This window comes from Rhamphochromis sp. 'chilingali' (genome assembly GCF_963969265.1).
Source record: "Rhamphochromis sp. 'chilingali' genome assembly, chromosome: 15".
Classification (NCBI taxonomy): domain Eukaryota; kingdom Metazoa; phylum Chordata; class Actinopteri; order Cichliformes; family Cichlidae; genus Rhamphochromis; species Rhamphochromis sp. 'chilingali'.
Genome location: NC_137942.1, coordinates 21,947,888 through 22,236,245, shown reverse-complemented (window position 1 = coordinate 22,236,245; position 288,358 = coordinate 21,947,888). Strand labels below are relative to the sequence as shown.

The following is a 288,358-nucleotide window of genomic DNA, read 5'->3' as shown; positions in this document are numbered from 1 at the left end:
GTATTTTTCAGACCATAAGGTGCACGGGATTATAAGGCACATTAAGCGAAACAAAGCAGTCAGATAAATCAAACTTTATTCAACTCATACTTCTTGCTTCTTCCACTTCTGTACCTTTGATTCATTAATGCTGTATTCTATCACAGCTGCTCTATTCCCTTGTTGTTGCAGTATATTATTGACTAACCTTGTATTGTGGATGGATTGTCTCAGTTGTTCTTCTGACTGAACCCATATGGAAAAGATATATATAAATCTTATAAAGTTTTTATCTGTCTTGTATGAAACTTGTATGAAAAGTATACAAGAGTGAAAACACATATAAGATCCCTTGAAAAATTATATAATGAAACTTGTATGTTTTGTACACTTACTAAAAAAATATATGAAAGTAATGAGAAAGTGGCCACTTTCATGAGTAAATCATGTAAGCCTTATATGATTTATATATGATTTACTCATGAAAGTGGCCACTTTCAAGAGTAAATCATATATGTTTTTACTATTTCTTTTCCATATGGGAAGTTTGGTTCGTTTACACCATCCTGCCATGCGATTGCATTTGTCTCTAACCATCAGGAACCCTCACGTTAACTTTTATTGAGTGGAAAAGTGTTAGCGTTGATTCCTCCAGATTCACTGTTTATGTTATGCTAACATAGCTGTGTCGCTAGCGATCACGTAGCACATCATTATAAACCAGCTAGCCCAACTTCAGTAACCTTACAAATATCACTGCTGTTTAGTTTCCTGTCTTCATTTATGTTGGAAGTGATAGCAGAGCTGTATGTTTGAACTTTTTCAGAAATCTCTCAGTCAGAACATGCAATATCATACTTAGGTAACTAGCGAAACTAGCGAGCTAACTTCCGCTTCTAACTCCGTTAAGTGTAATAAATTCTGTTATGGGTGCCTGGATGTTAAACTTCATAGTTACAGCTGGTAAAGCAGCAATGCTGATCGTTTTATTAAAGATGAAAGAATTTAGACAGTTTTTTAACTCTCAGTGATGCTGCAGTGTTTGTTTGACTTTGGGACCTGGAGCGGACGGAGTTTAGGACCCAGATTACTCCCAGATTTATGAGCACCTTAGTCTGACAAATACGGCAATAACAACGGCCGCTTGCATGTTCTAGAAAAAAATGTGCTTTGTGGTGTATCTGACGGACAAACACCAAACCAGTTCCACATCACTGAAGTGGCACCATTTTTACAAACTAATTCTGGTTCATCCCCTTCACTCAACGATCCGCTTTCTCCCTTCTCATTCTCCGTTGCCGCCATGCTTTTTGGCCATGTGCGTATGAAAACAAAGGCGCGTTTTACCCATATTCTATCGCGATATTTCATTTTCTTATCGTTGCCTAACATTGTACCGGTATTTACCGTGAACGGTATAATATGGCCCAGCCCTAGTATGGATTATTCCTACCATTTTTTTCAGCGAAACAGCTCAACATCCAGCAGGGGGCGTTTTTCCCCTTTTCCTGCTCAGTACAGTTCAATGGGTCCGTGGGTGGCTCGCCTTCTTGTTTCTCGCTCAGCTAATCAAACTCCGATTCTAGCTCAGCATTTTCTGATCCAAACCTTAATGGCCTACCATAACAACAAAATAATATGCATAAACATTTGAAAATAACACACGGGTAGCCCTTAAATAACAGTAAAAGTCTGTTTTTTCCAGCTTATTTAGTCCTAAATGAGGTGATGCCAATATGGCGCGCTGAACACAACGTCAAAGGCCTTTGAACTACAGCCTGTGTGCCGGTTAAGCACCAATCCACTGTTTTTAACATAAAACAACATTAATCTGTTACCTAGACTTTCCATTTGCATGAAATTAACAATATAATACAACAAAACATTTCTTGCATGAAATAAAATACAATTTCTGAACTCACCAAGTCCCGTTCAGTTATGTTCACAACGTCACCAAGGCAAGGACAGTTCGGAAAAAGAAAAATATATTCTCCAGAGTACAAAAATGGCTTTATGTAGACTTCTGGCTTGTTCTTTAATGTATTTTTTTTCACTTGTTTAGGCAGCAGCTCTGCAAGGACTGTCTGCATTTCTCCCCCTCCAGCATCAAAAAGAAGGAACGATTAGTGATGTGCGGATCGATCCTGAAATATCAATTCCTCCGATACCAATCATTTATGTTCTAGAATCGATTCTCACATTAAAATATCGATATTTTAGTAATTTAGGGTAAATTTGTAGTTTATCATTAACAGGAACACAGTGGAAAGAAACTATAACATTTGGATTGTCTACATTCAAAGGAACTACTTCCTCTTCCACCTTTCATAGTCATGTGCGAAATACGGCTGTATAAAAGTCTCGCAGCCCCTTGGCGTGCGCACTCACAACAATGGCTGAGCGTAATTGGAGTCACGTGCGGACGTATTCTACCTCCACAAACACCCGAGACGTGGTTTGCGATACATGTGGCAAAAAAGTGAGGTGTTGTGGCCATACTTGCCAACCTTGAGACCTCAGAATTAGGGAGACATTCAAAATACATTTTACAGTGTTTATTTATCGGGTAAAATACGTTAAATGTCACCGTTATTATTGGCCGGCCTGGAAACAGCGGGGGTGTCCAAATTCAGAGGCTGCTTCCACCGGGTAGTACGTCATGAGCTCCCTTGGTGGAGTGAAACTCTGCCGTCTGCTCTTTGCTAACTAAAATATAACCGGGCGCTGGCGTAAACTCTCAACCGTCTCACACTTTGTTTAATTAGTTTTCTGTTTGACGTTTATTCAGCTGTGTGAAAACCCCGGAGGAACCCTCCCGAGGGATTAATAAAGTTAAATTTAATTTAATCTAATCTAATAACTTTAATCTCAGCCAAACCGATTTACTCACGAACAAATAAAACACTGAAAAAGCCAAACAATAACATTTTTAAGTTATCAAAGTGACTAATATATCATGTTTAACCCGAGTAGTGAAAGACCGGGGGGGTTTGAAAACGATGTGTGGATCGGCTCAGATATTTGAAGTTTACACAGCTACATTCTCACCTGAAAATATGTTAAAAGTTTTTTTGCGACCCAGAAAGAGAAATAAGAGTGATATTAAAACTAAGTAGCTGCCGCCATTGTTGGAAACTGGAATTGGCTGGGCCGCGCTATGAATTCTGCAACATGGTTTTTCAATTTTGTTGTCCGGGTGGAAAATCGGGAGAAATTCGGGAGAATGGTGGCTCCGGGAGATTTTCGGGAGGGGCAATGAAATTTGGGATTGTCCCGGAAAAATCAGCAGGGTTGGCATGTATGGTTGTGGCAACATCACTAACCTTGTCAAACACCTCAGAGTAAATCATATCACAGAATATGACGAGCGTATGTTGAGGCGAACATGGGTGCCCTGAAAAACGCTATATAAATCCAATCCATTATTATTATTATAATTTGAGATACAATAAATAAAATAAGTTCTTGTACAAAGTATCGTATCGGATCAGTATCGTCGATACCACCCTGAATATTGGTATCGGATCGGAAAGGAAATCAGTGGTATCGCACATCACTAGGAACAATCCGATTGGGTGTGGCTGGTCACAGGAGTCACGCTGCAGTGTGCCCTTTCACAGTAAGAGTCTGAACACATATTTTAGCCATTTTACCTGAATTAATATAAAAACACCATGAAGCAAGTTTTTTAACCTTTTAACATGTTTTTAAACAAATGAAATCCTATACCGGGCACGGTGGTTAGCACTGTTGCCGCACAGCAAGAAGGTCCTGAGTTCAATTCCACCATCAGGCCGGGGTCTTTCTGTGTGGAGTTTGCATGTTCTCCCCGTGTTTGTGTGGGTTCCCTCCGGGTACTCCGGCTTCCTCCCACCGTCCAAAGACATGCAGCTTGTGGGGATAGGTTAATTGGATAATCCAAATTGCCACTAGGTGTGAATGTGCGAGTGAATGTGAGTGCGAATGGTTGTCTGTCCCTGTGTGTTGGCCCTGCGACAGACTGGCGACCTGTCCAGGGTGTACCCCGCCTCTCGCCCTATGACAGCTGGGATAGGCTCCAGCGCCCCCCGCGACCCTGAAAAGGATAAGCAGAAGCGAATGGATGGATGGATGGAAATCCTATACCATGAATTATATCATTGCTGATGTTTTTTAATGAATGTTTTAACCATTATGATTTATTTATTGACTATTTGTCACCTGTAATATATTTCTTATGACTGTTTTTACTAACAGGCTTTTATTTATTGACAGCTATGTTAACCGGGGTTTCATAAGCAAATGCATTGATGGGGTTAGTGAGTTTTTCTAATGAACTGTCTTTTAAACTGGCTGTATTATATCACCCATAGCATTTGCTGGGGAATTTGAAAGAGCCAATCCCCAAGGAATCTTGCAGGCAGGGAACTGAAGGAGAGAAGGAAGAGAAATGGATGCTCTTGTGACAAATGCACCCATCAAGAGGAAAATGGAGAAGTGAAAGCCCTAGAAGTACCAGCAGTGCTTGGAGGAGAGCTACACCATGCTCAAGGTTCAGGTGAGGACCTGGTGTCAGTTATGGCTTTCTTTTCCCTTCCACTCAGCATGTACCATAAGATGAGAATTACACTACCATTTCCATTTTCAGCTCTGTCTTCTTGCAAGAGCAAATCTGTCTCTCAGAACATTTTTTTCTCTCGTTGCCACTCTAGTGCAGATACAGGAAAAAACTCTATCATGAAAACATTAAACAACTGCCAGTGATGTGTACACATCTGTAGTTCCTAACTTTAATTAGCATAAAGAAAAATCACTACCACCAGTAAAAGCACGGTGATACAGGATATCATGAATACAAATAAATTCACAGTGACAACCTTATGGTGACAAAATAGCTTGACTGGTTTCGTTCCAGTCTGTTTTCTTATAATGTTTAAAATGTTTCAAAGCCAGAAGTTTATTTGCTGTTGGTTCTTCAAGGTGTTGTTTCACACAAGTGCTTTGGGAACACTTTAGGTGATGAGAGCTTATTGCTTTGTTATCACAGTCTGGTACTCACCTAAAACACTGACTAGACGAAGCTCTGTGAGACAGAGATAGTTAAAAAGTTGTGGCCCAAAGCCTAATTTTACCAGTGGCGGTGGTCTCAGCATGCATATTAAACTACTTTAATACATTATAAGCATAAAAGAAATAGATGCTCCACATTGATTTTACTGTTTTTCAAAATCAGGTCAGTATTCCACAAGATTGTTTAGATTCTGTGAAGTCGTATATAGCACTGGCTGAGGGAAGATGCAAAATCATTAGTTCTAACACCAATACAACAGTGACTAATAGGACTGCAACTGTATTAGCAGGTAGAGTTAACTGGCCAGGTGTTAAATAAAAGTAGTTAAAACATGAATGTCTGTGCTATTTTTTTTTTATCTCGATCGATACTGTAGTCTCGAAGATATTCAATGTTTCGGCTCCTCATGCAGAGCAAGCATGACGAGCGTTTACCACATGATCTTACATTTAGTAGGGGTGGCTGTAGCTCAGGTGGCAGAGCAGGTTAGCCACTAATCAGAAGGTCGGTGGTTCGATCCCAGGCTGCCTCCTAGCTGCATGCCAAATATCCTTGGGCAAGATACTAACCCCATGTTTGCCTACTGGTGGTGGTCAGGGGGCCCGGTGGCGCCAGTGTCCGGCAGCCTCGCCTCTGTCAGTGCGCCCCAGGGCAGCTGTGGCTACAATGTAGCTTGCCATTGCCAGTGTGTGAATGGATGAATGACTGAATGTAGTGTGAAGCGCTTTGGGGTCCTTAAGGACTAGAAAACTACACCTCCAGGACAGCAAGTAAGACATAAGGACAATTATTCTGACTTGACCCAAAAACAGAAAGCAACACATTCAAATGCATGTGTACATGTATGCAAACATGGGGACGATTTACATCTATTTCTGCACACATGCTTACAATATATACACACACTAGCTGGCTTTTGTTCTCTGAAAGACGCCTTCCTTAATTTAAGCAGCCTTATCATGCCATCACTGACTTTGATATGGTAAGCAGGCCACCACTGCAAAAGCCCAGCTTTGTCAGATGAAACGCACACCACCATTACAGGCAAAACACAGGAGACAGCCAAGCAGGGAAGGGCAGGAAGTATGGTGAAGAGGAAAATAAAACTTGACAGGGTAAGAGAGAGTAGCAAAGAGAGCAGGGAAGTACAGAAGGCAGGGAGGCCTGGAGGTATGCAAGGAAGGAAGGTGATGATAGAGAGACATAAGAGTGAGGGCGGGAAAAATGGAAAGCAAGACAGGGGAGCAGAAGTATCTCTTAAAATACCTGGTTAGGGTTAGAGAGGAAGAAGGCAAAAGAGAGAGTGTATGGTACCAAGACTGAAGCCTGATTTGTATTCAATAAAATTATTGCATTAATTTAAAAAATAGCTAAGTTGCTAAATTGATTTGACATTATACATAATATTTAAAAGGTGATATAAAAAAGTACAGAAAACTCTTTTGAATAATCACTTTAAGTAATACTGAACCCCTGATTAAGCCTATTGTTTGCTTGTCTGTAAAATTGGTTGTTATATGAATCATATTATCTATGTGTGTATGTATTGTAATTAAAATATTGTTTTAAAGCTGTTTGACGTGATATTTAGAAAAATGTAAAACTTTGTTTCAGTTCACTTCATTTTTTAGTGGTTACATCTAAAAAAAAGATGTCTGTGAGAAAAGGTCCCTTGTTTGTTATGGAAAAAAACTTTCACATGCTACTTTGTCTACGATTTTGAAAATTAACAAGGTGATGCGGCAAAATTTTCTGCAATGTTGTTTCAACCAGTTGGAGGGACCCTTGCACTGTTTCCAAAAGTGAGGTACACCATGATAATGCAATTTCCCAGGTGGGAAATATGGAAAGATAAAGAATAATGAAAAGAGGGAACAAGCAAGCGGAGCAGGCGGAAGTGGCAATATCTGTAGCCAAAGAGATTAACAGAGGAGCAGTATGGAGAGAGCAATGAAGGGATGAAAGAGAGAGGGTTCAGTAGGTATGTGACCATGAGATACAACATGGCCTGGCTATCTTCTAAACCACCTGGTAAAGAGGCATAAATATTGTAAAGCTGACAGCACGGAATATAAATTGGACTTTTTTGGACAAGTATGTGTGTGTGAGGGGGTGTGGGTCTCAGAAGATTTTTAAAAAGTTTGGAACCATTCGGATAATCTGTAAAAATCACTATTGATTCAGTAGTTACATTAAATTGCCCCATTTCAGTTCTGTTTAAAGACAACCTGGCATTTACACAGCTGATGTGAGAATCTTATACGCTGCTCGTCTTTTGAGTCATATCCTCACAATTCACAGAAGCCATATGAAAAACAATTCTTTATTTACCTTTTTGGTACAGGTGTGTTTTGCAGAATCCCTTCTTAATTGGCCTCTCAAGAGCGCTATAAAGATAATTTAGATCATTTTTAGACTGCATACATTATATAAGCATCAAGGTAATAAAAACAATTTAAAAACATTAAAAGGAAGGAAAATCCAGCATTGTTTGTGTGTATGTGTGTGTAACAATGATAATTTAATTTCAATAAACATAAACGCCCTTATATTTACAAATCAAAAATGGAAAATCTGCATTTTAGTCATCTCTCTGCCTAGCACACAAAAAATAAATAAATAAAAATATTTTAGAAAAAAGGTAAATCTCTTAAGAAGGGTCATTATCCAAAACATAGTACTCTTTGAAAAATGTAATGTTCACTAGTTGTCAGCCACTGGGAAGACAGAACTTCATTGGAAAATAACTGCCGGAGTGAAGTGGACATCACAAATTTATGCTGCTAAAACATTAACTAGGTAGTTAGTTTTGCACTTCTGTGAAGTTAAGGGACCCGACAAGACACAGATTTACAAAAATAAATGACGGTGATGCAGAGCAAAACCATCCATCTGTCAAAGTTTAGTCCCATTTGACTACTTAATTGCATGAGTTCATAAAAAGTACAGTCCTGTGACTCCTAAAATAAAACTTGCTAGCACCATTATTTTCTCATTGTGCGTCTTTGCCTTTCAAATGCATGACGACGATTTGTCTTTGTTTCTTTGTTTTTTAATCTCAATGAAAAGATTAAGTTTTGAGCTGAGCTTGTGTCTGTTCTCCATAAGTTGATCAAAGATCAGCTCGTTGACTCAGGATCAGTTGGTCCCAATTACGCTCATGTGGTTTGGTTTATTCTTGATGAGGCAATCTAGATACAGGCATCCAAGATGACAAATGGCACATTCTCATAGAAATACACTCACCATCCAATTTATTATTTATAGTTTCCCAGCACTGTCTTGGACTGTCTTGATCCGTATTCACATGATAGTATCACACAGTTGCTGCAGATTCATCGGCTGCACATTCATGATTTGAATCTCCTGTTCTACCACATCCCAAAGGTGCTCTATCTGGAGACCATGGAGGCCGTTTGAGTACAGTGTGTAGTAGAGTACTCACTGTCATGTTCAAGAAACCAGTTAGAGATGATTTGAGCTTTGTGAAACTGAGCATTATTCCAGATGGGCACACTGTGGTCATAAAGGGATGGACAGAGTCAGCAAATCTACTTAGGTAGGCTGTGGTATATAATAATAAGGGACCAGAAAGATGCCAAGAAAACATACCCCACATCACCACAATGCTTTGGAATGTAAGTGTTACAGCATAAATTGAAGATCTTCAAACAAGGGATCATGAACTGTGAATTGTAGCCTCAGTTTCCCGTTCTTAGCTGATAGTAGGAGTACCTGATGCGGTCTTATGCTGCTCTATCCCATCTTTTTCAGACGAGATAGAGCAATATCTCTGACAGAGCAACATCTCTGTCAGAGATATTATATGTTCAAAGATGCTCTTCTGCATACTGTGGTTGTTATGATCAGTTATTTGAGTTATCGTTGGCTTCCTATCTGCTCAAAGCAATTTGGAAATGTTTCTCTGATATCTGCTTTTCAACAAGACATTTTTGTTCCCACTGCTCCTGAGTGGATATTTTTTCTTCTCATATGCTGTAAAGTTATGAAGTCTGAGTAGATCCACAGTTTGTAAAATACGCAGACAAGTGCCTCTCACACCAACAACCAGGCCAAGTTCAAAGTCATTTACAGTAAGTTATCTCAGTTTGAACTTTAGTAAGCTGTCTTAATCATGTCTCCATGCCTAAATGCTTTGGGCCGTGGCCATATGATTGGCTCATTAGATATTTGTTTTAACCCTCCTGCCATCCTTTAAAAAACTCACACCCATCACCCTAGGGACCATTCTCAGCCACGCCATAAAAAGACCATATATCCATATCTTATTCCACTTTAAATTAGCCAACCTTGTAAAACTACTTCTCCCTGAAATATTCATGTAAAGTTTTAATTATATTTTCGTTGTTTTAACCCTTCAAATCCCAGTGTTATTACATGAGCGCCCTGTGTTATAAGCCCCAAAAACCAAAAAACGAAACTAAATATTTCCACAAAAAACCAGTTGAAGTAATATGTGATTGTCATTATAAGTAGGCCTTTAGATGGACCAAAGATTGGCACCAACATACATTTTGACCTGCCATTATTTTTTTGCATTTTTTTTGCAATTTAAAAATTAAAACTTCAAGGCCCTGAGTCTTCATTGACATCCAAGAAAAGAAGAAAAAATAAAATCATATGATGATAATTTGGGGTTGAAAAATAGCATTTATAATGGAAGTCAATGGGCAGAAAATGGTCCCCAGGGTGATGGGTGTGGGGATTTCTGCTGCTCAGCCATTTTAGGCTGATTTAAGGAATTCACACTGGAATATTAACATTGACAGGTAAAAACTATCCTGTGGCAAGTTTGGTTATATTCCACTGAACACAGTGGAAATGGCAGCCATTTAACACATAGCAGTGGCACAAAAAGGTCCCGAGAAGGCAGGAAGGTTAACAAGTGGTAAAGTTAACAAGCAGCAGAACCAAGAAAGGAGAGGTGCCAAACAGTGGACACCAAGGACATGAGAACAAGAACAGAAAGCTGTTTTCAGTCCATTATGGAGGATTTACTTCAATCCTATTATAAACCAGACCTTAATGTTCTCTTTCTGTTCTTTTAAACCAAAGAGAAAAAGGGCAGAATACAAAACAGACAAAAGAAACACCCTGACACCCAAATCCATTGAAAATATTAATCATGACATTTTAGAGAGTGATAAAGGGGGGATCTCCTGGGGGGAGGACAGGCAAGGTGCAACCTTTGTGACTTTATTTTAGGTAAAGTAAATTTGTTGGACATTCCAGTTGTGTGCGTTCTGTCACAGACCCTAATGTCATTCCATTATTTATGTGGGTATGTGTGACGCAAATGCATTATGTGAATTAGGATTTTAGCTAAAGAGGTGCCTGTTTAAGTAATAGGCTATAGTAATTATTTCCATTTGAAAGGATCTTATCAATCAAACAGTTAAAACTCACACGACCTCAAGTCAAGAGCAGCTGAGGCTGGACTTATGTCCTGGAACTATGTTGTTAAAGCCAGTCATCTAACCTTGTTTGCGTTACAAAAACATGCACACAAGTAAATTTAAGGATATGTTGCCTAGACAACCATGGCCATGAAGAAACAATAAATACGTGCACATTAATCCAAGTAAGGTGAATGTGTGACTGAACCAAAGAGGATGTAATAAAAACACAGGCTGCTTTAACTTCTAGGCCTGAGCAAGCACACCCTGAGCGACGCTGTCATCTTTGTTACATTATACGTAATTCTAATATTGTTTTCAGATATTATTGCCCTTTCATTCTGAACCCAAACAGTAGTTTAACACTGCAAAATGTGATTCAGCATTCTGTGTGATGGAGGGTGAAATATGTGAAACACTAAGTGCACAGAAATCTATAATGAATCATCAGAGAGCGAACCATCAGAGAGGAAAGAGGCTGCAAGAGAGAAGGCAGCGCAGGGCGAAGCGGAGAGGGAGGCGGCAGGGGGCACGTGCGAAGATGGGGCAGTGACACAGAGTTAGAAACTAAAGAAGAGTGTGGAAGTGTAAATTAAAGAAGGGGAAAAGAAGACTAAAAGAGAACATATGGGTAGAAAGAAAGGGGGATATGCATAAAACAGGTGGCGCAGAGCAGGGCTGCAGCTAGCACAATCGCAGATACCAGTAGTCAGGTCATCTGTCTGTTCTTGTTCTTGTTACAGACACAAACAAACAGAGAACATGTTCTAGTTTTAACCCCCCCCCCCCACACACACACACACACACACACACACCCAACCCACCCCCAGCTCACATAATTCTTTACAGGTTAAAGAGAGACAGTTTAAAATGATGATATAAATCTGTAACACCTAATATTTGCTAATTTACACCCATCCTTTCCTCAGGTTTCTCTCTTGCTGAGCAGACAGATAGAGGCTGTGGTGGTTCAGTTGTTCCCAGGCAGACATGGCTAATTGAATTCAGAATCAACACTTCTCCGCACTGCTTACACGCTACACATGCTAAGTACCTCCATTAGAGAGAGCAAGCGAATTGAAGGCATAGACACAGTAAAAGGAGAGGGAAACAAAAAAGGTCGTCACTGCATTTCGCCGTGCACACTTTTGAACGCGTGTGCGAGTTCATTATTTCCTCCAAAAACAAGAAAAAAAAGAGAAGAAAAATAAAACATCAAACCTTTTAGGCTGTCACTTTTAGGGAACCTTTCTCAGCTACTCAAATAATACTTAATCAGTTGGTTGTGACTCAGTACTCGCAGTGCTCGCAATATCATCGCACTAATTTAATCATTACGCACTGATGTACTGAGTGTTGACGTACATCATTTTTTATTACATTTTCTCTGTAGATTTGCACTTCCAGGCTACCTTAACAGCTTGCTGTTTCTGAATTTGACACACAGCCTATGTTTCGCTTATAAAATGATACATGCTAAATAAAATGATTAAATTTGAGATACTTCGCAGATACATACACTGAAGGGATTGGTCATCTCTTGGATTTATGTAAGGATCTTGTTTAAAGTTAAGTGTAACTATATAGTGTAGAACCTACATGATATGCAGAGAGGGTATATTAAATTGTTCATGTTCGAGTGAAGTAAGTCAATAATATAGCAATGTTAAATCTCGCTATATGTACACTGAAAAAAAGGCCATGTTGGATTTATTCGATTCAATAGTGGACACTGATTGCACACAAATGTTTTGCTTTGGCAGAAACTTAAACAACTGAGTTAAATCAACACAACTTTTTCATATTCAGTAAACCTGTGCATTTTGTGTTCATAAAACGTGATTGAAACATGTTCAGATGAAGTAAGTTGAGCTCTTGGAATATTTTAATCCTTCACAATTTTGTCATTTTATTTAAACACTATTCAATAACTTTTATCCCAATACTACTTGGTCACTTAAATACTACATGCTGTCTTCATATTACATAATGTTCAACAAAGTCTAGATCCTGGTTACCATAAAAATTGAATAGGTCTTCAACAACTACCATCCTTCTATCTTTATCCTGGTTGCAGGAGGGCTGTGAAATAACCCTGAAGTGATAGGTTACGAGACAGGGTACACCCTGGACAGCTAACCAGTCTATCACATAGAAACAAATAACCATTTACACTTACATTCACAGGTAATTTAGAATCACCAGTTAACCCTAACTCTAATAACTGCATGACTTTTAACTGCGGGAGGAAACCAGAATACCCAGAGAGAAACCTGTAAACTAGCCAGAATGTGGATTTGAACACAGGACCTTCTTATTGTGAAGCAACAGCGCTAACCACCATGCCAACAATCCAGGAAATGAAGGAAAGCTATGATTTCCTGTATTTGATGCAGAATTTTTTTGTTTTTGTAATGCTCCACAATAAATAGGAATAGCATGCACGTGGTGTGTGTGTAGTTCTCTGCCTCTTATAACTCCACTGATTTTCCTGCAGTTTGAAATCTTGTGCGATCTTGTGAATTTCATGAGTTCAGCAACTAACCACTCTTACTAGATTGTATCAGGTCGTCTCAACAAGAACAAATTAAGTTTTTGAATTCCATGCAAATCCTACATGATTTAATTACGTTCATAGAAACATGAAATTATTGTGTTCAAATTACAAGTTAGACTTTTTTAATGTAACAACCACCCAATTTACTTTTTTTGGTATACCAAAAAAAGTAGAGGTGGCTGCTCGACTTGACTGAGATGGATGCCTTCCTGAAACCACGATCTAAAGAGCGTGAGTCTGAAACCCGTGCAGTGTCGCGGGATTTAACATTGATATATTATTGACTTACTTCACTTGAACATGATATGAACAATTTAATCTACCCTCTCTGCATATCATGTAGTTTCTACACTATATAGTTACACTTAACTTTAAAGCATAAGGCAATTGTGTTAAAAACATGCAAGATGCTTATGTAAATCCAAGAGCTGGCCAATCCCTTTTTTTTCAGTGAATACTTTTGCGACCATGTATGGAGTGACTGCAGCACTGCTGATGTGGCTGCAGAGCGGACACATGAAACTCCGCTCTTTCTAACACTACATGTTTTAAACATTACCTGTGAATGGCTGTGGAATTAAAGCACTTTGAAATCAGATGATTCCTTTTGTTACAGCCTGTATATCAAATGCTAAAAAAGCTGAGTATTTACTAGTGGTAAGTTCTGTGTGCCAGCTCGTAAGAAAAACAGCTTGGCCTATTTGGATGGCAAGATGCACGGTTCTCCTCTCCAGCCTCTTTGTTCATTTTCCTTCTCTGCCACTCTGTACTGTGCAGGTGTGTAGTCGAGTTCTGCTAGGCCTTTTTGAGCTGCTGTAATTTAAAATGAGCTGGCACTGTCATGGTTTGTTTGGCAAAACAATAAGCTAAAAACTTTATCGAGCTGTGGGGCATGGTGTTGATTTTCAGCGGGACTGTCAGTTCTCACATTTCTTTGTTTTGTTTTTGTTTTTTTTTTCATATTTCACATTACCATAAGTCTTTGATCCAGTAATTTATCGCCTTATTATAGAGTAGCAATTCAGGACGCATCATGCGTGGGATTGTGGACTCCTGAAATAGCAATAAAGTTAATGCCTTGCGATGCCATTTTTAAAAGAGTTAACAATGTTTAGGATCTTAAGGCTGAACCATAGAGGCAGGATCTCTGCCTCTATGGTTTATTGTAATTTAGTGAGCACTCTTTCAGGGACTTAAATGCAGAATTAAAAACACACGCTGAAGTGTGCATATTATTTGCTGGATCTTCTGACTCTATTAGTGTATGCATGGTCATTTGTCTTTGAGCAAGATGACACATTTATACAGGACGAGTCATGAATATGCACATTATGTAATTATGTATCATGTAATCAATAACATGTTTATTGATCTCACGAACATAAATAAAGTCTCTTTTTTGGCCTCAATTTTCTTATTAAACGTACTATACAGTGTGTCCTGCAATTTTCATGGCTGTTTTTTTAATGTGGTTTCTTCTCCTTTATCTTTTCTGCAATTTTCTGATTTTAACCTATTCAGTTGTTGCTTTGTTCTCTCTGTCTTGCTACAATTTCAGCCCACTACTTTATTTTTCCTTTTCATCTTAGCGAATAATTTCAGCAATTTGAGGATATGCTATTAGAGGGCAACTTAAACAGCTTTCTTTCATATTTCTCTTAGAAACTCAGTGTTCTCCAGCTCTTCTCTATGACTATTCAAAAAAAGTGAAAATGTCATACATTTGCACAATGCTTTCGAATTGCTTCCATTTTGCAAACATCAACAAAAACAAAAAGACAGTTACTGCAGAACATAAAGACTTTTCCAAAACTTATGTTGTTTTTTACTGTCAGTTACACCCTAAAATAATCCCTGAATTCATGTGCCCCGACTCACTGAATATTCACAATCCTCTGTGCGCATATAAAAACCATTTAGGATGTGTTCAATTATCATCACAGGAAGAAGAGAAAGTGAAATGCAGGTAATCCCTCTCCTTCCCTCTTGAAAACTGTTTTTTTTTTTCCTGCCAAACAGAGCCATAGACCACCCCTGTAGGATTAGAGGAATGTAGGCAAGGGCAAAATGAGAAAATTATGTGTGAAAATCTGGCAGTCACACCATTTCAACCATCTTGTGAAGCTTGAATGTCATTGAGGAAAAAAAAACACAAGAAAATGTGAATGCTAACACACACGCATGAAGATGACTGCGTCCCTCTGTCGCCGCTGCTTTCCCATACAGACGGCACACAAGGAGGTGAACTGGTTCAAAGCACGCTCAAGCTACGGCAACTGGAGCATGCTGATAAGAGCGTGCAGCTCAATGAGAGAGAGGCTGAAGAATGCATACTTCTGCAAAGGTGAACCGAGTCAGTTCTGAGATGGGTCACTTGACTATGTCTGAGATCATCAATGACATGGGGTTACAAAGAGCTGTCGAGATGTCGGGAAGAAAAGAATAGCGCTTAAAGACATTACTTTTGCTTTTAATTTGTTTTTAACAACTTATCTGCACTAACATGATTAAATAAAACAACAACATGAACATGAATAGAATAGAATTCAACTTTATTGTCATTGCACATGTCACAAGTACAAGGCAACGAAATGCAGTTTGCATCCATCCAGAAGTGCTTTAGCCATGATATAGATATATTACAAAATATATATTAGCAATAATATAGGTATATTGATATATTACAAAAATGGGTCTATTCTGGGTATGTCACAATGTACACGGTATGCAGGTATGTTATGAATATGCTATATGTATGTACAGGCTGTAGTGGGTATACAAGCTATGTACAGGCTATGAACAGGATATAAATATAAAGCTATACAGAAATTTGCAAGTTATAAACAGTTGTAAACAGTTGTATAATTATAATTATCATATTGTACAGAATGATTGTTTATACAGAATCATACAGTAGTGCAGTTAAGATAAGTGAAATACGTGGCTACTTTCTACAGAGGCTGTATAAAGTGCTAGTGGTTGTGGGTGTGTGTATGTTCAGTCCATTATTTTAACGTGGGTCAGATGTCAGGAGGCAGAGTTCAGGAGTCTGACAGCTGTAGGGAAGAAGCTGTTCCGGTACCTGGTGGTCTTAGTCCGGAGGCTCCTGTAGCGCCTCCCAGAGGGCAGGAGGGTGAAGAGTCCATGTGAGGGGTGACTGGGGTCTTTGATGATTTTCCCAGCCCTTTTCAGACACCGCTTCCTGTAGATGTCATTTATACCAGGAAGTGGTGCTCCGGCGATGCGCTGGGCAGTTTTCACGACCCTCTGCAACCCCTTCCGGTCCGAGGCAGAGCAGTTCCCGTACCAGACTGTTATACAGTTGGTCAGGATGCTCTCGATGGTGCAGCGATAGAAGTTCACCAGGATGTCTGAGGACAGGTGGTTCTTCCTCAGAGTCCTCAAGAAGAAGAGGCGCTGGTGAGCCTTCTTGACCAGCTTGGAGCAGTTGGTTGTCCAGATGAGATCCTCGGAGATGTGGACTCCCAGGAACTTGAAGCTGCTCACACGCTCCACAGCCGTCCCCTTAATGTGGATGGGTGGATGTGGGTCAGCATTCCTCCTGTAGTCCACGATGAGCTCCTTGGTCTTCTTCAGCAGGTTGTTTGTGTCGCACCACTCAGCCAGACGATCCACCTCCTCCCTGTAGGCGGCCTCATCGTTGTCATTGATGAGGCCAATCACCGTGGTGTCATCGGCAAACTTAATGCTGGTGTTGGAACCATCAGCAGGTCTGCAGTCGTGGGTGAAGAGGGAGTAGAGGAAAGGGCTCATCACACAGCCTTGTGGTACACCGGTGTTCATTGTGATGGTAGATGAGCAGTGGTTATCCAGCCGGACATGTTGGGGGCGGTTGGTCAGGAAGTCCAGTAACCATTTGCAGATGCGGGAACTGATGCCCAGGTCTGTCAGTTTCCTGATGAGTTGTGAGGGGAGGATTGTATTGAACGCTGAACTGAAGTCTATAAACAGCATTCTGGCGTAGGTGTTGTTATTGTCCAGGTGTGAGAGGACAGAGTGCAGTGCGATGGAGACTGCATCCTCTGTGCTCCTATTCTGACGGTATGCGAATTGGTGGGGGTCCAGGGGGAGGGGGGGGGAGACAGGATTTGAAGTGTGCTAGGACCAGCTGCTCTAAGCATTTTGTGATGATGGGGGTGAGTGCTACTGGGCGGTAGTCGCTGAGGCTTGATGGGTTGGAAATTTTGGGTATCGGGACGATGGAGGTGGATTTGAAGCAGGCTAGTACCACAGCGTGGGCCAAGGTCAGGTTGAATATGTCTGTCAGCACTCCTGCAATGAACACATGATCTGTACTGCCAGCAGTAAAACTAGAGTGATTCTCTACATGATACACACAGATGTCACTGAGCTGGGGCTCTGGGAGAGATGTCACCACATTCAGGGATTTAAATAAAGCTGCCGGAGCAGAATATGGATCACAAGCAACCAAAATTCATAGTTTCTCTGAGACAGGTGAAAAAACACACACAAAACCAACAACAACTTTATACATGCTGCCCTTAAATAACCATACCAACTTTTATTTTTGCTACTGCCTCTCTTACTGGCACTGCAACGTGAACACGAAACAGCCTGTGAAATAGAATTGCTGCAACTGGTTTAAAAAAAAAAAGCCCCTCTTTCAAATGATAATGCCTATCGTCCAGAGCATTTGGGCACTTTCTGTAAGCAAAAAAAAAAAAAAAAAATGTAGCAAGCGTAAGAAAGCAGCTGAGTGCAGATGTGAGATTTGATGAGAGAGAGAGAGGCAATGACAATCAGGCTACAAGGAGTCTAGAGTGAAAACTGGAGAGAGGATGGAGAGCTTAAGGGGAAAAAACAAAGAAGAAAAAAGGGTGAAGGGTTAAGAAGAGGGAAGTGTCAAGGGTAGACATTTGTTCAAACACAAGTAAGAGAAATGAGACAACTGCAGACCGACTCAGAGTGTAATTAGAAAACGTGCGCACGGGTGAATGTCTCTGAGAAGACAAAACACGCCGAGCACAGGCTGCTTGCTTTATTTATAAGGCAAAAATGGGTTACATAGTACTTCCTCTTTTAACTGTCAGGGAAGAGGTTAAACATTAAATCAGCTTATCTGATCTTTCACACACTGGGATAAGAATACAGAAGTATATCATGCTTTATCTGACATCACAGACACTGAAGTAAAGAATGCATCATTATATCATGCTGTCAAACATCTCAGACACTGAGATAAGGAATGCATCAGTTTTCCTTTAACAATAGACTTGGTTAGGTGATTCTTCAACAATAGGCTTGGTTATGTGAAAATATATGAACACACAAAATATAAGGCATACTTGGTTAAAATATAAGGCTTACTTGATTATATTGTATTATAGAGATTTGGTTATAATGTATAATGAAGAAAATCTCTAACAGGAAGGATGAAGGTTAGAGAACAGAATGGGAAAACAGAGAGAAGAGGAAAAGGGAATCTGGGAGAACGGGATTACCAAACCCTGCTTGCAATTTACAAGCTCACGAGAGAGCTCAACTAAAGAAACATAAGCACACAAACAGAAAACATGCTGACATTCACTCTTACTAAACATACACTCACCCACAACAAATGGTAGAAAAAATATTAATAAATAACTAAATATCATCTCTGGACAATATACTTCATATTTATCTGTACCAAACCAAGTTGCTCTCAAATAACTATTTCCTAAAAAAAGACTTACTATAATGTTATTTTTTCTTCTCTTCTCTGAGGGTAATTAACATGCTATACTATAATATCCAATAAGGCAATCTAATATGCGGCGTTTGGAGAGGAAGAACCCAAGTTGCAGACAACGGCGGTGATGCGAGTGATGTTTATTGATGACGGGTGACAGTGACACAAAGCGGCGATGAAAACTACAAAGTAAACTGCACTGGGAAAGCTAGTAAGCTGACCTGAAACATAACACAAAGGGGGGATACGAGGCGAGGAGCAGAGAGACATGGAAAAACACAAAATAACACAGACAAACCAACGAGGAACACAGGCAGGCACACACTATAGATACACACAAGGTAACGAGGGAATGACACACCTGAGGGGAACACAGCTGAAACTAATGGGCATAACGACACACAGACCTTCAAAGTAAAACAGGAAATTCACAGACTGTTTTACAAACACAAACTCAGAGACACGAACAGAACACCGGGAGAGGACACAGGTAGGGTTAACAGAAACAGTAAACTCAAAACACAAACCTTAAGAACCAATACAAAAACAGACCCAGCGACCCAGGACCATGATAAATTATCACCAACTGGTTAACATATCATTATGTGTGTGAATGTGTGTGTGAATGTGTGTGTGAATGGGTGGATGACTGGATATGTAAAGCGCTTTGGGGTCCTTAGGGACTAGTAAAGCGCTATATAAATACAGGCCATTTACCATTTACCATTATCATTTCATTGCTTGGCAACTATTCATTTTGTTTTGGTAAAAAAAAAATGAATAGTCAAATAACCATTTATTATGAATGGCTGCTTTAGTGCCACAGTGTTACTGGGTGTCAGTAAATTGCTGATTGCATTCAACAGAGTTCTGTTTTCCTCCCAATGCACAGAAGTGCATAATTCTAGTTACAGTGGCCACTCTGGGACAAAGAACTCTGGCCGTCAAACATCTCTAATGAGTGTAGACTTCCACAAACATGCATATTTTTTGCAGATTACTTCTGTTTTTAGAATGTGTCATTTTGTAGGAAGATGTAAGTACACACCAATTAATATTTATAATAATACAATATCACATTTTTTATAATAAATTACCTGAAAAAAATTGAAATTACTGACAGAAACACAAAATATGTTGGTTTTGCTACAAAAAAGGAAAAGAAAACTTACTTTACTATAACATTTATACACCAGAAATTTAAAAAGAAGCATAACATTTTGGCGAAGATACAGGTGACATCATATTAATAAAACGGGCACACGCCCAAAACCTGCTCATACACATGCACCCTCAGGCCTCACTCTGTGATGTTTTACATGCTCAATAAAAGGACTGGACTTGATTTGATTATTAAGTCAATAACGCGTGTGCTTATGAGAGCGAGTGTGTGAGCTGTCAGTGCCTAAAGCAGTCAGTCATCAGGCATGCTAAGCTTGATAAAAGATGTATGTGTGGTTGTGTCAGTGATTATTTACATCACTGAAAATGTAGTGGGCATGAGTCGTGCTGTTTGTAGATGTTCGTGTACCTGCACATGCTGTAATGATTTATTAATGACTTTGTTTGTCTTTTATGAGTGCATTAGGTTGTGGAGGTTGATAAGGCGGACTAATGGCCAGGCATTTTATTCTTATAGGTGCGCAACCACAGTCATTTTCCCAGAATGTTTAAAACCTTGTCTTTTAAATTTTAGGATGCTTTGTAAAATAAGAGTAGAATGAAAATATTTACTTGTTACCGGTGGAGTGCTGATGTTAATGCCAGAGGAGAATTGGAATTGTGTAGTTACAGATTCAGCAGAGCGTTGGCGACTTTCACTCACTCAGTGACTCAATGAGCAAGCACTTTGGCCACAGTGGGAAGGAAAAACTCCCTTTTATTAACAGGAAAAAACCTCAGGCAGAATCAGGCTCAGGGAGGGGCGGCCATGTGGGCATACTTTTGTCCACTTAGTGTTTCACAAACTCATCTTATCAAATGTTGAAATGACAAACAAATGCTCTATTTTTAAAAAAATCTATAAAAATACAATTTAAGTCAGTAAAAAAAAGACCTAAGACTTGTTGTTGTTAGGGTTTTTTTTAAGTTATTTTCAGAATTCACATCGTCTTAACCTGGGCTAAAGAATATTTTTAGATGAGAAGGGCACAGAAATCAAACCCCAGCATCATTGATGGTATTGAGCAGTTAGTCCACACGGGTTGGTGCCCACCTGTGCAGGGACAGTTAATACTGAGGGATGCATACAGGTTTTGGAGCAACATAAGCTGCCATTCAGACATCTATTTTCATGCCAACCCACAATCTGCACATATTACAGTAGTTCCAAATTGACCTACCTGCAGTCTGGACTGAAAGCATCTGGCACATTATGAAACTAAAAAATACAACTGCAGCCCTTAATTGTTTATAAAGAAAGAACGGGGAAAATATTTAGGTTTCAAAATGAAAAATAATCTCAATTTTAAGGTTCTTCTTAAGAACTGTGTTCTCAATTTTGCATGTTTCTGCATAACTGATATCATTATTAGTACAGCAGTATTTTTTTAATGCTAGATGAATTTTATGCAAACATCTCGATGTGACTGATAAAGTCCAGATCTACTGATGACTGATAAGGATCAAGATGGACAACTCATTCATTGACAGTGCGATACTTACATGGTCTCCTATCAATTCAAAGCAGCCTGTACACACACAAACGCACACACATAATATAATGCTCAGATGTGTATATGATGTGTATGTGACTACATACCCTTTAAATAGAAGGGTGGGGATAGGTCCAGTAAATAAATTTTCTGTAAAAGGTATTCATTTATTTTTACTCCAACTGTATACGAGTGTGTGGCCAGCCATGGAGCCATAACTAATGCCAGTCATGGAGACTTATAATCCAGGCCCACATCCTATATGAGCCTTAACACACATCAGTTTCAGTCTTTAAATCTGACCCTTTGTCCCACAGCACAGCAAATAACCCATGGAGAGAACCAATAAAAATAGAGGAGAAGCAGGCTTGTTCTCGTCTCACTGAAATCACAGTGAAGAAAGAAAAAAATCAGGGTCAGTTAAAAAAGATAAACAACACAAAAGAAAAGAAAAAATAAACTGTGGCACTGTGTATGCATGAGAGTGTGTCTCCTGTAGGCACGGTTTATCCAATCACTTGTCATCAGGGTTTCTGTCAGTCTGCCAAGAAGAGCTCTCAGTGGTGTAATTGTCTTTATAGCCGTCCAAATACAGACAGACAGACAGGCAGAGATACACACATAAAACTTCAGCCAATTTATGAAAAGAAAGGACAGTCGCTGCAAATGCATGATCAAACACAGAGATGTTAACACACAATCACAGCTTATGTGACAATGTAGAGGTTGTTGTGATTGTGCATTTACACCCTGTGCTCAAGTGTCCTACATTTCAGGGACAGCGTCGGAGAAGTGTTTTCATACAAAATGTGTATAAAACAGAGCTGGAAGCAGCCATGAGGGTGCCAAACAGCACACAGTTGCCATGCCAACTTAATTTCATCTTTTTTTTAAACCTGGCTATAAGAAGTGATTGGACAAAGTATTTTTGTTTATTGTGTCCCCCAATTTCCAGCTTTTCTATCACCACAGAGGGCCGCGTGCTGCCGTCACTGATTTTGATTCCCAGTCCTGGACAAAAAGCTTTAAAAGACTAAAATGTTTCTGATAACTTTCAGGAGGATTGGCATAAGCATCATCTGTGCCAGTTTTGGTGAGTGTAGAATGGCAGAAGTGTACATCACAGGGTAATCTTATCACAAGCTCTATTGATGGATGTAAGCCGTAGGTTTCTTTGTACTTGTCATGTGTAAAACATGCTCATGGAGGGAAGAAATTGGCTTCTTTCTCTCGATTTGCCAGTGCATGTCTCTCTCTCCTCACTGTAATAGTCTCCTAGAGGCATGTTGTTCTGTATGTGGGAAACATGTAGTGAAAATTTTGTCTCAGTCCTTCTATTTGCATACTTAGAGGCTGAACATACTGAAGCCATCTTGCCACATGCAGACAACAATGTATTACAAGAAATAACACAGAAATGGGGTAAATCACAGGACCAGATCCACATAAAGTCCACAAAATGTTACACCAGATGCCAGAAAAATAGAGCATTGTGCCAAGTGCTAGCTGGCACAGCTTATGTCAATCCAAACAAATTAGAAACTAGGAAGTAGGAGGGACTACTGCACCTCCAGACCTGTTAGTGACATTTAATTACAGCCCACACTTGTACAACAGCACCTGTATATTGACTTTATGAGCACAAATTCCCTCCTTTGTTTAATTAGCTGTCCATGTGCATTAGACAGGATAAACATTATAACACAGTAAAAAAAAATTCCTTACACTCACTGTAGGGTAGTTTATTGTTAGACCTTCCTTTGAAGGTCTAACAATATCACTTCCTCTTTATAAAAGGAATTACACTTAACTCACCACAGCTAATCTAAAAACTGTATGAAGTAGTTTAAGAGCTCTTGGAATAACCTGGAGTTCTGTTGTGATTATTCATAAAATGTGGTCTTGTCTTTATTTAATGCAAGACATAGGGCCACCTAAATATTGCACATGTAGAAGCCATGCCATTAATCTCTCAGTGCAGTTTTTGTGCTGATGTTGATGCAACAAGATGTTTGGATCTCTGAAGGTACTGAGCATGCACCAGCCTTTCTTTTTCTGTGACTTTCTGATGTCTGTTGGATTGTATTTCAGTTTTTGTTTTCCTAAATGCTTCCACTTTGCAATAATACAAAGATGTTTCACAGACTGGTTAGTTGCAACAGTGGCATGCTGTTACAGTACCACAGTTGAATTCAGTGAGCCCTTTCACAAACGTTTGTAAAGGGAGAATGCATGGCTAGGTGCTTGATTTTATACACTCGGGGCAATGGTACGGTAGCCCTGAGTGGTCAAACACAATGCATCTTACAAAAACACCTGCACATAGAAAAATGCTGCAAAAAGGATACAAAACAGTGGAATAAAACACAATGGAAAAAGGAAAAACAGCACAAACTCAGAATTTTAAAAAAAACTTCTGAGGAGATAATAATATCACAGGACAGCTGCCAAAGTCACAAGCTAACAGTAAACTGCTAATACCAGTTATATGTATCTACAATTCAATTCAGATCAATTCAGTGAATTCAGTACGATTCAGCACCAAATAATAGTTGTTTTAAAGCACTTTATATTTTAAGTTAAGACGATAATATACAATAATACAGATATGAATATAAATACATGAGTCAAAATACATATTAGCTTGCATCTTTTTTGACCTCTAATATCTTTCTCTTCTTTATGTGCAGTCCTTTGCATGCTTTGGTTTTCTGGTGCTTCTGCAGCTCTTCCATCACATTAACGTCTCCCCACAAACACTTCCATGGACTCACTGTATTTTTTGCTGCATCTGTTTCAGCACATCAAATGTAGAGAAATATTATACTTTTTCAATATAATTTTTAAAACAAAGCCAAAAATATTAACGATTGAGAGGTGTGGCTGAATACTTCTTTAGTGTAATGTATATATAAACACAACCTGACTAAAATGATGAAGTTTGGTGAAGATGAATGAAGTTTCGTGTCTTTATAATATACAGAAATTGTCACCGACAGTAAAGACTGAAAAAACAAAATGAGCTCTTCAATTTACTAACTTGTGGGACTTCTGTCTGCAGCAGTAACGTCCTCCACAAGGAAGAATCTGGGATCATTCGTTGCTGTAAGAGTGTGTCAGTGAATCAGCATTTCAAGGGTGTCCCTCAGATCTTTGTTTAAAGTTAGGACACTCAGTCATTAGAGACTTTAAATTTCCATCTACCCTGTGCTTGATTTGGCTCTTTTCTTTGGGTGATGTCATGTCTGTTATTGTCTTTATCGTTTCAAGGTCTGGCTGCAGACAATTTGTCACCCAGATAAGTAATCTCTTTGACCCTGAATCAATACTTCAGTTTGTTCAGCCTCAGCTTAGATTTTTCTGCTTTTGTCACCCTCGGTCTTTCATCATGCTCTGTCTATCACTCAGACGAAGATCTTTTCATACTTTAGAACAGTTACTGTACTGCCCTATGAAAAAGTGAAGGCATTGCAAAGGGGATATATAGAATGGCTCAGTTCTGAGCTTTTCTCATCCAGCTCAATTTGGTGAAGCCCTAAGTATGCATCCAGTTTGAAAAAAAAAGGATCTGGCTGCCATTGAGCTTGTAATGTCTGAGTTTGTTTGCAGTTTGAAGTTCTCTCTTTTGATCTGTTTGTTTGAATGTGTCAGATTGATGCGCAGTCTCAGCTCTCCATTCTTTTTCTGCATTTATGACTCTGCTCCTGAATTCATAGACACTTATGCTTCATTTTTCCTTGTTATAGTCATCAAGTTTGCCTAGTACTACACGAAACATGTCATTTTCATCCTGCAAAAAAATTAAGACGCAGCCAGCCATAGTTAGAGGCTCAGCCATCTTCTGAAAATGATCTCTTTCATCTTGTCCCTCTAGCCGACTGCTCTTCACTTCTTGTAGACATCGGCTGCTAACTTTGATGAATATTATTCAACATGAAATCATTTTTCCTGGATATCCTTCTTGTAGTGTGTATTATCACCATTCTGTAGAGAGACATGTTTATTGTGTCACATCCACATACACTGCGGTGTCTTGAATAAAAATGTATCATCTGTTTATACATTTTTAAATTTGGGTGAGGATCTGTGTTTGTTTAACTTCCCTGTTATTTAGTCACAGGTGGGGAGAGGAGGTTAGCATCAGGTGTCTGATCAGCGTGTGGGCGGAGTCCCCGGGCTGGTTCACCTTTTCCACACCTGTACAAGATCACCTCATAGTGTGGAGGGTATTTAAAGTCCTTGACGTTTCCTCAGTTCTAGATCAAGTTGTCCTGTTCACAGTGGTGATGTTAGGGGTAACCCTGATGCCTGTGTAGGGATGGGTATTGATAAGATTTTCACGATTCCGAATCCATTTTTGATTCTGTTTAACGATTCGATTCTTTATCGATTCTCTTATCGATTCTTTTTAAAAAAAGGAGAACACTAAGGTCGATTAGCTTAGAACTTTGTTTTATATCTTCTCTTTGAACAAGATAGAAATTTAGGAGTAACATGGCCTTACAAACCCAGCAGTGAGATCTTAAGAGATCCAGCCTACGGCTCTTCAATGGGGTGTCACAGGGTCCCCAGGAAAAAAAATTGTAAATGTAAAATAATAAAATAAATATTCTTCTGTAGCAATAACAAAGTATAACATAAATTATTCTGTAGCAATTACACAAGAATATCCAGTAATGTCCCTGCCTACAATTAAACACATTCATTTACCGAAAATCGGGGCATCTGCTGTGGAAAATGGGTGCAAGCCTTTTACCACAAACTTAGTCACTGCTTGGTGACATTCGTCTATCCTGGCCTGAAAGGAGACGCTGCCGGTAGACAGAGATGGGCAGTAACGCGTTACTTGTACTTCCGCCATTACCTGCCCGAAACCGGAAGTGACGTCATTTTCGCGGAAATGTAGTCTTTTTTACCATCAGGGCCTCAGGGCCTATACTGGTCTTTTTAAAAGTTATGTTTGACTTTATGACTTTCTGTGTCGTTTCTGGGATGCTTAGGGCTCATATTGCACTGCTGGAAATAGTTTATTTTGATGCAGATGCTGCTTTTTTGCACATTTGCAGTATAATATTTATTTTTCGTTTTTCCTGCAGTGTATAAAAATTGGTGTATTTCAAAAATAAAACTATGAAGACACTCAAAATAAATTTCCTGTGGCAGGAAACTATTTTGTGCAACTTTTTTGTATTTACAGTTTTGAGGGATAAGCCTCTTGAATTTCTCTAACTAGAAATATATGTTAAAAAAGCAAAAACGATTTTCAATTTTTTTGTAGTTTATTGCACTTTTTTGCAATTTATGTAATTACTATGCACTTAATGAACACATATTATTAAAATCTGGGCGATAATTGTTGTATTGATGTATAGCAACTTGAAATGCTCCCAAAAATGGCACCACACCATGTAAAAATATAATATAAGCTCTGGTGGACTTGGTTCTATGGTAGGTCTTAAAGGGTTAACTGACCGCGGCACACCTGCACCAGGGTAAACCTCCGCCTACCCTGCTCCTGCTTTACAGGTGAAAATAGAGCAACAGGACCACTGAGTCTTTGACTTTATTTATTTTCTGCTGTGTTTTACTTGCATCTATTTGAAAGAGTGAGTGTAAACACAAAAAATATTTTATTTTATGTGCTGGAATGTGTAGAAAATAGGTTTAAATGTTAAACTAATTTATTCAAGTCAGAGAATGTTGCATATAATTACATTTTTGCTTGATGCAGCTTGATGCATAAAGTTAAAAGATCAAAACTGATAAAACAAGTTAAAAAAAGAGACTTTTCCATTTGATTACATTTTGTATGATGGATTATGTAGAAAAAGTAGAATTGGGCTGAAAGATCTATCGCTTTATCACCTATTCAGGTTGCAAATCGTGCTTTTAAAAAGTAACTAAGTAACTAAGTAATTAATTACTTTTGAAAATAAGTAATCAGCAAAGTAACTGGATTACTTTTTTGGGGAAGTAATCAGTAATTATTTACTGATTACTTTTTTCAAGTAACTTGACCAACACTGCCGGTAGACTGCAGCGAGAACTGCCAGCATCTGAGCCAGCCAGACTGTCTCTCTCATCATGGTCACCTAAATGCACAGTAAAGGCAGATTTTGTAATAAGGCAGATCGCGCTAACATAATATGCAATGTTAGTTGATGATTTACCTGCCGCATTAACGGGAGAGGACGTGCAAACGTTACCGCTGCTGCTGGGTTGAGATTCACGAGTCCGGAGCGGAATTAAAAACACGACATTCATTTAAGGTCATCGCGTGTTTTGTGAGCAAATGCTTTTGCATATTCGTAGTGTTTCCTCCCTTAAATAAAATATCTACTTTGCTAGTATTGCAAGTTATCATCCGTTCTCGTAAAGTATAACCAAACTTTTGAGCGTTTGAGCCTGCCAGGTTTACCTGCCAGGTAAATGACGCTCCGCAACGTGGTGACGTCATTCGGGGCGACTGGAATCGTTTGCAAAAATGGCAAACAATTCCAAGGAATTGAAACAGTGGGAACCGGTTCTCAACAAGAACCGGGTTTCGATACCCATCCTTATGCCTGTGATTAGGACTTCTGCTCACCAGCTCAAGAAATTAGCTAGACAACTGTTGCCATTGTGTAAGCGTTTTAAAATCACATGATTAATTAGTGCCTAATGAACTGAAGTTTTACTATAATGTTTACCATATGTACTGCATTTAACTCCTTCTAAATATTTTGACTTTACACTGTAAATATTTGCAATAAATACTCCACAAAGTGTTTGATTTTAGCAGATATCAGGTATTTGCCAACCTTTCTGTATCGGCATTTATAACAGCAGATAATTAAAATGTATTCAAATGTAAAAAGTAAACAAGAGGGAGGAGAAACACACTTCAACCATGTTGTTAATGCTGATATTGATAATGTGACTGCCAGAGGACCCTGTGATAATTACCTGTTGGCAACACATGTTCAGAACACCACAAACAACGTCCAGCTGCTCTGAGCAGATCATAAACAAGTGAATAAATGACAACATACAATAAATATAAGAGAAAATCTGTTTATTTTTCATGGGTGTGGAAGGAAAACAAATTGGCAAATATATTGCAGTATTGGATTTTCTAATGCACAGTATCAGAATGGGTGAACTGTACTCCAATGGATTTGGATGGACGACTTCTCAAACTACTGCAAAACTGTAGCAAGAGCTTGGCTCCCATCCGTCGTGCCTGGTTGGCGCTGGTCTTCACCAAGCATGCCCTCTGCTACTAATTCTGTTCAGATTTATGAAATATAGGTATCTCACACACACACACGTGTGTGTGTGTGTGTGTGTGTGTGTGTGTGTGTGTGTGTGTGTGTGTGTGTGTGTGTGTATATATATATATATATATATATATATATATATTTTTTTTTTTTTTTTTTTTAAATTTATTTATTTATTTATTTATTTATTTTAGTGTTCTTTACATTTGACAGTCATTTAGATTGTGCACACATTGCAAGTTCTTAGTTGATGCTGCTCTCATTCACTCCTTTTCTTCCTTTGTTTCCTTATCATGATTTATCGGCTCCATTTTTCTTTCTTCTCTCTTTCTTCTTCCTTTATGAATTATTACTCTGATTCTCTTCTCCTTCTGTCTCTGCTGATGGATCATTATTTACTTTTTCAAATCTTTCTTCCCTTTCTCTCAGTCTTTATTAATGACTCAGTCACTTCCTCGTATGTACATTTCAGTGTCTCCTTCTCTTTTGTGATGTCTTAATCCTTCGTTTTGCCTTTTTGCAGCGCTTTTCACCTTAAATGTAATTTGTAAATGATGAAATACCAGTTGTGCAACCTACAATTTACCCCCCGTCTTTTCCTCCAGATACGAACATTTTATGATTAATTCACCTTTTTTATCTTACCCTTTCTTGTGAAGTGTATTTTATCAGCAGATAGCGTAGATTGATGGATCTGTGTCAAAGATTGTGATTTTGCAATGCTGGGTTTGTACGCAAACATTGCAAGCATAACAAGTGAAAACAGATGAGAACATGATGAAAGAGGGTAGATTAAAAAGAGGTGAAAAGAGAGGTTGGAGGGAAGAAAATAGAGGAAAAATAATAAGGTGGGGGAACAGATAAAGGAAATGGGAAGGGTGTGTAAAGCATGGATGAATGCTTGAGAAGAGTAATAAAGAATAGGAAAATAGACAGATAGCATGATTGATAGAGGAGGAAGGAAGAAGCTAAGGAGAAACAAAAACAGTGACTGGCAACTTGTAACTATATTGTTGCCGACTATGGTGACTATTCTGCTGCTGCATTAATTGTAAGTCACTCTGGATTAGCTAAAAGGCTGTGAATGTAAATTATGAAGCGTGAAACAGGAAGACAGAGAAGCATGGCAGTGACTGCGAAGAAACTGCGAAGCATGGCAGTAAATGAAAATAGCCATGCGAGATGGGGAGAAAGCTGAAGGGAGACTTAATGCAGCACAAACCAGTTGAGAAACCAGTTGAGTGTTAATATGTATTAAAAAACACATTTTACATCATTTGAATGATCATTGTAAATCAAGTTTCTAACTACACTTCTATGTGCATCTGTCCCTGATGTACCTGATTTCTATTATTTTGCATGCTAAATGATCACCCTATGCCTTAAAACACAATCTGAGAGCAAGAGATTTAATCATTTACTTACTACTACTTGTCTTGTTTCTAAATTCCAAACCTCCTCTGGCACTAACATCACTACAAAAGAAATGTGCGAGGAGCTTCATGGCATGGGCTTCCATGGCTGAGCAGCTCCTGTAGGTGCAATGTCATTCTTCATTCTGAGCTGACTGCAGGTTCACCAACCTGATAAATAGTTCATTTTCATAATGACTGAAACTAGCACCACTGACTAACAATGGGAAGTGAGCTCAGTTTCAAGATCAATATGCATTCGAGCAGGGGGCTTAGGGGTACATCTTTCACCATCTCACAATGCTGTGATTGCAGCCATTCTCTAACTCTCAGTGGTTCGTACTCATGGCCAATGATCAATGGTCATGACAATAACTATATAATAAATAAGCTGTTAATATTCCATCTGCACTAAACAACCTGCAGCATTATTGGATAACCACATTGTTGCAGATGAGCTGAGGAAAATAAGAAAAGAATTTGCCTGCATCACCCCGCAAACACAAACCATGTGTTTGATAGCCATGATGTCAAAGTAGAAAAATAAGACCACCTAGCATGCACCTGTGTGTATTTGTGGGTTTATCTGCATGTAAAAATTGGAAAACATTGTTGATCTGAAGTAGCTCTTCAGCGCAGCTCTGAATAATGCCTAAGGATGCATTTAGACGTCCTTGGTGAGAAAACCCTGTTGGCTGTTTAAATGTGTGCAGTGCAGATTTCTTTCTTTGTATACGAGCATGTGAAGCATGTGACTTATTGTCAGTCAACAGCATTGTACATTGTTGTGAAAGTGCAGGTTAACTACTTTTCACAGGAATTTGGAGGCAGCACAGTGAACCCTCACTTCATTGTGCCACACTATTTGTTTTAATGTTTACAACTGTGAGGCAGATTGTAGCAGAAGATGAAATGGTCTTGGTCATTGTGACTGATGTTTGATGATTGTGATGCCCCATCTTAGAGTGTGAGAAGTAGGTGCCAGGAGGCAACAAATTTGTTAGTTGTTTTTTAAAAGGGCTCGGTGCTAACCCTTTTCTCTCTTCTCTGAGCTGATATGTGCTTGAGTTTGGTTTAGTTTGCTTTTTGTTTGTTTCTTGCACAGACCACCAACTAACTGTATACCCACATTTACCACCCTACTGATATCAATGTTCCACTTTTGGGGAAATCTAATTAAATTAAATAACCTTTAGTGTGGTATCCCTGTTCTTGCAGACTCCAGAGGTGCATTGTTGTAATTTCTCATGTTTTTTGTTTGATTTAAAAAAAGAGAGAAAAGAAAAGCCTCATTGTTTTCGCTTTCTACTTTGACCATTTCTATTTAAAAATACAAATCTCCTCTATGGAGTTTTGTTAAGTAGAACTATTTATTCAGTCAGTGTTTTTCATGGTTCCTGAATTTTCGTATCACATTATACTAAGTTTGGTAGGAACGCCAATACTGTTGCTGCATTAATCATCTGGAGGACAACTTCCCAAACTACATGTTATCAGAATGTTGGCTATGTTGTCAGATGTACCTCAGACAGCTTAGGGCATTAGCATTTTTATGGAGTGAATTTGTGGGTGCAGGTTTAGCAGGTATCTGGTTTGAAGGTCTCAGGGTCACCTCTCTGGATTTTACACATGATGTAGTTTTTTCAGTTTCATTAGTAACCTCCAGCTTGCACTAGGTTGGTTTTCAACTAAAATTAACACCTCCAATTACCACCTCAGCTGGAAAAGGGTGGAGTGCCCACTCTGGGTTGGGAATGAGTTGGAGCTTGTAATGGAAGAGTTTAAATTATGGGGGTTGATTTACGGAAGATCTACATTCCCATCCTCACCTATGGTCAAGAGCTCTAGGTAGTGACCACTGAAAGACTAAAAGGCTAAGACAGCAACCAGAAGAAATGAGACTCTCTAGAAGAGTGAGGAGTTCAGTCATTCGGGATGGTCTGAAAGTAGAGCCATAACTCCTTCACAGAGAGAATGGCCAGTCGAGGTGATATGAACAGCTGACCAGGATGTCTCCTTGACACCTCATAGCTGAGGTGTGTGTGTATTGGGGTCAAAAGCCACTTTTCCATTAGTACCTACTCAGATTGACATGCCACAGTCAATCCTGGTACCAGGTACTAAAATAGTACCTGCTTGGGGTTCCAACACATTCTGAGCAGGTACTAAAATATAACGTCATCAGGCTGTATGCCACCAATTGTCTGGTCATTCATGAAAATCAACACAACCCTTTTTGATGCCCAGCAAGGAGGGAAATGGCTACAAAAAACCTGGTGCTGGTCCTGGTGTCTTAAGAAAAGCCACAGACCGAGCAGCAGGTATATCGTCACCTCGTCACCTTTGTCGTAGCATTCATGTTTCATACAAATTATATCCCAGGATGTTCAGCCACGTTGCTATAATGACAAGCATGCACATTAGGTGGTACTCGATTGTAAAGGAAAAGCAGTCAATTTGAGTCAAGTCGTGGTGAGCCATGGTGAGTGGAACTGAAAAGGTACTAATGGGAAAGGGGCTAAAATGACCACTGGCAGTGTGTTTAGGATCACGTCATTCTTAAACAATAAAAAAATTACCAATCAAATAGTATTTTATGTTGCTTGAGAGAGTCACAGGTCAGTACTAAGTAAAGAAAAAAAAACATTCATCTGAAAATGATACAGGGACTGAAACGAAGCAAAACTCCAAAGAAAAACTTCAGAAAGCCTGGAGAACTGTTGTTCAAGGCAACTGTAAAAATGACAAAAACACAGTACAGTACTGTGTTTCTTGTCATTTTTACAGTATCAAAGCCTGTTTTTCTTGGTGGTTTCTTCCAGTGTCTCCATTTCAACTGTATTAGCTATGCGCACCTCTGCCAGACCGCTGTTGTAGCAGTCACTGGAGATTTGTTTCCTACAAATTCTGTTAACTGCCAAAGATCAGTGAGCTTTGGGGTCATTCGCTAAGCTAAAAATCCATTCCATTTATTCAGTCATGTGTGCGCAGACGCCTGTGTGCTTGTAAATGTATAACGCAGTCAATACTCACAGTCTTCTGGGGCTAATATCAGAGTGAAGTCTGATTCATGTGAGGACAAACATAATTGCTGATTTAGCAATGGGAGCTCAGAACAGAAGCTTTCACAATAGTGCAAAGATTAAATTATAAAATAAGTTTAAAATAAAGATTAGAATTTGCTGGGCCACTGAACTTTGAACCGGACTTAACACTGAAAGGATTAAAAAGCACCGATCATCTCATTCTGCCTTGAATTCAGGCAGATCCAACTTTAACACGTATCACTCACCTAAACATTGCTATATATGCTGTTTAGACTGTGCTGTTTCTGTATGTAAACTATACACATACTGTATTTATGGACACTTTAGCTAAGAAAAACAGCTGTCTTATATAAAATATATATCTTCCTGATTTTAGCATCTCCATCTTTATCATGGTCACTCTCAACATTTCTTTTCTTAGTAACGATGGAATCGTCTCCTGCGTCCCTCTACTTACCATCTGCTCCACCTCTTGAGTGCTTTCAATCGTTTCTTCCATTTTCCTCTTACACCTCTCCTTTCCTATCCTTTTTACCCTATGCAAGTTTTTCCTGTCTCTTTCCTTTTACTGCCCTTCCCCCTTGCCTCCTACTCTCTCTCTCTTTTTCTCTCTCCGTCTCAATTTGACCTAATTTCTATAGCCGCAGCCAGTACAGACATCTGGGCTTTGGCTCACATGCCAGAGAAGGCATGACACCCCTTCTGGGGGGGGGGGAGAATAAGATGGGAGCAATGCAGAGAAAATGAAAAGAGAGAGATGTAAATAAGGGGTAAAGCGAGATATGATTATAGGAGGGGGGGAAATTAGGGAAACAAGATAGGAGGGATGAGAGAGGGATGAAAGAAAACATGTGGTGGGAAGATTTAGGGTGGCAAGAAGTGCTTTCTAGGGAGTGAAGACACATAAATTCAGACTTGCACAGTTTGAGGCAGGCAGGAAGCTACTGTGTATTAGCTATTAGAGTTAGCATGGCTTAGCAGGGTCACAGTGGCAAAGCAGGCTAAGTCGCTGTGTAATCTCTGTGTTAACCAGAGATCATGTCATGTGCATGCAGATCATCCATCCGCACACTGCATCCTAGACAGTGAAGCACACCGCCGCACAGACAGACACGCACACATACACGCCTCACACTTTCATCTGTCCCTTTGTCCATTTGTTTTATAGTTGCTGCTGTCACTGAGACATAATCTGAACCAGTTTATGTAAAAGTGTTTCTCTTGCAGTAAATTTGTGGATGAGATTTTTCTTTAAATCTCATCTGTCAATTGTCTTGTGGGGACTTATCTGCGATGAGCCAGTGCTAGAAACTGCAAATGTAAACATGTACTGGCAGACTGTTTATTATTTGGTTGAAGATAGATTAGAGGTGGTGAAATGGAATCCTTTGACATAATTCATTTGACACGAAAACAAATTATCACTGCTGCTGGAAGACCTTGATTTAATGTTCAACATTGCTGCCTTGATGGGATTTCTTTCTCTTCATCTCTCTGCTTATCCTCCACTTGAGAATGACCCTTAAGTTTCTTCTATCCCTCTTTGCAGTTGGTCAGTCTCAAACAGGCAGGCTTGATGAAAAAAAAAAGCAAACATACAAGTGTATGTTCAAATATACACACAGCCACATGCAGGTTTCTCAGAAGTATTCTTTTATTTGGTTCAGGTTTGAGCTCTCGATGGACCATTCCAGGACTTCGGGGAATCATATCTTATCTTTTAAGAACTGCTGGAGTGTTTTTTGCCTTTCTCTCCCCCCCATCAGTAAATAGAAGACAATTCCCACTATACCAATGCTGTCTACAATCTATGGCAATCTCTGGTGTTACTCAGCCATGCCTGTGTGTTAATGAGTAGTTAATTGTAAGATGGTTTGATAATCAGCGCCTTCTGGTGACAGGGGCCTGTTGCTCCCTGAGCATAAATCTAGGCTCTGTTGCTCATTCTCTCTGGCTTTCTCCCTGCATGTACCTCCTTAGCCCCCGATCTCTCAGGCAATGTGTCTAGTGTTTCCTCGTGATGTCAATAATTTAAAAAAGTTTAATTTAAAAAAGATATTAACCCTCTCAAGGCAGGCGTTGCCGATTTGCAACAGTTAAAAACTAACAACCTGATTACCCCACATCCATATTTTATGAGTTTTTTTTACTCAGAAGTACCACTGAAGGACTTGGTTGTGCATTAGCAACAAAAGGTTAAATTTGAGCCTGAGAGGGTTGAAAAAATTTTGAAATGATAATTATTTTTATACAATATAAACGTAATTTCTAAGAAGGTAAAAGAAGGGGGGAGGAAAGGTGTTAGCTAAATATTGATTGAAATAAAAAATTAACTTGTTGGACCGATTCGAAAACCTTATTGTAATGGAGGTAATGAAGCAAACACATGACCCCAGGAACTGTGTGTTTGGGGCTATGCTGCCCTTGGTAGGGTTTCCCAAGGGATATTGGTCCTGACTGAGGGGCCAGATTTATAGTAAATTAGAAAAAAAATACCCTGTGATGATGGAGAAATCAAGGCACATGGTTACCTGGAGCAGCGGTCCCCAACCTTTTTTGCGCCACGGACCGGTTTATGCCCGACAATATTTTCACGGACCGGCCTTTAAGGTGTCGAGGATAAATACAACAAAATAAAACTAGTACCGGTACCGAAAAAAAGAAGATTTATTCATAACACACGTGAAAATACCCAGGAAAACCGAGTTAACGATAAAAACGATAAAAACGATAACAAAATAACGCTGAAAATCGATAAAAACCCTGAAAACCATACATTTGACACCTGAGCCTCAACTCTCGTGGCCCGGTACCAAACGACTCACGGACCGGTACCTGTCCAAGGCCCGGGGGTTGGGGACCGCTGACCTGGAGCACATAAACAGGAACCAGTGAACCAGGAACCTTGAGAGGCTGGGCCTTAGCCCATGAGGCAAAGAACAACCCAAAAACAATACATGTGGGCCACAGAGGGGAGTACGAGAGAGATTGTGCTTATGTGTCAAATGATAGCTCAGTGTACCCAACCTTCTTGGAGTCCTCAGCTAGCGTGGTTAAAGGTGCCCATGTTAGAGAATCCAGCGTTCCACTCATGTGGGCAAAAACACTGACCGAAAGGATTCAGAACCTCCCCGATCTGAGTGATTTTTTTGTCATTGGACTTCTGTGATAACCACAGTTTGTACAGAACAAACACCCTGTTCGAGGACAAGGGTGCACTTATGGACACTTTGGATGATTTGGATCATGTGGTGCTGAGGATGCTGAACATAAAAATATAAGAAATGAAATGGCTTAAGACCTTTGCGCAGTCGTGTATGTGCTTCTTACACTGAGGTCAGACAGCGTTACGGAAAATATGGACGGACACATGACGAGGGCTTGTTAATGCATTCATATCTGTGTTTGTTTGTGGTAGTCAGAGAGCATGAGGTAGAGCGTATAATTGGAAGAGAAAAATACAGGCGGGCAGATTCCCATCTGGTCCTGTTGAAATTGGTTAAAACTAAATGCAGATGGTTGTTTGTTAAAGGAGCGTAATCTGCTCATGTGAATTTGTATGTGGAATTTACGGACTCTGCTGATGCAAGTCAGTTCTTTAAGCTGTAATCAGTGGCTGCTGTTTAAACCTTTTTCCTTGTGACGCCAAGTTGCTCAGTCACATTTAAAAGGTGTAATACTGAACATTCATAAGTACTGGATGCTGCACTGTAACATCAACCTCTCCTACCAAAACAAACAGGACTGTCAGCCAAATCTCCTCTCTTATCCACTCCTCATGTTCAGATTTGTTATATAACCAAAAACACTATCTCCTGAAGTGCCAAAAAATAATAAAAGCCACAACTATTCACCTGCACTTGTACAATATAAATTTATAGAGAATTATTGTTTGCGACATTGAAACCTCCTTGAAAATGAAGATTACTCTGGATACGATACATTTCTCAGGCTGCTTTTCCTTTGCTCACAGTGAATCAGAGAGCAGGTAACATAACAGAGTGATGCTGAAGAACTATTCACCGTCTCTTTCTGGCTTCCTGCTGAGTGATCACTTCTTCTCTGCTCCCCCTTGTTTTCCTTTTCCCGTCAGCTACCCATATATGTTGCAGCAGGTGGCGGCCTCACCTGAGTCTAGCTCTACCTGAGGTTTCTTCCTGTTTCTTCCTACTGTCATCATGGGAATTTCTGACAGTTGGGCTTTCCCTCTAATATTGCAGGATCTTTATGTTACAATATAAAGCACCAGGAGCTGACTGTTGTTGTGAATCAGTGCATATGAAAAAACGGAACTAAATTGATGCCGATAAATATAATTAGCTGAGATGTTTTACAAGGTGTTGTATTTATTTTTGTTATTATTGATTTTCAGATTGCATCAGTCTTTTTTTTTTTTTATCACATTTTACACGGCATCATTTTTTAATGTTTTATAATATGTCTTTGCTACCTCTAAAACTTTTAACCCAGCCTATTTATTACTGCTCTTATTTCCATAGGACACTATTGTAAGAGTAAGAGAAGAAGATGAAATGACACCACAGGTGGGCAAAGAAGAACAGCAGTCTCTACAATGAAGTCTGAAGCACTGCACCAAAACACACCAGTACCTAAATTTAAAAAAAAAAAAAAGTAATATGAATCACAATTGTGATGACAGGAAGACGGCAGAATATGAAGAGAATGCACTGCAGAGGCCAGACAAGTAAAAAGATTTGTAGAACAGACACAAGTTATGAGATTTATCCTTCACACGCCGACAAACATTGGTTTATAGCCTAAGGGTGTTTTCACTCCTGCGGTGTTCAGTCCATTGAAATAAAATTCTGGTTCGTTTTCCCACTTGGTGCGGTTCATTTGTACAGTTGTGAACAGAGTAATCACACTTGGGTCTGGACCGAAACAACCCCACCGAGACCCTTTGTAGGAGGTGGTCTCTAAACAAACTCCAGAACAGTTCATTTATGGTGTGAACAGGATCTGACCTGATTCAAACCAACTACCAGGTGTATGTTACAAGTTTGAGCTAAAAAAATAAATAAAAAAAACCTCCTCTAGCCACACATGCTTTGTAATCTCAGTGGAAGAAGGTACTATACTATAGATGTGCAAAGGTCTGTACAGATTAGCAACTAGCTGTGAAATAATAGTAAATTCTCCATGTCCTCCTATAGTCTAGATCACACCACCATCTTCATGTATTTACTTTTGTTGCTCCCGCCCCAGACGTATCTGGCCAATGAGTGAGCTGAATATGCCACATGTGGATCGGATTTTGCTGTTAGCTTTTTTGTTAAGTTTGCCTGTGGGCCTGCAATTTGGGTCCACATTTTCCACTAACTATGACACAAAATTAGTTACAGTACATAGAAATTTTGTCACCTGCTTGACTAACAATTCCTGAGTCAACATCAGGTGTGTGTGTGCGTGTATGCACACACATTTTCATATTTTTCAGTTACACAAGGTGCCCTTGATAGAGTGATCATTTTGTATCATCGTTTTGTGTGTGTGTGTGTGTGTGTGTGTGTGTGTGTGTGTGTGTGTGTACTTTTCCCCTGCTATTACCATCTGTCTCTACTGGCTGATGATCATCTATTCCCTATTAACTGCCAGTCATTCTGTTCCCTGTTGACATCTCACTATCTGAGCTCCAAAGCTACATCACTGCACCGTCTGGGTGAGTGTAGATGTGGGTGGTTAAAATATTGAATACCTGTAGCATGTATAATGTCTGCATGTGTGTGTGTTTTATTATACAAAAGTATAATAAAATACACATTTCGCAAATGCCAAAAAATTAGAAGATTTCATGACTTGAGGAGCAGCATGCAAACCGTTGTACGTGCAACAAGGAAACGCGTCACACCTTGAGCATTTTAAATGACTGCAGAGGCATTTATAAGAGCGCCATGTCAGTCAGCAATAAAGCTCCCTTGCGGCATCTTTGCTTAAAAGCTGTTCTCTTACTGTTCACTCTGAACCCTGAAGAAAATCAGCTTTACGGGAAATACAAACAGCACACTGATGTTTCCAAGAGACTGGCGGCACAGTTATTTTAGATTGTCACTTTTGAGTGCAATTTTGGACAAAACAATAACAGCCTACAGTTGTTCATAACTGTATTATTCATAACTTATTGTCCATCTTCACAGCTCTGTAAATCTGTTAGATTTACAAGCTAAGCTATGTGGCAGCACATACGATTCTGCAATAACAAGATGTGATTGTGTTTAATTATCACTCAGTTTTACTCTCACGCTTTTATTTTGAATACTCATATCCCTGTTTTATTTGCTGCCTTGGTTTATTTCCCCACCGTTTTTTTTTTTCTTCAGAAAAATTACATTTGGGTCTTCTGAAAAATTTATGTCTCTGTTATAACGCTACAACCATGAATCATACACCTGAAAGGAAAAAAACCAACACTGGGAGAAAGAAATAAGGCAAAGGGGAGTGTAAACAAGGGAAAGGAAAGGAACGAAATGGATCTAAATACAACAATGCAATGTGGAGCAAGGGTATGTCAGGGGTTCAGGAGGAGGAGGTGGTGTACGCAGGAACCACAGAGTCTTTGTGAGGAGCCCGAGGTCCAAAGAGCAGAGTGAGAACAAGAGAAAAGAAAGTGGTGGAGGGATATGAAGATAAAAACAAAAGCAGATGAAGCAGGAGAAGTGAGGAAAATGTCATACAAAGCTTTGAGTGTACAGTTTAAGAGTAAAGGTTACTTTATCAAAAAGCCAATTTATCAAGAGGTGAAATTAGTGCATATTGTAACAATGCACTCAAACTTGCATTCTTTTGAACCACCACTGTTAAAAATCTCATTCATGTGACATGCTACTCCCATCTGATTTCATGCTGCAACAGCACACTAAAGCTGATTATCCTGCTGCGAAGTGAGAGGTGTGCAGCCTGTCGCTCTTCATCTAACAGCTCACTGTGGCTGCTCCCTTGTGGTCTCTTTACACCCCACACACACTGCCATCTAAATGCCACGAAGCAGCAGCAGCAGGAAATTTTCTGTTCTCAACCTAAAATGTCCTGCAGCTCAGAAGTCCACTTCTGCTGCTGCATGACATGCTTCCCGCACTGTAACAAATATGAAGTATACCCTTTTAATCATGCCGGTGTACTTAAGCTGTCAGCTTTCCTCATTCTTTTGCAGCGTTACCCACTTACCCACTCGATGGTTATGATGCTGCTGGCTGCCACTGCCGCTGACAGAATTTCATGGGGTGAGGGGTTTTTCTTGGGCATTTCCTTGATTTTTCCACCATACTCCTCATTCCAGTTACCCTTCCTAACCCACCAGTGTGGAAGCGTAAACCCCACTTAACTTTGAGGCTAGGGTTCATTTTTATGTGAAAAAGTCTAATGTTAAGTGGTAGCTTCAAGTAAAACTACATACATACAGAATATATTTGGAGCACATAAAATCACGTTTCTTTCATGTGAATAAGCAGCTCATGTAGTCAAGTATGGTGTTAGCAATAGCTTTAAGCTCTGGGTGCTGGTTTAGCTTGCAAGCCACGAGGCTAATGCAGAGGCCCTGGGGTCGAATCTACCCTGAAGTCCCCGCTTTCCTGTGTTCTCCCCACTGTCCAACTAAAATGAAGACTTAACAAATTTCAGAAAGGCATGGCAGTGCCCCATATCATCCTCTAAGTTCGGTTTTGACTTTGCTAAGTAAGAAGTGCTACTGTTGTTTTTAGCATACAATAATAAAGCAATCCCTTTAGCGCTGACATCATGAGATTTTCTTATACAGACACAGAATGTCAAGAATTAAAGATAATACACACTCATACTTGACAAGCATGCGTGTGAGCACATATTGCTTTGGCTTATGTTAAGTGTATATCCAGCATGCCAAACATTAGCAGAAAGTGTGAGCCAGCATTTTCTGTTTCCAGAGAAAATTTGTTGCTGATAAAGAATTCAGCACAGGAGCAGAGTGTTGGCTAAGTGACAGGGAAACAAGATTCAGTTGGCGCAAGTATCCCTCAAGTGTTACAAAAGACCTTCGTAAGCTCTTCCGAGACAGAGAGAGGAGGGAGGAAGCGCAGCAGAGAAGAGAGAAGGCCAGGTAAAATAGGGTCAGTGCTCATCTTCCACTGAACCTTATGAGAGATGATTATCTGCAGCCCTCACCCACACACATGGGTCGTGCCTGCAGAGTCTTCCTCCGTGTATGTATGTATGTTTCCCTCTCTGTCTTCCCGTATGGTGTTATTAATGCTGACATGCTGTAGCTCCTGGCTATGTGCTTACCCTGTCCTCTTTCCAACTCTTAAGGCAGATCACAGACACTACTAACAAACACACGCACACACACACATGCATAACCAATATTAAACATATCTGTCCCAAGAGCAAGGTTAACGGCAAAATATCTTTGAATAGAGATTGTTTCACATGCAAATGGTATTTACTGTGAATGCACTGGAGCAAGTCTGCTTCAGCTAAGCTTTTGGTTTCTGGAGCATGAGCATGTGCAGCTTGCTTGTTCTTTAGGGTAAATAACAGGGTTTGTAACAAAGTCTGTCTGCATCAACTTAGTATTTTGAGCTGTATGCTATAAAAGAAAAAGGATAAAATTAAAGAAGATTTATAAGGTTTACTTGTTTAGCATCTAACAAGTTATAGGTGTTTTTCCCAGATTACATCTCAAGCTTTCTTTTACAGCAATTTATTTAAAAACACTCAAATGAGAGTGCACATATTAAAAAAGTAGCTCTACATTTTAGAGAACGCCTTTCACTGAAGTAAGTCCTGCACACGGCTCCAGTCAAATGCAATGACTGTGCTTGATTAATGCATTTTCCTTCTCTCATCTTCTTTCTTTCTTTATTTATTTATTTATTTTTTACATCTCCTGCCTTTTTTACTGGACTCCATTTCTGAATACAATATGATCAACTGCATCTAATATATAAAATATTGCCAAGTGCATGGTAACAGTTTGAGTGCATTACAGTCTTATAAAAAAGTAATATCACTGAAGGTTTTATTGATGGTCTCCATGCTGCTTACGCTGCTCAAAACTTTTGTTACTCGGTTGCGATGACAGAAGTAAAAGTTGGTAGGACTGTCCCAGCAGAGAGCCCAATCCACTTCTAATTACCCTGTTTCTTCCTTCAACAAATTGCTCTCACGTGGAGGAGCAGAGGGGCCTTTTTTCTGTATGTCTGAAAGTCACTTATGAGAAGAGAGGGACAGAGAGAAGGATGTGCTAAAGTGGAACAGATTCTAGCTGAGAAAGCTAAGACTTCATGAAAGATAGTCCCATGTGGTTCCAGTTATTCAGTCAGTTGAAAAGTCTTTCAGCAGACCCTGAAAATTTTTTAGCACTAAAATGAGACAAACCATCCTTCCATTTTATATATTTTTACCAAGGACTATTTTGGGAGTTTTGAGGTGATTTCTTTTACTTTTTTCCCACCAGATTTTAAATACTCACTTGAAAAGTATTTGTAAGTTTATCTGACCATACTTGACAGTAGTGAGATACACACTGTTCAACATTAGCAAGTGGTTAATTCATCATTTATATATTATTACTCCTCCTTAGCATTCCATTTATAAATACAGATACATTACTGTGACTATGATTATGATTATTATTAGCAGTGATGTAGTAGCAGTAATAGCTGTACGTGGTGTAACAGTAATAATTCAATTCAATTTTATTTATATAGCACCAAATCACAACAAAAGTCGCCTCAAGGCGCTTCATAGGTACAGAAAAAAACCCACCAATCATATGACTCCTATGAGCAAGCACTTTAGCAAAAAGGAAAGTTTTAAGCCTAATCTTGAAAGTAGAGATAGTGTCTGTCTCCTGAATCCAAACTGGAAGCTGGTTCCACAGAAGAGGGGCCTGAAAACTGAAGGCTCTGCCTCCCATTCTACTTTTAAATACTCTAGGAACAACAAGTAGGCCTGCAGAGCGAGAGCGAAGTGCTCTAATAGGGTGATATGGTACTACAAGGTCATTAAGATAAGATGGGGCCTGATTATTTAAGACCTTGTATGTGAGGAGCAGGATTTTGAATTCAATTCTGGATTTAACAGGAAGCCAATGAAGGGAAGCCAAAACAGGAGAAATATGCTCTCTCTTTCTAGTCCCTGTCAGGACTCTTGCTGCAGCATTTTGGATTAGCTGAAGGCTTTTCAGTGAGTTTTTAGGACATCCTGATAATAATGAATTACAGTAGTCCAGCCTGGAAGTAATAAATGCATGAACTAGTTTTTCAGCGTCACTCTGAGACAGGATATTTCTAATTTTAGAGATGTTGCGCAAATGGAAGAACGCAGTCTTACATATTTGTTTAATATGTGCGTTGAAGGACATGTCCTGGTCAAAAATGACTCACAGCATTACTGGAGGCCAAGGTAATGCCATCCAGAGTAAGAATCTGGTTAGATACCATATTTCTAAACTTTTCAGGGCCGAGTACAATAACCTCAGTTTTATCTGAATTAAGAAGCAGAAAATTAGCGGCCATCCAGGTCTTTATGTCTTTAACACATTCCTGCAGTTTAACTAATTGGTGTGTGTTATCTGGCTTCATGGACAGATAGAGCTGGGTTTCATCTGCATAGCAGTGAAAATTTATGTTATGTCTTATACATGCCTAAGGGAAGCATGTATAATGTAAACAGAATTGGTCCTGCACCGAACCCTGTGGAAGTCCATAATTGACCTTAGTATGAAGAGGACTCTCCATTTACATGTACAAATTGGAGTCTATTAGATAGATATGATACAAACCACTGCAGTACAGTACCTGTAATACCTACAGCATGTTCTAATCGCTCTAATAGGATATTATGGTCGACAGTATCAAATGCTGCACTAAGGTCTAGCAGGACAAGCACAGAGATGAGTCCACTGTCAGAGGCCATAAGAAGATCATTTGTGACCTTCACTAAAGCTGTTTCTGTGCTGTGATGAGCTCTGAAACCTGACTGAAATGCCCCAAATAAGCCATTCCTCTGAATTGATGAATTACTGTATTATCTGTATTAATAAATGACATACTAAGGAGCAATGATACAATGTCAGCAATGTCACACTATTAAGCATCAATAAAGTGGTATATTCACTGAATTCCTGAATAAAAAATATAAAACGTGCATAGTCTGTAAAAGTCGCCAATTCTCTGCTGATTCAATGGCTCCAAACCTCCCGTCATTAACATCAGAACAAAAGCTGTATGCAACTTCTGGGCATGGGTTTCCATGGTGGGTCTAAGAGGACCTCTCCTAGCCCCTTGGAACAATTTATTGCACTGAAACCAAGACTGTTCCCTCTCTTTTACATCGCTGAGACCAGACCTGGAGTCTGTGTGTTACCTCTTTTTTAGTGGAAGCATCTGCTACACTTGTTTCATGTATTCTTTAGATGGTTTATTGTTTTAAAAAAATGCGGATGAACACACATTTTGCTCAATTTACGTAATGTAATGAAGGAACAGTCTGTCAGTATGAATGACCCATGTGACATTTGGAAGGATATCAATGATAACTTCGGTTCAAGGGTTTTATTATGTTATATTTATTATGATGCTGTTGCCTGGATTTTGCATGGAAGATGCTGACTTGCTGACTACTCACCAAGGGATTGTGAAACTTGAAAAAGTGTGACACAAGTTAGAAACTTTGTCACAGCTTCACTACTATTTGACCCGCTGTTAGATTGTGTTTGCAGAGAAGTCACAGACTTCCATTCAAACTACAGGTGAGCGATGGAGTCTGCAAGCAACCAAACCAAAAGGATTTTCAGTGCAGCATGGTATACCTCTTTGTGACCTCTAGAAACCACCTGCCACACAGCTGGGGAAGACATATTGCATGAGTTCACTGACCAGTCTCTAGGCCTGACTGGGGCTGTAGCAATCGAATGCAGTCATGGCAGTTTCTAGGAATCAATCACCAACTGGTTGGATGCCAGGGATTCATCAACTGGTCAGACTAGGTCTGTGTGATGGGGGGCCTGAAATTTGGCATCTCCTCAAACATTCCTACTGGCCAATGAATATGTCCCAATACATCCATCCATCCATCCATCCATCCATCCATCTGTCCGTCCATCCATCCATCCATCCGTCCATCCGTCCGTCCGTCCGTCCGTCCGTCCGTCCATCCATCCATCCATCCATCCATCCAGCCATCCATCCATTCATCCATCAGGGTCATTGGCTATGAATTTCATTCAAAACTTTTGAGTTCGCAGACACCTGTAAATGTCACAAAGTGAACAGTCTGACACTCTAAAATGCCAACAACACATAGTTTTTACTAGTATGTCAAGGAAATCAGTGTCATGAGATATTATATTATATGTTTTTTGGACAGTTTTTCCAAAAGAAATCTTGTAGCAGAGCCCAGGAAATCTTCTTCCAGGCAGATAATGTCTTTGTGTATCTTGTCATTGCATCATTGCCCCATCTTTGTAAGATGATAAAAATTAAGCGCCCATGAACGCCATTAGCTAGAAGAATTTAGAAATGTATTACTAATGACATTCTTAAAAACTGCTTTTTAAATCATTCCAGATCAGAGGCTGACAAACACTGTAAACAGAAACAGTGAAAAAAGGTTGGAAGATGTGTGATGATACATATGTAACATCAATCTGTGGAGACACAATGAGAGAAAGTGATTATTAAGATCCACCACTCACACAATGACATAAACAACTTTATTGAGCACACAAAAGGCTTCTTGAAAAGCAAACACATGGAGAGCAAAATTAAGGGTGCACACAACATAATAGATGATTCGATTTCTCCCCGCCAGAGTCCCGTTCTTTCCCTCGTGCTTCTGCATTTAAAAAAAATAGAGGCGGAAGTATGGGACGGTCAAAAAACAGATGTGTCATCCATGGTAAAAACGCCGAAGGGAATCTGTAATGAAACTCATCTCACTGGCAGGATTTGCAGTGACTGCTCAAATCAGATTTTTCCACTTGCATGACACAGACCTTATCTCTTCATTGCTATTTAAACAGTGAGAAATCAGATTGGGTTCCTTTTAAATCCCCCTGTAAAGACGATGAGGCAACAAATTAGATTTTTAACAGGTAGTGAAGATTCATTCCTGCCTACCTTCGTAGTCATTACAGAGGATTCCCATTTATTCTGTATTAACTCCTTATATACTTATAACAGCTGCCGATGTCCCTCCATCACTCTTGTAGTGCTCTTTAATGATTTTCCAAAGCTCCACTGAGACGAAAAAGACATAAAAGAAGACAAAGGTGGCTACATGAAACTCATTTCACTTTCACAACTTGTTTTGCTCTCTCATTCTCTCCCTCTGTGTCCCTTTCTTACTGTGTGTCAGATGGAATTCCTGTACCTGATCTATTTATGCACTTAGACACATCCTGCAGGCGGGGACCCTGTTTAAAAAACAGATAGACCTACTCACATGTAGCGTGCAACCACACGCACATACTCACATTGTCATGCAAGTTCATGCTTTTGTGCATTTTTAAGAGTTTTGCAGATATTGTGTGTGGCATAACTGGTTCATCCTCCTCACTCAAATCCACTTTCTCTAAAAACAGGCTTTTAGGAATTAAGTGAGAAAATGTTTTTGTATTGTGAAACATGCATATTTTATGCAGTGCAGTAGTTCTGAAAAGCATATGTACAACTTGGCAATTTGCTTGATGATGGGACTCTCTGTTGACGCTCAGAGGGAATTTGTATGTTTACTTTCTCGTTCGTAGTGGAAGTGAGAGGTCAGCATAAGTTACAGAACGCTGCCTCGAGCTGTAATAAAGAAGAGTATTTTGATAAGGGTCACTTCAGCTGGATGGATGTTGTTTCCACTATAGCTTTCTTTAAGTAATATTCAGTATCACCAGATGCTTGGTCTTTGGATGTGTAGCCCAGCTTCACCTAAAGTGTTTGCAAAATGGAAAATGTAGTTTTTGCTAACAGATATGTATATACTGTATACAAGAAGGACAATAGCAAAACACACGAGAAACAAATGCAGCAAGAGTAGTCACACAAAAACTGGCTGTTACACACAGGGAGCAAAGTTACACAGTTGGCAATATCACTGCGTGGACACACACAAACCTACAAACACACAGACACAGAGGCATGTTTGTACATACACAGACAAATCCACATCTAGGGGTGCTATCACTGTGAGGCAAGCCTGAGTTAGGGCAATGCACTGGTGTTATATAACAGGCTGACCAGGCACGGCTAAGCATTTTTCTATGTGGGCTAACAACAACTCTATTTGGAGTGCAATATGTGTATGTGTGTGTGAAAAAGAAGAAGAGAAAGGGGTGTTATGAAATTAGCTACATGGGGAAAAACTGGAATTTTTAGTTAAGCGAAACATGAGCACGAAGGAAGATGACACAGGCTGAGAGAAAACCAAAAACAGTGCTGCACCAGAACATTTAGCGTGTGCATGTAAAATACTCTGCTGCTATAAAGGCTGGATGGCAAAGGTTCATGTCTGTCTGCACTCGAATCAATTGCGTTTTAAAATAGTTTGTTAGGCATGTATGTGGTATGTTGTTTTTAGTATAAAACAGTACTGAGTAAACTTTTAACATAATGAGTAAATAAATTCACATCCATCTGAACTGGATTACACAGCAAAGTGATTCTGGGTTTGTTCAGCATGCAGGCAAATCAGATTTGCTGTTCAATTCAGATCATTAGGAGAGATCGTGTGCATTAGCATCTGCAAGTGATGAGATCAGATTTGTGTTTCTAGACATCCTCAATTTCCTCAACTGCAAAATTCTGTGAGCAGCAGGTCTTATGTGCTACATGTGGTTCCAATACAGGGTGCTCCTAAACTGAATTCTGACTTGAACATTTATTTTAATTCATTTTGGAATAATGCTGTAACATAACAAAATGTGGAACAAGTGCACCGCTGTACATGACTTACTGCCTTTCCGTGCTTTCAGCGTCTGTCCATGGAGTGTTGTCCTCCAAAGCAGTTTAGTTTTTTCAGCATGGGTTCCTCTGCAGGATGCAACACCTCTGTTTGTCTGGATTTGTAGTTGTTACTGGCTGTTACTTTGTGAGCAATGCAGAAGACACTTTGAAATCAAATTTCAATATGCTGAACTGTGATCACTTAGATAAGGGATGAAATGCATCAACCTTCTCATTTCAAACTACAGCATACATATCATATCCATCTTTCTTCTGAATGGGGCAGGGGTGGAGCCTATCCCAGCTGTCTTAGGGCGAGAGGCGGGATACACGCTGGACAGGTCGCCAGTGTCTCGTAAGGCTAACAGCCTTTACATGTCAACAAAATTTGAGTTTTAGCTCATTGGAAAATCTGTGACATTTGGGTATTTGACTGTCTCTTCTGTCAGAAAGCTACAAAATGGTCAGAGCTGATTAATTATTTATACAGAAAACAGGAAGGAGATATGTCTGGTAGTACCACTGGAGATTTGACTCTACCCAGATGGTCCTTGTTTATCATGTAACATTGCAGAGATATTGGAGAAGAGTAAAAAACACAGATGAGAAGATAAGAGGAGAAAGGATGGAGTAGAGATGATAAGAAAGAAGAGTTTTGAGGTGGAGTGGTCAATATGGAGCCCAACTCGCAGTACTGTGGGATGATGATACTGGCTGTATAATGTATAAATGTATAATTTCTTGAGGGATATTATAAAAATCAAGTCTAGATATCGACAGTGTAGTTTTCCCATGCTCCATAATACATAATTGATTTAAAAAAAAATTCACAGAGCTATAATGTTTAAAGGGAAGTCAAGCTTATGGCCTGTTGGTGATGCAATATCATTCATTCTGTCATGAAGGATAAGCCACGCTTTGTTGGAAAATTATACTGAAGACTGAAATGGTATGGGGATGTGGGGTCATTTCAGGAGCAGCATGTCACACCAGTGGATTTCACAGTACTAGTCATTTACATACACATAAAAATAAATCAATACGTCAAATATGTCAGGAACAGTTTCCTGATAGCAAAAATCCAATACAGTTATGTTTGGTTTGTATGTTAACAGACATCAGAAATTGGCTGAAGTGCTCCAAATGGCATACTGCTTGTATCAAATCAAAATTGTACAGTACCATTTTGGACAGACTCCAAAGAGTTGACTGGTACTGTAAAATTCTGCAAGGGTTATACAAGCTGACACACTGTGTTATTGGACACTGGGTCTCTTTGCTGTTTTTAGAGGTAGCAAGCTACAATGTCACTTTATTGTGATAATGCTACTTTTTCAAATGTGTGTAGTCATGCTGTGTTTGAACGCTTAGCATAGTTCAATGATTCTTCTAATTAAATGTACATATGTGTCCTCAAAATACTGAGCGGTTTTGGGGGCGCTGGTTTAGCTCAGTGCATTGAGTGGGCAACCACATGCCATACTGCTGAGAGCGGCCGGTTCGAGTCTGGCCCACAGCCCTTTGCCGCATGTTGGCCCCTTCTCTCTCTGCCGCTGTTCTCCTGTCCTTTCTTCACTGTGCCAGTCAAGTAAGGCTGAAAAAGCCCAAAAATAAAAAGAGTTTTCACTACCTACTAAACATTGGACATAGGATAGATGTGCCTATCATGCCTTTTTTTGGGTCAATGACAAATTCTGGAGATCTAAACAATGTCCAAACTCGTTCCACGATTTGGACGTCAATATGACCTTGGACTGGGTAGCTCTTTGGGACATCATGTGGACATAACAAAGGTAATATTTTTTACTTTACACATATTAATATTGTTTTTATCAACATACATACATATGAATATGGACTATGTATAAACAAACATGATTTAGCACAACAGCCCGCGTCGTCTTAAAGATGTCCGCTGATCACACTGCATTCTTTTTTTTTTTTGCACAGCTATGGTACCACTGGAAAGGGTGGACCCCACAACAGTACAAAAATAAATTGGGCCCCACAATAGTTGAAAAATGAGTATGTGCGTTTGTGTGCAAAGTAAGACATCTGAATTGCTGTCCCACATACCCAAATAAGTCCCATCACATAATTCTACATTACAATCGCTTTAGGGAGCAGGGATGAGGTGCACATACACGGGCCTGATAATCTCAGCTTCCTCATCTGCCACTTTCATATTGACACACACACACACACACACACACTACCAAAGAAAGATAACTATCTGAATCCATCCACACATTAGGAAGTTAAAGATCACAGTATTTAATAAGATTTCCAGATTTTTGTTTTATGTTTGTGCTATTTGTGTGTGCTGGCATCGCTTATGCTGTCAGGGTAAATTGAGTCACAACAGGCGTTCTTTTATTGTATTATTTAACTGCTGCAATTCTTGATGTACAAACATTTCAAACACACACACATTACACACGTAAACATGCACACATGTAGACACAGGCAATTAACACCTCAGTCTCCCTCTGGTATTCTACAATCAAGCTTCATATTTTTAATCAAACACGAGTGCTCACATAGCTGCACACCTGTACCCATTTAAAACTGAAGGACGCACGCACACACACACACACACACACACACACACACACACACACACACACACACACACACACACACACACACACACACACACAGACAGAGAGAGCGAGAGAGAGTTTCGGGGTTCCTAAGTCATATGAGCTAGTTTAGCAACAAGTAATTAGCCTGTGTTAGTGATTAGCCTGATACACAATTAGCTTCCAGCAATAGCATGCTTGTTTATCACCATTTGAAAGGGCAGTGTGATGCGATAGGAGCACTAAGTTAGGTATAATTATGGGTGAATTTAGACAAGGACACCTGCTCTCTGTTAATTGCATTTTAGAGTCTAACTGAGTCGCTTAAAGATACAGATGAAACTTATGCTTGGCAGTCAAATGCACAGTAACAACTTGTGCATTTTGATGCCGACTGAGAGATAAAGTCTCCAGCTGTTCCATTATGGCTTCTGTAACTCACTGCAGCCTCTCATTTAGCATTTCATTCAACAAGAAAAAAGTCAATTTGATTAGCTTACTTTCAGTATAGTCTAGGACTGCACTTGTACAGTGTAACTATGACTCCTGTGAAAACATGACACTGCAGCGAGTGTCTCAGTTGGGAGAATTGATCACTGATTTGGATGGTTATTAATAACATTTTACCTTCATTTTCATTAGTTACAAAGTAAGAAAATAAAACTGTTACTAAAGAAAAGTTTGATTTTGATTTTAGTCCTGTACAAGAGTAACAACGTTAACCCTGCGCCCTGAAAATATTCCCAATTACCCAGAGAGGAATAGGAATTTTGCAGGAGAGAATGGAGAGCTTTTTCCTACTCTACATTTTATGTCCTGTGGGGATGATAACGTATCCCCTCCTCTGACTTTTAGTACAGCATCTTCAAGCGCTCAACAATGCAAACATGATAATCTTTTCTTCATGCAAATGTTACATCACTACTGTTTCAAAGTGAAAACTACTCCTTACTAAATAAAAGAGAAATAAAAAGGATTCAGAACATCAGATTTTCCAGGAGGCTCACAAAAAGCAAATCATATGCATTTTTGTACTGAATGCCAACCACTTGTCTGATCATTCACATCAGAATCCCTACTTCTTATTTTAACTTGTGGGACTGAAGTTATGAGGCAGAGCTGCTTTCTGCAACAGCTTGCAGTTGCAAACTTTTGCTGCAAAGGGCATCTCTGAAGAAATGTTGCACACACGGTATTTTGGGTTTTCACCTGACAGAGCAGCAGCTGTAGCTTCACTCTTGTGTGGAAAAATCAACTCTTCTCTTATCAGCATTTACTGCTTCATTCACAGTTAGAATCTGTGGTCATTGACTCTCAAAATGCGAACATCTGCTGTCGATCTTAGTAAAGAAACAGGGTTTCCCTCTTTTCTGTACAGAGATTTATCGATGTGGGGAAAAAGAGGGTGTCACCCTGCATATGACACACAGCAGGAAAGCAGAAAAAGGCTCTCATCAAAGCAAACTGTTTTCTTAGGAATATTGTCAAGTGGTAGATTTTTTTAACTGTTACTGTAGAGCATCTTGAACTGAAAGCATTTTGACATTTCATATCAAATATTGCAGTTATGTGGCACAGCTGGCCAAACGGGGCTAAGTTAATTCTGTCATCTTAAAGCACTATATTGTAATGAGAACGGCGTGCTCTTTATTACTGTGATTTCAGACAAGTTTGAACCTCATCCTGCTTTTTTTATTTGTGATATTTGACCAGAATCCTTAAAGATGAATTATAAATGTAAGATTTTTTAATTGCTTTCAGAAACAAACTAATTAAAGAGATACCAGATAAAAGAGACAAAAACAGCAATAGAATAGAAAGACAAAACAAAAACCAATGCAAGTTTTTACTCTCTCATCCCTGGCCACTCAGCTCAAGCCTGGCTGACAAACCACAGCAATTAATTACCTGCAGGCCTACTACAGACCCCTGATTTATGAAGTCTTTCATGGTGATGCACAGCACTGATAAGTCACATTAGGAATATAAAGGAGGAACAGGGCAAAATCATGCATCAACACTAAAGACAGCTCACTTAAAAGAAATAAGGACATTTTTACTTAGCGTTAGACACAGCTGCAGTTCATCTCCCACAAAATCTGCATTAAAAGTACTCACACACACACAGATGCTAGCCTACATTGGGCTGTATTTGCATGTTTTGTTGCTTGTGCCCATGGGCTCTTTTCTCCCTCTGTTCTTTTCATCAGAGAGAAAGAGAGGAAAAAACTCATCTTCATTATTTTCATGTTGCACAGAATGTCACTTTATCTATTATGCCTGCGTGAGAGATTTCATCTGTCAAACAGTGTAAGTGCAAAAAAAAAAAGTTCAAATACATGTATTCATTTGGCTTGTACAAGAAAACTGGAGCAAGCATCGTTGCTTCTGTGTGCTGCTGAAGGACACATAAAGTGGGACAGCGGGCTGCTTGTGAAAACAGAGGATCCTGGAGTACAAGCTTTCTTCTGTCAGCCAATACACGCTTCCCTGGGCTGATATCATCCTGCCAGCCATGATATTAGGGAGTATTTCTCATGTAGTCCATATAAAATTTATTGACTACTTGAAAAAAAAATTGTGGTCCATATAACAACATTTCAGCTTTTAGGTTTTAGTTGATGTAAGTTTAATAAAAATAAAAAAGTTGAAATCTGAGCACAAGGCAAACTGTTCCAGGCTTATGTAAGAGAATTATATAAGCTTACAATCTTGAAAATTAAGGATTTGTACCAATGTGTTCCATTTTTTTTTATCTAAGGAAAGTGCTTGAATTACATAAATTCAATATGATATAAATATACACTGTGTGTTTCTATGGAACGCCAGGACTGCCATAATGAATTAATTAAATACACCATTAAATAATTAATTAAATGTGGCAATAATTAATTAAAATTGGAATTAATTAATTAAATAAATAGTTATGATATATGTAATTAATTAATTATTGACACATTTAATTATTTATGTATTTCACATTTTAATTAATTATTGACACATTAAATTAATTAATTATTGACATATTTAATTAATTATTTATGTATTTCACATTTTAATTAATTATTGACACATTTAATTAATTATTGACACATTTAATTAATTATTTAATGATATATTTATTTATTTCATTTTGGCAGTCCTGACGCCTGGCTCTCATCATGAAATAATTTTATCTGTCAGCCTCACCCATCAAACTCAGGGGGCGGGGTTAACGCTGATCGAGTCAAAACCATTGCTTTGGCCTGGTGGCCATTGTTTCTAGCACACAACAACCGGCATGTGGAAGCTAACAGAACTGAGCTTTGAAAAACCCTGTTTGTGTGTCACCAAATACCGTTTTAATATTTTTTTAGCCGAGAATGTAGTGGTTTAATCTTCATGTGTCTGGTCGGTTTGTCAAGATACAGCCTCTTTGCAAAAGTGCTTCGATGATTTCGGAGATGTCTGCCCAGTCTCACGGCAAAGCGTGGGATAGACCCGCTCGCCTCGCAAGCAATCCCACCGACAAAGCGCAGGCCCCGGTACACAGCTGTAGTAACCCCCGCTGACTTCTTTTACTGAGGTTATATTTATCGGTGTTTTATTTCCTGATGTTCTTATGTGTCCTACGTGTTTCAGTCGCCAATTCTGAATTATAACTAACATTAAAAACATGTTTAAGGAGGAGAGAGAGCAAATAAATCTGTTTAACGTCTGATCTTTGGGTTTTTGTTCAGTAATCAGCGTGACCTGTGTATAAACGCATAAAAGAGATAAAGTTGGTGTTTCCGTCATGTAGTAACTGCTGGCTTTAACTGTACAAAGGTTGTTCGACACTATGAAACACATACAGACTTCATGATGTTCGGCTAATATTTTTATTGTGAATATTAATCATGCTGACCTCGCTCTGTACACCACGCAGCGAGGTCAGCATGTCCACGATATCCTCAGCTCCATGAGTTAACACAGAGTTTCCCAGCTGACTATCTAACTTCCAACTATTCCAGAGACGTGAAAATATACAGCATAAAGAAAAGTGTAAGAGACCCAGCAGCAGATTAGAATAACAGTTATACATTTAATAAATCACCAAATGAATCCAAGAAACGAGCAAACCTGTTCCGACAGTTTGAGTTTGTATTCCCTCAGCTGCAGACTCGCTGCTGTTTAAATGTTTGAAAAGGAAGATTAGATATAAAAAACGTCAAACATAGACTCAGTCTGCCTTCACATTTGATATGAGGCCAGCACGTATAGTGGCCTCAGCAGGCTATTACTGAAATACACGTGCTATATCATAAACTATGATATAAACAGGGAGGTCCTATTAACATTTTTAGTTTTAAAGGACACCTTCCTGCCTTTAGTCTCATTCATGAGCAGTATTAGTTTTCTTCTAACATCCAGAAGTCTGCACCATGTGTTTCATAGTTTGTAACAAGCCTTTGACAGGTAAACATAACATGACCGAAAAAGAAAAAAAAAAAGAAAAAAAAAAGAGAGAGAGTGTTGAGATAAGAAGAGAAAATGCTCTCAATTATGGAGACAGACAAATGGTTCATTTATGTTTGATGTGTGTTTATTCCTCCCTAAATATCGTCGGTGAAGTTTGCCATGCATGTCAGATTTTCCTGCGCATTTTTATACCTCTGCCAACAGAGAGAGAAAAAAAATCACATTCTAACAGACAGCTGGTGCTTAGAATACAGTTGAATAACTATTAAAAAACAGATGATATTTAGATGATAGTTCAGTCTAACACATGTGCCAGTGAACCATTAAACGTCTGTGAAACTATGCAGTTATGAAACGTAACTTTAACCTCAGCCAAACCGATTTGCTCAGTTGTAAATAAAACAGCGAAGTAAACGTGACCCGACAGACAGAACCTGAGTGAATGAAGTCCAGCGTTTAACCACTGAGAGCTAAAACTCAGCTGAGGTTTGAAAGCTGTGTGCCGGTGATTGGACATCAGCCGCTGATAAAGCTGGCTCGCCTATAAAGTGCTCTGTAAGGAAACGAGCTCCAGCAGCTCTGCGCTCGGGGAAAACACTATATTTACTTATCTTGTGCAGAAAAATGCGCTGACATTGCGTTATATCGAGCACCGGCTGCCCAGTTAAACTGTGACTATCACCAGGTAACTAGGCGTGTTTCTTGAATTAGCAGCAGGTGTTAAACAGCTGACAGATGAGGAGGAGGATGCATGCAGGTAAACTGAGGGTCTGTTGAGCTGATCGCTGGTTTCGTGAGAAAAATGTCAGCTCGTTCTTTATGTTACAGAAGCACAGAGACACAAGACCAGGCGGAAAGAGACGATCGTTCGGTGAAAATGAGAATCTGCGAATGCAACATGTGGAACACGGAGAGTGGAATATGTAAACAAACCGGTTAACGTAACCCCCTCGGTGCACTCTGCATGCTAACTGTTAGCAGAGCTAGTGAAATCTCTGAAAACATCTGAGCACTTTTGCAAACATGTTCTATGTTGACAACCTGACCAGACATACGTTGCGACATTCGCGGCTAAAACACTGTTAAAAGTGTAGCTGGTGACAGAAAAACGGGGTATTTTAAAACTACACCACCACCATTGCTGCCTGTGATTTGATCTGCATTCTGGGATAACTGGCTGCCCCAAGTCTACACAAGCAATCGATTATCTAGGATCGACCTGTTTTGACTTACTTTGCACGGCAACCAATCAAATGTTAGAGAAGCTGCATGGGCAGCGTTAACCCCGCCCCCTGAGTTTGATGGGTGAGGCTGACAGATAAAATTATTTCATGACGAGAGCCAGGTGCCAGGACTGCCAAAATGAAATAAATAAATATATCATTAAATAATTAATTAAATGCGTCAATAATTAATTAAATGTGTCAATAATTAATTAAAATGTGAAATACATAAATAATTAATTAAATGTGTCAATAATTAATTAATTACATGTGTCATAACTATTTATTTAATTAATTAATTCCAATTTTAATTAATTATTGCCACATTTAATTAATTATTTAATGGTGTATTTAATTAATTCATTATGGCAGTCCTGGCGTTCCATATGTTTCCAGCTTTAAAAAGAAAATTGCACAAAATTGCACAAAATAAATCTCTTGGTTTCAGGTTTTTATAAGGCTAAACTGTTTCAATTAATTATATATATATATATATATATATTAAGGGTGCAACGATACACAAAATTCACGGTTCGGTTCGGTTCGATACTTTGGTGTCACAGTTCGATATTTTTTCGATACAAAAAATTTTTCATGCTTTTTTAATTTGTCATTTATTAAAATTATAAATATATATTTTAACTCAAACTTACAGTTTTTAAATTTAATGTTACTGAAACAACAAAGGGATAAAATAATAAATCTATCTGATCAAGAAATCACTCATCTTTGGAAAAGAGAGTTTATTACAGAGAAATGGCTCTTTCCAAAATAAAAGCTATACTATACGCTTCTTCTGGGCTATATTCTCAGCAGCATATTAAACATATCAGGTCCCCATAAGGAGAATCATGTGCTAACGGCTGTCTAAATGACTCAGGTAAAGTTTGTAGCATGCGTGCTTGTTGTTTTTGTCTGCTTCCACTTGTCTTTGCACTAGGATGATGTCAGCGTAAATGTGCAGTCATATTCATTGTGTTCCCACTAGTGCTGTCAGCGTTAATCTGAAATGACGTTAATGCAACAACACGGCAAATTTCCGTTAACGAGCTACCGCAGATTGCCCCGCGCGTGGGGCTGGACAGCGTCAACACGTTAACGAGCAAACTGCACTAACGCAGTAGTTCCCACCCTTGTAATTGAGCATTGCGTGGCACATCCAACATACTGTTTTACTTTTGTCCATGACGCGCTTACCATCAGGGTCATACGTCACATGAAAACCAAAATAGTTCCAAAGGCCAGGGCCCTGTTTCAGAAAGCCGGTTTAGTGCAAACTCTGAGTAAGTATACCCTTAGTTAACGAAAACTCTGGGTTTTCGGTTTCACAAAGCGAGTTTAGATTAATTCTGAGTGAGTTACTATGACGACACACTCCGTGAAGCTAACCTGCCCCCTAGCAGGTTTACTTCAACTAACCCTGATGTTCTCCGCCTCTTTGTCGGAAACCTGACTGTAGGAAGTGTCAGACATGGCGTGCCCCTTCCTTGAAGAGCCAGTAGATGTTGAAGCCCAAATTCTCCGCAGAGCTCTCCGCCGGGAGAGAGTGATTAGAGCGCGTTCGGACATTTTATCATTTCCTGATGATTTCCTGTGTGAACGTTACCGTTTTTCAGCACAATCTATAAGTTATTTGAATAACATCCTCAGGCCTAATATTGCTCATGTGACACATCGCGGACATCCTCTCAGTTCTGTACATATTATTTGTATCGCACTTCGGTTTTTTGCAAACGGGAGCTTTCTGTATAATATTGGTGACGCTGAGCACGTTTCCAAGGCTACCGTCCGTCGGGCAGTCGGGAATGTTACAGTTGCACTGAAACGTCTCCTGTACTCGTTTGTGGTGTTCCCCGGTCATAGACCCACAAGATTCATCAAAGAGGGATGCCACAAAATTGCAGGTAGCAGGATGAACAAAACTTAATACATGATGTGGTGATACTTGAACTACTACTTAAATTTTACATTTATTTTCAGGGTTCCCAGGCGTGATTCAATTCAATTCAATTTTATTTATATAGCGCCAAATCACAACATAAGTTGCCTCAAGGCGCTTCATAGATGATTGGCTGTATAGATGGCACTCACATTCCAATCATTGCTCCTTCAGTAAATGAAGGAGACTATGTGAACAGGAAGTCTTTCCACAGCATTAATGTACAGGTACATAGTTCCCTGTAGCATTTCAAACTAACAAATTATTTCATTACAGTAATGGATGCTAATTTATGTTCTCTGCACTGTGATATATATGTGATGCTGCCAACATTATCACAAATGTGGAAGCCAACTGCTCAGCCTCTGTGAGTGGTGGTGGTGGAGGACCCCCACCTGTTTTTCGGGCCTCCGCTTTTTTTTCTGTTGGCTATAACGGGTCGCATTTGAGCATACAGAGTAAGCAAATATGTACTTGTAATGTGCTCAGATAATTTCAATAAGTGCTTACAGAAAGAAAATTAATGTAGCCTCTAACTGCAATTGATTTACATAGGACAAACAGACCAAGCACTATGGCTCATAATACAATTACACCATACCTGTTTGGACTATATTTTTATATTTCATTTTAACTTGCTGCCAGGAACGTTTGGGGCCTGTTGGGTTGCACCTGCGCTCACATCACGTCACAAAATAAAATGTATAAAAGAAAAAAGAAAATATAATATAATAAAATAACGTGTTAAATGGGTGGAAATCCCTAGATCAATGTTTAAATTAACACTCACGCATTGACTCTGTCGGCTTTGTTTTGCCATGCATGCTCACTTTCTTTTGCAGCTGAGGCTGTGTTACTTTTTTTCCGCGGAATTTGCATGTTGTCGGCATATGCTGCCATCAGAATTTCGGCCTCAAGCGCTGTAAAATACATTGACCGCGCCTTCTTTCCCTCCGTCTCCATAGTGACTCGCTTAATCTGTGCTCCACTAATCAGGGCTTTATGTATCCTCGTGCGCGCGCTTAACTTGGGGTTAAGGCAAGGCAAGGCAAGGCAAGTTTATTTGTATAGCACAATTCAACAACAAGGTGATTCAAAGCAACTCCGCGTTGACTGAACTAATTGTTATCAGCCTTTCTGAAACCAAATATTCCGAGTTGGACAGTTCGGGGTTACTCAACCCTGAGTATCATTTTTCACTCTGAGTTTTCTAAACCGGCTTCCTGAAATAGGGCCCAGATCTGAATGAGGTTCAATTTGCCATGTTGCAACGAGCTTAGCTTCTGTCTTGCTAGCTTGCACTGTGCTCAGTGGATCTGCGCTCGACAGTGCAGCCTAGGCGGAGTAGTCGAACGCAGATCCACTGAGCTCTCAACACAGACAGCATCGTCAGAAGAAAAGTTGATCAAATAAATTAAAAATTTTTTATTGTTCGATACATATGCATACTGAACCGAAAGCACTGTATCGAACGGTTCAATATCGATACGAGTATCGTTGCAGCCCTAATATATATTAGGGCTGCACGATTTTGAGAATCACGATTTTTTGGCTTAGAATTGAGATCACGATTCTCTCACGATTTTCTTTTCCAGTATAAATATTTATTGCACTTATTAACTGCACATCAACTTCGTAACAGTTGAGACTGAACATAAAAACAAAAACAGTGTTGATGGGTCAGGTGATAAGTGATAGCCTCCTTAATTTCTTTGTGCCTGCGGGAGTTCGACGTGTATAGGGAAGCGCTGTATAAGGTTCCCATTATTGATGTTTGGGTGATTGACCGGAACGGATTTTCTCCTGTCACTTTCTCATCATCCCTGACGTGCTCTCCGTTGTTTTTTCCCTGCTAATTTTAGCATCACACGGCACAGCTTCTGTATCACGTGGTATAAGGCTCCGCCCTTGTCATTTGTTGAGCAGGAAGAGTGAGCGCTTGTTTTCATGCAGATTACGTCCCGGATCAAAATGCGGTACAATCGTCGTTGTCTTTTTTTTTCTTTTTTTTAAATCGTTGTCATTTGGAAATGAGATCGCACATAAGTATGAATCGAGATCGCGATATTCTAACGATTAATCGTGCAGCCCTAATATATATATATATATATATATATATATATATATATATATATATATATATATATATATATATATATATATATATATTATAATATATATATATGTGTGTGTGTGTGTGTGTGTGTATCCTTCCTAATTCTAAACTGCATACATTTAAAGCCCCTACTCTAACCCTTCTAAGGTTCCAAGGCAGTCATAACAAACAAATCTCATCATATCATGTTCTCAAAGTGCACGAGACGTTACTTTACAACATTTTTTTTCTAGACACAAAGTTAACATCAAATTAACGTTACATAAAGTGGGGTTGTGTTGGTTTTTATCGCTTTTTTAATGATATATTGGTACAAAAGCTCAGAGATGAACAAAGTCAAATGTTGCAACAGTTTTAAAAATTCAAATTTTTGAAAAAACTTTGACAAAACAATTTCTTTCTTTGATTTTGGTTTTGACTTCTTTTCTTCCTATACTAGCGCTGATGTGGAGGTTTTGTCTGAGTGGCGACACCTATTGTTCCGGAGAATACTGCAGCACCAACCTGCACCTTAATGGTAAGCATAAAGTGGCCATGTAATGAACTTACTGGAGGCACACGATGCAACCATTACAGCAATTATGCTCAGGTAGTGCAACACACTTTGCCACTGATTTCACCCAGAAACATCCAGCGAATTGTGGCCTTTGCAATCAACACAAAGCAAATAGAATCATTTAGTGATAAATGTTTTTTAAGGAATAAGCCTCTACTGCCCACTACCCACCCTAAAAATCGTATTTCTCCATGTCTCCATCATCCATATTATCAGCTAAGTTAGTCTAATATTTAAGAAAAGTTCAAAACTCTTAGATGTTGGTGCTTCATAAATCCAACATCTTGGCTAGAAAGATATGAAGATTTCAAATTGATTGATTGAATTTGCACATAAACATTCGCCGTCCCAATAAAGATAAATCACAAACTAAGCTTTTTCTTTCCTTCTCAATCAAGATTCCCCCTGAGATGAATACAAGTCTCAGCATTAACAAACCAGCCGACATCACACAAAAGTACAAGTCAAACTGTTATGTGCAGTGGAGACCAAAGGTCCAATTAACTTTATTACTAAATTTAAAGCCCGAGACAGCGTGAAGACATATTACACAACACACACACACACACACACACACACGCACATTTTCAGAGGTCATTACAAATATGAAACATTAGCTCAGACGTGCTCACACAAAAGCATTTCTTCATCAGTTGCAGCACCCAAGCCACGCATTAAGTACATGCTGATATTCACTTTATAATCAGACTTGCTTCTAATTGTCTGTGTTGCTCTTAATCAGATTCGGACTGACAAAGTCCAAGCAATCAGTGGTCATCATAACCACCCACCCTACTCAATGACCCCATACCATCTACGTACTACAGCAGTACCTCAAACTGTGGCAGTACCTTAAAAATGGCTTTATAGTTAGTGATACTCTGACACTTTAGAAAAGAGCTTTTTTATATAATCATTTCAATAACATTTTTATGATATGTGCAAATATTTCCCAGGGCTGTCATGTTAGTATGCGAAGCTTTACATGCCAGAAATTATAATTGAAATTGGAGAAAATCCCCACATGAAAACAGCATGTTGGGGCATTTCTTTTTTCTTTTTTTTCTTTTTTTTGTCCAAACATATGTTCTAAAGCATTTTTCTGGAGTAAAGTGCATGTGAGTAAAATCACATTAAAAAAAACCTGATGATACAATATGCCAGGGGTAGGCAACTCCAGGCCTCGAGTGCCGGTGTCCTGCAGGTTTTAGATCGCACCCTGGGTTAACACACCTGAATCAAATGATTAGTTCATTACCAGGCCTCTGGAGAACTTCAAGAAATGCTGAGGAGTCATTTAGCCCTTTAAATCAGCTGAGATGGATCATGGACACATCTAAAACCTCCAGGACACTGGCACTCGAGGCCTGGAGTTGCCTACCCCTGCAATATGCAGTACCAAATCATTCTTGTGGGTTTTACTTCGATGATATTTGCCATAAAAGGTTAAGATAACCCTAAAACTGAGCTATGAAAGAACTTAATCTTGCTGCACAGACACTAGGTGCACCTAAAGGAGGGCAGCATTGGCTTAATAAGTATGTTACAACATTATTATATGCTTAACTTGAATTCTTTTGCCCCATTTTTTTCCCATTTCAACCAGACAGCAGTTGCTACCAGCTGAGAAACACAGTTACACTCCAGTACGTACCAGATTGAATTTGCCTTTCTTTCCTTCTATCTTTGAAGCTATGAGAACCATGCACGTTATCGAGTAAAATATAGTGCTAGTAAAATGTAGCACTAGTAAAATGTAAAAGTAATACAACAGTAAAACAATAAATGATTGCATCTGACAGTTAAAATGTAAACATTAGCAAGATAACAATTTTATTTTTCCTAAAAAATGAAAAAAACAAACTGCATTCCTTGCACATAGTTTTGCTTCTTGTTAGAGGTACCTACTTCATTTTGGTAGCTGTTAACTATCCACATAGTATATACGCGTGTATGCAGAGATCATTATAGATAGATAAATGGTAAATGGTAAATGGCCTGTATTTATATAGCGCTTTTCTAGTCCCTAAGGACCCCAAAGCGCTTTACATATCCAGTCATCCACCCATTCACACACACATTCACACACTGGGATAGAAGGCCTAAAATATCTACAGCAAATGAAACGAATCTAGAAGTCATGTCCTTAAGAAATAGGAGAAAATTCAGGAAAAACCTGACACAGGTCTCAGTGGAAGGGTGGCTGTCAGGCAGCCATGCTTAAGGAAGAGAAACACTGCAAAAAGGCTGAGGTATGCCAAATCATACAAGAGCTGGACTGAAAATCTGTCCATCATAAAGGAAAGGCATATCGTAGCATTATCTCGACAGAGAGGCAAACAAAGTGCAGCGAACATCTAAAGAAGAGATTTGAATATCCTTCATCAAGCCTGGAGAACTATTCCTGAAGCCTATTTAAAGAAATCACAAGACAGCTTGAATAAGAGAGCTCAGGCTGTGTTGGAGAACCAAATATTGACTTTTTGAGTTGTGGTCTGTTTTCAGTGTATGTTTGCACATATTTCAATAAAATCCTTCACCTATTTGACTATCCTCTGAGTACTGCAAAATTTAGCATCTTTCAAAGTATGCATTTCTCACATGCTGAAGTAATATGCCATTAAAAAAATCTAAAGAATCATTCATTCTTCAAAGGCTGCCCTTAGCATGAATCCCTTTGTGTGAATGGCTGAGTGATGGGAAGGTATAGTTACTTAAACCATAGTACTCGGATCCCTTTTACCTCTGAGCTATTTCACCCTTTTGTTGCCGCGAGGGAACTTTAATGGGAGAGTATGCATATATTTGTAGAGGTAATAAGACAGATTCCTACTGGATGTACAGTATATGGCACAGAAGAGCTTTGAAAAAAAAAACAGTGGACACACACATGGTGAGGATGAGAGTTCCACGTCACGCCAATTGTTTGTCTCCCTAAATCAAACGGGAGGTGATTTTCTGAGCACCAAGGGGGAGAATAGAAAATGACAAAATAAACGAGTGCACTTTTCTCTCTCTTCTCTTTCTTTCATCTGCCCTTCCGCCAAAGAAGAATGATGCGCCACGGTCTTTTTGTTGTGCTGGCTGACACAACCACTCACACACACATATACTCCCTCTCAGACATCCTCTGCAGCACTCTTTGGACCACACTGTGGCTGCCTCTGTGCGATCTGATGAATGACACCCCCATTTCAATTACTGCCCCTCCTCTGTGCTTCTGGCTGTCTTTGAGGCTGCCTCTCACATGTTCCTCATCTTCAAACCAGCCTCTTGAACCAAATCTAGTGAAGTGTCCATGCTTGTGACAGGCAGGCAATGTCGCTGCACTAAAACCTCAGTAAAATGCCAAAGACTGAGCTCTACTTTTTAGTCTTACAAGAGAGAATGTATGGACGAGGTCAGATGAGGACTGCAAAGAGAAACGTGAGTTCTAGGTCTTCACTAATCACTTAATATAACTGATATCAATATCAGACTTGTGTAATTGAATATTTGAGCAGCTGTCTTTGGGATCATCTTTGACACAAATTCGAAAATCATCTTATTTTGAAAGGGCTATGCATGCTTTTAGAGCATCTGGTCTGGACTACTGTAGTACCATGTATACTGAATGACTGAGATCATTTTTATGATCTTGTGACTCACCATGCAATAGAGATTCTAGCATAGAGTGGCACCAGTTCCAATGACAGCCTGAAATTGTGGTAGACATGCTGTGTCCATACACTCCCTCAGATTATTAAGATCTGCTTCATAAGAGGTCCATCCAGCAGTTGAAGCCTATTTAGGAACTTTTAGGAATCCTTTTATTTTTTTATTTATCTTTTCTCTTAAGCACTGTGGTTCTAAATCTCCTATACAAATAAAATGTACTTACTTTTGTTGATTTTTTTTAATAAGTCTTTGTATGTCTTTTTTGTTATCTTTTAATGTAATCATTTTAAAACTTAATACAAAGTGAGCTGTTAAAGGGTTATATTCTAAGTATAAGTGTATTAGACACACACTCCAGTTCAACAAAAATTCTGTACACTGTAAAGGGATGGTTTTCAGCATGAATTTCCCTAGTGGTAAGAACACAACTGAATTATCTTGCTTTGAGTTTCCAACTTTGGAGATTTGCTTCAAAATAAACTGATGTTATTTACTTTACATTTTTTATTTTAGGGCTACAGTATCTGCTGAAGCTCTTTGGGATATCTAAAAGCATTATGCAATTTGCGAATACACAAGGATTTACTTAAGATGTGAGCAATGATTGTGTTCTGGATATAGATGATATGATCTGTGTAGTTTTGTGTATTATTTATCATCTGCATGTCAGTGATGGGAATAACGGCGTTACAAGTAACAGTGTTACTAACGGCGTTACTTTTTCAGTAACGAGTAATCTAACTAATTGCTATTTCTATCGTTACAACGCTGTTACCGTTACTAATGACAATTGCCTGGTCATTAAATGTACACAATTGACAAAATAGTGGAAATGTTTAAAGACTGTTAGTCTGGTTTAACTAGTAAAGCAGCAATTCAGATAAGTATGGAACGCCAGGACTGCCATAATGAATTAATTAAATACACCATTAAATAATTAATTAAATGTGGCAATAATTAATTAAAATTGGAATTAATTAATTAAATAAATAGTTATGATATATGTAATTAATTAATTATTGACACATTTAATTAATTATTTATGTATTTCACGTTTTAATTAATTATTGACACATTTAATTAATTAATTATTGACATATTTAATTAATTATTTATGTATTTCACGTTTTAATTAATTATTGACACATTTAATTAATTATTGACACATTTAATTAATTATTTATGTATTTCACGTTTTAATTAATTATTGACACATTTAATTAATTAATTATTGACATATTTAATTAATTATTTATGTATTTCACGTTTTAATTAATTATTGACACATTTAATTAATTATTGACACATTTAATTAATTATTTAATGATATATTTATTTATTTCATTTTGGCAGTCCTGACGCCTGGCTCTCATCATGAAATAATTTTATCTGTCAGCCTCACCCATCAAACTCAGGGGGCGGGGTTAACGCTGATCGAGTCAAAACCATTGCTTTGGCCTGGTGGCCATTGTTTCTAGCACACAACAACCGGCATGTGGAAGCTAACAGAACTGAGCTTTGAAAAACCCTGTTTGTGTGTTACCAAATACCGTTTTAATATTTTTTTAGCCGAGAATGTAGTGGTTTAATCTTCATGTGTCTGGTCGGTTTGTCAAGATACAGCCTCTTTGCAAAAGTGTTTCGATGATTTCGGAGATGTCTGCCCAGTCTCACGGCAAAGCGTGGGATAGACCCGCTCGCCTCGCAAGCAATCCCACCGACAAAGCGCAGGCCCCGGTACACAGCTGTAGTAACCCCCGCTGACTTCTTTTACTGAGGTTATATTTATCGATGTTTTATTTCCTGATGTTCTTATGTGTCCTACGTGTTTCAGTCGCCAATTCTGAATTATAACTAACATTAAAAACATGTTTAAGGAGGAGAGAGAGCAAATAAATCTGTTTAACATCTGATCTTTGGGTTTTTGTTCAGTAATCAGCGTGACCTGTGTATAAACACATAAAAGAGATAACGTTGGTGTTTCCGTCATGTAGTAACTGCTGGCTTTAACTGTACAAAGGTTGTTCGACACTATGAAACACATACAGACTTCATGATGTTCGGCTAATATTTTTATTGTGAATATTAATCATGAGGGTAAACGGCCCTGTACACCACGCAGCGAGGTCAGCATATCCACGATATCCTCAGCTCCATGAGTTAACACAAAGTTTCCCAGCTGACTATCTAACTGCCAACTATTCCAGAGACGTGAAAATATACAGCATAAAGAAAAGTGTAAGAGACTCAGCAGCAGATTAGAATAACAGTTATACATTTAATAAATCACCAAATGAATCCAAGAAACGAGCAAACCTGTTCCGACAATTTGAGTTTGTATTCCCTCAGCTGCAGACTCGCTGCTGTTTAAATGTTTGAAAAGGAAGATTAGATATAAACAAACATCAAACATAGACTCAGTCTGCCTTCACATTTGATATGAGGCCAGCACGTATAGTGGCCTCAGCAGGCTATTACTGAAATACACATGCTATATCATAAACTATGATATAAATAGGGAGGTCCTATTAACATGTTTTAAAGGACACCTTCCTGCCTTTAGTCTCATTCATGAGCAGTATTAGTTTTCTTCTAACATCCAGAAGTCTGCACGATGTGTTTCATAGTTTGTAACAAGCCTTTGACAGGTAAACATAACATGACCGAAAAAGCAAAAAAAAAGAAAAAAAAAAGAGAGAGAGTGTTGACATAAGAAGAGAAAATGCTCTCAATTATGGAGACAGACAAATGGTTCATTTATGTTTGATGTGTGTTTATTCCTCCCTAAATATCGTCGGTGAAGTTCGCCATGCATGTCAGATTTTCCTGCGCATTTTTATACCTCTGCCAACAGAGAGAGAAAAAATCACATTCTAACAGACAGCTGGTGCTTAGAATACAGTTGAATAACTATTAAAAAACAGATGATATTTAGATGATAGTTCAGTCTAACACATGTGCCAGTGAACCATTAAACGTCTGTGAAACTATGCAGTTATGAAACGTAACTTTAACCTCAGCCAAACCGATTTGCTCAGTTGTAAATAAAACAGCGAAGTAAACGTGACCCGACAGACAGAACCTGAGTGAATGAAGTCCAGCGTTTAACCACTGAGAGCTAAAACTCAGCTGAGGTTTGAAAGCTGTGTGCCGGTGATTGGACATCAGCCGCTGATAAAGCTGTTCGCCTATAAAGTGCTCTGTAAGGAAACAAGCTCCAGCAGCTCTGCGCTCGGGGAAAATACTATATTTACTTATCTTGTGCAGAAAAATGCGCTGACATTGCGTTATATCGAGCACCGGCTGCCCAGTTAAACTGTGACTATCACCAGGTAACTAGGCGTGTTTCTTGAATTAGCAGCAGGTGTTAAACAGCTGACAGATGAGGAGGAGGATGCATGCAGGTAAACTGAGGGTCTGCTGAGCTGATCGCTGGTTTCGTGAGAAAAATGTCAGCTCGTTCTTTATGTTACAGAAGCACAGAGACACAAGACCAGGCGGAAAGAGACGATCGTTCGGTGAAAATGAGAATCTGCGAATGCAACATGTGGAACACGGAGAGTGGAATATGTAAACAAACCGGTTAACGTAACCCCCTCGGTGCGCTCTGCATGCTAACTGTTAGCAGAGCTAGTGAAATCTCTGAAAACATCTGAGCACTTTTGCAAACATGTTCTATGTTGACAACCTGACCAGACATACGTCGCGACATTCGCGGCTAAAACACTGTTAAAAGTGTAGCTGGTGACAGAAAAACGGGGTATTTTAAAACTACACCACCACCATTGCTGCCTGTGATTTGATCTGCATTCTGGGATACCTGGCTGCCCCAAGTCTACACAAGCAATCGATTATCTAGGATCGACCTGTTTTGACTTACTTTGCACGGCAACCAATCAAATGTTAGAGAAGCTGCATGGGCAGCGTTAACCCCGCCCCCTGAGTTTGATGGGTGAGGCTGACAGATAAAATTATTTCATGACGAGAGCCAGGCGCCAGGACTGCCAAAATGAAATAAATAAATATAGCATTAAATAATTAATTAAATGTGTCAATAATTAATTAAATGTGTCAATAATTAATTAAAATGTGAAATACATAAATAATTAATTAAATGTGTCAATAATTAATTAATTACATGTGTCATAACTATTTATTTAATTAATTAATTCCAATTTTAATTAATTATTGACACATTTAATTAATTATTTAATGGTGTATTTAATTAATTCATTATGGCAGTCCTGGCGTTCCATAGATAAGATAATCTTTTTATGGAAAACAAATAACTAGTATAACTATTTTATTGAAATCAATCTGGGTGAATCTGCAGACTTTCAGTGACTTTGTGGTTACAGTTTTAAGACATTTACTCACACTTGTGACAAAAACACGAAATTCCAAATTTTTTGGATGCAAACTTTTAGCGTAGCATGTCAATTTCATCCTAACAAAAATCAAGTCAACATCGAGCATTGATGAGCTTATCCTGATCTTTCTAAACAAGAAAAGGAAGAAACTGAGATTTTGGGTTCATCCAAAGAAGACAGCAGCGGGGAGAGTTTCATGGTTTGATCCAGGAGCTGAAGCTGTATCACGTCTGCTTTCGTGCATATTTCAGGATGTCAATGAGGCAGTTTGAGCTTTTATTGGCAGAGCTGGGACATCATCTGAGGAGGCAGAGAAATCATTTCAGATTGACCCGAAGCAGCATCTAGCTACGGGTCTGAGGTAAATAGTATTATTATTTTCATATCATTGTGTATTTAATACCTGTGCAGCTTCTCAGCTATGAGCTCATCTGTTGCCAACAGACATCTAAATGGTCAGCTCTATTTATTCCCGTAAAAATCTGAAAAGCTTGGTTTTGGGGAGTCCAAAGAATATTTTTTACGCGCATAACTTTTGCATTGATATCTGGGCAAAAACTTCCTCTTCTGTCCACTGGTCATTGATAATGAATGCAGATATTATAAAACGATGCTGTTGTCAGACAGTAGCCAGTGCTTCTGACACTGGATTTTGGAAAATACAATGGTTTTACTCACCCTAAGAACAGTTTATATGTTTATATGGATGCAATGAATGTCTGCTTAACCATGACTGGTCAGTAGTAACTGGAAGCTGTACTAAACTCTTATCTCATGTTTGCACAATTGTTTGCAAACACCATCTTACAGAGATTACATAGAAATTAGCATGCTGTCATTTGTATACTCAAATTTTAGGCCTTTTAGTATTAGCGCATATTGCTACCGGTATTCTTTATTAACCGATAAGTGAAACTACTGCTAAAAATCAAGAATTACGAAATGAATACGAGACTTTCTAAAGATGTAAAAACACAGGTGGCAGGTGCACAGAGGAAGTAATTAATGATGGATATTGTAGGCAGCAACCCTTATTCCTGACATTCTTGATAAAAAAATAAAAATAATCATATATTTGTAACCCAGCATGCACCGCTTTTGTTTATCTAACAGAAGTAGAGGTAATACCATTAGCTGTGAAAGGAATGGCTTTCGTGTAGAATCAGCTGTTATCTTCAACTGACAAAAGAGGTTACTTCCATATAAGGTGAGGAAGACGCAAAGCCTGTTGTGCTTACCGGGAATTTTGACAGGACAACAAACCTTGTGAATGGTGAAATTTTATTCTAGCCGCTCTACAGAGAGAGAGAGAGAGAGAGAGAGAGAGAGAGAGAGAAAGAAAGAGAGAGATAAACAGTGCCACTGTACAGAAGAGCTCTTGTGAAATTCACACAAAAAATATTGTTTTTACTCTTTATCATTTATAATTCTCCATGATGATGTATTTCAGTATGAATTTACAAGCGATGTATACAGGTGTCATTTCTAAATATATTCAAAATAGTTCCCTAAAAGTCTTTGAGGAAGTATGTTTTTTTTCTTTAAAAAAAAATGAAAGAAAAGAAAGAAAAGCTATATTCTTACAGCAAACCATAAAGAAAGAGGTCTTGTATCTTTGGAGGGATAGCAGACTCAAAGTTGAGGGTTGCTTTTTTTTCTTCTTCTTCTTCTTCTTCTATCTTCATTACAGTTGAAATCCTGACTACACATGAAGGAGAGGGAAGAGAGAAGCAGAGCTGGTGATACAGTAATTCTCACCTGCCATTGGAGGAAGAGCACAGATGTCCCACCAAAATAAGCCAAGCCCTGACCGGTGACCAACCACTCTACTAGCCAAAAACATGGCCTGATAATGACCAGCCAGCCAATGAGAAAGTTGCACTGGGATCAGGTCTTTAACCTCTCCCCCAAAACAGCAGCAGCATCTTCATTGTGTTAAACACAGATAATTTTTTTTTCCTCTCAAATATGTATATACTCATCACACCTGGTTACAACGCATTAGTGATCATAACATCATAACAAAAATATCAAACGAAGAAAAGAAACAAAACATTAAAGTTGTTACATCTGGGGTTGCATGCCATCACCTCATTAGTTATCATTAAATGTAATTAAAATACATTTTTGCCATTAAAAAATAGCAGGGTTGTCATCACAAGAGTGTGTCTGAGAGTGTGTGTGTGTGTGCGTGTGTGTGTGTGCGTGTTTCTTTGTGTATGTTTGAACAGAAAACATCATCAGTTTACATGACAGTTCTGTAAAAGTAGAACAAACGAACAAATTGCGATGAGTTCATAAAACGCAAGGGTGCCATTTGATATTTTTCTTTTTTTTTTACATGTGCATATTGTTCACTTGTCAGCTCACACAAGCAGCATGTGGAGATAAATATGATAGTAATAAATATGTAGATAAGATGCAAAAAAAAAAAAGAGAGAGAGAAAAGGACAAATCTTGCTCTTCAGTCAACACTGGGTAAGCTGATTGGGAAGCTAGGGGGAGATTCACTGCGGTATTCCAAGAGTACAAAAAGGGCGATATGACAGTGGTTAAAAATGGAGCTTCAATCGAAACACAGTGGCTAATGCAGTCAACTGCCATTCAAAGTCATGGAGAGGAGGAACTATAAGGGTAGCATTTCAGATTTTGGATGTTTAAGAATCATCCTTCGTTCTGTGAAGGGTGCTCAGCTTAGTGTGAAGTGGAGCTGCATACAGCACATCCCACACACTGGGAAAACAATCTAAGCCCCCCTCTCACCCCACCCCTACCGCTGTCCCTTCACTCCCTCCTTCGTTTCCTCTTCTATCTTTGCTTGGGTTGCATGAGCTCAGGCAGAGAGCTGAACTGGAAGACCTTGGACTGGTAAACATCAAAAAGAGAAAAGTTTGATTCTGCCTTATGGCCGCTTCTTCTTCATCTTTTTTTTCCCCTTCTTTTTTTTTCCTACAAAAAAACAAAACAAAAAGAAATTCTGCGGCACATCCTACAGCTCTTGCTACTGTTATTAACGCCCCCCTAAAACATACAGAATCATCCTGAGGTATATTATTTGAAGCAATTTTGGCTTTTGTAAATCTAATCAATCAAGCAAATCAGTCAGTTAAGATCGTTACATGACATTTTTCTTTAGACAGTACATTTTATAAAGCATGATGCTACCAAGGAAAAAAAAATCTATGCGTGTGCAAGTCTTTTTCAGTTTAGTGTTGTCAAAGAAAAAAAAGGAATGAACGAAAAAAAAAATACACAATCAGATTAAGAACCAAATGTTCTGGTTAAAAAGTTCAAGCTTACTACCCAAGTTCTGCCATGCGCGCACACACGACTTATTCCATGCCAATGGATGGATACGTAATTGATGACCACATAACACCCATCCCATCCCGCATCCCTCCCAAACAACGCTTCGAAGGTAAACAAGGGATCCATCCCAAGCAGTCTTCACATCCTCAAAAGCCCTGGTTTGTTGTAGATCAACAGTTCCACACAAAGTTAAATCATCGAAAATTCTGAACGTAATCCCAAGCTAAACTGCAGAGGCTGGACGAACCAACCAAAGTTCAATTTTTAGTACAGAAAATGATTCAGATTAGCTCTATAGACATCAAACACTCCAGCGATGTCATATTGATGGAGAAAGGGAAGAAGGAAAGATGAAAGAAGGAAGGAATCATTGGTGTTTTTCATAGCTAATACCCTGTTTCTCAGTGGCGTGGATAATAAAATAATAATTAATAAAAAAAACTCACACATTATTGCCCACCAAAAACAAAATGATGGTGGTGGAAACAGCTGCGCTTAACCTTTTTTATTTTGTTTATCTCATCTTTGCTCTCTTCCCTTCCACCTTTACGTCAATCATGACAGATTTAAGAGGGTAGAGGATCACCACGTGATGGTGCACACAGCCATCCACCGCATCCGGCAAGACGCAGCTACTTTTAGAAAAATGTAAAATATGTCTTAGAGTGTATATGTGTATTTTCTCTTCTCCGACACAAAATGAAATCAACACATGCAAAATAATCTGCTACTCATGAAGGTATTTTTCAGTAAGCTTTGTTGTTTTTTCTTTTAGGTTTTTTTTTTTTCAAAAGCAAATGTGGGAGGTTTAAACTAATGGCTATTGTGCTACCAAATAAGCAAACACTAAAATCCTACATAGGGGGATCCGGATGCCAGAATCCCTAAGAAATCTTATAGTTCAAGAGAATAAAAGCAATACTTCGCAATTATTGTTTGTTTTTTTGTGCAGAGCCACAAATGAAATGCCCATCAAGTGCCTTAGGTTTCCCTGCTCGTCTGTCCTTTTCTATCAGTCATTTTGTCAGCATGCCTTTTATCTGTCAGTCTGTAAACAATATTCATTAAAAGCACCTGCATCGCTCTCAGCTTCTCATCACTGTCGCGTCCCTCAGCGTGGGCTGAACATACAAAGTTGTATTCTGAACAAGAACACGCTATCAAACAGCCACAAACTATTTGATGCTCCACTATGTGCCAGTTAGCCAATCACTTCCTTCCTCACTCTCTCTCTCCTCTTCCACTGCCAGGTGTCTTAGTGCCCATATTTGTCAGCATAACAAGCAGCAGACCGTTGGACTAGCTCTCTGTGACGCCCCTGCCCTCCTGGGATGCCTCCATGTCTGGCCTGCCCATCTGGTCTTTCTGTCAAGCCTTTTCTCTTCAGCTGGTGAGCTCTAAGGTTGACAGTGAAGGTGGAAAGGAACACGGTGAGAAGGAAGGTGGACAGTGGCTAAAGAGCTTCCTCTCGCTTCCTTTAATTCCACTGTCATATAATTCCTCTCATCCTCCTCACCACCTCCTCGCACATTTGAATGCCAAATCAACTGATTCCTTTCTGAAAGCTATTGCAGGGAGCCCTGTGTTACTCTAACGTATACGGTACCATATTGGTTCCACTTATGGGGCTATGTCGTTTTCTACTCCTAAAAACCTAGGGATTAATGATTACCCTCCTCTTTACACAAGGATACCTTATGGCAGAGTGCTGGCCCTATAGCTGTCTCACTGGTACATGGGAGAGAATGGATAGAAATGGTGATATCAAGAGAGTAGTAGTAATACCGTCATACCCAAGTGGGCACAAGTTCATTTGGATTACAATGTTGAAGAGAAGAAATCGTAGTGTGGCTATGGCATCCCTTATTGGATAACATAGTTGATAAATTATAATACAAACCCAGAGAGGAGTAAGAAGGAGAGAACACATTATTTCTTATATCAACTAAACATCTGACTCCAGACTGGGAATTTTTTTATACACCCGTCTATTGCTGAACTGGGCTGAGTTTAGGACGCCACGTGGGGCTGGGTATGCACTAGTCTTATTGGCTGAGTAAGGCATCGCATGCTCTTTATTGTACATGTCATTAGCTATCCGCCCGTCCCGTGAGCAAAATGAAGTGGTGGATTTAACAGAAGAGCGGAGATTGTTCGCATCGTTGCGTGTATTGATGGGAGCCACTGAAAGCTGTTGGTAAATATCAGAGGAGCTACGCCCATGGACCAGTCTGCTGCTGGTGTCATCCCTCAGCGAATGACTGAGAAAAGGGTTTTCCGAGCCATGGGCTGGGTACAGGGACTTGCTCCTCTTGCTCTCCTCTAGGTTGTGGTTAAACAGCGTAGACTTGGACCCAGTGCCAAAGAGTCTGCCAGAGTAGGGACGCATACCAAAGAGGTTCGCATAGTGCGAGTCAGACGTGGAGTCCAAGAAGCGATCCTTCTCTTTGAGGCTGACACTGCGTGCCGGTCGGCCCAGATCTACATCTTTGGGCTTTTCAAGCATGATGTTGTCAAAGGAGTGCTGACGACTCAGCCTCAAGCGATTTCTTTTTTGGACATGCGGGCCATCTGTCTGTGGCCAGTACAGACCAAACATTTCATCCGGTTGCTGCTGCTGTTGGTGATGCATGGTAGGGCTGACCAAAGGGTCTGCAAGGAGCTGGTCCTCACTAATGTCATACAGGTTGGCCATGTGGAGGCACGCTTCACACCGATTATAAGGTGAACGTGTGCCCGAAGCTGAGGCAGAACCAGTAGAGGAGTACGGCCCTGCAGGTGGGTAGCTAGCAGTCACTTTGGATAAGCAGGAACGGCAGTGTGTCTGTTTGTAGCGATCAATGGATTCATGCGGGGACAGGTTTTTCTCTTTTAGGTTGTAGTGTTTTGAGTAGGCTGGATCTGGTAGAAGATCTGAGTCTGTATGATGCAAAGGCGAGGAGTTCAGATGAATTATGGGCTGCTCACACTTCCTATAGTTGTCACTGTGGTCGGAGTAGATTTCGGGGTATTCCAAATCGTCCGCAGCAAGACCGCGGCTCTCACGGTAGTGAATGGGGTCTGAGTGGAGGCTCAGCTCCCGGTCTGAGTCGATAGTGTAGATTTTCTCTCCTCCTCCTCCTCTCCCAGTTTGGTTGGTTCCGCCGCTGACCTGCTTAGTCTTTAAGTAGGACAGCTCCACCTCACTGCAATCCCTTGGGTATTTTGGAGTCACCGATCTTTTTTTTAAGTTGTCCTTGGGCTTCAGATGCTTGTTGTTTTCTGGGTCCTTGTAGGAGGCTGCTCTACTAGAACAGTCTGAGATGTCAGAATGGGCTGCATCTTCAGGGAGGTACCGCTGAGTCTTCATTGACATTCGTGGGTCTGGCATCAGCATGTCAGGCATCGGCGAGGGCCCGGGTGGTACTGAGCGAACCGTGTCCACCGACTTCTTCCACAGCGTGCGTTGCGGTTTTGCGTTAGTCTGGACTGCGTCAGCACTTACTGCTACCTCCACTGTGTTGGGATTGGCATCATTCAGGGTCAAAGGATGCTGACCTCCCTGGAAGATATAGTTGTTAAGATGATCTTTGTGGCGGTTAGCGAGATAGGACTGCAGGTCGCCAGCATCCCCGTAGATCATATCTTTGGGGGCATAGCTTCGGTTGTCAGCGTAGATGAAGTTCCCCTTCTCTGCCATCATGTCCATGATCATAGGACCAGCCGAGTGCATGAACTCTCGTTTGGGCGAGTTCATGCGGGAGCCACCCAGGTTAGACATGTTGGTCATCTGTTTGGCCGACTTAATGAGCTTCAGCATTTTGTCCTGGGGGCTAAAGTCCAGGTCTGACTTTTTCTTCATGTCAATGTGAACTCCATGGATGCAACTCCAGATTCCCTGCATTTACATACATGGATGAAGACGAAGGAAGGGAGAGGTGAAAAAGGAAGGAGAAATGAAAAGGGCGGGAGAGATTCAATGGAATGAGATGCACAGAATCCAATGCAAAATTAGTCACCCACTGTAACCATGTAATTGTAATGCAAGTACAGTTTGAAAGCATATTCAGTTTATCTTTCTTTCATTATAAAACACATTTGGGGTTTTCTCTAAAATAAAAAATTAGAAATATTACATTAAAAATTCTCTAATAGCATCTGTCAACAATAAGGGGAAACACACATTCACAAATTCTTTAACTCTCAGCAGTTCAAATCAGTAAGATGCTGAAAATTCATTAATGAGGTTAGATTTCTAATATCTCCAGAATCTCTCTTAGAAGTATTCACAATGTGACATAAGCCTCATGTAAGCAAAGCAGTAAGCAAAGCAGTAAACAACAAAAACTACCATCAGTTTGACTTTTGAACCTTAAGACAAACTATTGAATGAGCAAGTATTGAGTAAACAACAGCTGACAGTTAAATGTCTAAAACAGCCAAAGAGCTGTTTATAAAAGAACAAAAAATCCTTTCACCACTGTGACAACTTACTAGTTCACAAATTAATTCCCAGAAAACATTTATCATGTCCCGAAATCAAACAACCTTTTGGTTCAATACACACTTTGCAAAGCTTATCATGACAAAACGGGCAATTAAGGTTGTATTTTGTTTTAAATTATTATTGAGAATGGCTTTGAAGTAACTAGTGCACGAACATCACTTTTAACTTTCACATACACAGCTTTAAAATGAGAGCAAAGAAACTTGCTGCTTTTAGAGAGACACGTCTCCATTGTATGTTCATATACACAATAGGGGACAATGCTGACCTTTTAGAAAAATGAGAGAAAATACATTGATTTGGCATGAGCTGCCATCATTTTACCCCCCAAAAAACATGTTGCAATTAGGATCTATTAGGATCTATCTTGTCGATATTCAGGTCCGCCTCGTGATCCCTCCCCCCCGCGCTCCTGCCTCTCATCCTCCTTTGTATTGCTGTCCCGCCTTTCCCTTGTTTAACTCAGTTTCTTAGCTTATCAGCAGTTTTCTTTCCCTGCCCGTATGTGTGCATGTTTGCTCTTTTCTTTTATTCTGCTGACAGAAAATAGAACTAAGAGAGAGCTGTCTAACCCCAATAATACATTATTAGCCCACGAGTCTAGCTGCAATCTTCACTGCAGCTCATCGCCTTGGACACATCCGCTGTTAACCCTCTAAGCTGCTACTTTTTCACCAAAAGCATCTCTTTCGTCTGTTTGTTTTTCAAGCAACTTAAACTAAAGATCACATGAAACAGCAAAAGCTGTTTTTAACCCTATGGTGCGCAGCTATAGAACAAACCACCATGCTAGTAGATGGCTGTAATGCAGAAGTATGTAAAGTGAGAGATGGACGACACAGTAACAGTAGTGATCATGAAGTTCATTCAAGTTGTGCGTCGGCTGAAAGTGGATGGCTGTTTTGCAATTAGGGTTAGTGAATCAGCAGCAGTAATATATCAGAGTCAAAATCATCGCTTCAGTAGAGGGACTTTTTGGGGGATAAAATGATTTAACCAAAAATTTACTTTCCAGTTGACTCCTGCAGTGGAAATGCAAAAAGCTCCTCAACGATTCATAGAGAATTTCATTTTTATGCAACCTAAATACTTACAAAAATGGGTGCTTACCCGACTGATGCTGAAAAGAAGACCCGGCTTGCCGGAGCAGACCCCAGTGAAGCAGTATCTAAGCCTCCAGTAGAAGAGATGCTCAGAGACAAAGGTAATGAGGGAAAGCCCCATGGCTGTGGCCAGCATGTAGAAGACCCCTGCCATGTTGTCAATATCCAGCTGACTGGACATCACCTCATTCTTCTCATTGTGGCAAATTCCTGTGAGCCACTGGGCTTCTAGTTCCTCCATTTCACCTGAAAGGAAAACAACAAATCCTTTACCAAATAGCTCAAAAGCATAATGGCATACAGGATTTCCATGTTTAGACAAGTCAGAAATTTACTGTTAACTTAAAAGCTGCTGCAAATTTATTTTAGGCCAATGGTGAGATCCTTGATACAGACAGAAACTGAGGATTGTACGGTGTGCAGTATTGCCATGCTCTGCAAACCGCTTTGCAGCCCACTACTTCAACAACTGCACTTTCCTATTCTGTGTTGCACATAATCAATGTCATACTTGGTGTTCTGCGCTGGGACCTCACTGTAGCCCACACTCCTAATTTTCCTACAACAGAGTCACAGAGTACAGCCAAATATAAATTCTTGCAGTTAAAAATAATCATTTTCTTTTGACTAGTGGTCCTGAATGAACTCTAATTGAGTATAAAGAATGTAGATACTGCATTTCTACCCTAGAAAGGCAATCTATAAATTCAATGGCTGGTAGCACCTTTATATTCTGTCACTTGTCACTGGGCTTACCGTCTCCTCTATGTTGGCCAACAGGGCAAATATATGTTTCTTAAATGTGGATAAAAAAAGGTACAAAGGAATAAAGACCTTATCTTTCCTCATTTCTTACTCTATGTTCCTTTCCCTCTGTTCCCCCTCTTTTTCCGGCTTCCTCTGTGACATTTGGCGCGTGGCTAATCCAATCGGTGTCATTCAGGGCCAGATAACTAAGGCTGCTAGTGGGAAAGACAAATATCATGGTGGTGTTCAGCTAGATGTCTTTGGGGTGCAGACTCAATAAGACATCATTAGCCTGTTGGTACAATTGAAGAACATTTATCTCATGTCAGACTTGCAAATACATGACTAGACGTAGCCATGCTACCTTTTAAATGAAATTATGGCATGCCGAGAACTGGCTTCAAAAGCAAATTAAGGTGAATGACATTGTTATCAACAGGTGACTTTGTCTCCACTTTTTGTTTAATCTATTCAAGGGAAAGGCTGCTGCTCATGCTGTTGCTTTTTCTCCAGAGGGGAAACTATTGCTGAAATTCAGATTTTGTTCTCGTTTCAGTAGTCACACGGCTCAAGCTATAGTCTGGTGTTCAGTCGGTTGGAACACAGGAACACAAGTCCCTACAAGTCGGGTTTAAAAAACATGTAGCATGGAGCAGCTCAGACTTTATGTGTCAGTCCAGTTCAGCAGATTCCTTCAAAATTTGTATCTATGTTTTACAATAAGCCTACCTCATAAATCAAAATTAAACCATTCCCAAACGTGACTTGATGATATGAAATGCAATGAGAAATGCATATGTTCAGCACTGTGCTTTATGTAGAATGGGGAAAAAAATGGTAAGAGCACAAGTGTGGAGAACTTGCCAAACAGGTGCTGCTAAGACAACAGGACGTTACAGTTTTCTAATTATATGTATTTTATGTGAACATTTGTTGTTGTTTTTAAAAACCACTACACGAAGTGTGGCACTGGCTTCCAGGCCACCTCCTTTTTTGTCTCTTTTCCTTCTTCACCTCCCTTCCCTCTCTACTTTTCTCCAGATTAATCTTCTCTTTGTCTCTTCCTTGCCCATGAAATGCCATATGCTTTCCGCCCACATTCTGTCTATCTGATCATGTAGCATCTGCTGAGACAACAAGTCACTGTCATCTATCAAGTACCTGCCCTTCTGTCACTTCCCATCTCTACCAGACACACTTGCTTTCCTTGTCTTGCTCTTGTCCCATGCCCTGTGCCTCATCCTCTTTTCTTTTTTTACCTCTCTCTGACCTCCGTGCACGCTGCCTCTTTTCTGACGCTGTCATCACTATTTCATTCATTTCTCCTTCCTCTTGCTACACAAACTTTCTTTTTAGGTCTTTGTCTCGTGCCATTTCCTTTTATCCCTCTCACTTGCTCTGTTCACCTTTATCTTTATCTTTTTGGCATTTGTCTTTCTCTTTGTGTGTGTGTTTGTGGGTGGGTGGGGGTGCATGACAACTAGTTTATACCAGAAGCTATAACACAAAGAAGTATGAAGAGATTGGACTGCAAAGAAGTATTAATTATCAGGAGAAGATAAGGCAAAACAAAAACACAGAGCCTGATTCCTATCAAAATTATCCAGCTATGGAAACATGATGGAGTGTGGCCTGCATGCTCAGAAGCCCTGATAAGATTCAGTTAGAGGGGATTATTGTGACACCAATGTTCATTTAATCAACTTCAGTGCACTTACTGTGAGTGGCTGTGAACGCTCGCATCAGCAAAACGCTTTCGATGTAAAATGTAAATGAATCTTGTCACTAAGAGCTCTGGCTGTCTCGTGTTCGCGCTGTTTTGCAGTAAGAAATTTGTTTAAGTAAAAACTTTTGAGGCAACTGTAATAAAGGAATCTGGTAATTCAGATAGAGTACATACACGCACACACATCTGGTGCTGCAGAGAGGAATACATTAGAATAACTTACACACTCTGCCCTCTGTTTAGAGCAGCCTTTGTCTCCAGAATAACATCAAAGGACTATTTATACTTCACTGCCTTCCCTTTGTGTTGTCAGGCACAGACAAGGCAGCAGAGATGTTTGCATGTGAGTGTGTGGCGGGTGAATTACAGGACTGGCAGTGTAACCTTTTGCCTTTGTGGGTAGTGTCATGCACTTTGAATTTGTATGAGAGTGCTGTGTATGTGTTTCTCACCATCGCCGATAATTGCTAGGATAGCCAGGTCCACCTGTCGTTTCCAGTAGGAACCTTTTTGTAGAGCAATCCCATACCCGGTGGTAGCAAAGATGTACCTGAAATACACATGCACACATACACAAATATAGCATATAGCGTAACTCTAATTACGAATGTCTTCAATAACATACAGTGCTGTGCAACCCCTCATTTTGCTAGTAAAATGGGAAATGGGTGCAGCAATTATTGAAACAGGGCAAAAAAGAGTTTGTACAATTCTAATAATCTTCAAAGTCAACATTTGGTACGACCACCTTTATTCTTCAACACAGCCTGACCTCTCTTAGGCAACTTTCTTGCTATTTCTTTAAGTTGTCTTCAGGAATAGTTCTTCAGGCTTCTTGAAGGTCAAAGTTCCTCTTTGGATGTTGACTTTCTTTTCTTCTGTTCTCTGTCAGCATGATCCCACATTATGTTCCACTGTTTTCTCCTCCCCGTCTGCTTTACTGCATTGGTAGTGTCTTTGGGATCATTCTCACGTTGCATAACATGGAAAGTGAGGTCATACTTTCCAACAAGATCAACAAAATTTTGCACTCCCCTCTAAAGACAATTATTTGTGTACATGTTTAATTGTGACACCACTCTATTAAGCTACAAAGAAAGTTTTTTAAATTAAGAGACAGAGGATAGAGTCAGCCACTACCGCTAATGTTTAGCTTAAGCTAATACGAAGCTTCAGTTTAGTAAGTAACATGCTTTTAATGAGTAATCATGATTACTCATTGAAGGATTACTCTACAAATAACTGAATTATAGGGATAGTTACCCGCTACCAATGGTCACCAGCTTACATCCCTCATCTCTACCGGCCATGTAGTTCAGCACTGCAGCGTCATAGATGAAGGCATCCAGCTTGCTGTGGGGCGAGAGAGAGAAAACAAAACAAAACAAAAACAAAAAAACAGGCAAAAAACAGACAAATAAAGGGAAATGGTAAGATGTTTAGCCTTTTTTTAAAGCGAGTCAGTGAGAAGTGAAGAGATGAAAAAGAAAACAGAAGATGGGCTTTTTTGTTTTTTTTAAAGAACGTGTTGCTTGCAGATCAATTTTAAAGTGTTAAATCATCTCCAATAGGACTGCAACCCAAGCATAACCAAACACACAGAGGACACAGTGGGGAGTGGTGGCGGTTCAATACACCACGCTTCACTGATGATAGGACCTTGGAGGCGCCTGGACGACCTAAACAAACTTTAGACAGACTCAAACATTTACACTGTCTCGCTTTTCACACTCGCACACAGAAGGACTCATAAATAAGTGGGCTGCAAAGTGGAAAGTTGAAGCTCCCGCACTTCAACTGACATTTTCAATGTAACAGATGCCGTTAGTATCCACTGCTCTGTTACCATCTCATTGCCTGTAAATGCTCTCTCTCTCTCACACACACACACACACACACACACACACACACACACACACACACACACACACACACACACACACACACACACACACATATAGAGCCCCGCTAATAGTGCAGTGACTGGTTGGCATTTACTGAATGTCACATGCAGTCCTCTAACGGAGACTCACAGCCGATAGTTTAGCTGTGTAATTAGCTTAACCCAGCACTGGCTCCATCCACAGGCAAGCTGTGTATCCAAACGTGGGGGAACCAGGAGTGTGTGTCAGCAAGTGTGTGCGATTGAACAGATGAAAGTGTGCACTGGTGCATTTCTGTAAGCAGGGATTTGTTTGTGCATGTTTGCAGATGCTAGCCAGACACGCTGTAGCTCACGTGAATTGGACGGGAATTCAACCACCACTTATCTGCCACACGTTCATGACGGTGAAAGATTGTAAAACATTTTCTTGCCAGATTACATCTACACCTTTAAATGAACACTGAGTGTCACTCTGAGTTTTCCTTTACTATTGCAGGACATCTCTCTGCAGTGTAGCCTACATAACATAAGGTGTTTAAACTATCATAAAACAACAAAGACAAGTATCATTAGCTGAATTCACACCATAAATGCTAAGAATCTGGCAAACCGTGAAATGTTAATGATTAACAACATCACTGTGAAACCTAAGTGGCTGTTTTATTGTGGCCCAAAGGGGGGTTTTAACCTTTGAATAATCAGCTGTAATAATTTGCCAAAAAATTCCATTTGTCAAAAGTCTAAAGAGTATTTGAGTCACATAAAATATTGTTATTGGCATTCTCTCCTGGTTTTCCTAGAGTTCTTTATATTATTTCTTGTTGTCTTCATTTGTTTTTGTCCACTATGGCAGTATTTCCCAACCAGGTGTGCTGTGGAAGACTATCTGGTTCCACCTGGGGTCCGTTCTTCGTACCTCGCTTACTACATCCAAGATCAAATCATCGCGCTAACTTTGAGCTCGCTATTCCGGTTCTCCGAACACACCTGTTGTTGACGATTAGTATAGCTGGATGAAGTAATGTGAGATCACTGGGTGGCTTAACAGGGGCTACGCATCGATAGTAGAAACATTGATCGGCAACCCTTTGATTGGTCGGCGAAAATGTCGAAGGAGCGCGCTCAGTATTTTACGGCAGCAGAGCAAGAACTCTTGATTGAGGGATTTCAGGAGTTTCAGAGTTTAATTAAAACGCAAGGGAACACTGCAAAGGCTGCAAAAGCAAGGAGAGAGGGCTGGCAGAAAGTTGCTGACACATTAAACTAGTAAGTAATTTAATAATAATAATAATAATAATAATGGATTGGATTTATATAGCGCTTTTCAAGGCACCCAAAGCGCTTTACAATGCCACTATTCATTCACTCTCACATTCACACACTGGTGGAAGCAGCTACGGTTGTAGCCACAGCTGCCCTGGGGCAGACTGACAGAAGCGAGGCTGCCATATTGCGCCATCGGCCCCTCTGGCCAACACCAGTAGGCAGTAGGGTAAATTTATTATATTATATTACATTATATCATATTATATTATATTACATTATATCCTCTTTCACATTAGAGCCACGACAGGACCCACTAGAACATGGGAACAAGTAAAAGTGAAATATAAGAATATTCTACAGAATGGTAATATTTATCACTTATATTGCTTTTAGTCTCTTGAAAAGAGAGCCTGAAATAATCTGTTTGTTTGTTCATAACAGCAACCAAGAAAAGGGCAAAGCAAAAAAAGACAGGTGGTGGTCCTGCACCCCCTCGTCAACAATTTGGTTAAGTAAATAATACCCTCACGGGAATATCGATATCTCTCTATGAGCACACTGTCGCGCTGAGCTAAAGGATCCTGTCTATCCCGCAATATACGCTGAATTCTGAGGACTCTCCTTATCAATCTTGCACCTTCCGCAATGGGTTGCTCGCGTATACGGACAGGACATGGCTGCAACAGACTTCCCAAATCCACCTTCGCTTTTATAGCCGTGGTCTCTCATCTTGCTTACATGAAGTAATTTACTATTACTACTCTGAACTGTGAATTACATCTGAAATAATCAAATACATGAAATAGAATGATTAATAATAGTACATTTACCTTTTTTTAGGAAATGTACTGTATTTCATGTATCTGTATGAAATCAATAAAATAATCAAATACTGCATTATCTTTAGTTACATTGATAATATTTATTTATGGTAAAACAGTGGTAAAATATCGCTGTTGCTTTCGTATAAATGAAGCGGACATACCTGAGTGGCCGCGATCTAATCCTGTTTACATAAAGTAAACCTGCTCCCCAGCAGGTTTACGCTTACGGACCTGTTGCTATGACAGCAAGTCCCGGATGAGCTTCGGGGCACCGAACGATCCAGGATCACGCGAAATCATCAACAATCAAATCCAGCTAACTTACTTAGCGAGGTACGAAGAACGGACCCCTGACCTGGGTCCTGGAGAAAATTCCAACCCAGATGAAGGCCCCAGCATGAGTACAGGTCAGAAGAAAGCAAAAAAGGTATACTGGGGACAAACCAAGCTAATTCCACTAGGCCTGCTGCGAGGGGAAAAATTATCAATATGCTGTTTGTGACAGTTTTACAGAAGAGGATTAGGGCCACTGAAAAAAAAGTGGGAACATCTTTTTTTTTTTAATTCTGAGAAAAAAGTCAGAATTCTGAACAAAAAAAGGCAATTCTGACTTTTTTCTCAGAATAAAAAAAAAAAAAAAGATGTTCCCACTTTTTTTTTTTCCCAGTGGCCCTAATCCTCTTCTGTACATTTTTGTTTGGTGGTGTGCCGTGTAATTTTTCTAATGTGAAATATGTGCCGTGGCTCCAAAAGGTTGGGAAACACTGCACTATTGCAATCAAAATATCTTTGCATTAATTTTTTAATATTTAAAAACTCCCAAAATAGTTGATTTTCATAATTCTATTATATTCAAATTATTTTAAAAATATATTCTCTAAAAAATTTGTGTCTGAAAACCAATCAATATATAAATTGCTTGAATTGCTCCCACAACTATGTAAGCTACAGAAAAGGATGTCACATACAGTTACTGACAAAATCTTAAGCACATGGAGATATGTTTACTGGGTTTTTTGCATTTAATGCCAAACTTGTCACTATAATAGCATTATACCATGATGAAAACACCAATAATTATTGATCAGATAGGGATTTTAACCATGATTTGATTTGTGCCATGTGCTTTTAGCATTTATTCTAGCAATTAATTGTCCACTCTGTTACTGTCAGACTTTGTTACCAATGTAGAGAAACTGTATGATTCATCATAATAGATGGGTGTTTTTTTCTGAAAAAAGTGGGGAAAAAGTTGCTAACTTGAATTTGGCAATCATCAACTTCTTAAGACTGAAGATGTTTTCAATACTGGAGAATCGAGTGTGTTACAGTGCGACGCTGATGCGGTGGTTCAAGCATTATAAACTTCCAAACTCCTCTGAAACACATGTATTAACACAACATTTTAATACCCTTTAAATTAACCATAACCATTAAAACAGTTGAACTTTGCTTATTTTTAAAGAGTAACAATAATTAAATCAAATCAATTTCGCTCCCCTGTGAATATTCTTGGTTCCTGTGGCTGTGACAGATTTTGTGTGTGTCTTTGTGTGTAAAGCCTCTCAGCATTATGTGTGATCACAGTTAATCCAGCCATCGAGCCCCAAATAGCTGAATGGTGCAGTGCTGCTCAACTGCTTATGCCACAGAGCCGAAATATCAATGACTGCATTACTGACTGCAGACACCTTCAGCAGGTGGAGTCCACAGATACACAGATAAGCTTGTTTTTTTGTATACTTATAAGCTGTTGTGCACAAAGCATTAGTTTACTTCAACACATGTATATATGTTGCATGTGAATAAAACAACAGAAGCCAGAGTGCCTAACAGTACCATAGATGCTGTGTTTACATCCAGCTTTCTTATACTGTAACTTGTGGATGGAAGATAAGGAGCTGAGAGGATCTATTGTTTCTCTATTTAATTTCTCCCTGGGGGCAGCCTGTTGTCTGAGCTATAGAACCTCTAATTGGATCCCACCCCATTGCCAGTGACCAATTAAAAATATCCTCTTGTCATCTCAACGACCGATTGTCATTTAACGTTCTCATTTTCCCTCCCGTCTCTCTTATCCTTGATGCGCCATACTTCCTTTCCTGTCCCTTTTCTCTGCCCTTCTTTATCCTCTCCTTGCCTCACTTTTCTTTTCCAGTGCACTCTCTATGTTCTTATTCTCTAGTCTCTTGGCCCATTTGTGCTTCATTTTCTGCAATTAAACATTTGGCACTTGGGTTTCAACTCTTACCCTCTTCCTCTTGACTCTGGTCCTCACTTTTCTTTCCCCCCATCTTTACCTTTATTTTTTCATCCACACACTCTTTAGATCTCTCCTTGGTTAGACTGATAACCGCCCCACTCCTCACCCCCTTTACACACTATCAGTCCCACTATAGAGTCCAGCGCTAAAAATAACCCTTGCTGTTCCCAATGAGGAAGCCCATTCATCCACAGTCTCACAGGACCTGTCACCACAGACACACACACACACACAAGCGTGGATACATTCAGGCATGAAAGAAGTACACTTCACAGGCCTAGGTTTTCACAAAAAACTACACACATATGAATGATGTAAAAGTGCACTTACCAACAAACTCACAAAAACCCATGCACACAAAGTGTCTCTTTACCCCGTTTTGAGGCTGACGAGTGCATCCTGGACTCCAGTTTGGTGATACTTCACCATATACTGGTGCATGGCGGGATAGTTCTTCCTGATGTTTCTTTCAGTGGAACCATTTGGAACGGTCCCAAAGCGGAACGGAGGCGAGTAAGCATATGGGTTCTGAAACTGTGATGAGAAGAACAATGGAGAAGGAAAAGGAAAAGCTGAGGTTACACATCTTCATTTGAATTTCTAAAAAAAAAACCCCACAACACTTCAAGAGCAACCCTTACTGAAGGAACCACTGGTGCCGTAGTTTCCCATCCACTCGCTGATTTTCTTTTCTTTTTAAATTCTCCCATCATTTCTCTCTGCCTCCTCCACAAACCCCCTCTCAGGTATAATCAGTGTATCAGAGTACAGGTCAAGAGTTTTGTCCAAGCGTGCTTGTAGCTGAGGTAAAAACCAACCCTCCAGCACTGTGGTAACAATCTGCCCTCGGTGCCAGAAGCAGACAAACCCTATCAATTACAAGTGTGTATTTATGAGCCTCACTCTAACCACATGCTGTGCTAGTTTGTGCGCCGACGGTTTCAGTCCATATTATTAAAGCGGTTCTCAGAAACATAACACTGCATGTCATCTCAAACGCTTACAGGCTTACTTTACTTTGCTTTAACGTATTCATACAACACATGATTGACTTCACTTGTAGGCTGCTACTGGAGGATTTCATTAGCAGATTATTAGCATTCCTGTTGTTTTCTCTGTCTGTTCAACATACACAAAACTCATCTGCTTGATTGTTTGCAAAAACGATGCACTGTTTGCTTGCATCAAAAACGAATCTGCATAATATATTTGAGCATATTTCTAAGCGTTTATACATGCTGCATCTGACGGCACATATATGTGTCTCTGCTGTGTAATCAGGTCAGGGTGAGCGTGAGCGCGTGTCGACAAGTCAAACTGCGCTGTGCATACGAGTGCGCATTCATATGTTAGTGGAGATGTCACACAGTGTGTTTGTCAGCATGACAAGCAACAGCCCTTAGGAGACATTCTCTCCTCCCACAGTCCTTGCTATTGTTTACTTCTCCTTCTTCATCTTTTCTTCATTTGTGCCTTTCTTAAGGTTAAATAGAAGCTTTTAGGTCAGGAGAGGGTAAATGTCCCAGGAGGAGTGAGAGGGGGGTGACAGGGGCTGGTTGGGGTGTGGTGGAGTGGCGGGTTGGGATTCAGACTTGAAAAGCACTCTTCTCTTGCTTGATAATTACCAGTGAAGGGCTTTTAAGAACTGCACCAGCTGCTGCTAACGAAAGCTTAATGCAGAGCTGACGACAAAATGAAGGAGCGGAGGCAGGAGAGGATTTGAGGCTAAGATAGGTGTAGATAAAAGAACTCACCGTCCTGCAACATAGCCACAACCAGATCGTGGGGATTGTTGTCCGTCAAGGCTTTCTGGCAAGATTTCCGGACGATTTTCTGATGCAGGGTTTCCAAAGACTATTTTAAAAAAGCACGTATTCTCAACTTTCAAATACTGCCATGCTGTCAGAAACCTCCAGGTCTTACCAAATTATCCATAAGATGTACTTTAGCGTCTTTTCCTTGATACAGCAGTATACTTTTACTTGCAGGTTAGCTGCCAAAATCTGTTTGATTAGCTTTAGAAAGAGATCACAGTTTGGATCAAATATATGCAGGGTTGCGCAAACCCTGCACATTAAACTGCATTTCAATACAATGCCATGGGGAAAGGAGAGCATCAGTAAGAGGTGAGCTTTGAGTGAAGTGAGTCATCTGGCCTAAATCTGGTAATGTGTGTAATGACTGTAATAATCACTAATCTAATTAAAATATGAAGGTTTCTCACAGGACAAAATCCAGTTACCTGGGTAAAAGACTCAAAACCCAGAGGAGAAATTTCTCTCAGCAGCCTGAGAACACTTTTCTCCTTATGTACTGTAAGTGCATGTAGGGTGTATAGGTGCTAATAATAGGTATTAAAATCAAAGTGATATGTAAAGGTATCACACAAATTATTCTTATTAACTAAGCTCAATGTCAAACGCCAACATCAAAAGCCTTAAATAATCTGTAATAAAACTGTGAACATATACAGTCAGGTCCATAAATTTTTGGACAGAGACCTTTTTTTTCTAATATTTGTTTTCTGTTCCACAATGAATTTTAAAAGAAACAACTCTGGTGCAGTTGAAGTGCAAACTTTAAGCTTTAATTCAGTGGGTTGAACAAAAAGACTGTATAAAAATGTGAGGAAGTAAAGCATTTTTTTTAACACAATCTCTTCATTTCAGATGTTTTATTTTCTGTTTTTGCAGCTTAGTGATGGCTTGTTTCACCTGCATGGAGACCTCCTTTAACCACATATTGTCTGTTCACAGCAAAATCTTCCTTTTATCTGTTGAATTGGTAATGACATAATGAAAGAATTGCCCACACCTGCCCATGAAACAGCCTTCGAGTCAATTGTCCAATTACTTTTGCTCATTTAAAAAAAAGGATGTCACATGAGCTAAAACTCTTAAACCCTTCATCCAATTTGAATGTGGATACTCTCAAATGAAAACTGAGAGTCTACACATTATGTCCATGTACGTTACATAACTATAATTGGAATATGTTTTATTAAATAGGTAAAAACTTTCACCTTAAACAAGGCACAGGTTACATGTTTACAGACACTGGATGGCAATGTGAGTATCAGTTGACTCCACAAACCACAGAAAGGAGCAAACCTACAAACCTACGCAAGCTAAATGGAATAAAAACAAATAAAATAAAACACAATAAAATTATAGTAACTCTGTGCAACATATAAATATATTGCTTACAAATGTCTGTGGTTATCATGAAACCTTGATCGATCTCATTGCTTTTGCCATGTTTATTAACTCACCCTACTCCTTTATTTTCTTCTATTTTGTCCTGCAGGTCTTCTTTGGTCTGTTCTGCTTCTGCTTTCCCGTCCATCTCCTAATCACTATAAACTGACTGGTTCTTGTATAACGGTTTGTTACTTTACCTGAGCACTCAAAGGAGTTTATGCAGCATGCTTCCTTCACTCATTCACAATTTTCTATGCTTAAGTGGTTCCTGCCGAACAGTCGGAGACATTCACACTCTGATGGATGTATTGGAGAGCAACTTGGGGTTAGTATCTTGCCCGAGGATATTTGGCATGCAGACGGATACATGTCTTACTATGTTTTTTTATTCTCTGTGTGTGTAAATATTATGCTATAAAACAGTGGAGATCACGACATGAACAAAATTATTCAGACTATTTGCAATGAACTTGCAACCTCGCTGCCTTTAAAATGGTTGAAGAGCAGATCTGCGATCACACCAGTCTTCAAAGCGACTTTGGTGCATCAAAATGCCAATAAATGGAATGACTTCAATTAACTGAGATAAACTGGCAAAAATCACAAATCTGTTGCAATGTCCACAGAAATTCATGTCAAACAAAAATTTACATTAACAACTTACATTTGTTGTCTACTCAGAACCTCGTAGATTTGAAACAAAATGTTTGAATTATAGCAGGCACTGTGCAACCTTGTTTTTACGTAGAGTGAGGCACATTGCAGAAGAGTTGCACTCATTTATGAACTAGACTGCAATTATTTGCAAACCTTCACTAGTCTGTCTGAAAGTGACTGCAGTCAGACAGTCAATGTTTGGACGAAGGCTGCCTCCCACCAGGTGACCTCTGTAATTGCCATGCGATCAAAAGTGGTCGTATTGTGCCATCCTATTTTTAGTGACTGAGTCATTGGGGGTCTCCACGCTACATTTTCATGTCCCATCGCTTCCCAGAATTTGTCTGCATGTCTACAAATCTACATGTTTTGCTCATATGTGACTGTTTTTTTTTAACATTATTTAGATGTTTTAAATCTCTTCTAAGTAGATGCATGTGGAAAGTGCCAGAACCTAGTTATTTCTTTCATCATAATGCCGCTGAAAGCTACTACAGCTCCAACAACAGCAGCAGATTGTTTACATTTGAACTTTGAAGTCTGTAGGCTTCACAAAAAGCAATTTTATAATGCTGAGAAACCGAAACAAAACCGAAAAGCAGAGAAAGAGCAGCCAGATTTGCAAAGACAAATCCCCATGCACCATAAAACACCAAAGACCTGTTAACTGACTGCTCTCCACTTGTGCATGAAGCAGGCTGCTTAGAGAACAAGTTTAACAGCTCAGTAAACATCCATTGCTTTCTCTTCATCAATTATTAAAACAAATAAAAACAGCTCTTCCTGTCACCATTGACTGAAATGGATCCAATGCACAAATACTGCAGCTTTAAGAAAGTTACATGTAAAATACACTTTTTTAAAAACAAAAACAAAACGTTTTTTTGAAGGCTTCAGTTAGTAGGAATTTAAAATTAAAACAATGTGACACAGCGATCGACCAGTCGTGCAGTTAATGTATAATTTTAGGAGAAACACTTATTTACCAGTAATTTGTTCTATTGTACTTCCCCACAGGTGTCTCACAGACCATTCTAAGAATTCTGTTAGTAACTAATGTAATCAACTTAAATTTATACTTGCATACAATTCTTAAAGCTCTCTATTCCTAGATTTGGCACAAACATCCACCAAATGTAATCTACAAAGTCTGTAAAATAATGCCTGTGTAACTTAGTATGATCTTTGAGCAATGCCAACAGCGACGCTAAAACGATCACTAGTTAAACTAGCTTCTACACTAGGGGTGGGTTTTGATTATTGATTTATCGATTAAAATCGATTCTAGCTTGGATAACGTGATATTGACTCAATAAAATCCAGAAACGATTTTTAAATATGAATGTATTTTGCACGAAACGCCAGAATCTCAGGTTAAACCTCACAAACTTTCAACAACCACCAAACACCTAAAACAGTAAATGAGAGCAGGTACACGGATTCTGCACAAAGACGTAAAAGCAAAGCGTGGACCCGCCGACGGATCAGAATCAGTGAGATGTCGCTTTTCTCACCCGACGGCACGGACACAGGCGGGGCTGAAAGCCGACAGCTCGCTGATTCTGATGTTTCTGTGGGTCTGCGCTTTGTGTTTACGCCCTTTTTGAGCTGATTCTGAAGCTGCAGGTTTTTATCTCTCTCCAAAAATATTGACCGAACCAGCAGCAAAAGAAGATCCAAACTTTGCTTCACATAAACATCGTCATGAATTCCCTCTGACCTTTCCTGTTTTGCTTCCACCACGATAAAATCACACTTCATGCAGACCTCTCTGTCTCTGTACTTCAAGAACAGTTTCCAATCTAAAAATCTCTGTTTTCTGCATTATTCACTTGCTTTTTACGCACAAGACTGCCGTTGTTTACAGCGCTGTTTTTTTCCTTTTAATTACTTCCGAAAAGAAAGCCTCATTTCTGCTGTTCAATACTGAACAAATTTAAACTTTTCACTTTTTAAAATTATGCAAAATTGCAAAACGCTTGGCTGTGTCTCTAATAAAACCTCTGTAACTTTGCTCTGCTTCACTTCAGCAGCATCAGGTAATGTTCATATGTTGATTAATGGTTTTCTTTCATTTTTGATCTACTGCAGAATATTTTTAAGGTCATCTGCTATAAAATCCCAGGCCAGGAAAATCTTCTTTCTTTTTATAGATAGAAAAATCAAAACGATTCTAGAAATCAGTGACGATACCCAGCCTATTCTACACTGCTGCCACTTTTCATTAGAAAGTGCAAAATCTTGTCCACTGCACATAGTTTGTGAGCACCATAAGTATATGGTAGAGATGAGCCTGTACATATATCACTACTATCAGTACTAACATTTCAGACTGAGTGGTAGTAAACTATTTGCTGCCTTTAAAGATCTGTCATCATCATTAGCTTAAATACATATTAGCTGTAACCACACCTACACGCACTGATATAACAAGACTGCGAAGGGGAGCTATCTGATTCACACCGCTGTCCATTACTAATATTCAACAGGAATGTATGCTATCACAGCTACAGCAAGCTAGCCAGAAAGCTAAAGGTAAAGCACCAAACTTAGGGATGGTAACTAACAACGGCAAAAGCCTGCTTTGGAAACTATGCCTATATTTCCCAAATGCATTGAGGGCAGTGATGCAATCTTAAACTTCATCTCGTTGAGCACTGATGCACCAGAGTGTTGTGTGTATGTGTGTGCACTTTTGTGAAGCATTTTGGTCCTGCAACTTTTGGAAGAAAAAAATGTTACTTTTAGAAAAAAATGTGTTTGCCTCATCATATAAAATGATTATAACTGCATATTAAAGGAAATGGTTGTACCAAAGTATAAGAATTTACACTAGTGGTGTTACATCCTTCCCTCAGGTTGATAGGTACAGTAGAGTGCATCTGTTTGTGCCTGCTAACAGTCTAAACCCACCTTAAGTAAACTACACAAAACATGGCCCCGCACGAGGAATGCTTTTCATCATTTTGTCGGTCGCATTTGGCTCGATGGCCAGCCTCTCTCAGCATAACTGTCTAAACGGCCATTTGCCCTTCTTGTCTGTTTCCTTTCGTTCCCAACCCTCCCTGTCTTTCCACATATTCTATTTTCTCCCTCCTAATGCCTTTCTTCCCTTACCTCAGCCTTCAAACTGGCCCATATCTGTCTGCCTGTTGTCTTGTACCATCTTGTGTGTCTTGGCCTTTTGCTAGTCCTCAGTCTCTCTCCTGCCAATTGATGTACCTCTTACACCATCCCTCCCTCCCTCTCTCCGTCTGTTTGTTGTCAAAACCCTCTATGTCAGCCTTCTCTTGATAGTATCGCCTCTAATACATCTGTATTTCTGTCCTTGGAAGCACTCTGCTCTTTTGTCTAGCCTTCTCCAACCCTCCAATCTGTTTCACTACATTTGGCTTGACCTTTACTTTTTAATATCCCAGTCTTTCTGTTTGTTGCTGCATTTTTCTATATGCATGTCATTTTGATTCTGAGTGCATAAAACAGAGCCCATGTTAATTCATTCTGGAGCAACAGAACACAATTTCCAGCTGGATTTAAAACGGTAAAACTTGTACATTTGAATTCAGGTGACTGGAACTTTGTGAGAGGAACGGTAGTGCCACACGCAACAAAAACAGGTACTATGCTTCATTTTCCCCTTCATCCTATGATGATTTTCTAATCCTGTTGTATGATATAAAACTGAAAGCCTGCAAAAAACATATCATAAAACTACCTCATTCGTTCTTCGTTACCTTGTTGTCTGAAAGCCCGGTGACTTGGTCGACAAACTCCTCCTGAATCATGAAGGCGGCCAAGTTGGCAGTGTAGGAGGCCAAGAAGATGACAGCAAAGAAGGCCCATACTGACACTATGAACTTGCTGGTGGTTCCTTTTGGGTTTTGCACCGGCACAGAGTTGTTGAAGACCAGACCCCACAGCAACCACACTGCCTTGCCCATGGTGAAGGAAGGGCCGTGAGGGTCTGAAAACGAGGAAAGAGAGTGTGTGTGGGAAAGCGAGATGGATGGTATAAAATTAGAAAGAAAGAAAACAAATATTTCAAAATCTATTTGTAGAACAAGTGACATGCAATTTAAACTACCCAATATTAGAGCAGTGGACTTGTGCTTCTGTGTTAAATTTATGTCGTAGGTATATTGTAACCCTCCTGAAACCCTACGGCATAACTTGACGTGTACCTCCTTAGAAATGTGACTACACGCAGCAGCACCACAGCAACACAGGCATAAATGTTGGCATAGGCTAGAATCAGTGCAGAAGTCTAAATTAAGCTTTAGTGTCCGTACTCACCTTTTCCCTGTGCCAAGTTTCTGTTGAAGCCAAGAGGACTGATGTATTCGAACATGAAGACAGCCATTGCAGTCACCAGCAGGAGCATCACAAACATCATCACCCACACTGATGCACTGAATGGCTCTGTGAAAGAAAGAGAGAAAGTCAAGAGAACAGAGGTCGTGCTAATGCTTAGCTAATACTGCACTTTTTATAGCTTATCCGTCACTTTTTCTTATCATTTGCACACTCCTCGTCTTTCCACAAACTGAAGGAATAAACAGGTCAGAAATACCGTATGCACACACACACACATACTGAGGGAAGAACTCCATGTCCAAGCAGACCGTTCTAAGTTCAGAAGCCCTACAGATCTCACCCCACCCACCTACCCCAAACCACTTGCATATATACTGGCGTTCCTCCTATTTGGCTGTGGAATAAGGGGTACAGTATAGAAAGCCCTGGTGTCAGCACTCCTGTCCTCCCTCTGAGCCCTTAACATTACTGCAGAGATTAAACTCTGCTCTAATGTATGGGAGAGCACTGCTGGCATAGGGCCGCACACCGGGATGTGTGCATTTGAGTGTGCATGTGCAGAGTGGCAAGCAGCCATTATGAGGTTTTCCTGCTAAGCCCTTATAATTTCCATTTTCACACCACTAACTGCATGCTTCCACGCATGTCAGCATGTGTACTTGCGTGTGCGTCCTTGCTGTGTGTGTTAGAGTTTCTCTTTTTCGTGGAAATTCCTGCAGCCAATTTGCATGTAAGCTTGTGTGTGCATTGGGTCAGTGGCATCGCGAACTGTTGTGGATGTCAATGTTAAAGCACTCTGCATCAAATGAACGTGACTGAGGAACCATAACGGGGATATCCGTGGTCTCTTAGGTTAAAATCCTGCGGTTAAGTGCCTCTCAGGTAAGTGAGAGTCGCTGTGGCAGGAAGCGGGCATTCAGCTAAATCCCTCAGATGAAAGAGCAAGTATTGACAGCTGTGTAACAGAAGTGAATTATGTTGTCAGTGCTGTATCTGAGGGAACACACACACACACACACTCAAAACAAACACTGTTCTATACTAACACAAACCAGAGAAGCAAACAAGACAGGTTTTCTTCTTGTTCTCTCCTCAGTCTAACAAGAGAAGAGCAGCTATTTGGTGACAATTACCAAGGAAGGCTGATGGGGACACAGTTCCATTGCTACGGGACACCATGACACTGATCCCAGTTTCCACGAACGGGACGGAGAAATCGATGACCTCAGAACGCTCCTCATTGATCGTCAGAGATCCGACGGCCATGACGGCTTTCTTATAGACCACCTTTTCAGGGTAGGGGGAGGAGGAGGGAGGAGAGCAGGGACATAAGAGGAATGATTGGGGAGAAAGGAAGAGAAAGTTACAATCTACTCATCCGTTCATCCATCTGGATCCATTTCCACCCCAGCTGTCACAGGGTCAAAAGGTGGAGTACACCCTCGATAGCTATCACAGAGTAGAACAAATGTCTTCATTAGGCTAACTACATGTTGTCTCTTCCACCCAAAGTAAATGTTGACAAATCTGTGCACAAGAATGTAAAGATTACTGATTGCACATAAATAAAGTTTTTAATCTCATACTGAAATTTAATCAATGTAGCCAATATGTAAGCAGTAGTGCAAAATAGGATTAAAACAAATACAAATAACATTCAACCCATAAAATGAATTAATTAAGCATTAAAAAATGCAAAGTTTATAGTCTTAAAATTAACTCTGGAACTTGGGTCTTCAGGTCTGAGTTGCTATAGTAACAGTTGTTTTTTGTTTTTGTTTTTTACACTCTGTGAACATTTGCTCTGGCGATATTTAAATTTATTTTGAAACATAAAAAAATTGGAAAAACTAAATGATCATTCTAACAGTCTGCTTTAAAAAAAAGCACATTTTAAATTGTTGGTCACCTTTTTTAGTTAAATCTGCCTTTGATTACAGATTACTTAAGATCAAACTTTCCAGTGGGCATCAGTTCTGAGGTTTGGTTGCTCACACATTTGTTGCCCTGCAATATTTACCTCCTGATCACATATAGGGGTCATTGTTGGCGAATCGCTAGTTCAGGGGCTTGCATGTTTAAATGTTGTGTTAGATTTAACGGGACTCAAACTCAAAAAAGTTCATCTGATCAGCAAGATATTTTTTGCAAATGTGAGATTCAAGAACTTTATTTACACCAGTTACACGCCAACGGATGCATCAGGGCAACTCATGGCTCAGTATCTTGCCCAAGAATAAGTTGACACGCCAACTGGAGATCGATCCAATTACGTTTTCACACAGGGCCAGGTAGGTTTGGATAGCTGTTTTCACTTCATTCAAATCATCATTAATCATCAATCTGCCTTTTGGATTTACTCGGGTTATCTTTGTCTAATTGAAATTTGTTTGATGATCTGCAACATCCAACATGCAACAAGTAACTGAAAGGAAATTTGGAATAAAAGAATGAAACACCTGTATGATATCATAAAAGGTATACCTGTGGGGTCAGCAGGTACCCCACTTAGAAGAACGAGGATGAACTTTAACCTTAATACATGTTTTCATCTGAAATGAAAACTTTGTATTAGCAAAGTGCTGCTCCATCAAAGCACATCTCCACAATGTGTGATGATCTTAGTTTCCAACAAGATGAGTAATACGGTAGTTGAATAACACAGGCACACTTATATATACACACACAAAAAGGCTCTTTTTACCTCTCCCACCATCCCATTCCAGACGTTGTTGATCTTCTTGCCATGCTTGCCATTGGTAACCAGGTACAGGTCATAGGTGAACTTCACATACTTGGCTATCTTTTTCAGAATGTCGATGCAGAAACCTTTACAGCACTTCTTGATATACGTCCCACCAGCCTCAGTCGTGTTGCTGCAGAAGCACAAAACACAAAGACCATCAGCAGATGATTAGTCTTTCGCTCGGTGTCAGCGGTGGGAAAAAAACAAATGGCATCAACGCTATGATTGAACACTGAAGTAAACATTGACAGAACAAATACCAGCTCTTTGCATAGCTTGCAAATCCATTTTTACATCCACGTTTAGGTAGGGAACCCTCATTCATTCATTCATTAAAAAACAAAAGGAACATTGTTTGCTTCATTTTTTCCATCATGTTTGTTAAATTTGTGATTGCACCAGTGAACAAATATCACCCTGGGTCTTTTTCACCTTTAAGTTCAGGTCAATCTATTCAGGAATGACTGAAGATTAGAAAAATATGCTCCCTTTTCTCCCAACGCCTCTCTGGAGAAGGAAATTTTGATGGCGCTGCATCTGCAAGCCTTGTACCATCTGTGTATATGAATTTGAGAGCAGAAGAGTTCACACACAAGAGCACATCAACTTTGAGCCACCTGGGAGTCTCATTTAACTTTTAGATGTGTGCTAATTAGAAGACGATAACCTCGTCCTTTAGCGTAACAACAACCTGGGCAAAAACTTGACGGAAAGTAAGGAGGGGACCCCTGCGCATCAGGCTGTGACTCTGCAGTACCCTTCAGAGATGAAACTTTGTCACTTTTAAGTTATTCTGCAGCACCAGGAAAAAAGAGATAACATTTGCCAGTTTTTCGCAAACTCCCTCACTAGTCGCCATCGATCTGTCAAACAAATGTCTCCCCAAGTGGAATTCTTTCCTGTCTTTGAACTGGAAAGGCATTTACTTTCACAGTCTAACAGTTTCACACAAGAAAGGGGAAAAAAGAGCCAAGTGCCGATATGTCAGCAGTTATGAATGTCATTCTATGAAACCTGCAACTTTTGAACACCACACTGAAACACTAAACAACCTTTAATCCATCACAGAAGAAATAAAATAATGGGCTTGACTCCTTTTTAGTGTAAAATAATGTCTTTTCCTAATTGCATTTGCAGCTCTGTCGAATGCAATGTAACTTTTTATTTTGCTTTCCTGATCCACACATTTCAACAGTAGCTCAACAGTTTGGACACCAGTGGCAATGGAATAAAATCACAGAGTGGATGGACGGAGAAAAAGAGATACTGGCTTGAGGTTCTGTGGGTAATGTGGTATGAGCTTAGAAGCGCTAATTAACTTAGTCTTCTCCACAGAAGAGGTCACACTAGGCAGCGGCTGCACTGTACTCTTTGATATGTAAATTTCTTGTCTTTATTCCAAGCATGGCCGCTTTAAGCACAATATGCAATATATTCTTGTGATGTTGAAGTAAGAATGAAATTGTGGTAAATGTAATGCAACTACAAGGAACAGGTTGATGTTAGCCGAAACAAGGACAAATAACCCAAGTTTCTGGCAGATTCAGCTGGTGGGGAATGGTGGGAGCTGACAGAGTAAGCATATAGGCCAGAACTTAGCTGCATTCACGAACACGGCGTTCCCATTTAGGCAGGCCACTGTACAGATCAGGCAGTAAGAGCATGTGATGTTATGGAGGCTGTTTGTGAACTTGGCAGGCCAACTTGATATAGAAACACTACAGGGCCCGAGGGGTCTCCAGGGAGGAAAGTGTGGGTCTGTGTATGACTATGAGAGCGTTAGTGTAAGTATGGCTTGCTCTTAACCCAGGCCTGGATGGGTGAATTTCTGGTTCTGCATGCATGGGTACTCCTTCAACCCCAATCCAACCCCCGTTCACCACTCCTGGTCTGCCTCTCTCCTTCCCTCCATCTATCCCACTTTCTCCAAATGGGCGCTTCGGATGCTTGAGTGGGAATTGCGCTGTGGGAGGCTGAAAAGCAGCATTGGCCTGTGAGTGAGTGGACGTGGCCACAGAGAGCGTACGAGCTCATAAATGTGTGTTTGTGTTCCTCCTTGGAGATGCTTTGCTCTCCGCCCCACTTCACAGTGTTTTCTGGATGTAAATCACTGTCAGCCACTTCCCTAAAACTATCGCCGCTTAATCAACTCTGTTTGTGTGACGCAAAAAGAGCTGCAGACAGATGCGTTACGCATTGAACGAGTGACACAAAGTGTGTAGACCTTTTTTTTCACACATACATTAAAGCCCTGAACTGTTCTAGACTCTGTGTGACATGTGACATCGCAGATCTGTTTCCTTTGCCCAAATTGATCCAGTATTTAGCAACAAGAACATTGCTGATTGCTACATGTGAGAAAGGGCAACTCTGAAAAATGCCCAGACTTGATCTCCTAACATTTTCTGGTATTTCCATGTGGAAAAAATGAATATCTATTATAAATATCCATGAAAATGTACGTGATCCAGACGTCATTTATTATTACGCTGATTCAGCACCACTCAAGTCACTCTGTGACATACACCCACAGTGTGTGTTTGCGCTCCAGGAATATAATATAACAAGGGGCTAGAGGTATTTTGGCGTTAGTGAAAAAAAAGAAGAAGGAAGAAATGGTATGGAAGGAAGTAAAATGCTGAGTTCAGCAGCCACCTCCATTTTCAGGAGGAAAGAAGCTGCTGAAAAGCCTGCACACTGCATCGCTTTCCGTGTTCGTGAGAGAAAGGGGAGAGCGAGACAGCATGCACTGACAGAGGAGCGCAGAGACGGCGCTGTGGAAAATGAAATACGGATGATGTAAATTTATTACCTTCTGATTATCCAATACACTCTTATGAAACTTTCTTTTATGCGGTCCTTAGTTTTTCTTCTCATACAACAACATTACGTGTAAATCAGTTAGACTGCAAGTAGAGTGTATTTCAGACCATTTCACTGTGTTGTGCTTTTCCACAAGACAAGGTAAGGAGGAAGAGAGTGGGTGAGATGACTTAAGTGCAGCTTATTGTGTTGCAATAATAAGCATGTGTGCCATTACAGGACCGCGTTGTTAGATTAAGACTAGCTGTAACACACACTTACATTTTTGTGCCTTAGGTTTAGATGATTTTAATGGATGCATTTTCTTTTAACTTTCTTATATACTTGAATATATATCATTGACATAGGCGGTAATACTGTATCTCGTTCTCATTTCCTTGTTTTGCTTATTACGGCTGCATTTACACTTGCATGATGGATGTGTCCCTAGTAGGAGCAGGTATCGAGTTTTTTGAGGTGTGATATATACTGTAGGTATAACATACCTCAAAAACTAGATGTTCAGAGTGGCCACTTGTTGATGAGACCCAAATTTTTTGTATTTTGTAAGTTAGGACCATAAATTTGAAGACAATGACTAATTTCTTTGGTGTAGTTTTGCTTCTGTGCACCAAAATAGTGGATTTTAAATCAAAAGATCAAGACGTGACTGAAGTGCAGACTTTCTGCTTTCATTCAAGGGATTTAAGGGATTTAACAAAAGCAGTACATTAACTGTTTGGGATATTTTTTATACATAATGCCCTATTTCCAGAGGCTCAAAAATAATTGGACAATTGACTGACAGGCAGTTCCATTGCCAAGTGAGGCCTGTTCCCTCATTATTCCATGACAGCTAAAGTAGATATTCCAAGTGTTTAACTTGCGTTTTGGTTAGCTGATTGTTGGAATGCTTAATAAGAGTTCTTAAAATGAAACAACACCAATACTCCTGGGCGACTATGGAGGACAACTAAGGTGAATGACTGCAGAATGTTTTTCTTTAGTTATAAAATCTGAACTTTAACAAATTAAAAAAAACACACAATCAAACTAAGTCACAGATCCAAAAAACTACACAAACTGTATCCTTGTACAGATATTTGTGAACATAACTGCATTTCAGATGTTTGTTCATTCTGTTAAAACAAAATTTAATCAAACATTTTTACACCAGTAATATTTGGTGATTCGCAGTGAAGCAGCTTTACTGCATTTGCTTACTTAGCTATCTAGCTAACACTGCAGCATGATAGATGGACAGATATCCCACTTACTCTTTGATATGCTTCCTACACGGCACAGAGTTCCTCATGCAGGTACCAGTGAGTCTTTCCACGTCCTCCACAATGACAAAGGGTTTCTCCTCTAAGGTGACGATGGACAGGTGGTTGTCATCAAGCTCAGCGTCACCAAAGGAGTTGAAACGTGGCCACACGGGGTACTTCAGTGTCAGACTACGATTGTCCAGTTTCCCCATCTGGTGAGAGAAGAGGAAAGTAGGAAACAAGATATAATAACTGGTGGCTAAAAATAGAACACCTGGCACATTTCCAATGGGCTACAATGTATTGCTTTTCAATTACTGAGTAGGCTGGAAGTCAATAGACTGATTGTTGTTTGGGTCACACTCATGGCCTCACATTTACCTCCCGGGAGTCTAAACTATCACGCTGTTCTGTTGGAGATGGTTATAAGTACAAATGAAGTGAAAGCAGTGAAGAAATTGCAGTTGCGATTTAGTGACCATTATATACTTAACTTTCCTAATAACATACAGCAGAAATGAGAAAAAACAAAATAAAACAAAGGATTTTGTGGAAAAGCTGCAGCCAGCATATACTGTATGTTGCTCTTTGGCCACAGTAAATGCCTGTTTGAATGTAAGGTAAAGCACGGCATATTAAATGCATGGCCTGCAGGGTTGGATCACAAAATGCACACAGTGATATTGCTATGCATGCAAACCCATACAGAAACAGAGATTTAGTGTGACAGTATGACAGTTGGGACTCTGTTGATAATTCAAAAAGTTTTCAGAGCTGTGATGTCACAGTTTCCCCTATGGGCTATTTTTATCTTTACCTACTGACATCTCTCTGTAGATCTATGTGTGTGTGTGTGTGTTCGTACATAAAGTATACATATATATACATATATATATATATATATATATATATATATATATATATATACATATATATATATATATATATATATATATATATATATATATATATATATATATATATATATATATATATATATGCATGTTTATGTCAGGGAAGGCAGAGTGGAATATCATAAACAGCAACAGGCATCGGGGCAGAAAATGGCAAAACACTGCTCTAACTCTTTTCCTCCATCTAAGAAATCTTTCTGACGTCTCGTGTGTTTCCATCTATCCTAGTACTGCACACATGCAGACAGAGGTATTGATATATTTTCATTCGTAGACATTAGTGACAAGATTGCGAGCAGGGTTGCAAAAGGTTAAGCTAAACATAGTTTCTTTGTTTTAGGTGTGTGGGGGAAAAAACCCCTAATATCTTAACGCAGTTGCACCCGACACACATATCATAGCAATGCTAATATGTCAGCCACTTGACCTCGAAGTCATGAGACAGTGTTTGTTATCCGCACACAACCACACGCACACACACATGTTGTTGGTTCGCCTGCACGCCTGGCTAAGTCATTAACAGCCGAGCAGAGAGGAGGAAGTGAAATTAGCATTTTAATTGTTTTGCTTTGAGTGGTTTTCTATCCTCTGACAGGGATTAGAGTCTCTTCTCCACTCTTAGTCGGCACCGCTGTCAACAGCTCACTCTGCTGTCGGCTACATTCCTCAAACTGTGCGTGTGTGTGTGAATGTGTGTGTGTGTTTGTGTTTGCGTAGGCATATGTGTTGAGGAAAGCAAAGCCGGACGGTACGCTGAGGTGGCACCCATGCTTCTTGCGTGTAATCGTTAGTCTCAAGGGATCGGCCACATTTTCCTGTCTGTCTTAGCCCAGCTGTTTTGCATTTCTCAATCGAGTGAGTGCATGTGTATGCGCCCATCCACATATGTGCGTTTGTGTCTGTGTGAGTGTTTATGCATTAAAGGGGTGGAGATAATAGAACATTTTAATGGGAAAGTAAAAATGTAATTCCTGTATCATAATTATGATCAGACAATAAAGACTGGTTGTCGACCTCAGTCATTCGGTTGGATGTTAGAGTAGAGCCACTGCTCCTCATCATCAAATGAGTCAGTTGAGGTAGTTCAAGCATTTGACCAGGATGCCTCCTGGGCACCTCCTAGGTGGGGTGTTCTGTGCATGTCCCACCAAGAAGTGGCCTTGGGGCCGACCCAGGACACCCTGGATGGATTAAATCTCTTGGTGGGTTTGGGAGCACCTTCATGTCCTGCCAGAAGAGTTGAAGTAGGTGGTCCTGATTTGAAAGGGGAGGTTTAGGCATTTCTGCTTCGACTACTGCCTACTGCTAACGTCTTGAGGCAACTGTTGTTGTGATTTGGCACTACAAAAATAAAATTGAAATGCATTGAATTACTAGAACATGGGCCCAGATGGATAGATGGTTGGATGGATGGATGGAGATCCCTCCTACCGAGTTCATTTTCTTATCCTCTCTCCTGTTTGTACAACTAAATCCTGTTTGACCCGTACGGCCATTAATATCATCTTTGAAGAGTAGTCCTGATTTGGTTGGATGAGTCAATAAACTAAGAAGCGTGATAAATGCACTGCTCAGAAAATAAGAGGGAAAGGAGGAGGAGGAGGGAAAGAAGAAGCTGACTTCAGCAACTCCTCTGATTTCCTGTCCTGCTGTTCTCCTCTTCCCTCTTCCTCCCAATCGCTCTTTCTTTCCAATTAAAGAAAGAGGGGCTATAAATTAATTCCCATAGAGGTAGGAAGATACTCTCTATCGACTGGTCAGAGAACAAAATGCTGAATCTACCCACATCTAATACCAAATATTGTGCACATGCTGTTCATGGAAAGCAGTGCACATGTTTGTGTATGTGTGTGGTTACAATCTTAAAGCCTGTGGGATTACAGCATTATAACAATCCACGCCGGCAATCCTATCGCATCATCACTCTGAAATAGATTTAGAGCCACTTGGTGGCGGGATGACACTCTGTCCCTGAAGTGCGGTGTATACTTCTTTGTATACTTTTTCTTAAAGCACTTGTTTCATCTACCACTCCTTCTTTTGTCATTTCACACTTGTTCCGCTTTGTTGTTCTTTCTATTCCATCATCATCTTTCTTTATCTTTGTTTCTTTAAAGGTCTTGCTCTTTGTACCAACATGTCTTTTTCTTCATTTCATTCATTTCATATTTGTCTCTTTGTATTACACTTTTTCTGCCCACGCAAACCTACACACACACACACACACACACACACACACACATATTCAAGGGCTATAATAAACCAGTACCTGGATGAATAACAGATAGAGTATGATAAAAGAATAAAGTAAAACCGGGGTCATGGCTTTTACACCAAGCACATTCTCTGTGCCAGTCTCACGGGGAGAGTTATCGTTGTGGCAAGTTGCATTATGGGAGAATGAGTTCCTAATAGCATGGAGAAACCCATTCAGTCATAAAATAGTATCTGTCACTCCTGTCAGACAAAATTATGTCAGGAAAATGGATTCTGCTCTCCCTCTCCTACACCCTACGCTTGCTCCGAATGTGTGCATGCGTGCGGGTGCACGTGCACGCCGCCGTTTGTGCGCGAAAAATGAGGGCATAGAGAAAGAGGATGAAAGAGTGGAAAATCGAAAAGAAACGGAATCCATTAATTTAGACATATTTCTTTAAAGTGAAGCTCTTTCACAAAGGCTCAGAGAATAGCGACGCCTGAATCGAAGACGCATGTGCGTGTTTGTGTGTCGACTTGCATGCACGTGGGCTTTTCTGTGCGTCTGCTCTCCATATTGTGATTCTCCAAGCACAAATCCCATGCTGTCTGTAATAATTATTTTGTGAACTGGCTGCTAACGCCACAGCAGTTCCTGAAGCAGTTTACGCACTCCATCGACTCAGCAGGAATAAAATATAACATCCTGGTTCTGATCGGTAAATACACTTTTCTCGTGCTGTTGATGAAGTCATGCTTTAATGCAGCAAACAATTACAATGCTGTAGACTTTCATAAATAAGAAAAGGGCAATATACAAACAGAAAATGTAATATATTTTGATCAAATAAGAGGTTCATGGATCTAGATTTGGATATGTAGTAAGTAAGGATTATGTTTCCTTGTACATTTGTTGCATCTGTTGAATGAACAGTAGTTTGAAGCAGTTAATATTTTTAGACTTTGATTGTTTCAAAATTAAACAATTAGGAAAAAATGTAACTAGTAAATGGTAACTTTAATTATTTAAATGTTCTATTTACTGTGATTTTAGCTAATTTGTGATGAATGCCTAGTTTTATTTGATCAAATCGCATCAGGCAGAACATGAAAAAGTGAAAGTCATTCACAAAGAACCTGCTTAGCAAGAGTAATAAGGTTATAAATTCAGATTCATATTTGTAGAATGAAATGTACAATATCTCTTTATAGATGTTGTGTTTTAGACATTTTTTCAAATTCATATTAAGTGAAATAAATATTTTAACACCCTGTGATGAATCGCGTTACTTATATGTGTTAAACTAGTTATGAAGCAATTATAAAGTTATACACTAGTATTCAAGGGGCCAGACATTCTGGACATTTTTAAAGTGCTCTACACCAACAGTTCTCCAGACTTTTTCCACTCATTTTCAGTCCAGAATTTTTACTTGACCATTTTCAGAACAATGTGCTTTTGTTTTTGCCCTATGAATTATTCAAGTAAAGGCACCTAACTCCAGGGATGAACCAATTTTGTGTCTACATTAAGAATTTTACATTTTAGCTTTAAGCACTTTGTTACTTGTAGCCAGGGGCGGAGCGTGGGGGTGGCTTACTGGGCTTAAGCCCGGGTTGTTTTGTCAGAAGCCCGGGGTATTTTGGAGTGCAATTTTTTCATAGTTAGATGCCTGGCTGACAACTGTATAAAACAAAAAGTACACACAATATTCGAAGCACATAGTGCACACTGTGGGAATTTACGACTGTGCGTGAATCCCCCCCTGATATTGGTATGATCCGAGCTCAGGCACTAAGCGACTGAGCGAGGGGGCGGGGCAGCTGCTACCCGTCAGTGCGCTGTTGGAGAGACGGAGCCAGCCATACTAAGGAGAGCTTAAGTTTGACCAGGTACCAAAGCAAATCATTCGTACCGTACAAATAATGTAAATATGACGGTGCATCACGAAAGATTGATATCAAACTGATCACTTGACCAATATTACGTTACTTGCTCTTCAAGTGAATCAACAAATGGCGAAATGAAAAGCCGAACAAATGCTATTTTTTTTTTAGAGATTCTTAGCTTACGTGTGTTTATTTCATATTTTCAGTTCTTACCCTCCCCGACTAAATCGGTTTCAGTTATGTACTGAAATATAAGAATGGACATTAGAGGGTTCTTTCAAAGAAAAACTCAGGTAAATGTTATTTTATATATTATGCTTTGTATGTTGTTCAGTATATTTGTATGCAAAACAAGAGGAATTTCAGTACACAGCAGGATATTCACATTTGTAACCAGATATTTACACTTTAGGGAGAAAACATAAAACATTTTTACTGCACAACATCAATTTAGAGTAAACTTTTGTTTTAGATAAATATTGAAATATCTTTTGAATTAGTTAAATGTCACAATAAAGAGAGACAGAGCTTTCTGTTTTTTATCACTTTCATCAAATTTAGGAGTACATGTACACTAAGTTTATTGTTAATTAATAAGAAAACTCCAGACGATTCCATTCTGAGCTGAAGAAGCTTCTGATAGGTTAGTAGAGTCCATGTGAGTAAACAGGTGGCACAGCTGTGGATGCATATAAGGCAAAACACAGAGCCTGTTTCTGTGACATGGGAAAATCAAGAGATGTCAACCAAAACACCAGGAAAAGAACTGTGGAGCTCCATAAGTGTGGCTCAATTTTGAATACAATTTGGTGCCATTTAAAATTAAGAAATACAGATAGTTTCTCTCTTTACTCTTAAAGTTAACAAATATGTTTTTTATATTTATCAATCTAAAAAAATAAACATTTAGTCTTATTTGATGTTACAATTAAAAAGTGTTTGTGTTTTTATCTGAAGAGTTTGTAAATATCTGTATATTTGATGATTGTCAGCACAAAGAGGGAGAGAGGAACAGAGAGGGAGATGGAGAATGAGGACAGAACAGAGATGAACAAGAGCAGGTGAGACACACATGTTAGTCAAATGGTTGTTTACCAAAAGTATCACCGTATCATAGGTACTCATGTATCTCATACCTAGTGTTTCTTTTTAGGTTTGTTATTTTTCAAATTCTATATTTATTAAGTTATGCAGGCTTGTTTGCACAACAAGGCTAAATAATTATATAAACCTTTCTCAATCTAAATATTGTACTTTGGTAAAATTAAAAAATAAGTGTAGTGCAGGTCTATGATGATTTTTAGTGCTACTATCATCTAGTTCTGATTCTGGTTCTGTCTTGGTTAAGTCCCAAGTAGTCCTGATTTTGAACTGTTGTAGTCCTGTTTTAATTCTGGATCAGTTCTGGGTCTGGTTGAATTGGGGTTTAGTCCTCGTGTCTTGATACAGCCCTGATTTTGTTATGCCTTGCTGCTTAATTAAAAAACTAGTTTAAGGTGTCCTGCACATGTGATATATATTTTTCCCTATATGAAGTCATTCTTTTTTGAACAAAACTCAAAACAGAGCCAATTAATCTTTCAGTCATTTCTACCCCCCCCCCCCCCCCCCCCCCCCCCAAGGGAAAAAAAAATCCCACATGCATACTATCCTTTTGGGCTAAGCCCCGGGTGTTTCAAATGTCTGGCTCCGCCTCTGCTTGTAGCCTGTCACGAAAGCAAATAATTTGTCATTTATTTAGTTGAGTCCATGAATGTCAAAGATAACACAGGTTGACGGGCATTAAGTAGTATTTTTACACCAACAAGGTGATTCTTAAAGAACAATTAGTGTAACTTGTTCTTAAAAAATAAAAATTAAAAAATTCAATAAATAAATAAAATTGGAGGAAACTGGAGAAGTGGAGAACAACAGTGATAGGCACAAAACACTGAGTATCTACAGCCATCTATAAAGCATAGTGGAGGTCGTGTCATCATTTGGGGCTTCATTTCAGCCAGTGGTGTTTGGGATATGCAGAAGAATATGCAGAAAATACCTCCTCAGAGACCGGACATCAACATTATTGAAGCAGTGTGGGATCATCTAAAGAAGAGCTTTGAGTGTCCTTTAATAAGCCTGGAGGACCATTCCTGAAGGCTACTTAAAGAAATTACAAGACAGTTGCCTAAGAGTTCAAACTATGAGGAAGAATAAATGTGCTGATACCAAATAATGACATATAAGCTCTTTAAACACAGCTCTCATTCATCCCTTGAATTAGGTGGCTTTTCATGCTTGAATTATTCATAAATCAACAAAAACACTAACACACAACTCCTCTCAAATTGATCAGGTACTGGACTGAAAATGAGAGAAGAAACAGCAAATGTCCAAATAATGTCCATGTACCCATTCAAATCTTTTTTTAGCCTCAGAGTGATTCTTTTCTGTCCCATTCAAATATTTGTCGCCTGGCAAACTGTTCGCTGATGGGCTGTAGTTACATTGTAGGGTTTTAAAAACCTTAAAGAGCTTTGAATAGTCGTAATAAAAACCCAGAGAGGCAATAAGTGATCACTGACTATTTTTAGGGGCTCGATACAAAGCATTAAAACGTGCTAAAATGACAACAGCATTAATTAACGCAGCATAGTTTGGACCTTGAAGCAGGGTTAATACATCATCACTTAACAACTGAATTGTTCGAGATCACATGATCCGAGTCTGGCTCCTTGGAAGCAAAATGAGGGGTGACACAAGACAGTACTGCACAAACTGTACTACTGTATATGAATATGGCAAGTCCTTTCTGGTTGGTCCCAAGTTTGCTGATATAATTTCAAACTAAAAGAACCAGTTTAAGATTACTTAATATGCAGAAAACACTAGCTTTTATGTTTTACTTGTAATTAATTTAGCCTAATATTGCTAGTGGGTAAACTGCACTGAGTACACTTTTTTAATTATTTTTTTTCCCCTTAGGACAAACTGATTAGTTGAAAAATTGGAACCATTTTAGTCAACCAAGACTTTGTTTTTTCTTTGTCTAAAGCTCTGACGCAAATCCCCCCCAAAAACTCCATATAAGCTCCATCCTCATTATCTAGGCAAATATACCCCCATGACTTCCTGCAAAATGTGCTTCATTTGAATTAGTTACAATACCCTTAGTAAATAAATAAACCCAAACACCACACGCACATCTAACCACACAAGTGCAATGACTTTAAAGGTAGCTCTTCTCAAAACTTAAAGAAAAAAAAGGAAAAGACACATCATCTAACCAATGTGGCTGTGCGCTGCAGCGAGGAGCAGGTGTGCTCAAAAAAAGGGAACTCATACACATGCTGGTGGCTCATTTATACCTTTCCTTTCCTCCTTTTGCTTCTTTCCTTTTCTCTTTCTCTCTCTTTGGGTCTCCATTTCTTGCAATCATTTGCTCTCAATATTCCCTCCCATCTGTCTCTGTCTCTTGTTCGTCTTGATACCGTTCCATACAGCACTCCTCTCCCTGTCTCTCCTGTGCCTCAGGGGGACACATTTTATATTTTTAGTGCATATCCATATTTTAGTGCAGTTACTGAATTTTTACCTCTTGATCATCGCAGGTCTCTCTCTGTGTGCCGCTGCTTTCTGGCGCATGGGTGGGACAGCAGCACCAGAGAGAGAAAGTGTGTGTGTGTGTGTGTGTGTGTGAGAAAGAGAGGGAGACAGAAAGAGAAAGAAAGAGAGAAGCTCCCAATTATGTTTCCACTTTGGGTCTCGGTGTGTCTCTTGCTTTCTGTTGCTTTCTCTGAACCACAGTACCATGTGGTCCTGATCAATTTCCCAGGCTCTGTATTAAAAACACCACACTCTGCCTCTCCTCTGCACATCAACAAAAGGTATTTTGCATGCATGCCTCTGTGTTTGTGTGTGTGTAGATATGAAATATGAAACAGCTAGTCTCAAAGATCGGGTGGAGACTCTGCAGATTGCGGCAAACTGAACTGCAAACTGTAAGTCACAGACACACACATATACGCATGGGTCTGACTTGAATAACAATTGCATTCGTTGCTGCACAAGTCTCCCGAAAAGTGTTTCTGTCAGTAGCCAGTGTTGACGAGTCAAATTACACACGTGCATGCACGTGAACCCGCGCCACCCTCCGGTATCAGAGGTCTCAGCTGTGTTTTGAGGCCCTATCAGAGGGGAGAAAAACAACACCAGAGTCTACAAATGATCTGAACTGGTGATGAAAGGAAAGGAGGGGAGGTAAGAGAAGATGGAAGAGGACAGATGAGGTAAAGAAGAAGGGAAAGAAGATCAAAGGTGGCAAACAGCCGTAAAGAGGAGAATGAAGAGTGTGAGGAGACACATGCACAGGGAGTGACAAAATCAAATCAATGCAAAGAAAAGAAAATGACCATAAAACTCAAAATTATCCATCTTCCCTTTACAATTCCCTCCAATTCCTCTCTTGTTTCCCCGTCCTTCTCCCAAACTTGTCCTCTCAGTCTCATCCATTCTAACGTATGAGCTATGGGGGCATTAAATATGAGGTATTTAAGTAAGTACCAGGGAGTCAGATGTAGGTATAAAGATACATGACTGCCATTTAAAGTCCATTAAAATGGCACGAATGCTCACCCTTTCATAGTGGCCATTCTTTATAGAAGCCACCTAACATTAACCAGTTACAGCAATCCATAACCTCCTCAGTAAATGAGCTCATTGATCAACTGAGTGCTGTATGATGACACATAGGTGGCATTTTCAATACTGTGCTCGTGCCTGGTTTTGTTTTTGTGTTGCATATCTCAGCGGTGACCTCTAAGTCAAAGATGGTGGTTGAATGTCATTTTCTTTCATTTTGATTTAAGTCCTACTGAGTGACTTTAGTCAAGCAATTAACATGTTTGCCAAAGATCCCGAGTTTGAGACCCGAAACAGGTACAAATTCTTAGAAGGACTCTGATCCAATATTTAGATCCATCCACTGTTGTGACCCTCCCACAAACAGGGGAGCAACAAAAACAAGCTTTTTCTTCTTTTAATAATGACCTTTTAAGCTTTTAGTCAAGGAGAAAATAAGGACAATTGGAAATGCATATTTATTGAACATGTGGAACAAATCATTATAAATCAAGCCTACCTGTTTTCAGCAACCATGACAATCTGATGGCGCACCGTTTTACCTAATGCAAGTTTATCATATTGAAATGCTCAGCAAAGCTGAAAACTATGGTGGTCATTAAATAAGGAATCGGGCTGGCTGCCTGGCATCTGGAGCACCGCTAAAATGTCCCTAGAGACATTTTTTTCCCTCCAAACTCATATTCTTTTTCAAAGAAGTGAAAGCTTTTCAGTGCAGGATTCTTAAGATATAGATCCTACCTTCTCCCACTCTCTCTCCTTGTTAAGAACAATGACCACCAGCTTTGGGTTTTCCTGGTAGCCGTCTTCTGTGAAGGACAAGTCTCTGCCATCCCACGTCACATTCATCATGTATCTGAGAATGAAAGGAGCAGAGGATGAGATATAGTGGGGCAAAGGGTGGTCAAAGAGATGGGGGTGGGGGGGGGGGGGGATGGGGGGGTTATGGGAAAAGCCAGTGAATAACAAAAGAAATGAAATGAGTGATTTTGTGAGAAAAAGAGAAAAGGAAATTGAATTACATTAGCATGTGAAATATTCCATTTGCAATCTACTATTATTATTACCTTTCTGCAATATTCAGGCTCTTGTAGTGAAAGTTATAAAGTCACATTTGATCATTATGGACTGGATTATGATTGTATTTTAGAACTAAAGAAACTGAACAGTCGAAGCATAAATGAGAACCATATGTCATATACACACACACATACACATACACATATATATATATATATATATATATATATATATATATATATATATATATATATATATATATATATATATATATATATATATATATATATATATATATATATATATATATATATATATATATATATAGAGAGCTGGATAGCGTAGTGGTTAAACTACACGCCTTTGGAACAGAGGATCGCAAGTTCGATTCCTGCCTGGGGCGTCTGTATCCAGTAAGGGTCCTAAGGCTAGACCCCCTATGCTAAGCAAGCCTACCGCAGACATGAGCGAGACAGATAAATATGAAGGCATGCCGGCTCGGACGTCGCCCGGATCAACAAGGTCCGCGTCAGGTGTTGAGGAACCAGGGCACCCTGACGAAAAGTGGGCTACTGGAACAAGAAGGCATCGGTGGGCAAGGGACGAAAACAGGGCGTTGTTGGAATGCTACTACGCAAGTAACCCCGGCGGAAGGGGCTACATGAATAGGATGAGGGACCTATGGATTCTTCGATACCCAACATCCACAATGACGGCGAAACAACTAGTAGCTCAGTGTTCCAACATTCGAAAGAAGGGACTGCTCTCACAGCTAGAGATTGACGAGGTACAACACAAATGCTACGGCAAGGAGGAGTCAGGACGCCAGGTCAGGGGGGAGATATCATCACCCCCACCCGAGATTGGGTACATAGCCCCAAGTGCGATAGGAGAAGGATCGTTGAGTGCGAGAGGAACTGACCTGAAAAATAGGATCATGGCCAAGCTTGAAACCTGGATCCCCCGTAGCCGGTTACCAAGATTACGTGAAGTACCCTCAGAAGGTCTGCTAGATGATGTTAATGCAGCACTACGGGCAATACCTACAACCACAATTACCGACACTAACAAGCTGATCTACAATACGGCAGCAGTGATCAGTGAGATGCTTGGTTACAAGTTGAACAGCCACAAGGGGCAGTACCCTCCATGGAGAAGGAGGCTAGAGGGCAAGATCAAAGTAGCACGGAGGGAGGTTAGCCAACTAACAGAGTTGCAGAAAGGTGCGACAAATAAGGTGCCTAAGAAATACAGCAAGCTGTCCATACCTGAGGCCTTGGAAACTGCCAAGCAAAGACTCACAGCCTTGGCCAGCCGCTTGAGGAGGTACACCAGAGAGATAGAAGGCAGGAGAATAAACCAGCTGTTCTCCACAGAACCAGCAAAGGTGTACTCTCAGTGGCAAGGGAACAATAATAAGAGAACAGCACCACCAAGGCTGGAGACGGAGCAATACTGGAAGAGCATATGGGAGAAGGATGCAACCCATAACGGCAATGCTCAGTGGCTAGTGGATCTGAGGGCAGACCACAGCGACCTCCCTGAACAGGGTCCAGTAACCATCACAGTGGCAGATATCCAAGAAAGGGTCTCCAGTATGAAGAGTTGGACAGCACCAGGGCCCGACATGGTTCACGCCTACTGGCTGAAGAAGCTGACTGCACTCCACGAGCGTCTGGCAGCACAAATGAACCAGATGCTAGTTAACGAGAGACACCCGGAATGGCTAACTGAAGGCCGGACGGTCCTGATCCCCAAGGACCCCAAGAAGGGACCGGTCCCCTCCAACTACCGACCAATAACCTGCCTCAGTACTACATGGAAGCTCCTGTCAGGCATCATATCGGCTAAGATGAACAGGCACATGGGTCAATACATGAGCGGGACACAGAAAGGAATTGGCAAGAATACCAGAGGTGCAAAACACCAGCTACTGGTAGACAGAACAATCAGCCGAGACTGCAAGACCAGACTGACCAACCTGTGCACTGCCTGGATTGATTACAAGAAGGCCTATGACTCAATGCCCCACAGCTGGATACTGGAATGCCTAGAATTGTACAAGATCAATGGGACCCTAAGAGCCTTCATCAGGAACTCAATGGGGATGTGGCGTACAACACTAGAGGCCAACTCCAAGCCCATAGCACAAGTTACCATCAAGTGCGGGATCTACCAAGGAGATGCTCTGTCCCCACTGCTGTTCTGCATAGGCCTGAACCCCCTCAGTGAGATCATTAACAAGACTGGCTACGGATACCGACTACGGAACGGAGCAGTTGTCAGCCACCTCCTGTACATGGATGACATCAAGCTGTATGCCAAGAGTGAACGAGACATCGATTCACTGATCCACACTACCAGGCTATACAGCAATGACATTGGAATGTCGTTCGGACTGGAGAAGTGTAGTCGGATGGTAACAAAGAGAGGGAAGGTAGTCAGAACTGAGGGGATTGAACTACCAGAAGGCAACATTGCAGACATAGAGGACAGTTACAAGTACCTGGGGATCCCGCAGGCAAATGGGAACCATGAAGAGGCCGCTAGAAAGGCTGCAACCACCAAGTACCTGCAGAGGGTCAGGCAAGTCCTGAGGAGTCAGCTGAATGGTAAGAACAAGATCCGGGCCATCAACACATACGCCCTGCCCGTGATCAGGTACCCTGCTGGGGTAATAGGCTGGCCAAAGGAGGAGATAGAAGCCACTGACATAAAGACAAGAAAGCTCCTGACCATGCATGGAGGGTTGCACCCCAAGTCCAGCACCCTGAGGCTGTACGCTAAGCGGAAGGAAGGGGGCCGGGGACTGGTGAGTGTCAGCACCACAGTCCAGGATGAGACAAGGAACATCCAAGAATACATTGGGAAGATGGCCCCAACTGACCGAGTGCTCAGTGAATACCTCAGGCAGCAGAAACCCAAGAAAGAGGAGGGAGACGAGGAACCATCATGGAAGGACAGGCCCCTGCACGGTATGTACCACCGGCAGATAGAGGAGGTGGCTGATATCCAGAAATCCTACCAGTGGCTGGACAAAGCTGGACTGAAAGACAGCACAGAGGCACTAATCATGGCAGCACAAGAACAAGCTCTGAGTACAAGATCCATAGAGGCTGGGGTCTATCACACCAGGCAAGACCCCAGGTGCAGGCTGTGTAAAGATGCCCCAGAGACAATCCAGCACATAACAGCAGGGTGCAAGATGCTAGCAGGCAAGGCATACATGGAACGCCATAACCAAGTGGCCGGCATAGTGTACAGGAACATCTGTGCCGAGTATAACCTAGAAGTCCCGAGGTCAAAATGGGAGATGCCCCCAAGGGTGGTGGAGAATGACCGAGCTAAGATCCTGTGGGACTTCCAGATACAGACGGACAAAATGGTGGTGGCTAACCAACCGGACATAGTGGTGGTAGACAAACAGAAGAAGACGGCCGTAGTGATCGATGTAGCGGTTCCGAATGACAGCAATATCAGGAAGAAGGAACACGAGAAGCTGGAGAAATACCAAGGGCTCAGAGAAGAGCTCGAGAGGATGTGGAGGGTGAAGGTAACGGTGGTCCCCGTGGTAATCGGAGCACTAGGTGCGGTGACTCCCAAGCTAGGCGAGTGGCTCCAGCAGATCCCGGGAATAACATCGGAGATCTCTGTCCAGAAGAGCGCAGTCCTGGGAACAGCTAAGATACTGCGCAGGACCCTCAAGCTCCCAGGCCTCTGGTAGAGGACCCGAGCTTGAAGGATAAACCGCCCGCAGGGGCGTGCTGGGTGTTTTTTTATGTGTATGTATGTATGTATGTATATATATATATATATATATATATATATGTATGTATGGCGGGACGGTATGTGTGCGTGTTCCTCAAACTTGGTGTCCTGGGAATTTGAGGGTTGTGTGCTTTTCCCAGGACTGCACTCTTTTAAATAGAGATCCCTGATGTTGTGCCTGGAATCTGCTGAAGCCACTCTCTGGTTTACAGCTCCTAAAGCTCCACTTTTGACCTCCACTTTTGCTCCAGTTGTTCCCTCAGCCCCTGGCCCTTCTCTATTTCCTTGTGCTCCTTCTCTGTGATGTTGCTGTCTGCCGGGGCTGCTACATCTTCTGCTCCTTTTCAACCACCACTATGTCTGGTTGGTTGGCCAGCAGCTGCTTGTCTTTCTGGAACTCAAAATCCCACGGGACCTTAGCCTTGTTGTTCTCAACTATCTTCAGTGGTGTCTCCCATCGGGAATTGGGCAGTTCTAATCCATATGTGGCCCAGATGTTCCTGTATGCTATCCCAGCCACTTGGTAGTGTCTCTCGGTTTATGTTGTTCCATCTTCCATCTTGGTACTATATACTGGACTGTCTCCAAGGCATCTTTGCAAAGCCTCCAATAAAGTCTCTTTCTCCACATTGGGATGTTATTCCAGTTCATTTAACAGCCTGATGTCCTCACTGTAGAGCCTGGTGAGGTGCATCAATGAAGTCTCGCTCTCTCCCAGCATATACCTTAATATCATCCATGTAAGAGAGGGGGCTGTGTCTGGGAGATTGCTGTGGTCTGCTCTTAGGTGCACCATCCACTTGGTGTTGGTGCTCTGTGCCATCTCATTCTCTAAGATTGTCTTCCAGGATTGCTCAGTGTCTGCCATCATAGTATGGTTCCTTTGCAGCTAAGAGTACACCCTAGAGAGCTCTTGTCTGTCTCTCACAAAACCTTCTGGACTTTTGTTAGTGCCCAAACATCATTCCAGATCTCCCTAATTTCCGTTACAGCCTTCTTTTCCACACGGGGGGGGGGGCTTTCTCTATATGTATTTGTCATTTTTGGACCCAAGTATTTCTGTGGCAGTGGCATATACGAGATTATTGCTTTTATTGATACTGGTAGTGGGGATGTTGAGTACGGGTGTGTTCACATTTGCAAGCATTTCCTGTGGTGAGAAAAGAGAAGTCGTGCACTCGGTTGTGTGGCTGCCTTGAGTTTGGCCACAATCATCTTCCTCAGCTAAGTAGATGCATCTATTAGTGCAGATGGCTGGGCATTATTTAGTTCAGCTACAAACAGTTTAGTTACTCTCTTCTACCAGGATTGGCTCAGTTAATACATATATAGTCGGTCCATTCTAACACACCACACACGTACACATACACTGTAATGAGTGACCTATATGGCAGGTCACATTAGCTAAGATGGAGGGCAGTGGGAAGATATTCTTGGGTCCACACAGCCTCTACATTAATCATGGCTGTCCTTCCTCACTCTGTCTCCCTCACTCCTTCTGTCAGCGCTCTGGTACAACACGACAGAGATGGCTGCTCTTTTCTTTCACCTTTATTCCATTCTGGGGGGCCAGGCGGGTGAAAGAACTCCTAAATGGAGCACGGACCCACTTGATGTGTCGTTGAAAACTCACAGTGGATTGCTGCAGGTGAGCTCTTTCAAGCTGTGTAGGGCATTGTGCAGTGATGTGCTGAAGGGTAAAAACGGCCAGAAAACTATTAAAACAAGTATTTGTGTGAGTTGGACCAAAAAATAAATAAATGAAGAAATCTTTTTAACAACCTGCATGTGTAAAACTGTTTATTTTACAATCTTTTATTGGAAAGTGATTGTTTATTTATTTAGGTTCAACTGAATTGTTGGATTAGCTACAGATTTGCAATAGTATCGACACCAGCGGTGACATATTTGCTCCATCCGGTTAACACACAACTCCACACAACACCTTTGCAGATAGGGAGTGTAACACACAGATGCAGCTTCTGGATCAGAAAAATGAAGCCAATCCAGAAGTGCCTAAAAACCTGCATTAAAACCTCTGAAGGCCCCAAGATGATATGAGGTGTCATTGCAAAAAGACTTCCTATGGGCTCGGTCACTAATTTTGGGTTGTAGTACCAACATTTGTAACAAATATTAAATTGTCTGAGGGGCACGTTAACATTAGCCACTGAAATATAGGCAGCATGGCGGCGCAATGGTTAGCATTGTTGTGTTGACTGTTGTCAATCTCAGATCTGTTCGGATAAATGGAAGATAGGTTAATGGATGGGTGTTAACAATTATCTGACAGCTAAATTACCTGTCTATTATGTTACCAATAATGTAGGAGGTATGTTAATAATAAAATAATTTAAGTTAATGTTGTTGCTAGGCAACAAATATGATCAGTCCTATTCATCTGTAACATTAGTAGACGGCTAGAGTAGAATAGAATAGAATAGAATAGAATTCAACTTTATTGTCATTGCACATGTCACAGGTACAGGGCAACGAAATGCACAGTTTATCAAATTTTAATCTCATCCATCCAGTTCACTAAGACACACCTGAAACCACCAAAACAATCACCAAAGACTGTTTCCAGTACACAGTGCCTGTATGTTTGCCCAGGAAGTCCCAGGATGAAGTGGGAATCTATCTTACCAACTCCTGTCAAAATATAGGGTAAAGTATTGTCCTTTTTTTTGTCTTTATAAAAAATAAAAAAGAATAATACATTTCAATTTTTTTCCATTAGCTCAAAAATGGCACTTATTTTCTGAGTTTAAAATTCTAGTATTAAACAATGTCTTTCTTTATTTACATAAAATCTTGTGTCATTAATGTTGTGCAATACCTATTTTATGTAAAACAAAAAACAAAAAACAAACAAAAAAAGAAAAGAAAAAAGAAAAGCATTTATTACTTTATGGACTAGTAGACATCAGCTATCAGGGGAGTAACATATGTGGGGAAGAAGCAAGAAGACGGTTTAGCAAGCCAGTAATTGAACCAGGGACTTGCTGCTCAAGACATCTAAGCTCATGTAGTATCAGGAGGCCTCCACCATGCAGCTTTCATGCTGCAGATAACAGCAACCACCACATAATCTGCCAGATATGACTGTGACTGCCAATTTACAGCTTAGCTTTTAGTTAATTAAATAGATTTTTATTATTTATGTACTCACTACTATACTAATCTATTTCAGAGGCTAGCAACTAAGAAAAAAAATCAATACGTCACAAGGATGACAAAAGTAATTGTTAAGAGGTAGTTTAATATCTGTGCTTTGGTGGTGACATTTCCTAAATTGCTGCTGATGACACACACACACACATGCATGCACGCACGCACACAAACACAACTCAATGCCCAGATGAAATCAGCCAGAGATAAGGGGATTGAGTGGGCTTTGTGATTAAAATTATCTGATTGGCCTGCAAGCAACCAGGTGAGTAGTATTAAGCCATTTGATTGGACACACAGCGCTGCGCTCGACCCAATTATGCGCGACTACCAGGAGAGAATGAGGTGCTGGGAGCAATACCAGAGCCCAGGCTGCTTTTTTTAGATACCAGTCCATTCTACACTTTGAAACCATCTGTGTGAAAAAAGGAAGCACTCTCACGTGTTTAAAGAATGGCTCCTCTACCCCGGCTAAACTTTCTCTTAAAGGTGAAGCTAAAATGAAGCTCGTTTTTGTGATTCTCACAAAAGCTTTTTACTGGGAATCTTGTAGGCTGTTTTCAACGTGATGTGTCAGCACTTCATCATAACTCTGAACCTCTAATGATAGCAATTTAAAAAAGCAAGACACAACAGCTGTGTGTGTGGCTCTGCTGTAAGAGTCATATGTAAAATTAGCCAAGCTGTTATGTTATATATAGACAAATGTGAACATGCTAAACAGGATGAAAAGAAGGAAGGACGGGATTGTGTGTGTATGTTTGCAAGTATATTTGGGCTGACGGCCATCGAACAGGTGGACCTGATAGTGCGTTGCTAGGATACGGACACAGACTTGTGTATGCTGCAAAATGACCCTCAACAACCCCCCCTCCCCCAGAGTAAACATCCCTGCAGACACTCAGGAACACAGGCAATTACCTGGCCAAAGGGGGCAGAATAGGGCGAGGAAGTGTAGAAACAGCAGGGATGATGCAATCCCCCCCAACTCCCACTCCTCAAAACAAAGAAGACTTTAAATATGAGACTGAGGGAAATCATTATCAGAGAACTAAGAGAGAGGAAGAGGAGTAACCCTTGATAGACTCTCATGAGAGTATAGAGTTACTTTTAAGCTTTTTTTGGAATGGAGGGGTGTTGTCATGAGTGGAGGTGAGGGTGTTTTTTTTCTGCTGTTACTGCAGCAGAGTTAACAAGACTACAAGTACTCTGCAAGAGAAAAATAAGAGCACACACTGCATTAAAGCTGCAAGTGTTTAATATTCTCAACACTCCTACTGCTGTTTTTCTTAACCGTTTGGTTAATCAGGGAGAAAAAGAACATTAATTGTGTCACCATTAACAACAACAACGACGACGTTCTAAGTAAAATGGTAACATTGTTCCAAGCCCACCGTCCAGGTCGTCTGGATTTTCCGATGACAGCACTGTGCCCTGAACTGCCAAAGTTCTCTTGACAAGGACTAAAACACTCAAAAACAAATGTCTTTTGAGTGGTTCTGGATTGTCTCCCGTGTGATAAGACATTAACTTTTATCTATTTTAGCTTTAATACTGGAACGAGTAGGCTATACAAAGATGGTATGATGAACTATAAAACACTGAACGTGTTCAAGATAGAGACAGGGACCAGTCAGAGCAAGGATGTATACTGTCAGGGTACTTGTGACCTGTGAAGTGCACACACAAGAGATATGCCCTGTGAGAGACAGCGGAGGAAATCTGAAAAAAAGATAAGGGCTGATGATTGAGGGCTTTTAAAAGGACCCAAGGGTGGGTAGTCATTTGAAAACACACACTCAGCCTCAGGTGGCAGGTGTTAAGTCTGACATGAAGAATAGCTACAGGAGGGGAAGTACATGCTATTTAGCATCCACTCCCTTGTGCCAAGATGGGTTTGTATGTGTGTGAATTTCGGCTGCATGAGTTTAGGTGGCATAAAATAATATTATAATGTAAACAATAATACCTGCATCATGAAATGGTTTCTTTTGCTCCGCAAAACAAAATATACGTGTTCATATACTAGCAACATCCGCTGTAGCTGCTGCTTCAAAGTTTCGTGTGCTGTGCATTTAGAGATGCTCTTCTGCATCCTTGGTTGTGACACGTGATTATTTAAGTTACTTTTTTGTTATGTGAGTTGCTCTTTGTCAGCTCAAGGCTCCTCACCTCTGACCTCTGAATACAGTAAGGCAAGGCAAGTTTATTTGTATAGCACAATTCAACAACAAGGTGATTCAAAGTGCTTTACAGAGACATTAGAAACAAGAACAAATAAAAAGCATGATTTAAAATTGATTAAAACAAGCAAATAAACTAACTAACTAATTAACAAACAAACAAACAAACAAAAAACAGTATATAAAATCAAAACAGATAAAATCAGAACAGTAGATAAAATCAGTAGTTAAATGTAAGTTTTGAAATTTAAGCTTAAAGTGTGGATTTGGTGCTTTATTCAAATGCAGCTGAGAACAGGTGAGTCTTCAACCTGGATTTAAATAAACTGAGTGTTTCAGCTGATCTGAGGCTTTCTGGGAGTTTGTTCCAGATATAAGGAGCATAAAAGCTGAATGCAGCTTCTCCGTGTCTGGTTCTGACTCTGGGAACTGATAAAAGACCGGATCCAGATGACCTGAGGGATCTGGATGGTTCATACTGGGTCAGGAGGTCATTGATGTATTTTGGTCCTAAACCATTCAGAGCTTTATAGGCCAGCATCAGAACTTTAAAGTCTATCCTCTGACGGACAGGCAGCCAGTGTAAAGACCTCAGAGCTGGACTGATGTGGTCCACTTTTTTGGTCTTAGTGAGGACTCGAGCAGCAGAGTTCTGAATGAGCTGTAGTTGTCTGACTGATTTTTTAGGTAGACCTGTAAAGATGCTGTTACAGTAATCAAGCCTACTAAAGATGAATGCATGGACTAGTTTTTCCAGGTCCTGTTGAGACATCAGATCTTTTATCCTTGATATATTCTTGAGGTGATAGTAAGCTGACTTTGTTATTGTCTTAATGTGTTTTTCTAAGTTTAGGTCTGCATCCATCACTACACCCAAATTTCTCGCCTGGTTTGTGGCTTTTAGATGTATAGATTGAAGTTCTCTGGTGACCTGTAATCGTTTTTCTTTGGCGCCAAAGACTATTACCTCAGTTTTGTTTTTGTTTAGCTGGAGAAAATTGTGGCACAACCAGTCATTGATTTCCTCAATGCATTTACCAAGAGCCTGTACAGGGCCTCGGTCTCCTGCTGACATTGTGATATATATTTGTGTGTCATCTGCATAGCTGTGATAGTTTATTTTGTTGTTCTTTATAATCTGTGCCAGTGGGAGCATGTAGATGTTAAACAGAAGGGGTCCCAAGATGGAACCTTGGGGAACTCCACATGTGATACTTGTCTGCTCAGATGTGAAGTTACCTATTGATACAAAGTATTTCCTGTTTTCTACGTATGTTTTGAACCAGTTTAGTACAGTTCCTGAAAGACCTGTCCAGTTCTCCAGTCGTTTGAGTAATATGTTGTGGTCAACTGTATCAAATGCTGCACTGAGATCCAGTAAAACTAGGACTGACATTTTTCCACTGTCTGTATTCAGACATATGTCATTAAACACTTTGGTCAGAGCAGTTTCAGTGCTGTGGTTCTGTCTAAAACCTGACTGGAAGGCATCGTAGCAATTATTCTGTTTTAAGAAGTAACTGAGCTGTTGAGAAACTGCTTTTTCAATGATCTTACTTAAAAACGGGAGATTTGAGATCGGCCTGTAGTTGTTCATTTGTGTCTTGTCAAGATTGTCCTTTTTCAGTATAGGTTTGATTACAGCAGTTTTTAGTGATTCTGGAAACACACCTGATAATAAAGAAAAGTTGACGATCTGTAACAGGTCTGACTCTAAAGTCTTTGAGACCTTTTTGAAAAAACTTGTTGGCAGGACATCTAAACAGCAGGAGGAGGAGTTCAGTTGACCTAAGATGTCCTCCAGGTCTTTGCTGTTAATAGGTTGAAACTGTTTCATGGTGTTTAAACAGTTTTTTGGTGGACACAGTACATATCCTGGATCTCCTGTTGATGTACCAACTGCTTGTCTAATCTTTTGGATTTTTTCAGTGAAGAATTTGGCAAAGTCATTGCAGGCCATGGTCGAATGAAGTTCAGCTGCCACTGACACAGGAGGGTTTGTTAGCCTGTCAACTGTAGAAAATAAAGTATTTGTACTTGGTTTCTTCCCATTGCTGTCAACAACCAAGCCACATTCAGATCCTTAAATTACCTTTCTTCCCCATTCTGATGCTCGGGTTAAACTTCAGCAGGTCATCTTGACAATGTCTACATGCTTAAATGCAACAAGCTGCCACGTGATTGGCTGAGAGTTGTGTGAATGAGCAACGGAAAAACATGGGTAGTAAGTAAAACTGATTTTGTTCCTTGTGTCAAACAACTGTTCTGCTCTACAAAGAAGAAGCCAGATGTCCTGTTAAAATATGTGAAAACATCTAAAACATTTTAAAAATTCAGTGCCAAGGAAACATTTATATTTCTTAGAGCAACAAACGACAGGGCAGTCGTTTAGCTGAAGCTAAGTCGATTAGCCTTTCAGTTAAAAGTTAAACTTAAAACCTCTTTTATGTCCTCAGCTTTAAGTACTTCTTTAATGTTGAAAGTTGGGACGACTATACTGTTCGCTTTAATTCTCCAAAACAAAAACAGAAAAAGATGATAACTATCTGAGCTCCACGATCAGCCTGTTGGAAAGCTGATTTTCTCACAGCTCGTTTGAAGTGCACACCCACCGCTGCTTAATGAACACTTCATTTGAAGTATCAGGCACTCGACCTACAATCAGTCTGTTGTTTTAGATCGAAATGGAGAGACGCTTCATAGTCACCTCACACCATCAATGTTTAAGCCATAACCACTGTACTCACACACAGACACACATCTTCTACCTTTGTGTGAAGGTTTATTTGCCTATTTGAAAGCTGATAACAGTGGTGCGAGGCCTAAAACAGCCGTTTTTGTGAATGTGAAAATGCTTAATTATACCTATAAATCATCCACATGTAAATGTAGTAACAACAGCTTTTTTGAGGAACAAATTCAACTACATTCATTTTTTTTTACATAGTGTGAAGTCACTAGAATAGCTGACTAAATAAAAGAGGTTTCTTTTTTTAATGTTTTGCCTGCTTATACAGTAATAGTATAAGAGCAGTTTCATTATAGAATCAAATCCACTGTACTGTTTTACTCATTGTTTAGGAATCTTACCCCTAAATACATGATTAGTTCTGAGATCACTTGGTGCATTTCACATCCCACAAGGGACCTGCAAACATTTACATTTACATTTATTAATACACAAACGCCCATAGGTGTCGTTAGCAAGTGATTATGCGGTAATGTATTATGTATGAGCTGTGGATTGACGGGCATGTTGAGACTCTGGGGCATGACGGTCTCCATTCTCTAAAAAGACAAAAAAACATGTTAGATCTCTAACGCTCTAAAATGATAAATACACTAAACGGTTTTGTACAGCACGCATGAAGAAGAACTACAGGCAAAACCATTTTTTCTGTTGCCATTTGTTCCATGCACACTGACGTTATTTTAAAATAGTTCTCCTAGTGGACATTTATGGAAATTAGTGCAAATATGAAGCTAAATCCTAAAAAATCTAAATAAATAGATTTAAGTTAATCAGTGATGTTGCATTTTTTGCATGTAAAAAAAAAAAAAAGAAAAACCCAAGAATATCTGAAGGACATAAATTTATTTGTTTGTTCCTGAATTTAAATGTCTGGAAAATGTTTTTTAAAAATGTTGTTTGTTTGTTTTTTTGTTTTATTTTGGAATATGTATAGAGTGATTAAGAAATATTCAATATTCAAAACCTTTTAAACACTTTAAACTTTTAAACCAGTTTTTATCCAGTTCTCAGATTTATAATTATGAAAATGTACATATTTTAAGAAAAAATGCCTCATTTTATGTGTCTGTAAGTGTCGTACAGAAAAATGCCAGAAAGGACAGGTTACAAAAAATCGCATTGTGTAGCGCTGTTGAGCAAGCGTTTGTCTTTGCACCACTGAAATGACAGCTGCCCCAGGACTAAGTTTGTGTGTGTAATGTGCATCTACGAAAAAAAAAAAGTGTTTTCTGAATTTTGACCCCCATATATCACGGCTAGAGCCCGAAATTACCTGTCAGAACAAACTACCGGCACCACGCCTTTTCCACACACACACACACACACACACACACACACACACACACACACACACACACACACACACACACACACACACACACACACACACACACTGATAAATAAGTGCTAAAGTCTTTTAAGGCACACTGTTCTCCACAGGAAGGTGAGCAGCACACTGTAAATCTGTCATGACAGAACATTCTCTTAAGGGGGGATATTTCTCTTGTTTCTAACATGCGCGTGCACGCGCACGAGCACAGGTCCACGCGCTGCATTTTATATGGAGTACAGGTTGTCACTCGGTCTGATTGCTGCACTGGCCAGCGCTCTTAGTTGGTCATTTGTCTCCTGTTTTTATTTAATTTTATTTTTTATTACTTGGCACACCATATTCATCTTGGATATGTCACTGTGGATTTATCATCACAGCTGACACGAGCAAAGTGACTGAGGTAAAACTTCACTAAAGGCCCGAAGCTATAGTAGTATAGTATAGTAGCTATAGTAGTAGCCATTGAGTGAAGGATTTATTTATTTATTTATTTTTTTGTAAATTCAGCAATAACTATTAATAATATTCCCATCAAAACAAGTTACTTTCAATTATGAAATGGTTTCTGGCACACTTAGGGCTGGAAGGAGCATCTGCTTTAAATCTAATTGTTGTGACAAACCACAGTGGAGTCTGAGAGGTGCTCAAGCAAACAAACAATAAATCTCAAGTTGAACACTAGCCAGATGCTCATAAGATAATAATACCATTATTGACATCTTGCTTACAAAAACACACCTCCTGAAAGACTGGGATAAATACTGTGCCTAAAGGAAAATACTGCAATATGTCCCACATACTGTATATTTGCACTTACATCCCATCTGCTCACCTCTCTGTGCGTGCATCTGTGTACTTGCATGTCTGTGAGCTGACCGTGTCTTCATGTCTTCCCTGACAGCTGATGATTGTCCAACAACCCACACTTGCCATTGCCCTGACCTACCTTTAACCAATCGTGTTTTCTCTTGTTCTGGCCTCAGAGCCCTATTGGCTGAGTTCTCTCACCCACTACAGTGCCATCTGTGGACACTGATCACCTGGGTAACAACCTTAGGCAGCAGAGCACGCTGGGAACAACGTCAGCTGGCTCTTGATGTTTGGTGATTCTGTTTGATGCGTCTGTGTTTCCAGACAAAATGAGACATAGATCAGGTTGTAAGTTAAGATGCAATCCGTCCTACTTTAATGACTCCTTCTGCAAATGACCGCTGTTTTGAGCGGAAGCTCGCTAATTGGTGCCAGTCAGCACCAGTAACTACCCTGTTACCTCTGTGACTTTGGGGTTGTTATGGCTCCAGATGAAATTCGAGGTGGCATTTGGAAGGTGTGGGAAGATTCAGACAGAAACATCATCAATAATGATGAAAAGCTGGTAGAGATGTAGGTGCGCAGAGAAGAAAGCTCTGCTGTGACCTAGCCACAAAGAGCCAATTAAAATGCATCATATGGCAGAGTGAACTGACCAAAGGGAATAAAAAAAATCTCAGACTTCAAACTCAAAGCACTAAACCAGTATTATCCCAGCAGAGAAAGAAAATTGGAACTTTAATTCTAAAAGCTGATGTTACACGAAGGGAAAAAACCCATCACCGTGTTACAGCTGAGCAGCTGCTGGGCTCTTTTTCTCATTCTGTTTTTGCACTAAGCCATGCAACCTTCTCTGAGATTCTGTCAAAGCCAAATATTCAAACTTTTGCTCCAATGCCATCATCAGCACATAAGGACATGATGGTTAAATCAGCTGTTTCAAAAAATTCTTATTCTTGTTGGGTTTTAAGAATTCATCCAAGATAAAGAGCAGCGGCGTGATTTCTGTGTCGACTCAAACGCTGGGTCACTTACATCAGATGAAATATTATATTGATTTACTGTGTTTGGCAAAATGTTCTGCACACTGCTAAATATCAAACACATCCATATGGCTTCATGTGTAGCTAAATTGTTTCTAAATCGCTCCCCAGACTAACCGTTTTAGTTGCAAGATAAGTAACAGTAGACACAGAGAGGCGAGATTTTTCCTCCCTGGAAATACGTTGTAGAATCAAGTTTTACCCTTTAGACATGCAAATTTTAATTTCACACATCATTATCTTAAAAAAAAATTTACAATATTGGGATGTAAACACAGGTTGCGCAACTGTGTGTGTCCCTCCTTCCTCTGCCAGATGGAAAGCCAGACAGAGCTGGCAAGACCTGCACCATCTCCCACTGGCTGCTGCAGGGTTGAGCTCATGAGAAGGGGGAGTAGAAGAGAGTGAATGAGAGATGGTGGAATAAATGAGAAAAGAACAGAAGGACTCATCAAGGAGCTCTTCAATTTTGGAGAGCACTCATTTGTAGCGGCCTCCCGCTGTTCCCCCCAGTCTCGATTTCTTGCCTGCCCCTGTTTTTTCACTGCCTACATCACAAGCTCCCCTCTCGACTTCCATTCACCTGTTTTTCCTCTCTGTTTTTAACTCCTACACTTCCTCCGTGCTTCTTCCTCTATCTCTCCATCCCTTGCTCTCGTATCCAATAATTGCATCTTTTCTCGAATGGCAATCTTCAGCAGCAACTCGGTGAAAGCTTCTCTCTAATTAGCGAGGATAAGGGTGAAAACAGAAGTTGGAGGGAAAGAGTCATCCATAAAAAATCGCGCATGCTAACTCGGGGACTTTTCAGATGCTTTTAAATTACACAAATCAAAAAAACACCAATATTATTATGCTCCTCTTTCTGTTCTATTAGTGCTCCTCAGACTCACACGTACTTTATTTGTTAATAATCATTAGAGACAAAAGAACAACAACAAAGAAATAAACTCTTTGCTTACTTATGAAGTGCACTGGGAGGCAGCTTGGTTGTCTTCTCCATCTGGCCGTAACAGGACGTCTTGGCTTCAGGGATGTCGCCGTACTCGTCCAACATGGCTGCCGCCGCTGACGTTATTATGCCTATACCGTCGCGAACACGGGCCTCCAGCGGGTAGTCCCAGTCATCGTACGACACCGAGATCATTCCCGACGGGAACGCGTCTGGCGTTATTTCTGGGTTGCCGGTGGTGAGGGATGGCACAATCCAGATGTATCCGAATCCGGTGAGGCCCAGAGAGCGAGCCTCATCCAGGATGTACACCGCCTCATCTTTGGAGCAGTACAGCAGGACCACTGGAGACTGGACTTTCTTCAGCATGATCTGAGAACGGCTGTCTTCCTCCACGGCATCCAGAGTGATGATATTCTGCAGGTCCCAACCCACAAAACTAAAGCAAGGATAACAAGAAGAGGAGTGAAATGTTAATATTTAACTAATAGACTATTAACTTTGCTCAGGTGCTGGCAAGGGCAGTTACAATTATCCATTATAATTAATATCACTGTTAAGTGCGACGTGAATTCTAATAGATGTAAAGTGCTTATTGTCAAAGGGAGAGCACATTAAGCACAATAAATTGAATGAAGCTGGTCCAGTAATGATTCTCAGCTGGTTCCAGCCTACACACAGTTAAAGGACAAGGTGAAAAAACACCGCCCTGATAATAAATATCCAAAGCAACGCCTGTGGCCATTGGGCTAATTGGTGACACTGGTGATAACATAACAGCGAAGTGATCAAAACATAATGCAGCTTCTGTCACCTTTTACACAAAAAAGGGTAATACGTATTGATTTCCCACAGCGCAATCATGGGGCTGCTACTTTATAATGTCGAAACTGCAGCAAAGGAAAGCAATCATGTAAAATTTCCAAAGATTTTTTTTTTCCTTGTAATTCAGTAGCCAGTTAGCTAAAGTGGTCAGAGTGAGAAATAGCAAGTGCTCATTAAAAAAGATTATGAATTTATAGAGCATCTCTCTCATCCAGTGGGACTGGCTGCTCTTTTTCATAATGTCACGAGTAATAATAATCAGAAGGTCCCAGTACATGCGGCTAAAGACCCGCAGAAACAGAGGGAAACGGCACTTATGATCGCAATTAAAGAACATAATTGTGCGATAAACTGGCGATTTTCTGCGGTATCACAAGTTGACAGCAGTTATGAACAGGCAGAGTGAGGATTAGGGAGTGATGCTCGCATTCACACACACACACACACATGCACAAAAACACACACATACACAAGAGAGAGTGAGGAATACAAAGTGTGACACACGATAGGGCAAAGATGGCAGTTAACCATTGTGTAGGACCCTTCAGCGGACAGGTGGTGTAACATGAGAGTGATTTGGGACTTCCTGGCCTCTTCTTGCTTTTCAAAGTGATGACAGGTTACTTGTCCCAGATGACAAAGCTAATAGAGAGAAAATGATCCACATGCAGACAAGTACACACATACACGCCCAAGGAAAAAGACACAGTACATGCTGCTGAATGCTATATTATAAGTAAACAGTAAATAGAAGTTGATAGTCACATCTAATGTTGGGGGGGTTTCTTCAGGATGCTCTTTAATTATGCATCGGTCTCCTTAATTGAAATAGATAACACCATATTCTGTGTTTGAGATGATGGAGAACACACCGGTCTCTATTGGTCCAGCTCATTTACATTCCCATCCAAAAACTCAATGCAAACTCCTTTAATCTGCAGATTACACAGAGAGACCACCTGCCCACCTGCACTCAGCTGAGATGAGAAAATACACGCCCTGGTTTCAACTGTTTAACACTTTGAAAAAAGTAAAAAGAGGCAAAAGAGGTTGTTTTAAAGATAAACATGGGGTTTGTTTAAATTAAAATGTGTTTATATCTTCTGTGTGTATGATTAAGGGACCACGTCTACTATCCATGGTCAAAATAACTGTGATACACCACTCATCTGTTCACTTCCATCAAACATATAATGAAAAAATGGTATATACATGTTTTTAAAACTGAATATAGATCTACGTAGTAAAAGATCACCTAATAACTGAACTTCCATTCTGATTACACCTTCATATGTCTCATTGTTTAATCTTAATAAAATGGACCTGATAAAAGTGCATAAAATGAATTTTATAGCCTGGACTAAATCAAATGGCTTCAAAGCCCCTTGCCTTTAAGCATGCTTATCCAGTCATTTATCCAACATTAAACTGTTAATATAGACCCTAAATACATTAAACCTGATGTCATAAGTTAAGGTGTCAAATGATTTAATGTAATATTGATAGTATAAACATTTGGTGATCTCAGCAGTCAATATTTGCTAAATTAGATGTTATCATGAAGTTAAAATGATACAACGCTCTTGTAATATGTTACGTGTCCTCATTTAACCTGTTGGTAGGTTGCTGCTAAGCAGCACGATGACATCATCATCTCTGTTGAAGATAAAAACCTTCTGAGCTCTGAAATGTACCTGTATGCCAAGTTAGCTTGCCTAACTCCTGATCATGTAGGAGGAATTTGGAGACAACCAAACAGACAGGTTTTGTGTAATATAGCTGTAGACATGGGATGGTGTCAAAAAAGGGCATTTGGCATAAAACTCTGCCAAATCAAACGTGTAGAGCTGCTTGCTGTGGTGACCCCTTGTGACAAGGGGGCAGCTAAAAGTAGCACTGGAGTCAAGATCACTTCTTAAAGGCACAAATACAGACACTGGGATTTTAAGTTTCCTTTCTCTCCATATGAATGTATTAAACATGTCTGTCACCTGCTGCCTGTAATTAAACTGCTTTAGTTATCATCAACAAAGCATAGAGTAGGAGAAGCTGTTGAATCCCTGCTGCGTCTGACATTAAGAGTAACTGCTGATGAGAAAGACCTCAGGTGAGCTTGAATATATCACAGGTACAGGCACCAGTCCTTGCCTACATCTCCACAGTGCTGAACATGTATCATTAATATGACCATTTTTGCCCAAAATTATGGCGTGCTGTACTTTCCTCTTTCTCTCCGCTGAAACAAGCACCATCAGTCAGAATGACCTAAAGGTGTGGCAAACAGCCAACCTGCACGCGCAGTAAACCTACTTATCATCCCCATTCACTGAAAGGATGCTTACGAAATTCTTTTAGGCTGGATATTTTTGAAGAGCACAATGGATGTACTTCAATTCATCTAGTCTTCTACTGGTGTAATGTAATTTTGATGTTGTTAATTTTAATACATTGAAAGTGTTTCTAGTTAAAAGACTGAGTTGGCAGGGTTGGTTAATGCTTTGATAATCCTGTAACATGCTGTGTGAGGATTGGGGACACTTAAATGATTAGCAGTGGAAACCCACCTGCTCACTCTTTTAGAGAGAAACAGGTTGAAAAAACGGTCAGGTATTTTTTTTTAATGCCCTGCATTCTGGTAGCACTGCAGTGTGTTGTGTTCTGAGGGAATGCACACTGAGTGGTTGGCTTCTAAACAGCATAAAGTTAAAGTCTAGGCTACTTTATTGCAAATGAGGGGCTTCTGGGTCAACTCAACACCTCCAGAAACTCCCCCGGAAAACATTTAATCAAGTTACTGATCTAAAATGCAATCAAAATCAGAAACTGCATCCCTTGTTTTAACAAATGTTTTTAGAAAAACATTATGTATGCGTGAGAGAAAGTTTGCATCCACTATTATCATAAAATTAGAAATCATAATTATCGCTATGATTATCATCGTGAGTTCCACTTCTGAAACTTTAATTTAATTAATACCTGCAAACCTTAATGTCATTTAATATTTTGTGTTATGTAACACACTTAACAGCGTTACAAAAACTAAATGGTTGGATAATTGCCACATATCAAAACAAACAGCATAACTGATTTAATGAGCCATTTGATGTTTCAGTGCACTGCCTGCATTCTTTAATCTTTGAGACAAGCAAATGGTCCTGTTATGATAAACCAGGTAGCCCAATAGGCAGCTGACTAGCCAGAAAATACCCAGGTCGGATGTGTGCACTGTGGGCTACTAATCCTGTGAGCCTTCAATAACCATAAATACAGAGTGGCAGTGGCAGACTGGTCCCACAGCCAGTTGTAGGGGGATAACTAACCCTGAGGGTGGGAGGCATTTCCTGTACTATACCCAGCAGCAGCAGTGGAGTTAACAGCCCCAGTTCATGGTGAAAGGATTAAAAACATATAGGGAAAAACAATGCAAGCACGAAGAACAGGCCACTCATCTGTGGAACCAGCTTCCAGTTGTGATTCAGGAGATTGACACGCTCTTTACTTTTAAGATCAGGCTTAAAACTATCATTTTTGCTAGAGAATATAGGGCTGGATCACGTGACCCTGAATCCTCCCTTAGTTACACTGCAATAGGTGTAGGCTGCCCCAACCTGAGCCTGGTTTGCTGGAGGTTTCTTCCTGTTAAAAGGGAGTTTTTCCTACTATCGCCAAAGCGCTTGCTCATAGGGGGTCATATGATTGCTGGGGCTTTCTCTGTTGATTAATTGTAGGGTCTATCTAACAATATGTGATTTGGCGCTGTATAAATAAAATAAAATTGAATTGAACTGAGAACACACCACAGTATTGTTCTAACCTGTTGTCCACAGTAGTTTTCAAGATGTTGATGAATTCCTGGTAGCCTGGGAACTTTGATGTGACAATGGAAAAGATGTGCCAGTCATACTCCTCCATGATGTTCAGCATGAGCAGAGCCTCCTGTTGGATGGAGGCACCAAACTGGAAGAACGTTGACTTCACATCCTAGGAACAAAGAGAAACACAGAGACACAAGATTAGCTGAATATTCATTAGACTATCTGTACTGGGGTTTTTTGTTTTGTTATTTTGGGGGGGCGGTTGCACTTTTCAGATTAGTCCACCACCTATTCGAACTTGGAATAGGTGATGCATCTCGGAAACATCAATCAGCAACAAGGCATTTAAATCTTGGCACAATATGAGTAGACAGACTCTCTCAGTTGCTCACCCACACACATACACACTCAAACATGCATACAGAGATTGAGAGTAATAAGTTTCTTGCAGAGGAAATATATGGATGAGGGCCTCAGAACAATTCAATTAAGACCAGATTGGATTGGTGCAGTACAGACCAGGCTGCAGAACTCTGTGGGCATGGTTCTGAGGAACAAGGGTTGCATTCACTCCAAGTCGCTCATATTCACTCCATTAAACCTGACTGAGAATCATTTGCCATTTAATTCAGCCAAACTCAGACATTAGCTTGGACAGCGCAGACAAGCACAATTATAGATGGACAAATTACTTCTATTCATTTATGCTGTATTTAAAATGACTCATTATAGTGGACTATTAAATGATGTGAAATTAGAGAAAGCAGCGAAGAATTAAAAAGAGTGTAGCATTGCAAAAAGTGTGGACGAGCAAATGTGTTACCTTGTCTTTGGCTGAGTATTGCACGATCTTCGTGCTTTTCTGTTACCTTGAAATGTCAGAGAGTTCACACATACCTTATCTTGACACCACTTGTTCTGTGTCACTTGGTTCTCTTATTATGATTGAGGCAGGGTTGTGTGGAGGTCTCCTCTGTCTGTGTGTGTGTTTGTAAAGCTGCAACCTGACAGCTTGGGGAAAAAAAACAACCTAAAAACCATAAAGGCTAAGAAACAGAACAAAACACTGGGCTCACACCTCAAAATTAATAAATGCGCTGCACACGGTTACACAAACTGACACATAAAGGCACACTTTGCTAGTACACACTGCCCGCGGCCTGCTTCTACCGTAATTTATCCACAGTGTGGCTAAAGTTGAAAAAAAAAAGAAAGTGAAACAGCAACCATAATGCTCTGAGTCACTGCATATTGTAATAGGGCCGAACATTAGCCTCAATCCCATATGCTGCAACAGTCAAGTCTAATCAGTTTTGAAGAGACCTTTAGAGAGACCTAAAAAAGGTCAAAAATCATTCCAAACCCTGCACCCATAAAAAACTATATACGGATGGGCAATTTGCTGTGCCCAAAGAGGTGACTATCATTACAACATGTAATTATCATTTTAACTAAACAAACTGCCATTATTGTTATTATTACTGGGTTTATGGTGGCCTTTGGTAGTGATGATGGCTCAATCGGGTTCTACCATACTCAAGCAGAAGCTGTTGAGTAACTTCTTCAGACGCTGTACTGTTATTCCATTTCATTACTCCCAAATGCATTGTGAATGGAAAACTTATGGTGGCCCTGAGAAGTCAAACTGAACCGCAACATAAGAAAACACCAGCAAAAGAAAAATGCTGCAAAAGCACATGAAAAAAGAAGTTAATTAAAACACAAAGGAAGTAGAAAAAAAATCTGAAAAAACGTGTTTTCGGGGGAGACAATATTGTGACGGACAAGATGTGGAAGTGACAGAAAACCAAACTATTAATATAAGTACTGCACTGAGACAGGCTTAATAGAAGCAGAGGATTCATCTGTGTTGTTAGGGAGAAAAAAATGCAGGTAATGTGTGTTTTAATTGCATAATTCATATAACACTGTAAACATATGTTTGCTATTAGCCACTTGCTGTTAGCTTGTCACTTTGGCAACTCTTCCAACATGTTGTTGTCCCCCAAAAATACTTCTGTTGCGTTTTGTACGTTTTGGGGTTTTTTTCCCTTAGTTTTGGAGTGAGTTTGACCCCTCAGGGCCACCGTAAAACTCACTTAGATGCTTATGCTACTCACTAGCTTACCATAAAATTTCTCTATATTCTCAGGTTGGGACACTGATTACTGTGGCACCGCACCACTTATCTTATTCTGTATTTCAGCCATGACATGTATGAAAGGGTAATGTAAAGGTCCAAATTTCATTTTGTGCTGTTACTAGAAATCCATCACAGTCAGATCTACACTTTGTTCAACCTGATCTTGACTCACTTTGTGTTTTGCTACAATGAGTGAAAATACACAGCTGTGGAAAGTACTCACACACTACTGTACACTTTTCTGGCTCAGATATACACTACACAGCCATATTCATATTCATATATTCACCATTATAATATTTATTTTAACAAATAGCATCCGCCTGTAGGCTCTGATCACACTTTCCCAAGAATAAGTACACTACATTTGGCTTCATTTAATAATATTTAAAAGGGTCAAGTAGTCAGACACTTTAACTACAATGACTGATAAGCTGCAGCAGGTTTAGATGTAATTAGTACTCACGTTTTTTCCCCCCTATCAGGAACACGGATTGATTATGTGAGATTTTAATAACTAAATGTATGGAACTAGTCAGCTGCATCAATTAAACATATCAAGTACTTTCTATTCCTATAAGCCTCTCTTCTATTAGGTTACAGGGTATTGGCGTATCACCAATTTCCTGCAGGTAAAGTTGCATTTCTCTACAGGGTAGGTTTTGTACAATATATTGAAAACGCATTGTGAGAATAAAAAGAGACACCAGCAGAAAGCACTGGATGGCTTTTGTAACCATATCGAGCACTGCATGTAATTTCATCGCCTCTGCACAATCTATCGTTTTCTTTTCTACTGTCTTGATAGCCTCCAAATAATGCGGGAATTCACTGTTTGCATTATTTGGGTCAGTGTTGGAGAATGAGAAAACGAGTGAGACTCTTCTCCCTATATCGAGACGCTTGAGTGCTTTTTAATGGTATTGTATCTGTATGTGGGGCTGGCTCACTATACTCAGATTTGAGTGTTCTTCAGAGACTCTCTGTGCAGCTCGGCGCTCTATTGTATGTTCTAATGGGGTAGAAACTGAAGCGATGCTTGAGCATGGTGGGACAGGAGGGAGATCATGCTATAAGACTTGTCACTCCCTGTCTTCATCACGGCAGCAGCCGATGCTCCCACGCTTTCCTGCATTATACAAAAGGATGTAAACATATAAAGGCCTGGTACTGGTAGTTATGTGTTGGTGAATATGGATAAATTAGATAAGGAACAGTGTTTTTGCTTTTGTGACTTGTTTTGGCTTAGACATACAACTAGTGGAAACCATCTGTCAACATATTTGCCGGCAGTGTGTTTTTGAGCTACTGTGCCATACACTGCTAATGGTAATCATGCTGCTCTCATACTTTTTGTTCCACAGTAACTTTTGTTGAGGACAATGCATTTTTCAGCATAATAGATTTCCAGGAACTTTCTCACCCATAAAGGAGCAATTTAACTCCTTGGAAAAACATCAAATTTCAAAATGCATTTTTTTTCTAGACAGGAAAAGTATAATGATGCCAAAGGCGACATTTATGCAAAATTAATTTGGCAAAAGCTAACACTGGTTATGAATAATCTCCCAAGACCTCTGATCCACTGATATGTTGTGTATACATGCGTGTCTGCACTTTAAGAGTGTGCTTTTTTTTTTGCTTGTTTCTGCCCATCTGAAGGAATTCAAGCTTTAAGGCTTCCCAGGAGAGGAAAGTACCCAAAAATCTCCCTTTTCCCTAAAATAATTACTCCTTGCTGGTGTCAAGTGAGGCTTGTGCCTGTATTCATTCATGTAAGCCAAATCGTGTCTCTTTAATTTCCCTGAATCTCATAATAGCAGATTCAGGGAAATGATATTTTACAATCCCAGCAGAAGCCAACTGCACATAGGAACTGACTGGGTTTAGGCTGGGCTTCATATCATTTTACGAGCATAAACAGAAACAAGTGCAATGAGAACATTGCGAACCAGACTTTGGTAGTCTTAAAAATTGGTATTTTAATAAAAGAGATCTTGAAGAAAAAGAAAGTTTATGTTTAAAGCACCAATGGAGACTGCAGGCAGAAAAACTCCCACATACATGAAATCAGTCAGACACAAACAGAAAGAAAAGCTAGAGGGCAGAGAGAAGAATACACTACAGAGGGAATGGGCAGAGCAGTGGAGAGAAGGCTGTTGAAGTGAATAAGCAGTGTATGACTGTTTCTAATTAGGACAGCTCACAATCCGTGACATCAGAAAACAGCCAATCATTTCCTCTCATTTCACCCTTGTCAAGTGTGACATGTCTTTGCTTTCCACTCAAACCTTGAGCTTGTGGTGTCCGCACACACAAAAACACCCGTGCGTGCACACAAATTAACGCACAGGCTGTCACTCACAGCTCGTTCCCTTTCGCCCCTGTCTGCCACATTCCTGGTCTCCATCCTCTCTTAAATTTCGCACTCTGTTGCATGCACTCAAACACGACAACAGCGATGCACACAACAAACATGCACCTACCCCACGGGGCAGGACAGTGTGTCTATTGAGACTGAGAGGGGAGTTATAAATAGTAGTCCTCATATCCTCTACTGCTGATAGCATCTTGCACTGTCTAGTCTTATGACATACACACATACACACATACAGATACATATAACGCTCAGAAATGCACACACAGAGATAAGTGTGTATTGTGAGTTGAGATTGTGAGGCTCACCTAGACAAAAGGCCTGATAACGTAGAAAACAAGCACACCAAAATCTGCATTTATCATAAAGGGGGTGTCATACCTATCTTTATATCACATATTCACCATAGATAGCCAGCTATCTGCTGGGTTCATGGGAGGAGAAACACACTGATATGACAAAAATTCCTCAGTGGCCACTTGCTAAATATAAACAGGCACAAAAATAGCTGTCGAAAAACAAAGGAGGAAAAACTGAGCAGGCAGCGCTGACCACTGACCGCTTGAACATTCACAAACAGTATATACCATCACTTTATTAAGAACAGAGTATATCTGATTATTGCATAAATGTAAATGTAAGTCTTTTACCAGCCTGTCTGTAAACAACAGCAATAACGCCACAGGGCTATAGTAATGTCTAACTGTATGCTTTAAAAGTAATATGGAGTCCAATGTTATAGAATTTAAGCCATTTAGGAGACTGTAGTACCTGCTTAATACATCTCACCCAATTACAGATGCTTTTCCCTAACAAGATCATCAAGGTCCGTCTGTCCACCTGCTAATGGTTTTTAAATTGTTTTCTTTCTTTGATATTAAGGCATTGCCAAAGGTTAAACTTACACCCACTAGTCACTTTGTTAGTTACACCTGTTCAACTGCTTGTTAATTCAAATCTAATCAGAGAATGACAGCAACTCAAAGCATGTAGGTAGACACTGATAAAACAAAGTAATAAAGTTCAAATTGAGCATCTAAATGGGGATGAAAGGTGATTTAAGTGACCGTGAACCTCGTGTGGTTGTTGATGCCAGATGGCCTGGTTTGATCTGCTGGAATTTTTACACACATCCATCTCTAGGGTTTACAGAGAACGGTCTGAAAAAGAAAAATATCCATTGAGCAGCAAGTCAATGGGTGAAAATGCTTTGTTGATGTCAGAGAAGAATGGCTAGACTGCTTCAAGTTTGTAAGAAAGCAACAGTAAATCAAATAACCACTTATTGCAACCAAGGCATGGAGAAAAATGTCGCTGAATGCACAACAAGTCGAACCTTGAAAGAGACCAGGTGCAACTCCTGTCATTTGAAACAGAAAACTGAGGGTTTAATGCACATGAGTTCACAAAAATTGGACAATTGTACCCACTAGTAATCGCTGGTTTCAGCTGGGTAATCCTCCATGTCAAAAAAGCTCAGCTCACTTGGAAATGATTTCTTGAACAGTTTGAAGTCCTCTCAAATGTCCTCTCCAGTCACCAGATCTCTCCAACAGATCAATCTTGGGATCTGGTTATGTCATGTCAATGTAAACCAAAATCTCTGAGAAATATTTCCACCACTTTGTTGAATCTGTGCCAAAAAGAATTAAATACATTCTGAAGGCAAAAGGGGTTCAACCTGTTACTAGCAATGTGTAACTAACAAAGTGGCTGCTGAATGTACAGCCATTACAGATGATATTTTAAAAAAGTTCTTTAGTAGAATCAAAGCTGCACATAAACCTATATGAGATTCTACAAAGTAAGACTCTTCAGGGTTTCCTTATAGTCTCAAATTGAACATTGAACTTTAGAAATGTCTTTCTACACACGGCACATTGTTCTACCGAAACTGGCTAACAAATATGCAAACGTTTCTTTGGGATTTACACGATCACAGTATTTTAAAACAATAAGCAGATCTCTGAGAGGCACTCTGAATAAGAAAGTACACTTTTAAAGGCTGTTGATGTGCTGTGGTGTGAACGAGTGGGGGGAGGCATACATCCTTTGTTTGTGTTGGATAATAATTGTAGGGAAACAGTAGCCTTCAACTGCAATAGCGGCTACACACACAGACAGAGAGCGAGGCTGTATTTGACGTCACAGAGGAATATTTTTGGCTTGAATGCAGTCCGGTTTAGCAGATAACACACACACACACACACACACACACACACACACAAACACACACACACAGAGGGGAAACAGAGACCTACTGGAAGTTTAACACACAGGAACACTGCCCGTGTGCACGCGTGTATGTTTGTGTACGTGTGTATTATTGCTGTGGTTCCTCTGTCAGGACTTTTTAACAAGCAATCGAGTCCCCACGGGGAAACACTGACAAAATAACATCATCCCTCCCATCCTCTCTCTCCCCATCCTCTCTCTCCCTTCCTCTTTCTCTTTCCATTTGTCTCCCTGTGCTTGCCCTCTTCTCCCACTCACTCTCTTCTCTAATAAGTCCAATATCTTCCTCTCTATGTCTTCCTTTCTTTTTCGTTAGCGCTCCATCCAGAGGCCCTGTCTGTTCTCACCTCCCTCTATCCATCTTGCCCTCTCCCACTCACTCCCTATCTCTTCTAATAAAGCCAATATGCTGCTACCCTCCTCTGGGAACCAAATCTTACACCTAAGCAGAAACAGCCATCCTCAATTCTTGGAGGGTAATTTAACATTTTACCTTAAAAATCCTCTTATTAAAAATGAACAGCCGCATAAGATGTCACTGAAAAAGAAAAGCCTTGTTATTTCTGTAAACTTTTTTTTGGACCTTGCTGAGTGTCCTTAAAATAAGGCATAAAAGAAAAAGTCTGATGTGACAGATGTTTGCAAGTGGGGAGAGGAATCACGCAAAAATGTAGTAATCTGATTACAGTGGCATCTTCCCCCACCACAGCCCGGCTTGTTATTTATCTCAGCACTATTATCTCTGCTCTCACTCTGCTTTGACAGACTGTGCATTTTCACACCTGCCACACAGACAGAAAATGTGGAGATCATTATGAAAATTATCATCACTATCGAAAATTGCCAAAATCAGCAGCCATAACCATCATAATTAGTCCCGGTATTTTTGCTGTGTACCTAGTTGCCTAATTTCCGTCTTTCCCTCCATTATTTTCTTACTATTTTAGGTTTTCGTTTTCTTTTTCTCCTTCCTAGTTTTGCACCCTTCAGTTATCTTTTTCTTTTTTTTAAATAAATCCTTAGTTTCTTGGCTTACGTCTTACCTCGTTCTTTTAAATGAAAACAAACATAACACCAAAAAATTCCCACCACATGAGCTGTGGTGCTAATCACAATAAAATAGGAATTTTGAATTAGGAAGTCGCTGCACGCCCTTATTGAACACATAAGTAATATTTTGACAAGAAACCTCTTTGTAAGGATTACTTATTGAAACATGTTTTCTTTCCAAGTACTGAATAAAGTAATCCTGTGTGGAAGCACTTAGTGTGCAGTCGCCTTAAAGAGTTTTAAAGAACGGGAAGCGTTTAACACGAGAGTTTGGTACAATGCAAAGAAAATAAAAAAGAGGGAGATATAAAACTGTAAAGTTTAAGAGCTGTTTATTAGGAAATTATAATGCACAAGAAAGCTGCACGCAAACACATAACTCACAAATGGCACACATTATGTGGTCGCATTACGATGTTTGTGCACGCAAGCATGCACGTCTTGCACACCGTCTACTCAAGGTAAGGAGATAAGTCTTGTTTGTGTGTGCGTGTATCTGTGCCAGAGGGCTGTGTATCATGCTGAGTTTATTCCAAAGACACAAACAACATAATATAAACCTCAGCTCAAACAGAATGGAAGAACACCCACTACCCAGGAAAAACAAGGAAATCAAAGGCCTCAAAGGCCAGATTTACACAGGAACAAAACACCCTAGACCTACATTTATGGAGTCGTAAAACAGCCCAGAAGAAAGGCTGAGATGACTTGGGGGAGCATGAATACGTAACTGGTGTGAAATCATTTTTAGTTTAATGGCATGTTTTCAGGAACAGCATTAGGATACCTCAGATTTACCTTTAGGTATATAACAGAAAGTTTGATCTTTCAGCTGGAGTTGAAGAAATGCAAGCTCGGATAAATAGGGACAAATCAGCCAGTGCAAATTAGCATAGCCGGCTCAAAATGGATAGCCTAAGACTGTCTAAACCAATACCTAAAAATTTGGATTAGGATGTTTTTTACCCACAGTTCATTGGTAGCTGAATCCAATTGCATCTCTTCCAACACTTGTTTTAATGTGTGCAGATATTTTTTTTTTACATTCAAGTGAGGCAAGTCATAAAGAGCATAGTCGTGCAGCTGTTAAATGGAACTGATCACATTCTGTATACTGTAACTTACATTTGGTGGTAAATCTCACAGATTAAATCTCGTGTTTTTTGCTTTCTGGTTGAGGGTTTTATGAAAGCAGCCACCTCCAGGGCTGAGAAATGAAGAAAATGTGCCCCAAACAGCAATTTCTTGCACAGCCACTTGGGACTGACTCCAAAAATATGTCACTCCTCACAGATTCATATACTGAAATGATCAAAATTAGAGCAGAAATTTAAAAACGTTCATTCATAACAACTGGTTATTATCACATTTTTAAGTTCTATAAAGGCTTAGTTGCTGAAGTTTTGGTACTTTGGACATACTTTAATCTATACTATTGTTTTCAGGATACTTGAATTTCAAACTCATTACTACTTTCAATACCACATTAGATTAGAACGGTCCAAAAAGTAATATTTATGACAACATAATTTTAGGTTCTCTAATGTAGTGCAAAAAAGCTAAAAACCAAAAAAGCCAATAATATTTTTATGCTGGCTGGGGTCATTCTGTGCTTCTCCATCTGATTTTCATTGATTCCATCAGATGGAATTGTTTTTTCAGTCTGCCACTGTTTCTGTTTAGTTAATGCTAGCATTTTCTCTGCTTAAATCTGGGATTTTAAGAGAATCATAACACATTTTAGACACAAATATTTGCGTTATTCTGTTAAAGTGATAATGTAGTGACAATATTTGCCGCCTAGCAACATTAACATTATCGTTTCATCATTAGCCTTAGCCACTAGCCACTATCCAAATAACTTAAAAGATGGCTAATGAGACTATTGGGTACTTGCTAATAATTAAATGACTATCTATATGGGATTGTTATTTGTGTTGTTAGAAAAAAACACACACATTCTGAAAGCATCTGCTGTAATCTGATGTGCATCTTGCTAGATATTGTAACTACACACTAGAGACACAGTGTGTAGCTACAACAGCGACACAGGTATAAATGGTGCTTAAAAGAAAATTAATGTGTGAAAAATTGATCTACACAAAATCGCCATCATCATCATTAGATTAGATTAGATTAGATTAGATTAGATAGAACTTTATTAATCCCTCGGGTGGGTTCCTCTGGGAAATTCGATTTCCAAAAAAGCACAGCACCGACAGAAGTTACAGAGTTACAGAATATTATATATATATATATATATATATATATATATATATAATACACACACACACACACACATATATATATATATATATATATATATATATATATATATATATATAAATACAGAGACAATATAAATAAAATATACGAAGGGGATAAATAGAATAAATAGGAATAAAAATAAAAATACAAGTGAATTGCACATTTCAAGTATTGAGTCTATTGCACTGTTGACTATTTACAAAAGTATTGCACAAAAGGTATTGCACAGTGAGGTGAAGAGGCACTACAGCTTAGTTGTTCCCCCCTCCTTTGTCCTCCTGTCTCCCCTCCCTCTCCCCTCCAGGGAGGAGTTAAACAGTCTGATGGCGTGTGGGATATAGGAGTTTTTAAGTCTGTTAGTTCTTGTCTTTGGGAGAAGCAACCTGTCACTGAACAGACTCTTCTGGTTGTTAATGGCCGTGTGCAGAGGATGTCTGGCATTGTCCATAATGTCCATCAGTTTCTTTAATGTCCTTTTCTCTGCCACTGTCACCAGAGTGTCCAGCTTCATGCCGACCACAGAGCTAGCCCTCCTGATCAGTTTCTCCAGCCTGGATGAGTCCTTCTTTGCTGTGCTGCTCCCCCAGCACACCACAGCATAGAAAAGTACTCCAGCAACCACCGACTGGTAAAACATCCTCAGGAGCTTCCTGCAGATGTTAAAAGACCTCAGCCTCCTGAGGAAGTACAGTCGGCTTTGGGCTTTTTTATACAGGTGCTCTGTGTTGCATGACCAGTCTAGTTTATTGTCCACCCACAGCCCGAGGTACTTGTACTTGTTGACCACCTCCACCTCCTCCCCCTCTATCTGAACCGGCAGTGGACCTGCTCTAGACCTCCCGAAGTCATCATCATTTATAAAAGATTTTCTCACACTTTAATCACAAAACCTATATGCTAAAACATAAGATAGTGAAAAAGAGCATGCCTCATCCCCCATCACATAACCTCCTCCTACTCTGACATACAACTATATGGAGGCAAATCAATACCGCATAATGTGCTGATAGTTTCCCCCACAGAGATGCATCAGTCAGCTGCCATGGTCACTGCTAACTATGCTGGCAGTATCAGTGATTCATCACCGCTGCCACCGACAGCTACTGACACCAAGAGACCTACTTTGAAGAGGATGACACAGAGCAGGGAGGGCAGGAAGAATGGATGGAATGAGTGGCAGAAAGACAGATGAGGGGAAGGCAGCAACAATGGCAGAGAGCAAGAGGGGGAAAAAAGAGAAAACAAGCAGAAAAATTAAAAGGTGATGATGAAGTAAGAAAGATAATGGGATGAAGCAGGGAGACATATATATAGACATAGTTCTATATACAGTGTTGAAGGTGGTACAGTGACAGTTAGGCATTGAATGTTTTTCTCTGTTATTTCTTCCGAGTGAGATGAAATATCTACATCAGTCACTTGTATGTGTTCTAATGACACAGCGGTGTTTGATCTAATGAAAGGAAGCAGCAGGAACAGCTACTATCAGATCTAAAATATAGTAATCAACAAGTTTTCTAGACCATATACCAAGAGAAATAGAGATGATAATTTGTTATGACAGCCATTAAAGTTATATTGCTCCCCTCATCCCAATACAAAAAAAAAGAGCTTTTTCAGAAATGTTGATCATCGTCCTTAATCACATCCTGTCATTGACCAGCCAGGAAAAACTTGGTTTGCAATGAAGGAAATGTTTCTCTTTCATCTTTCACAGGAGCACTGTTCAACTCCTCTTCCACCCACACATTTGTCTTTAAAGTAGAGATATGTTTTTTCTTATTTTCTCTCACATATACATATGGATCCATATCGTGCATGTGACCGAAGTTTTGAATAATGAGCTCGTGGCTATGTTTGATGTCACAGAGAGAAGAGCACTTTAATATGGTTTCCATCAATATGATCTCAGGTAGGACCCAACGCTACTCTGAGCAGCACAATACACAGTAAATGCAGCTTCCTGTCCCACAAATAACACCAAATGGATTTTAACTAGTTTTGGTGAAGAAAACGGGCAACGTAGCTAAGATGTTCTTTATCATTCTATCTACTGTTGCAAGCCATTTTACAAACAGGGGAAACAGTCCAGAAAACTTGGCAGTCGTAAAATCTTCAACATTATTTTTTTTTAACATGGCCAACATGGGAGCGTATGGAAGCCCATTTCCGCCACAAAATATCTATAACTTGAAATTTCGAGTTATCTTTCACAATATTTTGAGTTATATTCTTAACACACACAGTTATTCTTATTAACTCAAAATTTTGACAAAAACAACTCGGAATTTTGACTTATTAACTCAAAATTTTGAGAAAAGTAACTCTTAGCATTGCCAGTCTGTGATCTACATGAATGACTTGATTTTCTTGTTATCCGGAAGGATTTGGCTCAGAGGAATGCTCACTTAAAACCGTATCATAAGCTACCAATGTATAGCAACAAATTGGCCCTTTCGAGAGTGCGTTTGCCGATAGTAACGCCATGATTCAGCTAATAACACAAGGATTTCATCATTTGTGAAGCCACGCTGAAAATACTCAGCAATGTGTGCATTCACAACTGTAGCTTAGCTGTATCATTTGTAGCTGAGGACTTCAGCTTCCTGGTAACAAGGAAATGATGTCATTCACGAAGATTACTGATTGGCAGTGCTAACTCAAAAATTTGAATTTACTTTTCTCAAAATCTTGAGTAATCTACATCAAAATTTCAAGAAATAGAACTCAAAATTTTGAGTTATGGATATCGTTTTTTTGTGGCGGAAATGGGTTTCCATAGAAGTGCCTTAAATGTGCACTTTTTAATGTATTTTTTATGCAACATAGCTGGCTGCAAAAAGACTTCTACTTATATTAAACACTGTCAGACACTGGCCCGTTTTGAATAAAGACAGATCTAAGTAAAAGCCTTCCTGATAAATTTATGGGCTCATTCACACTTTTTAGGCCTCATGCTCTTCATACCTGGTTTCAGAACACCAAAAGCCTTTCCTTCACTTCCTGTAGCTTTGTTAACAAGGCGTGTTTCACACAGCTTGTATTAGTAAGGCTAAATCCCTGATTACATGTACGTCCCACAATAAGCAGGCAGTTTACCAAATAAACCTTGTGCTCCAGCATGTGTGGTGTTTGTTCTTATACTGTGTGGACTGGATTTCAGAATATGCCATTTCCAATTAAGAATGAGAAATGATAGGTTTATGGTTTGTTTTTAGAAGCTCCACAATGACAAGTGAAGGAGGCAGTGCTTCTGTTTGGGAGAAAATAGACAGATCTTGGCTTAAAGGAAGGAAGGTCTTAAAGCAACCGTGTCACGGTACTGGGTCGTGTGACCCAGTGTTTGAGTTTTATGTATTTTTGCATTCATTTTCGATCTAGTTAATTTCTAGGTTGCTGTTTAGTCCTTATTTCTTAGTTGTTTCTGTCATCTCCCCCTGTACTCAGTCTCCCTGGTTCCTTCCTGCGTCTACGTTTCGCGTCTATGCAGTTATGTTAAGTTCATGTCATGTTTTATCTCCATGTCTATGTCTCTGTGTTTCCTGTTTTATTTTGGAAGAGTCTGGTGTTCTTTGTTCATTGTAGTTAGTGTTACTCTCCCCTGTATTGTCATTATGTTTCATTCTAGTCAACTGTGTTCTCATGTGTCTCCACTTCCCCTGATCACCTCATGTGTGTATTTAAGTCCTCAGTCTTCCTTTGTTCGTCGTCGTGTTGTCTGTGTACCTCCCCTCTGGTCAAGTTAAGTGTTTTTCAGGATTCTGTGCAGTTCATGTTTGCCATTTGGTTTATGTTGTTTTTCATGCAGCCGCACGATGAGGTTCGGTGCAGGTCATGTTCATGTCTGTTTTGTCACGCCATTTGGTTCATAGTTTCCATGCATCTGCACAGCATTCTGTTCACAGTAATCATAGTTATTCCTTTCAGTCAGGTTAGTGTTTTTCCAGTTTAGGTTTTTGGTTAGTTGCAGTCTCTGTCCCTGTTATGTTTTGTCCACTCCCCTCTGCATCAGCCCAAATAAAGGCTCGCTTTCAGTTTAAGTTCACTCCCGTCTCCTTGCCTGTGTTCGCGCCTGGGTCCACCAAACACACTCTCCACACGGTGTGCCCCCGCTGGCCGTGACAAACAGTAGCCAAAACCCTGTCTCAGACAGGGGCAAATTGATAAGCTTTAAATCCAACAATAATAACATGGAGCCATATATGAGTACAATGCGTCCACCATCAAAGAAGTAGGAAAGAGAATAGTGAGAGACTGTAGGGTACGTTATCTCCAATAAATACATGCATTTTCATTCAGACACTTCCTTTTATGTTAGCAAAGTACTATATAAGCGCTATGCCCCGAACCCTATTGTCATCACTAAGCTGTCCTATTTCTGTTTGATTGGCTGCCAGCGAGGCCTGCAGCGTAATTGGCTTCATTTCATTGGCCAAGCAGATGGACAGCACTCCTGGGAGGACTCCATCAGGCGATATCTGTTAACAACATGCACAGAGTTTCACACAAACACACACACAGACATACACATGAACAGGGCTAGAGGGGAACTCCCTAATGCCTAATGTACCTTTTACCATCACAGATGGGTCACTTACATTTCTGGGCACAAGAGAAATGAGACTGGACAAAAAAAGTGGAGTGTGAAAGATTGGAGTGGAGGGGTCAGCTGAAAAGGCACAGAGTATATCAATTTTGTGATTTTCTTTTAACTTCAGTTTTTTTTCAATAAGCAGAAGAGATAAATATTACAGCGTTAAACAGTTTTCACTTTTGTACAAAGTTAAACTTACAATGGCGTGAAAATGTCTGGCTAATTATGTTTGTCTTTCTGATAATCATTAGTTTTGCACCAATTAGTCAGTTAGTCATTTATACATCTTTAATCAACATGAAAACAACAACAAAAGTTCAGATTGGAATTTTGGGCAAAAAACACCAAATATTTGCTTTAATGTTCTCAAAATTGAGGATCCACTGCCTCAAAATTGTCTCATATAAAAGCAAACCAAATATTTGGAGGTTGTGAAGCATCTAAGGAGCTAAGGTTGCATTGTGATGATCTTTTTTTTTGTTGGTCAACCCAATCTAGGGGTGTCAAACATAAAGCCTGGGGGCCAGAATAGGAATTGGACTTTTAACAGTATTTTTTTTTATACAGTTTTACAGCTTTTCATAATGATCAGACCTTACCCTTTGGGCGACCGTGGCTCAGGGGGTTGGGAAGCGTATCTGTAACCGGAAGGTCGCCGGTTCGATCCCCGGGCTCTCTTTCCTGGTCGTTGTGTCCTTGGGTAAGACACTTTACCTACCGCCTGCTGGTGTTGGCCAGAGGGGCAGATGGCGCGATATGGCAGCCTCGCTTCTGTCAGTCTGCCCCAGGGCAGCTGTGGCTACAACTGTAGCTTGCCTCCACCAGTGTGTGAATGTGAGAGTGAATGAATAGTGGCATTGTAAAGCGCTTTGGGTGCCTTGAAAAGCGCTATATAAATCCAAACCCATTCATACTACACCAAAGAAGTTAAGCAACAGATACGGAGAAGTCTAGGCAGCGAGCTACCAGAACTTTTTCTGTAATTTTACACATTTATCATGTAGAAAAACTGAGCTGCACTGATGAAATTGCACTTCTTTGTCTTATATTGTGACCCCTCAGGGATTAAATGTGGGGTTAAACATCTTTACACTGACAGAAAGAGAAGTTTCTCTCATAAGGCCCATTTAAAATCAAAGTGGGCTGCATGTGGCTCTCAGTGTAAAATTAATTTGACATCTCTGGTGTCATCTTTCAGAGGCTTTTGTTAGGTTTTAGTTTGTGCATATGGCTTCATACCTCTAACTTTACATACTTTCAGTACATATAGCTGTTGCAAAAGATGTTGCAAAATTTGTGTGAGCAATTTAAACCACGTTGATTGACACATTGATGTGGTATCAAACTAACATAAAAAAAGATATTATAGATCTGTTTCCACATAGTTTTCTCCAGATCAAGAAATAATGAAACTAAAACATATGAAGCATTCACTTATTTGTAGAGAACATACGGGAAGTGCCAAAGACCGTGTGCGCTAGTTAAAAGCCACGTGTGATAGAAAACAAAAATGAGTCATCTGTGATGCTGGTTAGGGGCTGAACATCTTGAAGAACATCAGGGTCGTCCTCACGCGGCCTCGCTGTGATCTCTCGTATGAGGACTGAGGACAGTAATGCTATCCGACTCGAGTCGTGAGTGGAGGGGAGCATCTGTGGATCAGTGCTCGCACAACAGAGGGGGAGAGACTCAACTGGGTCACAAACACGTTTGTACAGCAAGGTTTGAGCAACACGCGTTTTCAAAGGCAGCAGACATCGAACTCTTCCCGCAACCACTCCCCAAACACACACACACACCCAAAAAACACAAGGACTCGGTATTTCTCTCGATTTTTCTTTTCTTCTGGTTGGTGCGGTGTTTAAAACAGGACTCTGACCGACGCAGATGCTCCTGAATTTACCCCTGAAAGTCATGTGCGTTTTATGTGAAGTTGCAGTGGGAGAGAAGAGTGGAAGGTAGAGGAGACGAGGGGGGAGGGGAGGAGAAGAGAGGAGAGGGGGAGGAGATTAGATGAGAGGAGAGGAGAGGAGAGGAGAGGAGACAAAGTTGCTGACCCACTTTGTAGCTCTCAAAGTTTCAAATCCTCTTTAAAGAGAGACTGAGTTGTGGCCAAGAATTTGGCAAGACACACACACACATGCACGCATCATATATCATGCATTAATTCACACACACAAACGTGAAAAGACACAAACATAATTGTCAGGCCCTTGACCTTAGACACCTTGAATAATGAAGGAAGTGCTGCTTTTATTTGACAGCGCATTAGCTCTTTACATCACCTAATAATGGCAGCACTGAACCACACTAACACACACTTGCACACAGTTCTGGTAGTGCTCGATACGGTTTGTTAGTTTTCTCATTTGACTTGGTCTATTTTAGTCTTGCAAAACCCTCTTTCTCATTCCTCCTCTCTCTGATCCTCCTTCCATTGTCTCTCTCTTTTATCTTCGCTTTGCTTTTTCTTCTTCTTCGGTGCTTTTTCGTGTCCCTCCTCTCCCTCTCCTCACGCCTCTGTTGGTACATCTCCTCCGTTCACCTCTCTCTCTCTCTCTTTCTCTCTCTCTCTCTCTTTCTCTCTCTCTCAGAGCATTTTGTTGATGTCACTGATAAGATCTGCATGTGATTGGCTGGGCCAGATAACAGATAAGAGTGTGATTTGTTTAGGGAGCTTTTTCTCTTCCCATCACACCCCTGCCGACTGCAGTCAAATTAATGAACATTCACACATCTACATGCACACAGGCGCACACTTTACATGTGGGAATACAGTGGGAGAGATTGAGGAATAGAGATCTAGAGTAAGAGAGATCAGAGAAAGAAACAGAAAGCTAAGAAAAAAAAGAGGGAGATAGATGGGGTACAGTGGTGGGGGGGGGGGGGAAACAGTTGCCCTAATTTGCAAATCATTATGAGTCACATATTTATAGCCAAATCAGCCAAAGGGGAAAATATTTCTCTCCTCTTCCTCCTCCTTTTTTTTGCTTCACTTTCATTCCCCCCTTTTCACGCCTGACTTGCTTGTTTGTAAAAGATTCTTCTAAAGATGAAGAAGTGTTATCTCTTGCTAAGCTCACCAATTATTTTCATCCCATCTTTCAATGGTCACTGATGCATCTTCTATAGCAGTTTTTATTCAAAAAATAAACAAAAAACTCCGTCTTTATTCTGAGCGTCCATCTATTTCAAATTTGGAGAGGAATTGAGAAAAGAAACAAAAGAAACTTCAAAGGTTTGGAAAATTTGAAATCAGTAAACGGAAAGCAAATTTAAACCTTAACTTCTGACATATCAGGTTTCCTTTCTTTTGATTGCCATACTAATTTCAAAGAAGACTAGCATGGTCTGGAATCCGACCAGTTTTGAAGACTGATATCGGTACCGGTATATGTGATTTAAAAATCTGATATATTGATATGTCTATTTATTTATGATTGCTTACTAAGACGAGCTAAAAAAACTGTATTGATTTAATGTCAAAGTCACAGATTACTCTTTGCGCTCTGCCAGACTCTGCTCGGATCAGCTGGTTGTCCAAGCACAACACAAGCACAACAACTAATAGGGAAGTTGCAGAGTGCCAACACTCATAACGTGGTTGACAGATGTTTCTTCTGCCTCTTCTTTAGTTTTAAAATGTTCACTTACTGACTGTTATCAAATAGCTAATAATGGTTTGCCTAATTTTAGCTAACATTGTCCCCAACAATATATCTCTGACCTGTACTATTAACCCTTGTATGGTGTTCGGGTCTGTGAGACCCGTGTTCAGTTTTTGTCAAAAGAAAAATTAAACAATTAATTATTTTTTCACGTGTAAATGTGTTGTGTCTTTCCACTCACTCCACTTGATTATAACTGATTTATTTATAACATGTTATATAAAAGAAAAACGAGAAGCACATTAATTCATAAATGTGATCTAACAAAGGTAAAGGGAAAAAATTAACCATGTTTGCTGTTCATATGTCTTGTAATTGGGATGAAGTAAACATCTGTTGAGTAATTTAACATAAAATTGTTTGATAGTGTTAATTTGGAAAGCCAAAACTCTAGCGGGTCCACCAGACCCATGAACACTGGCTGAGTAACAAAAATACGAACACCACACAAGGGTTAAAAGCCAAAAACTGTGTGTGTGTGTGTGTGTGTGTGTGTTTGTTTGTTTTTTTGTGTGTGTGTGTGTGTGTGTGTGTGTGTGTGTGTGTGTGTGTGTGTGTGTGTGTGTGTGAGGATTTTCCTTTATATTGGAGGCAAAGATCAAGTCTCCATGAGGTAAATCATACATTTGTTAGGAAAAACATATATAATCGTGCAGTATTAGTTATGTTCAGTGTATAAATGCTTGTATGTTAATGTTAGACCATCTGAGGTGTTTGCATGTGGGTCCGTGTGATCTCTCACATGTAAAAAAGAAAAAGAAAAAAAAGGCAGAGGGAAAAGACAGGTGAAATGGAAACAACAGACCCTTTGCATCCTCCCTAAGGCCATCACCCAGATACACATACAGTACATTCATCCCATTGTGCCTATTCTAGCCAATTACACAAGGCTTCAATTTTAGCATTACTGCATCCAGATCTCTGTTTGTATGGATGCATGCACAGCATCCACTCAGCCTCTTGTCTGGAGGCTGCGCATGCAATCGTAATGAGGAATGAGGCTCACATGCTAGAGAAAGACTATTTACAGGATAAATGACACTGTGTAAACAATAGTGTATTTCTTGTTTTGTAAAATCTTCCAATTCAAATGTGGAAGTGTTGAAGCTTTGCAAAGAAAGGAAGTACTTTTTGCGCACAGTGAGTTATCATCTGTGGGCAAACGGAGCCAAAGAAAAAGCGTGCTGTTTCAGCTCTATCCACACTATCTACTGTGGAGAGTTCAGATTATAATGGCGTCCTAGAGTCAGCCAGTAATTCTGAAAAATCGACACTTGGAAGGGACATTTGAGCTCTTGAGAGTCCTGATATTTCAGAACCCTGCAAGTGACTGACAGTTGCAGGAACTTCTAAAGTGCCCCAGAGGAAGAGCTGTTAACCTCGGCGTACACAATATCTAGCTGCTCAGATGGACGAGCACTGGAAGTTGAAAACCTAATCTGGTGGAGCTTGCGCTGAATTGCTAAAAGGATTGGCAGGTAACACAGAGAAACTGTCCAATCTGCAGCGAGAAAATTCAGATGTGTGCCAAAACTGAGGTTTGTGTACAGCGTGTTGTGCTGTGGAATCCAGTGCATCGAACAAAAGTGTCACTCAACATCCTGTCACAAATATTTGGGGACATAGTGTTACACACTCACCGAGCAGTGCTTCATTTTTCTCCATTTAAAAAAAAAATACTGCACTCTCCACACTGACTCTCTACCTTGACAATCCAGTGAAATCTTACAGCATCTTCTCTACAGGGAAAACTCAGAGCATCCTCAAACTACTGAGGTGGCAAATTCACTGATCATTGAAGTGTTAAAATCTGGTTACACAACCAATAATTGAATCTTGACTGATTTTGTTTATACTGTCTCATTCTCCCTTTTCCTCTTTTTTTAAATTTCTCTTTCTCCCTCCCCTTCGGTGTTCCTACACTGGCCCCCCCTCTCGTCCTCCCTCTGCAGTACAGTCTTTATCCTATTACAGCCTCCTGCTTCTGTGTAGCAGTTTCACTTGTAGACACAATGAAAACTGGCAGGATACATTACTTAGCACCATACTCCTCCCACCCTTTGTGGTTCTCTCTTCCTACCCATCACCACCACCCCCAGCACCCCTCACCTCCTTTTCATCACTCTAGCTTTCAACAATGAATACATTTTTTCATCATGCTGTTATTTTCCCCCCTCCTTTGGATTTCTCTCATTTTATCTTGCTTCAATTTGTTTAGTTTTCTGTGTGCAGCTTCACTTCCTTTTCGTACTACAGCATGCACCTCCCTGCTAATGAATGAGCTGTTGCTGTCATGCTTTTCTCTCGCTACCAAAACCGAAGATTACAAACCATTTTTGACATTATTCTGTCTTCGACACGTAGAAAAATGCTTTTGCAGAGGAAAACACAGTCGGATTGTAACTGATGAGCTCAAGTTAAGAAAAATGGAAACAAAGAAGAGGCGCTGTAAAGGTGGAATTGCTGGAGATAAGATTTTCAAGCACAGCAAAACTCCATCTGAATGAGTAAAAGTGGCTCTTTAGCCTCTTTTAACATCTGAGAGAGATGAAAGGGTCACAGGTGGATGCACTGTGCTTACAGTAATATAAGCTTATAGTCAGCAACTGCAAAAGCTGAGTATTGAAGTTGCTCTAATAGCAGGTAGGTATGCTCATGGGCGGCCTGAAACAATAATTCATCCAGTCTGATGTCACCCCAGGCCGCTGTAGTCACATAAATTAGCAGACCACTCATTCTGTAGGCTAACTCTGTGTGTTGATGTAACTGACAGCCTGATCATTATACACTTGAACCTTTATGTATTATATATACATTTATAAGTCTGCAAAAAGCATGTTTCTTTTTTTTTAAATTTCATCATTTACGAACAACAATTTATATCACATAATGTTCAACTGTGTGGTTTTTTACTTTTTCCAGTGAAACAAGCAAAAGTTTCCTGACTGTCAGCAAAACATATCGGTTTCTTTCAAATAAACTAACAGTGGTTTTGGCAATTAGAATTTCCAGACTTATAAAACAAATATTTGATGTCTTTTTTTACTGATCACGCCTTCTTTTATGCTTCAGACGATAAACTAAAATGGAGCTGATAGATGTATACTGCTTCTACATTTATATCATCAATGCATTCCAACCCGCTAGCTTGGCAGGATGGGATCCCTGCTGATGGGAAGGGCTTTGAATGAAGCAGCGGTTTTATTTGACAAGCCCTGCATGGAGACCTGATGGCCGACTGGAATGCTCCCAGGGAGACGGAGCTGATCTCTTTATCTGTCCGTCCTGTATCCTATTAGAGTATCACCTCCCATCACACCCTCTATTCAAAGGATGAGAACAGCTTTTACTAAGCTGCACACTCCGTCTAGCCCTCTCTTTACCTTACTTACTGTCTCTGTCCCCTCTTCACCCCCCGTTGCTACCCCCCTCCACACATTGCCACACATTTTCACTCACCATGTCCGCTTGTCAGTGTCTCTCACACAACTGATTTTCCTTATGTGAACAACAAAATGAGGCGTGGGTGATTTTTTTCCAAAATGACTCATGTGACAATTTTGTAGCATGGTCAAGTACGACTGTTAAAATAGGTTTTACAAAACTGATGCCAAGCTACTTGGTTAAGATTGCGTAATTGTTGCTTACATGACTAAAAGATGCCAGCACCGACTTGCACCCTTTGTACATCAAACTGGCGCCTATTACCTCCTCTAACAGAAACTTTTGCAGTGCTTTGGCAGCAGCACTTTCCCACTTTTGCTTCTGGAAGACAACTGTTATAATTCAGAAGGTCACAAAAAAACAATTTCTCTGGTACAAGGAAACAAATTGTATTTCATTTAAGATATCTGATACTGTAATTTTGCCAGAAAGTGCAGTTTTGTTTTTGCTTTCTCTCTCAGCTCTATTCTTCTGTCATTTCCCTTTAATCCCTTTCTTTCTGTCTTTCTTTTCTCTTTTTTTTTTGTCCACTTGTTTTCAAAGCACCAACTGCTGGCCAGAGAACTGCTGAGGCAGCACCGGGTTCAATTTCTGAAGCACCACACGGACCCCATCAAACAAGCGATACCCAAAACACAGTGGCAGCAGAGCGAGCAAGCGAGCGAGGCAGAGAGAGAGAAACGAGGCGGGTGGGGGCGAGGGCAGTTGCTGTTGCCCGGGACTGCCTGCCAAGAATCGATGAGGGATAGACCGATGACTGTTGAACAACCCCGCTGGTACAACCAACTGCAAACCGCATACACACAACACGAGCCACCCCAGAGACAGTCCTGACTTGCTAAAGAAAAAGCAATAGATTTGTTTTCCTGTTATATATATAGTAAAAACATAAATTTCTTTGATGTGTGCTATGCTATAGTCTCCCCACACCAACTGATAAGCAATCATAAGACACATTTTGTTGCCAAATTGTTCTTTGATTCAACCTATTTATGTATAACACAGAGTTAAACGGCATATCTATCAGTGTTCCTTTATATGTGCGTGTGCAGTAGCCAGATTGACACCATTATGTCTTTTCTCCCTCCCTCCACTCTATAAGCCAATTCGCCCTCGTCACTATGCTATTAAGCAGCTTTGCAGGAGTACCGCTACAGCTACGGCTGTAACTGTGAGAATATGTGTTGCGATGGTTTTGTGTGTGCATTCGTATGTGGAAAAGACAGCGGGATGACTGCAGAATAACCCCCAAAGAGTGCTTTGCCACCAAACGCGTCCTCTCCTCTCTCCAATATCTCCAGTACATTACCCTTGTTTCACCCTATTGCACTTCCTCACACACTCCCTCTGCTTTTGTCACAGTAATCTGTTCAGGCGACCCAGCCTTGAACTTTTATGGGGCAGGGATAGCTCAGTAGGTAAAGTGGTCGCCCCATGATCGGAAGGTCGGCGGTTCGAATCCACTTAACGGCTACCCTGAGGTACCCCTGAGCAAGGTACCGTCCCTACACACTGCTCCCCGGGCGCCTGCTTAGTGGGCTGCCCACTGCTTCACTGAGTGAATGGGTCAAATGCAGAGAAAAACAAGTAATTTCCCCATGGGGATCAATAAAGTATCCATTATTATTATTATTTAATAATGTTAAACCAATAAAGTAAAGCAACAGAAGTGTGAATCCCATTCTAGACAATTGTTCAGCAATGTTTTTTTGTTTTTTGTACTTTAAATGAATTTCTAAATGTTATTTATTCACTGGTGAGGGTTGATATTCCAATTATTCCAATTACAATACAGCTGATTCTTTTCAGTACAAGATAGCTATGAGAACAGTTGTTACAAGTTTTTTCCTGTAATTCGAAATACATTAAATTGATGAGAAATGATTACTGTCTACTTTGCATCAAAGTTTTTAATAAACCTCTCATTGATCATTATTATAAACCTCCTTTACTAATTTCTACATTGTCCTCCTTTCTTTTTTATTTTCTTGCCCCCTTCGTTATGTCCATTCCACAGTCCTTCCCACCCACTGCAGTGATGTCTGCACACAGGACTGTGTGTGTGTGTGTGTGTGTGTGTGCATTTTGTGTGTCTGTGCATGGGCTGTCAGGTTCACTAGACGCTCAGTGGCAATCAATAAGTATTTGGGCAACAGCTCAACATCATTATAGAGGGATACTGAGACTCGCCCTGGGTGGACAATGTGGGAGTGTGTGTGGATAACAGCTACCTGAAAATGGCCAGGCTGTAGTAACTAGAACACAAAACTTTTCTCCTTATGTATAACTTGTCCTGCTTGTGGCAAGTTTGGTCTGCAACTTAAACTATTCTGACACAATTTGTTACACAACGTGCAAACATACTTTCCTCCTTATTCACCTGATTGTTTTGGTGTGATTTTATTTAACTGGCGCACTGTCTTTAAGACACTGTGAGAGTTTTGTTTCCAATGTAAATGTATTTTTAGAGAATAACGGTTGTAGGAGTATTTTTTCAGCAACTCGTTCTTAATAGATATAAGATGCTAAAAATGATGACACCTTCAAATATCTGCTGTATTAACTTAACAAAGGTACAGTGCAGCATTATGGACAAAAAACGATACTACTGAGAAGTCTGAGGAGACTTTGACCAATGAGAAGCACTGGTAACTGATGGGCTAGGAAGCCGGAGCTGACAAACTATTGACTTCACTCATCATTAGCATGAAGAGGCTAAATTGAATTAGCTAAAAAGTGACTGTTTCTGTTCTTTGTTTGCATTCCACTGGCACATTAAAGCCAAAGACAGCATATTACTGCCGGCAGCTATCACTTGTGTTTCCAGAACAAATAAAGATCTCTGAATTTTTAATTGTACCCTCACAATTTTAGCAGATAAGCCAAAGAGTCAGGGAAGGAAAGAAATTATGCTAGCTGAAACAGAGAAGAAAGAGAGAAATAGAAGAATTATGTTTTTAAATTAAACTCTCTGTTATGGGGTCCTTACATTACAATATAAAGCACCTTGAGGTGACTGTTGTTGGGATGTTGTAAACTGAATTGACCTTTTTTAGGTAGTGTAATTAGCCTTTCCATGCTATTGACAAGCCAAGAATAGCCAGCTCTGTAGACAGTATAAAGGTGGACACAGCTACCATGACGTCCGCTATAGGGTCGTTTTGAAGTCTCACGTTGAGCATTTCACCATCTCGGTTGCAAAAAAACAAAACAAAACAGATTTGCGGAGGAGAAGAGACTCTGATTGTGAAACCACAAAGTCAATGGCTAACAACGTATGACTACCTACCTCCATATTTTACACAGTGTGGAGCCAAGTTGCTATCTTATGCATACAAATCACTAGCTTCGACATGCTAACGTCCAGCTACCTCAATCCAGCTCTCTCCTCATTTCCCACCACCAGTCTGCCAGTTGCTGGCTTCAACAAAAATACAGCCACTTCTCACTTCTCAGTAGTATACTTTTATTTCCACAATGCTAAGCCATAGAAGCAATTTTGACCACATGTAAACCTATTTTCCAAGCTTTTCTCTCAAAGGTCATCCAGAATACACTATATAGACAACAATATTGGGTTTTACTTGGGCTATATCTCTGAATTCAGATCGTTTCAGCCACATTCAGTCACAGGTGATAAAATCCAGGATGCCGCTATCTTCAGTTAGTCAATAAATTTCTTCCCTCCTAGATATTCCACTGTATGTGGTGTCATTACAAACTGGAAATGTTTAGGAGCCACAGCAACTCAGCCGGTAAGTTTCAGACCACGTAATATTACAAAGCCGAGTCGAGAGCCGAGGCGCACAGTGCGTAAAAGTCACCAACGCTCTGCTGACTCAATAACTGCAGAGTTCAAAACCTCCTCTGGCATTAACAAAAGCATAAAACAGCATCGTGGCACGAGTTACTATGGCCTAGCAGTTCATGTAGGACTAAGGAATGATTGGAAAAAAGCTGAGGAATGAAATAAAAATAGAAAAAAAGTCAAAGACATTAAGAATTACAGGCCAAGTAAGCAGAAGTGGGTTATTGGGCTACTGATAAAGCTTACAGGTAATGAAATATCTATAAACAGTATAAGTGATAATCATTCTTATTATTACTAACCTGCCCTTTCACTGCTATGATGAATATCAATTTTGGGTGTCAAAATTATGGTAATGTGTAGCCTATCACACAATAAAAAGGAATATGTGTAGAGGAGTAATTACTGCATTAAAGCCCCGCATAAATGCAACAAACACACAGCAGCAGCATGTGGCACGCATGTTTGGAAGTGGGATTTTGATGACAGTTACATCTGTGTTTGACAAGGCCCTCAGGCACAGAGTAGCAGTGATATGACTGCAGTACATCACAGGCATGATGATGTTTTCTGAGGACGTAGGAGTGTTTTAGATGGAGCATCAAAGTCAAGTGGCTGGCTTAAGGCAGATGCGTAAGAAGGGGGTTTTATGAAAGAAAACTGGTAGCGCGCGCTCTCTGTGAATTCACATTAGGTGACTAGTGAGATAAGTGAGAGGGACAAATACACTCATATGTAGAATGTGGCCAATCTAACCACAGACAAATACAACCGGACATGCGCATTCACACAGTCAAACTGCCCTGTGACGTACTTACATTGAAAGACTGCTGACTGATTCCCATAGTACAGGGAAGGCCTGCAGATCTGAGTCTCGATGCGCAGAACGCACATGCACGCTCGCAGACAGACGCACACACTTGTTCAACTGCAAGAGATATTCTGAAGCTGCTTCCATCTTGATCACCCATCCTTGTGTTTGCTTGTGTATGTGAGAATCTATGTGCATGTGTTAAAGAGACAAAAAAAGGGAAGCTGAGAAAATCAGATCATTCTGCTGCAAAGTCCCATGGGATGACAATCACAGGGTATTTCAGGAAGTCTTTTACAAGCGTACTCACCGGGACAGGTGTGTGTGTGTGTTGATATGCATGTGTATGACAGAGAGATGGAGAAAGAGCAAAAAGGTGTGCAGGCTCAGGAAATCTTTGAACTCCAACACATTCCCAGTTTTATTTGCACCCAGAGTATGACATTCAAAACTTTACTAGAAAGTCAAGAGGCCGGGAAGATAAGAAAATGGCTAATTCTTCACGGATAAATAAGAGTCCTTCTACCAATATAAAGCAGCTTTTGTAGCTTAATAAAACATTTAGTGTTGTTTGGTTGGCAACTAAGGCATTGCTTCAAAGACGATATAACAGCCCCAAGTAATAAAAGTCACAATTTAACAGCTGTAGAAACAGGGAAAAGAGCTTATGTCTACAGCAATGACAAGAGAACACAAAGAGCATACATCAAGTGGCATGTGTCCCATGATGCAGCAGCGTGCAAAACTCTTGAGCCAACAGTCATGTCTTTTATGTTGTTTCCAGGGAGCCAGACTTTCCTGTAATTCTTTTTACTATTGATCTTGAGCAATAGTTCTTTTTTCAAGGTCTTTCAGAGTGTTTCTTTGTTCATTGGTTGCTTTTTCACTCAGTTTTGTCAGTCCAGTCCTTTCAGAGGAATACTTTTTGTTTGCTTACTGACTTATGAATCATATCGCATAAAAATGTACAAAAGTCAAGGGATGACCAGTGTTGTGTGTGCAGGCGACTGTTAAATTGTGTAAGTAGCAGCCTCTCAAAAGTATTAAAATATCGCTTATTGATTAATATTTTATTGGTGGCTCCAGACTTCAAAGTGACTTCTGCCCAATGTTACAATTCCTACTCATAAAAGGGATGCCTCTAAAGTCAAACTCTGGATCTCCATTAACTCTAGAAGTTAAGCACCATATAGTGATTAAGAGTACATTATTTTAAACCTGCACTGAGCAGAATTTTCATCTTTATATATCTTAGATTCTAAATATAAACCGGGATTAAGGCTTGGATGATACCCCCAACCCTCCCTGTGAAGAATGTTAAAAGTGACACTTCCCTCCCAAATCCTTCCCCCTCTCCCCTCCTTTTACTCTCTTTCTCTTGCTCTCTCTCCCACTTTAAATCCTTTCTTATCTCATCCTGTCCTTCCCTCCAGCTTCTTCTCATCATTCCACTTAAACTCTTTCACTAATGAGTTCCTCCTCTTCCTCTTCACCGTCTTCACCCCTCCCTTCCCGGCACCCACTTCCTTTGCCTTTTGTTTCAGTATTATATTCTTCTGGGGAAAAAAGTCACAGACACAGACTGCAGCAGATATGTATGTTACTAATTCTATCTGTGTCGTGGACAATTATTTCCTGCTCATGACTAAATGTTTGACTTTTGGTGGGAGGTGAGCAGAAGGGCTGAACTGAATAATCAGTCTAGACTTGCAGACACTAATGAGGTGAGTTCTTTCAAAGGGGGACATCATGGTCAGCATCTAAAAATGAAATGTGTCTTTCTCAGAAAAAAAAACATATATAAGAACACAAACACCAAATAAGAACAAGTCTAATGCCTGTGTGCACGAGATGATGTCAAACACACTCATTATTCAAAAAAGAGAAGGAAAATAAAATAAAAATATGTTACACATATTACTATTTTTGAATGATAGATACAGTACGCTAGTTTTTAACTCCATTGAGAAATTTACACTACTTTTGCAATAATGTGTAACATAGGCTTAAATCTATTGTTTGTCTATGTCACAAAACTACCAATAGTAAAACTTAAGTTACAGGCTGCACACAAATGCCTATCCTAATGAGGACACACACAAGGTCTTTCTGTTAGTGTTTAAGTTTGAACACAAAGTCAAACAGATTAAATCCAACCCAAAGAGTCTTCAGGCGATCTCCATTGCAATTCTACTGGGGAAAGAGGTGCAAGTAGAAACTAAAGCTACACTGTTACAAGCCTGACTGCTCATCATTGCCTAAACAGCTGCTGCAGATCAGGCTCTGGCTGCTGAGCTGGGGTCAGCATACACTCCAAATCAGTATCAGAGCAAAGCATATAACAGACCACCGGTCCACTGTGTCCATTTCAAGGTTTGGAGAGCTAAAGCGTGAAATGGACACACATGCATAAGCTGCGGTACCAACAGAGGGAGATATTTTATTTGAAGCCATGAAAATAATCACAGGAAAGCTGTTGAACAGACTTTCACATTAAATACATATTAGCCACCTAGCTTAATCATTTTCGGCATCAAAAGACCTTCGAATGTACTTCATACCTTCCTTGCTCGCTAGCGACTTCTTGGCTTTAAATATGTGATCTCACCCTGCTGGTACTGCAACTTCTGCATGTGTATCCATTTTACGCTTTGCCTCTCCAAAGTGTGAAGAGGACACAGTGGACCGGCATGTCTATTGCACGCTTTGTCTTGAGATTGGGTTGCACACTGAGCTGCATCATCACTCTGGGATCTTGGCTAGCTTTGTGTTAGCATGCTGTATGTACAGATGCTTTCAAAGAGGTGATGTCGTGTTAGCAGTACAATGCAGTTTTTGATTCCTTGATGCAGTTTGCACGCTGTTTGCACCTTCATGCTTTGGACTTTCCATACAATGAAAATAAAAGTAATTTTTTGTATCCCCTCAAAGTTTGTAGACCGCTGTACTGTTTCTTTCTTCTCACACTTGACTCTTATTCAGACGTGTTTGTGTTGTCTAACTTGTTTCAGGTGTGCTCATTCTTCAAAACCTTTGGTGACTGTTCCTTGTCTATATAAATAAACTTTACTCACTTACCTACTTTTCCTGAACTGAAGAGGAAACTGCAGAAATGCTGTCTGCCCTGATTTATGATGACAGAGTTATAGTGGCCTCAAGAAGAGAGAGCCACTTTCTTTCCAAAATTCACCATAACCTGAATGCAATTTTGAAGTCCAATATCTTTATATGGTCATGTCACTTTTTGGTGTCTTGTATATTTGATCCTCTGGCTACATTTTTCTTTTTTCGCAAAATCAAGTTACAGATGCCTTTAAATAGTTTTAGAAATTCAAAGGAAAATTTGCAGTGACTTTGCAAAAGAAGAATTTGTTATGCTGAACTTCAGTTGCTGTGCGATAAAATCATCAGGGGAGACGAGTTTCACATCCACTCGCACGGAGCTGAGCCAGAAAGGACCAGATTCATGTTTGAGTCATATTGAACACAGTGGAGCACATCCTGTCCTTCCATTCCTTCTTCACTCGCCTTTTCTGCATCCTTATCTCTAGTTCCCATCCCATCGCTTTGCCATTCCAGCCAAGAGAAGGCCAATGACCCTGCAGTCCCTCCATGTGTGTGTCTCTATGTTAAGGGTAATAGTTGCACAACAACCTTCCTTTCTGACACCAATAACACTTCCGTGCAACTACAAGAAGTACAGAGCAGTACCATGTTTTATACATCTTCTTATAGAAGTCTTGGTATATTTTATATTTATACTTTCAGTAAAATTACATTTCTGTGAAATAGTACTTGCTCCCTTCCCGATTTCCTAGTTTTTTGCATTTTTGTCACACTTGAATCTTTGGAATAGTCAAACAGGTTATGCTGGAAGACCATACAATATGCTTTTGTGAAGTGATGACTTCTTTTATTAAGGCAGAAAAAAAATCCCACTAACATGAATTAACTGTGATTAACCACATTTTTTGGAAATCTGAGTGCAATTTCATCTTGTGCACTCAGGCTTGATTACTGCCAGAACTGTTGGAACAAGAAATCACTTAAATAGAAACGTCTGACTAAGTGAAGTAGGCTTAAAGACGTCAAAATGCAACACATTATGATACAATCTAAAGTAATAGCTGATAAAAAAAACTGATTATCAGTCTGAAAAGGCTTACAAAGCCATTTTTAATGCTTTGAGAATCCAGTGAACCATGGTGAGAGCCATTATCCACAAATGGAGAAAACAGGGGTGAACTTTCCCAGGAGTGGCCGGCCTACCAAAATTCCTCTAAGAGCGCATCAACGAGTCATCCAGGAAGTCACAAAAGAACCCAGAACAGCATTTAAAGAACTGCAGGTCTCAATTGTCTCAGTTTTTTATGATTCAATAAAAAGAGACTAGGCAAAAATGGCAGCCGTGGAAGAGCTTCAAGGAGGAAGCCACCATTGACCAGGGTCATTTCACAACCGCCAAAAAACATCCCGATGATCCCCAAGGATTCTGGGAAAATATTCTTTGGACTGACAAGACAAAAGCTGAACTTTCTGGAAGGTATGAGTCCAGTTACATCTGGCATAAAACTAAGACAGCATTTCATTTTATTCATGTACAACTTGCTGTAATTTCAAAGGCTTTGCAAAAACAACTCCAAAAGTTATCATGGTCTTATCAAAGTATGAAATTAAATCAGATTCAGATGCTTTGGAATAACCTTAAACAGGTTGTTCATGCTCAAATACCCTCCACCATGTCTGAATAACAACAATCCTACAAAGAAGCCTCAAGACATCACTTGCAATAAGAAATCACCTTCACATTTAAAAGAGGAGTAGTACATTAATTTCAGGTTAGTATCTTAAATTAGATTTAAAGTTGTAAGAATTAAAAGTTGTTGTTGTTTTTATTATTTACATCAACTGTGGCTAAATGCAATGCTTACTTTTTACTTTTAATATTCATATGAAGTGCTCTCCATACTTGTCACAGCAGAATCCATTCAGCAGCCTGTCTATCCATCTCTTCCTCAGTGTTAAAGCTTTGTGTATCTATATCCCCTGTTTTTTGAGGCAAAGGCACAACTGGGACTGATCGGATGAATGGCCAAATCTTATTTCATGCTTGTTACACACACACACACACACACACACACACACAAACACTATCATCCGTTCATTAGCTGCAACAGGCTAATTGGGCTCGGGGAGCCTGGAGCACGAGGACGAGAATAGGGAGAGAGTAAGGATGCGAGGAGGAAGAGGAGGCCATCAATATACACATGGCGGACGTAAAGGTTAGTGTTACCGAATCTTGATGCCCCCCTTCGTCCCTCCCTGAGTGATGTAAAAGATGAAGATGGTATATGGAGATGGTATATGGAGGGAAAGAATGAGGTGTGGGAGAAAAAGGGGGAAAAAAAGATGAGCGTCAGACCCAGAAACCACTTAAAGGAGAGGGAGAGATGTGATAATGCAGATTTCTGTATGTGTGTGAAATTTGTGCATATGTGTGTGCCATAGGTTAAATCTTTGTGTGTGCCTCATCACCGAGGTCAGTGTGCCCGTAGGCAGTTCATTCTAGTTGGCACTGCTGAACACAGCTGCAGAAAAATCCTCCTTTTTCTCTGCTTTGCTATCATGCTGCACTCCCCTATTGCCTTTTTTCTTTGCTTCTCCTAATGTTCTTTTTCTCCCTTTGTTTCATTCCCCTTTTCTCCCTTTACAGATTTCAATCTAATTTTCCGTTGTTAGAGTCCCTTCCCTTCTCTTTGTCCCATCACACTTTCTTTTCTTTTTCTCACTGCAGGCACTCAAAAGGGGCTCTATGAAGACAGTAATCTCCCAATACCAACAATCTGCTTTGATTCATTCCTTTCTTTCCTATCTCGCCAAGCACTTTTGTACTTAAGGTTTCTTATTCTGTCTCCACCTGCTTCTCTATCAGCCTCAGTCATCTATCTCTCAAGTGCATCCGCAGCCAAGCCAAAGAGATGCCCATAATTTCCTCATGCTTTCATGTTTAAGCAAACATATATACATGGAGGTTACAATTCACACCGGCTCACCAAAAAATATAGAAGAATGCTAATTTCTGTGGTGATATTGGGTCAGAATTTGATGTCAGATCTCAGAGAAATGTTTCCTGAAAAATACCTTTATGAAGGCGATGTAAGCATGATTCTATTAAACATCTTTTTCAAATGAAATAAAATATCTGTGCACATGAGAGCAGTATTTTGAATTTTTTTTCCTGTTCTTCAACCCTTCAGTTTGCAAAGGGGCTAAAACTACTTGGTTCAGTTAGTAAATAAATTGAAAGGCTAGACTCAGTGTAAGATGAAAAATGACAAGTCTGAATTGCAAAACACATACATTTACTTTAGTAGAAGAACTAAAATATGGAGCTGGAAATAGGTCATAGGTATACTGTATTTATCCCAAGTGATCCAAACAGTGAAACTACAAAACAAAAAAAAACTGTTGTGTTAACTCCAGAGAATCTAAATGTTTTATTAATGACATTAACGAAGACTTTGTTCAATCAAATTTACTAATTCATTTTGTAATTTTTCGAGACAGACTGCTTTAAAATATCCCCATAAAAAAAAGTCAACAGGCTGTAAAACTATGAGTAAAACTGTCCTCACGGGAGAATTTAATTAAATCATGTCTCATTTTGACACCTTAATAGGTGCAGAACTTTCACATCAGCCCATTACTTTTACCTCAAAGGTCTCCATTTTCCCAGAAGATAGTGCGTCATTGTTAGGTATGTTAGGTGGGATACGGCGGGCATGTAAAGCAGCTAAGCTTACGCTTGACATGAAAATGCAAAAATCTGAGAGAAAAAAAGGAACGAGAGGTGAGAGAGATATCAGTGTGTATATTTAGTATTGATTTTTTTCTCGCTCCTCAAAATCAATAGTTCACAAAAAGATGCAGGTATTGTAATATCAATATTTACATTAGCGCGCACCCATCATTAGCGCGCACCCATCATTAGCACGCGAATATCAGTCAGAGTGAAAAGTGCGCTGCCGAACACAAGCACACACACACACATAGCCTCTGCTGTGTGTGAGAAACAAAAGAGGCAGGCTTTATTGTCTGAATAATTACTTTACACGCCACGCTCACTCTGAAAGTAACCACAAGACACACAGCAAAATACAACACACTCTGGAACCGTCTAAACAAACACCCGTGGAGTGGATTACACATCCTTCTCTGGTCGATACCGAACACCGTCATGCTGCTTTTGCCACCAAGATAAAAACCTGCCTCTGTGTGTGTGCGCGTGTGCAAAGGTTCTTTTCTTTTTACGGCTTCAACTGAGGTGTTCCTCCATTCACCCCATGTTCAAATACGACTTTGACACACATGCAGCACATGTACGCTCGCAGGCGGCTCTACCACACAGACTGTGATCCTCAGTAATGCTGGCTTGCGGGATGCAGGCGACTGTCACTGTTGGCGGTGTGTTGCTATGACGCTGTCTCAACTGCTGGACAATTTCCTTTTGTTTTGTGATAAGCATGTACGCAAATGCAGAAACAACCACACGTACACTGCTTAATATGCAAAAGAGAAAAAAAGCCTGCTTGAGTAAGTCCCATAGGTGTAAACTGATTGAATTAATAATCCAATAAAGACTCAATACTCAGAGGGCTCCTTCTTTTTTCCCGCAAGTGACACAGTTGATGCATCCCACACGCACAGAAGCCCATCAGACACATATGAACTAAAAGGAACGGTTGGAAAAATTATTGTCTGGATCGCATGCCGCCTTCCCCGCCGAGGTCCCTCGGGTGGATGACGAGGCGATGTGAAGAAAAGGTAATTCTACTGCGGCGACGGTGGTGAATCTCTGTGTGAGCACCATGAAATAGAGTAGGGGCAGAATCTGATCGAGACACTTCCCTGTGAAGGTATTACAGGCACATACAACTGGAAGGAGACCCCGGGGCAGACCCGGAATTCACTGAGGGGATTACGTGTCCCTTGTAATCTGGAAGCACCTTCAGGTGAGCTAAGAGGAGCTGGAAAACAGGGTTTAGGGGATAGGAGAAGGGTGCTGAGGCTACGAGCCCTGAGTATTTACTAGAAAACAAATTAATAAATGAGTGCATCGCTACTTGTTATTTTTTATAATTTGTCTGCTACACATTCTAGATGTGTTTGTCCTTAAAGTAAGAAAACAAGCAGGCAGAGGCTTGATAGAGGGTCATTGATCTTATCTTCCTGGGGAGTCCGTAGAAGGCTGCTAACCCGACCCATCTATCACTTTAGCAGGTATATGCTGAATACTGAAGAGCTCCCGGTGCTGTCTCTGCCATCTGAGCAGTCATGAACACAGTGGATCCCAAGTGTTGCACGGCTCCAGCACAGTATACTTATTATGAAATGGAAATGCATTGGAGTGCGTCTTAAAGAAGTTCTTATTTAATCAAATTCACTGAGCAGTGAAATAAGTAGTATTAGAATCAGTACTTTGGGTTTTGGTTTTCCACACAGATGCCACAAATTTTAGTTCATCCACCTGTTTGACAAAAAAAAAGAAAAATAGATCAAATGGAACTCTCTTTGGTTAAAGATTGTGCTGATCTATGGAAATCCTCTTGAAAAGCTGAGTTCTAGCAACCTTGTGTGAAATACCTACTAAAGTAGTCTCTGATCTTGATCCTTGCTGCGTGCATGTTATGCATGGTTCTCCATGTTACAGTCTTATTCATCTCTGATCCTTTTATACCCTCACCAGTCAAAATGTCACATTCCTGACAATTCCGCCCAGAACACCTTATCTTCTGTTCAATCAGGGCTCATTATCCCATCTAATAAAATCATCACCACATACCCATGGCTCCGTGTGACCACAGCCAGATGTTCACTGACAATACTTCAGCACAGCCATCATAGGGCAAAAATCTTCATTAGTGCGTTATTTTCGGTGTTTACATCACCAAATAATGTGGTCAGATTTCATTATCAGGGACCCGGCTCTGCTCAGCAGAGGGACAGATGCTGCCAACACAGAGACAGCTTTGCAGCGCTAGCCTTCGCTTTCTGGCATGGACATACGTGGGTTGCCGGGGGCTGCGGCTGTCACAGGCTGTAGCTCTTCTCCGAGCTAGCTGATGCGAGTGGATGGGGTCGATGTGATTGGTTGATAAGAACAGAGCGATTTTGTATGTGTGTGTGTGTGTGAGAGAGAGAGACAGACAGAGAGAGATGATGGGTTGGGTGGCTGGTCGCAGGCCGGCGTGCTTTTATTGCTGAATTATAAACATCTGTAAACAGACAGTGTAAACCAATATATCTGAGGTGAACTCTCAACTCACGCAGGCACTGGCAGCACAGACTGTGAAAAAGCTTTCAAAAACAGTGACAAGGCAGACGACAGGCGAAAAAAAGGTGATTTCATCACACGGCCACAGAGAATGGACAGCAGAATAAAGGCAAAAGAGAGGTGTGAAGGAAAAATTTAAGAAGAGATGAAAAGACTTAAAAGAAAAAAAAGCTGTGGGAAAACAGGGCAAACAGAAAGGAACCCAGGAAAGGAGGCACGAGAAGAAGAGGAAGAAGAAGAAGGAAGGGAAAGAGGGAGGGAGGGAGGGAAGAGAGGTTAGCTGGATAAGTGGGGCAGTGCTGCAGCGTGACACATCAGCATTCTGAGCACAGCGGCAGAGAGCAGCGCAACAAACGCAGTCGCACCCAGTCCTTCTCTCTCTCTCTCTCTCTCTCTCTCTCACACACACACACACACACACACACACACACACACACACACACACACACACACACACACACACACACACACACACACTGCAGACATGTATAAAACACACCCGCACAAGCATCAAACATGTACAGCACTGAAAGGCAGAGCGTGCATCAAACACAAGCGCAGACAAACAAGCTTCTGAATGCTCCGATAAAAGCGCAAACTGCCAGGTCGCATAATTTCCTCTTAAAACACATACAGTAAGTCGAACGCAACTATAAACATGCGCGCTACAACAGATGACAGCTGATTTGAGACTGCCTTAGCCACTGCAGAGCTACAGATCCTGGGTGTTCCCTGAAGTGGCAGACTACACCGAGAGGATGATGCTGTGACTAAAGCATGCTCAGTGTTGAATCCACTCACTTCACTCTACAAAACGAGCTGTTCAGGATTCATTAAGTGGATGCTTGATTAATATTGATTGCAGGACTGACTGAAGTTTGCCTGATTGATTGAAAACAAATTGTAAAGAGTGTTTTTCTTTCATTTTTTTAAAGTATAAGTAGGTCCTGATTGAAACTGGTGGAAATAACTGCTGTCTGGTAAAGTATATAAAATTAAAATAAAAAAATAAATAAAGGCTTAAAAAGCACAGAAAATTAGAAGAGTTAGGAATGGATGCACAATACGGGCACAGAAATGTATAACAGCACACCCCTCTCCTTGCCCAGATCTAACCCAGAGGCACAGAGATAAACATGGCAAAAGCAACAGACGAGCCTGGAAGGTCATACAATTCTACAAGTCCATTCTTCTTCACCCGGGCAGCAAATATCTACACCTTAAAAAAAGAAAACACTTTTTAAAAAGATGCTTTCACGTCTGAGCTTCTGTACGGAAAATGTGACAACATCCGTGACCCAGGGGTTTAATGGTTCTGCAAGGCAAAAATGAAACTTGTAATTCAGGTGAGTGGATTCACGTAAGCGCTGGTAGTATTCACATCTTGAGAGCAAGACAGGTGGGGTAAAGGTCGCCCCACATTCACTTGAGATCTCTGTTCACTGACAAAATTTCAAACGTGCTATGAAAGAGCCAAGTTTCAAAGACATGGATTAAGTTAAACCCGAGGAATCAAAGAGGGGCTGCGTATGATTTGACTCCAAAGACTGAAGGATCACTGAGAGCTACTGTGCGTGCTGCATTCGAGTACTTAGGGAAAAAGTTTGGCAGACAACAGAGCTCTTCCTTTAATTCCATTCCAGTCTCTTAAGGGAGGTAATATAAACCTCAAATGTGAACTTTTTGCAGGAGAGAGGCTTTTTTTCTATATAGCCATTACAATAATTGGGAACTTCAATCATTAGTGAATGAATGCCATTGATTTCTATTGGAGTCTGATTTAACTCAACGTGACTTCTTTCTGGCCTTGCAACACAGAAAAACTCACGATAAGGTCGAAACCACAGTGAAGTTAGGACTTTTACTTCATCACTATAAGTGTCAATGTTGGATTTTATATTTTAACAAAAACTCATGTCACAGTAATCTATAGAAAATATGTTAAAAAAGCATGGTGTGAGGAATTATATTGGAAAAACTGTTTTAATCTCTGAAAAAAAAGATTACTGGATGAAAAGATCAGGGGTTTTTTCATCCCCTACCTCATCATATGTCTGCACACCTTTTATATCCGGTTTAAAGTCAATTTGTGTACAGTTCAGCTGAACTTCTGCATCATGAGTCAATGTGAAGCTAAACATTGAGAAGCTCAGAGGAGCTTCCTATACTGCGTTACTCTTCAGCAGTGTGCAACACACGCCAGAGTGAAATAGCCCCAACAGTGGTTTATATGTGAGTAATAGGGAGCCTCTAGTGGTCAAAAGTGGTGCCTACACCCATTATTGTACACCTGTATCTATAATAACTTTCTTATAACCAAAGTAGTACTTTTAAAGTTTAATGTGATGGGTTATCACAGCTGTATTCTTCCATACAAAGCATACTTTCACCATTTGCTGTTTTGCTTTCAGCAAAAATGTGCACACACTGATGTGTATGCATGTGTAAACACACTCGCAAACACACACATACATGCACAGAATCATTCCATCCATAATGTATGCATCATCTTATTATTGTCCAGGAAAAATTCAGACCGCACGCTGATAAGTGTATGTTTGTGTGGAAAGTCTAGCATCTGTCCTGCTGAAGTGTCCTGCTGTGAATCTCCACCACCTGCAGGCTGCTCCATTGTACCTGACCTTATGATGCAAGGCAGAGGTGAAGTCAACTCTCTTTTCAGGATGAGTGGGAGCGTTACTTTAGCACTTTAACCAAACAATCCCAAACTGTAAAGAGAGAAGAAATAGGGCGGTGCCACAGCAGCAGACATCTGTGCCACCTTACATCTTACTCTATTATAATCTCATGTAGTTCACAGCTGTAGTTCATCATAGTACCTGTACAATGATGGACTACTTAGATGCCTGATTACCGCTTCACACTCACCACTTTGTTAAGTACACCTGTTCAGCTGCTCGTTAATGCAAATGTCTAATTGTTCAATTGCAGCAACTTAATGTAATTTATGCATTGAGTTAGGGTGAAGATGACCTGCTGAAGTTCAAGCCGAGCATCAGAATGTTGAAGAAATGTGATTTAGGTGACTCTGAACTTCTTATGGTTGTGGGTGCTAAATGGTCTGGTCTGACTTTTTCAGGAGCTGTTGATCTAATGGGATTTTCCCACACAACCACCTCTTGGTCTGAAAAAGAGAAAATATCCAGTAAACTGCAGTTTTGTGAGGGATTAAAGGAGAATATCCAGACTGCTTCAGGAAGACAACAGCAACTCAAATAACCACTTGTTAAAACTGAGGTATGCAAAAGAGCATCTTTGAATGCACAAGATAGCAAACCTTGAAGCAGTGGGGCTACCATGGCAGAAGACCATCCTGCTTGGTGTCAATGGTTCAGGGTGTTGGTGATGGTGTAATGATGTGGGGATGTATTCTTGGTACATTCTGAGCCAACTGAGCACCGTCACAGCCTACCTGAGTATTGGTTCTGACCATGTCCACCCCGTTATGATCATGGTATGTACATCTTCGGATAGATGCTTTCAGGAGGATAACACACTGTCAAAAAGCTCAAATCATCCTCAACTGGCCTCCACAGTCCCGAATAAATCCAACAGAACACCAACAGACAACCTTTGGGATGTGGTCAAACTAGAGATTCCTATAATGGATGCGCTGCCAGCAAATGTGCAGGAACTATGTGATGCTATTGTGTTAACGTGGACCGATATTTCAAAAAGAATATAGGCAGTAGTTAAGGAAAAGAGGAATCAAACTATGTACTAAAAAGTTGTATTCAATCTTACAGTCAACCTTTTACATAAGACCAGGGTTTTATACCACAGAGAAAACCTGGCCTTGTCTACAGTAATGCCCTCTACCAATGGGCTGGTTTGTTTTGATTTGGGATACTTGTGCTTGTATTTAAATTTTTTAACATTCAGTGGTTCTGAATTTTAATTATTGGACCTTTAAAATACCAATACATAATAATTTTATGTCATAGCTTATTAAAATTCCTTGTGGCAGCATCAAATTCTCAGATAAACACATTCAGCAGAGCCAAATATCAGCTTAATAAATAAAGTTCCTGGTATGACTGCATATGTTATACTGTTCCAGACATTTGAAGGGGTTGGTATTGTAAGAAATTATTTTAAGATTATGACAAGTTTGTAAGAACATTATGACCTTGTTCACTGAGTAGCCTTCACGATGCACAAGAGCTTGGACATTTGTTCATGTACAATGACACAACCTTTTCAATCTATTTCTATCTGGCACACAAAACAGTCATGTCTTCAAAACTCAACTATAACATTTAACCTCCTAGGACCTGTCGTCCACATATGTGGACATCACATTTTGGGTTATTTAGACCAAAATACTCAATTTTGCTCTACATGGGCCTGATATCCACTTACGAGGACATTATACTGCTACTGTTCTATCAAAATTTTAAACGAATATCCTCATATGTGGCTCTGATTTTTCATAAAAACAAAAATAAGGTAAAAAAAAATCTGGTAATTCTTTGTTTTTACATTCATTGGGCCCCAATCAGGCCAAATATCAAAGAAAAATTAAAAATGCATGCCGTGGAAGAGTTCGGGTCTTAGGAGGTTAAAGGACAGCTCTTGGTTATGCATGAATGACTATTTTCCTCCACTTGCCAAACAGTTTCACACGTTCGCATATGGCAGATCTTTCAGCACAAACTCAACAGTCATCACAGAGGCAAGGGGACAGTGACAGACGCTAACATTCCTTGTGCAGATTTTCCCAGTCAGTCCATGGTGTCCAACTGGCGACCTTCCCAGCACAAGACCATTTTGCCTACTTTTTTGTCACTGCCACTCATGAAAAGGGGGTTTTTCAATAACAATGTTCTAGAGGAGATGAGGCTTCACTATAGTTGATCCTTCATCTGCAAAACTGAGAAGAGGAGCGCCCAAAGAAGGATGTGGGAGGAGAAGGCTGAGGCAGTCTAAATCTACTTTATCCGACAGTATTAAAGGTACTTTGTGTGTATTTGTGGAAGGAGAAAGATGATGACCTACTTAATTGTGTTCTCATCTTTAGAACCGCACCCACTATAGCTCTTTTTAGACTTAATTAGCAATAACACAGATGCACACATAATGTATACACTGCCATATGTAAGCAGATAATTGCCTAACAAAAAACATTAGGAATATGGAAAGCATGAAGCCTGAGTCTCTCCGTATGTGTACAAATGCCAAATCGAGCATAAATACTTTGCTGTGCATACTGATAATTCATAATTAACACCTGAATCTTGAAGGGGAATTATAGTAGAAAAATGTGTCTACCTCCGTGAAAGTTGTGCAGAACCAGAAGTGAACAAATATGGAATTTTAGCTAATCGAGTATGTTAAAGAAAAAAGTAATCTAACATGTAGCTTCTGTACATTTATGTATATCTTGGTTTTCTGTGTAAGTTAGTTTTATTTTCAACCAGAAGAACCACTGCCCTTATAAGAGCTTTATAAGGGACAGTGGGAGACCACAAGATTTCAAATTTTCATTTTATTTCTCTTTCTACGTGTGATAAAGATGGATAATGTTTGCCACAGGGGACCATGTCAAATGATATGTCATGTGTGAGTGGAACTCTAAGTAAAATTCAAAATATTAAACCACTTTTGCATTGACATTAACATGTTTCAGGAAGAAAGAAAAAAAATCAAACCATCAGCACAATTATTCTGGTTCACTCCCCTGGCATGTTGTATGATAGGCACATAATAATGAAGACATGTGCTAAGACTTACATTTTCCCTTCTTTTATGGCGATTCTCACTAATACCAACCTCCTTCTCCTTGGTTACTTCTTCTTGTTTCCCTGCTGTCATCCCTCCCACTCTCCCCCAATTTGTAGCCCCCCAAGAGGGCGAGACAGATGGCCATCAGGTAAATAAGGTGAAGAGAAGTGGAAGAAAGACATGTGGTGGGGGGTGTAAGGAAAGAGGTTACGATATGCTAGGGGAAGCTGCTTGATGGAAAAGAGGTGAGACAGCTTTTGAGTGCAGAGATGATCCAATGATGTGGGGAAGATGCTAGAAAGGAGGTGAAAGGAAGAGCAGGGAGTGGGGAGGGAAATTCATTGCAAGTGTGGGACTATGCACGGAGCTATGTACTAATAAGTGTACCTTAGATCCACTGTGTTGTATCTTCGATTATATGCCCTGTGTAAGCATAAAGGTGCTAACAATCTCAAAGCAGACATTTTAGCAGTTGCACATCTTTGCTGTGAGTATGACTTCTTTGCAAATATTTTCTGTATATAACAATCCACACACAAACACACTTTGACACAACGTGCAGTAAAGGTATAGGCTGGACCTACTGATGCATGTGAAATAGGTTGTCAGCCTACTTACTCATTCACGGGTATGTGAATGTCATGCCTTCCCGTGCAAATGCCCACACTTAAACCATCGGACCCTAACATAATATTATGAAGCATGAACCCCCCCCCCCCGATGCATGTGTGAAATAAATGGCAGATTTATCACAAGTTGCTCTCTGCTTTTTGTCTTTCTTTGTATAACACATGCTTTGGTGAAGGTGAAGGCATTTTTCCAAATACTGATGCATTAGAAAGATAAGGTTTCTACATATCTTTTGGAAGGGTCTCAAAAAGATTTACAGCCACCAATAAAATCCACTCATCATGTTGCAGAGTTGAGTCCCTAGAAGTCCTTTGGGATCTTTACAATTAAAACAGACAAGGCTCATGTAAAATGCCTTTAAGGCACAAAGAACAACTGCTGTTTTTAATTGTTGTGAACTATATTATTGACCTGATTAGATAGCATTCGATTCCAGATGATTACACCAAAGTTGGAACAATATTAAACTGAGAGAAATTGTGGAAGAACATGGTACTTTTCATAAAATATCCTGCTTATCTTTCATTATACATTCTTTCTCTTACTTTCTGCTACTACTCCACTTCTTATATCTCTTCCCAAGTACCGTACTCCCGACATGCGATAACAGCCTCGCCTTACTGTATGCTAGTATGCGTCAGAGGATCAGGCCGGGACTGACAGCGTGGCTGGTTTGTCAATGCAAACACCTATTGATTACACTCTCACTGATTTCTGCTTCACTGGGAATGGCTCAGTCAGGTTGCTCAATGATGGGCCTGACAATACAACAACACTTGTACATCTGTCATTCGCTGATCTTTTACTCATTGTGTCCCATGTGACGTGCCACAATTACCCACCAGCAAAATCATCAGAGGCTCTAAATGTTAGGTTTGGGCAAATAATAGGACAAGATAATCATACTACAGTTTCATGATCGTAGCATATATATCTATGTCTGTTCTCTAAATTCTCCTGGACACATTAAACAATTTGGACTACATAAGCTGTCAAGGATTATCAACATCTTTGTAGGTTTTGACAATTACTTTTAATACATTCAAATCCTTACAAAGGACACATATTACGTGTAGAAGCTAAGCTCAAAAGAAAGGCAACACTGCATCTGCAAAATGATTATGTTACGTTTAAATTGCTCACTTTACACTCACATCTACATTACTTTGTAAATAAGTATAGCTAAACAATTTTAAGCGCAATGGCACTTTGTGGTCACTTTGTGTTTTATGCATTTCTTTAAATAAGGGTTCATTAGCATACATATAAACAAGATGTCTCACACACACACGAGGATACGAGGTTGGAGACCGAATGGATAAACACACCCTTTGAAACCACCCTGCTCAGCATATAAACTGTACTTAATCCTCAAAACCTTATTTCACCCTGATATGAACATTGCACCATCCATAATCCACTCAACTATCATACCATGAGTGACACTCTGACCCCTAGAGGCAGCTTCAGTGTAGGCCTGTATCACCACTAAGAAAGTGCTATTAGATTGGTTCTCCCCTCTGGGGTTGTGAAGACTCTGGTGTTAATTATGCTAAAATAATTAAATTCATTTCAACTTTAATAACTGCAGTTTTTAACAGACAGTCGAAGTGGAAGTATTTGAGCCAGAATTACTCCAAAAATACATGAATGAAGCACCCGGGTGGTACTTGGACTTTTCCGCTTTACTGTAGTGTACCATTGCTGTCCCTTTACAGTATTACACTGAGTAATGCTGTGGCCAGGCAGGAGTTAAAAGCTCATTTGGCGAAAGAGACAAAAAGTCAAGCGAGCAAGCGCAAAAATCGATGGAGCTAATGTGATTTAATAAGAAGCTCTCTTTACTCCTGTGATGCTGGTGAGCCTTGATAGATATCTTATGCTGCTGCTGTGGCAATTTCATTTGGATCTTGTTCAGGTTCTTGCAGTGGTTTTAACAACCATTAAGGTGGGAGGGTGTGAGGAAGAGCGTGAGGAACTCAGAGAAATTCAGTGAGTCAGAAAAGTTACTAAAAAGAAGGTTTAAGTTACAATACCAGTTCTTTCAAAGGGGATTTTATTGCTTCACATTGAATGCATACACGTGCCCTAATTAGATGCACATATTCAACTGCAAATATGTGGTCAGCCAATCATATGGCAGCAACTCGATGCATTCAAGAAGAGCATCAGAATGGGGAAGAAAGGTGATTTAAGTAACTTTGAACATGGCATCATCCCAGACAGACTAGCCTGAGTATTTCAGAAACTGTTAATCTGCTGAGATTATCCCACACAAACATGTAGGGTTTACAGAGAATGGTGCAAAAGAGAGAAGCATATCATTTGCAATTCTACCTTAAAGATTGCAGTACACGAGCTGGTTTTGGTTATAGTAACTATAATTGTTACTTAATTTGAAAAGTTAACTAACTACATTATTTTTTCCCACTAAAAGTGTCATCTCAGCAGTACATATGATGTCGATGTTTGTCAGTATTACATATGGTTATTGACATAGCACAAAGGATTTTAGTATCACTTGTAAACTGTACACCAATAAGTATTTAGCTCCTCACAAAGTTACTGGGCCTGATGAAATTCTCCATAACACCATCAGCTATTACTATTTAAGTTTAAATTTTGCCTTCTTTTTGTGAATTAAAGAAACAGGACACAGTATAAAATGTTAATCAGTGAGCTTCAGACGTGCTGATTGGCTGATTTCTTTTTGTTTTGGTTTTCAACATGACTTGCTGATTTCGCTATTTTTTATGCTAAGTTACGCTAACAAAACTCTGGATGCATATGATAATTAGCGTGGAGATATGATGAATACTAATGCAAAAAAAAAAAACAAGTCAAAATTGGAGTATGCATGGAAACGAAACAATCTACAAATTGTGTCTCTGAACTGAATTTCACATACACGAGAGTTTCATGCATAGAAATGACTCCATGGGGTAATTAACTCGCAATGAAGATAAACAGGGAATGAAGGAGGCGGGGTGGGGATGGGACGATTGATGTACTGAGAAACTAGTAAACTGTCATGCATTGTATGCCAGGTAATGAAAACTCCCAATTGTCCAATTTTCCAAAGGGAAATGGAAAGGAGGGTAGCTCAGCGTTCATGTGTGCATGTATTTAAGCGCATGTATCGTCCCCCTGTTGTTGTTGTGGGAGTGTGCATGTCTGTTTGTGTCAGACAGTAAGGCTATGTGTGGGCATGTGGAACACATGCAAGTGAATGATAATGCACTGTGCGTGTGTGCGCACGTGTGTGTGTGTGTGTGTGTGTGTGAGAGAGAGAGAGAGAGAGAGAGAGAGAGTGATCAGATCACGATGTCTGTGGTGAATTATTCAACAGTAGAGATATGGTAATAATGGCAGAGTCAGCAGAAAACTACAGAGCCTCTGTCTGCCAGCTTTGTGTGTGTATGTGTGTATAAGTGTGTATGACAGATAACGTGGAGATTGCTGAAGGAAGAATTGATAGTGTAAAAAAGAAGGTTAGAGTTATACAAAAAATGAGAACACGTAGAATGAAAACAGCTTTGATTTTGCACATTCATTAACAAAAACTGCTTTTTTCTATATCTTAACTACGCAATTTGTTCATATTTATTAGAGTAGTGTTATTATTTTAACTCATATTACACGCCAATAAGAAGAGAACAGAGAGAGTTTCCTCAGTTCCCTGAGCCTGGTTACGCTGGAGGTTTCTTCCTGTTAAAAGGGATTCTGTCCTTCTCACAATCAAAAAAGTGTTTGCTCCGAGGGGGTCGCCTGATTGTTGGGGATTTCTCCGTATTTTTGAAAAGTCTTTACCTTACACCATAAAGTGCCTTGAAGTGACAGTTGTTGTGATTGTAGCCTCTTAAACTCTCACTCCAACAGGTAGATTTTCAAGGTTAACAGAAAATATCCTGGAGAATGTGCAACAGTGATCCCGCTACATTTAGACTCTCTCACGTGTTTCTGTCCCTCAATGTATTCCCAGTCCTGCCAGTTCTACTGAAGAATACAAGACTAGTGAGAGATCAAACAATAAGCCTGTTAAAAAGTCTTTACACAAATCTTCTAGAATTTGCATTGATTGTAAAAGTATTTTATTAGTCTGATGCCTGTGGTTTTACTCTACACTAACTATTTGAAATGCTTTGAATTTATGAACCACAGATTCTTGGGCTCTGATTATTTTAGTTTAGAACTTCATGTTTTTATTGCTTAGTTCTGTTTATACTGTGATCTGGCAATTTGTGCAATGTCTTATGTATTTTTTTATTTGTTAAATGTCTTTTCCTTTAATTTTGTTTAGCCATTTTCTGTCAACTTTCTTATTTATATTGTTCTATTTTCAAATTAACTCTTCTTAACTGGTTCTTTATTTTAAAATGTACAAGTCAGCTTATCAGACTGGATGCAATGACTCATAACATCTGTTGCATAATCACCCTGCTGGTGTTACTTAAAGGATGGGAATCTGAAGACATGAAGTAAAGTGCAAAATATTTTCATAATGCTTCATCAGTATGTACTGTATACTATATAAAAATACAAGAAAAGTACTCCCCTTTCCGAATCTGTAATTCTGTTTATACAAGAGGAAAGATTATAAAAGAGGAAAGAACAAAACACTGTGAACACTACTGATTGGATATATTGCTACATAAAATGTGAAGTAAAGTAACAATATGTACCAGCAATATCTTAGTCATTCAAACAGCATCCTGGGCATATTTTTTCCTTTCCAGATTCTAAACAGAGCTGCAGAAACACTGCTTCAAGCAGGTAGGGCAATAAGGAAATTCTGCAATGGCTGCGTTTAGATGGAAGTGCAGAGAGAAACTGAGAAATTAGGCCAGAGAATGAGAGAGAGGGTGGGGGCTTATAAAATGGGAAGCAGGGGAAAAACATAAACAGAGACACAAACCTACTGACAAAGAGGAGGAGAACAAGACTGATAATGCAAAAAAAATAGACGCAGAGACAGCTGGAGAATGATAGTGAGAGCCAAATGAAGCTGAAAATATGTATCAAGCTGTTCCAGCACCAGGCAGAAGGGACATTAACAATTAAAACCAAGAGATGCATAACAGGTACTGTGTAAATTGGTAATCAGTTAAGAATTAGTATTGAACATCCATTATTATCAACTGTTTGTTGTGCTTTCGTCTTTCATGCCAATGAAGCAATTTCAGGTTTCGATGCGAAGACGACAGCGCGAAAAGCAGACAACCAGAGGTGTGTCTCCAGCTGTGGTTTTAATGGCGTGTGTGAGCGCAGCAGATGGAGTCGTTAGCTCCCTGGGCATTAGCCCAGTCACTTTCTCAACCATACACTGACAAACCCCCAAACTTACCTTAGCATTTACCTCTACCTTTCTTAACAGTACGTTCAAAACACTGTTAAATCATAACTCAGTGTTTCTTAACCTCCACCAATTACATCTTTGAGGAATTGTTGTGAACCTTTAGTCAATATGCTTTTCCTAGTATTATATTAATGACAATGAAAATTATCATTATTATAACAATGCAGCATTATGCGTTTTTAAACAAAATTATGAGTTTGTCCAGTAAATTAATGCAGCCCCTAAATTAATCCGATCTGACTTCTACACCTTGTGTGTCGATATTCACATGTTACATGTTACACTGTAGGCATTCAAAATTCCTCATTATCTTGTGGTATTATTAAATTAATAATTGTAAATCCATTGCAGATTGGACTACTAAAGCTATCTGTGGAAGGGAAATACCTCAGGCCGAGGGACTAGTCGGTGATGCCCAGCTGACCTTCAGTCAAAACAAAAAAATGTGTAATCCCCAACCAGTTGGAGAATGATTGCAGGAGGCTGCTGGCCATTGCAAATGAAAATCAGTTACACCAAAGAATCTTAAACCAAAAACTTTCTTGTGATATCTTCTTGATAGCAGATTGCCATGGTCACCTGTAGTTGCCTGGAAAGCACGGACTTGTCTGCAAACACTTGCCAACTACTTGCCAAGCGGTAATGAAATTGGAAAAAGGTGAGACTCAAATGTGACGTGACGTTTTGACGTGTTTGTTGCAGCAGTTTGCCACTACTGGGTGAACGATTTCTGTTGGTGCCATGAGTCACTTGGTTTTGCCACTAGTAAGATGCGTCCACTCACCACCACCATCAGAAATGTACTATAAGCATTTTTAACATGCAAGGATAATATTGTGAGGTGTGAGAGCAAAAGTTGAAAGGGTGTGAAAAGTGACTAACACAAAGCTTCAAAACATGACTCAATCCGATGTCTCCTGGATGACATAATGAGTCTTCCACAGCCACCCCTCCAATCTGCCAGTATGGACTTTTGAATCACCTTTTTTAAACATTATCTCTTGGCATCCAATGTGTCCTTTGGCATCAGTGCTGACACGAAACGCCAGCAGCATCTGACAGAGCTGCAGTATTTGATTCCCTGTGATAGGATCATGTTGTACGTTCACACTCAAAGCAACATTTGGCGACAGCTGGTTGAGCTGGAACTAGTTTCATAAAATATTTTGGCCACACTTAAAATAGTTTATGTTTAATAACAACGCATGGAAAATCAGACTCTACCAAGTGTAGCTGGCAGATAAATAAATGTGGGGTAATAAGAAGTAGAAGATTTTGATTATATATAAATAGCGTAATAGATACATAAAGTGAAACTATGCCAAAATTGGTAACACTACAAGCTGAGATATACTTATCAGATTTTATTTACCAAAAGTAGTTTAGCCTGAACTACTTTTGGTAAATTTAGGTTTCTCAAAATCTATCTTCGATTCCTGGCTGTCTTTCAAGAGGCCTTTTTGGGAGCAAAGTTCATAAAAAGTTCATAAAAAGGGCAATACCCACAATACTCTGATTGGCTGGTGGTTATAACAATGAAAAATATTCATACTACTTCTGTATTCTAAATTCTGTCTGTCAAAGTAAGGGACAAACCCGTTTCTCCTCAGGATGTTTCCAAATGGATGATACTTACATTTCCCAACAACTCCAAAACTGGATTTCAGCTAATCTTAACATAAAATTGCAATCTTAAAGACTGCTATTTTGATTACTTTTCAGCATCTAAAAAAATAGCTTTAGCTCATTTTCCAATATTCTGATTTCAAACTACAATAAAAATCCTGTCTACACACGCTGCTACCCACCCAGTGCAGCAATGGGAGCGTATCTGCACGTGCAGGGGCGTAATTTCCAGGGGGGTTAAGGGGGTTATGAACCCCACCCCCAATAATATTATGAATTATCTTGCATAAATAGGCTGTTGATTTTCTTTACTCATTTCAGGTATTACCAACAAAATAGTTGCATGTTTAATCATCTGGGAATTTACCCATATTTATTTATTTATTTAGACAGAGATCTTGACCCCTCCAATGCTCAGCACAAATTTACACCAATGTGCACGTGCTAAAGTTTCTGAAGCGCTCCCAGAGTTTCAAACAGCTCAGTAGGGCAGAGGACAAAGAATTTAGTTTTATGAGTTTGGTTGAGGAGGGACCCCACTATCATCAGATAATTGATTTTCTGTCTTTTAGATCAAAAGTTAGTTCAGGCAGCTTCCGTTTGCCTCACTGGTTGGAATGTTTCCACCCACCAGGAAGTAGGTCAGTGACATCGCAAGTATTTTCACACTGTACTCATCGTATGGCCAAATTCTATAGGGGTTACCACAAGTTGCATCATAGCCTGAGAAGGATTTCTGACACTGGCCGACGGCAATGGTACTCACCAAATGCACCGTGACAGCAGTACAGTAGCACTGCTTTGTTCACAGGTGCCACGTGAAATAAATAAATAAAAAAATTTTAAAAAAGGGAAATCAAATGAGCTTATTGGCAAGGCCATTCAGAGCAGTCTAATGGTTCCAAAGACACTGATGGAGGACCCATTTAGCTATAGAGCAAAACAGCCAGGGAGGCAGAGAAGAGATGGAGAGTAAAAGAATAGAAAATGACAGAAATGTAGCCAGGGAAAAGAGGGAAGACGAGGGGAGGGAAAAGACAAGGGAGGATGGAGGATGGAGGAGAAAGCAAGCGGGGGAGAGAGGTAAGTAAAACTCCTTTGTTTCCCTCAGAAACCCAAGAGGGAGGTATTTGAAAAAGAGAGAGGGAGACAGAAAAAGAGAGAGAGAGAGCCTGCGCTTTACACTGCACTGCGCCATGCTCTTTCCCACATTAGGAGTCTTTCTCCAACCTCTTTCAAGTCTCTTTTCACCAGCATACACACCCAAACGCTCGCAAGCACAGACTTATACACAGGCGCGTGCTCAGTAGTGAGTCAAAGAGATAGATAGCCCCCTAACCATCTCTACAGTGGGACTGGCAGAATCAATTATGGATAGATTTCAAAGGGAAGAGTGCATATGTCTATGAATTATAGACTCATAGCCACACACTGCACACATCACACCAGAGCGGCAGAGCAAAGCACAGCACATGTAAGAGAAGGCCAGCAACATACTGCAAGTCTGCACAGCAAGCATGTTGCTCATATGTAAAACGGTACACTTATAAAGCTATAGTCACTCTATATGCAAGCTGCCTGTTCCATGGCAATGCTTCCCCAAGTAATAATTAGACTATTGCATATTTGTTGTTAGCTCCCAGCCTCGTTCATTGCAGTGGGAGGTTTATGTATATAGCATTCGTATTCTATTTTTATCTTATTGTATATTTTTATTCTATTTTATTCTACTGTATATAGTATATTATTTTATTCTATTCTGTACAGCTGTGTACTGTATTTATTCTTATTGTATTCTAATTTTTGCGTCATAACTTTTGCACTGTCCACTTCCTGCTGTGACAAAACAAATTTCCCACGTGTGGGACTAATAAAGGTTATCTTATCTTATCTTATCTTATGAAACCGTTCCAACTGTATCTGTATCATAATGAGTAAATGGTGCAGTTTAAATAGACAGACTCCTATCAAAGTGCCTGTTATCCGCTGTTGTTGTCTTTGTATCTCCTTGTGTTAATAGGTCTACACCAGCAACAGTTCCTGCACAGTGCCTTCCTCCCGCACAGCTTCTCCAGTGCAAACCACGATCTTCGTTCACAGCTAAAGATGGCATTTTATTGCTGGCAGGCAAACTCTCTCACACTGACAAAATGGGTGCAGCCAACTTATCCTGCTCAACATTAAAGCTGAATAAATAAAAAGGAAGGCTCATTCCCCCCCTCCTTTCCTTCAAATTGGCTGCAGTTGTAATGTAACACACCATCTCATCCCAACTCAGCCTCAGCCAAGTAAACCAGACACCGGCACAGCTGTACAAGAGTAAAAGATATCATAGTAAATTATAAATTGGGTAGGCAATCCAATTGGTCAAAGAAGCAATCCAAGTTTGCTGACAACTCCCAAAACACTAGCTGCATTTCACTAGTTGCTATGACAACTTCTAAGTACCGCTAGTTAGTGACCTTTTTCTCTGAAATGTCTCTTGATTGTCAGCTTTCTATACACTGATTGCAACAAAGAGAGCACAAGCTTTAGCAACCACAGCACAAACCCTTATGTTCTTTTCTTAATACTCGTTACAATCATCATGCCTCTGTGAACTGCTTTCTTTATTATTTCAGCACAGTGCTTTGCCTGGTTTGACACCTCACATTAAACCTATATAAGCTGCTTCTCAGAGGTTTTTGCATTGCAGCTGTAAATGGCCCCAACAGGAGCACAGTTCAACTCATAAAGTCTACTATGTATATAAAAGATGGTCATAGCCACCATGAAGTGAATCACTGGGTTGTGTAGTCGTTTGAAAGCCTCAACTTGAGTGTTTGGCCATTGACAACTTGTTTTATTGAAACCGCACATGGCAAGAAAAGGCTGGTTCTGACTATGAAACTGAGGCGACGCTGTGAGCCCACATGGTAGTGACTTATCATTCAGAAGGCAGGGCTTCCCTAAGGCATGCTATTTAATCTAAAAGACATAATCATTTATAAAATAACTGAGACCATAAATTCACCTGGAAATAGTTTACTGAGGTCACAGAGAACATGGAAAGCAATGTTGTTTTACCATAAACTTCTATGCGCTGTAAAATCAGAGCCATTTGAAAGAATGTAACTTCAATGCGCCTTAGAAAGGGAAAAATAGTTTTTCGGAAAGCAACTTATACTAAAAATTACCATCAGTTTAGATACAGCAAAGAGTATTAATACCAACATTACCCTCTTTGCCTCCTACCACACGCTGACACAGAACTTCAAACAGCATCACTGCAGGCAGGTAGGCACATAGCCCCTTCCCTCACTAGCAGCTCACCACATGAACAGTGGAGGATCTTAAAGACCATCACCCCAGTCTTTATCAAGACTTTCCTGAGGTCAGTAAAGCTCCTGTTTCAACACCATTGAAGAACAGTTATCATGAATGAAACTTTAGCCCTTTAGTTATTAGCAATTAACCATACTAACCATCTGTTAGGTTATCATTAAGAACACAGCTAGCGGCTATGGTTAATTATAAAGTGATAACGTCAATGTGGGAAATAGGCAGCAAATGCTTTCAGTCCTGTGCGTCTGTAACATTAATAGACACTGTTAATTTCACACGATAATACAGTTATTTGTATATAAAAAGTGTTATGGTTGTGTTAAAGTCCAAGATTGAAGCTGAGGAAAGTCCATCAGCGAACAGACAGAACCATTTTTTCTGATACCATATTTTCATATGATCAGCAATGGAAATATAGTATGAGATAAACAGATAATTAGAGGGGCTGTAGCTTAATACATTGCACTGACCAGTATTGTTGTAATCTTTACAACAGAGTGTCTGCTAATTTACCAAAATCAACATTGAATACTAAAGCTTTAATTTGTAAATGTTAAATGTACAAGAGAGGAGGAAGGACTGAAAGAGAGGGTCTGGCGGTTGGTGGTTTATCTAATTGATAGCTGTGAGTGTGGACATGTCGACGCCATAAACTTGAAGAATGGAGAGGGGAGACGGAGGAGGAAGAAGAGAAGGGTGACTGAGGGGTGGGGGGGGTTGACCTTTGTTTGATAAATCACTCCAAACTCACTCTCACATTTTGATTCAATTTGTAGATATTATTTTGGAAAATTGGAAAAATCCCCATCCGCTCCCACAGCTGCTGACCTCATACAATCATTCGGTGTATTCCGAGAAATGCTATTAAACTGACAAATTTAACCTCAGACCTCTGTGATTTTTCGGCAAAACACCAGTCTGTATGTTGTATCCACATAAAGCACATATTTTGGTAAAAGTAGGTCCATTTTTTTCTGTCATGCTTGTATATGGTGTAAGGCCAAATTCATTGCAACTGTAAGAGCTATTCTGTTGCACTGCCTTCTGTAGTTTTCTGTATCATTTTATTCAGAACTCATATAAGCGCCTTCATGGGAATTGTCGATCAGGCTGATTACATTTGGGAAAGCCCGTGTAACTGCACCCAGTGAGTCATAGCTTTCACTACAGCACCATACCCTGTTTATGTTTTCCAGTTCAGCATGCCAGCCAAATGTGATCGAAACCCGGTAACAAGAAATACTCCAGTCAGGCAAATTTTGTTAGGGAAAGCAAATTGGAAGAACATCTAATTTCAAGTTAATCTGATCGTTCTGTGTGAAATAGAACACAAATTAATACACTGACTATAAAAGCTATTAGTGTTACAAAAGTGTTGCATTAATAGCTCTCAGTGAATTACCAGAGTATTGTACTGTAATGCGCGATGTGAACATATTGTATCACCAGCTGGTCATGTGTCACGAGCATATGCATCGGGGACAGTACATTCACTTTAAGTTCAGTTTATTTTTATAGATGTGATCTAAGTAATAATATATCTCACTTATTTATTCAGTGTGGCATCAAAGTCATTAAATATATACAGTTTTCCAGTTAATTTATTAAGCACATATCTGCACACAGATTACATCAAAATGACAAACGGGTTGCAGGCTAGTAATGTTGCACAAAAATATCTCAGAGTTGAAATGCTGTGAATGTCGTTTGTGGTGGTTAGGAAAGGGTTTAACTATGTTGCTGTGTTTGTTCGAAGCAGTCTGCATGCCTAGGTGCTTGATTTTACACACCTGTGTCCACAGAAGCGATTGGAGCACCTGAATTCAATGATTTAAATGGCAATATAATGTGTGCATGTGCTATGTTGTCACTGTCTGTTTCTTTTTTGTGGTTTGAGCTCGAGCAGTGGGTTATATTTCACCCGGCCAGCCCATGAAGGGATTTAAATTGGTTAGTGTGCTAAATCAGCAATGTGCCAAAGTGTTTAAAGTCAAGCCAATCATATATTATGACTGTTCTTGTCAAGTCCAGTGAAGTCAAGTCTGTTTTAATGTAGAATTTCATGCACCTCATATCTGATGTGATCTAATTTCGGTCCCGGCTGCGATGTTCCTCGTTGACTCCTTCCTCTCATTGCAAATTAACATCACATCTCCTCGTCCTCCCCACTTAAGGGTGCTGTTGAACAGGTTAAGCAGCAGAAAATTCGCTGTTCCCATTTATAATTTGCTCATAATTCTTAGCCTTCATTTTGCTGGCTCTTTACGACATTGTTTTGTCTCCTTTTAATAATCCTCTCTTATCCCATTCCTCCATCGCTGCCATCGCCTCTCTCTTCTGCTCTCATTTCATTCTGTCTGACACCATTATTTTCGATTTAATCACCCTGCATCTCTGCCTACCTCTCTCTCTCTCTCTCTCCTTCTGACAGAGACGGCAGCATCTCCTGTTCTCTTGCCTCCTATCCATTTCTTTTCCCCCTCTCCCTCATTTCTTGTCTCGATCACACCCCCCACCCCTCTCCTTTTAATTGTGCCCTTGTCTCTTTCTCACTCCCGCTGATCTAAATTGACGAAAGTGTTCACATTGTTATTCCCCAGCCTCAACGGCATTCATACCCTAACACGCGGGCACACACAAACACACACATCATCCTACCGTTGCCTTCACACCCCTGCTGACATCATGGCCAGCAGTGTTTTTCTCAGTGAATCCATTAGCACCAACAGCAGCACTGCCATCACACACACACACATGCACGAACAGACATTTACAGTGAACACAGAACAAAACCAGACGCTTAAACACATCCAACAACAACAAACACAGAAGCCCAGACAGCACCCACATTTCACAGTGTCCAAATACTCCCCTACAGCTATGGTGGACCTTTGAGAATCACACATATAGGAGCAAGGTAAAACTAAATTAGCATGCAACATGGCACTGCTGAAAAAAGAGACACGAGCTAAACATAGGCAGAAACACTGGTGTTTTTAAATTTTTTTCCATTAATGTACATCATTTTTTGGTTTAAGCCTGGATTTGTTCGTTGACTGTTTTCTGTCCTTACACACTGAATTCCAATCATGTGTAGAGATTACATATCTATATTTCTCCCTCATAGATCATTGTGCTATGGAGAAAACTCCAAAACATATTTTGACCTTTAAAAGATGCAAAATAATAGTTTCTTAAATTACTCCATAAGAGATAATAAGTGTTCAGTGTTCATTAAACTGCTCTTTGATTTTGATACGATGCAAACTGTCTCTGGTTGGTTTCTTTCCTCCAGATGTCAATCACAATTACAAACTGCATTTTAACTTTGATGTGGAAAATGTGATTTAGTTGGTTCATAACTATTACAGGCAACTTCAACTGTCTTTTTCTTTTAGCTCTTATCTTACATCACCTTGCGATGGCAGTAACTCAGTGCATTTATGCATGTAGACATGGTCAAGATCAATTTTTGAAGTTCAAACCGAGAGTCAGAATGAGTACGTAAAGTGATTTAAGTAATTTTGAACATGGAGCGGTTGTTGGTGTAAGACACGCTGCTGATCAACTGGGATTTTCCCACACAACCATCTACTGTAGAAAAAGAGAAACTATCCACTGAGCAGCAGTTCTCTCGCTGATAAATGAGGTCAGAGGAGAATAGCCAAACTGTTTCAGGCTGATAGGAATGGATGCAACAGAAAACCAACGAAGCACTAAATGCAACCCGCGTATGCAGAGGAGCATCTATGAATGCAATAAGTTGAATAACAAACCGTGCCTTCTGGTCTCATGATTCTTGATTTTTGCTGTGACATTTGAATAGCAGGATCAGATACAAACAACATGAAGGCATGGATCCTGCTTTGTATCAACAGTTTCGGTTGGTGCTAGTGTTATGATGTGGCACACCTTGGGCCCCTTACTACCAGTTGAACATTATTCTAACACCACAGACTACCTGCGTATTTTTGCTGATCATACCCATCCCTTTATGACCCCAGTGTACCCACCTTCTGATGGCCAGGATAACACACCATGCTACAAAGATCAAACATCTTGAACATGACAGTGACCTTGCTGTATTTAAATGGCCTCCTCAGTCAACAGATCTCAATGCAACAGAGCACTGGGATGTGGTGGAACTGGAGATTCAGACCATGGATGTCCAACTGACAAATATGCAGCAACTGTGTGATGCTATCATGTCATGTTTCCAACACCTTGTTGAATCTATTTCAAGATGAATTAATGCACTACTGAAGGCAAAAAGCATCCAACCCACTGCTAGAAGGATCTGGTCAAATATATTTTTAGACCACCTGTATCAGACCAGTAGACTAATAATACCACATTCATGACATGGCATGCTAACTTTTAACAAGACTCACAGGCTAGCTCTTTAACTGCAAGGCCAAGCTAATTTTAGGTATGAAGAATGAAGGTACACTGCATATCGTTGCCTGTTTCTTTGGCAGAACGGCCTGTCCTTGTTGCCTGAAAAGATTCCCAAAGCTCCAGAGCCTTTAGAGCCGATTGCTGAGTTGGGTCCCCAGACAGTCTTTGGCCATCATTGTTCCAGCCTATAATGATTAGCCATTAGGCTCCTGTGCCATGACATGCCGTTGAGGCCCTGTTTCCACTGCACTAATTTTAACAGGGGATAAAAATGAAGAAAAAGATGAGAAGAAGAGCATGAAAAAAGAAGGATTAGCAAGGAGAGGAAGCACTTTCCCTCCCTGTCTCTCTCAGGTCCCCAACCAACACTTGTTCAAACATAAAGAGTTTTATTCTCTACTGTGCCCTTCCTTAATATCTCACACTTCAAAATGTATACATACCCCATGCCAGTTTCTCTTACTTTCTCTCTTTCTTCCCTCCCTCTATCTCTACGGGGTTAGAAGACTTAGCTGGCTCTCAGAGAGCTGTTGATTTAGCATTAAGTGTTTTAATGCAGGAGGCCAGGAGGGGAGCGGTGCTGACTCCAATACACTTTCAATCCACCATATGCCAATAGATAGGATGGCACCTGGACCTCTAGCTGGGACAATCTGATGAATAAATTAAGTGGCTCTCATCTCTATATCGATCTAAACAAACCTGCAGCATGTTTGCGCGATAATGTGTGTAGTGAAGAGCGATGGGCAAGGTGGACTGTAAGTGTGGGAAGCTGGAAAGACTTGTCCTGCAGAAAGGTGAGGGATTTAGGCTAGTGTTTAGTGTGAGTTTAAGTGTGTGTGTGTGTGTGTCCTCTCCGTCCAGGCCAATTTTTCCATCCATTGATCGTCAGTTCAATACCGGTATGGAAGCTGTGATAGCATCTTTAAGGCTATTAGCCTTTCACGCAGAAGGTCATACAGTATACATACACCTACACACAGGGCAATTTTTTTGTCCAACTAACTTTAGATTAGTGGGACTTTCAGACACAATGCATGCACTGCGTGTCCCGGGCGCTGCACAGAGAAGTATTGAAGGATAAAGGAAATTACGCAGTTTTTAAAGCTTCCCGCAGGACTGCATCATTATGACAGTAAAACATATAGGATGGCTCTTTATACCTTTTGTTGAATGGAAAACAAATAAGCCTGTAGAGCTTTTAAGAGAAAACACATCACAAGCTTAAACTGTGTTTAAAAATGACTGGGAAAAAAAATCTGAAACACGTACTTGGATGTAAACCTGTTTTTGGGAATTGTCTTAGTACTGAGGTGAAAGTGAAGGCCAAATGATGATAAGATAAACTTCAACTGCACAAGTTCTGTAATCACTCATCTGCTTGCCTTCCTGGGTGTTCGGCTACTTTCTGTTCTTTACATGAATACTGCTTTCCCATGCTGTTAGTGTGAATGCTGACATCATTACTCTTGTCCAATCATCTTCTTGCCCGCTTTCTTTTAGTTCCGCACTGTTTAAATCTGCGATCTCGGTCATTATCCCTTTCAGACTCTCTTTTGTGTAACCCACCTCCTCCCCATCTCCACCTCAGACACCTCAGTCAGAGATCTCTTCAAGCCTCAGTCTTCATCTTCACCTCCACCAGCATCTAGACTCCAAGGGGTCCTGTACTAAATCCTGTCACCTGTGATTCCGTTCTGCCATGATGGGTCATCGGCATCTAATTGCCAAATACATCAATTTTTCTATCCCAATAATCATGTTCATTTGTTCCAAGCAATTGTTTATCATTACAATGTTCAATTTGCCAACAAAGCGTTCTCCAAAATGACTTAAGGCCATTACACAGCGAATACTTTTACAAAAAAAACCAACATGAAATCCAGAAAATTTCAGATTTGAGCTTGCTGTATAACATATACACACTGAACATGTTGTGTTTTTGCAGAAAAAATGCAAAAAAATTAGGTCTACATCAAACTATACTGAGTTTGTCCTCATGTTAACAAATACATGTCACAAATTTGTCCAGCAAAATTACTCGGAGTAGCAGCAGAACAGCTGCTATGTTCATGAGGTCAGCTCATAAACACAAAATAATCATTTTGAGTGAAATTCAGCTGAATTATATAAAATCAATTTTTTATGTATTAAAATAATTATTAGTTAATGAAAATATTTTTGGCATAAACCGTATGCCTACCAATCACCCAAATTTAACATTCTATATGTCCTTATGTAACAAAATCACATCGCTTAAATTTAGCATTATGGGCATACAATTTTTTTTCAGTTTACACGACCGGCTTTTCAAAATGGTCAAACCAGCCAACGGTCCTAAAACTCATACAAAAGAACTTCCCTAAGTATCTAATGCTGCACTGCTGTATAATTGGGGAACTTGCAAGAGACAGACTTCAAAAGCAGAAAAAAAAAATCATAATTAAATCAAAAGAATCCAAAAAGCTAAAATCAATACAGCAAATGCTGCACTTTCCTCACTTTCTGTCTCTAGTAATGGATGAGGTAAGCCCCAAAAATGCTGCATCCCACATTTCCCATAATGTAACTTAGCAGCATTTTGTACACCCTCCCTCTCTTGTAAATGTTCACATTTATCAAACTCCGCTGCTCCAGTTTGCAATGCTGGCTTTCCATTATGATAAATGGACACATAAGGGAATTGAGCCCCCCCCCCCAATAATTAAATGGTTAAGTAATGGTTAGACGTGCTATGCACTTGCTAGAAGTTTCTGCCGGCATAAAGCACTGCAGAGAGGCTGGACAGAGCAGCTTCTGAGTACACACAAAGCAAACTGTTTCTGTCATTCCCGTGCACAAAACCCTCTGCATCCCACAGGATCAGGGTATTTAATATGATCATATGTATATCATCAAGATTAAAATACATACATAAGAAGGAACTGTTCCATATCAGTTATCTGCGCTGTTCATGCTATAGTCACCGTGAGATTCAGCTTCTGATACTCTCATGGAGTAGAAGCTAGCCAGAGGCAAGGCAAGGCAAGGCAAGGCAAGTTTATTTGTATAGCACAATTCAACAACAAGGTGATTCAAAGTGCTTTACAGAGACATTAGAAACAAGAACAAATAAAAAGCATGATTTAAAATTGATTAAAACAAGCAAATAAACTAACTAACTAATTAACAAACAAACAAACAAAACAGTATATAAAATCAAAACAGATAAAATCGGTGCAAATAAGTTTGTAAATGAAATCAAAACATTGAATTGTTAAAGTTCTGTTAAAAAATGTGCAGAGTTCTTCTTTCAGATTGGATTGTGCTTGCCTTATCTCTTGAACTCTTGCAGCCCTTTTCTGAGCAGTTTCTGCCATATTTCAGACAAATGGTCTCTGCCTATGCAGCTACCCTTGGAAAAACCCAAAAACTATTCTAATGGTTGTCAAACCACATATTAAGGATATATACTAAAGTGTCAAAACTCACTGTTAAGGTGAGGTTGTCAAATGGCATCTTTATGGGGGAAAGAGTTATGTAGTAGATGTGAATTTGTCACCCAGCAATTGGCTGTTTCTTGCCAAAGATATTGCAGCTGTCATATTTAAATATACATTAAACTAATTGTTCTCAGACCCTTCCCACCTTGTTTGGAATATAGAAACAGAAGGACAAGATTTTACTTTGCTGACCACATACATGAAGAAAAAAAACACACACATATACGAAAAAAGAGTGTACTGTACTTGTAAACACAATCCATTTTAAAAATGCTCGCGAATTGTTGCAGAACTGCCAGGCAGATGTTAAAGCCGTGACCTCTGAACTGAACGTGAAAGGAAAGCTTTGGAAGCTAACACATTTGAAAATATCATCTGTCACCTCCGCTCCCCTGGGGCTTTCTGACAGACCACTGGTTTGTCGGCCTGAAAAAAAAAAAAAGCAGTGGTCCAACACTTCAGATGGACAGCTCCACTTCTTCGTGCAGTCGTTGCAATTTGCGCGACAGAGATCGGACTCATGTGAATCATCCTATTCAGTGCATTTAGCTCACTTTTCATCTCAGCACAATGAGCCTTAATACAGCCCTAAAAATAGAAACCGCCTCCAAAATGGCACAGAAACTGTCTGAGCTTCACAATCACTGTCTCAATGCAAGAGGGGAAAAAAAGGAAGAAGAACGAAAAAAGAAAACAAGCAAACACATAAAAGAGAGAAAGCAAGAGTGGTGTAACACGCAATTCATCATCCTCTGTCAATGTCCCGCAAGATCTCTTTACCTCTCTGCTGTATTTTCTCATTGGATCTCTCTGGTTTTCCTCAACCTTCCCTCATTTTTCCTCAGCTAGTCAGGCTCTGACTTCATGCTGTTCTGTTTGCATGAATTACACATCAGTGTGCACAAACACGCACACACACACACAGATGCGTACCGTGCGTGCGCTTGTCTGGGGAAAACGAACCATGTGATTTGCTTCTGTGACGGTGAAAACAACCCAATAATCACGCAGTAACTATTGATGCATTGTGTATGATGTTAATAAAAGAGAAGATTAAAACTGCTTGTGTGTACGTGTAGGTGTGAGTGTGACAATAAACCCAATTCCTCGTCTTCCCCTTGATTGGATTTGTTGTTGTAAAACTCGCCCATTCTCTGGAAAGTCCTGTGTGTCTCTGTGTGTGTTTTGGTGTGTGTGTGTGTGTGTGTGTGTGTGTGTGTGTGTGTGTGTGTGTGTGTGTGTGTGTGTGTGTGTGTGTGTGTGTGTGTGTGTGTGTGTGTGTGTCTGATGACGTAATACAGCCTACATTTTCCTTCCTTTCCCTGTGACTGCATTTGTGCGTATTTGTGTTTTACAGCCTCCGAGAGCTTATGCAGTGTGTCATCGGGATGACTCAAGCGGATGTACAGTAGTTGTGTGTGTAGGTATGTGTGTGTATTTTCTCTCTGGAAGTGAGGAAAAACAACACTGTGGTAAATGTGCGCATTTTCCTCTTGTGTTTCGAAGTAGGCGCTTGTGTGTCTTTGTGTGTGTTTCCTGAGGTAAGGCCACAGGCTGGCGATGACCTGCTTTGCTAGCTGACTGCATGTTACACACGCACTTGCTCGCGTTCTTTACGTTAAACTGGAATTTACATAAGTTCTCTTTGTGCATATTTCACTGTTCTTTTATTACTATATTAACAGATAAGAATCACAGCCCGTATCTGCAGCTCTAAGCAGCTTTCTGCTAATTGTTTTGGTTTGCTGGTGTGCACCGGTTGAGTGATACACAAGCTTATTAAACGCACCCTTAAACGTCTCGCCAGGAATCGCTGAGAATTAGACAAGAATACACGGAGTTGTTATCAAAGTGCTGTTATGTTTACATAAAGTCTGAGGATTATTAAAACAAGAGCAGTTCAAGTCAAAGCAGCAGAGGCTGAGATGTTCCACATTTTTGTTGTTGTTTATTTTCTACTTTTTGTCCCCAGAATGTCTCCATTTTCAGTTTGGGGACCTAATCTTAGATAACAATTTAGTTAAAGCTGTCTTCACAGTAAGGGTGGGTGATTTCGTCTTATATGTTATATATGATACTTTGAGAACATTTGCGATAATAATACTTGTGTCTCTTTGTCCTTTCTCTCTCTCCTGACCCCCAACCACTCGCGACAGATGGCCGCCCCTCCCTGAGCCTAACTTTACCTGGTTTCTTCCTGTTAAAAGGGAGTTTTTCCTTCCCACTGTCACCAAGTCCTGTTGACTGTTGTTGTGATTTAGCGCTATATAAATAGAGCTGAATTGAATTTAACTTTATTTACTAATGACAAAACAAAACGCTGAACATGTTATCAATGATTACAGATTACAGACAGCAGCATTTTTAAGTGTGAGGAAAATTTTCCATCCTTCTTTTACAATAAACTACTGTCACTGATGACACACTTCCCTTTGAAGTGTCAATCTATTGCTGCAACGTACCAGCTGCATCACATTGCCACAACACAAGTCAGATATCAGCAAAACAACCTAGCCTAGTTTGTGTTTTTTTGGAAACTTTAAAGGTATAACTTGACTGTTTAACAATCAATAAAGTGTTAACCCTTAACTCTCCAGGAGCTCCACAGTTCTGTCTTAAAACATAACTGAGTAATATTCTCACTACCTGGGACGTTCTATCTTGGGTACAGCTTTTTTAACCAGTTAAAACCATGCTTTTCAACCATGTGACCACATCAGTAATTTCTACCCACCGTTTACTCTTCCTGTCATTTGGACTGCAGCTGGCGAGCGCTGCAGCGATGCTCAGTTGAGTCATTTCTTTACTTTCGGGCTGCACATCGCAAGCTGCTGGTATCTCTTCCTTGCAGGTCTCCATAGTCTGGTTGATCTCGATGGTGTGTTTTTACCTAATTAGTGAAGCAAGTTTGTTGCCTCCACTTTTAACAGTTTTCTTGTGCTTTGTTAAGGGTTGGTGAAGTAGCTTCTTTTTCAGGCATTGTCTTCGGAGGCTGACTGTGCTCTTGCTCTCTGACGTGCGTGGGTTTGTCTCGGTGTTATGCACCCTATGGATCGAGAACTCATGGATTTGCAACATGACACTTTTATATTACGCAAAAATTTACACTGTAGGTATTATAACGGACAGTATTTAAAGGTATAGATATAAAGGGGGTAAAGGTGTATTGCACATGTTGCCTCAGTGTGATATATCAGCTAGTTGTCACACTTTTTCTACTGGAGCTTCAAAGCTATCACCACGCTGCAGTGGGCATTTCCTTAATAATAATCTGAAAAATGTATTTAAGAGACGTCCTGCTGATAAACTCTGACCGCTTTACTCTTCAAACCTAGTGTGACACACTAATGTGTGGCCACATCAGGAGTAGTACTTGTTAAAAGAAAGAGAGATTTGTCACCGAAGAGAACTATGTGTAATGAGGTAGTTGCACCCCCCAGCCTCCGGGTGGCGCATTGTTCAGTGAGACAGAATAGCGAGGTCATAGGTCCTCCTCTCTAATATGGCAGAAGCGAGGCAAAGAGAAACTTCACCAGTCGTCTCTGTCTCATCATTTCCCTGTTTTGCAGGTTTGTAACCGGTAAAACTATATTAAAACGGTTCTAAAATATTGATAAGAAACATAGCTAAATGTGGGGGTATAAATCAGCGGGTAAACGCTGTTATTGGTTACGTTTTATGAAGTAGAAGGACTGAAAAAAATGCCAAAAACCCAGCCAGCCGCGGGCGCCATTTTGGTTTCCTTTCTTCACTTATTTCGGGTCGTTTAGCTGAATAAGCTCCTTGTTGTGTCCTGATATTGTGAATATGAATGTTAACCTGCTGTTGGCAGTGAAAAACGACTGTTTACTGGTTCTGAAAAGTGATTTTGAGAATGTTAAAGCTAAGCCTGTCGACATACACATGACTCTTTCATGTATTTGTGAGCCACTAAGCTAAATTGGTTTAAGACCAAGCACTGGTATGTTGGTTAAAACAATCAGAATACATAGGTATTTGGGTTAAGAGTTAAAGAGAGGTAAAATGTATTTGAACATGCATTTCATATTGTTTTGAATTGTCATTCAGAGAGAATAACCGAGTAAATGATTTGAAGGTCACTACACGTGAAGTATTCTTGTTTCCCATGTAAAGATCGTGGTATTGCAGCTTGAACACACAGACTGTTTTACTGTTATTTCTGTTGTATATAGAGAATGGTGATGCTGCAAATTAAAAATACATGTGATTATATAAATAAATATGGCAGAAGCGAGGCAAAGAGAAACTTCACCAGTCGTCTCTGTCTCATCATTTCCCTGTTTTGCAGGAACATTTAATCTGTTTTACCGGCCCAAACTCTGGGTCGGTTACACTAGCCTATGTTTGCTTTCATGTCTGCTTCCTTTTGTGTGTGTTACTTGTTTTACCAACTTCCTTTTTTTGTTTTATTTTTTTTACTTCTCTGAGCAGACTCATCGCTGTCCCTCGCTCTCCCTTAGCGACAAAATGAGCCCCAGTCACCAGTTGAAATGCAGTGTGACATAACACTCCTGGTCACACAGGCTTAGTCAGAGAAAGCAGCCACCTAAATCCTGTCTCACAAACAACCAAACACATTCAAATAGGTACACACTGACACACACACACACGAAGTGGAGAGGAGTGAGAGAGATTAGGAATCCCAAGTATTTATGAGATTTTTTTTTATTCATTTACCTATCCACACACACACACACACACACAGACTAACATTTTGCACCCCTTTAAGCAACTGTATTTACAATGACGAGTCAGCAGTTAGTAATAGGCTGGCATGCAGGGTTATGTACAGGCTGACGCACACACGCATACACACTTACGGGCCAGCACTGCGGCTTCTTTTGTCATCTTATTCACTTTCTCTGACTAACTCCTGCCTCAGACAGAGGTGTGGTCATCCCCCAGCTCTTTAGTTTGGGCTTGAGGAAAGAGCTCATTGTATGAAAACATTGTAGTGAGAGAAGGTGACCCAGTTCTGCTTAAGAAATGCATTCATTTTTGAGGTGTGAAGCCCTTATAACTAATTCATTCATAGACAATGTATTTACAATGGGAGAAATAATTATGTGATCCCCTGCTGAGATTATAAGTTTGTTCACATCCAAAGAAATGAATGGTGGTTTCATTTTAAACTAAATATTTACCCAAGATCCAGAAAAATACACTACATAAAAATGATTTGCACATCAGTGAGTGAATAATATTTGATTCCAAGGCAAATCATGACCTAGGGGGAAACCCTTGTTGGCAAGCAGCAGTTGGTCAGCGGGTTTGTGTAAATCTCAGGAGGGATTTGGGCCCACAGAGTTACAGAAACTCTCTAAATTATTTTTGGTTGTTTGGCTGCTGCTTGACAACTTGAAGCTTCAGGAAGAAAGTTGTATTGGTGAACAGAATCATAAAACATAATGTTTCAACCTCCGTGCTTGACTGTGGGGTGCTGTTCTTTGGCTCATTTCTCTTCCTCCAAACACAGCAGCTCAAGTTGGTGGTGCTACCTTTCAGTGCCTGGGCTGCTCCATCACCTTTCTTGTGCTTATCATCACCCATGAAGAAAGATCTTCTATGGAGCTCCAGATTGAGGGTGAATGCATCAACAGTGTCACCTTCTTACAAAGCTTCTTGCTGATGGTCTTGTAGCCCATTCCAGTCTTATGCAAGTCCGTCTTGTCCCGGATGTCCTCTTACAGCTGTTTGATCTTGCTCATGGTGGTGGAGAGGTTGGAATAGAAGAAACTTAATCTGTGTACAGATGTGCTTTATACACATAATGAGCTGAGTTCAAGAGTGTCTCTAATAGACTGATATATAGAAACCTTATGGGAGCCAGAGTTCTGGCTGGGTTCTAGGGGATCAAACACTTATTTCACTCAGTTACATGCAATCCATTTTCTGGATTTCTGGTTGACATTTTCTCTCTTCATTAAAAATGAAACTATCATTTAAAAAAGTGTCCATTTCTTTGTAAATGATCAGAATTACAAATTAAACATGAGATCAAATAATTATTTCCTACACTGAAAGTGCTCAGTTCAGTTTTCTTTTTTTTTATCCTGTAAATCAAACTATTCCTGCATAAGATAAACTTTGTTTGGGCTACAGCATGACATAGCAAACAATTACACCAAAATCACATTGCAATTAAAACTAATATGTTGCCCCATTAAACAACTTTCTATCCCCAGCTGTGTGGAGGTACGCCCTAGTCGGCTAGGTTGCAATGATTGATTGCTTTTTTTAGTGTGTATAGCATGTCAGTGAAGCACAGATGCTTGGAAAGTTAAAGGCTTCTTTTCTATGGTAGAAAATCAAGGAGAGTACAGAAGGTAAAGAAGCTTTTCATTTAAGTGAAAAGATGATGGTATTCGCATCAAATAAAGGAGCAAAACTACATCAAGTGGCATGATCATAAGGATTTGAGAATTTTTTCAATTGATGGAAGTATCCTACAATATTACCCTGACATAGATCACCTCAGATAAGACAACACTATTTTTGTTTTGTATTTGCATCAAAAAATGAGTAAGCTACAGGAATCATCAACAGATTTCTGTAGTACCGTTTAACACACTTGCATCTTTATCAACTATGTTTATGGACAAATACATTTTAATGTAGGATTATTCAGTTTTGCACCTTTGTAGCATTATTTTTTTCACATGACAAAAGTTTAGATCACTGCTGATTGCTTATGTAGTCAAAAATCTCAAGAAATAACTGAAGTACTGTAATTTTGTAGAGCTGGCAGTTTGTCTATTTGAAGCAGTATAACTGGATTAATTAGCCAACCAGAATCCAATAATGTCCTCGGTTTTGTTCAGTAAGTTCTCATAATGGCCCACTTTTATCCTGACACACAATGTGCTGTGACACAAATTTGAAAATGAGCATTTAAAGGACAATTACGAAAAACTGCAAAAAAAAAAAAAAAAAAGCTGAAAGCCACAGCATTTGAAATAGTTAAAGATATGAATTAATCACCACTTGAAATGGCCGAGTCCCCAAACAATCCTTTTAAAATCGAGACAGGCTTGTGATTTATTAAGATGAATGCTGGCCACAAATGAATAAGCACGCATCGAAATCACGTACACACAAGAGATTAAGGGTGGGAGAGGTAACGAGAAGAGGGTAAGAGGGTTAATGACTGTCTTCAAAACAAGACGGGCGGGATCGCACTTGTTAGTGCGTGTGCAAACACACGAGCGCGCGCGCGCTCACACAAACGCGTTTACGGGTCAGCCTGATGAAAACGCACGCGATAGATTGATGGGCCCGCTGACAATACACCTCTTGTCTTTTCGCTTTCTATTTATGTCATACATGCCTGCATGTCACAAAGTGAGAAAGGTGGAGAGCAGAAGGAAAAGGAATATAAAACAAAGGACGTGTGAGATTGAGGTGAGGAGAGCATTACAAGGGGGGGAGAGAGCGAGAGAGAGAGCGAAAAAAGAGAGTGATAGTGTTTGAGCCAAGAGGGTTGCTCTTTGTCTTCCTAATGGAGCCATTACCTCAAGGTGTGTGACCCTAAGGGGTCAGTTTCACACAAACACACACATACACACACTCTAAGAGGAAAATATAGATTGTGGTATGAGTAGGACAAGCTGAAACGCTGTGTAATTTGTATTTTATCATCAGATGTTGCTGCCTCGCTCCCAAATTCTGCCTGATAGCACTCCTCCTTTTTTAAAGTGGTCTTAAGCAACAGTTCTCCAGACACTGGCTGCTTTTTCACTATTTTGCACTGCATAAGAACTGGACTGAAAATCAGTGAAACAGGTGATGAAGGAGCAATGTAAAATATTTGGTTCAAGTTGTCATCAGTATGATTAGAGGAGGTCAGGACAGGAGCACAACAATGAGTCATCTGTAAAACAGCGGTGGAGGCTCTGTCATGGTTTGGGGCTACACTTCAGCCAGTGGTGTTGGGGATGGGTACCGGTATCTGGTGCCATTATGGCATAAACGGTAGTAACCAGATCGAAAAGCAGTGCACATTTCGGTGCTTTATTTCGGTGCTTTTTTTTCCCTGAGATGTCACACACTTTGAATTCTAGCCAATCATTTTACCTTTGCAAGTGTAGCAGGCGGGCCCAGGTACGTACGTTCTCTTAGAGCAGAGCTACAGATTAAAAATGCCCAAAGCGAAGCGGTCAAAGTCTGGCTGTACTTCACAGCAAAATATGCAAACTCAGCAGCCTGCAACAAGTGCTTTAAGGTGATACTGTGATACTGTGCAAAGGTGGTAACTCCTCAAATCTGATGAAACACCTGGCAACACATAGCGGTGTTTTTTTAAAGCCGAGAAATGCACCGTATTTGATAGCTTGCTGCAAGAGCTCACACCGAGCACATCTACTGCGGGTGTGGTGCCTGTTATCGACCCAGAGTTAGCAACATCCCCCAAGAACCCAAAGAGGAGAGTCAGTGTAGCAGAAATGATGACGGATGATGATGGCAGCAGCAGCCATTCTTCTCTGGGTGAGTCACTTAATGTTGTTCGTGTGTAATTTATGTCGAGTAGGCTAACCACGTTATTACATTAATGCATGTAAGGTGAACTAGCAAACACCGTCGTAGTTACATGCGGCTGTCTTCTTGTTTGATGGCAGATACTCCCTTCACCCTGGCCAAAAGGGCTAAAATGACCAAAGAAAAAGAGGGAAACAGCTAAACATGAGAGGTTTTTGGACAAAGTTGGTGTTTTTTTTCCATTGTTTAAGCACTGCTTCCAGCCAAGAGTGATACCATATATGCCCTATAGCTGCAGAAAAGGCTAACATTGTTATCTTTTTACAAAAACACAGCTGAACATGAGAGGTTTTTGGACAAAGTGTGTGTTCTTCATTCTTTAAGCACCGGTTAGAGCACCGTTTAAGCACCGGCACCGTTTCAAAAGTACCGGTTTGGTACTGGTATCGGATAAAACCTAAACGATACCCACCCCTACTTATGAATGCCTTAAAGCACCATCAGATTTTGATTCACCATGCAGTTCCATCATCTGACCGGCAACAGCTTCATTTTCCAGTGTGATAATAATCCCAGAGACACTACCAATGCAGTGAAAGCATACCCCAGTAAGACACACAACAGTCATGGATGGGCCTCCCCAGAGCCCACACCTCAATATAATTAAAGTAGTGTGGTATCATGTTGAGAAAGTACAGAGCAAAAGTTAGAAACATCCAAAGAAGAGCTTTGAATGTCCTTCAAGATGCTGGACAACTATTCCTGAAGACTACTTAAATAAATGAAAACAAACCCTGGCTAAGAAGACGGAGGTAAGATGGTCAGAATTGTACAAACTCTGGATGTTTGCAGATGTCTGAATAAATCGCTGCACCTATTTCCAATTTTTCTAGCAAACTAAAAGTAAACTAAAATTCTATTTATATTGCACCTTTCAAGATAAAATCACAAAGTGCTTCACAGCAGCAAAAATGGACATACAACCTCAAACAAACAAAATGAGGGGCGGCTCAAGACTTTTGCACAGCATTGAATTGTCTGTTTTTCGTATATCTATGTTTAGACCCCTCCAAAGGTACTGATCTCTCTCCCCACCCACATTACCTCTTCTGTCACTCACTGCTTTTCCTCCACTCTTGCCTTGTGTCCCGCATTAGTCTTTCCCTTCATTGCCATCCATTTCCTGCTCACTGCACTGAACTCTACCTAATTTAAAGTGAAAGTCACCTTTTTGTGCAAAGAGTTGCTGTCACACACCAACAGTATGCATGGACACATACGCACATGTCCAAGGTACTGATATCCCATGTGCGTGTTTATCTACAACAGGACATGAAATGCAATTACATTTGTCCTTGGGAACATTTCAGTCGCTCTCTGTCCGCTTGAGGCAAATTACCTATTCAGCAGTATCACACATGAACTGCAAAATATGAGTGCGGGTATGTGTTTCTGCTCTGTGCTGCAATTACATTCTTATGGGAACATTACAAAGTAACATACATTAAGCTGTAGGACATACAAATTACAAATGTGAAAATCACATTCATGACGTACACTGTGTGACTTGAAGGTGGTGCTTAAACATGAAGAAAAGACAAAAAAAATACCACCAACATATTTAAAAGAACATTTTTTTTAGAGTTATACAGCATCCTTTTATACATCAGATATAAAGTAAGAACAAAGTAACCAGATCTGATGAAGATCTGCTACTCTCGCACAGGCAACCAGTTAAAATGCCCCCCACCCCCATCCATGTATCTCTCTCTTATTGTCAGCCCTCTGACAGAGTGTAATTGAAGAAAATAAAAACCCCAGAGAAGAGGATCAATTACTCGGTGTACAAGACCGGAGCGATGTTTTCATATTAGAATGATAAAGTGTTGCCCAGAGTTGTGCGCTTTGAGAGGAGAGAGCGAGAGAGGGGAGGCAAAACAGAAGGAGAAAAAGATGAATGGGGAGAAAAGAAGAAGAGACACAGATGGGAGAGGTGAGAGACAGATGTAGTTTTAATAGCGTTTACTAATGCGACGGTATTGTATGTGTTAGAAAAGTCTATTACTTTGTTTCCAATGTGTGTGCGTGTACATCACAGGAGATTTTGAGTGTCTGAGAGTGAACTGATCTGTATTAAGTTGTAAATTGGAAGGGTGTGATTGCGCCTGCTGCTGTGAGACTCGGTTATCTTTCAGACTCATCACTGCCAGCGGTCTCTGTGCTCGCTCGGAGATAACGCAGGAAACAATGGCAGGCCTAATTCAACTGTGTCCATATACCTTCAATAAGAGTGAGAAGGTAAGAGGAGGGGGAGCAGGGGGACACAAGTGGCCGAGGGACACAGGAGGGCAGGAGACGGTGAAAAGGAGTGAAGGGATGAAAGTTTTTTAATGAAGACTGGAGGAGTGCAAGTGGGAGCCTCGCAGCTCTGAGTGACTTCAATAGCCTTTCCTCCCTTCCTCAGCCCATTGATGCCACTCAATTAAATTCTAATCAATGGAAAAGCCTCATTATCCCCGCTGCCTACAATGCCGCGGAATTGATCTCAGTCCCCGAGGTCCATCCATACAATGCAAAATTACAAAGTTTTGGTCTGCAGGGCTGGTGTTAGTGGCTGCAGGACATCTACATTCTGATAAGACAGCATATACGCACAACCTTTGCAGAGAATTCAAATCAATTACCCAAGTCTCTACTTAACGGAGATCCATGAGTTTGACTTGAAACTGCACGTTGGCTCCTCACTGAACAAACCTACAATCTCAGGTGGGGTTGCTGTGCTGAAAATTTCAATTTCAATTCTGAAGATGCCACAAATCACCGCGTAAGCGCACATGCAGATGCATACACAATTGAAAGTTAAGGGAGAAAGATGTGGCTACTTTCAGCCAGAGACGAGGACAAAGGGTGTGCGGGGGGGGAGATCTGCTTGGAAAGCACCTGCCGATGACCCCAGGGAAGCAGACAGATGATTCGCCACAGAGTCAGAGACAGCCTGACAGCTCTCAAACACATATACCACACACACACACACACACACACACACACAAACACACAGCAACCCAAAGACTATATGAGTACAAGCTGAGTAGGTGACTTGAAAGCAATTTACCCCATCTACGAATTACCCACACACAAAGTTTTCCCTTTGTTTTTGTCTCAAAGACACGCGCGCACACTGAGAAACGCAGTAGTAAGCAGAAACAGGGAAATTGAAAGGGGCAGGGGGAGCGGGTGTCATCCTATCATAAATGCTCTGGGCCATCTTTTGCATTTTTTTGTGATTCATACATGTTGTGCATCTGCTAGATAAAAAAAAAGAAAAGCAGTCCGAGAGCCTGACCCTCCCATACCATCACTTCACGTCTTTAAATCTTTGAATTTCAGCCCAGAAACACATATCCAGTATTGTGGGAGGGGAACTATTACACTAACTGCTCAATCATTAAATTCTCATTTGCAATCTTTCCTCATTTATGAGATAAAGAGGTAACCGAGAACACAATTTCTGTTGTTGTTATCGCACCTGGATTATTTGTCAGTTTATGACGGGTACAAAGTTGCTAATTAAATGCTGGGAAAGTCTCCAGCTGGAATGAGTGTTTCTGTAAAGCCATGTGCAGAATTATTCTGCTTATGAATGACCAATTTCCTCATTGCCGTGACTTTTTGTCCAGACCTCAGGCATCTCTATTGTAATCATTTCCTGGGTAGAACGTGCTATTTAAATGGCTCCGGTGAAAAGAAATGACAGTCATGCACTCTAAATCCACTAAAAGAGATGGAAGAGAATAAAACACCATAAAAAATTATATCAATGTAATTTTCAGATTATGCTTCCATGCTGATGTTGCAATCCCATACATAATACCCGAGCACGTGGCACTGCCGCTTTCCACTGTCACATAACAAAGACCTGCTGGAGTCGTGACAAGAAATCTATAGGGAAATTTCAGAACACCAAGGATGGCAGGTGTATGATATATCTCACTCCTACCCCCAAAAAGCCAATCTTCTTCCTAACAGCCGAACCATGAAACACATCCAACCGGCTGTGGTGTTGTTCTGATGCAAACGCCTGAGGAGAAATACAAACAGCTGCCTAAAATACACGCCTGAGGGTGTTACCAAGGCAGCATCAAAGTGAAAGATTTGCAAGGAAGCACCAAGCACAGGGACAGATAATCTGATGCTTCCTACTAACACATTTTAATCACATCATAGTTAACCAGTTGAACATCATAAGGATTTCGATTTTGCAACTCAGACAGCCATTAATGTAACCTTTGAAGAATATTTGTGCATGTCAGCTAAACAAGGTGACAACTTAAAACATATAATCACAGTAATGTTGTTTTTTTGTTTGTTTGGTTTTTTTTTTTTGGGGGGGGGGGGGGGGGGGGTTGTTTGTTTGTTTTTACCAAATTTCCCCTTGTGGGACAATTAAATGGTTATTCTATTGTTTTTTGGTTTATTTATGACATGCAACATGCAAAATCCCCACCACAGAGCAATATTTAGCCAGCTGTGGCATTTAATATTAATATTTAATGAAATGGGATCAAATTTCAGCAGCACAAATTAAATGAAAACATAAATAATGCACACAGTGCTCAACAAATGTATTTGACCAGCTGTCATAAAAACAAGAAAACATCAACTTTTTGTAAATCTCTATAAAATTAATTGAAAACTAGAAATTGTGTTGTTATACAACAGATATACCAAACTGAAGTCACATTTGTATACCCAAACTCCACTCGGCACACTGGACTCCTCAAAGAAGTCAGAAATTAATTAAACATGACGTTCAACCAAAAAAATGAATTTATCTTTCCATAGTATATTTAACCGTTTCACGCATTGTGATCACTACAGTGCACAGCTGTTCAAAGGCTGTTTTCTTGTGTTTGTGTCAGTGTTGATGGTATACTTGCACATAAACCACTACATTAGACACTGATGTGTCACTCCATACCAAATTCAAAGTCAACACGTATGTTGTCCACCTAAGCAGACATATAAAAAAACTCAGTGAAAAGTACATGTTTAAAAAAATGAAGTTCAGAAATCTTTGTTTCATGCCTAAAGATGAATAAAAAACTTAAGAAAAAAATCCGGATTGAGGTTTTCATAATCCATGCATGAAAGGGTTTTTATAAAAAAGCAAATTTGAAAATTCATGGATAACAACATTGTTTATATTCAAGATTAAAAATATCATTTTGATTAAAGAGCTTCTGCAAACTGGTGGATTACAGAAATGTAAGAACACTGCATGGTCTCCTTAAATATTCCACTACAGTAGATTCCTACATAGTGCACTTAGAAAAACACTCCGCGTTGATGACTCTTTTACCAACATCCAGTTCATTCCTGTTTCATTTAGTAAAACAGTAGTTTTTCACCCTGAAACTTGAACTGAATCTGAATCTGTTGTTACAGGCTCATGAGCACTGAAGGTACAATTCAGTTTTAATGTTTGACGGCTCTGAAGGTTAGCAAAGGTGGAGAAACCCATCCTATCCACCATAACAATATATATTCTAAAAATACAGAAACATATTTAAGTATTCATAATTTTAGATGATGAAATTAAAACTTAAATTAATGTTCCTAGCTGCTTTTACTTCTTCATCTACATCAGTTTTCTAAACCACTGAATACATATTGATTTTTGGAGGCAAATCTCGCCTTTGGTGATATATATACTGAGAGAGAGTAAACAAACACAAGAGAACACTGTAAGCAGCGCTTCTGGGCTGTTGGAGAAAAATGCTAAACAAAACAGCTTTAGCTGGCCTTGCTGTGAAGTGACAGCACTGCAAAGCCATCACTTATGGCTGCGTGCTTGTGTCTGGAAACGGCAATAAATTACAGGTAATATACTGCAAGGATACACAGTTAAATGAGGGCTCACTTAGTTTTTATCTGTAGCTAGATGTGTAAAATCGTGTGTATGAGGCTATCGTCGCGGATGCATTTCAACAATGAAGACCCGTGATCAAATGTAACAGGCAGATATATAAACACATGCAGCTAATATGACTTAAGAGGAAACTGGCTCACATTGATTGAAATTCATCAAGACTTCCTAAAACCTAACTCTGCATAACTCTGAACCTTAACCTAAGCCTTACATTACCGTGACCGTGAAATATGATTTCTTATATTTACTTAAATTCCCTTCCAGAATAATTATCTAAACAGAAGTAAAAGATCTTTTGAGACTAGCTTCAATTACTGTTTCTGTTAACAGGCATATTTCAGTTCTGTGTAACCGTGTGTGTGTGTGTGTGTGTGTGTGTGTGTGTGTGTGTGTGTGTGTGTGTGTGTGTGTGTGTGTGTGTGTGTGTGTGTGGGTGCACCGTTCTTTTTCTCTTCACTGTCACGGCACATTTCTCAGTGGGTGTGCACTAACAATGCCCTCTCCTCCTTGTCAAGGTTGAACTAAGCTAACATCTCAAACACACACACACACACACACACACACACACAAGCTTTCTCGCATTGCAACTAACATGCTCAAAAAAAAAAAGAAGCTGCGCACGCAAACATGCGCAAAAACTCGCCTCATCCTGACTTCTTATCAAACCTCTGAAATGAGCTATTGAAAAGTCAGTGATTTCAATTCAATTCAGCCCATTAATAACAAACCTCAGTCTCCATTCATTCGGGATCTTCAGTATTCAGGCACAAAAAAAACAGGGTCAGGCAGGCAGCGCGTGGGTTTACTGCAGTGAAGGGAATAAAGGACCACTTCTTTCAAGGACAGCTTACCTGAGCTATCACAGAGTGGTGGTTTACCTGGAGATAGTGTTAAGAAGAAGTTTATTGTATAAAGACCTACAGAGAAACATCACCTCAATTTTTAAAAAAGAAAAAAAACTGCCTTTGCTGGTACACCCAGCCTTGGTTTAGAGCTACATGTGGTCCATTAAAGGTAATGGAAAAATAGTGGTGGTTAGGCAAATTACACTATAAAACCACTGTGTTGATTTTACACCGCCACTAGCTTCTGTATATGTGAATGCAACCCCCTGCCCCGTAACTTTAAATAACAGTGAGGCTAATACCCCATTCTCAGCACAAATACAATGGCCTCACTCTCCCTGTCTTTATATCTCTTTCACTCTCTTTCATTCCCTCCCTTTCTCTCTCAGGTGTTTCAGCAGGTAAAAACCCCATTTCCCTGTTCCCCTTAGCTGACCTAACTGCCGGTACTCCCGGGAGCCCCAGCTAACTCTGCAGACCCATTTGTCAACGTTGACCCTGAAACACTCCCTCTTTTCATACCCTCTATATCTGTCTTCCCTCCCTACCCATTTTCTCCTCTTCTGGTTCTTCGGCTATTTTTAAGTCTTCCCCACATGTCTCGCTGTACGCTTGTCCTCCCAAAAAGGCTATAGAAACATCAAAGGCTGGATAAGAAAGACAGAAAAAGAGAGCATGAGAGGAAAGGACAGAAAAAGGCAGAAATATTACTGAAGTGAGAAGCTTTTAGGCACTGATGCTAAAATACTGTACATCAAAACTGTGAGCTCATCTTTAACAGTGACTCAGATGTGTAATGTGAAAGGTGTCGCTCATAGCAAGAACCCACAAAGACTCATCGACTGACTCTGCAGTTAACCTCAGCTTTATGGAGCATTTTAGTGTCTTGCAGCTCATTATTTCACTTTCAAAGCCGAAAGACTTCATTGTTTTGCTTTAGTCTCACGACTCCCATCAACCTAATTTCCGGCTTCAACAGGCAAATGCACTCGGCTGAAAAGTTCTAATAAACCCACTGTACACTTACAGCACCGAGAGCAGACAGCATTATCAGCTCCAGGACGGTGCAAAAGTCTTGATCTACCACACATTTCAATATATTTTGCTTAGAAGAAGCCAGGCTTTACTGTAATTTCTTAAAGTGGTTTTGAGCAATGGCTCTCCAGGCTTTCTGGAGGCCTTTCAAACCTTTTTCTTAGGCACTTTTTTACCAGCAGCCTGTTGCAAGAACACATAATTTATACTATTTTATTTGATCTACGAAAAATAACACAGTTTGATGGGAATAAAATAGTATTTTACCACCAACAAGGTCATTCACAAAAAGGTACTGGCAAAAAACTCTATATATATATATATATATATACTCACACTGCATATCTCACCGTGCAGTGTCATTAGAAAATGTAATGAAACTAGACAAGTTAGAAACAAAAGAAGAATGGTCAGATGGAAAGTACCTGAGGCTTTAAGGAAAACATCCAGCAAATACTTGACACAGGACCTAAGAGATGGACTCCTACTGTTCACTGAAGCCTTGTTATTGTCTCTTGTTATTGCTGTCAGAAAGCCATTCTTAAGGAAGCAACACAGGGAGAAGTATATTGAATTACACAAGAACTGGACTGAAAATCAGCAGCAACTAGTTTTTGTGAATGTTGAATCCAAATTTGAAATCTTTGGTCATCAACAATTGCTGCAAAGGAGGTCGAGAGAGAGGTACAACAGCAGCTCATCTGTACAACATGAAAACCATGACAGGGTTTGGGGCTACATTTCAGCCAGTGGTGTTGGGACCGTAATCTAAACTGATGGATGAACGATGAACGCACTAAAGTACCATCAGATTTTGATCCACCATGCAATGCCATCATCTGATTGGCAACATTCATTTCCCAGTTTGGTAATAATCCCAAACATACTGCAGTAAAAGCATACCATAGAAAAACACACAACAGTCATGGATTGGCCTCCCCAGAGCCCAAACCTCAACATTATTGAAGCAGTGTGGGATCATCTTATGAGAGAACAGAACTTGTTAGATTTCTACAAGCTGTATTTGCCTTATACGTGTAAACTTTCCATGTATGTTTGCATATGTGTCAATACATTTCTGCACCTATTTCCCATTTTCCTAATAAAATGTAATCCATGATTGTGTACATCACAAAAAACAGACTACTAACAGGTTAATAAAAAACAGATTCATTTTGAGTACCCGAGGCATGAACTTAACAGGTCACACAGAGCTAATATTCACAGAGGTCATGTACAGTAATTACAATATGCAAGGGGGAAGTTAATAGGACGCACACTGACTTCCTCAGCAAAATCCTTATCTCTAATAACCACACTATCAACTTAATTAAAGACTTCTTTTTTAAAAAGCCCCTCAGCCTTGCTCAGGTTTTTCTCTGTGCTTCTTATTCTATCTTTAACGCTCTCATTTGTGCCCATTTTGTCTTTTTCTGGCTGCTGCTTTGTCAACGTGAAAGCTGTTGAGTCACTCTTTCCTCGTCTCCATTGTCTTCCCCCTATCTTTGAAGTCACCCGAATTCCGCAACACCGCGGTGTCGAAGCGCAGAGCCCACTGCACCGTGTCAATTACATGATGCGACGCGACACTTTAAGGACTACATATTAAGGACTCTCCAGTTAAAAGAACCAAGAGCGCTGAGACAAGTTGCAAGTGACCTGAAAACTAAAAATAGTTCCTCCCAAAAAACTCGTCTTTCACTGCAGCATTTAAAATTAGCAAGACAAAAATGCAGTCGCTGAAACCTACATCAGAAGCCCCCTGCAACTCATGTAGCTATCGTTCTATCTTATAGCAAACCGTTCTGCACGACATAGATAACATGCTTCATGTCTGAACAGATAAAATGTCAGTCTGGACTCCCATGCATAACACTATTGAGTGTATTATTCTGTTACTTCAGTTCCAGAGGGTCAAAAATTTGTTGTGTTGCTGATGTGAAGCCTGTGTAGCTTTCAGTAGACTGTCAGACACAAGGACACTCAGGTTCCTTTTTAGCCTCTACAAGACCTCTTAAGTTGTCTTTCATGTTAATGGATGCAATGCAGCATCCTTTTTCTTTCTTTTCTTTTTTTCTTAGAGCTGAAGTTTTAAGAGCAAAGTGCTGGCTCTACATTACGAAAAACGCGAGAGCGAGGAAGAGAGGCAGGCAAAGACAAATAAACTGAGCATGCCAATAAAACATGAATAATTCCATTTTCCTGAGAGCCCCCCACGGTGCTCACAGCTTGTTCAGCGCCTGTCATACAGGGACGTTCTTACAAGTCGTGGTTCTTTTTCCCTCTCCCATCCATCCATCCGTCCTTCCTGACGGTCTTGCCTGCAACTTCAGAACAATTAAGGTTGACTTCATGCTCCAAGGGGCTTTTGGTCATAATGGAGAGAGGAATGAAACAAGGGAGAGGCTCGTCGAAGGGATATTTAATTCATGTCACTCTTACTGCCTGCATCTCTACATTCCCTGTCTTTTAGCACAGCTCACTGCCCCCAACATGGTGCAGTGCTGGGCAAGGATACACTATGCTAACACGAAGGCAGAGGCTATGGCCCATTTTGTGTTGCCATGCTGGAGGAGCTAAGAACGAAGCGGGCAGGGGAGGGAAACAAGCCAGCCTTATTCACTGCAGATTAATGCAGCGACAGCAACTTTGCATGACAGTCCATGTGTTGCATGTATACTTGGGTACATATGTGCTCCTTTACAGTTTTTTCTGAATGCTTAAACCCTAACTGTGATTCCTGTAGCACAATCTCTAAAACTATTCAGACTTATAGCAAAACCACTCACTGAGTTTGCAAAACTAAAAGCACAAAAACTGCTTTGCACTCAGTTTGCAATTTTGTAACACACACTTTGCAAAACTGTAGGCACAATTCACTGCACAACACTCAATTACCAAATTTCCAACACACTCCTAGCAAAAGTATACACATATATGGCTATCATTAACACTAATTTGCCAACTGTCTGGCACACTTTCACATGTGAAAACTTTTTTAGATAATTAGCTCACTTTGCAATCAGCCTAAGCACTATAATACAGGTAAGCTGTGTGTGCGGAGTACAATGGAGGGAGCAGAAAGAGTGAGAAGTAGAGGAGGCCGAGGAAGAGGACGTGGAGGTGAAGAAGTAGGACGAAGAGGACGACAAGGACAAGGAGGAGCAAGAGGAAGACGAGGAGGGGGGAGAGGAAGGGTAGGAAGAGTAAGAAATAGAATTGCTGATGACATCAGAGCTACAATACCCTGAGGGTAGCTGGCCAACGGGTCCAGCCTAACTCGAGCCGCTACACTGTAGCAAGTACCATAAGGACATCTTGAAATGAGAATCGGTTAGCACAGTCACTTCGCACAAAGATTTGTAGCACTGCCATATGCCAATGAGAAACACACCAATACCATTGATGTACAAATACTGAAATTGTTACTTTACAGAATTGCTAGATGACCAGATGCTGGGGGCAGAGGAAGCATGTTCACTGCAGACCAAGTAACCCATATAGTCATTATGGCGATTGCAAATAATCCTATACTTGGAAATGAACACTTGTGTTTGTTTTGATGTGTTTGAATAAACACCAGTACTTGAAGTTTGGATCCCTCTATGCTTATGGATCTATGACAGAAGTATGAGCTCAAACTGACATAGCCTACCTTGTGCACAGAGAAAGCAAAAGCCAGATGTGTTTTGTATTCATACCATCAGTGTGCAGTTGGCGCATTGTGTGCTTAGTAGATGATGGCTTGTGTGTACTGTTTGATACGGAAACACCATTTTTACGAAGGTGTGAAGAGTTAATCTAGCTGTGTTTGCTTTTGCAAGAGAACTACAATGTTTTGATTATTGGGTGACAGGTTTTCTTATTTGTGTGAAGAGTTTTGCAAAATTAGCCAATAGTTACAAAAAATGTGCTTAAGCAATCAGAAAAAACTGTAAGTCAGAAACAGGTGAAGCAAAAATGGGAAAGAAGTGGGTGGGGGGGAGACAGAAAAAGCAATTCCATTAAAGAAGAGGGACTCTCAAAAGCATGGGACACACTTAGCTACGATAAGTGCTGTGTGTTCATTGTGTGTGTGTGTGTGTGTGTGTGTGTGTGTGTGTGTGTGTGTGTGTGTGTGTGTGTGTGTGTGTGTGTGTGTGTGTGTGTGTGTGTGTGTGCATGAGCGCAATATAGAGGGCAGGCAGAGTGGGGTGAAGTTGTTGCCAACTTCTTTCGGCATGGCTTCGACACAAGGAGAAATCTCTCTGTATAATCTTCAAACACTTAACAACTGATATGATGGGGAAAGAAGGAGAGAGGGAAGGACAGACAGACTTTCAAGATTAGATGAGAAATGCAGATGAAAAGAAGAGATGAGGATGCGGGAGGAAGGAGACTACAGTGGACTGATAGAAGAAAACACAAGGCCAACAAATATTCTGGTCTCAAAAGATTTAACAGGACGGCCAGCGCTACATTATAAACCAGTAACTTTTTTTGTTTGGAAAATGATGAAATTCCTGTTCATACTGTAGCTTGATCTTTAGCATGTTACAAGTGGATTTTACTTTTGTTTAACAAATAGAAAGAAAGAAAAAACAACAAAATGTCTTCCATACCATTCATTAAATGCCCTTTTCCCAATTTTCTTCCATCTTTCTCCAGGATGAGGTCTGAGGAGTGGGAGGTCTGTTTTTCCGCTGCTCTTCTAATTAGATCAAACTTAAAGTAAGTGACTGTTGTCTGACCTCCCAGCACGGTGGAGTTTAACTCAAATCCCAAAGCAGCTAAAAGGGAAGATAACAGTGTGTGGCATAAAAAACTGCACAAACAAGCCTAGAGAACTGACTATACCAAAATCCATGGAGAAAAAAAGGGAATATACTGTATGAGAGAAAGAGCTACAGAAACTCACCGTGGATTTGAGATAAAGATGTGCACAACTTGTTAACCTAACAAGTTGTGAAGAAAGCTATGTAATTTAACACTTTAGTAAAAGGCTCATCCTCAGTTCACATCCTTGATTTTTACAACTAAATAAAGTGTTTTAAATAATACATCCATCCATCTTCCTAACCACTTGAGGGTCCTAAGGTACATCTTAGACCTCTAAAGGTTCTTGTCTACATCGGATATTATGACATCAAATTTTTGCCAAGCAACCACCTACTAACAGGCCGAAAAGACCCATATATAGCATGTATGCACCTAAAACACTACACTCAATTTCACAATTAGATAGATAGATAGATAGATAGATAGATAGATAGATAGATAGATAGATAGATAGATAGATAGATAGATAGATAGATAGATAGATAGATAGATAGATAGATAGATAGATAGGAACTAGGGGTGCAACGATATTCGTATCGATATCGAACCGTTCGATACAGTGCTTTCGGTTCGGTACGCATATGTATCGAACAATACAACATTTGTAATTTATTTTATCAACTTTCCTTCTGACGATGCTGTCTGTGTTGAGCGCTCAGTGAATCTGCGTTCGACTACTCCGCCTAGGCTGCACTGTCGAGCGCAGATCCACTGAGCGCTCAACACAGACAGCATCGTCAGAAGGAAGAGCGCAGGGCAAGCTAGCAAGACAGAAGTTGCAACATGGACCTCCCCCACCCTCATTCAGATCTGGCGTTTGGAATTATTTTGGTTTTCATGTGACGTAAGCGAGTCATGGACTAAAGTAAAACAGTATGTTGGATGTGCCATGCAATGCTCAATTACATGGGTGGGAACTACCCAGCCAACATGTATATATGGGCCCCACCTGGTTTTTGCTCGGGCTGGATGGGTACCATGTGGGCATGGGCTCAAACTGGGCTTTTTGTATGGGGCCTACTTGGGTTCTTCACATTAAACCCATATGGGCCATCCCAAGTGAGCACTTTTAGTAGGTCCTAGCTGGGTCAAACATGGGAAACACTTAACTTGGTCCAAAATGGGAAACACATGTAGGACCCACTTGGGTTTTCCACCTGGGATAGACATGGGCAAACACAGTCATTTAAGGATAGGCTGTTGTTGTGTGCCCCAGGTGGGGCAAAGTTAGGTAATCAATATATGTTTTAGTATCGATGACACAGGTGGGCCCCACCTGGTCAAACTAAATGGGTCGCACATGGGCAAATGCAAGTCAGACCCTGAAAACATGTCTATGTGGGCCCCAGGTGGGGCAAAGTGAGGTAATCAATATATTTTTTTAGCACTGATGACATAGGTGGGGCCCACCTGGTCAAACTATATGGGTCGCACATGGGCAAATGCAAGTCAGACCCTGAAACATGTCTATGTGGGCCCCAGGTGGGGCAAAGTTAGGTAATCAATATATTTTTTTAGCACTGATGACATAGGTGGGGCCCACCTGGTCAAACTATATGGGTCACACATGGGCAAATGCAAGTTAGACCCTGAAAACATGTCTATGTAGGCCCCATATGGGTTATGTTAAGTTAATATGGGCATATATTTTATGTGGGCTCAAGATTGTTTAGTATATATGGGACCCACTTGGGTTTCTCACATGAAAGCCATATGGGCAAAACCAAGTGGGAACATATAGTAGGTCCTGGCTGGGTCAAACATGGGAAACACTTCACTTGTTTCAAAATGGGAAACACACGTAGGACCCACTTGGGTTTTTCACCTGGGTTAGACATGGGCAAACACAGTCATTTAAAGAAAAGCGTTTGCTGTGTGCCCCAGGTGGGGCAAAGTTAGGTAATCAGTATATATTTTTTAGTATTGATGACACAGGTGGGGCCTACCTGGCCAAACTATATGGGTCACACATGGGCAAATGCAAGTCAGACCCTGAAAACATGTCTATGTGGGCCCCAAATGGGTTGTGTTAAATTAATATGGGCATATATTTTACATGGGCTCAAGATTGTTTAGTATATATGGGACCATCAAATCCATATGGGTGGGCATCCAATGTAGGTCCTAGTTGGGTTAGTGATGGTAAATGTGTACATTGGTTCAAAATGGTAGCACATGCTTATGTGAGGATTCTTCTTCTGTGAAGAGCCTGAGAAAGTGTTATTTGAATAAAAGAGGATTTATTCCAAACAAGCCCATCACAGATTGCGCACAACCCAGGGAGTTCTGAAAGTCAAATTGTAAAAATAATCTCAAAAGAAAGTATGAACATAACTCTCTTTTATAACCTGCAGACGGCACCCACGTGGTACCATTCTCTAAGAAATCACCCTAACTTTAACATATTTGGCACAACCTCAGTCTATGCTACCCTTACGTACAGTCAGATGTTCTTGACCCTTCATTTTTGACCCTCTCAGTATTTAGCCTTGGCTAGCAAATGTACTCAAAGTCCACATTGAGACCTCACGATGTTATGTGTTATCAGACACTACAACCCAGCTGTCAAGTGAGACTATAGGAACTTTGGTGTTTTTGAACATTCAATGTTACTCAAAACACTCTGCACACTATTCCAAATAACTGGTTTGAAACTGGTTACTTTTTAATTTTAGATTTCATTTTATGTACTTAATGTGAACTCTGCATGGTAGGCTGCATGGTGAGGCTCAGATAAGATAAAATAAGGACTTCATGATTCTTCTTAGGTAAATTCACTTGTCACAGCAGCAATAATAAGTGATTAAAACGGACACAAGAGTAGAAAAAAAGAAAAGCAAAAAATACGAATAAAAAACCTAAGATAAAAGTGAATTACACAGACAAAATCCAGATTTGGCATTTGCAAATTAAGGATTACTGGTTGTTCAAACAATTAAGACTATTTACTTGAGCAAACATGCAGTTGAGGATTTTTAGTAGATCAGACACACTCTACTGTATTAGAGAAAAGACAGTTAGTTACATGGAAGATGGAAGTTTTGGTTAATCAGATCCAGTAAAGCTCCTGAAGTATATTACCGATCTGTTAAAATGTTACTCTTCAAACTTGTGCCCTCAAATTATATAACCAGAAATAATTTATATTTTCTTTGAACTAGTGGAAAGGAGAGGGAATGGGGTCTTTCAAGCAGTCACACTTCAACTGTGAAACTCCCTTGTCCTTATGGTGTATTGACACTATTGAAACTTTTCAAAACCAGTCTAATGTTAGAAGAGCTTTTAGGTAAACTGTTATTCTTCTTCTTATCATTATTATATTTTTATTAATTATATTTTTATTATGATGTTGATTTGGGTGACACTTTTTGATAAATATTATATATTACTTTTTAAAACATATTAACCATCCCTATGCTTAAAAAACTTTTAAAAATAAAATTGTTCTTTTAAACTTGTGCATTGTTTGACTTTTAAAATTTTTGTATCAGGTGTAAAACGACTTTTTAAATAAAGTTGTTTTTAATGTGAGCAGCTCCTATTGGCTCGTTTAAAAAGAGGGAGGAGCAGATTGCACCGCCTAGCGTCTAGTCTTCGCGGTCTTTCGTCTGTTGCGCCTTTTCTCTCCCTGGTGTTTAAGAACGTGGAGGACAAAAGGATACCAAAGAATCGAAAACTATGACAAAGGTAAATACTTAAAGTTTGATACGTTTTCATCAATGGTTATTTTAGTAACTTTCTATAGTCGTCCTAAACGGTATAAGGGGGAGAAGCATAACATCTTTAGCTAGCAGGTAGAACTGGGTTAATTTGCTGCATTGTCTTTGGCAAACATAATTTAAAGTTAATTTAAAAAACTCTTACTGCCTATATTCTACTCAATAAAGTTCATCTTATCTTATTCTGTTTTCATTGCACCATTCTCTCTATACAGTTTTTGAATTTACACACTATAACGTACACGGCAGTTTTTTTCTGTGCTTCTGCAACTGTTTCTTGGGTTTTCCTATAAGGTTTTTGTAATTAATTTAAAAAATTTATATTATTTTTTTGGCTTTAGTGGATTCCTGCTCAGCTAACTCGGCCATTATGCACTACCCAGTAAACAAAATGGCTGAACAGTATCTTAAATGTCTGAACATGAGCTAGTCATACCATGTTACGTAATATTCATGTGCAGTGTAGCAAGGTGATTGTTTAAATTACAGGAGTAGATGCCTGCAGCTGAAACGGTTTTCTGATCTGAATACGGTAATGTTACCAGATATGCATTGTACTATGGGAAAACGGTGGTGGATCAGTGTGTAAAAAGCCCCCAAAAGAAACACACAGCGTCTTTAGCTCAAACACTGTCTGATCACTCTCTTAGATACTGTGCTGTTCCATCTAGTTATTGGTTACTGAGAAATGTTAGGTCATTAATTAATTAAGAGAGTGCAGCTGTTCAGATCAGATGGTGAAGTAGGAAAATGCAGAACATGTTATTATAGCTGAATGCTGTGTAAAATACTAGTAATAAATCTAACTCCCATTTATGGCTTTTACTACTGTGGGGCTAAATAAAAAATTACAGACATAATGGAATCTGCTACAATTACAAAGCTTAAGTTTAAAACAATTATTATATATTAAGCATTTTTTTGCTCTTTTTTTTTTTTAATTCTTTTTGCTAATAATGGACTCAATTTTATTATCAACTTCAAAGACCTATTAAACTTTTAAACCATTAAATCCAGGAAATTAGATGCCCGTAAATGTACGAGACCCTCTTTATGTCTAGTATCCCCAAATATTTAATAATCCTTTCTAAAAGTACACAAATTTTGTTCTTTTCAATTAAATATTGCATGTTCAATGTATTCTTGAGCAGGTAAAAATTCCACTAAATTAGTTTTTGCATATTTTTAAGTATAATCAAATTTTTATAGTTTGCGAGTACTTTTAATTTGGAGATTTTGCCACTTGATTTGAAGTTTGGATAGTGCTTTATAGTAATTTGTAAATGTTTTGAACTCATCTGGCTTCTTAATAATTTAATAAAAAATTAACAAGCCATGTAATAATTTGAAAACCACTAGGGACCACTTATAAAAAAGTAATTCCTTTTTTACTTAAAGGAATTTAGGATTTATGTCTGTCAAGTCATTTGTTCTGGCATAAGTCACCATTTTGATATATCTTCCTGTGACTTTTGCTGCTTGAATTAGTCAGTTTATCATATAAACACATGCAGTGCCTTTCAAACTTTTAATTACACTGTTCATTTTGTGCATTAGTAAGAGAATCTTTTATATTGAATTATCCTGGGAAAAAACAAAAATGTTTGTATTTTCTCATGCACTTTCTTTCATTTCCTTATCACGTTTAGATTCTTCAAGATCACAAGCACCATCTTTGACATGTAAGTAACTTTCATATTATTTGTATTACTTATTATTATTATTATTATTATTATTATTATTATTATTATTATTTTTGAAAAGTGATGGTCTTTGGGGCATCCTTTTTTTTTATTGGTATTAAGTATATATATTTATTTAGGCACAGGAGGCAATGATCTATTTTAAAATTTAACATTTATTTAATTTTCATCTTTTATGCTAACAATAATGCCAACAGTGTTCCCTTCACTTGACCCACAACTCTGACAGTTTTGGTCCTCTGCTCTCCTCACAATTGGCTGATTTCCATCTGAGCTGCTACTGTCAACTGCATTAAACTGATTTTACATTGCCTTGTTATTCTAATCTTTATCTGCGTTTTGGACTCCAAACATTCACACCTGCTGTTAGTAACCAGAGCTCACAAGAGTGTAAGGCGTGTAGTTCAATAAAGTGATCGATGTGTTCACTAGCTGATTTCAATAAACCGGTAACTTATCAAATCCATATTTTATAGGAAGTACATTACTGATAAAAGTGGTAATAAACACGGTAACCAATAAAAATTAAAATTTCCTGTTATAAAAAAAAATACTGCAGTGAGCTCGGTTTTCTAACACCAGGTGTGAACATCTACAGTCTTTAAGCGCTGGTAAAGATTTAAAAATAAAAGCATTCAATAACATAACATTAAACAGTAAATTAGTTTGATGGTGTTGACTGCAGCAGCTCAATGTTAATCAGCTGATGGTGATGGAAGCAGATGAGCGTTTTTCATCATGGTTGTTAGTGATGTGTTGGTCAAAACGAAACGGCTCTTTGAAGTGAACGACACAAGCCAAGCGTGTTTTTTCTCTCTCTCTCACCCTCTCTCTCGCACTTTTTTTCCGCTTCACTCTGCACGCGAGCCTTGTGCTTTGCGCTGGGAAGAGGGGGGAGGGGCGGTTGTTACACACGCAGTAGCACAGTAACAGAGCAGGAGGGAGAGAGAGAGAAAGAGAGCCAGGGACAACAACGTCACATTAGAAAGGTATAGTAATCATCCACAACTATTTTCAATTGCGGATGATAAAGGATTCAGAAAGTTTATTCATGCAGGCCCATATGACAGAGAATGTGCATCTTCTGTTTGTTTTCATATTATAATTTATATTTAATTGTGTTGTGGTTTGCAGTGTTTTGTGTTGTTTCACTTTAAATTTGTTTAAAAGGAAAAAGCTGAAAATTTAAATAGTTAAAAGTTGAAATGTAAATAGTTGTTTTTTTTGTATTATATGATTTATTTATTACATTTTATGTGGAGAGAATAAATAAAAGTATATTTACGGTGGCTGCTAGAGACAAAGCACGTACAAACCCCAAAACACGTAAAAACTCCATAGCACGTACAAACTCCAAAGCACGTACAAAACACAACAGAGGTGCTCCAGGATGCTAGGCACAGTGTTGAGATTTTGTTACCTAGTGGCTACACAAGCCAGGAAGTACCAACGACCGGATTTGGTGTGTGGTAGTAACAGGTAAATGAACAGCTTTTGGAATTTTTTATGAATATATATGAGTGCTTGTGTATAAATACACAAAAAATACACATATGATTTCAATTGTGTAAATTAAGTGATCTAGATAGCTCTGTTTTGGAAGTTCAGTTGACGCTAGAAATGGGTTTTGGAGTTTGTACATGCTTTGTCTCTAGGGGCCACCATATATATTTATATATAAACATATATAAATAAAACCACGTTTCTTTTTTTACATTAGTAATTCCTTTTGTTCATAATTTTATATTGTTGTTAATAATAAATTAATTAAAGCAACAAAACAACCTGAAGAGCCGGTTGGGAGCCGAAAGAGCCGGCTTTCTAAAAAGAGACGAAAATCCCATCACTAGTTGTGTAATATGCTGGTATTGATATGATCAAAAATGAACTGAGTTGTTTCGTATTCTATAGAAATTGTACATCTAATTAATAACAAGGCTTTCTGCTGATGTTATTAATTAAAAATTTATTGTTTTATTTTTAAGCAACAACTTTTTAGCATGCAATCAGTCCATGCTGTACAGGACAGATTTGTAAACTGTGCATACAAAAATAGACTATTTTACAAAATTGCTCTTTCAACAAATGTAAATCACAGCAGATTTTTTTTGTTGTAGGTGCACTGTCACAACTAGAAATGTGGGGGGAAGTCCTCAAAGTTGAAGGCAGAACAGGAAAATACATGGAAATAACAATTTTCCTTTAAATGGTAAATGGCCTGCATTTTTATAGCGCTTTTCTAGTCCCTAAGGACCCCAAAGCGCTTCACACTACATTCAGTCATTCACCCATTCACACACACAATCACACACTGGCGATGGCAAGCTACATTGTAGCCACAGCTGCCCTGGGGCGCACTGACAGAGCACATCAGTAAAGGTCGATCTGGATACTTGATAACTGTTGGTATAGGTATGACATGAATTTGAATCTCCATTATCACAGGTTTTAATTGGGAGGGAACATGCAGATATACAGGAGGACTATAAACAGCAATTCCTATTGCATACAACTGTTTTAGAAAATACCAACAACACTGTTAATTTATCACTTGCTGGTCTATAGACTTTACAGTGTGGATGGATGGAAAATCCATCTGGCTCCACTCTGGCTGAATTGGTGCTACAAACAACTCTGCGCTCGGCTTTCCTGGCTGTGTGTGGATTTATACTTACACATCCAAATTTTGACCCTATTTTTCTTCCTTTCAGCTGATTGGTCAATTGCATGTCAATCACCAATTAAACAATCCAATCAGAGAACATCTCCAGAAGTTGATTCTGTTCATCTGGACGTAGCATTTTCAGTGGGAGAAAATGCTGCAAGCGCTACGTCCAGATGAACAGAATCAACTTTTGGAGATTTACTTACCTGGATGATTGAGCATGCATCAAGACAATCAGAGAACAGATAGGTTTGGCTGTTGGAGGGCTGCATTACGGAGCTTCAGGTCCTGGAAGAATAAATTCCCTTTTACATACCAGACCAGCATTTTTCTTCATTAGCACGAAGGAAAACAGTCTGTGCGTGTCAGAGTTCTGTGGTTTTTGTGTCACAGGGCTTATAATATGTGTAAAAATCTGGCCAGGGACCATCACATCACACTGCTATCATATTTTTCTGTTGCTATCATGTTTCTTTTCTGAGATGTTGTTACTTTTATGACAGATGTAACGAGAAATCTTCCAGAAAGTTAAATTTTTTATTCTAATCAAATATTTGATTCTGATAACAGATAAAGATTTTTTTTTTTACTTTTGTTCTGCTATTTCATAGTTTATACAAATTTTGGCCAATTCCTATTTATTTTAACCCTTTAGCCCCCAAAAAGTCGCCAGCGACAGGTTTTTCCAAACCTGTCTCGTCAAACCTGAGCTCTGCCAGGGGCCCAACACGCCTGGACTTTTAGAAGAAAAGAGATGTCCGAAAATAAACCACAGGGTCAAATACTTAATTTTGTTCAGTGTTTTAGAGTTATTAATTTGAATTGACTAATTTAAATATTTTATTCATGTACATTTTGATTGCCTTTAGTAAAAATGGCAAAATTTCAATTTCTTTTTTCTTTCTGTTATTAATCCTTGATTCATATAGTATACAGTAGAGGAAAAAACCTACCAGACCTACCAGTTATCCTGCGTAACATTATTGGGGATAAAGGGTTAAGGAAGCGCAATTAATTTTTTTAGTTTAGCTTGTGTTTACTACCATTTTTTTTTATCACCACACAGTAAACATTAAGTAATATGTAAAGTGTCCATTTATCCTCCATTCCGGTCCATTATCTTAAGCTTAGGCTGCTGCCCCTCGACCCAATCCGGTACTAAGTAGAGAGGCCCAGACTTCGCTCTCTCCAGGCACTTGGCCCAGCTCTTCCGGGGGAATCCCAAGGCATTCCCAGGCCAGCCGAAAAACATAGTCCCTCCAGCATGTCCTGGGTGTTCTGGGTCTCTTCCTGGTGGGACGTGCCCAAAACACCTCACCAGGGAGGCATCCTAACCAGATGCCAGTATCTAATCTGTCCTTTTTGTATGTTCCCCTCAGGTTGCCATGGTAGCAGATACAGGGGAAACAAGTGTAGACGATGCCACAAGAAGGATGATGAAATTCCTCATATCACCTGAGCTGGCTGTGGAGTACAACATGCTTGGCCGACATGGGGAAAAAAAGTTCAGAGATTTGCGTCTTTTTAATGTTGTGTATGGTAAGTTAGTTTCACTTGAGACATTTGAACTTTAGAAAACTAAACTTTTTTAATAAAGTGTTTGAAAGTGTAACTGAGATTGGTTATCATGCAATTTGTATATATTTTTTGAGGCAATAAAGTGAAATAAACATTGTTCTTTGAAAATCATCACCAAATGAAGTAAGCTAAGATTAACTTTACTTTGGCTTGCCCGTTTTTCTTCTTCTTCATTTGCAGAGGCACTGAAGAATTATTTAACATCAAAAGTCAACTTGCAAGAAGCAGAGAAGGCTCTGTCCAAGTGGTTCAGTGGAGCTAAAGACAGAGGAGGACTGAGGGCTGCAAGGGTACAAAATAGACTTACGGCTCTGTAAAAAAACAAACCCTGCTGATTCAAGATAAGCTTTTGAGTTTTCCATCTGACTTTTTCCCCATGTTGCTACAGTTCCAAATATCTAAGGAATTTTGCTGTAGTTCGACATTTCTAGTTTTTAAACGTTTACGCACTTTGGAATACAGTTACGTAAAATCACAGTTGTTGGACAAAATAAATGTGAAAAATGTTGTTTTGTGTACCCTCGTGATTTTTGAAATGGTTTTATTTACAAACTAGATTTTGTTTGCGGTCAGCTTTAATATATTTGGTGTCTTTGTGCCACAGAACCCGTATTAGCCGTCTGAAAAATTGATTTTGTGACTGTTTTACTACATGGGGCCCACTCAGTGCCAGAACTTAGTCAATTCAAACTAGAAATAAGATGCAAATACAGAACCCACTGCTAATGCCATTCCAACTTTTTAGCTCATGTTTTCCTCATGTTGTACCCACTAAGAACTTGAAAAATGGGGCCTAGGTGGGTTTCAGTGTACTTTGCCCAGTTGGGGTCCATTTAGTTCCCAGATTTTACCTATATAACACCGAGATGGGCTTATAAAATGGGGCCATTATGGAACCCGCGGACAATCCCACTTAAAACCCACTTTTTAGCCTATGTGGTACTCACATGGTACCCACAAAACAACTTGAAAGGTGGGGCCTGGGTGGGTTTCTTTGTACTTTGCCCAGTTGGGGTCCATTTAGTTCCCAGATTATACCAATATAACACTGAGATGGGCTTACAAAATGGGGCCATTATGGAACCCGCGGACAATCCCACTTAAAACCCACTTTTTAGCCTATGTGGTACTCACATGGTACCCACAAAACAACTTGAAAGGTGGGGCCCGGGTGGGTTTCTGTGTACTTTGCCTAGTTGGGGCCCATTTAGTTCCCAGATTTTACCAATATAACACCGAGATGGGCTTATAAAATGGGGCCATTACGGAACCCGCGGACAATCCCACTTAAAACCCACTTTTTAGCCTATGTGGTGCCCACATGGTACCCACAAAAACTTGAAAGATGGGGCCTAGGTGGGTTTCTGTGTACTTTGCCCAGTTGGGGTCCATCTAGTTCCCAGATTTTACCAATATAATACCGAGATGGGCTTATTAAATGGGGCCATTATGGAACCCGCGGACAATCCCACTTAAAACCCACTTTTTAGCCTATGTGGTGCCCACATGGTACCCACAAAAAACTTGAAAGATGGGGCCCAGGTGGGTTTCTGTGTACTTTGCCCAGTTGGGGCACATTTAGTTCCCAGATTTTACCAATATAACACCGAGATGGGCTTATAAAATGGGGCCATTATGGAACCTGCGGACAATCCCACTTAAAACCCACTTTTTAGCCTATGTGGTGCCTACATGGTACCCACAAAAACTTGAAAGATGGGGCCCAGGTGGGTTTCTGTGTACTTTTCCCAGTTGGGGCCCATTTAGTTCCCAGATTTTCCTAACATAACACCTATATGGGCATTTAATATGGGGCCATTACGGAACCCGCGGACAATCCTATATGGGGCCCATTTTTCAGCCCATTTCCAAACCATATGGGCCCCACATATAAATGTTGGCTGGGTAGTGTGTTAGCGCAGTTAGCTCGTTAACGTGTTGGCCGTCTAGCCCCATGCACGGGGCGATCGGCGGTAGCTCGTTAACGGAGATTTGCCGTGTTGTGGCGTTAAGGTCATTTCAACGAGATTAACCTGAAAGCACTAGTGGGAACACAACGAATATGACTGCACATTTACGCCGACATCATCCTAGTGCAAAGACAAAAACAACAAGCATGCTACTAACTTTAGCCGAGTCATTTAGACAGCTGTTAGCACATGATTCTCCTTATGCTGCTGAGAATATAGCCCAGAAGAAGCGGATAGTATAGCTTTTATTTTGGAAAGAGACATTTCTCTGTAATAAACTCTCTTTTCCAAAGATGAGTGATTCCTCAATCAGATACAGGGTTTGCAATATCGCTAGCCCGACGTCCTGGGGCTAGCGATTTTTTTTCAGACGGGCTACTCTGCCCGTCGGGCTATTGTAGGAAGGAAAAATATATGTCAATGCTTTTGCATTCTTTCGGAAATGTAGCTGGGTAATTATGTCATTGGCATCGGTGAGCCACTGTCAATATGTGACATATTGAAATCGCGTTTGAATTTGCGCTTGTTTTTTTGCTTTCACTTTGCAATCTTGCGAACTGTGTATAGAGAGCGACAGTACTGATCTGTGAGTGATGATAATTTGTGCACCAATTCCTCTGACATCGTCTTATTAATCGTTAGCTTACTATGCAAACATGACAAGTGAAATCTCCCGCAGCTTAAACATGTGAGAGGTTGATCGCGCAGAGAATCGCTGAGCTTATGTGAGTGCGTGTGTAAAAGCAGCAGGATTTATATTTCAGTTCTGCTGAGCCAAATAAGACAGGTCAGGGTGAAGAAGTGACAGCCAAAGAAAAGCTTACCACAAAACGGAGAAGTTATGCCAAATCAGACTATAAGGCAAAAAGAAAGTGCAGCTTTATGGTTTCATGGACAAAAGAATTTCTGTGGCTGCAATATGACGAGCTAAATAACCAGGGCTGCACATAAGTGGTCCGCAGGTGCGCATTCGCTGTCAAAATAAAAAACGCGCACAAGGGTTAGGGTTAAATTTAAAAACTGTACTTTTGAGTTAAAATATATATTTATAATTTTAATAAATGACAAATTAAAAAGGCATGAACATTTTTTTTGTATCGAAAAAATATCGAACCGTGACACCAAAGTATCGAACCGAACCGAACCGTGAATTTTGTGTATCGTTGCACCCCTAATAGGAACCCATGATAGCGCCATTTAAATGTCATAGGCAGTTTAATGCACATTAATATTAAGTCAGTTAATTTTTCATGTGTTTCTTCCACATGATGCTTTTAAGATACTCACAAGTCACCACCTGCACGTTCGACATATCTTTATTTTCCTTCTTCTCATCTCATCCCTGTCATGCAGATGTCAATAAAAATGTGAATGTGATACTTCAGCATCTAGCTAGCCCTGCAGCAGAGGAGCGAGGATAAATGAGCAGAGTGTTTTTGCAGCAGCAGGTAATTTCAGGTTCACTGTTTGAAACAGGTTAAAACAATTATGATAAAACTTACTCTTTCTGTGCAGTTTGGCACACAATTTGGTGCAGTAGTTACAGACACAATGTCTTTTTTCCCTTTATCTTTAATTAAACACTCTGAACATGTTAGAAAGAGGCTCAAGAGCTGGAGATCAAACATGTTTTTCAAAGTAAGGACTGCTCAGCAAGAGGCGGCCGATAAAGAGGAAATTTAAAGTGTGCATTATCCTAATTATCTGTACATGCTGCGTTACTGATGGAATCTGATTTTTTTTATTTTTTTTGCTTTGTTTGTTTTTTTATTGCTATGAAATATCTGAAAAAATTAAATATTTATGAGTTAGTTTGAAATGAGTCCATTGCATCGCTGCATCAGGTTCTCCCACCTGCTCAGCCCCACTTCACCACTTGGACCCAGTGTGTCTCAGCATTAATTCTAAGTTCATTGCTCTTCATCGCTGCTGATATTGCAGTTTCTGTGCTTACTTAACAATTTTGAAACATGCGTTGGAGTCATTATCCTGCTGAAATGATAAAGTCCACTTTAAGTCCAACTTCAGCTTTGACGTAGCCTTAATCATCTTCAAGTGCTCGGTGATAAAATGCAAAACTCAAAGTTACATCAGTGACTGCGAGCTGGCAGTGATACAGCCACAAACTCTAACATTTTAATTACCATGCTTCCTAGCTGGTCTGAGTTTTCTGGAAGAGCCCAATATTACATATCAGCTGTATAGCAGCTGATGAAAATTAAAATAACAAATAATAGAAATACCCTTCAAACAATGTTAAACACAAACAACCAGGTGATCTAAGCAGAGTGTAAACAAATAAATAAATAACTATTACACATAAAAGTTCTTTGAGAAATCAGTTTTTGTTTCATACGTTGTATATCGGTTAATGTCGGAGTATCGGATTTTATATAGTATCAGTCTTAAAAGTCCGATATTGATCAAGCTCAATTCTCTTGTCTGCCCACACTCATTTAATGATACTGTGACTAAACAACTCTATCTTTAAAATGCATCAAAAACCAGTGTTGATTAATCATATAAATAGGGCAATTGGCTTGTCATCCACAGCACATGACTGGGATATTTATGACTCTATAAATGCAGTCATAAATATCAAGGAGGCTGTAGCTGCAGACTTATAAGGGCGGTAACTTTGTAACTCCTACTGCTACCTGAAAAACTTTGTCAACTCCTTAACAAGCTGTCAATCTGGATCCCCATGCCATTGTCAGCGTGGGTGAAATCAATAGAGTGATGTGTTTACCGTTACAAAGCGCATATTCACATCATCATAAATTTGCTGCCATGTCAGCATCCCTGAGGGCAAAGATATTTGATATTTACTCATCCGTATGTATCTGAGGAGGTGTGAGCGACAGCGCATGGTAATAATGCACTCTGAAAAATCAACCCTTCGCTCAAGTCTCTCTCTCTCTCCAAACTGTATTTATGATTGACACGTTCTCCTGAAAGATGCTTCGGCTTGATAAGCAGCTGCTGCTCGTAATGAACCGGTTTGTAGTGCGTACAGAGAATGAGGATCTAGGTTTTAGGTGTATTAAAACACCCGAGTAGACAATTTAATCTGACAATTTCAACACTCATAAAATGTTTTTCTTTGAAGCTTCGGCGACTGAAGGTTTTTTGGGGGGGGGGGGTTTAAAAGTTTTTACTTGTGCTGATGCGACTGCCTTGTGGCACAAAGATGAGGAATAAAAAGACTTCCAGAGCCAGCAACTGCATGCATGCGTTATCTGTATATTAGTCAGGATTAAGCTGAGATGACAAAAATTCTTTCCTTCAGAGCCGTGATGGCTGTGTTATTCTCCGCATGCCTCTTCAGTCTCTCAGTAGCTGAGCTTATGTTATATTTATTGTGGGGTTTTTGTGTCAGCTTATGATGGCTGACAAGAGCCAGATCAGAAATTCAATTTACTGCTGAGACATTTGGGTTAATCAACAAGAAAAAAAAACTTTCACACATATTATTCAGTCATTTATACACATGCACTTAAAAAAACAGCCAAAAATGCAAAGACAAAGAGACAAGGGGATTAGTTTGATGTTAGCCGGGCTGTTGTTAGTTTAACCGTGTACACAGACACACACACACACAGAGGGGGGAAAGGAAGCAGTTAGTAATAATGGCACTAGCTCCAAATAAATTGTTTGAGGAGGTGTCAATGTAGCAGCATTACACACTGCAAGCGAATACACATGACAGGGCATGATCAATTCCTGCACATCATCATCCGTCAAAATCATGCCGAGCGCAGGCCGACGTTATTAGAGCATCTCTCTCTGCGGGAGCGAGCTCGACAAAGATTTTGATTTGTTCAGCGGATGGAGGCAGCAGTGGAAACGAGGAGTAAGTAGCGGCAGGCGGATAAAATGGAGAAGATGAGGCATGTAAGGGGATTAAAGACTAAAGTAAATGTCTACACGAGAATAACATCAAAATCAATTTATATTCCCATTTAGGCGTCACATTACACAGCGTTGGGCCTTCTATTCTGTGCCAATGTCAATTAAGTTAAAGGAGGAAGAGTGTGGGCTATAAGTTTTTCTCTCTCCCCACCCCAGGAATCTGATCCAGTTCGTCTACCTGGCTACAGCTGATGATGTTAAAATGCTTTGATAATGTGCCCGTGAGTATGTGTGTCTGCTGCAATCTTTGCATAAACCTCCGCTGTTCCCGAGGCTAAAGCTGAGGCTTTGCCGAGAGACAGAGGGAAGGAGACATGAACGTTTACTGAGAGACAAGAACTGAGGAGACAGGAGGAGAAAGAGAGAGGGTGGGTGAAAGGAGGGATGCTCCACGAGGGAGACAGCGGAAAACGGGGATAGCGCGAGAGGCAAGTCAGAAGAAAACTTGATATGCACGGCGAGCCGAAAACTGTGCGGCACAAACAAAAACTTCCACTACTTTGGAACAGATGTCATTGGGGAGAGCCTGCAAGAAGAGGGAGATGAGAGAGAGAGGCAAAAAAAGAAAGAGAAATAAAGTCATAGAATAAGTGAACAGCTCTATTTCCCCCAGTCCCGCATATTCATCCAAATCGATCCCCACTGAGCAGTGAGAAGCCATTTCTCATCTGGACGACAGCTGAATCTGGCTATTAGAATAAAACACGCCTACACACACACACACACACACACACACACACACACATATATATATATATATATATATATATATATATATACATATCCACTTCAGTGTTTTTATATTAACAATCAAAGTCAGACACAAGCACAACACTAAGAGTGCTAACAAGCAAGCTGTTATTACAGGAAACTCAATGAGGACGGTCTTAGTGTGGCAATAAGAAAAGTTCCTTTTGATGCCATTACTAAACACACACACAGGCGCATAACCAATTACAGAGACACAAAAGCAAATCAATTTGTGTGCATGATATTGATAAAGTACAAGCGTATAAAGACACACACACACTATCTGCGCAGAGGTGTGCTACTGTGCAGCAGAGCCTGCATGTGGTTCAGCAGGCTGAAGATGCTCTAGTTAAATGGCAGTGTGATTTAAGGCACACAAAAACAAATGGCTCCACGCAGTAATTGGACAAACTCATAAATGATATAAAATGTTATTTTTATTCACTTGTTTTCCCTCTCCTTTCCTTCCCTCCCACTTCTATTTGCTATTTGACACAACCAGACAGCAACAAACATCAGACAGCGCGTGTGTTTGCGCGCGCCCCAGGCGTGCGCACGTATGTGTGCAATTATACCGCCTGAGGGGAAACAACAACAGGGATGGATGAATAATGTCCTTTGATCACAGCAACACCACACACACACACAAATCTACTACAACAGTGCTGGCATTTACATCAGGTGTGTGCGTGTGGCCAGTTGGTTTGAAAAAATGCATAAATAAACTAAAACAAACAAAACTAAATTTAAAAAAGGAAGAAAAAAAAGACAAATTTCCAGGAGTACACTTGTGTACATCTGTAGTAGAGGAGAATACTTTAGTAAATTAATGATTAGAAAATACTGTTCGGGTCCTCGGGTCCATCGACAAAATTTCATCATTATGGATCAATAAATTACAAAAATACACTCGCAGCATATACTGCAGTGGATACTGTGCGTGCGTCACTGCCTAATTAGTTGAATGGAAACATTGGGTAACAGTTGCTGATGGTTTTTCTTTTTAACATCTACGCTGCACAGTCAGAGCCAACTATGTGAACTGGGAGGGGCAGGGCATTCTTTCAGACACATATGATTGGACTTAAAGATGATCGATGACGAAAAAAAGGCCGAGATAATGGGCAAGATTAACAACAGAAATGTCGTCTTCTCTAAGCTAGCTAAACTAAATACAACTACAATTACCTCACAGTTGTTACAGCTTTGTGGGCATTTATTTATGCACAGCTCTCTTAAGGTCCCACCACATTTGAGTCAGGTTGAAGTCTGGACACTTTGATTCTTTTCTTTCTCAATCGTTTTGTTGTAGATTTGCTGTTGCTCTGGGGATCACTGTCTTGTTCTGTGACCGAGTTTTAGCCACGTTTTAGCTGTCGGACAGATGTCCTCATATTTGACTCTAGATTACTTTGATAACCAGAGAAGATCATGGTCAACTGAGTGACTGCAAAGTGCCCCAACCATCACCCCTACACATCCACAAAGTTACCACAACATCATGGACATATGATCTCCACCTTAGTTTTGTCCTTCTGAAAGAGATTGTTCCAGAAGTCTTGTGGTTTGTCCAGCTTAGCTGTGCTGCCATGCAAGGGGCTTACACCAGGCAGGATGTCCAAACGAGTTATACTGGTTCAGTCTTTTTTTTGTTTTGGTCTTTTTCTTGGCTTTGTGTTGTCACACACATAAATGCTCCAAACCAGCAAACTGACAAAACTTCTGCCTTTCATATAGGTGTTCATACTTCCTTATGATCAATTATTCAGTAGAATAATTTGAGTAGAAGCGGCTGTCTGCTACTTCCCTTATTAATTTCTATAGAAGCTGTAAGGATGTGCTTAATATTTCACAAATTGCCTCTGTATATTGGCTTCGTCTTGTTTGAATAAACGACAGTGTAATATGTTATGTGTTGCTGTTGCATTTAACTTATTTTGAAACCTTTTAAAATTAGGACCTGATTTTTTCTTTTCAAGTCCTGAAACGTAAAACCTAAAGCCTCAAATAACTATTCAATTTGCAATTTAAAACTACACTTATTCAGACAGGTAACACAGCCTTTGTAGAGAAACAATAATATTAATAATATTACAGTTTTTCTCGATTGCTTAAACACTATAACCAGGCCTCTAAACTAAAATTTCAAAACCGTAACGCTATTGTTCAAAAAGCTCACCCATTTCCCTGAACTATAAACACTATTCCCTGCTTTGACACATGACTCAAATTTGGTGAACTGTTACTGCAAAACTCTACACACAAATCCCTACATTTTACAGTGCTTACACCATGTAGTCATTTAGAAAGCACTAGCATGCAATAATGTTAACTTAAGTCAGCATAGCTTGAGCTCAATTAGCACACAATTAACCAGGTGGAAACACTAGGAGTCAAAATTTAGCACACACCAATCAGAACCTGCGATGGATAGATAAAAGGGCCAAAGTCAGCTCATTCAGGTTTGAAACAATGGATCCAAAGAGATGCAAAGGAAGAGGACGTGGTGGAGAAAGAGTACGTGGTGAAGGAGGAGGACATGGTGGAGGAGGAGGACGTGGTGGAGGAAGAGGACATGGTGAAAGAGGAGGACGTGGTGGAAGAGGAGGAGGAGGTGGTCTAGGACAACAGGAAGGTGGTGGAGGAGGAGGGAGAGGTGGAGGAGGAGGAGGACATGGTGAAGGAGGTGGAGGTGGAGAACGACGGCGACAAGGAAGGGGAAGAGCAAGGGCAAGAAGACAGTCAGTCTCGGATGAAATTCGAGCCACTTTAGTTGACCATGTCCTTGTCCATGGGATGACTATGAGGGAGGCTGGGCAACGAGTACAACCAAATTTGAGTCGCTTCACTGTTGCCTCCATCATCAGAACCTTCAGGGAGGAAAACAGGTAGGTGTACTTGCAGTAAGACTGCTTTGTACAGTAACTTTTAAGTTACTGAACTTATGTGTCTTGAGTTTCAGTATGTTTCCATTATTTGCCTGTAAAAAGAATGTGTGACAGTTACAGTAATGAGTGCTTCTATTTTTGTAGGACACAGAGACGACCACCTGGTGGAGGCAGGTTAAGGCTTTTGTCGGAGGAGCAAGAGAGGGAACCTGTAAACATGGTAATTGCAAATAATGTAATCCGCCTGCAAGAGATTCAAAGGAGAGTGATTGAGGATGATCATCTTTTTCAAGGCATAAATGCCATCAGCCTCTCCACAATTGATCGCATCCTCTGAAAGAATCAATTCCGGATGAAACAGGCATACCGAGTCCCTTTCGAACAAAACTCTGACAGAGTGAAAAACCAACGTGTGGAATATGTTCAGGTATGAGTTTTGATACTGTATAAAGTATTGTGTACCATCACAGCATGGCAGTTTATGCTGCCATTTCAGCACTCTTGAACTGTGGTTCAGGGTACCGATTGACTCTACTGTGTTATGTGTTTTGCAGAGAATCTTTGAGATTGAAGGACGGCCTGTTCCCCATGAAATAATCTTTGTGGATGAGGCAGGTTTTAACCTGACCAAAAGAAGGAAAAGGGGGAGGAACATAATTGGCCATCGGGCTATTGTAAATGTCCCTGGTCAGCGTGGGGGGAATGTCACTATGTGCGCAGCCATCAGCCAACGAGGGGTACTCCACCATCATGCCGTACTAGGACCCTATAACACTATGCTTCTCCTTGCTTTTCTTGATGGTTTAAGACAACATATGTTCCAGCTGGACTACAGGGAACCAGCACAGCCAGAGCAGCCTCACTACGTTGTTGTGTGGGATAACGTCAGCTTCCATCGCGCTGCTCTGGTTCGTGACTGGTTTACCAATAACCCAAGGTTTTCTAATATCTTTCTGCCTGCATACTCTCCCTTTCTAAACCCGATAGAGGAGTTATTTTCGGCATGGCGGTGGAAAGTGTATGACCGAGAACCTTATGTCCGTGTTCACCTCCTTCAGGCCATGGAAGAGGCCTGCCTAGACATATCAGTAGATGCATGCCAGGGGTGGATCAGGCATGCAAGAGGATTTTACCCCCGCTGCCTGGCTAGGGCCAATATAGCCTGTGATGTGGATGAGATTCTCTGGCCTGACCCAGACCAAAGACAAGATGCTGAGGTGGGATAATGTTTCTGGTGTGTGTTGTACTGTATAGTACATGAATGACAATGTGCCACTGTACATACATTGGTTGCGTCTTTTGTGTTTATCATGTGACAAGGGTTTTGAAGGGGAGAACCATAAGCAACCTATTTGTTTTGGAACTATTGTTTTGAATTAATTGTACCAGTGTGCAAAACTCTGTTGTAGTGTGTGTGTTTTTGAGGGCTTGTGTTTGATGTCTGAGGGCAAAGTTTGGTTTTTCAGCAGGAGTGAATAGTTTTGGGTGTAGAGCTTCATTTTGACCTGGAAATAGGATGTTTGGGAAATTGAGTGAGATGTTATGGATTTGTGTTTACTGTTGTGAGGATATGAGGCGTAGTTTCAAGAAATGTGTTTTAGCAATCGAGAAAAACTGTAACAGGTGGACACTAAGGTTTACCTTCAGCATTTGAATATATAGCAAAACATTTATGGACATAATCTGTTTATTTGTTTGTCACTTATGGGGTTAAATAGTGGTTAACAAAAAGCTGTAAACCTTTGACCTTTTGGATATATTCTGGATTTTCATATATTTTAACTTAACTTTAAAGCACCTTTTTAAACGGCATTGTTATTTTAGGTAACACTGTTTTTATTTTGATGTATTTTAACTTTCACAATTTTATCATGCTCCTTTCTTTTGTGTAATTTTCTTCCCATTGAATGATTTTTCTCTCGTCATTTTATATTTTACTCGCCTGGGCTATGCCACTTTATTCACGCTCTTTTTGTGTAAGTTGTGTTTTCAGTGAAAAATGCAGACCTGATTTTAACTCAGTATCCCAAAGAGAATCAGTTAAACTTGTTTTTGTTTTAATAATGTGGCAATAATGAATTGGAAGCCGACTAAGAACCTCTAACAGCTTTGTTGTGCAGCTAAAATTGTAAATGACTTCCATTCAAAGCTCTTTACAGCAACTAGTCAGTTGTTTCTGGTTTTTTTTGGATGCTTTTGTTTTTGTACTTCAGTGTCATATGGACAAGAGAGGCCAGGAATCGATCCAAAAACACTGCAATTATGTGTCTGTCTCCAGAGCCACCGCTACCCGACAGTGATGTCAGAAGCCGGATACGTAACTCGCCACTGATTGGCTCGAGAAAAACAAGAGAAAACAACTCTCAGCCCAGTTTCGCTAACCTTAAGACACCATGCCAGATTTAATTTCATTGGATTACCAGGCCTCTTGTTCACACAGGTGGTCATAGGTACAGTCAGTCTAGAGCCAACAGCTGCCTCTTTTCAGTCTGAATGGGGGCTTTCAAACCAGCTTTTTATTTAACTGAGGGTGATTGAAGGCTAATCTGAGAGTCTCAGCCTTATTCCTGAACGCATGTAGAATAGGAAATACGTGCTTCACTGCGCAGCAGCACAATGTTCATTCATTTGTTTAAATTGCTTAAATATTAATTAATCAACCCATGTAAATGAAGTGACAGCTGCTCTAGGGATGAATGCTTACGTGAAAGCTGTGTGTGTGCATGCGTGCGTGCGTGTGTGTGTGTGTGTGTGTGTAAAGGAAGGCCTTCCTCTGTGTCCAGAGGAAGGCCATGACTTATGAGGAACAATATAGACGGCACACACACACAAATTTTCTGACTCTTTGAACACTGTCTGTTTAATTAAGAAGTAAAGTGTCTTTTCTTCAAGAAGCAAAACAGGGAAGGACATCTCCCATCACTGCTAACACATCTGGTGCATACAGACCATGGTTTAATTCATGTGGCATGCTCTACAAATGAAAAACAGGAAAGAAAAAAGCAAAGAAAGCAGCTGAAGCAACAGAAGACATCAGACGGCTCAGACTCGATGCGACAGCTTAGAGTCAGGACAGACAAGACTCGGGAATACATAATTAAGGCTTCGTGACCAACACAATCCAGCTGCTATTATTTAGTCCAGTCAACGAGTTAGGTCAGACATCTAGTCAAACACTTAAAACTGGTAAAGGAACGACAAAGTATGTGACACTAAAACGCCGCAAATTTAGTAAAAAAAACTTGGGCTCTGACATTTTTATCTAAGTTTGCTAGGGTGCTACAGTCAAGCTTAGTTGCTTAGATTGCAGCAGGGGAAGACGTTTCTTTCCTTAATCAATAATGTATTCATTTCGATACAGGCAAGTCTGCATTATTCAACAAAGGCTGTGGAATGTATGGGAGGGAGTACCACAAGGCGTGGAGATACTGCAACATTCATCTAATTAACAAGCAAGAAAGACAGACAGCAGGATGGAGCGATGGGATAAAGGATCGAGGGACAACACGTGGAGAAAGCAGAAAATGGAAACAATGAATACAAGGAAAGTGAGAGCGCAATGAAACGTATACATGTTTGTTTTGGGTCTTTCGTGCCCCGAAACAAACATGTATACGAAGATGTTTGTTTGATTTAAGTTAAGAAAATGATTTAAACTTAAGCTTTGTACAGTTTAGTATGGAAGCCCATTTCCTCCACTAAAAAAAAAAAAAAAAAAAAAAAAGGCTCCATAACTTGAAATTTCGACTTATTTTCTCATAATTTTGACTTATTTTCTCAAAATTTGGACTTATTAACTCAAAATTTTGAGAAAAGTTAGCGCTGCCAATCAGTAATCTACGTGAATGACGTCATTTCCTTGTTACCCGGAAGCTGAAGCCCTCAGGTACAAATGCTAAGCTACCGGTATTACATCCAGTCATGAATGCACACATTGCTGAGTGTTTTCAGTGTGGCTTCAAAAATGATGAAATCCTTGTGTTATTAGCCGAATCAGATGGCGTTACTATCAGCAAACGTACTCGCAAAAGCACCAATTTGTTGCGATCCGGTTTTGAGTGCACTTATCTGCTTCTCTCCATCCCTCCTATCTCTTAGAACTGTGCCACATCTAGCATTACAGGATCAATAAACCATTACCGCAGTACCTTTAAGACATTTGTATATTTACTGTAAATAAACAAGATAATCTTTGAGAGGTTCTACAGTCTTAACCAAACTGCATGTTTTATTGTGGACCACAGGGTCAGATTTGGTGGAAAATCTGTTGAACTACTTTAGAGGAAGATAGCTTAATGGTATAAAACATGGAGATTGACGCTTTTCCTTTAAGGGCAAATGGACCAAAAGATTTAAGATTTTCTTGAACAAGAGGATCTTGAAAAGAGAGAAATGTTTACAGAAAAGTGGTAGAAAAGACTTAAGACACACTACAGCCATTAGGATGGGGAAGGAAATGAAAGAATTCAGAGGAAGTGTAGCTGTAATCTTGAGTAACATTAGCACTAATGACACAAGCATAACAGTTTCATTGGTTTGCAGCAATTATACCAAGGCACTGCATCACAGATTAGCTAACAGTGGCATGCGGATGTTCAAAAATATATCTAACACCATAAAGCTGGTCAGGCTTTCATCGAAGTCACTGACAGCAGTATGAGAGGTCAAACACACTCAGACTTAAGGAAACACCAGCAAACAGAAAATGTCAAAACCATAAAAAACACAACAAACACAGTGGAAGTTATATAAAAAAAATGGAAGTTGAAACCTCAGAAAACACAATGTAAGTATCTTTGGGGAGACAATAATGTGATCTAACAACAACTAAAGTGACAGAAGTGACACACTTAAAATAAGCAGTGGATTCATCAGTGTTGTCAGGTAGAAAAAGATGCAGGTCGTGTGTTTTAAATGCATGATTCATATAATACTGTAGGTACTTGTTTGGTATTGGACACTTACTGGAAGCTTGTCATGTCCGCAGCTGTTCCGTCACGTTATTGTCTCCCCAAAACACTTCTGGCATGTTTTGTAAAAGTTTTTTTTGTGAGTTATGATGGCATTTTTTCTGTTTCCGTTGTGTTTTATGACACTTTCATTGTGTTTGTGTGCTTTTTGCAGCTTTTTTTTCTAGTTCCTGTCTCCTTGAGTAACAGTATGCTTCACCTCTCAGAGCCACCGCTCCAGATACGTCCAGAGACAGATCACTCTCTGCCTTCCTCAGCCAACATCTGTGCATGACCAAATGTACATATTTAGACATGTTTTCTCTGGATATGTTGTGTTTATTCGGTGATCAAGAAGGAGCGAGGACTGCTGTAATACCCAGTGACATCAGTGCATGGACAACCAGTGCATTAAAACACAGAATGGCATCATTATTGTAACACACTGAACAGAGGAGCAGTTTTCCTCCATTATCTGCAGTGATGAACCTTAAATTCTATGATTGTGGCAGGTTATTGTATCAATGTTGCTCAACATCACTACGTACGTTTTGTTTATTACTACGCACATGTGCATTTCTGTCCTCTTTTCTGGTTCTGATTCTTCTAAACTAATGAAGGTGGTAATATATATTTATAAATGACGTTCAGTTCTATTCAACAAGCTCCCAATTACTGAGCTACAGTACAGGGAAGAATTTGTTTTGGACAAAACCGTTGTTGCTCACCTGGATGATGTGATATAGGTTTTCACTTGTATCATAAAGCATTGCTTTCTTAAAGGTGTCCCTTAACAGTTTAATATGATGAAATTATTATCTCCACATAACAATTCTCATCTTGCCCCGCTCCCTCTGTTACAATCTGGCAAATATGACAAATTCCAGGAGCTAAGCACTGACACATGAAACCACACAATCATGCGCTGTTCATCTGCTCCTATTCAGGGTTCGATGAGACTGGCTTTGCTTATTCAAATGAGGGGACCAATCAAGACTCCAGCACCATGTCTGAGGGAATCCTGCACAATGAATGGAGATTTCCCAGATTAGAGCACACCGCACCACGCAGTCAGTGTTAGCCAGGCTACGGCAACACCCACTCCTTTCACATTTCCTTCTCTCGCTCTCTCTCCTCGCCTTTCTCTTGTTTAGTCACTACATCCCTCATTCTGTCCTTTCTCCTGCTCTTTTTAAATACTTTCTCCTTCCAAACCAGTCCTCCAACACTTTCCTGCAGATACTTACCTCATCCTCCTACCTTGTTTTCGCTCCTCCACACGTCTTTCTACCATCTACACCCTGGCTCTGCAGCTTCTTTTTCGAGATACCAACTGATGATATTTTGTGAGGTGCAGCTATTTGGTGAGAACTCCCTTCACTCGGCAAGAGTTTGATTTCACGAGTTGTTGATGGTTATAACAGTAAAATACCCAAAAGCCGCAACTTTTGGCAAATCACATAAAGCCAAGCAATTTAACCATCAGTCTTTTCTCATATACTTTGCTCACTATTGCGTCCACCCATCAACAACAACATCTTTCCGTTCACTCTACATCCTGGCTTTCATTCATCAGTTTACGTCTCCATACCTTGTCAGCCATGATCATGGACGACCCTCCATGAATGCCCAAGATTGGTATGAGCGTCTGCGAGGAAATAAAATCCAAAATCTGGGCGATGGCCTCTTGGTCAGTGCCGTCCCCGAACACCACGCCGTGGATCTTGGTTCCTGACATCAGGTCACACATGTGGGTGATGATGCTTTTTGGATCAGTCTCATTGACCAGCAGTGTGACCACGTTGACATCGATGGGGTCTTCTTTGCTCCACAGCGCTCGGATGTCCCGGTCTGAGATGTAGCGCGTGCGTCCCAGGATCACTGCAATGTTCAGGACCGGCACTTTTTCTGAGCCACCAGTTCGCTGCTTTTGAGCCGCCACGGGATCGGCTTTCATGGTCAACGCCACCAGGAGAGCCAGGGAGAGCAGCGTGCTATTACTTCCGCCGTTACAGCTGCGATTGCTGCCCCTTCTACTCCTCCTCTTACTTCTTTTGCTGCTGAGGGACATACTGCCAAACCACTTCATCCCCTACATGAAAGGAAGTTGAGGGGTGAAAGAGACGGATGAAGACAGATCAAAGCGTGAATGAGATTGGAGAGAGAAAGAGGTGTGGAACGATGAGGGAGAGAAAAAGCACAGATAAGTTGTTAATGCACAGCTCTTAAAACCCACACGTTCAGGTAGGAACTTTCTTTTTCGTCTTCATTTCTCCTTAGTAACTTTGTTAAACACAAACCCTGCGAGGTGGGAGATGGCCTTGTGAGGAAGTTGTGGAGGGGTGAAAGAAAAAGAAGATGACTAACAAGTATAAACTTTATGGTCACGACTGCAAGAATCAGATGATTCAGGAGCAAGCTGTTCAGTATTCAGAAAAGGCAACAAGACATTTTTATAGTGTAATAAACCAACATTTGCCAATCGGCAAAGAACGCTACTCAGCTTACAGTACAAAAGGATTTCTATGACAATAATAGACAAACTGTCAGATAGATACTTTCAGCTATGCCATTATTTGCAGTGTTTTGCAGAGCAGACAAATAAAAATGTGTGCATGTACATGTGCGTAAGAGGCTGACGTAACAGTGGGCAGACTGAGGATCATTCAGTTCAACTTTATCTACCATAAAATATGAGAAGTGGCAGCCAAAAGTGCTCTTTGTCACATAAACATCATGGCTCGAGAACAAATGATAACAGTCTTCCATTTGGACTTCTTTTTACCAACATAGTCAGTATAACTTTTAGTTCAGTGCTACTTAGATGGGAAACATTATAATTGCTAAACAAAAGTATCAATGTTTAGTCTTAGAGTTGACCGTTCTGGTCAATTGTGTTGTCAAGAGCTGACCAAATTTTTACTACGTGGACAATTTCTTGTGTAGAAAAGCACTACATCAATAGCCTTTTAGGATAAATTCAATACTTTTGGCAGCTAGAGGAACAGGCTATCACTCAGCAACCAGGTGTTGCCAAAATACTGGACCCACCTATGCTTACATTAGCTTAACTTGTGGTATAGCAGTTAACACATTTGCCTTATTCAGTAAAGATCTCTGGTTCATATCTGGGAGGACACTAATCCACCTAGTGTGACCCTAACTCCAGTCCCAAGCATGGATTAATGGGAGGGTCGTATCAAGATAGGCATTCGATGTAAAGTTTGTGCCAAATCAAGTGCTGGAAAATGAGACAGCAGCTGAAAGTACCTTCTGCTTACTTAGCTTTTTCTCACAGTGGGTTCCAGATTTACTGACATCATTACAAAGAAGCCAACAATGTTTCTGCAATTTGTTTTTACCTCAAATCATCCATCCATTTTCTTCTGCTTATCAAACCCAGCTATTATTTGGTGAGACGCTAGGTCCACCCTAGACGCCACCATGCCCAACACTACGTGATGCTGAAAAACTAGTTTGTGATTTTTTTACGTGGACTGCCATAATCCATTATAATCAGGTTGTTCTTAAATTACCATAAGAAGCCTTCACTGGATCCAAAATTCTACAGCGAAAGCAATAACTGGAACTAGAAAAAGTGAGCACATGTCTCCCATATTAGCTTCTCTTCACTGACTCCCTGTTTAATCCAAAATTGACTTTTCTAAATTTAAATCTCCTGTAAAACCAGCTCCCAGTTTGGATTCAAGACGCACACACTCTCTCTACTCTTAAGATTAGACTTAAAACGTTCCTCAGTTTGGCCTGGATCAGGTTACCCTGAACCATCTCTTAGTTATCCTGCAATAGGCCTCGGCTCCTAAGAGGACATGACGCTCCATCCCTGCCCACATTGTTTTTTATCATTCCATTAATCCAACTGCTAAGCGCTCTTTTGAAATCCTATAGATCAATAAGCATTGAAACCTTATATCAAGTCAACTTTTTTGCATTACAAGTTTGATTAATTTTATGGTAAATATTAAAATATCTTATTTTAATAAACATACACAAACGTTTTGATGCATGCTCAATCATCCAGGTAGGTAAATCCCAAAAACTTTTTGGGCATTTTCTTTCTACTTCTTTCTAGAAGACACTGAAAAAAATCTATAAAAGTTAAACAGTGTATGAAACTATTGGGTGCAAAGGTCACACCCAGGTTTTCATTAAATGCCTCACTGAACCGACGCGCTTTTCCAAAATACTCAAGTTGTATGGAAACCCATCAAAAAACCTAATGTTGCTAACACAGATACACTCACAAAGAGATTAGTTTGTACCCCATAGGTAAATATGAAGCAAACTAAATAAAGCTAAGAAAAAAAAAGCAGACCAATACAAAAGGGCGAGTCTTGCAAATAGCATGGGACGCTACACAGCGCATGCCTCTGACGGAGGGGCAGAAGTACGGCGATCGAGGGCACCTCGCTGAAAACAAATGTTTGTGTGTGCCAACGTGACTAACAGGTTAGACGGTGATCACAGCTACTCTGCACAAATCGAACAGAAAAGCGAAGCGACATCATCGCTTCTACGCAACCCCTCCCCCGTGGAGAGAGCACTCACGGCCTACTTGAAAAGCCAGTGCTCAGCAAACATAAAACATCATCAGGCATTCTAAGACTTATGAGCAGGTGTGCTGAACAGTAGAGCGTGAGCGAGCTCAGAAAGGCATGAAACATATGGTCACATAATGCGTCCATGTGTATTGTTGACGATTTATGGATTCACTGACAGGCCCTTACGTTTTTGCATGGGTGCGGAGACCGCTGGTGCATAACTGATTCACAGGAGCTGTTGTTCAGCGTGCTGTTGTCAGAGGCAGCACAGCTTCGTGAGGTCACACTCTTACCATTAACATTAAAGACAAAATAGCATAGAAAGCAATCAACAGGGTGGCAAAAGCTTCCATGGACAGACAGCAGAACAGAGTGACTCATGTCTCTTTGTCACTTTTCTTACTTAACAAGTTGTTTCAGAAAATATTAAAAGATTTTAATGAAAGAAGCTGAAAGGCCTGGGCCACAGGCCAAGGAAGAAGCAATCTGCTTTTTGTTCAGACTGTAAAGAGTTTGGGAACCTCAAACATCCGATCCTCCCCATCAACTAGTGCACATACTTACATCGCATGCTTGAATCCCTCTGAAGGCTGCAGGAGCGAGCACAGCTCTCTATTCACCAGCCGTGTGGCGTGCAGTTTCTTTCTCAAGTGCCTTCAGTGGCCCTTTCTGTTGTTTTTGTCATAAACATTGTGGCCTAATCATCGTGCCTTTCAGCCTAAGAAGTGCAATGAAATGCTTTTTATTTTCTGACTTTTTTGTTGTTGTTTATGACCGCTCAACACATACTGCTTGAAACACAGAGAAAGATTGTTCTCCACTGTCTATTTCAAAGTATAATGATAGTTTCAGATTACTTTCTGTAGGCTAGAATTTGTCATACCTTGTGATTTTGTAATGAAATTGAGACTCCAAAGGACAGGCTCTAATGTGAGCTGAATAATGCATGCGGGCTCAACTGTGTCATCCTGTGTTTTTAAAACAAGCAGAGGAATGCTTGCCCCCCCACCCACCCATCTCTTGCCCAACTAAGCAGAAACACTGAGAGAAGAAACCGGAGAATGAATCATCCAAAATCTCAGTCCATTCACTGCAGAGAGCGCGCTGATGCCTAATGGATTCCTAGTGTCTCTGTCAAGAAGTCGTCATATTCCTTTGTCAAAAAGTCTCAGGATTACATGCAGGCTTGCCCTGGCAGCTTGTGAAGTAATTGAATTCTATGGGACTGGCTTTTGTTTGAATTCAGGCTTTAAATGCATCATACATTACTTGGAGCGATCATCTCCATCCTGCTTCACTAGCCGAGAGACAACATAATCGCAAAGTCCTTTTTAATGTTTGCCACTTCCAAGCACACATTCCACTCAATAGTCACATCCATCCATCCATCCATTCGCTTCCGCTTATCCTTTTCAGGGTCGCAGGGGGTGCTGGAGCCTATCCCAGCTGTCATAGGGCGAGAGGCAGGATACACCCTGGACAGGTCGCCAGTCTGTCGCAGGGTTAAGACACAGAGACAGACCACCATTCGCACCCACATTCACTCCTTTGGGCAATTGGGATTAATCAATTAACCTATCCCCACAAGCTAGATGTCTTTGCACGGTGGGAGGGAACCCATGCAAACACGGGGAGAACATGCAAACTCCACACAGAAGACCTGATGGTGGAATTGAACTCAGGACCTTCTTCCTGTGCAGCAACAGTGCTAACCACCGTACCACCATGCCACCGTGCTGCTCGATAGTCACAGTTTGATCCAATTAGCAAAAGCTTCTATTCCATCATTTAGTTGTTTGTTATTATTATTCATTTTTGCTCTCTTTTCTCCTTCCTCCGCTCGCCTGGTTCTGCCAGGGTTTCTTCCTGTTAAAGGGGAGTTTTTCCTTCCCACTGTCAATAAGTGCTTGCTCATAGAACTCATCTGATTATTGGATTTTTTCTGTTTTCTCTGTACTATTGTAGGGTCTTTATAATATAAAACACCATGAGGCAAGTGTTTTTGTGATTATTAAAAGTATTTCTTTCAATTCAGTATTGAATTGAACTGAACTGAATTTTGTTTGTGTAACATTACCTGTGGAGCAGATTACATATACAGTTTTTCAGAAGAGAACTTGAGCAGAATCTGTTAAAGAACAGCATTCCAGTCTTAAGTTTCACCATTTAGAGGCCTTATGAAGCCCACACAGTCTGGAAAGTCTCCACGGAGCTTTGGTGGACATGCTCTTAACTAAAACAACACTGTTCTATAAATGTGCACTGTGCAGGCATGAATATTAGTATTTGTTTGTTAGTATTTGTTTCTCGTGTTCTCTTTAGATGATGCACACACACATAAAACAAAACAGATAGCAAGCTGTTAGACAATTTCATGAGATGCAGCATCTGTCGTGGAAAATGATTTAGGGAAAGTGCGCACACGCAGCCTTTGCTCTGAGTAGCCACAGCGACGGGACTCAGCACAAACCAGTTTCATAAAAAAGGGTCAAAATGGCACCAATTCGGTGTAATATGGTATTTATAGAAACAGGCGAGTCGAGGATGACAAGATTATGTTTCAGTTCCAATTGGTGCCGTGGAAATCTGACAAACAAAAGAGTGTTGTGGTCTTTTTGGTTTTTTCGTTTCCTTGTCACAACTCTGCAGCAGTACAGGGATATTTTGGGGCGATGAGAAAAGCAGTAGAGGATAAAAAAAATAGAGGAAGTAAAGCAAGGCAGGCAGAAAAAAAGTGGTATAATAAAAGAGGGCGAGAAATACAGAAAGAAAGGGAGAGAGAGAGAGAGCACCCCCAGCCAAATCGTATTGGGCAGTTTGTCGTCACACAAAGGCTACCGTTTCTTGGCACCACAACCGTAAATGATGTTTGGCAGGCGCATCCATACTACTGGCTAGTGTTCACACATGCACACATACACACACACAGACTGCTATTTCCTCACGAGCATGAGGCACAAAACAGATCCTCCCTGTGCGTGCGCGCATTCATTTCAATTCTTCACTCTTGGTGATCCGTCAATAAGAAAGTGAGGCGCTTTTATAGGTATCATTTCATTTCTTGTTCTACATATTCAATCACAGAACGCTCTCCACGCAGACACTTCGGCAATAAAAAATCTCTCTCGCTAAGCCACGGCCGCAATTCCCTCGTGCTTCACGGTCACAAACCCCACATTTCCGATCCGCACGCAACTAGGTTTCACATGCATCAATAATTCAAGCTGCATTATCTTTATGTAACGGTTAATATAATTGCATGTGCCGCCGTGGCCACATTTGTTCTTTCTGCTATCTTCTACGTGATATAAAAATTAGATTAACATAGTTTACACACTCTATGATTTATTTACACGGTCAGAGTGGTTGATACTGAGGGTGATAAGTGTGATTCTTGCTATGCCACAACCCAGGGCATGGATGTGTGGGTATGTATGCGTTACAAGAGTGTCCCAAATACTGCATGCTTTTCATTCCATCCCTCACTAGCTCATCTGTGACTTCGTTCATCACTTCATACCTTCACTTATCCATCTGTCCTCACTTTCATCTTTCATACTGCATCTTTATGCCATCTCGACCATTTGCTACCAAACTGAGCTAACTTGAGGCACTGTGTGTATTCTCAAAACCATTATTCTCCATTTGTCATTTTTCTTTAGAGTCTGACCGATATATGAGGGTGGATATATGAGCCGATATTAGCGGTTTGTTGAAATATGGTATCTGCATTTCTAAGGCAAAAATGTTTGAGTTTGTCCACCAGAGGGAACTACGAGATTCTCTCTCTTGGCGCATGTTGTTGGAACACCACAACCGCAACAAGCAGAGTGAGAAAGAGCATAAACAAACAATCCACGACTTTGCTGTCATATTACCTTTTTATGGCCTCACAAATAAATGCACTTAAATGTTAGAGAAATCAGTTTGGGTGTCTCAAGGAAAAAAATATTGTATCAGTATTGGTTTTCCTTTTCCTTTTTGTTTCCCAGCACATATTCTCCACTTTCCTCTGTCAAGATCTGAAACTAAACAATTTATTCATGTTTTGGTGCAACATATTTTATACTCATAGTCGACCCTATGGTACAGTCGCTGGAACAGGCTCCAGCCCCCCAAAGACACTGAATTGGATAAGCAGAAGCAAATGGACGGATGCATATTTTACAGTCCAGACTAGCCTTTTTGGGGGTAGGCTTTGCTTATTTCAGCAAGATAATGCAACACAATTTACAATTTTGCAGGTATTGCTCCATAGAGGTTTCACAGTGAAAGTCTGGGTGCTAAGATGGCCTACCCTGCTGGAATCAAACAAAGAGGAACTTTCATTTGTTGCAGTATAAGACACTTAACACATATTTGCTGTCAAAGCAGTTTTTAATGAGGGGAAAGCTGTTTCTTTGCACCAGAATCTAACCATTTTACAATGCTACAGCTTATTTATTGGCTTTTTAAACTCAGTAAATAACATGGTTGCATTTGGATGTCCCCCCCCCCCCTTCTGTATTGTTTCTCTTCCTGCCCCCACCCCATACTTGTAACACTGTGCCCAATTACACAAAGAATAATTCAACAATAGCTAAATACTAAAATAATTCTGCTTCGTTTTCCCTTTCTCTCCCCCTGCACAATTTTTCTCCTATTATTTTGCAACTAATTTCATTCATTCCCCAGGTTCTCTATCCCTCTGTCCTTTTCTATTTCAAGAGTTTCATTCTAAAATGAGATTCTTCCATTTGAAAAAAACAGACACCAGGAGAAGGAAACTGTATGAATACCAATGTGCTGCTGAACTTATAGGTCTACTTTCCTTTGCATACGAACTAAGCATGCGAAGGAAGATTGGATACTATTTTTTCCAAAAATAAGACTGTAGTAAAGCTATTTTTCTTTCACCGGCCAATGGATTTCACCTTCTGTCATCTAACACCCGTATCAAAAAGAAGCCTCTGCTAAACACACAAAGAGTTTTAAATTCTCATGTTTATAAGAACTAATAATTAGCATGAGTGTGTAAGGAGAGGAGTCAAAAATGTGCTACCTTAAGAGACCAAGGGCCAACCTTCCAATTTGGAAACTGAAGCCAACAAAGGAATCCCCAAACTGTATTAACTCTAGTGACCGCTTCAGAAGTGAATTGTTCTCCACAGATGCACAGATGTTAAAATGCCAAACTTTATAGCATTAAAAAGCATGTTTACAGCCTGGTACAATTAACCATTTTGGTCCCCATTGTCAGTGTACCAAGGCAGTGATGTAGTGGTTAGCACTCCTGCCTTATAGTAAAGTGCTTTGGATTTAAAAAATCCAGCCTGGGTCCTTTCTGCATGACAGACTGGATGTACCTTATGACATCTGGGAAAGGCCCCAGCCTCACAACCCTAAATTAGTCATAACAACTCCGTGGGGGAGGGGGGGTCATTTATTGTTATTATTTGCAGGAGTAAGGGGCATGACCGCTTTGATCAACAGGTGTCTCAACAGAGGCACCTGAAGCCTGACTTTGAATAATCAGAGTCACTGAACAGGACCTCTCCGCTGTGTCTCTGCTGTTGATTCCCTTTTGACTGTTTTTCGTGGAAATATCTGTGCTACATTAGCATTAGCATTATCTGGTAGCTTAGCACCCCACCCTCTTATCTACATATAGTCACTTCAGGCTCCAACAAAACAAGCGGCTCCTTTAAATTGCAGAAGCTGAAAAAGTCACGGTGGTTACATATAAGGTCTACATTGTTTTTTAAAAATGCTCATTAAAATGCTGCTAAACCCAGTTCACCAAAACCTGTGGAAGTATAGTGTTTGCAAATTAGCTGACAAGATTTCAGTTTACACTGCCAAATCAGTTCTCTCTCGATGGAGACTAACAGTTGTATAATATCTTTAATGATTCTGGGGCCTGCTCTAATACCTGCCAAATAACCATAACAATGTAATCAGGGCCAATTTTTTGTTTGAGCTGAGGCGCGGCAAATTAGCTGACAAGCTTGCTGACATAATGTGCCTTTTGTTAGACACAGTTCCTCAAACTTTGCTACACAATTCCCCATATTCCCCTCATATTCCTCTCCTTTGTCACCTCATTCCTCTGTCCATTTTTTTCCAGTCATTCTCTCATCCAGTCTCTCTCAGGCCCCAGCCATCTGCTCTGTGTGACCTGACATGTGCATGAGCGCCCGTGAGAAGCCCAGTGGAAGTAATCGTCTGTTACCACTCAGGCTTCACCGTGTTGTGTGCCCACTGCGCATACCTCTTTAGCTCCCTGCAAACCCACTGAGTGTATGGGCACAAGAGAGGTAGAGAGAGAGAGACAAAGGAAGACATGAGATTGCTTGTGTTCTCTCTTATAATGGATGTGAACACAATTGTGCGCTCTCTCTGCTTCTTTGTTCTCCATCCATGCACCTGATGCCCCAATATACACCTAGCCGCCCCCCTGTCCCCCTCATTATACCAGAATTCACATTATAGTTTGACACCTCACTCATTTACTTTTGGCTCTTTTAGTGCTAATTGCATCAGTCACTTTCTGCTTCCTGCTCTGGAGCCTGTAGTAATCCCATGTTAGTGCAGCGTCTCTCTTTCTCACTTGCAATTTCAACGTGCTGTGATCGGCACGATGGGTAAAACATCTGCAGAAGAATGCTATTTAGATCCATGAGTAGGTTCACGTGCTACTTGATCTTGCCTTGTGGCATCACAAAGAGATCCAGATCTCGTGGTGTTTCTGGTTTCGCCCAATAAGTAAGCAATCTTTTCTCCTAAACCATCCCCGAAGGCCAGAGTCAGAGGTGATTTCAGGTGTTATTCACCCGTGAAAAGCACTGATGAATCCGAAGCACACGGACACTGCTGTGCAGGAGAAATCTGCTCTGTGCTCGACTTTAAAGTTGTCAGAGGGTATCCTCTAACTGAATCACTCTCTTGCTGTCTTCTGCTAATTCTGTCTTCATCTATATGTAAATAAAGGGCCATTAAAAATCAATCACCGCTATCTCCCTGTCTCTCTCCCTCAAACACATAGAGAAGATCTCGCTCTCCCGCTCTTTTATCTTCTCAGACTCCCCATTTTCTCTTGACTCCCTTCTCCCCTGTGTCTGCTGTTGCTCCTGTTTGGCATGCAACAATACTTTGAAGCTGTTTGGGCGCACACATGCAAGCAAACGTTCACGTTTTTCACTCCTGCACGAGAGGGGAAAACCCTTCAACCGTGCACTGTAAGGCCTGACTCTACCTGGATGGAAGTAGTGGGTTTTAATACATTTGATCCTTTTGATGTCATGAAAAAAAAACTGGCTTGTCCTTCCATGGGCAGCAGCCTCTGGATGCAGGGAGAGAGAGGGAAAGAGAGAGAGAGCTTTTCCGTGATAGAACTGCGCTTTAACAACGTGACTGAGGGAGCAGGAGGAAGAGAGAGAATGTGTGTGCGTTGGTGCTGGGAAGGGGTAGATGTAAATTCATTTGGATCTCCCCGTTTGGTTCAGTGAAGCCAATACAATACAAGTGCGACCCCTACTGGTGAAAGCGAAAGTGGGCCTGAATCCCCCACTCTTGGCTGAGACGCTCCTCGCACAGTGAAAGAGCTTTCTTTTCTCTCTTTTTTGAGCTCGTTCTCACTTCGTGTCACAGTTTAAGGTTGGAACAGGCACGATGTGCATCTCCCTTCTTTAAATTACAACTTTAAAAAGAAATTAACTACAGGCCTCCTTGATGTATGATGACTGTTCATCCTGATGCGGGATGAGAGGAGCTAGAAGTTGTGCCAACAATTGGGATGACTAAAAGAAAAAAAAAAAACGTGTTGTCCAACCTCTGAATAAAATAATACTCATCGCTCAATCATCCATCTTTGTTTTTATCGGCTAAAACACGCTCGGTTTCTTGTGTCGGTGGTTATACTTTGAGAAACTGGAGAAGAGGAGTGCACGAGCCCCCAAAGATCAGCCGAAGAAGCTGTTTTTTTTTCTCTCTTTTTTTCCTCATAGCCGAGCTGACAGATTATAGCTCTAGGTGTGCCAATGAATTTAAGTTAAGGGAATAAACTGGTGTGTGTGTGTGTGTGTGTGTGTGTGTGTGTGTGTGTGTGTGTGTGTGTGTGTGTGTGTGTGTGCGTTTCTGTGTGTGTTGCGTGAAGCCGCCTGCGCTCCGCTCACTGCGCCAGTGTAAATTAATAGGAAATTATAGCGCTTGACGCGAGAGGCTGGACTGCAGAGTTTGCTTTTTTGTTTGCGTACCGACTCCCTTTAATCGTCTTCATCCACGTTGATCTTGTTTTATTATTATTCTAATTATTATTTAGAGCGCCGTGTCCCTGCGGTGTGGTGCCGCACTTTTTGGATGAGGGACGCTTGTGGGTAAAACAAAAAGGCGCCAGTGGCACGCGCCGATCAAGGGAGATGGGGTGGGTGGGGGGTTATGATCATCAAAACCCATTTTCGGAGAGCAATAAGAGATACGGCAAAGTACTTACAGCATCTCCCTTCCACAGAGCTCCAAAACAGTGGTGCGAGATGGCATTGCAACAGTCCCCTCTATCCTCCGAGAAACCATGTAGCCACTGATGGTCTCACAAACACTGCACAACAGGAGAGCGAGGGGGGGTGAACAAAAAATCAACGACTCTCTCGCAATGAATTATTCCAGCGTTTCCAACAAAAAAGAAAAGAAAAGAAAAAGAAAGAAAAATAAAAGAATGAATGAAATCCCCCGTTTTAGCACTTCACAAGCGCGCCGCTCCGAATAAAAAACATTGTAATCCAATCTTCATTGTGTGTGCGCCTGTGCTGCTGATTCTCCACTGCAATCTCCACTGGCCCCGCGCATTGTGGGGGGGTGGGGGGTGGGGGGGGTTCAACCTGCCTCGGTGCGATTGGAGCTCCCCGTATCCCGTTATTCCTGTCCCGGGAGGAGAGGAGCGCATAGGGGGAAGATGCAGACGCCGGACGCGCACATAGACGCACACGCACATTGACCAGTACAGCAGAGGCTCCGGCAGCCTGCGAGCCGTGCATGGGACCCTCTCCCAACGATTCTTGTCGTTCACGCGTACGCGCGCGCGAGCATGTGTGTGTGTGAGAGAGAGAGAGAGAGAGGGGGGGGGGGGGGAGAGAGAGAGCGTGCTGGCGTTTAGTCAGCGTGTGTGCCTGCGCGCTTCTGCAGAGGCAGGGGCAGCTGGATAGATGGACGGACTGGCGGTCCGTCGGTCTGTCGCTCTCCCTCTCTCTCCCCTGCTCTCTGCGCTAAAGCTCCATCAGGCAGCGGCTCAGTCAAAAAAAAAAAAAAAAACCCCACACAGTTGGGCTATATCACAAATGAGCGAGAGAGCACATTTTACCCTCCACTCCCGAAACGTTACACCATTTCAATTCTTATTTTTGTCAAGACTAATCTTCTTTTTGACAGCAGCGGCCCCCTCCATTCATTTTTTCCCCCAACACAATCAATCCTTCCGGAAAACTACAGTAGAGCACACCATAGGTCCTACAGTGAAAAAGAAAAATATAATGTTAATATAATGTTATTATTGTACAATAAACTACATGGAGTGGATTTTTTCGCTTTTCTTGCTTTTTAATGCAGACAAAAACAAAAGGCTTGGCCTGAAATCTTCGCTGGTGATCTTTTACTGAACATGAATTATTTTTGCACTAATTAACCTACCTAGGTATGATGCCTTGGTTCTTGCTGATGTTCTCATTGGCTCATTGCTCAGATTAGAGCCCACCTGCTGGTTTCTTGTAGTGCTGTGCCATACTACAAATTTTAGCATCCATCCAATACCAACTAAATAGAGTCCCAGTGTTATATATACCACTATTGATACTTTTAACCTGTAAAGGCAACTTACTAGGGAAGAGCAGTGTGTTATGATTTATGAGCTAAATCATCACCGTTTGAAAATTCTGAACACATTTTAATGACCACTAAATCACTGTGATTTTTAGTTTCCGTAATACTTAGTTAATACAATAAAATACAACTTTCAGCTTTTCATATATTTTGAAACTGGGTGTTTTGGAGACATGCAATGTAAATGTGCCTGTCTTGAAAGCACTGTGGGTCAGCTTCTGTTGTTTAAATGCACTATAAATAAATTAATAAATAAAATAAATGTGACAGTCAACACAAACGGGTTATCCTCTAAGATCTACATATTGAACTTAGAAACAAGGATAGAAACAAGATATCGACCCTATCACGCGATCCAATACTAATACCAGCGTTCGTAGTGATACTATCAATATTTGGACTGATCTGCGTTTAACAAAGTCACTGATGTTGTGTAGTAGCTTAACTAGGACTGTTTCTGACTTGGAAACAAGGGTCACAAACCTTTGGTGTAAGTCTTCATCAGTTCTCTCATTTCAAACTTTAAACCAAACTGAGCATTGTTAAAATACCACAGTCTAGCTGCGTATTGTTGTTGACCATGTCAGTCCTTCGGTGGAAACGGTGCACCTATCTTCTGATACTTCCTTGCAGCAGAATAAAACACCATGTCACAGAGCTCAAACCTTTTCAAACTGGTTTACAGTCACCAGATTTCAATCCAGTAGAGCACCTTTTTGGATGTGGCGGAACAGAAGATTTTCCCCATGGATGAGCAGCCGACAAATCTGCAGCAACTGTGTGATGCTGTCATGCCAAATATCGACCAAATTCCCTGAGAAATGTTTCCAGCACCTTGTTGAATATGTGCCATGAAGAATTAATGCAGTTCTGAAGGCAAAGGGTGGTCCAATGTGGTACTTGCAAGGTGTGCTTAATAAAGTCTTTGAAGAGTGTAGTGAGATTATCAGCACTTAATTATAGCTATAATTATATTACAACTAGGTTTATAGTACCAGTAAGATACCAATAAATGAAAGCAATTGGGAGTACTTAGGGGCAACAGATAAAAATATGCAGGAACAACCAGTGATGACCGCTTATTAAAATATACAAAGTCAATGATATCAGCAACAAACACAAGTCCTCGAGCATAATTTGGATTTCCTCAGTCTTTCAAATGGACCTTGTGATTATACTTTGGTAAAAAATAAAATAAAATAAAAATCTTCTAAGCTCAAAATACTGAAGCAATGATGTATCTCACATTGGTAAAAAGAGAAGCAAGTGGGAGGCACGCAAAGTCTAAAGCAAACAACTTCACAGTGAGTGGAAAACATGCTCAAAGCTCGGATAAAAACACAGGTTGGTTCAGGATAAAACCCCTGTTGAGCATACATTATTACAGTTTTTTCTGATTGCTTAAGCACATTTTTTGTAACTATTGGCTAATTTTGCAAAACTCTTCACACAAATAAGAAAACCTGTCACCCAATCATCAAAACATTGTAGTTCTCTTGCAAAAGCAAACACAGCTAGACTAACTCTTCACACCTTCGTAAAAATGGTGTTTCCGTATCAAACAGTACACACAAGCCATCATCTACTAAGCACACAATGCGCCAACTGCACACTGATGGTATGAATACAAAACACATCTGGCCTTTGCTTTCTCTGTGCACAAGGTAGGCTATGTCAGTTTGAGCTCATACTTCTGTCATAGATCCATAAGCATAGAGGGATCCAAACTTCAAGTACTGGTGTTTATTCAAACACATCAAAACAAACACAAGTGTTCATTTCCAAGTATAGGATTATTTGCAATCGCCATAATGACTATATGGGTTACTTGGTCTGCAGTGAACATGCTTCCTCTGCCCCCAGCATCTGGTCATCTAGCAATTCTGTAAAGTAACAATTTCAGTATTTTTACATCAATGGTATTGGTGTGTTTCTCATTGGCATATGGCAGTGCTACAAATCTTTGTGCGAAGTGACTGTACTCACCGATTCTCATTTCAAGATGTCCTTATGGTGCTTGCTACAGTGTAGCGGCTCGAGTTAGGCTGGACCCGTTGGCCAGCTACCCTCAGGGTCATTCCACGGTTGATTACATGGTCCACTATTGTAGCTCTGATGTCATCAGTAATTCTATTTCTTACTCTTCCTACCCTTCCTCTCCCCCCTCCTCATTTTCCTCTCCCCCCTCCTCATTTTCCTCTTGCTCCTCCTTGTCCTTGTCGTCCTCTTCATCCTACTTCTTCACCTCCACGTCCTCTTCCTCGGCCTCCTCTTCTTCTCACTCTTTCTGCTCCCTCCATTGTACTCCGCACACACAGCTTACCTGTATTATAGTGCTTAGGCAGATTGCAAAGTGAACGAATTATCTAAAAAAGTTTTCACATGTGAAAGTGTGCCAGACAGTTGGCAAATTAGTGTTAATGATAGCCATACATGTGTATACTTTTGCTAGGAGTGTGTTGGAAATTTGGTAATTGAGTGTTGTGCAGTGAATTGTGCCTACAGTTTTGCAAAGTGTGTGTTACAAAATTGCAAACTGAGTGCAAAGCAGTTTTTGTGCTTTTAGTTTTGCAAACTCAGTGAGTGGTTTTGCTATAAGTCTGAATAGTTTTAGAGATTGTGCTACAGGAATCACAGTTAGGGTTTAAGCATTCAGAAAAAACTGTAAAGCAGTTTTCTTCCCTCCAGTTGAGTCCCAGAGACTTGGAGAATCAGTGCTAAGGTACATTTAAGCTGTTGGCAGCACGTTACAGTTTTTCCACCCATCTGTACATTCCCTCGCCGCAGGAATAAAAATAAAACCAATTTTTGTAGCATGACCTCCTATTTATTATCGACGATACCAGATCTTTGAAGTGTACTAGTTTATACACTCGTGACTGCCTCATCAGATAATCAACTTTATCCTCTTTCAGAATTGATTTGACACATAAATGGAGATCCAATAGCCTACATCTGACAAGTGACCTGTTCGTAATTTACAGTTATTTGCTGAGGGCGATACACAATGTAGACTTTGTCAGTCCAATGGACAGTAGAATATATAAGAACACATGGATAACCAGGGTTTCTGTTTAGTTTAATTAAATTTTAAATTTAATTCACTTTCAATATTTTCTTTTTTTAACACAGTAAGGGATGTTCAACATTGCATTTCTAAAAAAAAAAAAAAATACTAGTTATCTTTAGAAAGTAATTATTTGAAGGAATTATTTTGACCGGGGTCAATATTATTACCCCCCTGAAAAATTGACCTTTATATTGAGCCATAGCACAAACCACTGCTGTGAAATGATGGGCTTTGCCTTTGTAATGCTCAGTGCTTGTAAAATCAAGTTAAAACTGTGGGTTATGTTTCAATTTACACACAATATAAAATCTTCAGCAAGGGTTTGAGCTGTCGCTCGAGAAAGCATCATGCCAAAAACAAAAGAACCAGTTTAGACCTGTTGATGCTCACAGAGCAGTAGATGGATATACAAAGCTATCACAGTGCCGAAAACTAGAGTGAGAAGGATTATCAAGAAATTCAAAGAGAGCCATGCAACACCGAACATGCCTGGCAGAGGTAAGAAGCAAAAAATTTCAAAGACTCTGCAAAGAACAACTGCTGAGACATTAATGAATGACTTAGCCAAGTCAGGAATTTTGGTCTTAAAGAAGTCAGTAGAACCATTCACAGGAATGGACTGTAGGGTTGTGGACCAAGAAAAACTCTACTTCTGCAAAAGAGACGCCTTAAAGCCAAACTGAAGTATTCTAGGAACATACTGGAGAAAGATTATGCATGCTGGAAGCACATGTTTTGGTCAGACGAGACAAAACTAGAACTTTTTGTCCACAGGGATGCTGCTTATGTTTGGAGAAAGAAGGGAGAGACGTACAACTCAAAAAACACTGTCCCCACAATGAAACACGGTGGCTGGCATATTATGCTGTGGGGGTGCTTCAGTGCATCTGGAACTGGGAATTTCGTCAGGAATCATGATCAACACGATGATGACCCAAAACACACTTCTACTTCCAGAAGCTGTTGTTGACTGATGGAATCCTATTAAAATCTGTGGGCTGAACTGAAGGTCTGTGCCAGACGAGCATCAAATCTGGAGGCGCTTGAGAGAACCAGCAAAGAAGAAGGAGCTGGGATCATTCACGAGATGTGTCTGCAGGCTATTATCCAGTACAAAAAAAAACAACACAACTGACTATTCACATAAAATAACAATTTTGATTCTGGGGGTTATGAAATAATCTTATTTACGTGTGCAAAGTAAAATAATGTAATCGTCTAAAATAAAACCAGGATGTTTGGCTAAGCTGTGTTAAAAGAAACAAAAAACTGCTGCTTCCTCTGGTTAGCAGAAGTTGGGGGAAAAAAAGTTTTCAATCGGATCTTCAGAAAAAGATTAGCTTCAAAATAAAGTTATAAAATCACAAGTTAGATTTTGATCTACAAATAAAAGAGCAGGAACATTACAAAAAAACCTGAAGTGCACGGCTATAACAAAAGAAGCCCTAAAAACTCAGTTAAGCCCTTCATAGGTGGAACCGGACATGCTGATGTTTTATGCCTTACGTGACGCTGCTTTACCAGTTTGACTGTGTAACACTCTACTGCAAGCTGCTCCAGTGCCAGTCAGTAACCATGGTCCACTGAAGCCAGAAGCACAATGTCAGATGGCACCCCGATGCCTTCACTTTGGATCACATCCAGAAAGTCTGGCTGCACCTTCTTGTACTTGAATATAACAGTCAGGAATCAGAGGCAGGAACATCCTGATTGGAGTCCAGAAGTAAGGTTAGCTAATTGCCAAAAATGCTAATTTAGCTTTCATTATTTCCGCAGCAGAGCCCTCTGGACTGCACGCGCAATATTGTAACAAGCTTTTGGAGAATATTCACAAAACACAAGACTGACAAATCTCCATGCATCCATTATTTATCAAAATGACGCTCTATCTTAGGATAGCTCAAAAGATTGTTTTTTTGTAAAGGTCCCTGTACCTTTGGTGGCAGAAAGTGTTGCATATACACATATTCTGTTGTGAGCGCTTAGTGGCTGTTTAAAAAGCTTCTTTATCCTCACACCTTTCTGATGTCGGACTGGGAATTTTAGAAGCTGTTTAATAATTTCTGTGACATGCAGAAAGCAGCAGTCTGGCATTGACCACCACATTCACGCCTGGATGCTAGATGCCATTAACATAATGTTTGATTTTTAAACTATCCTTTACTTTTTAGTGCTAATGATCAAAAATCATCAACTGAGAAGGTTTAGCGTCTACTTTTAGAGGCAAATGAAGAATGTTGGATGATCTGGAAGTGTACTGTGTGTGGGACTGAAGGTGTCTGACTGTGACTGCGTTTGAGTGTCTATGTGTGCGATGGCTCGGGGATACCAGTGGTGGCAGACATGCTGCGCTGCCGTGTGGGTGGGAGGGTGTCTGTGTGTGTGTGTGTGGAAGGGTGTCTGTGTGACATGCTGAGGGAGGGAGAGGAGGGGTGTTACCAGGTCACCAAACAGCTGTCTGGGAGACAGAATGGCCTCAAGGGGTGTACAACACACACGTGCATGCGCGCACACACACGGACGGTAACGCAACCACAAATATGAGACAGACATACTGGAAAACAGACATTACAGGATCTCGCTCTCCCCATACACACAAATACACACGCCACTGCAACATAACATACTGTATGGAGATCAGTTAGTTTCCCTTATGGTTCTTGATCTTTTTATTGAGAATATAATTCAGTGTTTCCACTGGTTTTCTAGATGCAGCAGCCCGATAATAAAAATCAATTTCTCATTTCTCTGTATCTCCCGTTTTCTCTCTCTCTCTCGCTGTCTCTCTCTCTCACACAGACACACACACACACACACACACACACACATCTATTCAATTATAGCACACATATATTACACGAATGCACAGACACACAAATGTGAACACCCAAGGTGCACATGTGTTTGTCCTAAATGAAATGATTGTCGCTGCTGTACTTTCCTCACCTGTCGTGTTTTTGTTTACTCGATCGACTTCACCTGTTCCTTCCACTAGCACTGCAATACTGCAACTTTTGGTATCGATCTGATAAATACAGAGCCAGTATTGCAGATACCCAGGTCATAATCAGAACCAGTCCAACACCAGTGCTTTCAACTAATAAAGGCACTTGGATGGGTCACAAGTTAAGAGATTACAGTTTTTTGCAGTCGCTAACAAGCGTTTGTCCAAACAGTTGTCACATTTGCAAAACTCTAAACACAATTAGCACAGCATCGGTCTGTTGTGGCCATACCATTCACACATTTCATGTCGTGTTCACCCAATATGCAGTCAGTGAACACATTTCCACGATGCTTACATTTTCTTAACAGTCAAGCTATACCTCCCAACAAAATTATGGACTGTTTTTGTAGTATCTACGAATGTTAACAAACAACATCCCACAATAGCAAAAACAATATTCCAAACCTTAGATACAGTATAAAAACCTCTGCTTCTGCAATGATATCAGTACAAAAACAATATCAATATCAAAAATATATCTCAGCTGATAATAAACAAACAATTGAATAATTGACACACAGCTGATTTATGTTGGGTAAATTGGGCCAACCACAGCTTCTTCCATTCTGGCTTAGACTCAGTGGGGTTTATAAGGCAAGACCTTGAGGAGTGATGTTTTTGGAAACAAAAAAAAGACAAATACTGTAATTTCTGGTCGAGGAAGAGTAAGAGCAAGGGGCCCAGGGAGAAGAGCAGGCCCAAGGAGAGGGCAAGGTAGAGGTGTAAGAATGCGTGGTGGTGGCATTCCAAGGGCTGCAAGAACAGTAGTCAGTGATGAAATTCATGCCACTATCATTGACCATGTAATCAACCATGGTCTTTCACTAAGAGAGGCTGGTGAAAGAGTGCAGCCCAATTTGAGGCGGTCAACGGTTGCCTCCATTATACGCATCTTTCAACAAACCAACAGGTAAGTATTGCATTTTACATGGATTGTTTCTATTCTCACTTGACATGTCAATATGGTCATACAGTAATGCATATGTTGAATTTTTTGTCTTTCTAAAGAATGCAACGTCTTCCACCCTCTGGGGGAAGATGAAAGCTCCTCAGTAATGATCAGGAGCTTGCCATTGTAGAAATGGTTACTGCAAATAATGCAATAAAACTGCGTGAAATACAAACCAGAATTGTGGCGGACCATGAGATATTTGACAATATCGATAGAATCAGCCTCACAACCATTTCGCGGACATTGTCCAAACACAGAGTGCGGATGAAGCAGCTCTACACTGTTCCCTTTGAGAGGAACAGTGAGAGGGTCAAGGAGCTACGACGACAATATGTCCAGGTATAGTGTATATTCAATCCAATGTCCAGTTCTATAAGCTTTGCACTTTGCAAGTAGGTAACCTACACAATACTAGGTTACAGTACAGTATGGTATACAGTAATAACATGACTTACATAAACTTTGTTTCAGAGAGTTATGGAATTGGAGGCCAACCAGGCCCCTCATGAATTCATATACATCGATGAGGCAGGATTCAATCTGGCCAAAAGGCGTCGACGTGGACGAAATGTAATTGGAAAAAGGGCCACAGTTGATGTGCCAGGACAGAGAGGGGCAAACATTACCATGTGTGCAGCAATTGCAAATGCAGGATTACTCCTTCACAGATGTCAGGTTGGACCCTATAATACAGAGCGCTTGCTTGCCTTTCTCAATTATCTCCACCAGCGCCTGGTTCCAGAGCAGGGTCAGGAGGGTGAAAACATGAGGACCTTTGTAATTACCTGGGACAATGTGGCTTTCCATCACTCGCAAGCAATAACAACATGGTTTGAAGTCCACCCAAGACTGGTAAGTCTCTTCCGTCCACCCTATTCACCTTTCCTCAACCCCATAGAGGAGTTTTTTTCTGCATGGAGGTGGAAGGTTTATGACCATCAGCCACATGACCAGATGTCCCTCCTTGAAGCCATGGATGCTGGCTCCAGGGACATCACAATTGACGATTGCCAAGGGTGGATCCGACATACCAGGCGGTTTTATCCCAGGTGCATCGACTTGGATAACATCAGATGTGATGTTGATGAAAACATGTGGCCTAACCCTGAAGATCGCAGAGATTAGATGCAAATTTTTTGCCTTTTTTTAGCCCCCCTCCCCCTCCCCCCTTTTTATCTTGGCTTTTTGCTGTTGTTTTTTTGTTCAGAATGCTCTTGTGTGTTTCATGGATATTTTGTTCACTGTAAGCAATACTGTAAAACTTTCTCTGTCCTATCATACCGTGTTTCTACTGTACCTCCTGTAGTAAACAGTAGAGAAACAAAAACTTGTTTGCTTTTTACTGGAATGCTTTTGAATGTGAACATTACTGTACATGTGGACATACAGTTACCAACCAAGACATTTCTGGTGTCAAAATGGTGGATTGCATGTTTCGCATGCAAATACCTGTAAAACTGAAACATAAAAGTCTATGCAGTTTTTGTAATGTCAATAATAGCCAGTATTTTGAAACAAGGTGTACTTTGATTGACTGCATGTACCTTGTGAGGTGAAAACAAGTGTTATTCTTTGACAGACTAATTTCATTTTGAGTCAGATTTATAGTGTTTTTGTACAGTTAGTGTGTGCAGAGAAAGATGTGTTCTATTTTGAAATGAAGAGTTAATATATATTTAACAAAATGTATTTTTGAGAAGAAAATTATCCATTTGGCCAATTGTGTTTTGTAGGTGTGAGTCTGTGTTAAGAGTTTAGAAAAAGTATCTGAAGTATGGGTAGGCGCTTGTTAGCGATTGAAAAAAACTGTAAACACCATCAATTTGCCAAATCTGAACACAGTTTGATGACCACTAAATCACCATGAGTTTTGCTTTCCAGAATAATCAGTTATGACAGAGGTTCCCAAAGTGTGGGGCCCGCCCCCTAGGGGGGGGCGCAGAGTCATTGCAGGGGGGACAAGGTATGAAAAAAAAAAAAGAAAGCTTGGACACTGCTAGCATAATTGACAGGTTTTGGATGGGGTTCCCACACATATTTGGCAAAGCAGGAGATGAAGCATCGCCAAATATGTTTCCAAACCAACTTCCTTCCAAGCCAAAGACTAGAAAATATGAAGAAGCTTTGGCTTTCACTTGCGTTGGGCTCTCCAAATCACGGACAAACAGTATCCCACATTCTTGATTTTTAGTTCACAAACACTTCTTGTAATGACTAACTACTCCTGACATTTTGGAGATGCTAGCTCTTTATACAGTAAAGTTACAGTGGGATACAAATAACATCAGGCTGATCCTGCTGTAATTTGTTCAAATCACGGACAAACAGGATCCTACAGTTGTTTATGTTTTTAAAACCATTTTGCACAGAGAGACATTTTTTGAAAAATGTATTGATAGCAATGTTGAATATTATTACACAGGAAAAAAAAAACAACTACACGTAAAATAATCACACCGTGACGCCTCTGCCTTTCTAAATGGAGGGACAGTAGCTGCGTGTGTATGTAAGCTATCTGCAGATAGTCAGATTAACCGTATTTCGTCTCTATCTGCCATTCTGCAATTCATCGCATGTAAACAATAACGTGGCGCACAGCGTGACGTGAAAAAAGGCACATACCTTTGACGTTGCGTGACGAACTCTGTATAACTCGTCCACACGTAAACGCAAAAAAGGAGTTTTAAAAAGTGTTTAGGTGGGGGGGGGGGGGGGGGGGGGGGGGCGTGAACATTTTTCTTGTAAAACAAAGGGGGGCCCAGCAAAAAAAGTTTGGGAATCACTGAGTTAAGACAACAAAACAAACTTTCCAACTGCCTTGCATTTCGAGTTTTTTTGAAGCTCTGGAATATAAATGTGTCTCTAAAATATGGAGCCCCGCAGAGGACATGGAAGGGAAAAAAAATTAAGACAGACTTTTGCGAGATCTCGCAAAACTAACTCGGGATCTCGCAAAACTTTTGCAAGATCTCGCAAAAGTTTTAGCCGCATTCTTCGGAGGCCGCCAGCTCGAAGCCGACCGGGAGGTCGAGGCACGATGTGCCGGGAAAGCGGTGTTCCTCCCGGCTGTAGTAGGTCTTGACCTCCCGTTAGCTTCGAGCTGGTGGGTGTCAGATCTCCGAAAATGTCGGAGCACTTTTGCAAATATGTGATGTCTTGTAAACCGAGCAGATATCTGACATTTACACAACTACATTCACGACTCAAAATATCTTAAAAGTGTATTTTGTGACCCAGAAAGAGTAATATTACAACTAAGTAGCTGCCACCATTGTTGGAATTCGACTTTTGCGAGATCCCGAGTTTGTTTTGCGAGATCTCGCAAAAGTTTCGCGTCTCTAAAGTACGGAGATGCAAAACTTTTGCGTGTCCTTACTTTCGGGATCTCGCAAAAGTTTTGCAAGATCTCGCAAAAGTCCATCTTAATTTTTTTTTCTCCCATGTCCCCTGCGGGGCTCCGTACTAAAGCACTTTGGGTCAAATTCTGCTGTTTTAAAGGGCTGTATTAAGACTTGACAGTCCACACAAAAAGGTTAGTGTGTTACATCTAGACATTTTTTCATAATTTATGTTTGAGGTATGTGTTGTTTCATTTCCAAAAATCAAAAAAAAGATCACTCATCCACTGAATATATTATTTAAATGTCTGAATATAGTTTATCCGTTATCAGTAACAGCTGTAATGACCAATAACACCTGAGTGTAATGCTGAAGAACCAACACAATGATGGAAACATTAATTTCACCACTTTATGAGCTACCAGGATATCCTTTGCTTCTTTGAATGGTCTGTGACAGTGGGCATCAGGGGCTGTCCGAGGGATTTACTCCTTCATTTGGCTGCTCCTACCGAGACAAAGCGCTCTTTTTCATCGTCATTGTAAAGTAACTATGTATGCCATAGTTATGTTACAACATAGCTATGGCATATATTTCCTCCTAAAGCATAAATCCATACATCCCAGAAGTTAAATATGCAATACAGTTTCAAAGTAACACAGGTGCTGAAGACAAATCCATGTGTGTGTGTGTGTGTGAGAGAGAGAGAGAGAGAGAGAGAGAGAGAGAGAGAGAGAGAGAGAGAGAGAGAGCAACAGAGGAAAAGCACTGTATACTAGTTTAGTATTTGGGAAGAGACCAAAAAGACTTGGGGCTACTGGGGTACATTATGACGATATGATATCTTTACCACAGTGTTTATGAAGTCTTTATACTTCATGCAATTTGTTTAGAAAATCCCCGATTATGTCAATCTGCTCTTAAATCCTGTTAAACTCAGAAAGTGGCACTTTTAAATGTATCACATATACAACCTGTCAGTGTTGCAAGAAATATTGTTCCTGCCTTGGACAAATCCATCCATTCGTCCATCCATCCAGTTTCTTAATCACTTATCCAGCAGGGTCACAAGGGGGCGGGTGCCCATCCTAGCTGTCACTATGCAAGAGGCGGGGTACGTGCCGGACAGGTTGCCAGTCAGTCACAGGACCAATTTAGAATGACCAATTAAACTGTGGGAGGAAACGGGAGCAGGCACAGAAAACACAGAGGAAAAAAGGAGCATGCACAACACAGAATAATAGTGAGCAACACAAATGACCAGAATTCATAAGAAGACAGGGAAATGATAGAATAAAGGGGGGGAAAACCTTTTGCGAAACAATTATTACAATGTAAGAAAGACAGAAACAGAAAACTTTACCTTTTGATTGAAGCAAAGAGTTTTTTCTCTTCTTTTTTTTAATCTAACAACAGATGTTCATTATTCTCCCTTTCCATTCATTTGATTCTCTTTGGAAAAACCTATTCCACTCATAAAGAAACAAAAACTCGTCTTATAAATAAATGATAGCACGACATTAAAATAAAAGAAATCAAAACAATGCAGATGGTCGACACGACTTTCACATTGTGAAACGTTAAATTAACCTAATGTCCTCCTGGAATGATATCCAGACTTTAGAAATGAACTTCTAAAAATTGAGTTTGAAAACTATAATTTGCAGCCACTTGGAGTTCATTTGAAATCTCATTGTCACGCACTTACTGGAGTGAAACTTCTGTTATTCTTATTTTGTGTGGCATTCGGTAATACGAGGCATCAGGTATTCAGCGGCATCAGCCTACACCATTTCCTCAGCATTTCCTGACAAAGTATCTTTAAGCCTCATTAGCTACCAATGGGATAAGGTGATGAGATCAGAAATTATTCCACTTTCCTGAGCAGCATGACTTCATCCTTAATTGTTACCTTTCCACTGGTTGCATTGTGAAATACCACACATCTTGCCTCTTTTCTTTCGCCCCACTATTCGGTGATCTCTGAACATGTGGAGCTCATAGAGCCTCTCTTTGGCACCAAGGCCAAAGTTTTGTTGTGTTTTTACCTCATTGCAATGGAATTTCTTGCCATTGGACCATTAAAGCATCACGCATAATATGAACTACTGTAGGTTTAGTTTATGTGTAGCTCTCAGCCTTATTAAGAAAAGATTCTAATATTAACAGCCTTTATGGAAATGCAGGAGAGGCCAGGTTTTCCTCATGCAAAAATAATATTTATGCAGGATATGCAGATGAAAATTTAAAAACAGATACATTTATATAATAAAAAAAAAGAGATAAGCACAATGCTTACAACATGGAGAGCCATGCATTAAGCTTATCTTTTCAGATGGCGTACGTATCCTATATAACTGTTATAACATTTGATGTTCCTTTCAGATAAAGGGTCTTTTACTCTCACCAACCTCTAGATGTCTTACAGACAAAATGATATCATCAGGCCAAAGCTGTCTTATCACTTTATACAGGAGGGGCTCTATGTATAATCAAATTTAGAAATCCGCACTCTTAAAGTCTTACCAGACTAATCATACTAATCAACCATCAACTAATCATCAAGATTTCAAATAAACCTGAGATACTAATCTGATCATCTGGAAGAGTGGGGCCAGTTTCATTTCAGTTCAGTATGAGAGGTAAAAAGAAAGTTAATCCGCTGCTGTGCTCTGCTCTCTGTTTCACCATGTTTGCTTCAGTAGACAGACGCTTCACAAGTGTTGATGCCCAATTGCTTTATTTGTAATGACAGTTTTAGTTTTCAAGTTTTTCACTGCTATGCTCTAGGCACTAAGGACTTTTTGTTATATGTAATGATGAACAAGCGACAACGGCTTTTTTGTGTTTCGAAGCAGTCCTGGGAGTAAAGAGAGGTCTTCCTCTCCTTAAGAAATCACAAACTTTGGAGTTGTTGTCTCCCTCTGTGAAGCAAGACAACCAAGTGAGTGGGACTCACAGATACAGGGGGAGAGTCAGGCGAGGCAGGGATTTGCATATTCATAGAGCTGCATAAACTAAATGAGGCAAAGTTGTAGAAGTACATGTAAGCACTTTTAGGGCTTAACAGTGACCTATGAATCATTGAAGCATAAAAAAGCACCTAACTCAAGGGATGAACTAGTGTTGCATCTACATATAACAGACATCTTAGCAAAGAAGCTATTTTAAATTGCATCTCTAGGCACTTTGTTACTAGCAGCCTCTCACAAGAACACCTTATTTCTTTTAATTTCTTTAGTTGAATCTATAAATTAAAACAGTTTGACAGACAAAAATAGGATTTTTTTCATTGACAGGGGAATTCCCAAAGAGCTGTTAGCTGAAAATGTGACAAATCTTAGCATGATGTGCAGTGTGTGTGTAACCCAGTAGAGAAAACTACCTTTTGTTATTTTTTTCTTGTTTTCGTTTTGATTGTATAAATGTATTTTCATTATTTTATTTTGAAAAGAAACATTTATTTTGAAAAAAGGAAGTGTGATCCTCTAGCAAACTTTATTTTTCTGTTGCTGGATCACAAGGGATAAATGCCTTTTTCATTGGTTGAAGGTGGTTTTAGCCCCGTCTTCCGAAACACCAGACCATCATTTCACATGAGCTAGATCTTTTCGCACGTGGAAATAGATGAGACAGGTCACGGATAGCTCGTGCGGAATTTTCTAACATTTTGGTGAGTTTAGCCCATGGGTTTGAAAAGTTAATAATGTGTTAGTCTGTTGCTAAAAGTTGTTTCTTCTGTTCATACCGATTCGCGAGTGGTAATTTGCTGTTTAAAAACGGTTGAAATGCTGTTGTGGTAGGATTTGTTTAGCATACTCGAAGGATGATTGGAAAAATGTATTATCTTGCTGGTAATACCTATTAATCATAATTTCATGGTTAAAAAGAGAACAAGAAATTCATTTGTTGTTTTACATGGTTAAAATAATTTCATGTATAACGAGAGATATATTCAAAGCATGCATGTAATGTATTACTGTGGTAATGTGAAAGAAATGTGAAAAGAGATAAAGAACTAAAGCTATAGCTGTGATACAAGAGAAGAAACGGAGCTGGCTGTGTACAATAATGTTAATATTGTTGTGCAGGCTAGGTTTTTTTCCCTTGTCCGTGTGGAAGGAACTAAGATTTTGGATTCCAATGGATTCTCTCCGGATGGAGATGGCGAGCCTGAGCCCAGACTGAACTTTGCAGAGGAACTTACTCTTCTTCCTCGACGGAGACTACCAAGTGGTAACACACAAACCACAAACGAAAGAGAACAAGAACTAGACTAAGAATTTTTGACTTGACAAATGACCAAAGACAAAAAGACAATTGAATATTGAGCTCAAACGACTATTTTTGGGGTTATTTTTGTTTTGCCGGCTTCTTCTTCTTATTGTTATGGTTATTATCACTACTACTGTCAATGTGGAATTTGTGTCTTGTTTATTTCATTTTTGTGCAAAATAATAACTGTTGCTGCTCAAATTCCTGTCTCCAGCCATTTCATTCTGCATTCGCCTCGCTTTCTATTGTAGCCCTGCCGAACCTAGCAACTGGTCCGTAGTTTGGCTGTCCTAAACTATTTAAAATGAGTCAGTGGTTACAGTAAGTCTTGGCGAGCCAGCCAGGAGGCTTTTTCTCATGTGATTACAAGTATATAACGCACCCCAAATGGACCGTCTTGTTGAACGTGAATCTGTTAAAGTCCCAAATTCGGTGATCGTGAGCGAAATAGCTGGAGATGAGCAAATTGATGAGGTGACTGAATTCCTAAAACAGTATGGGTCAATCTCAAGAGTCTTAAAGGTAGATGATGGTAAATCTGAGTTTATCTCGTGTTGTTGTTGAGTACAATTCAGGTACTGCTGTTGATGCTCTTGAGCCGTTACCTTACAACCACATATCCGATAGCGGGGTTAAGTATAGAATACAGTCTCTTGCAAGCGTATACACGCGATGTGTGGGGAATGATACAACCAAGTCATATCTCACTGAGTTAAAAAACCTAGCCAAAATGAGCGGCCGAGGGTTTGCAGATGTTCTGAAAGACACGATGTCACAGATAGCTGAATCAATCAAAGAGCCTGAACATGATCAATCAGAGCAAATTGACTTACCTGAATCTCCCTTGGCTGAGTTTCAGCCTTCAGCTGTTGAACCCAGTGTTGATGGTGCACAGCAATCGAACCAGTCAAATCACACTGCAAGAAACCCAGCTCATAGTGTACCCACCATACCTGCACCTGATTTAAACCCTCCTGAGGTGCAGCGTGTAGTAGTTGAGCACATTGTGAGAAGAGATGATCATTCAGTGCAACATTTTTCACAAAAACTCAGAGCTTTTTCTGGCAAGGACCCCCGGCCAACCTATGAGCCAGATTATGATACTTGGCGTTCCAGTGCTGAACTAATCTTGAGTGACACTTCCATGTCGCAACTGCAACAATCGCGAAAGATTCTTGAGTCTCTCTTACCCCCGGCAGCTGACGTAGTTAAGCACTTGAACCCAGACAGCTCACCTGCAGACTACCTTCAAATGTTGGATTCTGCCTATGGGACAGTTCAAGATGGTGGAGAGCTTTACGCCAAATTTCTTGACACCTTCCAAAATCCAGGTGAGAAACCGTCGTCATACGTACAACGCCTTCAGGTAGCTTTAACTCACACTGTAAAACGGGGTGGTGCTTTAAGCAATGATGTTGACAGACTCCTTGTCACGCAGTTCTGTCGTGGTTGCTGGGATGATTCCCTTTTAAACGCACTTCAACTAAAACAAAAACGGATAAACCCCCCATCTTTTCCTGAGTTGCTTCTCTTATTACGCACAGAAGAAGACCAAAATGCTACCAAAACAATGCGAATGAAGCAACATTTGAACATCACGAAACAAAAAGCGACATACCACCTCCAAACAGTCAAAGGCTGCTTAGACGAAAATGAAGACACAACCACCTTAAGCTCAATTAAAGAACTCTCAAAGCAAGTTGCAGAGTTCCAGGCCCAACTGGTGCAGCTGACCGCGAAATCAAAAGCGCAGAATTCCAGATATGCCTCCCATACCAAGTCTAAAGAAAACCGAAAGCCAGACAAAGTGAGCAAGGAGCCCTCAGAACGAACAGTTAAAACTCAAAGTACCCCACCCAAACCGTGGTACTGTTTCCAATGTGGAGAAGATGGCCACATCAAGCCAAACTGCGAAAATGAACCAAACCCAGCCCTAGTTGCTGAAAAGCGCAAACTGTTTAAAGAGAAACAGAAGAAATGGGAGGTTGAGAACTCTCCAGCCACTAAGGAACAGTTAAACTGAAAACAGTCTCTATTGCGGGGCAAATGGAAACTGCAGCCAGGCGATCATGTCCCACTAAGTACATGCAACATGCTAACTGTAAGCAATCTGTCACTAAGCCACAGAAGTATAGTCTGCCAAAAGGGTTGGTTGGCTCTAAATGCACAGCAGTAGTTAGCATTTCTGGCGTTAATGTAAATTGTCTCCTGGACTCAGGGTCACAAGTGACCACAGTCGCTGAGTTGTTCTACAAACAGAACTTTCCAGATCAAAACCTTAACCCACTCTATGATCTTTTGGAAGTGGAGGGTGCTGCAGGTCAGCCCATCCCCTATTTGGGTTATATAGAGACATGCATTACTTTTCCAAACGACTTCTTAGATGCAGAGATGGACATACCAACCTTAGCTCTTGTTGTTCCAGACACTCATCCAAACAGTCAGACCCCAATGTTGGTGGGAACAAACACGCTTGATGTCCTTTATGAAAAATTTTTGGACCTTAAGACTTCTGACTACTTACCTAGTCCTTGCGGGTTTAGAGCCCTGTTGAAAACTCTAGAACTAAGACATACACAGAACAAAGATGGGAGCATTGGGTTAGTTACCCTGTCAGGCAAGGCTACAGTTGTAGTTCCAGCAGGCCAAACAGTAGTTTTAGAGGGATCTGCTAACGTTCATTGTACTGCAGCAGACACGTGTGCCATAGTTGAACACCCCTCTCAGTCTTCCTTGCCTGGTGGCCTTTGTGTTAAAACTTGCTTGATAACACTTCCTTCCCGAGCTCCACACAAAGTGCCTGTTATGATTACAAATGAAACCGAACAAGATGTTACTATCCCGTCTACTTGTGTCATTGCAGAGCTGGGAGCTTTCCATTGTATCATGTCCCAGCATAATGTCACCAGTGTTAATGAGTCAGCCACAAGTAAGACACCGCTGAATTTCAATTTTGGTGACTCTCCGATTCCACATGAATGGAAAGAGAGGATAACCAAGCAACTCAATGACATTCCGGAAGTATTCGCTTTTCATGATCTTGACTTTGGGTGTACGAACAAGGTGAAACATTCCATCAAGCTTAATGATCCGACTCCCTTCAAGCACCGTGCACGCCCTATACACCCTCAAGATCTTGAGGCTGTCCGGAAACACCTGCAGGAGCTGCTTGCTGCAGGTGTGATAAGAGTCTCAATCACCTTTCTCGTCTCCCATTGTTGTGGTGAGAAAGCGGAACAATGATGTGCGTCTATGTATAGACTTTCGCAAGCTGAACTTGCAAACAATAAAAGACTCTTACGCACTTCCAAATCTGGAAGAGACATTCTCTGCCCTTTCAGGATCCAGGTGGTTCACGGTCCTCGATCTGAAATCTGGGTATTACCAGATAGAAGTTGAGTAGGCAGACAAAGAAAAGACCGCGTTTGTGACACCGCTTGGGTTCTGGGAGTTTAACCGCATGCCGCAGGGCATAACCAACGCCCCAAGCACCTTCCAGCGGCTGATGGAGCGCTGTGTTGGTGATATGAACTTACATGAAGTGCTCGTCTTTTTAGATGATCTCATCATCTTCTCAGATAGTTTGGAAGAACACGAACGCCGACTTATGCGGGTACTCCATCGCCTTAAAGAGGTATGGCCTGAAGTTATCTCTGGAAAAATGTAAATTTTTCCAAACCACAGTTCGGTATCTTGGGCATGTAATCTCTGAAAGCGGAGTTGAGACGGATCCCGAAAAGATTCAGGCCCTAAAGACCTGGCCACGGCCCAAGAATCTCAAAGAACTAAGATCTTTCCTGGGGTTCTCGGGGTACTACAGACGTTTTGTAAAAGGGTACTCGTCCATAGTACGCCCACTCAATGACCTCACTCGTGGTTACCCACCACTACGTAAGAAATCAAAGTCCAAAGAACCCAACCAGACCTACTTTGATCCCAAACTGCCATTTGAGGACCGATGGACCGCAGAGTGTCAAAAAGCTTTTGACTCCATCATTGAAAAGCTAACATCAGCCCCCGTCTTAGGCTTTGCAGACTCGAAGCTGCCTTATGTGCTCCATACCGATGCCAGTACTACTGGCTTAGGTGCAGCACTCTACCAGGAGCAGGAGGGTCAGCTCAGAGCCATAGCTTTTGCCAGTCGTGGGTTATCAAGAAGTGAAGCACGATATCCAGCCCACAAGTTGGAATTTTTAGCACTCAAATGGGCAGTGACTGAAAAGTTTCACGATTATTTGTATGGTGGTCAGTTCACTGTGGTTACAGATAGTAACCCACTCACATACATATTGACCTCTGCTAAGTTAGATGCCACTGGCTATAGGTGGCTTGCCGCTTTATCTAACTACAACTTTAAGTTACAGTATAGAGCGGGCAAGCACAACCTAGACGCAGATGGGTTGTCTAGACGTCCTCATGGAGAACTCGTAAATGATGTCCAGTCCAGGAAAGAGCAGGAGCGTGTAAGCCAATTTGTAGAGCGTCACCTAGCTGACACTGACACCACTGACACCATAAAGCTTGTAGATAGTGATGTTGTCCAAGCAATCTGTCAAAATCACCTTGTAAAAGTCAGTGATGATTGTCAGGATAGTGGTGTTACACTTGTAGAATCGCTTACCCTCTCAGCTGACGCGATTCCAGACATCTATGTTTCAGAAGAACATCATGGCTTACCAACCATCCCTGCCTTGTCCCAATCAGAAATTAAGGATAAGCAGAGAGCAGACTCGACAATCAGCCAAGTTATCAAACAAATCGAACATGGTCAGACACCTCCACCGACTGTTAGAAAAGAACTCCCAGATCTCCCTCTTTTGCTTAGGGAACTCAATCGGTTGGAAATGCACAATGAGGTGTTATACAGAAAAAGACAAGATGGAGACCAGGTGACCCACCAGCTTGTTCTTCCTGAGGAGCTCAGAGCTTCAGTGCTCCAAAGTTTGCATGATGACATGGGCCACTTAGGTATCGACAGAACCCTTGATCTGGTCAGAACCCGATTCTATTGGCCACGCATGGCGACACAGGTTGAGCAGAAAGTGAAAACGTGATCGTTGTATACGGAGAAAGAGTCCCCCTGAAAAAGCAGCTAGACTGGTCAACATAACAACAACCAGACCTTTAGAACTCGTCTGTATGGATTTTCTCAGTCTAGAACCAGACAGTAGCAACACACGGGATATCCTTGTGATAACCGATCATTTCACTAAGTTTGCCCTCGCGTTGCCCACCTCTAATCAAAAGTCACGAACGGTCGCCAGGTGCCTGTGGGACCAGTTCATTGTCCACTACGGCATACCTGAGCGCCTGCACAGCGATCAGGGTCCTGATTTCGAGGCAAAACTGATAAAAGATCTGTGTGAGATCTCTGGGATAAAGAAAATAAGAACTACCCCGTACCACCCACGTGGTAACCCTACTGAACGATTTAATAGAACACTACTTAGTATGTTAGGAACACTGGAATCCAAACAAAAGTCTCACTGGAAAGACTATGTTATGCCATTAGTACATGCGTACAATTGCACCCGTAGTGATGCAACAGGGTTTACACCCTACGAGTTGATGTTTGGCAGAAAACCCAGATTAGCTGTTGATCTTGCATATGGACTTCCTCTCAGCAATATGCTGAAAGTCTCAAGAAACGGCTAGAGGAAAGCTATAGGTTAGCTTCTCAAACCGCACAAAAAGTGGCAGACAAGAATAAGGCCAGATTTGATCGCAAAATAACTGTTTCAGAACTTGAACCTGGGGACCGGGTTTTAGTTAGAAACGTGCGGCTGCGTGGCAAGCATAAACTTGCTGATAAATGGGAGGCAGACATCCATGTGGTAGTCAAACGTGCAGGCGACCTACCCGTTTATACTGTTAAACCCGAGTCCAAGCAAGGTCCCTCCCGAACTTTACACAGAGACCTGTTGCTTCCCTGCAGTTTCCTCCCGGTTGCCACCGCAGACACATCTGAGCCACAGCAGGTTCACCGTCCTAAAACGCGTCAAACTGTTGTCACAGAAAGCAATGAGGATGAAGAATCAATGGAACTTGACAATGAACTTTTCATTCAATGGGTTGATGATTCCCCATGTGAAGAAATAACCAGATTTACTACTGTACATGAATATCCAAAACCTTCTCATGAACCAGACATTACAAACTTACCTGATTGTGACCTTTCTGAAATTGCTAGCAACAAGGAGCTGAATATGGATAAAGATGCAAGCAAAGACGAACTTACCAATCATGTGCTTGTTGAAAACTTACCAGATGGAGATGAGATTGGAATTGACGATCCTGTGGACAATGGAACGGGAACCGTATTGGATGAATCACCTGAGGATTTGGTTAAAGAACCAGGAAACCAGCCTGTTAACTCACCTGATGAGATGGACAGTTGTGATCCCATTACAACTCAACCAGTAAGACAGTCAACAAGAATCAGACATCCACCTAAAAGACTTGATTATCCTGATTTAGGAAACCCTCTAGTTACTGTTGTGAAATCACTTTTCCAGGGTTTGAGCATAGCCTTTTCTGAGTCCCTAAACAGTACGGAGGGACAGTACTGGCTACACATGCAACGAGACGTGCATGACATTTAGCTGGGGAGAGTGTAACCCAGTAGAGAAAACTACCTTTTGTTATTTTTTTCTTGTTTTCGTTTTGATTGTATAAATGTATTTTCATTATTTTATTTTGAAAAGAAACATTTATTTTGAAAAAAGGAAGTGTGATCCTCTAGCAAACTTTATTTTTCTGTTGCTGGATCACAAGGGATAAATGCCTTTTTCATTGGTTGAAGGTGGTTTTAGCCCCGTCTTCCGAAACACCAGACCATCATTTCACATGAGCTAGATCTTTTTGCACGTGGAAATAGATGAGACAGGTCACGGATAGCTCGTGCGGAATTTTCTAACATTTTGGTGAGTTTAGCCCATGGGTTTGAAAAGTTAATAATGTGTTAGTCTGTTGCTAAAAGTTGTTTCTTCTGTTCATACCGATTCGCGAGTGGTAATTTGCTGTTTAAAAACGGTTGAAATGCTGTTGTGGTAGGATTTGTTTAGCATACTCGAAGGATGATTGGAAAAATGTATTATCTTGCTGGTTATACCTATTAATCATAATTTCATGGTTAAAAAGAGAACAAGAAATTCATTTGTTGTTTTACATGGTTAAAATAATTTCATGTATAACGAGAGATATATTCAAAGCATGCATGTAATGTATTACTGTGGTAATGTGAAAGAAATGTGAAAAGAGATAAAGAACTAAAGCTATAGCTGTGATACAAGAGAAGAAACGGAGCTGGCTGTGTACAATAATGTTAATATTGTTGTGCAGGCTAGGTTTTTTTCCCTTGTCCGTGTGGAAGGAACTAAGATTTTGGATTCCAATGGATTCTCTCCGGATGGAGATGGCGAGCCTGAGCCCAGACTGAACTTTGCAGAGGAACTTACTCTTCTTCCTCGACGGAGACTCCCAAGTGGTAACACACAAACCACAAACGAAAGAGAACAAGAACTAGACTAAGAATTTTTGACTTGACAAATGACCAAAGACAAAAAGACAATTGAATATTGAGCTCAAACGACTATTTTTGGGGTTATTTTTGTTTTGCCGGCTTCTTCTTCTTATTGTTATGGTTATTATCACTACTACTGTCAATGTGGAATTTGTGTCTTGTTTATTTCATTTTTGTGCAAAATAATAACTGTTGCTGCTCAAATTCCTGTCTCCAGCCATTTCATTCTGCATTCGCCTCGCTTTCTATTGTAGCCCTGCCGAACCTAGCAACTGGTCCGTAGTTTGGCTGTCCTAAACTATTTAAAATGAGTCAGTGGTTACATGTGCTTAATAAATTTGAGGATACTGGACACATGGGGGACAAAAGAAGAAGTGGGAGTCATAAAAAAGCATCTGTGGCTGTCAAGAATGTCATGGTACTGGATGTGTGACCCAGTGTTTTGTAATGGTTTAGTTTATATATTTAGTGCTAGGATTTTGGTTTCTCTTATTTTTGCCTTTCTCATGTTCTTTGTTGTGTCATGTCTCGTCTCCTTGTTCCCTCTGTCTCCCCAGTCAGTCAGGTCTCTATGTTCAGTGTCTAGTCTGTCTCTGTGCCTGTTGTGTGCTTCCTGTTTTATGTTGGTAATCCCACTCCTGTGTGCAGTGTATCTGGTTTTGCTTCCCCTTGTCTTGTTAGCTCTGATTTCTCCCAGCTGTGTTTCCCTCCTGTCTCCCATTCCCTGATTGCTCCAGTGTGTATTTAAGCCCTGTGTTTTCCTTGCTCTGTGTTGCGTTGTGCTTCCTTATGTGTATAAGTCTCTTTGCGTTCCATGTTTCTACTTTCACAATGTTCTTTTCCTGTTTTTCACGTTGAGGATTTTAGTTTGTTTTTGTGCTTATGTTTTAGTTATTTTTCCCAGCAATAAAGCTGCTGCCTTGAGTTCACCTTTTGTGTCTGAGTCCTGCATTTGAGTCCACCTCCTGCCTGACACAGCCTCACATTGACCTAGAAGCTTTTTTAAGGGAAGGGAAATAAGGAGCAGAGTTTGAATTATGCCAGATTTTTCAACAACAGCACTGTAAATCTGTAGCAACGGGTCTGATAAGGAGACAAACCCAAAGTTGAAAATTTTAGTTTAAGTCTTTTTAATTATGCAAGGCAGACATCAGAAGAGCGGTACAACAGCGAGCGTCTGCAGCCATCTGTAAAACACGGTGGGGCTCTGTCACGGTTTGGGTCTGCATTTCAGTCAGTGGTGCTGTCCAATTTAAAATTATGCACACAGAAAAGTAGGTTCATGTTTTGTTTTTAACTTTTCCTGAAGACTATTTAATGAAAGCTCACCTAATACAGTTCAGGCTGTGCTGAAGAAAAAAAATGTTGTCATATGAAACATTAATGTTTGAGCTTATTAGAACTGTACAAACTCTGTTTTGCCTCATATACGGCCTTACTGTATATTATGCCTTATTTCCATCTATGTTTGCACATGTTTCAATATGCACTTCTTCCCATTTTCCTAGTACAATGAGGTCAAGTCTTATATATTCAGTATAATAATGAATGAAATACATAAATGCTGGCCGTGTAATGATGAACAAGAACCAGACCACAGAGAATGAGGAAAATATTACTCACCTCTAGGCAAACTGAGTGTAATCAACGAGGTGTTTTAACATTTATAAAATACTGGACCCACGCAGATGAAAAAAAAGACATAATCATTCAATCACGATCATGATGAAACAATTGCAGTGACCATAACCCTGATTTCCCAGAGGAGCATTAAGCCAAGTGTTCTGGTAAGTGGCTTCTTGCTTCTCTGTCTTTTAATGTTTAATGTTACTCTGAAATTGATCATGTGGGTCTGAGGGAATTCACTATTTCTGAATCTTGGCAGCGAGCTGAGATTAAATATAGACAGCTCCATATATTCTTGGATGCAACTTTCATTTTAAGTTTTGTACCAAAGTGTATTCAAGTCACAGTTGTTTTATATGGGATTAGAGGGAAGACTTTCACTTTTTCATTTAAGGCACTGAACAAAATATATTACATTAGCCCTTGAAGAATTAAAACTATTTTTGTACACAGTCATGTATTTTAAAATAATGTGATAAATGATGAAAAGCCCAGGACAGAGCCTGTAAAACCCAGTGCATTGGTGTGATGCTTGATGCATGGGCTGAGTCACCAGTGTTTCGGAGAATGGGACAAAAGACAGAAACAGCCACATGAACTCTGAAAAAATTTTACTGTTTGCTCAGATTCTGAAAAGTTCTCTGGATGGCACAGCACAGAAGGACAATGACCCAAATTGGAAAGCAGGTTTATTATTTTTACCTGGGTGAGCAACTCACCAGATCTCAAACCCAATGGGGCTGAAGACTGAAACACATCTTCAGGAAAAGCCCTGGAAAAGAGTAGCCAGGTGGGAAGCACAGTCTTTTGGGATTGGATGTTAAGTCAGGACTCAGGATGGCCACTGCCTGCAAAGTATTCTTGACAAATTGATATCTTATTCATGTTTATATATCCAGTTTCCTTCAAACACTGAGGCTTGAAATTTCCCTGCTGTTTCTCTTCACATCAAAGCTGAGAGGCTAGACCTTCAATAATATTCATCATTCAACTATAAATTAAATATATTTTGATAAATGGTCAAATGAACTTATATTTTCAGTTCGTAACAATAGAGAGGTCTAAAATGTCTGATTTGAAGTATCAGCAAAGACTTGTTGGACTAGAAATGATCTTCCTCAGACCCGCACAGTGATTTGCTGATTAAGGTTATTTATTCGATGATTATCATGCCTTCTAATTAAAAGCACAAGGGTCTTATAGAAATGTTCAATTGAGACTATTGTTGTGCTCAATTCAGTTTTATCTATATAGCGCCAATTCACAACAATAGTCATCTCAAGGCACTTTACATTTTAGGGTAAAGAAATACCCTCCAATAATAGAAAGAAGCCCCGGCAATCAGAACGAAGAGACACGGGACAAAGGACACACAATAGAGCTGGAGTCTAACTGATTTAATTGCTAATGATTAAATACAATAGTGGTGGGCAATGGGGGAAAAGGAGAAGGAAGAGGGAAGTCCTTTTTGATCAGGTGGAGAGCAGCTAAAAACAAATAAATAAATAAAATAAATAGCGGTCATGGCCAAGGAGTACAAAAGTCAAGAGTAGCAGATAACATTTATTTACAATAAAAAAACTAAAACCAAAACCAAGCTAAAAGTCCCACACGTATATAAAATGTATGACACGTGCAACAGTCTTGAAATAGATGTTCTAGCACCAACTATCACAGAAATCCCTCATTTTCATTGGTTGCATCTCACTGAGAAAGGCCTTACTCCATACAACTCCTCCACCATATCCAACACCAGTTCTGCAGACACTTCCAGGGCCAATCTCCTTGGCATCTGTCTGGCTTCTCCAGCCTGCTGCTCTGCTGAAGCTCTGCGGTCTTCATGCTTGTGCCACTTCTGTGCATGCTCTGCGACTCCTCTGCTGACTGCCTGGGCTCTGTGACTTCTGTTGACTTACCTCTTTTTATGCAGTGTGCTTTGATTATGACGTGGGTAGGAAGTAAAATAAAAACTTTAAATAAAATCAATTAAATTAAAATACATACAAACATGGATAAACCATGTTTATAAAACCAAACCAATAAAAGACAGAATAAAACATTAAAACTGCTTCTACTCAGTAACAGGTGTATAAACAGAGTGAAAAGAGATGAGTGAAGAAGAAATGCTCAGTGAATCATGTGCGTCTCTGTCTCCAATGTGACATTCATTGTATTGCCAAAAAGCATTCGCTCATCAGCCTTCACACGCATACGAACTTGAGTCACATCCCGTTCTCAACCCATAGGGTTAATATGATGTCGGCCCTCCCTTGTGATTATGGAAATTTCTGAGCGTTTTTCCAGAAGCATATTTGTGAGATCAGACGCTGATGTTGGATGAGAAGGAGTGGTTCGCAGTCAACGCGCTAACTCATCGCAGACTGTGTGTTATATCAGGCTGAGATCAAGAGTCTGGGCAGGCCAGTCAAGTTCTACCACAGCAAACCCACTCATCCATGTTCTTATGGAACTTGCTTTGTGCACTGGTGTTTACATAAAGTTTCACTGGAACTAAGGAGCCCAGCCTTGACAGACAGCCCCACACCATAATCCCCACTCCACCAAACTTTATACTTGGCACAATGCAGTTACACAAGTGCCATTCCCCTGGCAATAACCAAATCCAGACTTGTCCATCAGATTGGCAGACAATGAAGCATGATTTGTAGCTCCAGAGAACACGTCTCTAGAGTCCAGTGGTGGCGTGCTTTACAAAACTGCATCCGATGCTTTGAATTGTGCTTGGATGCATCTGCTCGGCCATAGAAACCCATTCCATGAAGCTCTCTACACACTGGTCTTCAGCTAATCTGAAGGCCACATGAAGGTTGTCAGTATGTCACACTTGACTCAGAAAGCCTCTGGCCTCTGTGCGTTCTGTGCTTCAGTGTATGCTGACCTTTTTATGTGACCTACCACTTTGTGGCTGAGTTACTGTCATCGCCAATCGCTTCCACTTTGTTGTAATACCACTAATAGCTGATCATGGAATATTTAGCAGTGAAGAAATTTAATGACTGGACCTGTGACAGTACCACGCTGAGCTGAAGCTCATCGATCTCCTGAGAGCAACCCATCTTTAATAAATGTTTGTAGAAGCAGTCTGCACACATAGGTGCTTGACTTTATACAGTGGGGCAAAAAAGTATTTAGTCAGCCACCGATTGTGCAAGTTCCCCCACCTAAAATGATGACAGAGGTCAGTAATTTGCACCAGAGGTACACTTCAACTGTGAGAGACAGAATGTGAAAAAAAAATCCATGAATCCACATGGTAGGATTTGTAAAGAATTTATTCGTAAATCAGGGTGGAAAATAAGTATTTGGTCAATAACAAAAATACAACTCAATACTTTGTAACATAACCTTTGTTGGCAATAACAGAGGTCAAACGTTTACTATCGGTCTTTACCAGGTTTGCACACACAGTAGCTGGTATTTTGGCCCATTCCTCCATGCAGATCTTCTCGAGAGCAGTGATGTTTTGGGGCTGTCGCCGAGCAACACGGACTTTCAACTCCCGCCACAGATTTTCTATGGGGTTGAGGTCTGGAGACTGGCTAGGCCACTCCAGGACTTTCAAATGCTTCTTACGGAGCCACTCCTTTGTTGCCCGAGCGGTGTGTTTTGGATCATTGTCATGTTGGAAGACCCAGCCTCGTTTCATCTTCAAAGTTCTCACTGATGGAAGGAGGTTCTGGCTCAAAATCTCACGATACATGGCCCCATTCATTCTGTCCTTAACACGGATCAGTCGTCCTGTCCCCTTGGCAGAAAAACAGCCCCATAGCATGATGTTTCCACCCCCATGCTTCACAGTAGGTATGGTGTTCTTGGGATGCAACTCAGTATTCTTCTTCCTCCAAACACGACGAGTTGAGTTTATACCAAAAAGTTCTACTTTGGTTTCATCTGACCACATGACATTCTCCCAATCCTCTGCTGTATCATCCATGTGCTCTCTGGCAAACTTCAGACGGGCCTGGACATGCGCTGGCTTCAGCAGCGGAACACGTCTGGCACTGCGGGATTTGATTCCCTGCCGTTGTAGTGTGTTACTGATGGTGACCTTTGTTACTTTGGTCCCAGCTCTCTGCAGGTCATTCACCAGGTCCCCCCGTGTGGTTCTGGGACCTTTGCTCACCGTTCTCATGATCATTTTGACCCCACGGGATGAGATCTTGCGTGGAGCCCCAGATCGAGGGAGATTATCAGTGGTCTTGTATGTCTTCCATTTTCTGATGATTGCTCCCACAGTTGATTTTTTTCACACCAAGCTGCTTGCCTATTGTAGATTCACTCTTCCCAGTCTGGTGCAGGCCTACAATACTTTTCCTGGTGTTTTTCGAAAGCTCTTTGGTCTTGGCCATGGCGGAGTTTGGAGTCTGACTGTTTGCGGCTGTGGACAGGTGTCTTTTATACAGATGATGAGTTCAAACACGTGCCATTCATACAGGTAACGAGTGGGGGACAGAAAAGCTTCTTACAGAAGACGTTACAGGTCTGTGAGAGCAGAGATTTTCCTTGTTTGAGGTGACCAAATACTTATTTTCCGAACACGTTCTCACTCCCAACTCGTCAAACGTGTGACGCATGGTCAGGCTCCCTCTGCTGCACTTATGGACGCACAGGGTACCCCTCTCGCGTCGGGAATTGACGTGAAGGGTCCGCGGAAGTGCCTTTTGTCGGTATATTTAGACATTTTCCAAATCACATTGTAGTGACGTATACAGAACACAATAAATTATATAATGTAAACAACTACCTGAAAAACAGGTAGAACAATACTTTTGTATGGTTTATTGCATTTACGGAGGGAGTGATGTATGCTGGGTAATGGCACAGCTAGCTACTGGGTGACTTTATTCACCCGCTTCGGCTGTTATCAGTCCATACAATGGGCGTTATTAGCACAAACCAGTCCCATAGATATGGGCCATCTCCTGCTAGATTGTTCAGAAGGTTGTTCTCATCCATCCAGATGGAGGATCACTAACAGGAGCGTGGAAGACTCCAGAATTCACTCTGGCTGGAATCCGGTGGATATGCAGTGTTTACAGGTAAGACCATTTAAACGGACAGCATTTATAGAATGACTATTAAAAGTCTGCGAGTGTCAGTAATGTTAATGTGGTAATGTTAGTAATACACCGAGTGCTAATATAACAGCTGTAAGATGCATTTGTAGATGTTATTACGTGTTTTACCGTCTTTATGGTGCTAGCTTAAAGTTACGGTGTAAACGTTAGCCTATATTGGAGTAAAGCTGTTCCTGTTTAAACGATGTTAGCACAGAAATATTAGCTTCTGTCATGACTGATGAAGTTACTAGTTAATAAAGTTTTCAGTAAAGTGATTAATCGCAGCCACAGACTGACAGCAAATATCTCGATTAGCTTCAGTGCATCTATAATAAATATGTGCAAGTTTCAGTGCTTCGTTTAAACTGTATGATACTTATACTGACCCAGGGTCAGTGTAAAATACAATCCTAGCTGTGTGAACAAAGCCTGGCTCCTTTAATCCTGCATGACAAACCTCAGGATGCAGGTTATTATTACTCTTTCCTGCTGGTAGTGATGGGCAGATGAAGCCCCATGAAGCACTGAAGCTTTTCATCCAATTGGTTCACCCCAACGCGAAGCTTCATGAAGCTTCATTTGCTCTAGCAGGACACCTACTGGACGTAAAAATAATAGCTGGTATGAATTTGAAGAGTGTGGCATTTTGCACACAGCCTGTAAATGTCAACAACAAAAGGAGTGTGTAAAACATCTATATTGTAGTGATGCAGTATACTGTGTATATTTATGCTGGCAGTATGGAAAGACAATAAAAACAAAGCACAAATTTAAATATCACACACGTCACTTATTGCATTGTATGATATTGTTATATCATTTAGTAACATTACAGCATGCTATAGTATCATGGCATTTGATGGCTCACCTGGTCTTGCTCCACAATCGGTGTTCCCCTTATTCTCATGCATAGCTCTGTAGTGCCTAAGCATGGATGAGGTGTTGTTGTTATATCCCAGCTCCCTGGCACATAGCAAACACCTCACCTTGTACAAAAGTACAGACAGCCTAACATAGGTTTTATTGCACCATCAGTATTATGAAAATCCATCTTCTGTGGAAATTCACATACCTTGTTGGGAGGAATAAGATCAAAATGTTCCCACACAGGGGAGGACATCCTCCTCTTCTTAGCTGGCTCCATTCTCTCCTGACTTTCTCTCCTCACTCTCATAAACCTCCAAACTGTCTCCAAACTCTCACTAACCGCAACTCTTCATCAAACACCCACATTTTGAATGAAGTCTGAGGGGTTTATATCGCTCTCATAGCTCGCGGAAAAAATTCGAACCGCTTCATGAACCAGTCACGTGGTACAGCCGGGCAGCGAGGCTTCGGACGTCATCATTTTCAGCTCCTCCCATAAATGAAGCAAGCCTCGATACGCGCTTCGCGGAAACGCCCCCTCATTACTCGACACACGCTCCGAAGCCTCGATACAGAACGTCCCATCACTACCTGCTGGCACACCTGTCACACCTGAGAGTCAGCTAGAAACTTACAGTGACGTGGACATCATGCAAAGACTGCCAGACTCTGTAATACTGCAAATGATCAGTGACTCAGGTTAACACTAAACTTTAAACGGCACCTCTGTGTCTCTGTGTGCTGAACATTTAGGATTGAGTCAGGCTGCATTGACTGTGGGACTTTAATGTGTTAAAAGCAGGTTGAAGACGGCTCAGAAACATTTGAAGATTAAAATTTAGCATTATGGCTGCTGGTGGTTTGTAAAGCCTCTACTCAGCTGTATTTTTGTTACTAATTTATGTTTGTTGTTGTTTAACACAGATTTCAGAAGAGCAAATATGCTTAATAGTTTAACTAGATTTCATTTGTCAGTGTGGGACTGCTGAGTCACCTGAAGAACTCATTTCATTCATTCTCCACATGATGTTCATTTACAGAAATGTTTCACAGGAACTGATTTCTCCCAAAGGGTGAACTAGTGTGTTTCCATAGATTACCTCTGTATGAATGTACTTCTTAAATGAAGGCAAGTGTTTGTCCTTTTTTGTTCCTCAGGTACAGTACGTGATATCAAGGGCAGGCGGTCAACACTGGGGGTAGACAAGAAGCAGACGTACTTCCAAGAGGGAGCTGCAGTGAGGTCAGAGGTCAGAATCTGAAACAGCTCAGGTTTATATTTTAGAGGTTATAAAAAATCAAAATGTATTATTTAAAGAAACCTTTAAATAATAGTCATAATTATGATTATTATAAGAAATATCAAACATTTAAGTGTATTTTCTGTTACACATATTGTGTTAGCCCTGCGATAAACTGGCAGCCTGTCTTTGTCCTGTATCAGCTGGGATAGGCTTCATCCTCCCGCAACCCTGAATTGGATACATTGTATTCCAATTATGTAATCTGATCATTTACAAACTCAAGGTATCTAATCAAAATGTAAGTAATAATTATAAAATGGGAAAGCAGAAATAAGTGTGACATAAATGTAAATGTGTGAGCTGACATAGAGGACAGCTACATGTAGTCTGAAAAACCTTTGTTGTCAAGTTTGCTGGTATATCAGCACGAGACATTCTTACATAGAAGAGACATTAAAGTCTCTGACTCAGTGAAGCATTATTGGTCCCGTCTGTTTGGATAAATATAGTAAGTTGATGTTTGTCCATTTATTGACACATTTTCTTAAGTGCTTATCCAGCTCAGGATCACAGTGGAGCTGCAGCTGGATATGTTCACTAAATAAACCTTACAAAAGTTAACAATAAACCTGCATCCATGTACGTTGTTGTCCACAGGATGAGAAAATCAAACTGGAAGACTGTGGAACATGTTAATAAATGTTTGTGTGTTTATGTCTGTGTCTTTCACAGGAGGCGCTGGAAGGTTTCCCTAATAGTTCCTGGTGAATCAAAGCAGAACCATAAAGGTTGCTGGACTGCATGATGGCCTTACCCCTGAGCAGTCATCCTGTTAAAGGAGGAACCAGTTAGAAGCTGTTTTCAAAGTAGCTGAGCAGATTTCATCTCAAGTAAGCAATTAACTGTTTGTTCATCTGTTCTGCCACTTAAAGAGCATTTAAGGACGTCTTTCGAGTGTCCAGTTGAATTAATTCTACTGGCTCTCATGGTCATTTGTTATTATAGACATATTTTTCATGTTCATCCAGCTATTTAGTAAATTCTATCTATTTAGTAATATCCGTCAGCTATAAAATGTAATATAAATATAAAAATATCTAAATATCTCCTGCCCTTTATGTTTTAATGATGTAAGTCTGTTATCGTGTTACATTAGCATTCCTCACATATCAATGAGATGCTGTACAGTACAATCCTACTGACGCAGCAGAGGGATAACGACGGCTATTCAACATCGTTACACGACACATTCGAGCTGCATGATGCAGACAAAGTGACTAAATCATCTTGTTGTGGTTTATTGTCTTCAAACCAGCAGACAAAGCCGATGGCAGAAGATGTCGGAGAAGAACTTCAGGCCGTGGACTGAAAAGGTATTTTTTTCTTGTTATCAAAGACATTTGGAGTGACGGCTTCTACAACTGGTTGTGCTAAAGTAAAGCTTACAGTCTAAGAAGTCACAGTGTTGATGTTCAGCACAAAGAGAAAAGCTCACTTGTTTGAATTTATTTACAATCATAGTTTTATAAATTCTGACTGTAAACAGCTTTACAGCTTTGATATTGTTTGACACTCGATATCAGGTTTAATTTAAAGGTTTCTGTGTCCCAATGAGCCATTTACACTGATCAGTGTCAGTTTAACTGTAACACATTCATTATTTAGATCCAGCAGAGAAATAACTGAATGTAAAAATGGCAGCCCTCAGGCAGGTTTATAGAGATATATGCATGCATTATGAAATTTATGTATCCCAGATAATTGTTATTCATCTAGTCATGGCAGACCCACCCCTTCCTCCCAAGTTAACTGCAACCCAAAAGAACTAGTGGGGCTATTTACACACTCACAACCAGTGTGGGGTAAAAAGAGCCACCAAAAAGCTGTCAGCCACAGATGTGCTAGAAGAGTTAGAAACTCTACTTATGGAGAAGCTTTCTAAGTCTAACAGGGGACAGGTACTCCTGCCCAAATAACATGATATAACCCCACATACAGCCCAGCCATAAAGTGAACCAAGTCATTTAGTTAAAGACAGCATGGGACCAAATGCATGTAACCAGCCTGCATCAACCTGACATTTCTTCCTCCTGAATTAAATGAATGAATGGATGAAAGTTAAATGACTACAAACCTAAAGCCCTAAAGCCACTAGTTCCCACACTGGAGCTCCCTGACACTGTGTGTTAACCGTATTTAGCTTGTATCAACAGTTGTAACAGGCTAAGCCACCTGAGACACTGCATTGAATTTGTTCCTGTCTTAATGATTTCAGCTGACTGGTTTCAGCTCAGATGTTCTGCTTTTTCATTTCAGTAGATCAAAGCAGCTCATGCTCCTTCTGCTTCCAATTTAGAAGAAGAAGAAGAAGAAGGCGAAGGCTTCAGCAAAGTGGCGTTCATGGTCTCAGTGAACAGTCACGGTCACACACTGCATGTGGTTTTAAAAGCAACATGTCTGTTCACCACAACAATGGAGATGTGTAATATTAGTGCAGCTACGGTTTGTTCTTGAACATCAGTTCTGTTTTCTACTTTGATCACTTAGACCAAAAAAGTGTTGTTTTCAGATTCTTTCTTTTACATCTATAAAGCACCTGTTCATTTTTTTTATTACAATTAGTTTCACATGAATGTTAGTGTTTCCTTTATGATCTTTTAATGCTTACACTACACTGTACACGTCTACATTAGAGACATTTCTGTTACCTGTTTCTGTTGACTCAGAGTTGTGAAATGTTCTTTTATTTAATGCACAATATGAAGCTCATAATTTTCTTACAAATAAAACTCTAATGACAAACATGAACAGCTGTGCTTATTTCTGAGACATGAGTTTTTGAATGTGTTCATATTTAGACAGTGTGCATCTGTCTGCTGAAACTGTGATGGTGAACCTGAGGTGATGGTCAACAGAAGGCAAATATATATCAATATAAAACAATATTGAAGTAATGTCTTTACCCTCTGCAGCGTGTGGACGCAATCACCTTATTCACTGTAGTAAACGTGCACCGCTAGCTCACGTGACTGACTGTCTCCATGGTTACATCGTATATTATTAGCTATGTTAACAGCTTCCAAAGATACCGCCATAGCTCTCTGCAGCTGTAACACTTAAACACTTTGCAAATCATTTCACGTTTTTGATAGTTATGAAGACAGAATATGTTTTTAAGGTCATGCTAGGCGGTTGCTATGGTGGTTGCTGTGGACTTGGGTGGACCGCGTCCGATTCCTGTTATTAGCTGTCCGCCGTAGGGAGGCTGCGTTCCATTTACAAGTAGTGACAGTCTGCCGCAACTCGAACTCAAACCCCGCTTTGTTCTTTAATTATAGGCCTTTTATAGCCGTTCATGACACGCACACACACACATAAAGCACTTTGCCTCACCATGAGAATGCAAGTTTACCTAACCTAACCTTAAAGTATCTGATATAGGATAGAAAAATGAAGCAACCAGAGATTTAATTATGAAGACTCTGGGTTCTGTAGTTCACGTTTTACAGACCTGAATGACTCTTTGCATATGATTTATTGAAGAGCAGTTTAGAATGCACTTTACATTTAGACTGTTGCTGTTTCATTTTTTACATTGTTGCCGTGTTATGTCATGAATAAGGTTTACCTGCTGGGGGTTTGATGGATCAGCTGGACAATACAGTCAAAGACAGACTTCATTCATCATATGCAAGAATCCTAGTTGGATTTTTGTTGTCACTCATGTTTTTGAACCAAATATTGAAAACAATTCTGACAGACTGGATACCTGGCCAGGGTGTACATTACCTTGTACTCAAGCATCCCAGGACAGAGCCCTGCCCCACCATGAGCCTGGGTGGATACGTGGTTATAATATAAAAGGACCGATACTGAATATGAATATTTCATGAAAATTGAATTATAATACAAATTAGTAATAAGGGTTTCTCTGCGCCCTTATCTACCCCATACTCAAAGAGCTGCGGGCAGAGAGGGTGACAGGAGAGGATGGCACTGAAGAGAAGATGCTCGGCTTCTGGAGTCTCCTGGTCCTGTCAGTATTAGTAGGATGCATCTGCTGTGTCTTCTCGTGGATGCTCACCTACCTTGACTCGTTCCAGCCTGGTATGGATTTCCCAACACTGCGGACAGTGGCCCACGTCAGAGACGTTTAATATTGATTACATATGTCTGAATTGCTAACCCTAACCCTAACCCTAGCTCAACAGACCACAATGCCCTGGACTGTCAGTATTATTACATGCTGTGAACATAAGTAGCTTTGATCACAGTTTATGTCGTAAAAGAGAAGGAATATTGAAAAAAAGATCAACATTGTGATATTATTTGTTCCAAACTGACCAGAAACATGCTTGTCAGACTATCACAGCAAAGGATCAGACTCACTGTGCATGACAGCTCGGGCCAATGATGTCTGTTAGATTGTCAGTTGTTTAGTGCTTCTGTACAGTTAGGGTCACCGTCTCTATTTCAGAATAATTAATATGCGGAAAACACAAAGTTGATTGTCTTCCAGTATTCTAGCATAATTAAAAAACTTTGACTTTGTAAGTACATATTATTAGTCCTAATGCCAGTATGATTCTTCATAACTCCTGCTTTGAAATACTGAACTTTAAAATTTA

At 40.2% G+C, this 288,358-nt stretch overlaps 1 protein-coding gene and 3 long non-coding RNA genes across 7 annotated transcripts; 3 read left to right on the top strand and 1 right to left on the bottom strand.

Moving 5' to 3' along the window:
- Nucleotides 1-71,620: 71,620 nt before the first annotated feature.
- On the bottom strand, nt 71,621-251,500 carry grin2aa (glutamate receptor, ionotropic, N-methyl D-aspartate 2A, a). Its single transcript, XM_080906362.1, has 15 exons — nt 251,369-251,500; nt 239,928-240,428; nt 132,786-132,952; nt 128,157-128,585; nt 111,856-111,970; nt 101,504-101,706; nt 97,383-97,554; nt 95,812-95,965; nt 94,658-94,783; nt 94,099-94,328; nt 86,881-87,041; nt 81,533-81,622; nt 80,722-80,819; nt 77,804-78,042; nt 71,621-76,084 (listed from the first exon to the last, which is right to left on the bottom strand). Exons 2-15 carry the CDS (start codon nt 240,423-240,425, stop codon nt 74,153-74,155), a joined length of 4,614 nt encoding a protein of 1,537 aa, XP_080762488.1. The 5' UTR covers nt 240,426-240,428; nt 251,369-251,500; the 3' UTR covers nt 71,621-74,152.
- On the top strand, nt 106,437-107,734 carry LOC308412199. The gene is made up of 3 exons (XR_013974537.1): nt 106,437-106,497; nt 106,701-106,787; nt 107,487-107,734. It is a non-coding gene; the product is annotated as an uncharacterized lncRNA (long non-coding RNA).
- Nucleotides 217,765-224,155, top strand: LOC308412198. The gene is made up of 4 exons (XR_013974536.1): nt 217,765-217,889; nt 219,571-219,603; nt 223,669-223,828; nt 224,048-224,155. It is a non-coding gene; the product is annotated as an uncharacterized lncRNA (long non-coding RNA).
- A 22,759-nt stretch (nt 251,501-274,259) lies between the features above and the next one.
- On the top strand, nt 274,260-286,520 carry LOC308410812. 4 transcript variants are annotated; one of them, XR_013974259.1, is made up of 7 exons: nt 274,260-274,313; nt 274,732-274,876; nt 281,520-281,598; nt 283,645-283,736; nt 284,463-284,620; nt 285,046-285,103; nt 286,047-286,520. It is a non-coding gene; the product is annotated as an uncharacterized lncRNA (long non-coding RNA). The 4 variants fall into 4 exon arrangements; XR_013974260.1 differs by lacking the exons at nt 274,260-274,313; nt 274,732-274,876 and having other exon boundaries at nt 281,046-281,598; nt 285,049-285,103; XR_013974261.1 differs by lacking the exons at nt 274,260-274,313; nt 274,732-274,876 and having other exon boundaries at nt 281,047-281,598; nt 286,050-286,520.
- The last annotated feature ends 1,838 nt before the right edge of the window (nt 286,521-288,358 follow it).

Coding starts and splice junctions, on each gene's coding strand:
- grin2aa (XM_080906362.1), bottom strand. CDS start 240,425: ATGAAGTGGTTTGGCAGTATGTCCCTCAGCAGCAAAAGAAGTAAGAGG. Junction 111,971..128,156: donor CCTCCCAGTGCACTTCATAA/GTAAGCAAAGAG, acceptor TTTCATTCTCAG/ATACATGATGAATGTGACGT. Junction 95,966..97,382: donor GGAATGGGATGGTGGGAGAG/GTAAAAAGAGCC, acceptor TACCCTGAAAAG/GTGGTCTATAAGAAAGCCGT.